The sequence below is a fragment of the Prionailurus bengalensis genome, chromosome D4, assembly GCF_016509475.1.
Source record: "Prionailurus bengalensis isolate Pbe53 chromosome D4, Fcat_Pben_1.1_paternal_pri, whole genome shotgun sequence".
Taxonomy (NCBI): Eukaryota; Metazoa; Chordata; class Mammalia; order Carnivora; family Felidae; genus Prionailurus; species Prionailurus bengalensis.
This window is the reverse complement of record NC_057359.1, coordinates 20944263-21232620: the sequence shown is the minus strand read 5'-3', so window position 1 is coordinate 21232620 and position 288358 is coordinate 20944263. Positions and strand designations below refer to the sequence as shown.

General features: G+C 42.8%; 1 protein-coding gene across 9 annotated transcripts; it reads right to left on the bottom strand.

Moving 5' to 3' along the window:
• Positions 1-99340: 99340 nt before the first annotated feature.
• LOC122474997 (transducin-like enhancer protein 4) lies at positions 99341-241378 on the bottom strand. Of its 9 annotated transcripts, none has more exons than XM_043566515.1 (20): positions 240456-241378; positions 239496-239593; positions 238331-238394; positions 237084-237128; positions 206611-206673; positions 194812-194886; positions 170527-170731; positions 169248-169264; positions 122725-122844; positions 121011-121064; positions 119937-120089; positions 118520-118652; positions 118050-118243; positions 117463-117539; positions 108015-108264; positions 106718-106965; positions 104274-104421; positions 103735-103885; positions 103321-103397; positions 99341-101029 (listed from the first exon to the last, which is right to left on the bottom strand). In XM_043566515.1, the coding sequence occupies exons 1-20, from the start codon at positions 240498-240500 to the stop codon at positions 100922-100924; spliced, it is 2325 nt and encodes a 774-aa protein (XP_043422450.1). In that variant the 5' UTR covers positions 240501-241378; the 3' UTR covers positions 99341-100921. The 9 variants fall into 9 exon arrangements, 8 of the variants coding, with proteins under 8 accessions (XP_043422450.1, XP_043422451.1, XP_043422452.1 ...); XM_043566516.1 differs by having other exon boundaries at positions 170527-170728; XM_043566517.1 differs by lacking the exon at positions 240456-241378 and adding an exon at positions 239914-240070.
• Positions 241379-288358: the final 46980 nt, after the last annotated feature.

Genomic DNA, 288358 nt, shown 5'->3' with positions numbered 1-288358 from the left:
GCAGTTAGTAGTAATAGTAACACAAAGGGAAGTGGGTAAGAAAGGGATTGACATTCCACTTTAAAGGCAAGTCCTGGGGGCCCCTGGCTGGCTCAGTGGATTAAGCGTCCAGCTCCAACTTCGGCTCAGGTCATGATCTCACCATGCGTGGGTTCGAGCTCTGCATGGGGCTCCCCACTCTGAGCACAGAGCCCGGTTCAGATCCTCTGTCTCCCTCTCTCTCTCTGCCCCTCCCCCCACTCCTACTCTCATAAATAAATAAATAGATAGATAGATAGATAGATAGACAAACGTAAGTCCTCCTCACAGGTTCAAGGGTTGTCCGGTTGTCATCATATGTTTGCTTTCGTTTTGCTTTGTTTTATTTCTTAGTTCAGGCCTTGGAGAAGCAAATCTTTCTCTTGACCCTGCAGCTCTCCCCAGATACTCAAAGTCGCCGGCAGCTGTCCAGAGATTTCCTGCATTATCCACTTCCTTGAAAAGCCCACATTCTTCTTTAAATTCTTCTAGAATCAATCTTGAGTCATCAAGAGGAATTATTCCTGCATCAGTCCCTTCCCCTGCTGCACATTAAGCCTAGCTGTGAGGGGAGACTGCATTTTCTAATGGGGCTTGTCACTCTGCATACGATATTATGCCACTTAAAGGGACGTTACAAGAATTCTAACCGCATGCGAGCATTTCTACGCAGAGCAATGGCTTACAGTGTGAAAACAGAGCATGTACAGCCCAGAGACCCTGGAATTCTTGCCAGACTTGAAGAGGTTTCCACTGGAGCTAGCTGTTCTGAAAGGATTTGGCATCTGAAACAACTGCTTTTTCGGTAGCTCCCATGTCTGCGTTCCAGGTGTGCATCCCCAGAAAAGTATACGCTATTTCATCCTAGGCACGTGGCTCACACCCAGGACCTATGCTCGAGCCACCAATCCACACTGGTTCCTAAGAGCATCTATTCACCGGTATGCAGAAAATGTCTCCTTGTATGTGAGCCATGTCAGGAAGAACGGATGGGGCACTGACATGAAATGAAGTGGCAATTCTTGCTGGAAATAATAGCAACGAATACACTTGAGGGGTACTTCCTGGGCCTCACAAAACTGGAGGGATAAAAGCATAAAAATTCAGATTATTTGGGGGGCTCCAGGGTGGTTCAATCTGTTAAGCATCTATCTCTTGGTTTCAGTTCAGGTCACGATCTCCTGGCTGGTGAGCTCGAGCCCTGCATCAGGCTCCACACTGATAGCATGGAGCCTGCTTGGGATTCTCTCTCCCTCTCTCTCTGCCCCTCCCCTGCTCACTCTCTCTGTCTCTCTCACTCAAAATAAATAAATAAACTTGATTTTTTTTAAATTTCCGATTATTTTTATCTTTTCCTTTTCCACTTCCAAGATTTAAAGAAGACAAGAATAAATACGTAGAACTTTTACCAACCCGAGACTTCTGAATTGGGCATGTGTTAGGGCGTTGAACTTACAGTAGTAGCCTTGACTCATCTACTCTCCACCATTTTCCAATAGCTATTTCCAAATCTACTCCGATGGGAGAGCCATCCACACAGTCAGCCAAAGAAGATCATGCTTCCCTGGCCTCCCACCTCTCCCCGATTTCCAGACACCAAGGGTGAGCCTGCCCATCTCTAGCCTCACACGGCCGTCGGCAAGAGTGAAGAAGGCCTCAGAACACTCCTGGCAAGACCACCACAGTTCACTGCCCCGCAATGCTCCCAGCCTTGTTGAGGACACACAGGCAAACCTCACTTAGCCCTGTTCTCTGGTGGGTGCCAGGCCCCACAAGATGCTTAGAACTCTCAGTTATCTTTCATCTCCGTGGACTCTTGTCCTCAACCATCTCTGCATTTTCCCATCTTCTGTTTCACTCTATGACCCCGCTCAAATTCCCAAAAGCCTTCCACACTGCCTTCTGGAATTCGGGTTTAACCACCAAATTCTGGACTCTCCTCTCGGGAAACGACTTGCTTTTCACTCAGCCCTCTGAGGTGACGGCCGCTGTGTCCTTCAAGACTCTTGCAACACCAGGCCTGGGGGTGGGGGGTGGGTATCCCTTCCTGTTTCATACAGCCTCCCTCCCAACACAAGAACAACGGCAAATCCTCATCTTTGGATGTCATGTCATTAGTCTTTATCACTCTATATTCCAATCTGTTACAGTCACTAACAGAACCCCCCCCTCCTAATCCTTTGCAGATTTTAGCTCTTGGCTTACTGCTACTTCTCCAGCATACATGATGACTTCAGTACGCATATATATAAAATCTTTCCAATGTCCTAGACTCTCAGTTTCCTGATGCCCTCTCCTCCAACTCTTACATCCTCCACTCTGCCTCAAGCAGTCACTTCAAAGGTCATACCTAGACTTACTGCCAGCAAATAGAACTCCTCTATAATTGTAATTTCAAGCATTCTCTCTTTCCAGCTCACTCTGATATCCCAACTCTAAGAAGCTTTGGCCCCACTGGGACTTATTAGCAATTGATCATATATTTTCATGGTTGCTTGGTTTTCCGCTTAGCCTAGGTTGTGAGACTCCACCATTATATTACACCTTGGCAAATATTCTTCACAATCTTGTTTCACTGTTCTCACCTGGAAAAAAACCCCAAGTGAGGTTAAATCTAATCATTCATCTCTGTGCACCCACAGACATGGTCAGGGCTGGAGAGAGACACCTGACTCCCTGACTGATCTCATTGTCAACTCCTGAACAGTGTCTTCAAGGAGGTTCTTTGTTCTTCCCATCAACATACATTTCTAGAAATCCATCAGTCTCCTGTGTACCCTTAACTTGCTCCCGAGTTTGAGATTACCACAGAATCACCTAGAAGATACATGAAAACTCAGATTGCTGGGCCTCCCTCCCCAGATTTCTGAATCAGTCGGTTTGGGGCAGGGCTTGAGTAACTGTATCTCTCAGGTGGTGCTGATGTTGCTGGTCTGGACCACACGTAGAGAACAACGTGCCCTGGATGACTTTTTCATGACTTTTTCTTTCTCCTCAAACCTCCAATACATATTGCCCATCCTTACTCTCATTTGATGGCTTTACTTAACATACACCACACACACACACACACACACACACACACACACACAATCTAAAAACAACTTCCGAGGCTCCCAGCACCCAATCTCCTTGTGACCCGGAGCAGTGCCCATCCGTTCTTTGCTCCCTCCTGCTATGATAGATGAACTATTAGGCTTCTCTCTATAGCCAGCCCTCCACATGTATAATGGACTCTATCTCCCCTCTTACTCCATCCTAACTTGTGCAACTACCCCTTCTCCTAACCTTCTCCCTGTATCATGAACTTCTCCCTTGCCTCCCATGCCCACCAGTGTCAAGCACTTGAAGAGAACCCCCTCATGACCCCACATTTCCTTCTATCACCCTTTTACAACAACATTCCATGAAAACCTGGTGTCTTCAGTTTTCCTCAGACTCACCAGGCACAGTACCTACCTACCACACGGCCTTTGACTTGCTGTTGTCTCTACCTGGAAGATTCTACAAGACCAACTTGACCATCTCCTTCATGGTCTTGGTCAAATGTCATCCTCCCAGTATTTTCTCTCCCCCAAGCCCCACTCCTCTGTCCCTCACTGACCAGTTGTCCTTACCCTTCTTCTCTCTTATATTGCTTGGGATCTGAAATTCCATCTTGGTTGGATTCGGGTAATAATGGACATTAGGCAAAACTAACCTCTTTCACACAGGAACACTGAGCTCTGTTTGGCTGCATCTAAATTCTCAAGGCCTTCCTAAATAAAATACATTTCTGCTTTTCCTTCGCTCTCTGTTTCTACTCTGTGTGATCAGTTTTAATACCAACTGGCCACTTTATAACTTTGTCCTGAATATTTAAGTGCCGTTGGATTATGGGGACTAGTAGGCTTCCCCGGAGGCCACTTCAAATGTAGCTTAATTCGTACTGGTCCATGAGGCTATGTTAATCTAAAATCCAGATATATGAGACCTGCCTCATCTTCCTTTCTGTTCACTTACTTTTCCCTACGTTAAATCGTATTTGGATAAGCTAGACAACAAGAAGGAAAAAAAAAAAAGACTGTGGCATATCCTACCCTAAAGGGACCACCACATCAGTGGCGTTAGAGGAATTCCCACATCATTCAAGAGGTACTCCAGTGCTCTTAAGAAACCCGGCACTGGCTGCAAGGAAGCTCACTGGAACATCACATCACCTGCAACACAGTGAATCAGACAGGAATGAATCTAGCTGAATCCATATGCCGTGTGGTCCCTGGGAAAGAAACTAATCAGTCAAAGTGACATGACTGATGGATTAACTTTAGGAATGAAGGACATGGCAATTTCTCCTCTGCACAGGGCCCAAATAAAGGGGAGGTCATACAAAAGCCGCAGCAATTAAAGAATGAAAGAATCACAATGTAAACGTTTGCGGAATTTCCCTGTAACTCAAACTCGACCGCTTTGGCTTGTGGGGATAGTTTCTCTGTAAAAAGAAAAAAGGAATTCTCTGTGTAAAGGATTAAAAAGCCAGTGGATTTTAAATACCCTGGTTTCTCTACTTAAGAGATCAAATAAATAAATAAATAAATAGGACGTGCGGACACTTTAAGTGCTGTGTGTGTCCCCAGGTGGAAAGATCAGGCTTGGTTAAATCATTATATACTCCATCATTCATGTGTCATGTCATGGAAGGCGTCATGGGGAGAAAAAGAAATGTGCCCCTCCCCTCGTGCTGGCCGAGGGGACATAAATCGGTATTCAGGACTGAAATGACGAACCCTTCGGGTTAGAAGCCTGCAGGTTCACAGAAGTTGCCCTTTCGGTTGGTTCTCTTACGTTAAAATAAAACAAACCAAACAGAAGCATACATTTTAAAGGAGAAGATGAAAAACATGTGAAGGTGATTTGATGGGGAAGACAAAAATCCCACCCCTGGCCCTGCTTGGAAATATTCTGCCATGGAAGCTGTGTCTTTGTCCAAGGCCACTGTTTTCCCGGCCCCTCCTTTCTGGGATCACGTGTTTCCCCGGCAGATATGAAAATGACCTGATACTCCCAAGGTAGCAAACATTCCACTGAGTTTCTGTTGCAGGCGCCTAGAAGAAATTTCCTGTTCCATTATTGTACCAAATGAGTGTTGGGCTAATCAGGGCCTCCTGGGGAGGAATGACGAATAAAGAGTATCCATCCCCTCGAGTGAGGCTCTGAGCTACTTCCAAATGCATTTATAGCCTTAATATAACTCAGGAGACTTCACCACCCACGTGGGAAACCAAACCCTTCTCCTAATGGAGTATTTGCTGAGTTCGTCATGGAGCAAAGGAGGACCATTTCTGATAAGCATATTCTTTTATCTATTGTGTTCATTAGAGGTGCTGATGAGAGGTTTCAAAGTCATTTTTGTTGTTGTTGTTTTGTTTTATCGTTGCTCGGGATAAGACATATAACTTTTATCATGAGCAAGATGACCGTCAAGAGACACACGATTCCTGCCTGGTGCTGCCCAGGTGTTCGGTGGGGAGGAAGAAAAACATGGGGCATGCCCCCTGACCTTGCCACCAATATTTGGTGTGGGTCTTCCCCATTCCCCATTAAAGCCCCATTTAAAGAAGGCTTTAAAACCCCACCCACTTTGGGGCGCCTGGGTGGCTCAGTCAGATAAACATCTGACTTTGGCTCAGGTCATGATCTCACGGTTCGTGGGTTCAAGCCCCAAGCCCCGGGGTCGGGCTCTGTACTGACAGCTCAGAGCCTGGAGACTGCCTGGGATTCTGTGCCTCCCTCCCTCTCTCTCTGTCCCTCCCCTGCTCACACTCGATCTCTCTCTGTCTCTCAAGAATAAATACACATCAAAAAAAAAAAAAAAAAATTAAACTCCACCCATTTTGTGACCCTCACTTTTACCTCTTCGTGTGTCTTCAACATGCACCTCGCCCAGAGAAAAAGTATCAGACTCCTCATTTTCTCATAGGCAGATATTCTCAGTCCTTTTGTTTTGGTGAGAAGCTTGCCGATACTGCACTGAGAATCCCTGGGCCCCCACCTGCCTCTTCTTCTCCCAAGGCATAAGAAAGCTGTTATCACTTCCATGCTAATAATAGCAAATTTAGCACAATTGCCTTCTGATCTTTCAAACCACTACAATATTTTAAAGAGGAAAAAAAAAAGAAAAAGAAAAAGAAAAAGAAAAAGAAAAAGAAAAAGAAAAAGAAAAAACCTTGGCTCCAGAGGGAAGAGAAAGATTGTAGTTGATCAGACCTGCAAACAATTGTCTAACATTTGTATGTAGCAAGTAATCATGCTTTTTCTTTCTGTAATTAAAAGAAAAAAACTATTGCCCTCTCACTTTTGTCCTATCATTTTTGGAGAAACTGAGGCATCAACATTATACTTAAAAAACCTTCCGCATTTCCTGCCTGTCCCACCACCTGCTCTTTAACGTATTTCTGCCTTGGACATCAACTCCCACCTGGGAAATGCTGTTATAAAGAAGCTAGATTTATAGAAACATCATGTAATGCCTAAGCAATTTGCTGGAAAAGAAGATGTAAATTTTAAGTGTATCTATGGTTCACATTCCAAGTGAGTGCAGCTCCCTGGGTCATACAAATTCTGTGTCCACCAGCATTAAAAATTAATATCATATGGGGCACTTGGCTGGCTCATCGGTTAAGCATCCGACTTCAGCTCAGGTCATGATGCCACAGTTTGAGAGTTCACGCCCCACGTCGGGCTCTGTCCTGACAGCTCAGAGCCTGGAGCCTGCTTTGGATTCTGTGTCTCCCTCTCTGTTCCCCTCCCCTGCCTGTGCTCTATCTCTCTTTCTTTCTCTCTCTCAAAAATAAATAAATGTTTTAAAAAAATTTTTTAATAAAAAAATTAATATCATATGAAAATGTAATCACGACACTATTTGGCATCTAGATAATACTTTGCATCTTAAGAACTCAACATCCCTGTAAATAGGTGACTTACTTCACCTTCCTTATAGTCTTGGAAGCTAGAAAAGGCATAGTATGCTAATATGATCCCTGTTTTATGAAGGGAAAAAAAGGAATCTAAAAAACTCAAGCAGCCTCCATATATAGGATGGAATTGGAGCCCAAAGTTAAAATGCTGCATGGGAAACTCACTGAACTAAAACAGCTCCATCATTTATTACGTTTGAGAGTTTGCAAAGGACCTTCAAGTGGTGCTGGCACATATACCTGCAAAATGCTCTCAACCCTCCAGATGAGCACATTTGCAACTGCAGTTTTCTGACCCAAACAAGGAGCAGCTGAACCAAATGAATTAGCGTCTACGTGTCCCGATTAGCTGGCCTCAGCGCTGCTCCCACGGGGACATCCCGGGATGTCCCTTGGACCGGCCGGGGAGGTGGGGACAGGGAGAGATGGAGAGAACCCTTAAGCACTAAGGGGAAAACCCAAGTGCTCCGAATATTCACCTTCCCTCCTTTTGCTTCTTAAACGTTATTGTAGATGAAATTAAGCCAGAGCGCAGTACGCATGGACCCAAATCCTTTCTTTTCTTTTTTTTTTTTTTTTTTTGTCTCCGATTCGGAAGTGCCAGACAGGCGAGCTGTGGTTTTAAGAAGCACCCCAGGTTTTAAGAAGCAAGGCAGGTGTGCAGCCATTTCCATTCCGGCTGCAAGCCCTTTTGCAAAAAGGAGCCCTTTGCAAGAAGCATTTCTCTCCTGTCCTTATAAATCAAATAAAGAAAAATAAAAATTTCTGCCAGGCCGTATGCCTCTGTTCCTATCCTTCAGTGGGCCTAAAATAAAAAAGATTACCCTCTCTGTTCTTTCTCTTATCCCTTTACTAGGGGGAAAAAAATAAATAAAAATAAAAAATAAAAATAAAAGAGCTAGAGAAAAAGAGAAAAATCAAACAACTGTCTAAACCAATCAATCCAACATTTCCAAAGGCTTTTGACCTGTGGCAATGTCAATCCCGTCTTTTTTTTTTCCTCCTTTCTTTCTTTGAATCGATATAACCTATGATTCCGATCGCTCCCATATGTCAGTGCCTGCTGAAGGCACATTTTATTGTTCATAAAGCCCCGGACGATAATGAAAAATAAGCAAGAAAACGATAAATTCATCAAAGTTGCGAGAATATTCGAGGAAAAAAGGAATTTCCCGAGGTAACTGTCCTTGACCTGGCTCTTTAATCGAGTGAGATTTCATCACTTTATCTAATATCATGCTTCATGCTTCAGGCGTCCAGCAATTCTATTTTAGTGTGGTCTAATGGGCAGCTGACACATCCACTCAGCCCCAGACTGCATAATATGTGCTGACATACTGTGTGGTGAGCAGCCTTGCCCGGGCTGTTTATTTGGGCCTCCGGAGGAAATCAACCAACCAACCAACAAGCAAGCAAAAAATGTCATCAGGAAAGGGTGCTTCCTCCCCCTTTCAGGCTCACCTTTCCGGGTCTCGGTGGACTTCACCTGTGAAGAGGTCCGGGAGCCCTTGCCGGAGGGCAGGCTCTGATTTGGGGCTGCCTGGGTCTGCCTGTAGGTGAGAAGCCGGCAAAGGCTGGTTATCGTTGTCTGAAACCTGAATCTGGACGGTGTAATGAGGAGTGTCATTCTAACCGCTTTGCAAGCGGCTCTTCTCAGAACCCCTGATTCAATTTGATATTCTGAGGTTAACGTACTGTATTGCGCCCGAAAATAGGAATGCACACGGAAGGCTTTTAGACTTACTCAGTTCAGTAAGCATGGCAAAGCCATCAACAGCTATTTGTACACGTAGGCATGGTGGGGCTCACTTCGATGTTCTGATTAATGCTCGCTCCCCACCCCCCGCCCCCGCCACCACCCCCAGTCGGACTTCAGAGTAGAAACCCCCTTGTTTTGTTCTTTTTAAAGTCAGCGTTTGACGTAACAGCTGAGAATATTTTCGTAGATGACGTAACACCAACACCAACACGCACGCAGGGAAACGCCACAATCTTTGTAGATTTCCAACGTAGGCAAACTTCAAACTTTTCTAAAAAGCACGGGGACACAGCAGGGACATGATAACTCTCTGAAATATGTGACCCTGGACTGAATTCAATACTGGAGAATGAAAAATGCCATCGAGAATATTATTAGAACAACTGACAAAACATGCACCGTGGATTACAGGGAAGGACTGTGGCAAAGTCGCATTTTCTGGATTTAATAACCTGCCGCGGTGAAGTAAGAGAATGTGTTTTCTTCCACAATTCATAGCGAATTCAAGGTATTAATGGGTAGGATGGCAGGAGGCATGCAAATTATTCTCAAAGGGCTTTAGAAAAATTTAATTAGAGAAAGAGGGAATGATAAAGGATATGTGGCAAAATGTATAAAATGAGCCCATGGGGGGGGGGGGCGCCTGGGTGGCTCAGTTAGTTAGGCATCCCACTTCATTTCAGGTCACCATCTCACAGTTCTTGAGTTCGAGCCCCCTTCTGACTCTGTGCTGACAGCTGGGAGCCTGGAGGCTGCTTCGGATTCTGTGTCTCCCTCTCTCTCTGTCCCTCCCCCACTTGTGCTCTGTCTCTATCTCTCAAAAATAAATAAACATTAAAAAAATTAAAATTAGCGAATCGTCATGGCAAGGCGAAATGCTTCTTGTCTAAAGGCAAGTAAAGAAATCCTGTCAAGCGGCATTTCACCTGGCTCCCTCCCCCACTGTGAGAAGCCAGCATTGCAACCATTTGCAAATTCACTTCCATGCTCTTGATCTAGAATTGAACCTTTGAGCCGGTCATAACGTTCGCCTGTTTCTTTCATTAATAGTAAGTTAAAATCTTTAACATGTGTTCATTCAAAACAAAATTTGTGCATCTGGATAAAAGCTACACAATTTTCTCTTCCTCTTTTTTTTTTTTTAAGATTTTTATTTCTTTAAGTAATCTCTACACCTCACACGGGGCTCAAACTCACCACCTCAGGATCAAGAGTCACACGGTCCACCGACTGAGCCAGCCAGGCATCCCTAAAGCTGTACAATTTTCTTAACCAACCTTGCAACATTTCTGCACGTTTGAAATTCTTGCAAAATAAAGTTTCTAAAATTACCATACACAGCCAATGACAATAGGCAAGGAGTGTATAAGAAGGAACACCTTCTGTATGTACATATTAAACAGGAATGCTCTTTGCAGGAGACAGTATGCTCAATCCAGAATCATGGCAGCTGTCAAGTTGGGCAAGCCATCATCGTCTAGACCACCATGACTAATCATAGCAAAGCTCTGTGATTTGTGGTCTCATTACAACCCTGACATGTCTACCTAGATCTCCCTGTATGCTATTCCTTACTTCATATCACATCTTTTATATTTAAGAAACTGGAATAGGGGCACCTGAGTGGCTCAGTCGGTTACGTGTCAGACTGCAACTCAGGTCATGATCCCACAGTTCATGAGTTCGAGCCCCGCATCGGGCTCTGTGCTGACAGCTTGGAGCCTGGAGCCTGCTTTGGATTCTGTGCGTCCTTCTCTGTCTGCCCCTCCCCCACTTGCGCGCGCGCAGGCGCTCTCTCTCTCTCTCTCTCTCTCTCTCTCTCGCTTTCTCTCAAAAATAAGCAAACATTAAAAAAAAATAAAGAAAAAAAAGAAACTGGAATATAACAGCTTTACATTTTCCAAAAAGATTAAATGTAGTTCAAATGGAGTAAGATATCTCTATCTTGTGGGACTGGCCTTGTGGTCCTCATAGTCCATCTAGGGAGGAGGGGTCTTTTGCCCAAAATACTGGCAGTTGCAGTTAGGGAAGGCATGCGAAAATAAAGCAGTGAAGCCATCAGTCCATCAAGGGTTGAAAGTAGGACATCTTACTGAAGATGAAATAAGGGCATTGTTCCGTCTTTTAAATGCCATGTTTTCCATTCTGTGCAGGAGCACTTTTTTTTTTTTAATGTTTATTTATTTTTGAGAGACAGAGAGAGACAGCATGAGCAGGGGGAGGGGCAGAGAGAGGGAGACATAGAACATGAAGCAAGCTTCAGGCTCCGAGCTGTCAGCACAGAGCCCGACGCGGGGCTCGAACTCACCAGCCGTGAGATCATGACCTGAGCCGAAGTCGGACGCTTAACCCACTGAGCCACCCAGGCGCCCCTATGCAGGAGCACTTTTAATACAATGGCTCAAAGATCCCTTTCCTGGTGATTCCTGCTTTGCTTCCTGTCTAAAGCAGTACAATACTAGCTGTTATCATAATAGCCCTTATATTGAGGCTTTAACAACGTTCCATATACTCCATACACAATCTCACATTATCCCTTTAATCTTCCCAATTCTCTGAGCCAGATATCATTGGTCCCATTTTACAGATGAGGAAACCGAAATTGAAGATCCAAGGACACCCAGAACTAATTAGTGGCAGAGTTAGATTTCATATCAGGCTAATCTGGTTCTAAATTCAGAATGCTTAACCTCCACCTTAAGCAACCTCTAAACACAGATTTGATGAAAACGAGCTTAGAAATTCCTTGAAAAAGCTCATTGAAAGAAACAATACGAATTAAGTATTCACGATATAGTACTGTTCGTGTCATGGCCAAGAGTGGTTAATTGTGTTGTGTAGCATCATACAATTGAAATAGCTAGTTTAAATGAAGCTCTTTAAGAGCATTTAGAGCAAAAGTATGCAAAGCAGGGTCATTTTCTTAGATTTATTTAAAGTTACTAAGAAAAGGAAAGAAATGAGGAACTACTGTTTAATTTTCCATTTTGAAGACTTTAAAACTCTAGTTGGCAAGACCTCTTACTTTCTAAGAGGATAAAACAAAACTGACTGCCAAATGGTGAGAAATTAAAAATGCAGCTTTCAAGTATCATTGTTTTAGTGATTATATCAATATTTTCTCTACTAAAAGTAAGCATTTTTCCAAGTAAAAAATGTTTGATGTAAATGGTTTTTGCTAGCCAAATCGTAGATGGAAGTGTTCAGGGTCTGATATTGTACAGAAAAGGATTGTTATCTTAAATAGTAAGCCCTCCCCCGTTTTCTGTGAATGCGCATCTTCCTTAATTCCCAAAATATCAAGTCTCACTAATGAGGCTCTGGAAAGGTCAAAAAGATCCTTAACCCATTAAAATGTTAACTTGGGGTGCTCTTTCATTTGCCATCTGCTTGGTAAGTCCGTCACTCAACTAATATTTATTGAATCCTGCTAACATTTATGGAATGGAGGGTACATACATGTCCTCAAGAAGCTTAGAATTCAAAGGAGAAGATACACATGAAAAGTGAGCTGTAATGGAGAGCAAAAGGAAAGAACCCAAAAGAAAATAGAATGAAGAAAATCACCTTACTCTTGAAGATGGTTCCTTCCTCACTCTACAATACTCTGGCGCTCCTGTCCATCATGTGGCCCCACTTCCTTCACCACGGGAATCAGCATATGACCTATGCTGGCCAATCAGAGAACCTCAACTTCCCAGTTAGGGGAAAGTGATAGAGCCAAGGTGGACGCGTGACCCAAATAGGGACACTCGGTGTCCTATGGTGGCTGGGGGGGTGGGGTGGGGCTGTGGCTGTTGATACAGATATTACAGAAGAGGATTTCTCTCCTTTTGAGATTAAGAGCTGAAAACAGCCTCTAAATCTGGGGCTTGTTAGAACTACTTTCCTCCCATGCATGAGTGAAGGGTCTGCTGAAGACTGAGAGGAAGGCATGAACATGAAGGAATCCAGAGCCAGGAAATACAATGAAGGACAGACCCTGAAACCATTAGCTGGGCACCACAGTCAGCCAGCTCAACTGCTAGATTTTCGGGTGCATGAACCAATAAGCAGGTCTCTTATTCATCCCAACGTGTTTGGTATTTCTTTCCTTGAAAACTAAACCATCTCTCTAACACCAAGAGGCTCCCTGAATAGACTTTGATTCAACTGTAAGCCTTTCTCCATCGTCAGTATACTAATTTACTCCAGGGTGCTCTGGGGGGGAGAGAGGAAAGAACAGGTACTTTCAGGTGTACCCAAGGCTTCGTGAAGGGGTGATATTTGAGTTGAGCTAGGGTTTCCATAACTAGAAAAGCAGAGTAAGGACATTCAGGATGAGGAATTAGAGTGAACAAAGACAAAGAAACGTGAAAGCATCGGGTGCATTTGTGGAACCCGCCGGTTCCTAAATCTAATATATGTAGAGGGATGAAGGGGAAGTTGACACTGGGAGGCATTTGGAAGCTAGATGTTAACGATCTTGAAGTAGTTCAGACCATATCACATAAGCAAATAAAAGCCCTCGAAGGCTTTAGAAGACAAAGGGAAAAAACCTCTATGATCTATCCTATTTCTTGGTAACTAACCTTGAGAAGAACCTGAAGAGATAATTCAATTAGGAAAGATTGGAACAGAAGTCAACCCAGGACCCGGTAACAGGACTGGCAGAGAGGTGTTCGTGACATAAGACAGTCTCAGGAGCCTGGATAAAAGGGGACATATTCAAGAGACATTTCAGAAATAAAATTAATAGGGCAAGGTGACTAACATTAAACTGTTCGAATAGTGATATCTGCCAACAGAGAGTTTTAAAAAAAGAAATTGTGCTCTGATAAAGTTTTGAGGGAACGGTTTTCGATGGTTCAAAACAGCATCTTTCAGGCACAGTGCAACTAACCTTTGAGAAATGCTTAGAAACGATCCAAAACAGGCAGATGTACCACACTCACTCTAGTATCAGGAAGTGAAAGAATTTTACTTCTAAGTTTTGACTTTATAACACATTTTAAACTGCAGACAAATGAGCTGGCATAATGATAGAGTCACAAAATGAATTGCAAGTTGAATGTGAAATGATGCCTGCTTCCTTTGGGTTTTTGTGTGGTCGGGCTGAATCTCAGGACAGCAACCAAATGTGAACACAGACTCTCTTCATTTCCTTCCTTCCTTCACTTTTCTTCCTCTTTCTCTTCTTTTTACGCTTTTTTTTTTCAGTCTTTCCTCTTCTCATGCTCTCTCATTATAATTAAATTTTTTAGCTAGGCTTAGAAGGAAAATTTTCTTTTCATAATAGAAAGAAATCAGGGTGCTATTTGAAAATGACAAAAGAACAGTTAGAAACGCTTTCTATGGTTTTAGGAGGGGGACAACTTGTAAATTTTAGGTAACAAATGTTTCTTGACTATTTGCCACATGGCAAACACAGTACCCAGTGTACTTTTCCACCCCAAATAGCCATTTAATCCAAGGATGCAGGGCTCTGAATCTTCGCTTGGAGAGATGTGACTCTTCTAACCTAATAATTAGACATTTCCTCCTTCAGGGACGTTTGGGTGGCTCAGTCAGTTGAGCGTCCGTCAGATTCTTGATTTGGGTTCAGGTCATGATCCCAGAGACATGGGATCGAGCCCCATGTTGTGTTCCACACTGATTGTGGAGACTGCTTAGGATTCTCTCTCTCTCTCTCTCTCTCTCTCTCTCTCTCTCTCTCTTTCTCCCTCTATCCCTCTCTCATACACTCTTCCGCTGTCTCAAATAAATAAATAAATAAATAAAAAGAAACTTTCTCCTTCAGCAAGTTTACACTTCTAATCATAATATGAAATCTTAGGGTGATTTCCTTTCCTGGACTGATTATATTGTCCTTTAAATTCAAATAGGGATATCAAGGGATATCCTAGAAATGTCCACAATAATTTTTCCTAAGGGGATACAAACGTTGATTTCAAGCTGTAACCCTGGAGTGGGGAAAGACAGCTCTCATAGCATGTTTTAACTTTCAGATGGATAGTCATCATTCATATTTCATGAGAATTTGAACTAATAGCAGACTGTACTTATTCAGGACTGAGTGTGAACTATTATGTATTCCTGTCCGGGGAGGGAGAGCAGGGAAGCAACTACAGGATGGCAGCCTCTGACAATAAAAGAAAGGCCAAAGGGGGGAAACAGAAAGCGAATCGAGTTGTCAATGCTGGAAATCAGTGGACAACTACAGCATGAAGTCCACCATCCACAGAGGACGTTCACAGACATTTTTCGGAACCCAAGACCAATACCATTAAGGCATCAGCATTCATTTTTTTCTTTTTCTTTTTAATTTTTTTTAACATTTATTTATTTTTGAGACAGAGAGAGACAGAGCACGAACGGGGGAGGGTCAGAGAGAGAGGGAGACACAGAATCGGAAACAGGCTCCAGGCTCTGAGCGGTCAGCACAGAGCCCGACACGGGGCTCGAACTCACGGACCGCGAGATCGTGACCTGAGCCAAAGTCGGACGCTTAACCGACTGAGCCACCCAGGCGCCCCTCATTTTTTTTCTTAATTTAAAACATCTTTTCAGGTAAATGGCACATACTGTTATTATTACCCTAAGTAATAATCTAGGAGCTTAAACTAGGCACAGATAATTTCCTTTGCATCTTCGAAATGCAACAAGGAGGAAAAATGGATACTTGCGACCAACCCCAAGTCCCCCCACATGTACACACCAAGAAAGTAACAAGTTAAGATACAAGACAAGTCTTAAAATCAGTTATGAGAAACTTGAATGTGGTTTTCTTACATATAAAGTTGAGCTCATTAAGCTGTCTGAGATTAGCAAATTAGTTAAGACTATTAAAAATGATTTCCAATAAAAATATTACTTCTAAATTCAAACACCACAGAGACAAATGTATTAATTAAAAAAATAAAAGCTACATCTCACCTAATCAAGTCTAGCTGCTCAAGAAGAGTGTATTCTCATAATTTCCTTTTTAAACACGGTAACTGGGGTGCCTGAGTGGCTCAGTCGGTTGAACACCTGACTCTTGACTTTAGCTCAGGTCATGATCTCACAGTTCGTGAGTTCAAGCCCCGTGTCAGGCTCCACAATGACAGTGTTGAGCCTGCTTGGGATTCTCTCCACCCAACACACACACTCAGTCACGTGCTCTCTCTCTCTCTCAAAGTAAATAAATAAACTTAAAAAAAAAAAACTATGATAACCAACTAACAATTTAACAAAAGGAAAAGATAAATCTGTAACATATATTATGCTTTCACTTATCAGCAAAACAAACAAACAAACAACAAAACACAAAGTGAATGTGCTTTTTACCACAACTGCTTAACCTTGGAGACTCACCGTTATGTTCACTCTTGCTCTGGGAGTTTTAAATGGCAAAAACATCCCTGGTTTCATTTGCAGTCTGAACGAGTAGTTCAAAGATAACAGTGACATTTGAAATATTTGTGGTTTTGTGCAACATTTCCTCTGAGAATTATAAATAAGTCAAAAACATTGAATAAGGCAAAGAGGACCCTCCTTAAGAACCACAGAGGAAGACAAAAATCCAGTAAAAAAGTTAGTGTTTCGCAGCACAGCCCCATTTACATCAAGAACTCACATGGTCCACCTTTGTCTTTTGGCCGATTAACTCATTAATAGTAAGTTGTATTAAACACCAACGAATTGGCATTCAGATTTCCACTTCTCAGCTAGTAACCATTGCCCAATTAGTTCATTAATAATAAATCATATTAACCATCAAAGAATTAGTGTTAAGTTTCCACTTCTGAGCTAGTAACCATGTTTGTTCAGTAATAGTAAAATTTAGGGTTGTTGGGTTTTTTTGTTAGTTTAGATTTACGTAGCTTCTACAGTATGTTTACAAGAATACAAAATGATTACCAAATAGATATTTACATATCTTTTATTGCTCCCTCTGTTCACCAACGTCTAAGCATAAGAGTTGGGAGACGTGTATAAAACCATAAGATATGGGGGGGTTTATGTTCTATGACATGTAGTCATAGTCTTTTCATGTCTTTATTTATTCTTGAGAGAGACCCAGAGCAGAGCTCAAGTGAGGGAGGGTCAGAGAGATGGAGACACAGAACCCGAAACAGGCTCCAGGCTCTGAGTCGTCAGCACAGAGCCCGACATGGGGCTCGAACTCAGGAACCGCGAGATCATGACCTGAGCCGAAGCTGGATGCTTAACCGACTGAGCCCCCCAGGTGCCCCTGTATTCATATTTTTAAGGTGTGCGCACAGTGTTAGATGATCTCCCGAACTGTATGTTTTTAGACAGTAAGCATGTATAACAACTACAAATATTTCATGAATGAACCAGAACATCGGCCACAATGTCGAAACACTTTGAAAGAAACGTCATGAAAATAAGTTGTCTCCTTTACTCCTGGCTAAAGGCAATAAACCAAGAAAAAGGGAAGTCCTCCAAGCCAACACCTAGGCAAAAAGCAAAAGACTTCAGAAACCCAAGAGGAATGACACACATTTTAAAAATAGTATTTGATTTTAAATTAAAGTCTTAACTAAAAGTGGTTCTAAAAATCAATGTGCTCTGCTTCAGGGCAAGAGAAAGAATTGCAACACAGTTCTAAGTACACAGTAGGCACTCAGTATATCATTGCTGATTGATAGAAAAGCAATGACAAAAATCTTGTGTTTTTCTAGAAACAGAATGGATCAAGGTTTTCTCTGTCTGGAAGTCCACTTTATCCTGCATAATGCGGGGGACCCACAGAAGTTATCGTTAAAGGGGCGAGGAAGTAAGCAGGGAAGAGACTATGTTGGCAAAGACAAGAACACCAGCTTCTCACTTCCCTACTGTCTCAATTAATTAATTAATTAATTAAGGTTTTTTGAAAGTGAAGGTATTTTGTGTCCTTTCTCCACGACATGGAGAATAAATCTGGGGGTGGCCTCCGAGCTCCCTAATCAATTGGTCTTCATTGTTCTAGGAAGTAGGTGAGGGAAGAAAGACATGATATCCAATTTTGAGTAATTATCAGTTCCTTCCCCTCTCCCAATCCTCCTTAATATCCAAAAAGTAAACAAAGTGGGCCAGTAGGGCGACAGTAAGGCCATCTGGAGAACTCTGCACTGTTCCTTTAATCTTCCATTGAAGGACACCTGATAGTGGCCAGATAAATGTTACGGCTCGGAGGTGTAACTCTAACGTACAGAGAAGTTAAATGATTATTGTTCTAGACAACACAGATTACAGGTGGTGCTTCCATAAAAGTTAAGGATTTTTTTTTCCAAGTGCACAGTCTAAGCAGGTGGGCTTGACATGCACATTCGCCGGATCCTGTGCAAAATCACCAGCCCTTCCCTGTCCGAAAGCGTTACCATTAAAAGGGAATTATCCTATGAAGGAGAGAGGGCTGTGTGTATTTAACTTGAAAACAAGATTTGACAAGGTGACCATCTGTTTTCCCTTTCCCACTTAATTACAAAAGGAATGGTACTCGAAGCCAACTAAAATACCCGGAGAGGAATTGAGATTATGACGTATTCATTTTCTCTGCAAAGCGCCAATCTAACACTTGCTCATGCGGCCACTTTGAAGAGCGGCCGAATCAGTGCCCGGGCATTGGCTTTTCCATCACAGCCACTTGGCTTGAAGCCAGTCAGCCTGCAAACAGTGACATCATTCAAAGCATTGTTAAAGGCTCCTTTTAGGAGGGCCAAATGCTCCACCAGGTGACACCTTGTTCCATCAGCTGGCATGAAGTCATCTCCACCCGAGGCCAGAGTTTCTACTGGCAGAGTTTATTCTGTGTCTGTTTATTTTCGAATAAAATATGCCTAAATACAAGAGTGGAGACATAGTTCCTTGTCATGGAAAGCACAACTGACCGGAAGTCCAAAGGTCTGGACACCAGCCACAGGTAAGTCATTCCTCCCCTGTGTGACCCTAGGCAAATCATATAACCTCTCTGAGACTCAATGTCCTTATCTGTAAAATAAGGCTAGTAATAGCAATTCCATTTACCTTAGAGACTATTTGGGAAAGTTTCACAGGACAATTGGAAACTGATAGGTAAAATGTAAAGCATTTTACAAACGTAAAGCATTAATACCAAGATAACAAAAACATGTCACAATGAACCTAAGAAGAATCCCATAAGGGACCTTTCTACATCATGAGTAAACACCCCACCAGCGGTGAAGATAGTTTTCCAGCTACCCTTTTTTAGTTAAGCGGGAATTTGCTGACCAGCTTCCAAACGACCACGAGAATAGTCAGATTGTCTCAGAGAAGTTAATTACTTCAGAATACTTGCACTTGTTATAGACAAGACTTTTGCAAGAGCAAAAGTGAATTCTGAGTCCCTTAACTCTTTGGTATTTTCCTGCAAATATAGTGACCTTCAGCCCAGTGTTGCAGTCTCCCGTATGGGAGCCACCAGCCACATGCGCCTACTTAAATGGAAATTCATTAAAATTAAATAACATTAAATCTTCAATTGCTCAGTCATACTCACTGCATTTTAAGTGCTCAATAGCCCCAGGTGGCTAGTGGCTACAGTATTGGTTAGCACATATAGAGAACATTTGCATCACAGAAAGTTCTACTGGACAGTGCTATTACAGCATAAAAAATGAAAGGCTTTACTCGAAGGGAAGTGGAAAAGTAAAGATAGCCTGTGCTTTCAAGTTCAAGCTTTGACTCAACTCTGCCTTTTCTTGGCCAAATGGCTTAAACCGCCCCCTAAGACTCAGGTTTCTCCATCTGTGAAATGGGGACAATAATAGTACGGTTTGATAGAGTAACTGAAAATTAAGGGAAATAATACAGGTAAAGTATCTAGCATATTACACACGCTCTACAAATGTTATTTGTTACTGTATTTCAGCGAGTCTGAGATGCAGAACTTTTCACATTTTAACATATCTCAAATTCGTATGTAATTTATAGTCGGTGCCAAAACAAATTTGGCAGAGGAGTGAGTTGTGACATAGATGTCAATGCCTGCACATGTGCAAATTAGCACGTGGATGGGAGGTTATAGATTCATCTGAGTCTCACCTAAGCTGAGATATGAGCCTTGTTAGCATGACATGTAGTTGAACCTCAGTTTAAATCTGGGCCCTAACTGTCATTTAAAATGTCTTTTAAAAGAACCTATTAAAATTTAACAGGGAAACAAATAATAATTATCTTTGCAGAATAGAGTCATGCTCTACACAATACAATTAAAGGCAATAAAAATTGCCAAATGTCTCGGCATGGCTTTCTCAAAACTATAAAAATTCAGTGATGTCTGCTCTTGAATCCCAAACAGCTACCACTCTGATACCAGCACCCATCTATCAGAAATCCCCAGTTGAGGGGTGCCTGGGTGGCTCAGTCGGTTAAGCATCCGACTTCGGCTCAGGTCATGATCTCGCAGTCCGTGAGTTCGAGCCCCGCGTCGGGCTTTGTGCTGACCGCTCAGAGCCTGGAGCCTGTTTCAGATTCTGTGTCTCCCTCTCTCTCTGAACCTCCTCCATTCATGCTCTGTCTCTCTCTGTCTCAAAAATAAATAAATGTTAAAAAAAAAAAAAAAAGAAATCCCCAGTTGATTCTTAAGAATTGTTTAATGTCCAAGATATAATTCGGTGAAGGGGGAACATATAATCGTGATTTTAACTACATAGGAACTGTTAATCCGGCCTGGAATACTGTGATACGCCTTTTGTTCTAAAATATGCTAAAGAGAACCAGATGATAGAAGAAGGGCCTGAGGTACAGTGGAGAGGTCACCATGACACTATGGGTGGTCTTCAAAATAGACCTAGGAGAACATTTGGATTTTGAATGTGAAAAAGCATAGGTTCAAATCAAACTTACGAATTGAGGAATACGTCTGGGGCACCTGGGGGGCTCGGTTGGTTAAGCATCTGACTTCAGCTTAGGTCATGATATCACAGTTGGTGAGTTCGAGCCCCACATCGGGTTCTCTGCTGTCAGCACACAGCCCGCCTTGGATCCTCTGTCTCCCTCGCTTTCTGCCCCTCCCCCACTCGTTCTCTCTCTCTCTCTCTCTCTCTCTCTCTCTCTCCCAAAAATAAATAAACGTTAAAAATAGATCTACATATATTGAAGAACATACGTCTATCAGAAAAAGAAAGGGGCAGCTGGATGGCTCAGGTAATTAAGTGTTCGACTTTGGTTCAGGTCATGATCTCACTGTGGGACGGTTCAAGTCCCTGTGGCAGGCTCTGCACTAAAGCACGGAGCCTGCATGGGATTCTCTCTTTCCTTCTCTCTCTGCCCCTCCCCTGCTCACATTCTCTCTCAATAAACAAACAAACAAACAAACAAACAAACAAACATTTAAAAAAGAGAAAGGGCTGGGTAAATTTATGGGCGCTTCTTTTTCCTGAAAAGCTATGATAAAATTCACGGGGTATCTAACAACCTATGGTGTCTGGTGTAAAGGAAGTGTGGGATTACCTGTTTCGCCCACCATCCAAAAAGAAAGCATCTCTCTGAAACCTTTGGTAAGCTGAAACGGCATAAAAAGAGCATCCTTCCCCTTTCCACGGTTTGCCACTTGGCTGACCCAAAAGACTTGCATCAGCACAGTAATGGCTTTTTTCCGTAAATCAAAAATCCGCTTCAAATTTCTTTCACTCAGTGAAAAGGAGGTACTAAGGTAGGTCTTTTCATACAAATGAAGTGCGTGTAGCGAACTTCCGAAAACCAGGGGACACCTGAATTAACTGTATCAGAAGAGCTGTACCAGGAGAGAAGAAAGAGACAAATCCCTGTATCTCCCGAACTTAGCTCTAGAGGATAGTTTTTTGAGTTTATTTTCCCCAGTGTCATTGTTGGTAGTATATGTCATCAAATCGAAAAATTTAGTTGAAAAACACCATTATTTTAAAAGCCACTAAGAAAAAAAAAAACCTACCAATTAAACTGATAAAAGTACCTTCTTATCAGTTAGAATTTTAGGTGTAATATTAATACCATGATGACATTTTTTTTTAAAAAGCCCTTATCTTTTAGGGTTACATGTTGAAATATTTACAGAAAAGATAATATGAAATCTTGGATTTGCTTCAAAATAATGTGGGAGGGTAGACGTGAAGGGGGGTATGTATGTGTAATAGGCAGACTTCTAAAATAGTTCCCAACGATCCTCACCTTGGTAGTTACACCCTTATGTAATTCCCTCCCCTTGAGTGTGGGCTGGACCTAATGACTTATTCCCAAAGAACAGAATTTGGCAAGGATGGTAGGATGCCTCTTTTATGATTAGGTTACAAAACACTGTGACTTCCCTTTTAGCTCACAAGCTGTCATGTTGTGAGATGCTCCACAGAGATGTCCATGTGGAAAGGAACAGAGAGAGGCATCCCTTCAACAGCTCGTGAGCCAATGACTCCTGTCAACAACCACTTGAGTAAGCTAGGAAATGGGTCCCTCCCACGTGGGATTTGAGGTGACTGCAGCCTTGTGAGATAAGCCAGAGGATCCAAATAAGCCCTAACCAGAGACCTAATCCACAGAAACTGTGAGATAATAAATATGCAGTGTTTTGGGCCACTACATTTAGGGTAATTCGTTTTACCCCCATGGACAAATATAGTATGCTACAAGACTGACCGTGGTCTGATGACTCTGGGGGTGAAAAGTGTACGGAGGTTCACTTTTTATTTTTTCTACTCTTGTATATATTTGAGATTCTCCATAACAGTGAGTACTTCAAAAGCAATGAGTGAGATATGGTAATAACAATTCATTGCCTTTCCTGTCTTCCACCACTTAATGGCAGTACAGATATTTTCCATATGGCTAGGTTTTGTCTATATCTTCTGTTATGATACGTTTCCTACTCTGATTTGTCTACCGGGCTCCATAAGACAATAAATATTTAGGGTCTGCTAAGTACTAATGAAGAAAAGACCTCACGCACCAGTTTAAAAAGCAAAAAAAAAACCTAAAAGACTCTTCTTCCATTTGTGATCACTTTGGAAAATGACAACAGCATGAATGAAGGTAAGTGATGATTAAAAGGATACATAAATAAAGAAGGGGGCAGGGAGGGGGGAGGAAGGTGCTCTGGCATGGGACTAAGAAAACAAAGATGAAGGCAAATTTGTTAGTTCATTTTCCAGGCTGTGCATTAATTGGTGTCTCTGCTTTTGTTTTGTTTTGTTTTGTTTTGTTTTGTTTTGTTCAATCTGCCTGACTTTAGACTATTACATTAGTTCTTAAATCTCTACCAGCAGGGCAAAAGGGAAAAAAATGTAATGCAGCATTGGATATTCCCCTTGTCAACACATGTAGAAAATGTTAGAGGTGATGGAAACAAATAGCAAAGCTTAAACATTAAGTTAATTAACACAAATTAAATATGGAGTGGGGATTTGAATTCCTACTGATCATGCAGCTTGCCGATACATTCGTCTTAAGTTTATAAGGTCACATCTCGATAAAATTTAACAAGTGTTTTAGAAGAGATATAAAATGTTTTTTATCAAACCCACGCGCAATTTTCTTATCTTCTTTTGACAGGGATAATTTTGAATTAGCTATTTGCCACTTTGTTCTCATAAAATGATTATAGGATGTGACTCACTGAGGCCTAAATTATGTGAATGTGCTAGAAAGAAATCTGCTGAGCATCAGCAGGGGACGAGTAACAGTTTAGTCCTTGGGTGCCGATTCTCTTCTGTTGTGATCCAGTCCCTATAGGGAGAAACTGTAAGTAGTTCAACATACAAATTCTTGGTGGGGCCACCTGGATTTAAATACAAGCTCTGTTACTAACTAAGGATATAAGCATGGGCAGGTCCTGTAAATGCTCTAAGTTTTAATGTACCCATCTTATCAGATGGTATGGTATTATCAGTATGATAATGTAGTTAACTTCTCTATTTGTTATAGGGATCAAATGAAATTGTGCATGTAAGTGACACAGCCCAGGGTGGGACACCATAATTGTCCCTCAATAAATGAGAGCTATTATTGCTATTATTACCAAAACCAACAGAAGACAATCTTAGACCCTCGGCCACCCAAACTCATAGTCCTAGGACGTGTGAGTGTGAATTCTGGTACAGAGTGCCATAAACCTCCTACTCCTTTTCAGTTGATATTTTGATGTTAAAATTTGGTAGAAGGAAGTTAGGAGGATGGGTTTATGCACATAATTTGCTTCCTTATGTTATTACAATATAAGATACTTCTAGGATCATAGTATACCCCTAATTCAGTGGTTTTCAGCTGGGGGCAATTGTGCCCCCTAGTGGGTCCCATGGGACAACTGGCAATTTGGGACGTCTGAAGACATTTTTTATTGTCATGAGTGGGAAGGTGTTGCCGGCCTCCGGTGGGTAGAGATCAGGGATGCTACTGAAAATCCTACAATGCACGGGACAGCCCCACCTCCACCACCACCACGAAGAATTATCCAATCCAAAATGTCAAAGGTGCCAAGGTTGAGAAACACTACCCTAGCTAAAGCCAAGAACAGAACTGTCCTTTTAGTTGGCCTTTAAAGGTTTGGAGCACGTATTTAACAATAGCTAAGATGGCTTTTAAGCGCTCTTACTTCCAGCCAATGGAAATCCTCATGACTCTTTAATCCTACTGACCAAGATTTCAGAAGGCCTCTTCCTGATGCTGTTAATTAAAACAGACTTTACTTCTTGAGAAGAAAGAAGAAAAGAATAGATATGCCACAAATAAGCAAAACTGTCATATTGTTCCTCATTATTGTGACCTAGAAAAACTGATACATATTATATTGTATATGTTATAAATATATGTGAGAGAAATAATTAGCATGGACCATCTTATACTTCCCTAACCAAGAGTTTGTGGACCAACCGACCCAACACTGTTGTATGTTAAGGGTGGGTAGGAGAAGGTAGCAATTGAGGCCCTGCAAGGTTTCTTCAGTAGCTCTCATCTTCCAACCAACCCTCCTCTCCACTCCAATCAAAACACTTCTCACAGTCTCTGTGGATATTTCTCCACTAACAACGAACAACAGATCCCCACCACCATCGGCTACCACGGCATTTCACACCACCTATCATTATTAGAGCTTGAAACCAGGAGCCCTATTTTTCCACACTGAAAATATTTGAATGGGCTGTCAAAAAGACAGAAATACGCCCCATCCAACAGCAACAAACCCTGTGCAAACAAATCAAGTGGTGCAGAAATCCTTTGCACAAGATGATAGGGAAGGCCTCCATGCTGACACTGTAGGCGAGCCAAGTTTTCATGTACTTGGATGGCTGACCTCCAACTTCTGACATATTCATTATATTCCAGCATGTCGGCTGCAGATTGCATTGAAGTGATGACAGCTACAAGACAGCCAACGAGGAATATGGCCATTCTGGCAACAGGTGGCCTTTCACTTGTACTGGGAAAGTTAATCTAGTTTATCATCAAAGTATATTATGTTCAAGGAGTGTCATGTTTTGAGAGCTCTAGTGACAGATCAAATAGAGAAAGCATTCTTCCGTGGAACGTGACATTTTGGGGAGACCAACCCTTTCAAACCACTTCATTGTTTATGCTTGATTCAGGTCTGTTAAGCTACTCCGTTGTCTCAAGGTTTACATTATAGTTTCCAGCTTATGGATTGTGTTCCCCATCAAAGGCTGATGGAGGTGTCCACAATCTCACTTTTAATAATCAAATGCCCGGACTGCAAGGAATTTTTAATGGCCCTAATTTGTCAGTAGAAAAAAGTATACATGTTGAAGAAAAGGCCAGCAGCAAAGGTGTATTCGTATCCACGCAAAGTGACCATCATATTTCCTGGTGAATTTTCAAGTTACAGACATTCAAAACCAGCCTTTCGTACCCCCCTTCAGGATACAATTGTTAGAAATAATCATTGAAATGAAATCATGTTCAAGGCTCATAATGGGGAAACAATGGCCCCTGGAGGGTACTAACTTCTCTTCAGGTTTAACCTTGGATTTTGGCAGGAAATTCCTCCCCAACCTCTCTCCCATTCCCACTAGAGTTGGAGATAAATGATACTAGATGGTAATATTTATTCAATCATCCCGTTCCATGGCTGCCCTCCAAGTTGGATGATTATGTTTTGCTGCACTTTGGACCTCATTTGAAAAACTCTTAGTACTTCTAAAACATGGGGAGGCAATCAACATTCTCATTTGCCTTGTGGAAAATAATTTTGATTTTCTTGAAAGTCTTCTAGGCAATCTGGCGACTCTTTATGAAGAGTCTTTATGGAAGAAAGAACAGGGTAATACTCTTTATATTTTTTTCATTCTATGTGAACTCCTTTTTGCCCAGGGACAGTCAAGACATTTAATCTCTAAAAGCAAATTAGTCTCTTTAGTCCACAACTACTTCTCAGCATTCAAAAGGATGGCAATGGTCCCATAAACATATATAGAGAAGGTTATCTATTCATAATACTGTCTCATGTTCTTGGACCCCACTTAAGGATCGAAGAGTAGGCATTACCTGACTCATCTCAGATGTTGATGATTCTGAAGCATGAACATTCCATCCTAGCAATCTGGCAAGTACCTCTTTGGGGATTAGTCAAATTGAGCACACTTTGAACCAACAATCTCAGAACATGCGATTCTTCTGGATACTGAACACTTCAGAGAAAACAAAATATTGCCAAATGTGAGGAAACAAAAGTGACATGTTTAGTTTTATTCTATGACCATTCCAGCCACCTGTTACTTAAAATATGGATTAAATACTTTGTTTAATTCAAAGAATCACTTACATAGCATTTAGTATGTAATAGACATGGTTCTCAGTACTTTCATAGACATTAAAGTATTTCATCCTCATAAAAATCCCATCAGGTAGATGCTATCATTACTTTTTTATAGGTGCGAAAACTGAGGTGCAAGGGCATAAGTGATTTCTCAAGACCACAGACCTAGTGACAGTGCAGGGTTGAATCTAGTCAGCCTTAATCCAGAGTCCACGATATTAACCACCACATTGTACTGTCTCTACCAGCAACATAACAGTATGAATAACCCGCAAAATTTAACGAGCCACACTAAACACTGTGCATGTTACATTTAATCCTTACTGTAACCCAATGAGAAGGGTCCAATTGTCATCCCCTTTTTTACACACGAGAAAACTGAGGATTAGGAAGATTCAATCATTTGTCCAAAAACTCACAGAACCAGCCAGTGGTGGAGCTTGGGCTAGATATTGGGGAGGTGAAGAGATGACATAGAATATAATTTTGTTTTCAGGGGCCTGAGTGGCTCAGTCGGTTCAGTGTCTGACTTCAGCTCAGGTCATGATCTAATGAGTTCGAGCCCCACGTCAGGCTCTGTGCTGACAGCTCAGAGCCTGGAGCCTATTTCAGATTCTGTGTCTCCCTCTCTCTCTCTGCCCCTCTCCTACTCTCTCTCTCTCTCTCTCCCTCAAAAATAAATAAACATTAAAATTTTTTCAAAAAAAAAAAAAGAATTCTGTTTCTCTGGTTTCTAATAGTTTATAAAAGTCGATGCTCATTGGTCTGGAAGCATGGGGACATTTTTAGAAGTATAATCTTTCCTTTTCATAGAAACAGAGCATGACCCTCAAATTCTGGTTTGCTGGCCTTCCTCAGACATTATAGGTTATATTCCTAAAGAATTTGGAGATTTAGTTGTTAACTTCATTAGTTTAATAAAACCCTAATTCTTCAAAAATACCCAAAGCTAATTCACTTATAAAGGGAAAATTTTTTAAATTGAATCCTTTCACAAATATAAAATTATATTGCCTTTAAGAATCTCAGCATTTGTAATTCTTCTCTTAAAAAAATAATAATTAGAAACACAAGATGTTGTCTTTAGAAGATGAAATGATGTCAAGAGATAAACCATTCTAGTAAATATCATTGTTTTATCAAGAAGAACACAAGGTCTTAGGGGGAAAAACAACGCAAATTAAAAACAGAATAAAATATTAAGTTTAAAGACCACACATATGGTGAAATATTATGCAATCATTTAAAATTGTATTTTTATGGGCCTAGAATAATGTTTATTTATGTCAAGGGATAAAGCAGCATAAAATCTGAGTGTAAAGTACAATACAATTCTTTTTTAAAAAATTTATTCATTTAGTCATTTATATGCGTATAAATTTCAGGTAGTAAATGTACCAAAATATTAACAAAGGGTACCCCTCAAGGGTAGGATTCTGAGTGGCATTTTTTTCCCTTATACTCTATTTTTTAAACTTGCTACAATTCAATATATGTTTATAGTCAAAATAATAAAATAACCATTATTAGAAAACTATGGGATAACTAACTGCCCCATCTACACCGATCCCCATCTCCAGCATCCACAGCCCAGGTCACAGCAGACTGGAGACCAGTTCTCAAACTGGACTGAAATAAAGCCTATATAACTGAGGAAACACATGATATAAAGCAACATGGAAGTCATTGCCAAAAGAGCCAGAAAAACAAATGAAGTCACTTGATGGATGTGACATCAATCCCATGTGGAATCATATGTGGGAACACAATAGTGTCTACCTCGGGGGATACATGGAGCAAAGCCTGAAGCCTGGAAGAACAGAAACGGAAGAAGAGAGCTGAAGCAGAGTGAAAATAAGTTCAGAAAGAGGACAAGCATTGCAGACTCTGCTCAGTTCTGCTTCCCGAACACAGCCACGTGAGCCACCCCGCAGGAGGGAAGTACAAGACCAGGATAACCCAAGGACCGCCCTGTTCCCTGCAATAACATTAAATTCAGGGCAGATCTAGCCTCCCAAGGAGCCCCCCACCACCAGATTCAGGTGTGACCGGAACAAACATGGTGGGCCCAACAGTCATAGCTACTTTTGGGATGCTGAAATGACAGCGATTTTAAGACAACTAAAGGAAGAAAAGAATATCTTGAGATTTAGACATTCCTGGGCAAGAGTCACCCTTAGGTAATTTGCATTACATGCAGGAGTCTGTATGTTTCTATGAAATAAAACTTTTAAACTGCATTGTTTAAATCTTTTATACCCTGTTTTTTTGGCTACTCAGTCAATCCATTGATTTATCGGGGGAAACGTACTACCATCCACACAATGCCTACTAAATTATCCCCTGCTCCTTGAAATTATTTCATGTCTTCTCTCTTAGGTTTTCATGTCCAACTTCCAATTTCCTGCTTCTACTGTGATCTTCCCCATCTCAGCAACCGACAACATTTATTTTTCCATTTCTCAAACTGGAAAACATGGGACCATTTTTGACTCTTCGTTTTCTCCTGCATCAGACCCATAGGCTCTGTTTTTGAAATTACACCAAACTCTGACTCATTCTCATCCTCTCTAGTGGTCCAAACCATAGTCACCCTGCATGTGGATTATTGCAACAGCATACAAACTGGTCTTCCTGTTTATTTCCTTGCTCTCCTACAGTCTAAACTCTGCACCACAGCCCGAGTGATCCTTTCATTTTTTAAGCTTGTTTATTTATTTTGAGGGAGGGGTGGGGCAGAGAGAGAGAGAGAGAGAGAGAGCTAATCCCAAGCAGGCTCCGAGCTATCAGCGCAGAGCCTGTCACTGGGTTTGATCCAGGAACCATGAGATCATGACCTGAGCCAAAATCAAGAGCCAGACACTTAACTCAGTGAGCCATCCAGGTGACCCCAGAGTGATCGTTTTAAAACAAAAGTATATCATGTCACACCTCTGCTCAAGGATATCCCGTCTCACCTGAAAAAAAAATCCAAAGTCACTGCACTGGCCATCAAGGTCCACACGACCTGACGAATTATTACCTTTCTGACATCATCTCCTGCCACTTTCTCCATTGCTCACTCCACTCTTATCACACTGGCCCCCTTGCTTTCCACAGACACATTAAGCATGGTCTTGCTCAAGGTCTTTGCTTGTGCTAATTCCCCTGCTTTGAAAGCTCTTCCCCTATAAACCCATATTTATTATTCCTTCACTTCCTTTGGGTCTGAACTCAAACGTTATTTTTTTTTAATTTCCCCTTACCCCCTATCAAAAATAATATTCCCATATTGTTTCTCTTTCTCCCCTTACAATATTTTACTATTTTTCATAGTTCATATTACCTCTCCAAATGTGTTTCTTTGCTTAGTGCCTAATTATCTAACCTCTGCTCCCAAAGAAATTAGACTGTAAGTTTCATGACAGCAGAAATTTTTGTCTGTTTTGTTCACCAGTGTGTTCCCCAGCACCTAGAACAGAGTCTGGCATAGGATGGCTTTCAGTTAATATTAAACAAATGAATGAGTGAAATTTTGAGAACTCTAAGAGAATACGGTATCGAATCACAGACTTCCTGGTGAGTTAAAATGGTAATGGTTATGTAGAAATCTCTTTAACCCTAAAGATGCTTTTGCCCTTAAATTTATTTTGTCCGGATTAAATATAGCTATATTTAATGCTAACGTAGGTTAGCATTTCTGTGATGTAACTTCTCCCATTGTTTCCATTCACCTTATTTTTTTTTAAGCCTTTTATTTAAATTTAAGTGTAATGTTAGTTTCAGGTGTGCAATATACTGATTCGACACTTCCATACATCACCGCGTGCTCATTACAAATGTACTCCTTAATCCTCATCATCTATTTCACACCTCCCGTCTGTCCATTCATCTTAAGTTTTAAAGATCATTTGTAAACAGCTCATACCTAGTTTGATATTTCTAGTGCAATCAAAAAGCTGACTTTCAATTAAATTCACACCACTTACGTTCATTTATTGGTATATTTATTTATTTATTTATTTTGTATTTATTTATTTACTTATGCTTTCTATCTGTAATGCTTTTCCTGAATGTCTTCTGGTGCTTTTCAAAAAGTTTGCTGACCTTGCGTCACTACTTTTTAAGTAATATGTTTTTTTTTCTTTCTGGCTGCTTTTAAGATCTTTCCTTTGAAGTTCATGTTTTCTGTGTCTTACGGTGTTTCATTATGAAGTATCCTGGTGTGGGTTATATTTTAGTCATTCTAAAGTCACTTATTTTAAAATCTCCTTTTGCTGATTCCATTCCCTCAAATTCTTCAAAGTTTAATTCAGCTGTTTGTTGAATCTGCTGATTCTTATTTGGGGGGGTGGTTTTTCTTTTTCATGTTTCATAATTTTGAATCATAAATTCATGTTCACTTAGACTTTTTAGGTGGGACTGCTGAGGACATAGGTTGATGCTATATCCCTCTGGAAATAGTCTCTGTTGCTTCTGTCAGGCCACCCAAAGAAATTACCAGAAACAAACAAAATTTTGGAGGGGATGCTACCTTATAAAATTCTTGGTTTACAGATTACCAAATCATACAAGTAGTATAACAAACCCATGTGGGCTCAGATTCATAATTATCGTATCACCAGGAAGACTTTTCCTCCGACCGGGAACCCAAGTCAAAGAGACAGATAAGATCCGCCACCCACCCACCCCCCGCCCCGCCCTCCCCACCTTGCTAGTAAGTGACTTTTGGTACGATGTTCATTTGTTTGCATCCATACCTCCTATACTAATGTCAGGGTAATTTCTTTTAGGATCCTATATATGGGGGGTGGGGTAGAGTCAGTTTCTTTTCTAAGTCTTCTCGTCACCTAGACCAGAGATTCCATTTCTATTTTCTGCCTGATGACCATTAAAGTGTTTGCCCACGGTCTTCAGACCCAGCACCCACCTCCATCACAAGGCAGATACAAGTTAACTCCCACGTTCAGCTGAAGTTCTCAGTTTCCTCTCCATCTTCGGCCCCTAGGATTTCTCTAACTATTCTGAAGGTTCGGCTCTCCATTTAGAAATGTGTCTGTTATATTTTACTAAGCCGATTCAGCTGTTTTGTTTCAGTCAAGATTTTGTTGTTTTATGTCATTAGGCTCCATATATTTCCAGAAGTTGAAATCTCAGTCACCTCTCCTTAAAATATAATACACCTGGGGTGCCTGGGTGGCTCAGTCAATTAAGCGCCCAACTCTTGACTTCATCTCAGGTCATGATCTCATGACCTGAGTTCAAGCTTGCTTGGAATTCTCTCTCTCTCTCTCTCTCTCTCTCCTTGCACTTGCAAGCTCTTTCTCTAAAAATAAGAATAAACAATATAGTATACCCCTCCTTTTATAATCTTTTGTTACTGCAAATTCAAGCACCCTTTCACACATAATTTACTATCAGTCTCACTGTGGTTGGAGCTGGATCTTCTCAGAGGTGCACTGGGGTCTGGGACTCTCTTCCAGACCAGTGTTCCTTCCCTCCTTTTCTCCATCTTAACTGTCAAACCCTTATTATGGTCTGAAGGCTTCTCCACCTAATCTGCTTCCTATCCTTTCACCATTCACAACATCTCCCCCAACAGGTCTCCAGTACATTCAATTCTGCCTTAGGGTCTGCTTCTCAGAGTCAAACCAGCACTCTCAGTAAAGATGAAGTCTGCCTTTACCATATTTCTGCATATCTTTGTCTCATAAAGCTCATGGTACTTTTGCCTAAATTGCAACAGGCTCTTTGAAGTTTCTGTCTCTCTGTGAAGGTGGCCTACCATTGTTATTACCCACTAACTAGACCACCACACTTCAAACTCTGATCTGAAGAAACCAGAGATCCTAAAAGACTTGTGACTGGTATGATATCTGTGGGATAATCTTCCTGAATACTTGTCAACCTCACTTCAGAATTACCAGACTACAGCAATGTTCTAGAACCATCTATGGCCCAGTAAAATGAAAAGTCATTTGGGCAGAACACCATTCATGGTCCGTCCACGTAGAAGAGTTGTGTTCTATACATTCCTCCCAGAAATTCTCCACACAGTCAGTGCTTAGGGAAATTTCGATAGGATAAAAATCTCTTTGCTTTCAGGGATTTTCTCTGACTTACTCTCAAAGCAGTTAGGGTGTTTCTCTCACAAATAACCTCTGGAAAAATTTCTCTGCATACATTATTTCTTTATCAAGTTATGTCTCATCACAGAAATTTGATTAAAAATTTGGAATTGAGGTAGTGTTACTTATGACACTCAAGTAGTCCACCATCCCACAATTAAATCAGGGTTCAAAAAAAATAAATCAATCAAGGGACACCTGAGTGGCTCAGCCAACTGAGTGCCTGACTTTGGCTCAGGTCATGATCTCACAGTTTGTGAGTTCAGAGCCCTGCGTTGGGCTCACTGCCATCTGCACATAGTCTGCTTAGGATCCTCTGTCCCCTCTCTCTGCCCCTCCCTGACTGAAGTGCGTGCGTGCTCTCTCTCCATCTCTCTCTCTCTCTCTTCCTCCCTCTCTCTCTCTCCTCTCTCTCAAAAGTAAATAAACATAAAAAAAAAAAAAAAGAGGGGCGCCTGGGTGGCTCAGTTGGTTAAGCGTCTGACTTCAGCTCAGGTCACGATCTCTTGGTCCGTGAGTTCGAGCCCCGCGTCGGGCTCTGTGCTGACAGCTCAGAGCCTGGAGCCTGTTTCAGATTCTGTGTCTCCCTCTCTCTGCCCCTCCCCCGTTCATGCTCTGTCCCTCTCTGTCTCAAAAATAAATAAATGTTAAAAAAATAAAAAGAAAAAAAAAAAGAAAATAGTCACTTAAAAAAATCAATCAGGTTCATATAAAAGATTCAACTTTTTTGTGTTTATGCCCTGCACTTTTCATTTAAATTGTTCTTTGAATGCTGTGAACTTATTTTGTATTTCTTTGTATCCCATACGACACAGATGATCATTCAATAATATATGAGATGTCAAATTAAAACCTAAAAAGGATTTACTTTCTCAGTGAATTACTATACCCTAGAGTTATTTATGGCTTGAAAGATTTATCAAAAACTTAACTAATTTTTTTAAAGTAATATATGGGGATTAAAGCATTTTTACTTAAAATATTCATGGATATCAACAAGTTCTGAAATACTGAAATAATAACTCTTTATTTTATAGATGATTCAAAATACAATCCTTATTTTTATTTTTATACAAATCAGTTTATATTTGAAATTACTGATAGATGTGGTGATCTTTGGGGAAAAAATTAATCCAATATCTATTAGTTAAAAGTTCAGAAATTATATTCAATAAAATGATCAGTGATCACATAATTCCATTTATTTCTTCAAATTAAGGCATTTTGCCATTAAAGTCCCATATTACCTAACTGACTACTCTTCAATTAAAAGAATGCATTTTTAATTGAGTAAACAAGAAATTCAGTTTCACCAACGTGCTCTATTAAATAGTAACACTATCCACAAACAAAACAACAAGATGAAAGGAGTAAGTATTCATTAACCTTAAGTGTTATAATGAAGCAAATATTAGTTGGATTGTTTTTAATATCATAACACCAAAAAAAGATTTATGTAGTTTTTTTTAATTAACAAAAAGGAAATGATAAAAGGACTATGTGTTGACAAAGCCTCTATTTGTAGAAAACTCTTCCTCTTAAATTCAGAAAAACTATGCACCAAGATGTTCACATCAGTCTTATTTATAATAATTTGACTACAACCTAAATATTAGCTGTGGCTTGAAACATTTAGCAAATTACTTAACATGGATGGAATGGAATTTAATGAGACAAAAACATCTTAATTATATTATAACCTACAAAATACAATCAGTGCTACATTTGTGGGATAACCTTCCTAAAACTCCCGGAACCTCTTTTCAGAATTACCAGGCTAAAGCAGCAGTCTAGAACCTTCCATGACTTGGGAAAATGAGAAACTGATTTAGACCGGGCATTCTTTGCGGTCTGTCCATGTAGGAAAGCTTTGCTCTATAAATTCTCAGAGCAGGGAGAGTACAAATGCTCTCTTATCATAATAGGATCAAGGTCAGGATTATTAGTTCACATTGAAATAAGTCAAAATATTGAAAAAGAAGAAAGAAAATTTGTCAAGTAGACCCTAGGGAAGTTTTGCAAATTAAATAAATTTGGACTGTCGTCCAAAGAGTCAAAAGCTCGTCTTCCTTCTCATCTCTGTCCTCCTTGAGCCCTCTGCAGAGCAAGCAGCAATCAGTCGAGATGGGGATTTTTGACATTCGTTGGCAGGTAAAGCTTGTAAAATTGGCAAAGTCCAAGAGAGTTCTCTGAACTTCACTATTTCTATATCAAGGAGTAGTCTGTTCTGGAAAACACAGGAGATGAGGAGAGAGAATCCTTGAGGGCACCACAGATGAACCAGCTATGGGTTGGGGAAAGCAAAGGAGAGAAGGGGCAAACTCAGAGAAGAAAAGTACAGGGAACTGTGGAATCTTTTATTAGGTGCTGCCTTGAGGTGACACTTACCTTTTGGTATTAAGACTGATGACCCAGATTGAATAGAAGCCAGCTATGTATTGACTCAGGTGACAAACATGTCAGAAGGTCCTTCTGGATCTATGCATAACAAAAGATCAATTCACTCAAGGAATTTTCACTCTCTCTCTCCAATCCAGTCTTCCCATCTAGTGCTTTAGTTCTAGAGGTTCTTGTGTCATACAGGGTAACTAGATTAGGGTGTAATACTTGACTTACCATCCACCTTCATCCTGCCCCACTCAATCTCTACAGGGTTTCAGTAATTACTAACTAAATCAGGGGAAATGCTGATGGAGGAAATATCTGGCCCATGGAGAAGAATGGTCCCCTTTCTCCATGGTAACAGATAGATGTTAACCACACCTGTGGAGAGGCATTCATTACTGTGAAGACCTATGGTCCTCTGGGTGTTGAGAAGTCTCTATCCATGATCGGTTGACAAACCCACAGCAAATACAGTAAATGCAACATTTCTGAACTCCTACTTATCACATCTTCATAACTCAATCGCTAGAAATAACCCTGAGGGACAAAAGGGGGCAGGGGACTAAATGAATTACAAATGCCAACAAAACAAAATTCATAATGTTCAAAGACATCAGGTTCAATCAAATAGCACAATATGTTTATTTATAAGCATGGTATGTCTTCCCACATAAGAAAAGTATTTTCAGGTACACCCTTCCTGTATCAGTGCACAACTCACTCTCTTTTCTTTTGTGTAATATCAGGCTACTCAGCTTCACGGTCAGTGCCACTGAGGAGATGCTGGGGGAGAAGATAGGACCCAGAGGCCTAATAGAATGTGTATATATCTTTGTTGACCTATATAACTAAATGGTTAGTTGGTTAGTTATGCCATTTCCCCTCAATTTCTTCTGAGTCTAAAGGTTGGGGAATAGGAGTACAGCAGCAGGGCTCCTGGGTGACTCAGTCAGTTGGGCATCCAACTTTGGCGCAGGTCATGATCTCACAGTTTGTGGGTTCAAGCCCCACTTCGGGCTCAGAGCCTGGAGCCCGCTTCAAATTCTGTGTGTGTGTGTCTCTCTCTCTCTCTCAGTCCCTCCCCCACTAGCATTCTATCTTTCTCTCTCTCAAAAACAAATAAACTTAAAAAAAAAATTTTAAGAAGCACCGCAGCAGAATTGAATGTGATTTTCCAGTAGGTGAATTGCCACCTTCTCCCTTTATTTTAGTACTGGAGACAGATCAGGAACATAAAATAAATACAGCAGAATTGCAGGGAGCTCCTCACAATTTCACAATTTTTCCTCAAATGTTTTTTTTTTACTTAAAAAAATTGTTTTTAAAGTTTGTTCATTTTTGAGAGAAAGAGAGACAGAATGTGAGCTGGAGAGGGGCAGTGAGAGAGGGAGGCACAGAATCCAAAGCAGGCTCCAGGCTCTGAGCCGTTAGCACAGAGCCTGATGCGGGGCTTGAACTCATGAACTGCGAGATCATGACCTGAGCTGAAGTAGGCACTTAACTGACTGAGACCCCCAGGTGCCCCTTTTTTACTTTTTAAACAAACCACTCTCTTTAAGTGTGAACAAGACGTGAGCAAGAAGACAAAAAACAAATCTCAGAAGAACAATATGGCTCTACCTACATATTATTTTAAAATTCTGTACCTAGAAAGAAAAAAAGACTGGAAGGAAATACAACCAGATAACATTGGTTTTCTTTGGGGTTTTCTTTGTGTTTTAGGACTCTGGGTGACCTTTATGTCTTCTTTTCATTGTTCTGTTTGTCCTAAATTCCCTATGATGAATAAGTCTTACTGAAAGCATTTAATATTTTTAATAAAATGTGATAAACACTTGTTTAGAAACTAGCCTATGTGGTGCTTTCCAGTTTTTTTAATCTTTTTTTTTTTTTTTGAGAGAGAGAGAGAACATGTGTGAGCAGGGGAGAGGGGCAGATGGAGAGGGAGAGAGAATCTTAAGCAGGTTCCATACTGAGTGTGGAGCCCAACGGAGAGCTCGATCCCACAACACTGGTATCATGACCTAAGCTGAAATCAAAAGTCAGACACTTAACCAGCTGAACCACCTAGGCACCTCTACAGTCTTTTAAAATTGGTATTTTTAAGGCTGTTTTTCTTTCAGGTGCCTGGGTGGCTCAGTTGGTTAAGCATCCAACTCTTGGTTTTGGCTCATGTCATGATCTCATGGTCCATGAGATCAAGCTCCATGTGGGGCTCTGCACTGAGCACAGCGCCTGCTTGGGATTCCCTCTCACCCTCTGCCCCACCTCTCAAAAAAATGTTTTTCTTTATTAATAAGCAATCTCATTTTCATCACAATTTCATACATGTACTCTGAGAAGAATTCTGCCTCTTGGAATGAACACCTTTGCAATTTAAACTGGGCATTTCTAATGGAAAATACTGAAATTTTTTTTAGCAACCTTGTTCTATCTTGTATATATGTGTACAATATAGTGAAAGAGTTGCTGGGATTACATGAGAAAGCGTCCTTTCTGAGAATGAAAGTGTAAGTGGGATTCTAATGGCTTTACAGACCAATAGTGGCAGTGAACTATTCATGAAACGCCACAGCTTCACCATAGAATGTTCTTTTTTTTTTTTTTTGAGGGGGGGCAGAGGGGCAGAGAGAGATGGAGGGAGAGAATCTTAAGCAGATTCCACAACTCATAAACCGGGAGATCATGATCTGAGCCAAAATCAAGAGTCAGATGCTTAACCAACTGAGCCACCCAGAAGCCCCAGCCATAGAATGTTCTTAAGAGTGCAACCACCAGGAGTCCTGACTTATATGTTTCTCAAGTGTCACTGTTCATGGGAGCAAATGCTTTTTCACAGTTTGTTATAGGCAGCATATTAAATACCCAATCTCTGGAATACTAATTTAATACTGTGTGGCCCCGAGATTGTATATTGGCTTTGCCTTAAGTTTCTTTTTTGTTCTTCTTGGTGTAATTTTAATTCTCGGAGGTGTTAAGGGACTTCAATAAAGCCAAGGATATGTTTTTTTAGTGAGAGAGAGAAAATATAATTTTTTTAGAAAGATCCCAGAGACCCCCTGGAGCACAGTCTCTCCCTTTTTAGATGTAGATCCACAATCCCAAATGCTGGAAAGACTAGCATACTCCCAGAAGTATCCAGAGCAGTGATTTCGGCACTATTGTCTTTATTTTGCAACATTCAGGAGGCAGAATGGAAGGATCCTCCAATTATCTTAAGTCATGTCGTAGAATTTTCGATAAATTATCAGAAAAGTACAATAGCTCAGAATGCATTTTTAAGAGGAGTGGTAAAAGGAACGCTCTAAATAGCCAGTACGAGACTAAATATACAAATGGAAAGTGGCCAGATCACATGTAAAAATGGTACTCTGAACTCTGACCTACAACCTTCAGAAACCCTGCCCAGGAAACCGAGCCCTCATCTTCAGAAAACAGCCCAGGAAACCAGCCTACTATGAGACTTGCTGGAAGTCGGACTGCTACCTCTAGTAACAATCCAGGAAGCTAAACAATAACTTCTATAACAATCATCCCCAAATGGCCAGATACTGATTAATAACTGACAGCTTCCCTAATTGCTGTCCCTGCTTCCAATTTAGGAACAACCAGAGAAAGTCAAATATGCACCCCTAACCGGTCACATAGGATGCCCACCTTCTGATTATCCTGCCTCTGGCTCCCCCACGCCAGCAGCCTCCAAGCAGGGCACACCCAAAGCCTTTTCTTTTTTCCGCTCTAAAGCGTTCCCACTCCTCTGCCTGCCTTTGAGTCTCTGCCAAACCCAAGTGATGGTGGTTGACTTCCTTGCTAAAACATGCCCTAAATAAATAGCCTCAGCTCTTCTCATCTGATTGGTCTTCATTAATTTCCACACCATGAAAGAACAGGGAAAATGCCGTGACCAACTTGCAGAAGAATTCATAAAAAAGCAAAGCAAGTTAGTTACTGCAAAGTGTGTATCGTGGAATTTATACCTAAATATGACATGCATGGCAATAAGCAGTCAAGCATTAAAGAGCACCCCCTTTGAGAACCTCCATGGCATCTTTTTTCTAATATACCTGCTCACACACAGTGATCTCCAAGCATTCTTAATTCTGTACACCATTAATAAATTTTTGCAAGCATTCCCAAAATATAGATACCTATTTGTGCATTTTATACATGTAGAAAATTTAGACAATTTGAAGGATGATATCAAGTGAAATAAAACTACTTTTAAACATTCTGCGAGGGGTGCCTGGGTGGTTCAGTCAGTTAAGCATTCAACTCTTGATTTCAGCTCAGGTCATGATCTCACAGTTCGTGAGTTCAAGCCTCTGCACTGTCAGCACAGAGCCTGCTTAGGATTCTCTCTCTCCCTCTCTCTCTCTTCCCCTGCCTTGCTCATGCATGTGTTCTCTCTCTCTCAAAATAAATAAAATTTTTTAAAAATTCTGGAAATCATGATGACTTCACACTGTCAGTAGCTAATCCCTATGTGGCGAATTCATATGTGAAAATTGGTAAGTTTCAAGCCTTATATCCACTAGTCAGTTGAGTAGATTGCTATTGTTTTTACCTCTTGAATGGCTAACCACACACTCACATTAGGAGTAGGTCTCTCTGCCATGTTCTTGATGTTTGTCTCTGCTTAATCATAGATACTATTTTATCTGTAGCGTCTTTCCAGAAATCTCTTTAGGTCACTTTCCTTTGAAAGATCGAGATTCAAGCAAGATACTACCTTCTATAAAACCACACAAACAGACCCATATAGGCTATAAAGAGTTTGCAGGAAGCTCGAAAACAAGCAAATGGTCAACCATCTACCAACGTCCAATCTTTTTGGAGTGGAACACTCCAAAATAAGGATGCAGGGTCAATCAATAAATTAAATATTCATAAGGCTAATTTATTTCTCACTTTAGATAATATGTTTGTAGGATTAGAACATTAATAAATAAATAGAATTTCTAATATTTTCCTCCCACATCTCAATAGATACTTCTGTGGAGACACGCTTTATAGACTAGACATTCTACTATATTATTTCACAGAGTTTGATCAACGAATGAACAATTATTTTTTTCTTTTCTGGAATTATTTGGGGGGGAATAAAGGTGAGGAGGAAATGAGGTGGTATTTTGTTATCGTAAATTTACATCAGATAAGGGATTGTGCACAGCTTTTTGTGACTACTGGCCTTCTGAGCTACAGGAGAAGGATGGCCAATCTGAAGAATAAAATCATAGAAACCTTAAATTCTTGTGATTCCAGTTTCCCTGCTTTCCTTCTTTGAAAAGTGGCAATTCTAGAGTTCAGTGCATTTAGAGATTTAGTTCACGTTAAATCCGCACAATTATCTTATAAAAATTACGCATAAGTGGTTTGGTAAGCACATTAGCTGATCCTCACATACTCAAGAGGAGGCATGTCAACCAGATGTGCTGATATATATAACTTCAAATTTTCCAAGTACAGTCACTTACCTGCATTTTTAGTAGCCATGTTTGCAATTTTATTATTTATTAGTGATCTGAAATTCCCTTCTTTATGTCTCCTAGTAATGACAGTTTAAACACCAATATTTCAACCATTATAGAGTCATTCATAGGATGCCTATCTCTACTGATGACTGAACTTTTTAAAAACTTTTATCTACTTCTTCTCTGATATATTTGTGAAAGTCCCATTATCATTATCTCCCTCTGCCAACAAACTCCATTTGCTTTTTGGCTATTATCTTTTCCTTGTCAGTCATAACTAATGGGGTGGAATCTTGTTTAATTTTTTTTTTCATCTGTTCTATTCCTGTCACGTTTTTATTTCCCCCTACATGTAGATCTTAAAATAAGTCAAAGGAACCAGTTCATTAAAAAATTATTTGAATGCTTCTCACAGCACACAGCCTTTCATTTGGGTGTCAGTTTAAATTCCTCATTTCATTCTTATTCTCCCAACTGGATCTTTCTCCCAGCACAGAATACAAGGAAACTCTTTAAAATAATCATTCTTACAATCTGATATCCAATGTTATGATCTGTAAAACCAATTTGAATGATAGTCAGCCTTCAGTTGGCCATGGTAACTGGGGAAATGTTGGCCTGTTATAATTAATTGAAGGCCCTTGAAAGGAGCCAGAATTCATGGAAGGCACAGCTGTTCACCAAACCTAGTCCAAATTATATGCATTTGAGAGGAGATATCCCAAACTTTCCCATCTATTTTCAGCAGGCATGATAATACACATTAAATTAATTGAAGGCCAAGGGTTAGCAACAATAGCCAAAAGAGCAATACAGAAAACTGACACCAATTCTTAAAAGTGATTACTTCTTGAAAGGCACACATGCTGATTGGGGGAGAAAAAAGTTGAAGGGGCACTCCAGTTCTATGTATCCCCTTGTGTACCACCTTAATATTTTAGGGCAAAGCGTGTACTTTCAATAGATTAAAATAATATAAAGAAAAAGAAGGAATCATATGAAAATTAAGCACCTGCTTGAGGGCGCCTGGGCGGCTCAGTCAGTTAAGTATCCGACTCTTGAGTTCAGCTCAGGTCATGAGCTCACATGAGCTCACAGTAGTGAGATCAGCCACGCTCAGCGTGGAGCCTGCTTAAGATTCTGTCTCCCTCTCCCTCTGCCCCTCCCCTGCTTGCTCGTGCACACACACACACACACACACACTCTCTTTCTCTCTCAAAAAAAATAATTAAAAAATCACCTATTTAAGTGAACTACTGTAAAAACGCATTAATTAATTGCCTATATAATTAGCTATTTTCAGCAAACACAATATATTCTGAAGTTATGGTTAAGGTACAATTTGTTTCTGTGAATTAAATACAGCTATAATATATTTAAAATATATTAAATTTACATTTGTAATATGTAAAGTATACTTAAAATAATATATTAAAATGTATGTGTTTGTGAGGTTTTTTTTTTTTAATTTATTTATTTTTGAGAGATTGCAAGCAGAGGCGGGCAGGGAATCTGAAACAGACTCTGCACCATCAGCTCAAAGCAGGACTCAAGGCTCAGACCCACCAACCGTGAGATCATGACCTGAGCCAAAGTCAAATGCTCAACAGACTGAGCCACCCAGCACCCCTAAAATGTATGTTTCTAAGTCAAATATACATTTTATATACATTGCATGTTATGTTTTAGGACCTTTTACGGTTGTAGTCTGAATAGGCAGTCGTCAGATGCCCGTTCTAGACGTTCGATTCCCACCTGCTCCATCTGAGAAAGAATGGATAGGTTTATCCAGCTCATGTACACCAGAAGCTCTGGACTTAGAAGTCCCAGGCTGAGCTGATCACTGGGATCATGCAGGAAATTGAAAAGACGGAGATGACAGTGAAAATGTACAGACGAAACAGTGATCCTCTGGTTGCCTTTCAGAATGCTGGCAGGCAGATTCCTAACCTGCCCCCATGTTAGCAAAACATTGGAGAAATTTAGATGACCCAGCGAAAAGAGTTGGAGAACAACCCACCTCCCCCCGGCCCTGCCCCGCTGCGAGGGCCACCATTGACAAAGCCCCACCACACCTGCGAAGCTGCCATTAACCTTGAGTGCCTTGTTCTCAAATATGACAGTTCAGCCAGAGATCACCAGGGTTCACCAAGAACAAATGTGAAAACCCAAGATCAATAAACAAATAAGAAAAAAAAAATTTTTTTTTCTGCCAAAAAGTAAAGAACCCTTAAATAATTATAATACATTTTCAGGACATTAGAAAAATTCATAAACATAGAACAAAAACAGAAGATGCTTTTTAAAAAGGACATGGAGAGAACTTTTTTAATGTTACAAATTAAAAACATGACAGGGAAAAAAATGAATGATCTAAAAAACTTAACCTTCTGTGCTCATTTATTCAGAAATCAAGCAGATGATGTATTTCACCAAAATGAAGAAATAAACTAAAAATGAGAAATACCTGTCAGATCATCCATCTTTGTCCTGATTTACATGTATCTATCTATCTATCCATCTATCTATATATCCCTCTATCTTCTATCACCTTATTTTACATACTATCTGTGGGAATGATGTTATACTTTCTATTCTTTTTTTTTTTTTAACGTTTATTTATTTTTGAGACAGAGAGCATGAATGGGGGAGGGTCAGAGAGAGAGGGAGACACAGAATCCGAAACAGGCTCCAGGCTCCGAGCGGTCAGCACAGAGCCCGACGCGGGGCTCGAACTCATGGACTGCGAGATCATGACCTGAGCCGAAGTCGGACGCTCAACCGACTGAGCCACCCAGGCGCCCCTCTATACTGTTTTAAAACTCATTCTCTCACAAAATAACACACCAACATCCTCTCGTGGCACTAAGTACAGATTTACAGGTTCTCATCATTATGTGAAACCCTGTCCAGTAAGGCCTATAAGCATCATTGCATTTTATGAATCCCAATTTCATCTATGCACATGAAAAAATGATATCAATATACATCATGGAGATGTTTTTAAATTTTTTTTTCAACGTTTATTTATTTTTGGGACAGAGAGAGACAGAGCATGAACGGGGGAGGGGCAGAGAGGGAGACACAGAATCGGAAACAGGCTCCAGGCTCTGAGCCATCAGCCCAGAGCCTGACGCCAGGCTCGAACTCACGGACCGAGAGATCGTGACCTGGCTGAAGTCGGACGCTTAACCGACCAAGCCACCCAGGCGCCCCCGTCATGGAGATGTTTTTAATTGGGCCTCCTGATGGATGTGAACGTGTGGGAACACAGGAATCATGGCGATCCCTCTGCTCTGTGATTTCTATGGCCACGCATTGGAAACTACAACCTTGCAGGGAAAAACAAGCCCCTTAGCAATGGGTAGGGATAAAAGTGCGTATGATGAAAGCAGCGTATGTCATGTCACTTACTCACTTATCAAATATTCATTGTGAACCTACTATGTGTCCCAGCACAGTGCACCTGAAGGTGGTAGGATCCACAGGGCAGTCAGGTACCGTGAGCGGCTGGGGGCTGATGGAAGGGGCGGGAAAAGGAAGAAAAGAGCCAAAATAATAACCAAACTATAACTGTGTCAAACTTTTGTGATTTTGACATTTTACTAAGAGCCAGCTCTGCTTGAGACTGGCCACATGGCCACCCAAATGATGTGACATTTCCTAGACTTTCTCCCTTCCTCAGAGGAGACAGGCATACTTTTGGACCAAACCCAGTGGAACATGTGCTACTTGTTATCTTTTTTTTAATTTTTTTACTGTTTATTTATTTATTTTTGAGAGAGAGTGTATGTGTGTGTGTGTGAGAGAGAGAGAGAGAGAAAGAGAGAGAAAGAGTGGGGGAGTGGCAGAGAAAGGGAGAGAGAGAATCCCAAGCGGCTCTGCACTGTCAGCACAGAACCCGACACAGAGACCAATCTCATGAACCATGAGATCATGACCTGAGTCTAAATCAAGAGTCAGACGCTGAACCGACTGAGCCACCCAGGTGCCCCCATGCTACTGCTTATCTTCATGAGACCCTGCACCTGCACGGACTCAAGTCAGGATGTCTACAGTTCTTCTGGGAATATTTTACGGGCCGTTGGTAAAACCACCAATATCCTAGAAGGAATTTTTTTTTAATATCATAGAAGGAATTTTTTAAATATTTCCCCAGATGTCGCAATTCCCTTCTTTGGAAAAATTTTACAAAGCAAATTTAGCTGGGGGAAGACAATCAGGGGACAGGGGCAATCAGAGAACCTCTCCTACTGTTAGTTGAGTTTTTGGAAAATGTTGAGTCAGACCTGGCCACAGTCCCGAGACAACATGTTTTGCGTATTTCTCAGCAACATAAAATAACAAGAACAAAACCTAAGTCAGAAATATGTGGAGCAAAGAGGGAGGCACTCCTCCACTCAAAAAAAAAAAAAAAAAAAAGAAAGAAAAAAATTAAGTTCTGGCAATTCTGTAAATCCATCCTGAAAATGACATCCTTATTTTGATGAGTGACAAATAACATCTTATGACTTAGAGCAGAAATTTATGTATATGTTCCCAGGATTAAATCACTCAGGATAGAGCATTTGAGAATTAAAAAAATTGCATCTCAGCCCCGTGCTCCTTATTAATTACGTTGCTGAGTTTGACATCAGTGTGCCTTAATGTTCTTCAGTGATGAAGGGGAAATTACACTGAGGTGCATCAGGAAAAGTGTTGGCCTACTCTGATGCATATCAAATAGAAATTAGAACAATGTCGTCCAAGCAGTAATCAAAAAAAAAAAAAAAAAAAAAAAATCCTGCCTTTCCAATTGAGTTTCCCGAGAAAAAGACACTCTGATGATGAGAGCAGTTATTTAAAGACTGACTGACTGGAGGGGTTGGGAGCTGATACCAATTGATCTTTTGAACTGAGATGATTCGAGTAAAACTATCTGGCCAACGGGATCTTAGCCTGGTGCCTGCGTTTCTGTTTTGGTCAATCGATCAGTCAGTCAACGTACCCTATGCCAAGCGTTCCATTTAATCCTTACAAACGAACCTATAAGCCAGGTTTAGTATCCCCACTTGCAAAATGAGGAGAATAAAACCAGAGAAGTTAAATAAGATATTGAATGGGACAAATTTAAGAAAGAGCCCTTAAATACTACCAACTTTTCCTTCCCTGACCCTTGACAATATCTGAGGCAGATTCCATAGCTTTCCAGTCATTTTTAGGCATTAAAAGAGTTTCGATTTCAGGTGTTAAGAAGTCCAACCCGGTCCAAATCAAAAGGTCAATACTCAAGCTCCTGGGTGGCTCAGACGGTTAAGCGTCCGACTTGGGCTCAGGTCATGATCTCACGGTTCGTGAGTTCGAGCCCCACATCAGGGTCTCTGGTGTCAGAGCAGAGCCTGCTTCAGATCCTTCGTCCTCTCTCTCTGCTCCCTACCCCCCCCCCCCCCGCTTCTTGTGTGCTCTCTCTCTCAAAAATAAGTAAACTTAAAAAAAAAATAAAAAGGTCAATATCTCAACTTTCAATCTCTCAAAATGTCCCTCCCCCACCCCCACCCCCCGCCCCACAGAGATCACAGCAATGGTCATTTTACTTTTCATGCATTTTAAGTGAAAATTCTAAAACAGTGAAAGAAACCTGGCCATTGTAGGGAGTTGGGAAAGACTGAACTGTTTGGCAAACTTTTGGAGCAAATGCAGGCATGAAGCGGAGAGGTATTGGAGACATTTAAGAACTTCTCGCCTCCTGCACCACTAATCCTAACCCACGATTTTACAGACATGAGTGAAGAGGGAAGACAGCATGCTCTCGTTTCCTCTCTTTAATCCAGCTCCTCACTTATTCATGGTCACCTTACCTCCTCCAAGGTCAAGAGGACTAACTAGAATAAGTGGTAAGGGACTAAGAGCTTCTTTTTTTTTTTTTTTTTTTTTTTTTTTTTTTTTTTAATTGGTGCTTTTTACGGTTGTCTTTTATGTCTAATGGTCTTTGCAAAGCAGTCATCAGATTCTGGCCCTTCTATGGGGTTCACCGTCAGTTTTTCCAGGTCCTTCTCGGAGGCCTCCCATTGGACCAATCCTCAGGGTGGGGAGTGAAATTTCAAGCTGACCTCCTTTACTCCAGCTCTATTCCAGCCTCTGTCGGTACACCTCATGCGATCTCTTTCTGTCAGGGCTGCTTCACCCCAGCAGACCATCCTCCAGGACGGTATCCTTCCAACAGGGTTCACTCCTGGCTAACCTGCTCTGAGTCAACGTGGCCTCCGGGAAACTCTGGATGCTTGTCTAGCAAACAATGGAAATACAAGTCCCTCCCTGTCTTAGCCTAGGTTCCGCAAAAGTAGGGCCGGACCCAGAGGCTGGCATATGGGTAGTTCATGGACGGTCATGATGCCAGGAAGCCAGAGAGCTGGAGAACAAGAGAGCAACAGAGGGAGGAGATGCCTATACAGCTGCGGTTCATCAAGTTGGCCCCCGCGAAGGACAAAGATGTGCCTCCTGTGAGGACAGACCACGGACCTTTATGAAATGCATCTCGGAGCTGGGGGTGGGGGAAACTGAGGAAAATAGGAAGCATCTATCAATTGTCTCTCATCACCCATTGGCCAAGTGTGACCCCACCGGTATCAACTCTCCAGTATCCCAAGATAAGCACAATGAATTCATGGCCATTATATCAGAGAAGCCCCAGGGCAGGAAGAGAAGGCTGTGCAGGGCGGGCCTGAGGCCAGGCCTTATCTCCCGCTACCTGCAGAAAACAGAGGAGACCGGAGCTAGGGGTAAGTGGCCAAGACTATCCCAAAGGGATGCGGGAAAGGTCCTCAGCACGCATCCTCTAGTGCTCTCTCTCCTTTCCTGGGCGTTAAAGGACAAAATCACCACTCTTAACGCAAACCTAAAATGAACATTTGTCAAAAATGGTCCTTAACTCATTAATTAATGAGGGAACACTGAAGACATTGAACCAGTTCATAAGAGTATCAAAAGTGCAGTTACATATGCAGCTCCCCAGAAATCTGGAATGAAAGGAATTTGCAGAATGGTTCTAAAACTGGTGTCTTTGGAGGAAAAGACCAGGGAGCCAAATGAATACCCGTCAGACAAAATTCACTTGCATCTCTATGGACAGAAATCATTTGTATTACTACTAGTCAGTTTCCTGTAATTGACAGAAACTATAGAATTAAATGAGAACACAAATATATAATATAAATTAAATTATAAAGAGAAATTATCTCTTTATAACTTAAAGAGAATGAAAACTTCAGATCCCAGAGAATCATATAACCCGGGAGAGTGTTCCATGGAAGCCTGGCTTCCATTTCAAAAGACTCAGTTTCTGCCCATTTCAAGTCTTCCACAACTTTTCCTAACCAGTCCACTATGGGATACTCTGGTCTTTATTTTCTCCTATGCCCAGCAGACACTCTACCAGAAATTCACTTGTGATCCAACCCAAACTAATAGGTAAATCTCTACATCAGGGTCCACACACTACAACCCACAGGCCAAATATGACCAGTAGATGTTTAAAGATGAAGTTTTATTGGAATACAGCCACATTTGCCTATTGTCTAGGACTCTCGTCCCTCTATAATGGCAGAGTGGAATTGTTGCAACTGGGACCACGTGGCCCATAACGCCTAAAATATTTACTATTTGGTTCTGTGTAGAAAAAAACGTGTCCATCGCTGTTCTAGGTCATCAAGCAAATAGCAGGATTGTGAATGTCAATTTTCCTTTCCATCAGTTGACCCCTGTCTTTAACAGTGATTTCCAGGGTTTGAGGCCAAGAAGGAAGCCAGTATTTTCTAATCCCTCGTGGGGGAGAAAAACCCAGCATTTTCTAATCCCGCGTGGACTCTTTAGAGAATTCTCCTGTTCTCTACCACATCAGCTCATTTTTCTCTTGCATAGACTGGAGCTGGGCAATGGGAACAGAGTTCAAAGGCTAGTTTTACTACTTCCTAAAATATCTACAAAGAAATGTCTAGACCTTCCTTACAAAGCATGGGCACCCATCATCTTCAATCCGTGAGCCTTAATTAAAATTCCAAGATCACAGGAAAGGTGATGCAGAACAAGTTGTGTCCTGTAAGTATCCAAAGACAAAACTGCTTATAAACCATTAGGGCTGAGATTCAAATCCAGGTCTGACCCAGCCCCAACGTTTCTCTGCTCCTGGGATAGGCATGACTCACAAGCTTAGAGTCCACGCCATCTACTTCCAGAGCCATTTTGCTGTTATTTTAAAAGACACTGGATGTGGCAAGAGCATTGGGGCGAGAAAAAAATGTTTCAGGCAGAATGTTTGATATCTCCTCGCTGCTTCCCCCGCCGTTCAGATGGGGAAGGAAACACGGGTCGGCTTCCACACCAGCCTGGCGGTGCAAACGGACATCTGTCTCAGGACGGGATTTCTTACTCTTGATGGCAGCCAGGAGTGCTTTCTGATCCAAAAGAAAAACTGTGCCCGAGCTAAGAAATATGAGATTAAAATTCAAGCATATTGAAACTCAACTTTGAATTAAGTTTCTTTCTTTAAAAAGACAAAACACACACACACACACACACACAAAACCCTGCCTCGCAACAACAGAAAAAAATCTTCATCTTGCTAAAGCACCAGGTGGGATGTTCCTAAGTAGGTGTTGGAGGGAAAGCATTCCGAAGCCAATGAGTGGAAGGTAGGAGGCGAACCACGCCATCGAGATGCCGCAACCTTACAACCAGCCACTTTTTTCTTTCTTTTCTTTTTTTTTTTTTTTTTAATTTTTTTTTCAACGTTTATTTATTTTTGGGACAGAGAGAGACAGAGCATGAACAGGGGAGGGGCAGAGAGAGAGGGAGACACAGAATCGGAAACAGGCTCCAGGCTCTGAGCCATCAGCCCAGAGCCCGACGCGGGGCTCGAACTCCCGGACCGCGAGATCGTGACCTGGCTGAAGTCGGACGCTCAGCCGACTGCGCCACCCAGGCGCCCCTTTTCTTTCTTTTCATCCACGCAGAAAACCACACCACGCTTCCTTGTTTCTCTAGTTCTACCAAGACAATAAGAGGCTCAGCTTTTCAGCTGGTTGTCTGATGCCACAGATGAGGACTGTCAATCTGTGTGTTAAGACTGTTTCTTGGGCTGATGTCTGGAGACCGTAAATGGTTTTCCTAATTTTCCGTGAAGGTCATTCATCCAAGTGTTTTCACTTAGGGAGGTGAGACGTCACATGGCCAGCAATTACAAGGACACTTTGGCCCACTCTTTCTTGACGCATCATGAAATCGAATAGTCAATGGGTAGCATGCATCATTTGGGATTCGTGGTGTGCTGGAAAAATGCAAGGCTTCTGGCTTCAGATTTGGGTTCAAATCCCAGCCCCGTCATTTACGAGCTGGGTGATCTGGTGCAGATTGTCTCACATCTTTGAACTTGCACTTTCTCGTCTGTGAGTTAGGGATGATAATCACTCCCTAATTTTGTTGCGAGATGTGAATAAGAAAGGTTAGGAAAACCTTTGCGCAGAGACTGACACATGTTAGGTGTTTTGATGTGTTCCCTCCTTCTTACTTCACTGGGCTTTACTCAGCAGTTACCATGCCTCAAAGAAATTTTATGAGTTTTGATATTGCTCCTACCCAAACATGCCCTCCACTGTGTTATTAATTTCTCCTGCCTATTTTCTATCCCATCCCTATCACAGATGCATTTGTGTTTCTCATCAGTTTAACTGGAAACTTCTTGACCAAGCAAAATAAAAGGAAACTCAAAGTAGCTGCCTGCAATAAAACCTGTCACTATGGTTGGGTGTGATTTAATAATTGGCCTAAAGGTCTTTGGTATTAAAATACCAGAGAGTACCTCAGGAGACACAGTTGAAGATGATTAGTCCTGACTGGCGTTAGAGAACAGCAGAACGGGGATAGAAGAAGAGGATGGGAAGCTTTGTAAAAGTTAAGCACCTCTTTGTGTTTCACAGACCACCAGCTGCTTTGGTGGAAAACAATTTCAGAACAAAGCCGTTCGGTGTCTTGAGTTCAAAAGGAAGAAGAGTCCTAAACAGCATGCCAATAAAAGATAAAAAACAGGGGTGCCCGGGTCGCTCAGTCAGTTAAGCGTCTGACTCTTGATTTCAGCTCAGGTCATGATCTTACAGTTCGTGGGTTCAAGCCCCATATCAGGCTCTGTGCTGACAGCATGGAGTCTGCTTGAGATTCGCTCTCTCCCCCTCTCTGTCCCTCCTGCACATGCTCTCTTTCTCTCTCTCAAAATAAGTAAATAAACTCAAAAAAGAAAAAGAAAAAGAAAAAACACCAAAAAGTCTAGAAGCAAATAGTCTAGGAAAAGAGGTTGGCTGTTTGTTTTGATTTTGATGGACCTTTTTTTTTTTTAAAGATGAACTGTTTTGCATTTTTTTTAAATTTCATGTTGATTTTTAAGCTCCTCAATGGATCGAAAGTAAAAACTACGTGACAATTTAAAATTTGCTTTTCCACGTCTTTCCAAACCAAATAATTTTGCAAATTACATTAGGGTTAGAATTCTGGAAGCCAAGAATGTCTTTATACATAACCCAAAATAAGGCACAGTCTCTCTGCCCAATATAAATATCACCAAAGATGTCTGCTTTCAACTGCATGAATGGTTTTATGCTATTTTTCCTAGTTATTCCTCTGGAAAGTCCCTGTGAACATTACCAAATAACTCCAGTCCAAGAAAGAAGTCAATCAAGATAATCTAAAGTCCAGAAACCTGGCCCGCAGGGATCTGGTACAATCCACAACACGCGAGAGCCAAGTAGACCAGAGTAAAAGATGACACTTCCTAGTTCTTTCCCTCCTGGCATCTGCCTCAAACAGGTTTTCTGCCATTAATAGCTGTCATCACAGGGGACTTCCCAACTGCATCCTACCCAGTGCAATATGTGTCAAAAAGGGAAAATTATTTTCTCATCAATCATGCTACCTTAATACCAAGGATAAACAGATACTGTTTCCAAGTTAAGAGGTAGGAAAAAGTCTGCTGGCTCAAGCTGTTAACCAGTTTCTCAGTTTTTCCTAAACATTCGTCGTCTTCGGAACACATATTTTATGTTAATGTAAATTTATACAATAATATTTGAATTTCTGCGATGATCATTGCCAGTTGAAAATAAAATTCACAAGCATAAAACCACTAAAAAATGTTAAGCTATAACTGTATCCCCGGCTCTCAGAAGAATGCCTGGCCCACAGAAGGCACTCAATAAATGCTTGTGGAGTTAATGACAATCCGCAAGAAATAGTAATTAAGCCCAGAGAGAGGACAAGATCACCCTTGGAGCGTGGGGAGGGAGAAAGGGAAAATATGGGAAGAAAAAGGAATAAACAGGAAGGAAAAGAGGGCCTCGGGAGTAACCATGGAAACCAGCAATAAGTAAGGGATGGACAGAGCAAAAAGTGGCAATAAAAAGACTGAGCCTGAGAAACCAGAGAGATAGAGAAAAGCCTCAAAACATAAGATTGTGGAGGCATAAACATTAACTTCGTTTAGGACGGGGCACAGCATTGCCCTTGTCCACCAGTCTTTTTCTTTCTGTACAGTCTTTTTTTTTCTTTTTTTTTTTTTAATGCTTATTTATTTTGATAGAGAGAGAGAGAGAGAGAATGGGGGAGGGGCAGAGAGAGAGAGAATCCCAAGCAAGCGCAGCACTGTCCGCATAGAGCCTGACTCAGGGCTCCAACTCACGAACTGTGAGATCATGACCTGAGCGGAAACCAAGAGTCAGACACTTAACCAACTGAGCCGCCCAGGGGCCCCTGTGCAGTCTTCTTAATAAACAAACAGATCTATTTTCAACTTTAACTTTTATTTCTGACCCTGTGTATAAACAAATTTAACATATCCATAATGTGACTCCAATAGAAAAGAAAGAAAGAGAAAGAAAGAAAGAGTAAAAATAGAACTAATGTAGAAACATTTTCTCATATTAAGAGAGATAAATGATAGATGGATAGATGATTAGATAGATGATAGATAGACAGATAATAGAGATCATGAGAGAGAAGAGATACATAAATGGTTCATCCTTGGAGTATTGATGTTATTTTTTATGGAAAGTAGCCCGAATAAAGTAAAAGCGTCCCAGCAAACAATGCTGTCTACCTTTTTGCAACTAGTCCTGGAAATCACAGCAACCCTTTTAAATACTCTATTGTTTAAGGCAGTCACAAGTTCACCCAGATTCCAGGGAAGAATTAGACTCAACTTCTCGATAGTGGAACAGAAGGTCATACTGTTAAGGAGCATGGGGAACAAAGGACATCGCTGCGGCCATCTCTGGAAAATACCATCTGCCACAATGACTGTCTGAAGCTTCAGGTGGGGGCAAAGGCTGGAGTCATCGTTACCTCTACAGGCTTTACCCCTCCTGCCTTTCACTGGGAGCGCCCCTTACACCCAGACCATGAATTCCTCAATTGCCGCAGACTTTCTGGCTCAGCTGGAGTGGCTGCATTCAATTCAATTCAATTCCATCAATTCAATTCCTCAATCACTCAGTTTCCTGACCACGGGGGAAACAAGCACAACAAAAACACTTACTCTTCTTTTTTTTTTAAAAAACATTTATTATTGAGAGACAGAGCATGAGAAGGGGAGGGGCAGAGAGAGGAGGAGACACAGAATTGGAAGCAGGCTCCAGGCTCTGAGCTGTCAGCACAGAGCCCAGCGCGGGGCTGGAACTCACAGACTGAGTGATCATGACCTGAGCCCAAGTCAGACGGTTAAGCTTAACCGACTGAGCCACCCAGGTGCCCCAAACACTTCCTCCTCTATGTTCAGGCCTTGTGGAAGAGAAAAACTACCATGGACCAAAACTCCTTCTTGTAATGACGGGAGCTTACGCTCTTCCCCGCTCCCAATCCCGACAGAATTAGGCCCCCCCTTCCCTTGCACCCTCATTCTGCGGCTCCTATCCTGGTCCTTACCAAACCGTACCACAAAGCATGCTTTGATTGGTCTCCCAGTGAACTTCCCAATGAGCCCTTGAAAACAGGGATGATGTCTCATTCAATCTTTGTGTGTCCAGGCCTCACCCTAACTAACCACTTCCGTCTTAGAAGTCATAACGCTGTAACGTAAAAAGTCGGGACTTAGCGGCAGAAAACCTGGATTCCTATCCTGCTTCTCCAATATACCAGGATGACACTGGCCAATTCACCCAACCTCTCTGAGCTTCAGTTTTCTCATCATGGACATGGGGATACGGCTACCTCACTGCCTATATCACACGAGGGTTATTTTGAGAATCAACTAGATGATACGCTATAAAATTACAAGGCATTATTTTCCAATATTAGTTTCTAAATGAATATAGATCTTTACCCTTTATTGTCAAAGCTTACAAAATGTCAGTACTTTGCACTACATAGTCTCTGACACGCTGTTGACTTTAAGTGTTTAGGGTCATAAGTCCAAGCTACGCAAAAACTCTTAGAAATGAATTTTAATGAACTGATCAAGAGGGTAATACAGATATATAAAGTGGTTTCTCCACAGAGTATTTCCATTTAAAGCAGGAAAAAGAAAAATAGATAAAGTATTTCTAGCTATAAATAGATAAAGGATTTCTAAGGAGCACAGACAAAATGGAAAAGATACAGTGAACCACTATGAACACACTGAAGAAATATGCAGCTTCTTCCCGAGAATTTGCTTGGCATTTTACAATCAGAGATAGTCTAGTTTTTTTAATTTTTTTAAAACGTTTATATACTTTTGAGAGAGAGAGAGAGACAGAGCACTAGCAGGGAAGGGTCAGAGAGAGGGAGACACAGAATCCGAAGCAGGCTCCAGGCTCTGAGCTGTCATCACAGAGCTCGACTTGGGGCTCGAACTCACAGACCAAGAGATCATGACCTGAGCCGAAGCTGGATGCTCAACCAACTGAGCCACCCAGACACGCCCAGAAATAGTCTTCTTAAGGGGCGCCTGGGTGGCTCAGTCGGTTGAGCGTCTGGCTTCGGTTCAGGTCCTGATCTCACGATTCATGAGTTAGACACCGCGTTGGGCTCTGTGCTGACAGTTCAGAGCCTATAGCCTGCTTCGGATTCTGTGTCTCCCTCTCTCTCTCCCCTCCCCCGCTGGCACTCTGTCTCTCTGTCTCTCAAAACTAGACATTAAAAAAAAAAATTTGTTTTTAAAGAAAAGAAATAGTCTTCTTTTTTTTTTTTTTAATTTTTTTTTTCAACGTTTATTTATTTTTGGGACAGAGAGAGACAGAGCATGAACGGGGGAGGGGCAGAGAGAGAGGGAGACACAGAATCAGAAACAGGCTCCAGGCTCTGAGCCATCAGCCCTGAGCCCGACGCGGGGCTCGAACTCACGGACCGCGAGATCATGACCTGGCCGAAGTCGGACGCTTAACTGACTGCGCCACCCAGGCGCCCCAAGAAATAGTCTTCTTAAAAGTACTTGCCAAGAAAACACATCATCGGCCGTCACTCGTGTACTACAGTTTTTCAGAGAAATAAAATAATTTGTCCGCAAGTCAATGAACATTTGCTACTCCAAAAGCAATAAAATTAAATCATGCTAATAGCTACTCCCTCTTCTTCCAGTCCTCACATCGTACTGTTTTAAGAAAACAAATACTTAAATATCAGAAAAATTCTGACTATTCCACACTAACACCGAACCGGTACGCTATCTCTCTGGGGGAATGCGCAAGGCAAAAATGTAAGCAAATATATGAAAAGTCAAACACAACTTTTGTAATCATTATCTCTAATGCAGAGAGATAGTGGCCATTAAATTAATGAAATACAGCTGAGAAAAAGAGTTTAACTAAGAATTACGTGCAATTAGTTTTCGAGGAGGGAGGTTTCCAGCCAATCTTAATTCCATCAAAGGGCATGATCCCACTAACACTGTCATGGAGAAAACCTGAGGAACTGGATTTCTATCTCTAAGGTTGATAAAGACTAGGAGTCCCCAGTCCTCACAGGGACCTAAGGAATGTAGAATATCACCAGGTGATTAGGGTGGTTAAGCAGGCTTGGAAACCATGACCTGAGTTACAATCTCGTTGCCAGCTTCTTCCTGCCACCCCTTGGCTCTGTCTTCCAAAGTCTGTAGCCCCCATTTGGCTCTGTGCCTCTTTCTTCCCTCTCACTTGTCATTCTTACTCACCAGTGATCCTGGCACCATAATACCCTGGTATTGTCAGAGTTCACAGTTACCGTTTTTGACTCTTTGGGACCACAAGGGCCAAAAGTGATGAAATTCATCACGGTGCCAAAGCAGGACTTTGAATTATCTGTTTGCAAAGCTTTTGCGAGGGCAGGAGTCACTTTAGCAAGGGAGTATGGCCACTTACAAAGTCAATGTCAACTGTAAGCAATGCAGGTGAAGAGACCATGAGGGAGACCACTATAAATATGACTGTCCTTAGCCAGAAAGACAAAAGTTTATAGAAAAGCCCAGGGGGTAGGTTGATTGCATTTCTAGCCATCCCTACGTCCTTGCCCTTTGCCAGGTAACTGCAAGGCTTTCTGCTGTGGGCAGGGCGATCTGCCCTGGCCCTCCCCTTTGGGCTCAGCCACAGGACTTATCTGGGCCAGTAGAATGAAATATAGGGTTGCCAGATTTGGCAAATAAGAAATACAGGATGTCCAAGTTGAAAATAAGAGTGCCAGGAGCACCTGGGTGGCTCAGTCGGTCAAGCATCCGATGGGCTCAGGTCATGATCTCACGGTTCATCAGTTCGAGTCCCACATCAGGCTGTATGCTGACAATGCAGAGCCTGCTTGGGATTTCATGTCTCTTCCTCTCTCTTTCTGCCTCTGTCTCTCTCTCTCCCTCTCTCTGTCTCAAAAATAAATAAACTTGAAAAGAAAAGAAAAGAAAAGAAAAGAAAAGTGTGCCAGTTCCAAGAACTCCTCCTCAAGAGTTCCTGCAGATTTCCACCCACTTTTGCACCTGTACCTGCCCGAGCTAGCCTGCTATAGGAGAAGATTTATGTGAAACAGAGCCAGATCTCCTCCTGTCAATCCCAGCCGAGGTGGGCCTAGATTGGCCAGCATTCACTCAACCTCCATTCAAGAGTGAGCCCAGCCAGATCAGCAGAACCATCTGGCCAATCCCCAGGGGAACTCTCTGCCATATACATAAACAGCAGACGTTGCCTCATAGAGGCCCCTGAGCTTGTGGTTGTTTGTAATGTAGCATCATGATGTTAACAGAGAGCACGGTAGCCCACAAAGTGAAGTATGCCACAGTGGGATTGGTGACCTGGCTGACTGGGGGTTGTGATTCGTTACCGGGGTGACCAGTGAGTTCCCTGTAAATGCCAAGGAATATGCACCTCTCCCTTCCCACCTCACCCTGTACATTGAAACACTGGGGCCAAAAAAGATAAAAATTAATTTCTCTTCCTCCCCTCAATGAGCTGAAACCCCCTACCCGCTCATTACCCAACCTGTTAGAAGTGCTGGCCTTGTCTAGGACAATATAAATATAAATAAAAAGGACTGGTCCCAACAGGCTTATTCTTCTGTGGCTCTGAGGTTGGCAGGCCCAAATCGTGTACCTCATGTCCCTGGACAGGGGCAGAAAAGAAGCTCATATCTAGTTGATGAGAGCTACTTGGGATAATACGCACGACAGCGTGTTAGCATTGAATTCTTCCAGCCTCTGCTTCTACAGGGTGATACAACGGATGCAATATGTCAAAGTGGAAGCAAGGTAAGACCTTCAGCTTCACATACAACCATTTGGAAAGGCCTCGAAAACTTGTCCCATGAATCTTGAAGCTTTCAGTCAGATCAAAAGTATAAAAGGAGACCAAGGAAATTAGCAAGGTTTTTCCTTCTCTTTCCATTTTTCTTTTCCTTTTCACAAGAAGTGCTACCGTCTTGTGAACGCCCATCCTCTTTACCTGGGAGAATGGCAGGGGTACCATCCTCCACCCTGAAGGGTGTAGAGCGAGAGGCTGCTAGAGGGTTTCAGGGACCCCGCAGAAAATTTGGAAATGGCAACGGCTATACACCAACGACCGGTTTCCAACTCATGACTAAGAATGCCAGGATGAAGTGTTACCTAAGGCCTGCCTTCTGCAGGGGCAATGTGTCCAAAGAGCAAGGAGCTGCCTCACTCTTCTGGTGCTAACGCTGCGAGAGTGCTCTGTGATGGGGTCAGCCCGCATCCTCAGGGCTGGCGGGGCAGAGGATCCGGCGAGGTGATGTGCGCCATGCCAGAGAGAGACCCAGCCCATCTTGCTGCCTACGGTAAGAACATCCCAGCAGGAGTTCACTGGACAGCCAGCAGCTAAGGGGAGATTCCACACGGCCCACTGGAACAGAGGTGAATCCACACGGGGAACGGAAGCTATGGGAGAAGAGCTCAGCGGAGTACTTCAAAGAGCCCAAAGACGTAGGAAAGGTCTGTGTTAATCATCGGCAACCTAATTAGGGACGGTAGCTTCAGGCCCAGGGATAACTAAGCTCCCCTCCCTCCCTCTCCTCTCTTTGGTGTTCACAAAAGTATACATGGAGGAAGAGGTGAGCAAGGAGGGCAAGGTGAGCAAGGGAGGCGAGCAGGGAAGGGGTGAGGAGGAAGGGAGATGAAGAGGGAGGAGGTAAGACCAGAGGAGAGCAGGGAGGGGAGCAGAGAGAGGGTCAGAAGGTAGGGGAGGAGGCAGGGAGTAAGTGGGGAGGAGGGGTGAGGAGGGAAAAGAATGAGGAGAGAGGAAGGAGGAGGGAGGGGCGAATGGGGGGTGAGGAGGGACAGGAGTGAGCAGGGAGGGGAGTGAGCAGGGGGGTGAGGAAGGAGGGGAGTGAGTAGGGGTGAGGAGGGAGGGGAGTGACAAAGGGATAAACAGGGAGGGGGGAAGGAGGGAGAGAGTGAGGAGGGAGGAGAACGAGAAGGGAGGGAGGTGAGCAGGGGGGTGAGCAGGGAGGGGGTGAGTAAGGAGGGAATGGGAAGGGAGGGAGGTGAGCAGAGAGTGAGTAGGGAGAGGATGAAGGAAGGGGGGAGGGAAGAGAGGGAGGAAGGAGGTCTGGGAGGTGATCAGAGAGGTGAGTGAGCAGGAGGTTGAACAGGGAGGAGGTAAGGAGGGGAATGGGAAGGGAGGGGAGTGAGCAGGGGGTGAGTAGGGAGAGGAGGAAGGATGCGGGAGGGAGGGCTGGGAGGTGAGCAGAGAGATGAGTGAACGGAGGTTGAACAGGGAAGGGGTGAGGAGGGAGGGGAGTGAGGAACGAGGGGTGTGAGAGGTAGGAAAATGAGCAGGGATGAGTAGAAAAGGGAGGGAGGAAGAAAGGGAAGGAGGAGGGAGGGAGTGAAGAGGGAGGAGAGGAAAGAGGGAGGGAGGTAAGCAGGGAGGGGAGTAGGGGCTTGAGCAAGGAGGGGGTGAGGAGGGAGGAGAGGAGGGAGGGAGTGAACAGGGAGGGGTGGGGACAAGAGGACCACGCCTGAAGCAGGTCAGAACTGAAGGAAGTCAGACAATTGGATGCCTTCACGTTCGAAGTTTTGATTAACATCTGCGCCGTGACATTCTAATTACTGAATGGAGATTGTGTTTGCAACCTAAAGTGACCTTGGAGTATCTTTTATATAAGACTGGAGGCAAAAGCAGTAAGATGTGCCAGAGTTCACATCCCCGGGCAGGAGACAATTAATCCCACTGAATCAAGCTTAAAGGTTTGTTGGGGGAAAGACTGTCATGCTGTGTTTTGTTTATGTCACAAGCAGTCTTGTTACACTCACCAGTTACCTATGGTTGAAGCTGTGTTTTCTACTCTTGATGATTTACACATGCTCTTTCCAAGGTCTTGCCCGCGCTCAGGAGTAAGTGAAATTCCTTTGTTTCCAGTCATTGCATCCGGGCTGCGATCAGAAAGAGCCTGTAGAAGATGAGAATTGTTGGGATCTAAACTGCACCCAGTGGACTGTAAGGACTAGGGGACATCTCACACCTCCGCCCACGTCTTTACACCCTTTACATCTTTCTCCGCCCACGTGGACTCAATGAGTCATATCTGCTCTGGCCACCTACTTCCAAAGACCTCTCTTCTGTGTCGTCCACAACCCACGTGGCCCAGCTAGGTCCCCAGCAGCTGAGGAAAAACCCTTTCGCCCAAGCCCTTATTTTTCATCTCCATGTGTTTTTATAAGATTTGCGTACTACAAGAATTCCATTGAATAGGCAAAAGCCAGGCTTTCTTGAGAAAGTAGAGATGAAAATTGGTATCCGGATCTAGAGACTGCCATTTAACTAGGGGCCCTTCCAGATATGGAACATTCCATAGATCTTAAAACAAATGGCCAGAAATAATGAGAATACTAAGATAGAGAAGAATCACTTATTTTTGAACTATTGAGTCTTACCCTTAACGTATACCAAATGATCATAGGTTGGTATTCTAAAACAGCAATGAGGGATGCCTGGGTGGCTCAGTCAATTGAGTGTCAGACTTCGGCTCAAGTCATGATCTCACGTCCATGAGTTCAAGCCCCGCGTTGGGCTCTGTGCTGACAGCTCAGAGCCTGAAGCCTGCTTCAGATTCTGTGCCTCTCTCTCTCTCTCTCTCTCTCTCTTACTCACCACCCTCGCTTGTGTTCTCTCTCAAAAATAAATAAATAAATAAACTTAAAACAATTAAAGAAAACTTTTCCCCTGGAAATTGCCACCTTCAAGTCAATAACCACAAACCAAAAACAATTTCTAGCAAAGAGGACACAAAGAAAGCTACACCTCCCTTTGCCTCAGTTTCTTCGATTGTGCAGCGGGGATAAAAGTGGTGCCCGCCTCTGGAGGTGCTGTGAGGAATTAATGAGTTAAGACCAGCAGAGGGCTAAAAAAATACTGTGTGGCACACAATAGGCGCTCAGTAAATGTGCACACAGGACGGCTGGATAAGAGGCCAGCCAGCCATCTCTCTGCGGTAGCCTGTGATTCAGAATTGACACCCACCTGGGCAGCATGGGGGACGCTGCATGGGACCCAAGTCCCACCTCTCTGCTGCTAACCCAAAGCACAAACCAAGAGAAACAGGAGGGCTTTCTAAAGAAGGAATTCCTCTGCAGTAGCGCGTCAGCTCCCCTTTGCACCCACAGCCACCTCTCAGAGCCATTGTAGTCGCGGTCACAGGTGTGGTCATGTGGCTTTGTAAATGACCACAGGTCGCACCGGTCTTCTCCTTGGCTTAACAGGCGCCTTAGGTGCGCCCACGCTCCCTTGCCTGGGATCACAGTGGAGGAGTTTGGAGAAGCTGTATGTGGATCCACTTGTGCACCTGCTGTGCTCACTCCTGAACAGAATGAGATCAGGGGGATTTAACTTTACCCTTTCTGCTTCAAGGGAACACATGTCCAGAAGGCTGTTCTGTAAAAGAAAACCCATGGGGCATCGGGGTGGCTCAGTTAAGCGTACCACTTCAGCTCAGGTCATGATCTCACCGCTCATGAGTTTGAGCCCCACATCGGGCTCTATGCTGACAGCTCGGAGCCTGGAGCCTGCTTTGGATTCTGTGTGTGTGTCTCTCTCTGCCCCTCTGTCTGTCTGTCTCTCTCTCTCTCTCTCTCTTTCTCAAAAATAAATAAATAAACAAACAAACATTAAAAAAAAAAAAAAAAAGGAAAGAAACCCAATATTCCAAATGCCTTCCTGGGCATTTGATACTTTTCACTTTCTCTTCCCTGGTTTCCTAGAAACTTCTGTTCCAGATCTGGAGATGAAAATGTGTCATAAGGAAGAGAGAAGAGGGCTCACCTGTGGGGCCTCCACCAGGCACCCAGCGCTGCTGAATTTTTTTCTATCAAGTAATTCAATTAAACAGCACAACACATTATCAGAAATTCTCCAGATCTTCATGTCAGCTTCAGTTTCTACTTTCTTTTTGTTTTTTTTTAAGTTTATTTATTTATTTTGAGAGAGAGACAGAGCAAGCAGGGGAGGGGCAAAGACAGAGGGAGAGAGAGAGAGAGAGAGAGAGAGAGAGAGAGAATCCCAAGCAGGCTCCACGCTGTCACCACGAAGCCGGAATCGGTGCCCAATCTCATGAACCGTGAGATCATGACCTGAGCTGAAATCAAGAGTCAGACGCTTACCCGACTGAGTCACCGAGGCTCCCCTATTTCTACTTTCTTAAAGGAGTCTGGTTCTTAGCTCTTAAGCAGAATACATGCGATAAATCTTTAAATACATATATATGGAGACTAGGTCTGAGGGGAAATCTCTGGGGAAGGAGTTTCTGTTGGCCCCTGGTGACTGAGCAGGAGCACGTGGATGTCCATGTTACAGATGAAGAAACTGAGTCTCAGTGAGGTTAAATGACAACTAAAGGTCACACAGACACTAAGGCCTCGGGCCGGGAGGATTAGAATGGCTATGACTTCAATTTCAGAGCTCTCTTCCTTTCCACTCCACTGTTCTCCACTCTCAACCAGCGTCTATGGTGCGGACAGGAAGTAAACAAAAGGCAGAACGGAAAGTGGCTACCAGAGCTCGTGTCCAGGGGTCCGCCAGGCAGAAGAATGCAGGCCGGCAGCACCTGGCCTGTGGGTAGGTGGTCACTCCTGAAGCAGAGAGAGGGACCGTTTGAATTTTTCTCAGGTCTGCTTTGTGCAGCGTAAAGATAGATGGAGACAGGAGGTGAGCCAGCAACTCGAAGGCAAGACAAAACAACAAAGTGACACTTCAGCGGTGAATCTGAATGCGGGTTCTCCGCGTCTTTCCTCCAGGCGGGGTGCACTATAATTCAGCCAGCACCACGGGGAAGCCCGAAACCGGGCGAGCCAAAACCCCGAGGCGGACGTCCGCTGGAGTCTTGGAGAAGTCTCCAGAAGGTCCTGCCAGGATAAAGCTGAACGTGTAAACCCCCGAGTGAGGCAGCCTCGGATGAGGCCTGGAAAGAGGAGGGCCGCCTGCTGCCCAGAGGCAGAGTGAGGTGAACGGGCCTTACGGCAGATATTCTAGGCAGAAAAGAGCTTATATGTGTAAGAGTTGTGGGTATAGTCCTACCTCGTCTGTATCTACATATGGTTTTCCCTCTGCTAATTGAATTTCTTTCTGTAAACTTGCATTTAGAGTGCTGATACGTTTTCCCATCCCTGCTTATCTGTAGAAGATACTCCCTGGGAACGGGAGAGAAGATAATAAACCAGAGAGCGGTTCTGAACGGTTCACTTCTCCTGGCCTAATCCGGTGGAGCTGGTACTCAACACTCTTTGCAAACTTTGATTTTCTTGCTTGGTGTGCGGCCTTGGACAGCTGCCAGGGCCTTCCCTCCCCCACGAAGAGGCAGCTGGAGCTGTAAATGGAAGCTGTGTCTCCAAAGCTGATGAGGGACATAACTGCTCACAACAAGTGGACTTCTCCAGGATTCATGAGTGTAAAAAGATGCAGCCTTCACATCCAGAAAAGTGTGCTTCCTGGAGAAAAGTGAGATAATAGATCATTAAAGCAGGTTTTTGTTTCTTTTGTTGTTGTTATTGTTAAGTTTATGTATTTATTTTGAAAGATAAAGAGGGAGGAGGAGGAGGAGGAAGAGGAGGAGGAGGGAGAGGAGGGAACGAGTGGGGGAGGGGCAGAGGGGGAGAGAGAGAATCTTAAGCAGACTCCATGCTCAGAGCCAGACTCAGGGCTCAATCTCACAGCTCTGGGATCATGACCTGAGCAGAAATCAAGAGTTAGATGCTCAGCTGACTAAGCCACCCAGGCACCCTTAAAGCAGTTATATATATATATATATATATATATATATATATACATATATATATATATAGTTTTTCTTTTCTAAAAACTCATAATGAGAGACAGCCCAGATGAAAATCTTGGTTTCCCCTTCCAGGCACTTTTTCTATTTATTTCCCTGTGTTATTAGAAGTTCAAGTTGTTGTGTATGAAGGCTGGAGGTCTTGCCTTAAAGGATCATAATTAAGTGAGTTCCACCCTTCTGTGGTATCATAGCTACAGCGTGAGAAGGGAAATTGCCTAGAGTTGAGACTTTTTAAATGACATTAAAAATATACACAGTATAAACTATCAAGTACAGACAGTATAAACTCTGAAAGGTAGTGGAGGGCAGGGAAAGTGCCCAAACTGTGATAAAACATAACGGGAAGAAATGTGAAGTCTTGTCTTGTATAGACTGGACCACCATCTTTATTCCTTCACTGTTAGGTAATATTTCCTTACTGTTCCTTCCTGGTTTTCTTTCTTGCTGTTACTGCCAGAGCAGTAACATTGGAAAAACAACATCACATGGATGAATTTTCAACTATTGTATTTGGACCCAACATGGCTATTTGGGCTGGGTATCTCATTTTGCGTAACAGATGGATTATGTGAACATTCGAGGTAATTTGGACACAATATTATAAATGTGTAAGGAGGGGAGCCTGGGTGGCTCAGTCAGTTAAGCGTCCGACTTCGGCTCAGGTCATGACCTCACGGCTCGTGAGTTCGAGCCCTGCATTGGGCTCTGTGCTGACAGCTCAGAGCCTGGAGCCTGCATTGGATTCTGTGTCTCCCTCTCTCTCTGCCCCTCCCCAGGTTACACTCTGTCTCTCTCTCAAAAATAAATGAAGATTAAAAAAAAAAAATGTGTCAGGCAATGTCACTATTTAAAACTATTTAGATACTCAGCAAATTATTAGGTGGCCCCACCTCTTACTCTGCTTATTTTATAAAGGAATCAATCTTTTTGTACAGGCATTATCACTTCAAATATATCTGAATTTTCACATACCGAGATTTCCTACAGCAAGGCAGGACTGTGTTTTATCATCTCGTTACTTCTGATTGGCCTGATATTGTTTAAGAGTCTTGTACAATTTGTATTGCTAGTATAAGATGTTAAGTATACGGGGCCTGACCCTGTAAGTGAGAAGAGAATAAATTGGAAGCCACTGGGGTACAATTTGGTATATTAACTCACCCCTGATCTAAATTTTAGCATAATAGAATGAAGTCACAGCTGGGTGGAGAGAATAGTCCCCCGCCAGTCAGGGTAGCGGCTCGTGAGAGAGGGACCGCTCACCCCTCGGGGGGGTAATAATATGGGCAGAGGGTAAAAGTTTCTGCAGCTTACACGTGGCCACACTCAGGCACACCAGCCCGATTGCATCTCTTAGGATATAGATCTACTTATAGATAACAAAGATCCAAAATAATGCACATTTTAAGAAAGAAATTTATTTCTCACACATAAATGGGTAATTCACATCTACCTGGTAGCTCTGGGGGTGCCCTGGTGGCTCAGTCGGTTAAGCATCCAACTTCGGCTTAGCTCACGATCTCACAGCTCGTGGGTTCGAGCCCCGCGTCGGGCTCTGGGCTGACAGCTGACGGATTCCGTGTCTCCCTCTCTCTCCCTCTTCTTCCCCTGCTCACAATGGCGCCATTACCCCAGCCTTGCATGGCCCATTAAGATTTTTACAGGAGACAGAAATAAATTTTCTAGCTTTCCAGCCTCTGTCACTGGAGTCTCTGTTAAATGCTGATGCCACTACGACCCACCTAATACCCGCATCTTACGGGAGCTTTCATGGGGGCTGGGGCAAGTTCAGTATTTTAATTACTAAGGTTCAGCGATCAGCCCCGAAGCCTCACCACTGGCCCTTAGCAGGTGCACATTCAATAGCTATTTATCTAGCCTCCCATCTTCCCAACGGGGCTCCAGGCCCTTAGGGCGATGCGAAATGAATGTGCTCTGCTCTTTCCCTCAAGGAACGTCGTATCAAATTGAGGAAGGAATGAAGGGAGCAAATGCTACTGAATGCTACGAGCATGCCAGGCGTGGCTGTCGTTGTTTTCCCGTGTGGTAGATCACCTCACTTGCCCCCAACAAAACTTCTGTGGAGTTTCACATCGTAGATGTGGGTGCTGAAGCTGAGGGTTGTGGAATGTTGCCCAGAGCTGCCCTTACAACAAGCAACGGGATGGAGATCTAGGTTTTGGCTCCTGACTCATGAGTCAAGCAGTCACCAGGCTGCTTCGGGGACGTGCATATATGGATCAAGAATGCAAGGCTCTGTGTGACAAGGGCCAAGCACTTCAGATGCTTGATCTGGCGTGTCCCTAACTCTTCTTGGGAGGCCGCCCGCCATTACAGTTTTCTCAAGGTTTCTATGGGACCATGAATAAGCAAGGAAGAGTAAGCCTCTTAAACATGATGGCGTTTACACCTGCATCATGGGCACGAGGGTGTCACCTTGCGGGTCTTATAACAATGACTACAATCCTCATTTTCTTTTCTTATTGAAAAAAATATATATATATTCGATGGACAACTTCCCTTCTGACCATCATCTTGCCTGCTTATCTACTCTGGACTCCAGCCTTTTTCACTCTGGGCATTTCCCTCTCCACATTCCACAAACATAAAGTAGCATTTGGAACCCGTATCCTCCTTCATTCAATGGGCTTATTATGCCTAACTGACCCTAAAGCATATAAAGTAGCCTGTCCAGAAATTTACAGAATTCTTATATCATCTCTTAAATCATATCACACCTTCTGCTAAAAAATACCCAGCTCTTAAATCATTTGCAGAGGTAAGCCAAGGTTCAAAATCCCAGACAACCATAAAGTCTGAATGGAAAGAAAAATTTAAAATCAGTTGAAGCATTTATATGTGCTCAAATTATAATTTTAACTCTGAATGATCACCTACACATGAGCAGGCCTGGCTTGCCTACCCATTTTGAGAGTAGTAAAAAAAAAAAAAAGATGGCAAGCCTCTCTTATATACCAGGAGAACTCATTCCAGAGAAGTATCTGAATTCAGCCCAGCAGAGGTCTTTGCCAGCAGTAGCTTTGCAGAAAGGGGCTGTGGTCCCTTACATTATTTATAGTGAAGGAACACTACTTGATGAAACTAAAAACCCCCAGATCCTACTGGCTTCGCGAAATAAAGGCTTATTTATTTCTCATATCATCATCCTCTTGGGTTTTCAGCGGCCAGCCTTCACTGAGGTGATTTGAGGACCCAGGCTCCTACCATCTGCTTGCCTCCTCCGAACGGTTCCTCTGCTTTGGGCCCAAAGCCAAGGGAAGTCACAAAGTATGAGATACTGTGCTGCTCTTTTACGGCCAGGTCTGGACATCACATCTTGTCCACCGGGATCCAGAATCCAGAATCCAGATTCCCTGACCCAAACCTAACTGCAGGGGAGGCTGGGGAACTCTGCCCCACCCCTGGGGGCAAGACTTTGGCAGCTGGCCTCACCACCCATGTCTCATGGGTGATATGTATTTTCTCCCTCCTCTGATTGCCTGGATGCAGGTGTGTCTGACATCTATGAGGCACTGGAAATCTGACACAAAGGAAGGGGCAGATCTTGGCCATGAATTTGTAACTACTAGTGGCTACCTTTTCAAATAAGCATGGATTTCTGTTGGTATCCCTACCCACCATCCTCTACCCACCTTTACTGCCACCACAACCTGACTTTCCCCAGTTCTGGGAAGTGGACCACTGACTGTCTTTCCCTTCGGCCTCCACAACGAGCAGAGAAGGCCCACAGATAAGAAGTTTTACTCCAAGTATATTGCTTTCGTTTGGAATAAAAGCATCCTATCTCCAGAAGGGATTCTCTCTTAAGACCATCAAGAAAGACCCCTTTCCGGGGGCACTTGGGTGGTTTAGTCAGTTAAGGGTCCAACTTCAGCTCAGGTCATAATCTGACAGTTTATGAGTTCGAGCCCCACATCAGGTTCTGTGCCGACAGCCCAGCACCTGCTTCGGATCCTCTGTCCCTTTCTCCTTCTGCCGCTCCCCCCTCTCTAAAATAAATAAACATTTGGGGCACCAGGGTGGCTCAGTCGGTTAAGCATCCAACTCTTGATTTCGGCTCAGGTCATGATCTCACAGTTCGTGAGTTCAAGCCCCACGTTGGCATCTGTGCTGACACTGTGGAGCCTGCAGGGGATTCTCTGTCTCCCTCTCTCCCTCTCTGCTCCTCCCCCACTTGTGCCCTCTCTCTCAAATAAAAATTTTCGATAAGTAAATAAACAAACAAACATTAAAAAAAAAAATGAAGGCAAGAAGCGTTCCCAATTCGGCACTTTGTATCCTCATCAGAGGTAGACTGGCAACCAGGCCTAACTGTGTGTTCTTCTGCGGCTCTGGATGGGAGAAACAGCGATGAACTCAAAATTTGGCCATTGTCATACGGAAGTCATTAGGGTCATTGGGTCTGTTCACAAACATTCAGGTGCTCTTTCCAGAGACCCGGTACGATTGCACTTTCCTAACCACTTCGGTGGGTGTTAGCAGGGCCGCAGGGTTTCGCTTGGTCAATAAAGATGTGTTACTTCGACACACCAGTTCCAGGTAGGAATTGGAGGAGCCAGGGCATGACTTACTGTGTTGCTTTTCCCCTCCCCCCATCCCCTTAGTAGGCGATGATTGGGCGATAATTTCTCCCAAAGACATTACTCATAAGGCCCTTCCCATAGCAGCTCTGTCAGCCTGGGTCCCTCGGTCACCACAATAATCAGGAGTATCTGATGACTCTTGTTGGACACATAGCTGTGAAAGAAAAATAAACCTTGCTTCACTAAGCCAGTGTGAATTAGAGATGGCTTGTTACCCAGAATAACCTAATGGGACCTAACAGATACAGCGCTCGTGATTTCTTTCTAGGACATACCCTTTTTCCGGTTACTTTTATGGTGTTATGAAAAATTTCATGCTTGCAAATTATATATATACCACCTCTGTCTGATTTTTCACATGCACTCGTGTAAACATCATCCAGTTTCAGAAATAAAACGTGACCAGTTCCTTCCAGCTCCACCATGTGACTCTCCATTGCTTACTCCCTTCTTCCACAAACCCCCCCCCCGCCCCCGAAAGACGACAGTTATCTTTTTCTTTCTGTTAATAATTCACTTGTGTTTCTTGATCATTTTATCTCTCGTGCATATTGCTTAGCTTTGCATATTAGGTAGCTTCATTCGACTGAAATCTTACTGTCAGAACTTTTCTGGAACTTGCTCTTTTGCCTAATGTTATGTGTTTAAGATGCATCCGTGCAGATGCGTGGAGCTCTATTTTACTCACTTTTGCTGCAGTTGTGTGACTATAACAATATGAATTCGCCCCTTCTCCCGGTAGATGGCTTTGAATGTCCCGTTGGGAATTTTTGCCATTAGAAACTATGCTAATAAAAATATTCTTGTGTATGTCCCAGTGCACATGTGCGAGAATATCTGTAGGATGTACACCAGGAAGGGGAATGCTCTATTTTACTCCATAAGATCACATTGTTTTCCAAAGTAGCTGTTGCAATTCATACTGCCACCAGCTTGTGTGAGAGCTCCGTGTATGACATTCCCACCAACACTTGTTACTGATGGCCTTTTTCTTTGTTTCACCACTGTGGTGGCTGTAAATGGTAACTTATCATGGTTTTAAATTTCTTTAAGGCATACTTTCATCACAGGTGAATTCAAGAAACCAAGATGAGAAACTGTTCAAAACAGCTTGTCATAGATATGTTTATATGTTTATATACATAGAGAGAGAGAGAGAGAAAGAGAGATTTATTTTTTAAGTTTATTTATTTATTTGGGGTAGGGCGAAGTGCAGAGAGAGGCAGAGACAGAATCCCAAACAGGCTTCATGCTGTCAGCACAGAGCCCGACATGGGGCTCAATCCCACAAACCGAGAGATCACGACCTGAGCCAAAATCAAGACGGAGCTTAACTGACTGAGCCACCCAGGCGCCCCGCCATAGGTATGTAGAAAAATTGGATAAACTTCATACATTAGGTCCCTTCTTATAGAAGAGGTCAAATAGCTGGAAAAGGCCCCATCGTTCATTTTTGGACATTAGAAAATACCAAAGGGTTTATGCTACTGTTTGCGTTGTGGGTTAAACAGCTATTTCTTAAATGGTTCCTTTTAGAGGGCTAACAGTATTATCTAAAGCCATGGGAGAAACAAATACATTTCAGGGAAATTATAAACATCTCTTTTATCTTACCAGATAAAGAGATTTAGTATAAATCCTAATGTACCCACTTGGCTGTACACAATTTATAGCAGATGAAGAGTTTGAAACACTTTTATGTAAACAATCATAAATTTTTTTTTGAAGGTTGCTAAAAGGCTGTGTGACACTCTTTGTAAGTGGGGAGCATCTCAGAATAAGAGCCGGTTCTGGATAATATCAGAATTCATTTCCCGCTAGCAAAGCATCTCCATTAAGCACTTTCTTCATCTCTGAAACCTTTACTTTTATGTAATGTTTACATCATTGACACCTCCTCTTACTGAATCCCTAATATAAACAAGAGATGTAATAAGCCCTAATGTACTTTAACAAGATTTTAAGAGATGTGGCTATGAGATGACGATAACCAAACGGGGTGCAAAGTAAAGCGAAATTTTTATAACACCTCAAGCCCATCTGACATTGACAACTCTGAAAGTTAAGTCCAGGAGAGAAACATTGTCCCTGTGTTTACTCATCAGTTAGAATTTGACGAACTCCAAATGTTATCTGGCCAGCCAAGTTCTGTAGCACAGCCTTTAAGCAGAAAATTAGAAACTCAGTCCTATTTGGAAGACAGACGTGAAAATAAATTTACTTTGCTCCGTACCTATGTACTCAGGGCAACTGTGAGTTTCATGAACCACAACAGTAATGCATGAAAAGCAAACCTTTGTAATTCACCATCTTAATCCCATAATGTAAGAAGGCAATCCATCCAAGACTAAAATTTTGCCTGGTCTGTTTTAGCTGAAAAGCGTTCTTTGAAAGTGAGCTTAGTAACTGACCAGCCTAGGTAGAAGGGGTAGGGGTGGTGGGGGGGGAGGGCGGGGTCTGGTCAGCAATCATCTCTATGATTCTATTCTCTTCTTACAAGATCGGAGGTATTCCGTGGCAGAGGTCCGTAAGGTCCAGGCAGCAACAGCGATCATTCCAGACTGAGGAAGGCCAGTGTACTGGCTTACATGAGTGACACTCAAAGCGCGGTCTGTGGACGGGTGCAACCCCATGCAGCCTCCAATAAGAAAGGTAGAGAAGTTGAGAGTAAGCATCTAAAACTCATATAGCGATGGACGCCCCTGCAACAGCATAGCAGGGAGAGCTGAATTTGTCTTGCCGAACAAGATGTTTTACAAAAGAATGGGCTAGTGACAAATTTCTAAAAGTAGGAAAACAAAACACTTGCCCTTCATCATGGGTAGTTTGAGAAGCACGGGTCTCAGGGTACTGTTAAAACTCAGACTCTCGATCGACAATCCCAGAGATTCTGATTCAGGGATTCGAGGTGAGATCCGCGAACCTGCATTTCTAACAAGAGCCGAGGTTGTGCCGATACTGCTGGTCAGGACCACGTTTTATGTGGCGATGGTCTAGATCAGTCTTAATACCAGCTGCTCCCCACTCTTCGTCACTGCTGACTCACAAACCTGGACATTTTAATTTTGTGGTCCCAGAAGGTAAGACCTTTCAGATGTTTCTATTTGGCACCTTCTGTGTGTTCAGAAGAGTGTGGGAGTTACCATTTGTCACGCTCCCAGTGTTCTGCTCTTCAAGACTTTTCCATGTCATCCCCTTCTACCCTCTCAGAACTGGCATTACGGTGACATTCTCCTGAATTTTTAGAGCTTCCTCTTTCGCTGTTTGAAAGCTTTGCCAATGTGTTAACAGCATACACATGCTGGGTCTCATAACCAGAGCAGGCAATGCCTTCTGGAAATAGGGATTATAACTGGCATCAGTACTGACCTGAATTTTAAGACAGACTCATAAAAGAAAGGAAGGGCTTGCTCTCCGGGACTGAAAACCCACAGTGCCTACCACCCAAGCTCCTCAAGTAATCTTTGAGGACTCGCCTGAGTCTCTTTGCTGCTGCTTCTAGAACATCAGCCAATCTAAGTTCTCTTCCGAATGAACAGAGCCTAGCATTTAGGAAATTAACTGTCTCTGAAGGCAGTCACCTTTTCTCCTGTGAATTTATAGGAAGAACAACTGGGAGCCCTTCCTGGGCCCTTCAAGACTTCCATCAGCACCCCTGCCATAGAAATGCAGGGGCTTTCTGCAGTGCAATTCTACAGCTCAATTATCACAGGGTGTGGCAGGCTTTTAGAGAGATTAAACTACCCTTTCTACCAGAAGAAAATGATGAATTCTCAAATGAGACCCCTGTAATAATAATCCATTTGCTCAGCTACGTTTACTCCTATTGGCCAATTATCTAGCTCGATCCCCATTGTTTGAACAGATGCCTTGGAATTCTGGGAAAGATGCACAATTCGGAGAGCCGCTTGTGCGTGCGAAAGGGGGCTGCGTCCTTAGAAGAGAACGTTCTCCAGAGTCTGAGAGATTGAAAGCAAATCTGTAAAGAGAAGCCATTTCAAGGAAGTTCTGAAAGAGCACGCTTTAAATTCTGAGTATATCCCAATTATGACAGTTTCTTTACTTTGACGTAGCTGCTACTAAATATCCACTGACGCCCCTCTGTGCTTCCACCTCATCTGTAAAATAGGGATAATGGTAGTACCTACACCATCGGGTTGTGGCAAGGACTAAGTGAATTCATATATATCAAGGCTTGAAAACAGTCCTTGGTGCCAAGTAAAGGCTGCATAAACTTTCCCGGGATCTCACCGTTATCAAGGGTCTTAATAACTTGGTGCACTTGGACCTCAGCCCACCCCACCCCATACCCACTCCTGGTAACTTGCGTCCCCTAGTCTAAATACTGATGTTATCCAGGCTGGTATACACTGGTAAGACCATAAACCAACTCCGTCCAACAGAAATATAATATGAGTCCTACATGTAGTGTTCATATTTTTTAAAAGCTAAAAGGGGTGGAATTCATTTTAACATTTAAAAATATAATAGGAGCGCCTGGCTGGCTCAGTCGGTTGAGCGTCCAACCTCGGCTCAGGTCACGATCTTACGGCCCGTGAGTTCGAGCCCCGCATCGGGCTCTGTGCTGACAGCTCGGAGCATGGAGCCTGCTTTGGATTCTGTGTCTCCCTCTCTCTCTACCCCTCCCCCGCTCACACTCTGTCTCTCTCTCTCTCTCTCTCAAAATTAAAAAAACCTAAAAAAAATTTTAACAATTTAAAAATATAGCCCAATGTACCCAAAATATTATTATTTCAACATTCCATCAATATAAAAAATGATTAGTGAGATAGTTGATGTTTTTTGTTTTTGGTTTTGGTTTTTTTTTTACAGTAAGTCTTCAAAATGTGTCTACCTTTACACTTAAAGCATATTCCAGTTTGAACGCTACATTTCCGTTGGGTGTATTTGCTAAGCAGATAGAGCTCATCAAATGTTCAGTTGAAGAAGTAGTTTCACTGACCCGAGTTGTTACAAACATACTTGACACTTTTCCAGTATCTGAAGGGAGTTTTCCAATCACTGAATTCAGTATCAGTTTTTTTAACTTTAAACTGAATAAAATTATACATTCAGTTCCTCAGTCACACTAGCCATATTTCAAATGCTCACAAGCTACCTGTGGTGAGTAGGTATCATCTTAGGTAACATGGGTATAGACTTTGAAAACAAACAGGTCTCCCACTTCATGATACGGTCCTGGACAAGTCATAGGACTTTTCTTCTTTCTTATTTACACTTACAAATCTACTAATTTGCAATAGAAGAAAATATAATCAATAAGTATATTAATACATTTATTCTCTTTAGTATTAGAGAGGTTAATATATCTAAAACGCATAGCACAGTGACAAACAGACTGTAATAGGGACTATCAGTGAATAGGGACTATTTTTTTCCTTAACATTTTATTAAGAAAAAATGGAAATGTCAGAAATGCTAAAATTGTACAGGGAATCCCCACATACCCACCCCCTCGATTCTATTAATTGTTAACATTTGGTTATGTTGCTTTATCACATGTTTATGATACCTCCATTTTGACCTCAAACTTTCTAATTGAGTAAGTTCTTTCCAGCTTATCTCTCAACTCAGGCAAAGACCTTACAGGCAAAAGCACACCCTGATGGGAACCAAAATTACTCCCTCCAGCAATAGGGACTGCCCTGAGCCAGCAAGCTCCTGTGTTATTAACCCCAAGACAGTGATCGACCTGACCTTTACTACCTACACACTCACCAACCTTCGTCGCACAATCTCCTTAAGTAAACCTAGAAGTACCTTCAGTGCTTTGGAAACAGTCTTTGAAACATTAGTCTGCTGTCTTCCCCGTGGTGGCCTCACTGAAATAAAGTCCTTTCCTGTTTCGCCAGCACTGTCTGTCTGCCTTTGGACTTTGTCAGCAGCGATTGGCCAAGCCTGGTCTGTTTGGGACCCCGGGACCGGGTGCTCTTGCCCCCCTGTGCCCCAGCTACATCTAGCTATGCATTCGTCAGCCAGCCTTACTTCTCATGTATCTCAAAGTAAATGCAGACATCAGTATCTTCCTTTCTACAGTTCCAGCTTGTGTGTCATTAACTATTTTCTCTTTCCTCTTGTGTGTAATTAACTATTTTCTCTTTCCTCTCTCCCTCCCCACCCTTCCCGCCTCCCTTTTTCTGTGACTCCCTGTCTTCCTGCCTTATTTATTTTTAGGTGAAAATACACATAGTGAAATGCACCATTGAATGAATGCTGACAGTGCCTATACCTGTGTAAACCAAATCACTATCAAGATACAGAACATGTACATTATCCCAGAAAGTTCCCTCACACCCCTTCCTCGTTAATCCTAGCCCTTCCTGTCCTGCTCCCTTCCCCAGGCAATCATTGTTCTGCTTATCCCCTACAGATTAGTTTTGCCTAATCTAGAATTTCAATCATACAAGATGTAGTCTTGTGTAAGGCTTCTTTCATGTAGCGTAATGTTTTTGAGATTCATCCAAGTTGTTATATATTTACTCCTTTTTATTATTGAGTACTAATTGTGGCTATTTTTTTTTTATTTTTTTAATGTTTTACTTATTTTTGAGACAGAGAGAGACAGAGCATAAGCAGGGGAGGAGCAGAGAGAGAGGGAGACACAGAATCCAATGCAGGCTCCAGGCTCTGAGCCGTCAGCACAGAGCCCAACGCGGGGCTCGAACCCATAAACCATGAGATCATGACCTGATCCCAAATCGGACGCTCAACAGACCAAGCCACCCAGGTGCCCCTAATTGTGGCTATTTTTAATCAATAGAGCTCTTGACCTGACCCACTCCTCCAAGCAAATCATTCCATTCCTTTACAACTTAAAAAAAAAAAGTCTGCATCCTGTCAATCCAACATGGACCTCTCTAAGGCTTTTAGTTTTTGATACTCAACCCCTTAGACTTCATGAAAGAAAGTCTTCTTCATATGACATCCTTTAAAATGATGTGGGGAGGTCTGAGCCTTCTATGGAGAAGGCAAAACCTTCCTAATTCCTTCAATTCTATGTACAATGATGTTTCAGTTTCTTTCAATGTCCTGGCCATTCTCTTGTGTTCACTCTCTTGGCATAATTCGTGATTCATATGTATTTGTTTTCTTGTTTATTGAATCTCTTCCGTAACGAGCTGTAAGTTCCACTGGACAACATCTTGTCTCTTTTATGCACCTGGATACACAAAGCACCTGGTACAACACCTGGTATTTAGAAGGCCCTTGACAAATATTTTTTGAATGAGTAAGTGAATATATAAAGAAGGAATTCTCCCATAAGCATGTTTAATTTTTTCTATACATTAAGTATATATGGGGACAGTAGACAGGCATTATGGGGGGGGGGGGGTGGTGAACACTGGAGCTTGACGAAAACACAAATTTCCAAGAGCCATCCCTCAGGGAATGTGCCAGACAAGGGCACTGACTCCATTCCTGGCTGGAAGTATTGATGGGATTTTGGAGTGATGGGGGGGTTCGGAGACAACTGGCCAAGAAAGAAGTCTTGAAGACATCTTTGGTACAAAAAAGGTGATTTTATTAAAGCATGGGGACAAGACCCGTGGGTAGAAAGAGCTGCACTGGGGTTGTGAAGAGTGACTGCTTATATACTGTGGAGTTGGGGGAGGTGAGGTCAAGAGGAAGTTTCTTAAAAGGATTTCCATATGCTAAAGAGGGTTTACAGATTACTGGAGGCCTAGCTATTGTCAAGCTAAGGTTGTTTTTCCCTCTAGCAAAGCATTATCATGAAGATAGTAGGGAATTCCTGGAGATTAGACTAGTGATAAGATTACCCTTTTCTTGTAATATTACTAAGATATTTGTAAACTGATGGAGATTCTACAGTTTAACCATTTGTTTCCTGTCCTTTCCTTTGTGCTTAGGCAGCCAGGAGTGCCTGAGGAATGTCACACATATCCCATCTGGGTTGGGGCAGGGTGGGGGTGGTGATGGGTTGGGGGGTGGGTGCTAGCTTGTGCTTGGCCCTCAGCTTATGGTCCTTCATCAGTATGCCCTTGAGTCCCTGTCACCATCTCTTCTCCAGTGAGCTGAATGGATAGCCTGAAACTCCCCTTAAAATCTAAACTCAGTCATAATTAGCTGGGCCCTTACTTTTATTTTCCAAGCCTCCGTAGGCCCCCAGCATTAAGCATATGCTGTGCTCTTTTCCTCATGCCCCAAGTCCAACTGTGTGAGATAATTTTTTAAAATATTAATTTGTTTTTGCCATTCTTGTATTTTTCTTTCCCCTCCTCCAAGCAGATAGCCAGGATGCTGTGTTCAGCTCCTTGCTTTAGAGGAGTTTGTGATTCATAAAAGCAGACATTGCCTTTAGACATCGTGATCCTCTGGCTTGTTTTTCCAGAAGCATAGGATTCCTGAAGGAGTCATCTGGGGGTGGGGAGAGAGGGGGGAATCTTGGACTGTTGCTAAAAGAAGCAGAGGTGTTTCCCCCAGACTGGAAAGGGGTTGGGGTTGGTAGACCCCTCAAAGAGTATGACCCGCACCCAGCTCTCCCAGCACCCTGGAGGGGGGCAGCACCCCAGAAGGGAAAGGCTGTGGTGCCCTGGAGAGCCTAGACTCCAACCACCAGGCTCCCATGAGCAATGCTGACACTGGGTTCCTGCTTTGCAACGAAGAAGCTGCAGAACTGCCTGCCTAGCTTGGATCACCGAGCTTGGGTTGCCAGACGTCAGTCGTCAATGTGATGTCTGAGTGAGAGGGCCCTCTGATGCTGTGTAAGCTTTCCGATTTGATAAATGGCCCTAGAGAAAGAGAAGGTGGGAGAACATTCCATCTTTACACCCTTCTCCATAATAACAAAGATTGGATTTCTTGCCAGTGAGGAGAGATGAAGATTCAGGCATGCATTTGATTTGCTCTCAAAAAAATAAAGACTGCTTTAAGCACTTGAGATTGTGCATAAGATTTCTACAAAGAGGAGAGAAGAGAGGAATAAGAGGGAGAAATTAGGCTGTATCAAAGGGAGGAGAACAGAAAAGTAGGGAGAAAACGAGGGGACAGAAGGCAAAATATGGAAAGAGTTCAAATGGAAGCCCATATGCCATAGATCTCAATGATTATAAGATATAAAGCAAGTTAACGAACTATTAAAGAATACACATTCTATCCTCTTCCTTGACAAGTGAGTATTCACAATGATAGAATGAAAATTCTTTTTGAAGCTATGGTTTTTACATGACTGAAAGTCAACAAACTCTCAAAGACTGGATTTAATTATATTGTACATGTCTGAGTGTTTCCTTGATGGGCTAGTGATGTTTGATAAGTAATAAAATAACTCTCATTAATTCACAAATATATTCCATACAAATTTGCTTTTCTTGCCTTTGTTTCGCTAAAACACTAATTATGTTGTAATCCACACTTTCATGTATTTGTATTCTATTGACAGTAATGGTAAAATAGATACATTTCTTGAAATATTATAGTTCTAAGGTAATTTCTTTATTATTAATTTCTGTTTGGAGAACATTCACTCTGCTAAAGCAGTAATAACTGGAGTTGTTAACAAAATTCCTTAATCTATCATGCGCAACCATGATATTTGGATTGTGTCCAATAGATTATTGTTACTACAAAAATTAGAAATTTTTTTTAGCATTTATTTATTTTTGAGACAGAGAGAGACAGAGCATGAACAGGGGAGGGGCAGAGAGAGAGGGAGACACAGAATCCGAAACAGGCTCCAGGCTCTCAGGTGTCAGCACAGAGCCCGATGCGGGGCTCGAACTCACAAACCGTGAAATCATGACCTGAGCCGAAGTCGGATGCTTAACTGACTGAGTCACCCAGGCACCCCAGAAAAAAAAATTTTTTAATACTTATTTATTTCTGGGGGAGAGTAAGTCGGGGAGGGGCAGAGACAGAGGGGGACAGAGGATCCAAAGCAGGATCTGAGCTATCAAGCTGGCAGCAGCGAGCCCGACGTGGGGCTCGAACCCACGAACCATGAGATGATGACCTGAGCTGAAGTCGGTCGCTCAACAGACTCAGCCACCCAGGAGCCCCAAAACACTATATCATATTTTAATTTCAATATATTAATCGTCATATCATGGTTTTCACCATCTTTTAAAGCAATATCTAGAACCATGTAATAATGTAAAGAAAAATACTTCTCACATTTTATCTACCTCTACATCTATACAGATGTAGTAGTAATTTGGATTATTTAACTTTCAGAAAATGTTCCACAGACTCTATGTGCTAGTGCTCTGAACACTGTGCTAATTTGTAAATACCTCTGGAACCACAAAGAGGAATAAGAGAGTGGATGTTCGGCACTAATGGGAAATGATATTTGATCGCACGAGACGCTATCACACTCATGCTATCAGAGAACAATAATTTGACAAGTGAATTAATTTGTCTTTTCTCTTACCTAAGTGCTTCTGCCATTCAAATCTTGTCACCAGGTGCAATGCAATGTTTGTTTCCGATGTATCAGCAGTACAGCCCGGAGGTCTTTATGGCATTTTGATGGAGTCCTCTTTATCATTTTAAGGGCATAGGGCAAAGATGGGAGGTATTTCCCCGGGGCCTGAATGGTGTTAATACTGAGGGTGGATGTTCAGGCTTACCCTGACCCAGCATTGGACACGGGATCCCAAATGACAGAGGTGCCCCCGTGTTCTTTAATTCACTTATGTCTCTTTGAGACAAGTAGGGCTTTCTAAAGGGCGAGGCCCGAGAAGGACCACTTTGTTCTGGTGTAAGCTCAGTACTGATAAGGAGAAGGGAGAATGAAGAGAAGGAAGGAGACACGAGAAAGAAAGGAAAACAGGTGAGAAAATAGATGAGGAGGCCACCTCTCCCATCTCCAAGAAATTAAAGCCTCCCTCTGACTCAGTCAAAAATATTCCTATGTGCTAAGAGCATCCAGTGAAAACTCTTCAGCTCACCTCCATTCAAAAGCCTCTCTAAATAAATGCACATAAATATGTAAATACATATTCTCTGTAATTTTTACAAAGTACATATAATACATGATGTATTTTCTTCTTGTTTTTCTATAGCAAGTGGGGCTATTTTCTTCTTCCCAATTTTTCTTCTGCTTTCCCCTTCTGTCTAAGACTCTCTCCACTGATGGAGTTTGGGAGATGCAGGTGTAGGGTGGTGGAGACAAAAAACATTGTACGTGGCATTGCTGGTTTCCAGAATCAGGATTTCAGGGAATAGTAGGAATTTGACCATTTGCTGAGGGGGAAGGGTAAAATAGGCCTTGAAAAATAAATACCAACCCTCTGTAATGTCCATCAATTCCTGAGAAAGACATTTCTTTTTTTGTAAGTTTGTTTAATGCTTATTTATTTTTGAGAGAGAGAGAGAGAGAGAGAGAGAGAGAGCACAAGTCGGCGAGGGGCAGAGAGAAAGGGAAACAGAGGATCTGAAGTGGGATCTGTGCTGACAGCAACGAGCCCCACATAGGGCTGGCACTCACCAAGTGCGAGATCATGACCCGAGCCGACGTTGGAAGCTCAACCGACTAAGCCACCCAGGCGCCCCAAGAAAGACATTTCTAACATAGATACACACAGGCATGAAGAACGTACACTTAGACGAAAGACTACATCTTTAAACTGGTTAGTTTTTTGTTTTTGTTTTTGTTTTAACTCATTTATTGCATCTGTGTATTCATCTGTGTGTGTGTTCAAAATCTGGTGAAAGCTTCTTCAGGAACATGAGCTGGTCCTCGGACCGACTTTCGGGATCCAGTGCCTACATGTGTGCAAACGAGTTGAGTGAGAGAAGCCCTCGCAAGATCTCCACCGAAAGACCCCACAGAGGGTCTGATACCACAGGACGCATCGTTCGTGCCCAGGTTGGTGAGATTATTGCCAAACTGATCAAAGTCTGGAAATCACCCAATATTATTCCTGGCATTGGCTTCTAAACATCCCCATGATGGTGGTTCCTGGAACGTCAAGCCATCAAGATGCGTTTGGCTTATTGAGGCTTTAAGCATAAGAAAAACAGCAGTGTACCCATCTCAGTGGAACCAGAGACTAGGAAAGACACACACACACACACACACACACAGTGGTCGCTGTGAGAAATATAGCCAGGGAAATAGCACAAACTCGCCCTCTAAGGGCCCGAACGAGAGCTGGACGGTGGCAGTCCCAGAAGAATAAACAAACACTTTTCGCCCACCCTGAAAATTGATAGGCTCGGACAGCGTTGACAAATGGCTTCCCTCCCCTCTGTAAAGCAGGTCTGGTGCCTAACTCTACAGCAGGTGGCTCTGGACAGGACTGCCAGCGGGTGGCTGGCTGCAGACTCCACCGCTTCTCTGTACAGGTGCAGAGACGAAAGCCATACCCCCGGCTACGTGGCAAAGGCTCACTGGTCCCCTGGGATGATTAGACTCTCGGAGCAACCCCCAGGTGTGCTGACCGTGGGCTGGTGAGCTCCAGTTGGGTAGACTGGTCACACCAGCTCCTGGCTACAAACTTCGGGCCGATCACGTCACTTCCCCGAAGCTCCATTTCCCCACCTTTCCGTTGGGCTGATACCACCTATATGACTATGTTACTGTGGGCATTAAGTAAAAGGTCATAAATGCAGTAACTTCTTCAGCAGACACTCCTCCCTCTTTTCTAATGACATTATTTTCCTACCTCACCGTGAGTATCCCACAATTCTCCCCAAATTTCTATCGGCCCATCATCCCATAAAACGGCTACCACCGTCCAAAAATAAGGAGGAGGAAGAGAATGCCTGTCATCTGGGAGGATGTGTTGTTGCCAAAAACTCACGGGGATGGCTCTGAAGCCCTGTGACATTCCAGAGCTCCAGGGCCTCCTCCCCGCACACTCCCGCCAACCCCACAACCCTAGCCCAAGGATGAGGATTATTGCGATGGGCACATCTTTGCTCTTCAAGGAGCACGTTCAGAGGGTGGCTATTTGCTTGGCCCCTTCCTTCCTGCCGTCGCTACTTGCCAGCTCACGACAGCTGAGGTGTCCCGTCGAATACCCAGTGACCGCCTTCACGCTCACGCGAAAAATCACACGGCAGCCCCCGCCTCTGCGGCATGAACCAGATTCCTTCTATTTATAAGCAGCAGCCCCACGGGCAGGCTTCATTCTGTAACTTGCGGTTCTCAGCAAGCTGCACCAGAATAGAGATGTGTTCATACTTTCCAGTCACCCAGATTGCCACTTCAAAAAGAGAGTGATAGACAAATATGGTGCAACCCGTTTATAACATTTTCCCATGTTTAACTTCCAAATCTGAGAGTCTTGAGCGCAGTTGCCAAAAGCGATTTTTTTTCTAAATGCAATATATATATTTTTTTTCTTGGGCTCTTAAATGGTAACTGAGCTTTCCCCTCCCCCCCCCCCCCCCAGCCCCCTACTGTTTCTTCTTAGAGGCCAAGAGTTTTTCAATCTCGGTCTGCAATACCTTGCCTGGGCTATCACCCAAATGGCTTTCACACTTAAAGCGAGAAAGAATTAAGTGCTTCTGCGGTTGAAAAATGGTTCTGTCTGCCTTGGAGTCACAGAGCTCTCTTTACTGAACTATCGCTTTGAGGCTCCAAAGCCGAGTGTGCCAGTGAGCCCACGACGGTGCCAAGAAAGTACCCAGAGAATAAAGACAATCCCATTGTTTGTCCATCCGGAGCACATCCGGGTAGGTTCACCTCATTTTCACCCCCCGATGTGTAGAGAAAGGCATTGTTCACAGCTGTTCTTTGGTTTTCCTACAGGGAGTCTGGTGCAAAACTCAAAAGCTCCCGTCTTCACATCATTTCCACATGGTAAGGACAAGCTGGCTGCTGACCACATTTTCCTAGTGAGTTAGTAACAAGGATATCTCACCTGTGCTTCTAACATGACGATGAACTTTTTTTTTTTTTTTTTTAATTTGATAGAGAGACGGAGAGAGAGAGCATGTGCACACGCACTAGTGGTGGAGAGGAGCAGAGGGAAAGAGAGAGAGATAGAGAGAGAGAGAAGAATCTTAATCAGACTCGATGCTCAGCGTGGAACCTGATGCGGGGCTCTATCCCACGACCCTGGGAATGCAGCATGAACTGAAATCAAGAGTCAGACACTCACCTGACTGAACCATCCAGGCACCCCAACGCTGAACATATTTTAATGGCAGGAAAAAGCAGTCATACTGATCTCCATCAATGATTATTCCCTTTGGAAGGCTAAACCAGTCTCTTCATATCTCGAAAGTATATATTATCTGGTCATCCGCGTATATCTTTCATGAAACAAGGTTGCCAAGGGGAATAATTATTTGAATCAATTGGCCTTAAAATCTTTAACTATTTCACTAAGTGTTACCTATTGTTATGCCCCTGTAATGGTAAACTTATAAATTCTAAGTTTTGTTTAAGGTCAACCTTAGGGCTGCAGAAGGTGCCTTACTTGTAAGAAACTCCAAATTTCACTTCTTTGTTGCCGTGTTTTCTTTTTTAAAAATTAACTGTAAGTGTTCTGGTAATCATTTACTTTAAGTGTTTCCCCTTACATAACTACTAAGCAAGCTTAATGATGTTTTCCAAAAGCAACTTAAAAAATTCAACAGGGATTAGTGAGGCCATTAAACAGTAAAAGAAGAAGAAGAACAAGAACAAGAACAAGAAGAACAAGAAGAAGAAGGAAAGAAAAAAAAAGTAGAGATCAGATCTATATTTGAAACTGAGAAAGGGACAGCCCTGAAAATCATAGAGTAGTCAGCTTAGTGTTCATACCTGGAAAAATACTAGAACAAATCATCAAAAAATAAATTTGCAAACACCTATCCGATCACAGAATACTAGGTAATAATCAACATTGCTTTGTAAAGAACAGTCTTGTCAGAACCATCTAATTTCCTTCTAAAACAGAGTGACAGGCCTGTTGGATCAGAGGAATGAAATAGGTGTAAGAGACCTTGAATTTCACAAAGCTCTTGATTCTGTCTTCCATGTTACGCTCATCGACAGATGACTTCAAACCAGAAGAAATTTGCTGCACAGGTTTACTAAAAAAGCACAGCTCTTAGTGTTTCTGCACCAAATGGGGGGGCAGGGAGGGGGGTTGGGCAGGGGATGTTGGGCACAGGATTGAGTGGCTCCTGGACACTTTAATATGCTCACCCGTCCCAAACACAGCCCTAGCAACTCACAATGGAAGAAGGACGCGTCTCATGGCTGCTGCTTGGTGCATTATCATGACTCTCAAAGGAATGGATGGTCAGAGACCAGCGTATTAGAGAAGACCACCTCCCTCTCCCTACGAAGAGCCAGTTCCCTAAGAACAATATTAGGTAAGGGATTGACGTTGTTTGAGAAAGATTTCGTTACAAATGACTCTGAAGGTTTTATAAATATGCAAAAATAATGGTATACATTTCATTTTGGAGATCAAACTACATAAACTCAAACCTTAGAAAATGCAAAAGGAGTGGTCTATGAAATGCAGGGCAAGTGAAAAACATGTCATATTCTTAAAATATCTCTGGGGTAAAATTTTGAGAAAGATGAGGAGCCAGAACCCAGCAGTCAGGGTTTGAGAAGTGACTTGGCTATTTACTAATTATACGATGTTGGGTAAGTTATTTACTGTTTCTTGGACTTCCATGTCCTTCTATGTAAAATGGACCTCCTAAATCTTCCAGAGTTGAAATCATAAAGGAAATTTCATCATATCTTATGTATACAAGATATGAATATATAAATGTATATTCATATATACAATGTGTTTAGATATTTAGGTATATAGGTACTTTCTCCAGAGTTAGGCATACCGGAGGCACGTAATAAATATTGGTTCTTCACTTCCATTCACATGCTGGATAATCCACCTCGAGAAACTAATTTATAGTAGTAGATTCAGTGAGATACATATCAACTTCTTATCTTCTGCCATCAATCTGAAGTGGCCAATGGCCATTTGATGTTTACCCCATGATTCTCATACTTCACCCCCAGTTTCCATATTTTAGATAACATACTCCACCTAGTGTTTGGCTTATCATATGGAAAAACCCCCAAATTTCCAGGGGATATCTATGGAGTTGCCTGCCCAATCACTATACCCTTCCCCTTTCTCCAAAGCCACATGACCATGACAGAAATGTATTATATCTTTGGCATCTTGACCACACCAACTCATCTGAATTGGGTATATGCATCAATATAGGCTAATCCTCACCACTGCAATTGACGATTCCATTGGTGAGTTTCTGAATGGGCCTTCAGAGTCTTTCTGCAGAATTGGATTTGAACTAGAACTCAGAGAATTTCAGATTAGTCAGCCTCTTCTTTGTTGATGATGTCTATTGGGCCAATGGAGGTGTTTCCCACCGCAAGAAAAATCCAGTCTGTCCTAAAAATAAGAGAATACTCTGAGAACAGCAAAGAAGACTGACAGGACAAGACCCGTCAACATTTAAACCCTGATTCTGGTTGTTGCAGTTGTATTCCTGCCTTCCATAACTCAGTTCTTCTAACTTTTGGATTCCCTTAGCCAATAAGCTCTCTGTTTCTACTTATGCCTTTTTAGGTTGGGTTTCTTTCACTTTGTAACCAGATTTCAAAAATCACTGTAACTAAAATCCTTTTAAAAAAATTTTATTATACTGTCAGATATTTATGTAGAGTAAAATCAAATAAATTGTAGTTTTGAGTCAAGGTTTGTATATACTATCAAGATTATTTAAGCACATTTCCAAAAAGTCTTTCAGAAAAACTTCATTAATTTCAACTCCCCAACATATGAGAATATGTTACCTATATGTTCCTACCATTGGATTGAAAAAAATATATATAGTTTCCCAGTTTGAAAGGTGAAAAATGGCATCTTTGTTTCATTTTTATTTGTTCAGTTATAAGTGCTAATGACAGCTATTTACTTCTCATATTTGCAGAACGTTCATTTACGTCATTTGCCCAATTTTCTATTAGTATGCTCTCTAACTGATTTGTAAAATCCATTTATATAGAGAGAGAAATATTAAAGCTTCGTCATCAATGTTGCAAACATGTCATGCTATTTTGTTATTTGCCTGGATACCTGTGCTTTTCTCCATTAAGGGTGAGTTGAAGGTTAAATAAAGACCTACAATACCCATTCCTTTTTTGAGAAATAGTACTATAATTGCTCTTTCAGGGGATTCTCCGAAGCAACGATACCCACCAAGTTTTACATATATTAATTAATTAATTAATTTACTTATTTTTAATTTTTTTTTAAGTAGGCTTCACGCCCAGCATGGAGCCCGATGTGAGGCTTGAACTCACGACTCTGAGATCAAGACCTGAGGTGAGATCAAGAGTCAGAAACTTAACCGACTAAGCCATCCAGGTGCCCCTACATATCTTTAAATCATTTGAATATGATCAGAATATAATCAACACCTTAAAGTTTTCATTAGCCACTTAAAATCTCCAGATTTCTTTTCACTTCCACTCTCCCAGGGAAAAATAATGCAGTTGCCTTTTAAGAGCTGACCATTTTTCCATAAAGGAAAAGCTCCCATACCGTTAGTAGGTTCTATCCAATCTTGACATCTTTCCTTCCTGACAATTGTTCTTCTTTCTTTCTAGCAGGTCAATTTCTTTGGTCCTCTTTCTTTCTGCATTGTAACTAAAGAAGGTCTCATTTGTATAGCTTAATCCTTTGATGTTAAAAAATCTATTTAACCAATAAAAATTCTAAGAAGTTACAGCTATAGGACTACTACCGTTACAGAGAAAAAACAAATAAATTTGGCTAGAAATGAACAAGGGACCCTGAAAGTCGTTATTGGTTTCATAACAGTTTGCAGGGAGATTAGAAATAAAATGCTATGTGAAGAAAACTGAATAATAGAGCTGAATTAATGTCAGAGGAAAAACATTGACAAGATCCAAGTTCCCCAACTCACACCTGTCAGAATGGCTGAAATAAAAAACACAAGAAACAGGAAGTGTTGGTGAGGATGCGGAGAAAAAGGAACCTTTCGTGCACTGTCGGTGGGAATGCAGACTGGTGCAGCCACTTTCGAAAACAGTATGGGGGTTCCTCAAAAATAAAAAAAACAGAGTTATCCTACAATCCAGTAATTCCACTACTGGGTATTTACCCAAAGGGTACAGAAAACACTAATTCAAAAGGATATACACACTATTTTTATCGCAGCATTATTTACAATAGTCAAATGATGGAAGCAACCCAAGTGTCCATCAAAAGATGAATGGATAAAGATGTGATATAACATATTCAATGGAATATTACTCAGCCATAAAAAAGAATGAAATCTTGCCATTTGCTATAACATGGATGGAACTAGAGAACATAATGCTAAGTCAAATAAGTCAGTCCGAGAAAGACAAATGCCTTATGATTTCACTCATATGTAGACTTTAAGAAACCAAATGGAAAGACAAAGGGACAAATCCCCAAACAGACTCTTAACTATAGAGAACAAACAGATGGTTGCCAGAGGGGAGGGAAGTGGTGGGATGAGTGAAATAAGTGAAAGGGATTAAGAGTATACTTACCTCGGGGCGCCTGGATGGTTCAGTGGGTTAAGTGCCTGACTCTTGGTTGTAGCTCAGGTCATGATCTCATGGTCCGTAAGTTCAAGCCTGCGTGGGGCTCTGTGCTGACAGCATGGAACCTGCTTGGGATTCTCTCTCTCCCTCTCTCTCTGCCCCTCCCCCTCTCGTGCTTGCTCTCAAAATAAATTAATGAACTTAAAAAAAAAGTACACTTACCTTGACAAGCACACCTGAAACTAACATAACACTGTAGGTTCACTATGCTGGAATTAAAATTTGTTTAAAAATCCAGGTTACAGAGAGCTTTGTGCTTAGTATCTCTTGCTGTACGACAGGTTACCTCAAAACTCTGTGGTTTAGGGGCGCCTGGGTGGCGCAGTCGGTTAAGCGTCCGACTTCAGCCAGGTCACGATCTCGCGGTCCGTGAGTTCGAGCCCCGCGTCGGGCTCTGGGCTGATGGCTCAGAGCCTGGAGCCTGTTTCCGATTCTGTGTCTCCCTCTCTCTCTGCCCCTCCCCCGTTCATGCTCTGTCTCTCTCTGTCTCAAAAATAAATAAACGTTAAAAAAAAAAATTAAAAAAAAAAACAAAAAACTCTGTGGTTTAAAACAGCAAAAAGTTATTTTCTCACCATATCTGTGGTCATAAATCTAGGAGCAGCTCAGCCAGGTGATTTTGCTTCGGGATCTGTCATGAATCCCCCAGCAATGTGTGACCTGGGGCTGTAGTCACCTGGGCTTACCCAGGACTGGAGCGCCTGCCTCCAAGCTCGGTCACATGGCAGTTGGCCAAAGGCCTGAACTGCTCATCGCATGAGCCTCTCGATGGGGCACTCACAACATGTCAGTGGGCGGAGGGAGAGATCCACGAGGGAGGGAGAGAGCAAAACAAAAGCCACCGTGTCCTATAACCTAAAATGCCATCCCATCTGCACATCCTGTTGGTGGCGCGCATCAATTCCAGTACCATGGGGGAGGGAGCCCACACACGGGTGTGAATACCAGGAGGTGGGGACCACTGGCCACCATCTCCAAGGCTGGCAACACCAGCCTGGGTCAAACTTATTTTACCTCTGTTTCCTCTTAGATCTGCCCGTGTTAATTCCGAAGATTCTGTCCAAGCTTGTCTTCCCTCTCATACTACACACTCTCCTTATACCCTCTTCTCCATCCCCAGGGATTCTACGACCGTGTGAGTACTGAGGACTATCTCCTCAGCCTAGATATTGTTCTCTTGGTTCAGACGTGGATTTTCACTCTCCTGCAGACCTCTTCATTGTGTGTGTTTGATATGAAATGCCACTCCCCACTCCTCTCTTCAAACCTGCCCCTTTTCCTGTCTCAGGCGATGACGCCCTCATCCACCCAGTTGCCCAGGTTGCGGACCTGGGCCTAAAGTTTCACTCCTCTCCCTGCCCCCCTCCATACTGTTGGGGCTACTGCTATGGTTGGCCCTCCTCCTTCCAGGTCACTGGTAAAAGAATATACCAACCCTGGCTGCTTGGGTTTTAGAGATGGGCTCTACGCTGGCCCATTCAGATTTCCTTTCCTGAGACTTTGAATTCTTTTTTTTTTTTTTTTTTAAATATAACTTATTGTCAAGTTGGCTAACATACAGCGTATACAGTGTACTCTTGGTTTTGGGGGTAGATTCCCGTGATTCATCGCTTACATAAAACACCCAGTGCTCATCTCAACAAGTGCCCTCCTCAATGCCCATCACCCATTTTCCCTCTCCCTTCCCCTCCCCTCCCCATGAACCCTCAGTTTGTTCTCTGTATTTAAGAATCTCATGATTTGCCTCCCTCTCTCTCTGTTTGTAACTATTTTGTGCCCCTTCCCTTCCCCTATGGTCTTCTGTTAAGTTTCTCAAGATCCACATATGAGTGGAAACATATGATATCTGTCTTTCTCTGACTGACTTATTTCACTTAGCATAATACCTTCCAGTTCCATCCACGTTGCTGCAAAAGACAGGATTTCATTCTTTCTCATTGACAAGTAGTATTCCATTGTATATATAAACCACAACTTCTTTATCCATTGTCAGTTGATGGACATTTAGGCTCTTTCCACAGTTTGGCTATGGTTGAAAGCGCTGCTATAAACATTGGGGTACATGTGCCCCTATGCATCAGCACTCCTGTATTCCTTTGGATAAATACCTAGTATTGCTGGGTAGTGCTAGTAGTGCTATTGCTGGGTTGTAGGGTAATTCTATTTTTAATTTTTTGAGGAACCTCCACACTGTTTTCCAGAGCGGCTGCACCAGTTTGCATTCCCACCAACAGCGCAAGAGGGCTCCCGTTTCTCCACATCCTCGCCAGCATCTGTTGTTTCCTGAGTTGTTAATTTTAGCCACTCTGACTGGTGTGAGGTGGTATCTCAGGGTGGTTTTGATTTCTATTTCCCTGATGAGGAGTGATGTTGAGCATCTTTTCATGTATCTGTTGGCCATCTGGATCTGAGACTTTGAATTCTGAGTGAATATACTTGATAAGTCAGAGATGATTGGAACCAACCCATTTTATGGCAGCACTCCAAAAGAAAAAAAAAAAGGCTCCTTGGGCTTTTGAAGATTCTGAAGAGTCAAAGCGCTCTGTTTCTTGGATCCCCAGACTGCTTGTTTAGCTCGCTCTTCTTCTGGTGACCTATACTGAGAGCCTTCCCAGAAATCCCATTTTTGCTTTAGTTGGTCAAAGACACTTTCTGTCGCTTGCTCAGAACAGAAAAACAAACATAAAGACCTCATTCAGCATGCATGAAGTCACCCAGTCCTGGCCAGCTCCATCAATGACATCTTCAGTGTCTCTAGAGCCCATTCACATCTCCACTGTCACTCTCTCTGTTCAGGTCACCATTGTCTCTCCCTTGAATCGCCCCACTTTCCAAAGCAGTCCCTGACTACAGTCCACTGTCTTTCTTGTCTATTCTCTTCATTTCATAGATCCTCATTGCCTTTAGTGGAAAGTTGTAAGTGCTTATGTTGCTCACAAGGGGCTTCATGGTCTAACTGCCCTTGGATTTGAAGCACAGCAGCCATGCCAAAGGGCTTCTGAGTTCTTTGACGTCTCCATGATGTCACCTCTGGGGATTTCCACTTATTTCTTCTGCATTGAGTGTTCACTCATATATGTGAATTCCTTATCTGACCAATCCCTACGTGTTCTTCAGGTTTGGGCTTATATGTCACTTCTTCTGGAAGCCTGTGCTTATTCTAACTTCCAGAATCTTACCCTGACCCTGTAAGTCTGGGCTATGCTCCCTTCCATGTGATCCTAGAGTGTTCTGAGTGTCCTCGGCATACTATCCATCCAACTATGTGGTAATCACAGAATGACTTACTTGAAGTTCTATTTCATTCCTAAACTCTGTGAGGTCAGGGACCATCTCTTTTCTGTCCATTTCTGTATTTCCAGGGTCTAGCTCAGTTCCTCAAAACGTGGTGCAGCTATGTAATAAACATTTGTTGAATAAATGCGCAATAGGATTTTAACAACTCAGTTTCAGCAAACTTTATGTTTTAAAGTAAGATGTAATTTGAGCCACAAACATAATGCTAAAAGAGAGAAGCATCTCTTGTAAAGATATGTAGCAAAGAGGGTGACCTCTGAGTGAAAGACACAAGTTTTTCCATCAATATCCCTTTAATATTGGAGCTACACACATCTGATGGGGGGGAGGGGTGCATTTGCTTGGACATCAAGGTATGATCCTAGTGGACTAAAACCCAAGGTTTCATTTTTTAAAAATTTGTTAAAAAAATGTTTGTTTTTTGAGGGAGGGAGAGAGAGAGTGTGTGTGCTAGCGGGGAAGGGTCACAGAGAGAGGAAGACAGAGAATCCAAAGCAGGCTCTGTGCCACCAGTGCAAAGCCCCAGGTGGGGCTTGAATTGCAAGATCATAAGCTGAGCCGAAGTTGGACGCTCAGCCGAGCCACCCGGGCGCCCAACCCAAGTTTTCTTTTAAAAAACTCTCCTCCATCTGCATTATAAAAAGTTGTACAAATATATTTTTTTTCAACACCGTTGCCAAACGGCTTGATTAGTGCCACATTTTACGTGGTCACTTCTATACGTATAAGTTAAATCATAGCCCTGAGAGCAAACATCGACCGAAAAGGCTGTCTTATCACAGCATGAGGGAAGGTGGGTGATGCAAGGGGAGAGCTAACATCTATTGCCTCCTGCTGTGCCTGTCACTGGCATGGGATGCGATACATTATCTCCAAAGAGAGAAGCGAGCAAGGCATCTGTGTTCAGTTCCGGACGTAGCGATACCTCCCTGGACTGTTGGAGATTTCAGGGAGGATTTTTCAGAGACCACAGATGAACAGGATTATAGTTTTGCCACATCCCTAAAAGACGATCCTGAAAATACTTAAAACACTCATAGCTGCCCCGTTCTCCTCCAGGGAACCAATTATGCCCTTATCCAAACAGCTGTGCATTTCTGCACTGGCCCTCTGGCAGCTCTTGTTTTTCACCGGAAAGCAATTCGGAGAGTACCTTGACCGGTCCAAGTTCTGTGATGAAATCTTAATTAAAACTCTGCAAAATCATCTCCCCAAATTCCCCAAGAATTCCTTTCTTGGCGGTCGAGAGCACTGACCTTTTTAATACAGGTGTGTGATATCCAGCACTCAAGAGTACATAGTCAAACTGTCCCCAGACTAGAGCAATAGATCAAAATGCCTTTTTGGGTCCGGAAGAGCGGCTCCTAGGATTTCAAGCAACGTGTGTCCTTTGCCCCGCAGTTCAATCTGTCCTGTGAGCACGACGCCTGTCATCTCAGTACAATTTTAACATGAACGTAAACAATTCTGCTTTAACTACCATGGTTGGGCCTTTATGAGCCCATGAATCAAAACACACACCGGTAATCAAAGAAAATCTTCCCATGTGGTCCATCTTTCAAACAAGACTATTGTGCATACCACAAAGTGCTTTCCAAAAATAAAAGAGGGGCACCTGGGTGGCTCAGTCGGTTAAGCCTCCGACTTCAGCTTAGGTCATGATGTCACAGTTTGTGAGTTCAAGCCCCACGTCGGGCTCTGTGCTGATAGTTCAGAGCCCGGAATCTGCTTCAGATTCTGTCTCCCTCTCTTTCTACCCCTCCCCTGCTCATTCTGTCTCTCTCTCAAAAATAAACATTTAAAAAAATTTTTTAAAATAAAAAAGGGGCGCCTGGGTGGCTCAGTCGGTTAAGTGTCCGACTTCGGCTCAGGTCATGATCTCACGGTCCGGGAGTTTGAGCCCCACATCGGGGCTCCCTCTCTCTCTGCCCCTCCCCTGTTCATGCTCTGTCTCTCTCTGTCTCAAAAATAAATAAGTGTTAAAAAAAAGTTAAAAAAAAAATAAAAGAAACAAGGCAAAAAAAAAAAAAAAGGAAAAACCCACAATATTATATCAAGAGTAATACATAAGAATAACATCAAAAGTAAAAAAAGAAAAGTTTAACGTTTGGAAGAGAAAAAAACCCAAACATGGTTTAGGACATTTCCAATCAGAAAATTTGAAAGGTGCTTTTGACATCACATGCTTTTTGCTGATGCTTTTGTTACCATTAAAGTGGACGGCTTTTAACAATGCCTCTTGTCTAAAGATCAGACTTTTAGTCACATAGAAAATAGCATCAAAGCAAGAAGCAAACTTCTCAGAGCTAAGAGCACTAGAGCAAAGCCCAGGCCTCTCTCCACCCTTTTTGTTTTGTTTTGTTTTGTTTTGTTTTTAAGAAAAAGTATGGGATTTTTCTTGGGCTTAATGAAAGTAGTTTTCAGTAACTGATCTGAAGAAAGGATGCAGAGAGCATGTAGAAGTAGCCTAACCCAGGGAACATTCTGGGCAACCTTGTTCCGGTCCCTGACGTGCTAACAGTGGGGAGACGTGAAGGACACTGGCTCTGGTGTCATTCAAGCCACTCAACCTCTGTGGATCTGATTTCTCATCTGTGAAATGGGGATAATAGGCCCACAAATCCCTTATTTACAATTCCAAGATGGAACATTCAAAGAATATCAGAATTTTTTTGTGATGCATTTGGAGCAAAACTGCCGTGAACGGAGTTGTGGGTGTTCATAGTCCTCACTTAACTCCGCTTGGTAGGAACATTCACGTTACCCTTAGAAATACGAGCGGGCTTCACCATGGAGCGCTGCTCATATGATGTCCTATATGGTGCATGTAACATCTGACCTTTTCAAAATCCCAAACCAATCTCTATTCTCAAATATATGTGGATCCAAGGATTTCCAGGAAGTTTTGAGAACTCATGCCTTTGCTTCGTGGGGTTGTTCTGCAGATAAAAATGGGGTTCTGTGAATAAAGCCGTTAGCTTCATGGTTGGCCATGTGGTAAGAGATTCACGTCACTTGCTCTAGTTTTCAGTAAAGAAAATAACAAAAGCATAGGTGCCACATACAGCACAGCAAGGTAAGTCTTCTTTTGACTTTCTGCCATCAGGAAAGTTTCTAGCATCTTTTGGGGCACCTGGGTGGCTCAGTCGGTTAAGTGTCGGACTCTCTCATGGTTCGTGGGATGGAGCCCCATGTCGGGCTCTCTGCGGACAGCACAAAGCCTGCTTGGGATTCTCTGTGCCCCCCTCTCTTTACCCCTCTCCGTTTACAACATGTGCACTTTCTCTCTCTCTCTCAAAATAAATAAACATTAAAAAAAAAGTAAAGTTTATAGCATCTTTTGAAGGCAATTAAAGGCAAAAGAGAAGTTCAATAGTTTTGGACATTTGCCTGTCTAGAAGGCTTTTCTTTTGAGTTTTGGTTCTTGAGTAAACTTCAGTTACTTGGAAAATTAAATAGCACGGACTTTTTCATTTTCTAAAATGCCAGGTAAATCACGATGCATTAAATCACTCACAGCCCAAAATGGAGAAATGTTAAAGTTTTTGAAAAGATAAAGCTTGGGAGGGTGATGTCAGCGAGGTGGCCGAATAAGTCCCTCACTTGTGTGTCCCATCCTCAACAACAATGGCTAGGCATCTATCCACAGACGGAAGTGCCTTTGTGGGGGCTTGAGGTCCAGGTAGGAGCCTGGGAAACCCCGGAGCCGCCCAAGATCGAGGAGAACCGTCTTGAGAAGGCAGGTCGGCACCCAGAGGACTGCCGGGCCCATGGGGAGTCCTGGCAGCAATCAGCGGCAGCTACAGCCCCGTTTGGCTTTGGTTCGGTCCCAGCGCCACCCAGCGACCGGGGAGGAGTTACGCCCACCTGTGCATCGGGTGATAGGCACGTAGACCTCGGGAAGTGGCCTGCGAACCAGCTCCAGCCACTTGGCTGGAGCCCAGGAACCCTTGGAGATAAGCCCACCCAACTTAGTAGAATCTGAAAGGGCCCTGTAACTGGGCTGCATGAATAGTCCGGCTGCACCCCTGAAGGGCCTCATACAAAACTACCATAGTATCCAGCAATCCTACTCCTGGGTGTATGTCCAAAGGAGATGAGTCACTACGTTTTTTTAATGCTTAGTTTTGAGAGACAGAGAGACAGAGTATGAGAAGGGGAAGGGCACAGAGAGAGAGAGGGAGACACAGAATCTGAAGCAGGCTCCAGGCTCTGAGCTGTCAGCACAGAATCTGATGCGGGGCTCAAACTCAGGAACCACGAGATCATGACCTGAGCCGAAGTCAGATGCTTAACCGACTGAGCCACCCAGGTGCGCCGAGATGAATCACTGTCTTGAAGAGACATCTGCAACTCCATTTTTATTGCAGCATTATTTATAATACCCAAGAAATAGAAACAACCTAAATGTCTGTCCATCCACACATGAATGGATAAAAGATGTGGTTTATACACACAATGGAGTATTATTTGGCCTTTACCAAGAAGGAAATTCTGCCATTTGCAACAATATGGATGGGCCTCGAGGGCATTATTCTAAGTGAAACCAGTCAGATGGAAAAAGACATATGCTGAACGATCTCACCTATATGTGGAATTTCCAAAAGGCCAAACTCATGGAAAAGAGTATAGAATAATGGTTGCCAGGGGCTGAGGGCAGGGTGTTGGTGGAAATGGGGAGATACTGGTCAAAGGGTACAAACAACTAATTAAAAGGTGAAGAAGGTCTGGGGACCCTACTATTCAGCATGGTGACTATAGGTGACAACACTGTCACGTACTTGAAAATGTGTCACGAGAAATCTTATGTGTTTTCATCACACACACACACGCACGCACCCCATTGTAACTAGGTGAGGGTGATGTGTTAACTAACCTTATTGTGGTGGTCACCCCCTAATACATGCATGTTATCAACTCATCAAGTTGTGGATCTTCAACGTACACAATGTTATAGGTCAATTATATTGCAACATAAGTCGGGGGGAGGGTAAGATGAACCTATATAAGCTCCAACACCAACCTGCCTTATCTTATTTGACCGTGCAGCTCTGGGGTCAGGTTACAAGCTCCTATGAGTCTTACAAACCAAAGGGCAATCAGTGTGGGAAAGACTCCATAATAACACTATTCTCTGTTAACTCCCAGGAAAACAAATCTCCGGCGCGAAAAGCACAGATTCAAGCAAACACAAAATGCTGGGGGCTGGAGATGCCGTCTGCCAAAAGTCCAGAGGAGTTCAACTCAAGTCAAGTTTGTACTCCAGCTCAAAGCTGCCCACACGGGGGGATGTCTGCAGAGCCACATGGGCCCAGACCAAGCACCTCTCAAGGGGAAAAGCAAGTCCGCCCCTGAGGGATCATCGCCAAATCCTTCACTTTTGGTCAGCCTGCGTCACCACTAAAGCTCCCATTGGGGGCACTTTCTGCCTTGTTTTTGAAGACCACAGCTCGGGAACGAGTGTCCGTGAACCAGGGCCTTTGTCCTCAGAGTAACCTTCACAGCCGATTTGTGCCCAAGAGGCTGTTCGTGTTCCACTAAAGCACTGAGGCCTGCGGATGTCGTGCGCAGTGGCATTGACTGATTCTCAGTGTGGAAACTTGTGACTTTGAATTTCCTGACTCAGCCGTAAAGCCTGAAATCACATTTTGTTAACAGTGACTGTCTACTTGGAGGAAAAACAAAAGGGGCTATTAATATCTGGAGGAGATTTAAGAACAAAGTTGAACGGATGGTTTCTTCAATTACTCCAGAGACCATCTCGTCTTCGTTCACCTGGCAAAGACCAACTGGCTCCGGGGGAAGGTGCTTCCTTCTCAGCAGCACTAGGCTTTTCTGCATTAGATGCATGATGCTAAAAACTTGACTTCATAGACGTTGAAGTGAATAGTATTTGTTTAAGCTAAACTCTTGAGGCCAAGAGGCATCCAACTGAAGTTCTTCCAAAAACAGGAAGTTGTCCTAAGGAAAACTCCTTTGCTGGATGCCTGGCGGTCCAGGGGTCTCGCTCCAATGATGAACCCCGATGATGGTTCCTGCCGGTGTCTTTTCCTGTCCCTGTGCTGCTGGCCTTGCGAGGAGGAAGGGCACATGCTCGGCCTGTTTTCTGTGCTGGAGCCCTCGTGAAAGGGCCAGCAGCCTTCTCTTTGACTAAGATCCCACCATGACTCATTCTCTTGCTACTTCTCAGCCTCCTGGGAACACAAAATCTCTAGTTCAACTCACGCTTCCGGCCACATGACACAAGGGAGAGCCAGCGTGTTACCTCTGGTGGTTTCTTTTAGAAGCAGCTGTGGAGGTATCTGGTAGGTTGGGAAAAAGCCAGTGAGGTCTACCTAGGTCTGTGGAGAAACGCTGGGCCACTGAAAACCATTTGGGCATTAGTTTGAACTCCACCTCAATAGAGTCCAAAAATTTACTGCCTAAATTCTCAAAATTCAAATAGAACTCACTGGTACCTTCTGGCGTGTGTGTTAGTGTTGCTGGGCTCAAGTCAGTTTACATCTTCCTCCAAGGTAACATAAAGCTTGTTAGTTATGAATGTTCTCATCAAGCCATGATGTCACCTTAATGGTGACGCCCAGGCTCAACAAGGTCACGAGGGTTGCCCTTGGGGAAGTCTACTCAGCCACAAGTGGGCTTTTGTCTTGCATGTACCACTCTCCACAGTAGGCACACACGTCCTAGGGACTCCAAAGATGATTTATGATTAAGGTTTTTTTTTAATGTTTATTTATTTTTGAGAGACAGAGAGGGAGGGAGAGAGAGACACAGAGCATGAGTGAGGGAGGGGCAGGAAGAGAGAGGGAGACCGAATCTGAAGCAGGCTCCAGGCTCTAGCTGTCAGCACAGAGCCCGACATGGGGCTTGAACTTCCGAACCGTGAGATCATGACCTAAGCCCAAGTCAGATGCTTAACTGCTTAACAGACTGAGCCACCCAGGCACCCCTGTGATGACGTTTTCAAGAGATTCTGTGATGCCTAAATCCCAAGCCAGCTAGCCTGTGGGAAACTTGAAGGGCAGAGAGCAGCAGGTGGGTGGAGGACTCCAAATCTGCCACACTGGGCAAATGGCACAGACTTCCAACTCCACATCTGGAGCCTTGGGGGTGGAGGTCGGCTAGCCCTCCTTGGGAGACAGGGGATTTGGACAAATTGTCTTCTTCTGCTTCTCTGGGTACTTTTGTGTAAATCCCGTACTCTGGCACCCAGCCTGTCGAGGCTGTTGTGAGATCAGAAGGGACAATTTTTGTCAAAACGCTTGTACTCTTGGTTCTCCTCTGGGCTAAAGGCAGCCCTAGGAATTCTCCTTCCCTGCAGGCCAAACACGTAAGACCCAGCAGAGGATCTCGCTCCCGGAGGACCAGACACATCCCCCTACTAATTCCTATCTGGGACCCAAAAGATGGTCACTTGCTGCCAAAAACCCAAATGAAAAGGAAACTGAAGTTTTTGATAGCAGCTTATAACGAGAGTTGGTTCGCACCATCAGGATAGCACTGTTGTTAAAATGTTGTAACACGTTAGCGAGAGGTTTTCTGATGTGCTCGGGTTACCAAAACTAAGCCATTTCCATGGTCAGTCCTGAATCAAAGCTGGCACCGAAAGGCAAATAAATACAATGAGCTCAGAAGAGGTATGGTTGGGCCCCGCTGCTTCTACTGCCGATGCCCCGGCGAGAAGCGACCCGGAGCTTGTGGGACGCCGCTCCACGGATTGCTCAGGAGCTGGAGGGCTACAGAAATGAGCCTCCAAAAGTATCGAGGCTTTTGTTTTGTTTTGGTACCGTTTTTATAACTGTAATTTCTCACTTAACGCTGGGCAAGGAACTCTACACATTTCCTTACAGCTGCCAAAAAGACCCAAAGACAAATACTCTAAGTCGCATCTTTTGTTTCTGGGTTATACAGCCCCAGGGGAAGATCATCCAGATTGAGGATGCAAATGGCCCGTGATAATGGAGGGGACCACCGATGGTCTAGCTGCTTACGTGGGCACGGCCTCTCTGCCCAGAATGCCAATGCCACCGTCTGACCGTGGGGCATCAATTTCCCCTGCTCGTGGCTGTGACGTCCCGGGATTTCGTGGCTACGTGAGACGGTTTAAAGCTGAGTTTCTTGAGATCTCATGGCTTACAGGGCTGCAAGTTAGTGTCGGCACACACCCTCCAGAACAAGGCTGGACCTTTAGCAGCTTGTTGGACACGAAACCACCTTGCTAAGAAGGGGCCCAAGAGTGATGTGTTTCTCTGTAAAAACTTGAAAGATCTTGGACTTTGTCACGGCACGCTTTATCTGCCAATCTCGGGACAAAGTCTTGATGGCTTCTTCAGTCTTTCTATTTCTTGCTATTTCTACGTGAGTCAGTCCAGTCCCACATCACTGTTCTTTCCCTGGAACCAAGTTTTCTCTGGTTCCGGGTGTTTCCTATCTCAGTAGTTCTTCAGACTGCCAGACCATACTCGGAGCGAAAACCAACGTAAACCAAGGTATAATTACAACATCAAGATTTTTGTGTAGATCAATCCAGGCCTGAGATTTCTATCGAAGCCATAAAAATCTAATCTGATAAAACCTGGGCAAAGAGAGGAAGCTGATGTTCATTAAGTTTCAAAGGCTGAGTCTATATGTATGCATCCACCTCAACTTTTAATCCAGTGGAGAACAAGCCAGTATTTTGGGTCTCCCTAAAGAGACAATTGACGAGCTGCAGACTTCACCACCCGACACCAAAGGGGAAATTCTACCTCCTTGAGGCAGTACTTTCTCCTTCTAGAGGCATAAACATGGTATTGTCATAGTCCTTGGACTCGAAGGATTTTTTAAAAACTCCGGACCTCTATACTTTTAAAGAAATCTTAGTAAGGCTGCACAGAAATGGGAGCTAAGAATCCTTTAAAATGTCATCATCTGATGCGGTAGCACTCACAGTACCCTCACTCTGAAGCAATGCTTCCAACCGCGTGGGGGAACACTGCTGAAATCTGGCACCTGAAGAGTCCATCTGGGTCACAGCTGATCACTGAGCCCCCTCCAGTCCACGGTGGGGCCTCCAACCCCAGCCTTCCTTCTACCCAGCGGATCCCTAAAATGCCAGGTTTTTGAGCCTCAGGAATTTAGAATTCTCTAAGCCCCTCCTCATGTCCAATGTTCACATGCCTCACTAGCGGCAGCCCGTAGGGCCTCATGCTTTCAACGACTCCCGTGTGTTACACCAGAAATGTTTCCTAAACCCAAGTGGCTAGACATGGTATGTGGGGGCTAAATCGAACAGTCCAATATGGTAGCCGTTAGCCACGTGCAGCTACTGGATCCTTCAAATGCAGTTAGTGTGACTAACAAACTTACTACCCCCCCCCCCCAAATTGATTTCAATGGAGTGAAATTTAGCCACAAACGGCTAGTGGAACCATACCGAACAGCGCAGCTCTAAAGCATTCGAGTAACACTGACAACGTTTCGAGAGACCGTATTTGTACAAACCAAGGAGACACTCAATAATTGTTTGGTAGCAACACGTCCTCGCTAACGTCCATCTGCTCTCCCCTCCCGTTCTTGTCAAGTGAAAATAAAAACAGAACTAAGACGGCGGTAACAATAAAGCCCACGCGACCCCAGTCTCCCTTGAATCAAACTAGTAATTTTTAGCATACAGGAGTGGCAAAGTCACAGACAAAAAACAAACCAAAGTCAGCAAAACAAAGAATTAGAAATAAGCGTCCTAGAAGTTATTTTATGTTTAATGCTTAAAAGTCTGAATGCACAAACAATCTACCGTTATAGAAGTACTGGTGGTCAATACGATGCATTAGAACTATGTACAATGCACAGTTTAGTATCAAAATCTTTCTACACTGTAGAGTTTTACGAAACTGTTAATGACATCAAACACTAAGCACTTAAGACACCATTTTTTTTTTCTGCTACCACATTAGGAACGTCAATGGACAGTCCATTTCAACTTGCAGCATCCATCCATTTCTAGTATGAAATTAAGTAATTTTCTACTTGTACAATAAAGTTTATCTACACAGTTCTCTTGATTTTGATCCATAGCAGCAAAGGCACTGTACATCAGCAGATCCACAGACTTAAAAGATTTTTAAAGCATTCAAACAAAAAATAATAATAATAAAAAAAAAAAAGGAGTCACATATCATAGTTGAACAGCAACAACAACAACATAAAAGATAACACAATGTTTCTGGCACAATGGCACAGCCCGCGTCCATTTCGGGGACATCCAACTAAGACAGGGAAAGAACCGGAGGTAAAGAAAGCAAGTCCTCCTCCCAGGTGAGAGTCCATTCTTTCTGGTTTTCAGAGGGAGGTCCTTGCAAATCTCCTCTGCTGTCCTCGTTTTGTAAAAGACTTGCCTTGCACAGCAGGAGGAATCCTCCCGAGTCTGTGCAGTTCCCGAAGAACATGCCAAAAAATAGCCCATAATTTCTCGTTAATGACAAAATTGCCCAAAGGTATACATCTCCCTTTGCAAAGAAACGTGGCAAAAATATCCGGGAGGGATTAAGTTCTCTCTTTAGGCCAGATTTAATTTGTTCATCTGTCTATAATACAATAAAAAAAGGAATTAAAAACTTATTACAAAGACACTTGTCAACGAGTCAAAAAAGAAAAAGGAGAAGTCCAATTACTTTTATCAAATAGAATCTAAAGCTATAGATATATTTGTTAAAGTTGTCCAAATAGACTCAAATGAATACGACGTGGCCTGTCAGGTTCTAATCGTTCAAATTTCCAAACATTTAAAGTAGAAAACAAAAACAAAAACAAAAATCTAACAACACAGCAACATATTGCTTCCATATGTAATTATACATTTCACGTCTCTATACAGTCCTTAGTCTACATTTAGTGACATTTTTAATCAATTATTTTAAACCTTCCTTTCCCCTCCTTTGCCAAAAAAAGGAGGGGAGGAGTATCAAATACAACGCATCTTCATTATCAATGCAGGAGCAGACAGCTTTATTCAGTCAAAGTTAGAAAGCCTTCTTTAAACAAAATAAATATATTACAGATATAATACATAATTCAAGATTCCGTCACGGTTAAGTATGGTTCTTCCATGTTCTTCCGAGTAGAGAGCTGAAGATTTGGTATCACAGGTTCTTAATGGGTATTCACAATTCAACAGCGAGGAGGAAGTGGGGGTAAGAGGCGGGATCAAACCCCACAGCTGCAGCCAGCGTGTGGAATCCTTGGTTTTAGATGCAGGGGAAGAGGAGGACAGAACAAAGTGCTACAGGGAGAAGGGGTCCAGTTCGCATGAAGATTTGTCCTTAATAAATAACTTCATAAACCGTGGCCTTCTTGTCCCCAGAGCCAGTGACAATGTATTTGTCATCCACAGAGATGTCACAGCTAAGCACCGATGAGGATTCTTTGGACTAGGAAGGAAACAGACACAAAGGTCAGGTACTGAAGGACAAACCCATGAGGCAGGACTAGAAAACACACGGCGGAAGAGTGTGACACGTCCCGCTGTGCCGACGGGAGCGCCAAGGCAGGAAAGACGGGCCAGGCAACTCCTTAAATGGCGGGGCCAGGGGCACTTCTCGGGACGCCGCCCCGAGATAGGCTACGGGCTCCTGCACTGGGGCCGTGGGGCAGCAGGCAGGCCGGGTGTACGGGCGGGCGGCGGGGCCGAAGAAGCCACACCCGGTTCCCGATCCTGTGCTCCACACGGTCAAGGGCGGGAAACCCTCAACCTCAGACAGTCGGCTTGGACTCAGGTCCAGCCGTGGAACACCGGACAAGTCACTAGACCCGTCTGAGCCTCCTTCCCTGACAAGCAGGTGAAGACATCTTGCCTGCCCGCCACCTCAGAGGGTTGCCTCAGAGTTTAAGTGGAAAATGGCATCAAAAACACCACATCTTTTGACATCGGGAATGTAAAAATATTTGTAATAGAAAGTCTCATTTTCTCCTGTGTGAAAAAACAATGCCAACTGTACATACGTAAGAGTTCTGGATACCGTCTTCAACTACACTACCTTCAAGGAGTTCAATGTCAACTTTGAACTGAACTGTGCTAAACAAAACCCCACAAGATTTTATATATTTTTTTAAGTTTATTTGAGAGAGACAGAGAGAGAGAGCGAGCGAGCATGTGGGGGAGGTGAGAAGGGGCAGATAAAGAAGGGATGGAGAGGGAGAATCCCAAGCAGGCTCTGTGCTGTCAGTGTGGAGCCCAACAAGGGGCTCAATCTCACGAACTGTGAGATCATGACCTGAGCTGAAATCAAGAGTCAGACGCCGAACTGACTGAGCCACTCAGGCACCCCTAAACTTCACAGGATTTTAACCAGAACTCTGAACACACACACACACACACACACACACACACACACACACACACACAAAATCTGACATGCAGATGCTAACCCATTATCAGTGTTTCTCAAACTTTTTGGACTGTAATCTGTAATAAATCGGTTTTACTTCACAACCCATTATACACATAAGATATTCACACACTTGTAAAAGATCCAGGCGCCTGGGCGGCTCAGTCGGTTAAGCGTCCGACTTCGGCTCAGGTCATGATCTTGCGGTTCGTGAGTTCAAGCCCCGCGTCGGGTCTGTGCTGACAGCTCAGAGCCTGGCGCCTGTTTCAGATTCTGTGTCTCCCTCTCTCTCTCTGACCCTCCCCCGTTCATGCTGTCTCTCTCTGTCTCAAAAATAAATAAATGTTAAAAAAAAAAAAAAGATCCACTCTAAGATTTTATAGATATACACATACACATACATACATATACACATACATGTACATATATTTAAGTCCTGGTTGGGACCACCAGAAAGGGTTTAACCCATAATACAAAAAAAAAACCATTGTATTAAATTATAAACTTCATGGCAGCAAGAACTAGCTGTTTTTGTCCTGTTGATTATCTTGCACAGTATTTTCACTCAATATATATATTTTTGGATTCAACTGCATTGATCTACTCTATGATGACTTAATACTACTCGTTCGAGAAAACTGCAAATCTGTTTCTATTCCTAAAAAAAAAAAAAAAAAAAAAAAAAATTCGAAGTACAGGTTAAAAAAAGGTGGTCTTCTTTAACTTGTCTATGAGATTCACACGTAACAGCCAGAGAGCAGCGAGACTGTGCGTGAGCACACGGGGTACCATGTCTACCATTTGGTCCTCCTATAAATAATTTCACACTCTACACCACGGACCACTGATTCAATAAGAATACACATTTATGAAATTAATCAAGATTTACTAAACTTTTCCGGAACACTCTTCTTTGGGGAAAAAAGCCCAAAGAAATAACAATACTAATAGAAGTATTCAAGCAATACGCTCAAACTTTTTAAATGTAAGCATTTTAAAGATACAACCCCCACATGAAAATCACAGAAGACGTAAAACCTCTACTCTCGTGTATAAACGGGACTGAGGTGTGAAGAGTTAGCGTATCAGGCACGGTGTCTCGGCTCTGGGCTCACAGAGAACTGGACACCATCCCCGCCCTCCACGGCTTGTGGCTAGGACACTAGCCTCCCTCACGCAGAGTATTCTGGTCTGTACGACAGGTGAATCACAACACCTGCCTCTTAGAACACTGAGGGGCCTTATTAACCTGACAGAACGCACAGAGCGAGCTTGGGTGAACCACTGCCATGCAGCGAGCACACAGAAGTGGTAGCTAAACAAGTTAATGTTACCTGGAATATACTGGCTCCATAAGGTGTTCTCCAGGCATTCAGAAGGTTGTCCTTTCCAGTGCTTACAAACCATTTGCCTACAGAAAGAGGGGTTTTGTTCGTGTGATGTCATCAGATACCGGAGATGTGCTTTATATAGAGCACCCAACCATTCACAGAAAACCCATCTCATTTGCAACAAAAGTTTCTTTTCACGGGAAAAATAAAGCTCACTCTCCTAGATTTAGTGAGTTATTTATACTTACAAGAAGGGTAAAGTGGATTAGTACACAGCGTTAGAGACATAGCAAGTATGTATAAGAAAAGTAATGTAATTTTGAAGAGGGACACGTTAATAAACTAAAGGGGTGGAGTAAAACGCATCAGCAGGAGGGCAGAAGGAGGGATTCTGGCCGACAGGAGGGGACTACTCACCACAATGGGCAAACTTGAGCGACAGCACACAGCTCTCATGGAGATGTAGCTGGTATTTGTCTGGCTTGGTGACATGTAGCACTTCCACGTTACTGTTCTCCATCCCCACTGCGAGCCACTCTCCAGTTGGGCAGTAGCCGAGAGAAAAGATCTAGAATTAAAACAGGTGATAGTGACGGTGACTAGGGAAGAGCACCTCCTTTAACCGGGAGGTACTGTTTCTTCTGGGGATAGATACTACTCCAATTATGAAAGACGTCAAGATAATTTGAATTGTATGGGAAGAAATCACAGCCAGATCCTAAGGTAATGCAATACAACTCCACAACAGAATTTATTAGCCATTTATGTAAAATCCAATATATTAATCCTTTAATAAAATATACACTATGGTATTTTGACAGAAAACAATGAAATTTTCAGTTATCTAACCTAGAGTCAAAAATGACTTCATCACCTGGTAAATGACTTAAACCTTAAGCACGTCCTATATTTCACAAGACCATGGCGTCTAAAAGGTCACGGGCACAAGACCAGACCTGTGAGGTGAAGTCATGCTGCTGTAGCTGCCGCCCTTCGCGCAGGTCCCAGGACCTGACCGTGTTGTCCAGGCCGCCCGTCCAGAGCTTGGTGCCATCATTAGAAATGTCAATACAGCTGGCCCCATCTGTGTGGCCCTGGAATTGCCTGAAAATGTCAAAATGGAGTGAAAACCCCTGAAAAGTTAGTTTTTAGGTGAACTCAACTCAGAGTTTGAAAAGTTAGTTTTTAGGTGAACTCAACTCAGGAGTTCGTCAGTGCAGCCACCGTGGAAAACAGTACGGAGCTTCCTCGAAAAATTAGAAGTAGAAACAGCATATGATTCAGTTCTTCCACTACTACTGGTATTTACCCAAGGAAACACCAATTCAAAAAGATGTATGCACCCCTATGTTGATTGCAGCATTATTTGTAATAGCCAAGATACGGAAGCAGCCCAAGTGTCCACTGACAAATGGGATACGACGTGGTATAGATACACAGTGGGGTATTACTCAGCCATAAAAAAGTCCTTACCATTTGCAACAGCATGGATAGAGCTAGAGTATAATGCTAAGTGAAATAAGTCAAAGAAAGATAAACACCATATGATTTCACTCATATGTAGAATTTAAGAAACAAATGAATGAACAAAGAAAAAAAAAAGGATGAACAAATACCAGACTCCTAGAAAACAAACTGGTGGTTGCCAGAGGGGAGGTGGGAGAGGGGACAGATAAGCAAAGATGACTAAGAGTACACTTACACGATAAGCACTTAGTAACTGGTGAATCATTATTTTGCATATTGAAACTAATATAACACTGAATGTTAATTATACTTCAATAAAAAAATTTAGAATTCCTCAGGGATCAATATCATTGCCAGTCTTATAGATTTCATTTGGATTTACTGTATTTTCTAATTATTCAAAGTAATAATAAAGCATATACATAGATTGAAGTTTAGTTAAGATGTTGTATTTCCTGCACTTTTTATTTCTGTATAATATTTCTTCATACCAAAAAACGATTAATATAACCAATGGGAAAAAAAATCTCCAACAGAAGTAAACAAAGAAAACACAGAGCTACATGTATATGCACTAACCAAAAATACTTTAAGACCTATTATATCACTGTGATATGAAGGAAAGAATTAAAAAAACCTTTTTTAACATTTATTTATTTTTGAGAGAGAAAGAGACAGAGCATGAGCAGGGGTAGGGGCAGAGAGATAGATAGGGAGACATAGAACCCGAAGCAGGCTCCAGGCTCTGGGCTGTCAGCATGGAGCCCAACGGGGGGCTCGAACTCACAAACCGTGAGATCGTGACCTGAGCTGAAGGTGGACGCTTAACCGACTGAGCCACCCAGGCACCCCTGAAGGAAAGAATTTAAGAAGTCAGGAACATCTTCCCTTCTACAAAAGCTACGAGGAGGGCAAGGGAGCAGCAGAGCGAATTTTGCCAAGGCACCACAATGCAACTGTACGAGGCTACGTAAGAAAAAACGGCCATGCTCTCAGATAAGGCACGTGGAAAGAAACGCAGTGTGGTTCAGCTGCCCCCGGAGCTGGTGGAATGTACAAAAGACACTGGGGGAAGGAGAGATTAGAAGCAATTTCTTGTAAGAGCCTTACTCAAGATGAAACAAATGACGACTACTTTGCTTTTGGAATCATACTTAGAGCTCAGTCCTGCAAAATATCTGACGGATGGACAGTGGAGGCCTCTTCTCCTGACACACTCCCTCGAACTCACAGCTAGGCTTGGTTACAATCCTCTCACACCCTTCGGCGGATCACACCTCTTGCTTCCTGCTCTTGTGGGTGCTGACATCTGGAGACTCATTTCAGGGCTTTACCTATCAACGCCAACCCTATACAATTTCACTTCTTAAAACAGACATTTCAGTGCATCTATCCATCCTCAAACGTGGGACTACAGATCATCTAGACCATTTCAGAGCAAGTAGCACAAAGCCTGGGCCCATGGTAGGTGTTCGATGGTTATCTGCTGAACGAATGAATGTGTGGGCTACACGTGGCACAAAGGACAGTGCCATGTGCTGGGAATCTTCTCAGTGTCTATCCACAATAATGGCTGGTTAGCGAGCACAGATGGCAAATTACAGATGTCTAACGAGCTCATGAGGTCATGGGAACATTATGTACATTAATTATGTAAAAATGACCCATTTTTTAAAAACCCAACTTGGTGATGCTCAGGATAACATCCAAAAAAAGCAAAGAAAGAAAACAAGCCCTCATTTTTTAAGATCAGAAGTATAGAAAGTAAGATTCTACATTACTAATTTGTTTCCAGCATCTTAAAAGAGGCCTGTTCCTACCACTTTTTAGTACGATAATTGTTATTTCATCTTTTTAGACGCACACAGCTCTTTGGCCCAGAGTGGTAAAATCAGCTCCCCTCGTGCCCTGGTAAGGGATCTTGCCGACTCACCTCACCAGCGTCTGGTTGTGCAGGTCCCAGACCGCGATGTTGCCGTCACTGCAGCACGAGAAGCAGACCTTGGAGTCGGGGCTGATGGCCAGGGCGTAGCACGCAGGGGCCGAGGACGTCAGCTCCGCCTTGATGCGCGGGGTCGGAGCCGCCAGGTCCCAGATGGACAGAGTGCTGGCTTCCCCTCCCACGATGAGGGTGCGACCGTCAGGGAGCAATCGGCAGGAACGGATGTAGTTATCCCTGTTCTGTAGAGACAAAAACCATCAAGAGATCACTCATGAGGAAAGGAAAACAGCATTAACATGAGAGCAGAAATCCATAAAAGTATTGTGTTCCCTCCTGGTTTTAATGAGCCATTTTTACTTATGACAATGATAAAGTGGATTAATGCTAGAAAATTACATGAAATTAGGGAAGTACTTAAACTTGATCTACAAATTTAGTGCTGAGATATTTAATCTTAATTAGCATGAAAATGCAAAGATCTAGACCCAACTCCCACCACCACCAAATCACCCAGCTGCCTCAGTCATTTGCACACAAAGACACATGCACACACAATCCCGGAGCAGTCACATCTGGGGACCTGGGTCCCTTGGCACACTCGACCTGGCCAGTGAAAGGTCCTCCTGCCACCGCCAGAGGGTCAGGGGTCAGAGACGTGGAGTCTCCTCCCTTCCGGCCTGCGTTAGCTGGCTGACGGGCGGCCGGGGCTGATCAAGCATCATCAACCGGGGGCAAGACCCCATCAAGGACTGTTAAGGGACAGGAAAAAAAAGGCCCCTTCCAGCTAGTTAGGCTCTGGGAATGCCGTGTGCGTCAGGCATGTGAGGCGGACCTAACACCGCTGCGGCGAGAGCGCTACCGCCGGTCTAAGGAAGAACGTCCAAGTGAGGTTTCAAACACAACACAGGGACAGGTGCCCAGGAGACAGCTAAGGGGGTACTCTAGTCTCGTCTCACAATGTGACAGACTGAGAGAGCCAGGAGCATGCTCACAGAAACCCTCCTGGGCTTTGACTTTTCCTCACCTCCCTTACCAGACAGGAAAGCAGGTGGCGGGTCGGTGCCCGTGCACTGGGCCGGGTGAATGGAAGCTGCCCTGGGGCACGTGCCACCAAGACCTGCTGACTGCCTCGGGGAACTGAAAATGCCTCCTCAGCAGCACTCTGAACCTCCACGCGAAAAGCCACCAAGCGGTGAGGACAACTACCCACTTGAGATCAACTCCGTGTGCTGCTTGTACACCCAAGTCTCTCACTGTCCCATCCTATTTCTGCATCAAGTTCGCTCACCAGACAGTCGAGCTGAGACACGGGGCTCTTGTTGCCGGGGTGGCTGATGTCCCAGACCTTGACGCAGCCCTTCCCGCCCGTGTACACGTGTCTCGTGGGGTTGCTGATGGTCACCGCGCACACCACCTCCCCGTGGTTCAGGGTGTTGATCTGGCGCGCGTGGCGGGGGATGCCGGGTCCGATGAGGGCGTCGGGGGGGAAAGGGACGGGCTGCATCTGACCGTCCGCGGTGACGTGGAAGGAGTATGCTCTATGGTAGTGGGGAGGAGAAAAAAATAGGAAGAGGGGAATGCAAAAAATGTTACTTAACTGTTCGGCGTAACGAGATGAAAAATAAAACATTTGTGGTGCTACTTGTGATTTGCAAAGAAATCAAATTTACCTACTAGAGTAGAAAGAACATCATTTTCAGAGTCACAGAGCTAGCTCTATGATCAAATTCTCAGGCCGACCCTTCACTAGCTGCTGTGTGACCTGAGTAGTTACTTAGCCTTTCTGAACCTCAGTTTTAAACTTCAAAAGGGGGAGCATGCTACCCACACTTCCTGGAGAATTAAACAGGACAGCCAACGTCTAGCATAACACCTACTCCTTCAGGGTGCTCAGCACACCTGCACTGCTTTCTGCTATGGGTCATTCAGAAGCCTGTGAGAAGATTCTGCCTGTCTCTCAATTCGATCAAGTGGTTTACTAATGGGGATCAATAAGCCCAAGTTATCAAGCTTTAAGGAGTTAAGAGCATCTAGGCCTACGTTGTGAAATGACCGATGTGCCCTACACACAAACCACAGACTTGACCATCGCCAATTCAAGTAATTCCCAAGGGAGCTGGAACCTGAAAAGGCACCCTGTGTGACCACCACAGAGGCCGACCTTGTGAGCACCTATCGGCAGCTCCTTTTCTAGTCCATTTCCAGGAAAAGCTCTATATGGGAAAGCATTTGGTTCCAAAATGCAACTTAAGTTAGAACATCTCCCTCAACACACCCCTGTTTTTAGGGTGCAGAGGTTAGGAAGGGCGCCTCAGTGAGGCTACTGTGAAGCAGGGGCTGGGGGGAGAGGGCTGGACCCATCCTCTACCACAGGCGATAGCTCATTTTGGAAATTATGTCATTCTACTTTGGCGTGAAGCTTTGGAATGCGCTCTGTTTATAGAAAGAAGTTAACGAAAGACGTACCCAGGGAAAGCGTCTGTGGGTACACAAAGGATTGGAGCTTGGTCCGATCAGGGAAGTTTTAGAATCAAGCCAGTTTATGGTTCCTCAATGCAAAAATCTACAGGCTAGTCACCTAAATTCATCAAAATGCAGCCCATTACTAAGGGGCCCTGAGTGTCCTCAGAAAGGATGATGCGAACATGTGGCCGTGGAAGATGTGGTGCCAGGTAGTGGAGGGCTTTTTCTTTCTCTGTAAACAACAGAGAAAGGCACAGGACTGGGTTGTAGAAGAAAAGTAGTAGGTCAGATTGCTGAGGGGGAAGGAAGCAGGAAACTAGGAAGACAAGAGACAGAAGACATTGCCTTGTCAAATCAAAAGGACTTGGGAGATACATAGGATGTGCAACCCGAGAGAGAAGTACTGAGGAGGGCTCTAAAGCTTGGAACCCAGATGACTCAGGTAGCCCACGATACATCAGTCAAGTGTCAGGGAATCATGACTGAAAGGTATGCCCGCAGGGAAGAAAATGGTTTGGTTTTGTCTAACGTGAGGGCAGTCAGGAACCCTAACAACTCAGAAGGAAGTCAAGTAACGTGATTCAGGGGACAGGTTAGGTTAGAAGGACAACGCGTTAAGTTTTTTTTTTAGTGTTTATTTTTGAGAGAGAGAGACAGAGCGCAAGCAGGGCAGGAGCAGAGACGGAGGGAGACACAATCTGAAGCAGGCTCCAGGCTCGGAACTGTCAGCCCAGAGCTCTAAGTAGGGCTTGAACCCACGAACTGTGAGCCCATGACCTGAGATGAAGTCAGACGCTTAACCAACTGAGCCACCCGGGCGCCCCTGTGCGTGCTTATCGACTCAAACTGACAGTTCAAACTAAGGGAACAGAAACAATAATCTTGCGGCAGATTACGCAGTCAACAGACTACATGCGGGATCTAAGGGAATGCTTCCGTCTACAGAACCTTGACCAGCAAGAGCAGTCAGAGACGTGGATAACTGAGAGAGATGATCAAGGTCGGGGAGGAGAGGATGGTCAATCAAAGAGATTCAACCATTCAACACGGACTTTTTAAGTTTCTTTATTTTGAGAGAGACAAAATTCCAAGCAGGCTCTGTACTGTTAGCACGGAGCCTGACATGGGGCTCAAACTCAGGAACCACGACATCACGACCTAAGCTGAGACCAAGAGTTGGATGCTTAACCAACCGAGACACCCAGGGGCCCCTCAACTCGTACTTCTTGTGTACCCCAGCACACCAAGCACCATGCTGGCCGGACTGGGGTTACAACAGAAAGAAAAAAGCCATATCCCCGGTTCTCCTGAGGTTACAGGCTGTGGAGAGTGGGCGGCAGGTAGGCAGAGGGGCAGGTTCGTTAATGATATATTCACATAAAGAAGTATTAAAATGTTAGATGGTCAATGCTATGAACAGTGAAGTGCATGGTACCGTGACAATCTGACAGAATGAGGAAATGGTGTAAAGAAGACGGTGTGAGGAGGTGTGTGACAAACATGAAGGCCAGAGTGAGACCGAATGCTTATTATCTACTCGGAAACTATTAATTAAGTGCCTAGTATGAATCAGGTGCTATCAGGTGCTGGGGAATCAGAGGTGAATAAAGTAGACCAAGTCCCTATCCTCCAGGCCCACATCTAGAATGGAAAGCAGACATCATATATAAGGAGATAAATCAGTAACCTCAGATTCCCATCAGATGCCGACACACACACACACACACACACACACACACACACACACACACGAGCTGCACAGGTCTGGGGCAGCGTACAAGCACAGACATGAAGGAAGGACACAGGCCCTGCACACACTGAGGGGGGGACGTGCCAGGAAGAGGAACAAGACACAGTCCCTGAAGCAGAACCAAGTGGGAATGCTCGCATGTACTCAGTGGAGAGGGGCAGGCTGGAGACGGGAGGGCAGCGTTAAAAAGGGCCTGGCAGGCTGTGAAGAGGAGTGTGGGTGTTATTCTGGGCAGAAGGGGAAGTCACAGGAGACTCAGGGGCAGGAGTGACAGGATTCAGTTAATGTTTTCAAGTGCCGTTCTGGCTGCTGGGTGAGGAGCGGATTGTAGGGGGCACAATAGAAAAAGGGAAACCAGACAGGAGTTCTGTGCAGTGATCTAAGGGACAAGCCAGTGGCTAGGGTTTGGGAGACAGTGAGACAGCTGGGAACAGATCTGCAATGCAAAAGATCACTCTGGCCAGGTGGAGGTAGAGAAGGGTGTGCTGGATGGGACACTGGGACTCCGGAGATGACACAGGGAGGGGCAGGGACGACATCTTCCTTGTGACCCTATAAGTAGGTAACTGAACTCAAAGGGAGAAGCTAGAGGGGACATGGTCCAAGCCACGAGACGAGGTTACTGGGGGTTGACCTTGTGAACACCAGAGTCACCTGGGATGATGGCAGGTTCCGAGTGGAGGAAGACCCTAAGCCAAGGGTCCAGTCTTTAATAAACTGGGAAAATCCTCCAACAAGGTGGAAGGGGGGGAGGGTACAATCCAATGGCACAAGCCTGAAAGGGTTAGAGTTTTCCCAAAAAGGTAAAGGAGTTCGGTTCTAGAACACACTGCAAGGGGGTGCGGGGTGATGACAGCCTTTATTACCCCACCACTGGCCCTGAGGATTTTGGGATATGAAACAAATGAAGGGGCATCCCCTCAGAGAGGCTCCCCTTGGGAGAGAGCTGGGTGTCAATCAGGCAAGGAGGGAAAGGCAGCAATACTTGGAGAGAAAGGCTGAGATTCTGAGGGATGATGAAGGAGGAAAAGGCTAATTGATTTAGCAATTAAAGAGGTCATGAAGACTAAATCTTAAAAGAAGGCAGGGGAAGGTATTCCAAGTTTAGATGGTGTTATACATTCTTAATGATAATTTACTTGAAAAGCCATCCCTTCTCTCCTCTCTAGTATCACTAAATGGTTTTTAAAGAGCTTTGAGAATTAAAATAGTTAAGAAACTAGGCACACAACTTCTTTTGAGGTTTTTGATAGGACATTCTTCAACTCAACCGCGACCACTCTGTGAGCACCTACTATGTTCCTGGAGATCCTTTAATAAGAATTTCAAGAACCTACTTGTGTTAAGGATATAATGTGGTCCTCTGTATGCTGTTAGCACACGTAAGATACTCAAGACTGGAAACGATAAAACTCTAGTACACACTTATCAGATTTCAGCACTCTTTGATGTGTAGCTAGCAAAGTGTACTGAAATGTGTACTGAAAGCCAATCTTTCTAAAACTCAGAGAAACCCAGGCTTGAAGCACTATTCTTTCTCTGTCTCATTAATTTCATCAGTAAGGACCTTTTAGCCACATGCTTGGATACAGACATCATGCTAAGAATACAGAATCAGGGAAGGCACTGGTCTTGCCCACTAGGGGCTTCTAATCTAGGAAGTATGATGAGAAAAGCATAGAAGTGACCACAATACCAGGCGGAAGATAAGAAATACAAGGTTTTGTGGTGGTTCAAAAAGAAAAGACAAAGCTGACATTTCAACAGTGACACGGTAGTTAGTAGAGATGGGTTTTGTGGAATGGAGGATCTCACCAAAGAGGGAGGAAGACAGAAAAACAATTCCAGGGGGTGGAAATAGCAGAGAGCAAGGGCTCTAAAAGGATAAGGTACAAATGATGGAAATTCCTGGACTGGTTTTAATCCAAGGATTCATTTATTTAATAATGATTACACAGAGGAGTGGTTGAGGGAGCTGGCCCGAGTACAGTCTGATCAAATGTGTACATACATGTATATATATTGATATGTATCTATATGTATAGAAACTCAATGTATCGACACCTAACGCTATAAAGGGGAGGGCCTAGAATGCCAGCCTGACAACTCGACAAACAGAATTCACTAAATTCTTTTTTTTTTTTTTTTTGAAGTTCATTTTTTATTTTGAGAGAGAGGGAAAGAGAAAATCCCAAGCAGGCTCCATGCTCTGCACTGGGCCCAACACAGGGCTTGCTCTCAACCACTGTGAGATCATGACCTGAGCCAAAATCAAGAGTTGGACACTTACCCGATGGAGTCACCCAGGCGCCCCTCACCACAGGGTTTTTGGAGCGAGAACAGGTAGGACATCCCTGGGGCAACTGACAGAATAAATTTGATAGCAAGGAACACATGGGTAGGAGAAGTAAGAGACAATTATTCCAATAATCTAGATGCAAGGCAGTGGGGGACCTGAACTAGGTTAGGCTAAGGAAGCCACACTAAAAGTAACAGCGGATATAAAATTCTGTAGGACATAATGAATGAGATGTGAGGAAGGAGCCAATAACTGAGTTTCTGAGCTTAGGAAACAAGAACCAGAATGCGAGTAGTCCTGATGGGCAATTCGGGAGAAAGACCCAGTGTGGGGAAGCATCGTGATAGGATGAACTTGAAGTGCGAGTAACACACTCAAGATGTCCGAGATGTCCGGCCATTAAGTAGCAACGTAGGGCCGGAGGGAGAGGGTACAGGGCACCAGAGAATACGGTGACCCGCACTCTTCCAAAACACACACACACGCATACGCACATGTGTGCGCAGCAGGCAAAAGCACTAAGAACTAAGAATGGCTAAGGAAGACTGTAAGGAGAACAGAACCAGCTTGGACTTTCTGACAGAACTATATACTTCGAATAATCAAGGCATCTGCAAATGGCTCTTTTTAAAACTTGTGCGCTGAAGATGCTACTTAATCCGAATCACTACCTTTCTAGGAAAAAGCAGCATATTTAAAGAAGGTCCCTGGCCTTCCCACCCCCACCTCCCTGACCCTCTCTAAAAGGCCCAGTTCTGTAACGGCGCACTTATCTTTCTCATACTTTGCAACACTTCAAGTTTCCAAGGTCTCACAAGACAGGACTAGGCCTTGAATTCACAACAAAAGGTCTGGCCACTGAACTTTATGAAGTATGACAGAAAATCAGGTTCTAAGTAGCATATGAACCCACTAGTACGTTAGCCGACCGACAAATACTTGTTGGTGGCTTACTGTGTGTCAAGCATTGTTCCTATCTTGAAAAAGCCTGCTTTTATAAAAACAAACAAGTACAACAACAGGGAAAGATTTCTGAGTTGTGAGCAGCCTAAAACCCATAAACCTGAGGTCTTCTGTCACGGCTACATTCACATGCCATACCTCATGATATAATCAGTACTATGGTTCTGACTGAATAGTTGTATATATTTACAGATGTCTCCTTCAAGTAGCAGGTGAGGGAAAAAGTCCGTTTTGGGCTTATGTTGAAATTAAACTATGTTGCCGTTCTAATTACATATTGAGTGGAACTCCTGCGAATTCACCAGAATAGACAAGAGGACCCAATGTGAATTATTCGAGAAAAGCTACTTCATTCATTACTTTGGAACATGCATTTAATTATAACTTTTGATAACATCTAGCAACTCATTCTGTAAAAATAATTAGGATAGAGATACACGACTGTTTTAAGTCTGTCTGGAGAAAGGCCATTTACTTTGTGTGTGTGGTAGGGGAAAAGCCTTTAGGTGATTTATTATGTTTTGTGCTCTAGCACAAAAATATGAGCTGCTTCTGTTGAAAAATAAGCACAAAACAAAGTTTCACAATTCTGTACCTTAAGATCTGAAGAGCCACCTAATTGTTACAATCATTTCTTCGGTAAAAAATCTGTAATAAAAATATATTATCTCTATATGCATACATGAACGTGAATTTACGTGTCTTGACGCCCTCTTGTATAAAGAGGCACCAACTGACAGGGATGTGGAGTCTAATTTACTCAATCTAATCATCTCGGGCCACTTCTGCCCGCTACAATATGTTCTATTGCAGAAGCCGCTGAGAAACTGATAATACCCTGGGGCAAAGCTAACCAGGAAATGATGCTGCAACGGACTGAACAGCGGCCCTATACCAAACACGGTGCTAAACATACAACATCTTATCTTATTCCATCCTTACGCCCTGCCTGTCAGGGAGGTGCCACCCCTGGTTTACAGATGAGCTCACAAAGTTAACCAACTATCCCAAGGTTGCCCACTGGCAGAGTAAGAATTCAAATTTTCATCTGTCACACTCTACAACTCGCTCTGCTGACCACACCTTGCTCTCTCTGGGACTCCTAATGTCATTTGCCAATTGCATTAGATGTGGCTCTATCACCCCCAGGAACAAAACTTCACAACCATCCTCAAAACCATCAATCTGCCCCAAAGGATCCCAACAATTGTACAATGCTAAGAATCAAAATGAGGGGAAGGAAAGGAGCCCAGCTCCGAAGTGCCTCCTCAATCAGATTAGCTCTAACTCGACAGTGGTTCCAACGGCCCAAACCTAAACCAAGACGGTCATCTTCTTTCTATATTCCTGACACACCTCTGTCTCCCCTCCATGGCCCCTGGGCAGCAGCTGAGCCAAGAAGAACCAGCTCTTCTGTTCCCATGGTGATACTCCAGCTCCGGTGCAACAGCTAGTTAACTAAGTGGTGACTGTGCGGTACTTGAACCTGGGATCACACCTTTTCCCTACAAAAACCTCTCCCATCTCCATGGGTTCATATGGAACTCATAGGTACTGGAGTTATTTGATTAATCCTATGACCTTGCTATTTAGTCACTGCTTGAAATACACCAAATTTTCACCTTCAAATACATCAGAGTTCTTAGTCAACAAGACTTGTAAGTCAGTCAACAACTATTTGCAGAACACAGGCAGGCACACAGAATTTTATGGTAATGGGTATTTATACCTTCGATTCTCAGGGAACTCAAAGTCTAATTTGCTTTGCCTCCCTTATTAATCAGTCAAATATTTACGGAGGAACTTGGCTATGGAGCCAGCATTGTGTCTGATGCAACAGGGAAGTTTAGCACAGATCTGGACAGAAGTAAATTACGCATGAGAAACAACAAGGTGAAAACTAAGTGCCTGAGTGTACAGGAGTGAATAAAGAAGCAATGGGAGATCAGAGAAGAAAGAGACTGGCTGGCCCACTTGTGCTCTCTCTCCCCCGCACCCCTATTCATTCACTCATTTAAAAACTATATACTGTGAGCACCAACTAGGAACCAGGTACCATTTCAGGCACTAGAGCTACTTCCGTAACTGAAGAGTAAAGCGTTCTGCTCTGCTCTCACGGAACTTCCATTCAAGCAGGGAGAGGCAGATGATGCCTACAGACAAGCATAAAAAAGGCAAGCAATTGAAAAGAACAGTGATGGGGAGAGTAAGGGAGCGATGGATGCTATTTTAGATAGGGCTGTCAGGGCAGAACGCTCTAATAAGTGACATTTCAGCAGACACTTGAAGTTGAGACCATAAGCCACAGAGAAGCACTGCAGGCCTTCCAGTAAGAGCAAATGCCCCGAGGCAGGCAAGCCACGAGGAAAGCCTCTGGGAGAAGGGACTTAGCTGCTACGGAGGGTCACGTGTGGACAGGAGAGGGCTGTGAGAGAGCAGCAGCCTGGGGAAGCAGCGTGTGCGCGGCGTGGAGCGTCAGAGAGGCGGCCGACGGAAAGAGCCGTGAGAGTAAATACACACACGTGACTGATAAGGCGGGGAGGGTCCGCGGGGATGCTTCCCAAAGAGAGGACCGAGGAAGCAGGCTGTGATTTTAAGGAAGGAGCCAGTGTTATTTCACAGTAAAGTCTCTGTACCGGGAAGACGAAGCCAGAGAGCAGAGAGAACCGTGCACAGGTAGTAAGAAAAAGCTACGCTGGACTGAAATGAAGGACGTGGAATGAGATAAGGTGAGAGAGTGGAACATACAAGAGGCCGGAAAAACCGATGTGTGCGTTTTGCCTTTGTAACTCAAGGGGCCTGTGAATACGGATGCTACAAATACCTCGCTCACGGGACAAGAAGCCAAATGAGCGAGCCACCTTTTCCACAAACACAACTGAGCATAAGACCACACTTCTTTCTTTTCACAGCCTTTGAAGTTTGGCACATCTTTTCCCAACACGCTCAAATTGTGAGCATCCAGGTTTGCACATAAGACGCTTTTTTTCAAGGCAACAAAAGAATTCAGTAACAGACGTGGAGAAGACCTGACTGCTGGAGATGCTTCGGTAATTTGCATTTCCATATTAGAAGCTCCAGATTTTAAATTGAAAATACAAAACCCCACCTCATTACTGCTTTCCTTGGGTGAAGAGAAAATGGAAAATTCTTCGCAAAAGCGTGAGCCTCAAGAACTCCCCCACACTGCCTGGCAGTGCTCAGTCTGAAGGGCAGGCAGGGGCCCGGGGTCCAGTGGGCACGAGGCACAGGGGTACTCACGGTTTTCCTCCCGGAATGCCGGTCAGGTTTGGAGGTATTGCTGGCACGCGCATGTGATGGTGTGGGTCAAACCCAACCTACAATTTTCCCAGGCAAGACAACAAAAACAAGCACAGTTACATTAACTCATCTCAGCCTACCCGCTACCTCCCTAAATCCTGGGAGAACACAGCCTTTAAAATAGGATTTTAAAAATATATATGCAGCAACATCTACTGGGGAGAAGAGAGGATGTTTATGATTTTAGTGGTAATGTATCGGGGGGGGGCAGGGGGGTGAACCATACATGAAAAAAAATTATTTGTGTAAGCTTTGAAGCTTATGATGGAAACAAAGGGTTCACTGCATTCATTATTATTTGCTCTGCTCTTGGGGGTTTAAAATTAAAAGAAAACATAAAATAACAAAGACAGTTCCTCACCTTAGGAAAGAAAATGGATCTCACGACAGAACTGCATGTAGTTTAATTTACAAGTATGACAGGTCCCCTTACAAATACCTCCACTTATATAGACCACGTTCACAAATCTGTCTGGCAATCCTACGGGCTGAGGAAGAGCCTGATTCTGTAAGGGCCACACGCGTACCACTGGGGATCTCCCGTAGGCGGCGGCGGCGGCGGCAGCAGCGGCCGCCGCGCTCATCTGCGGAGAAATGTTGTGCAGCCCAGCGTAGGCGGCGCCTGGGCTGGTCAGCTCCCCATTCATCCCGGCGTGGGGCACGATCCCAAACGGGGTTGGGTATGGACAAGGGACTGCCATCGGGGTCCTTAGGCTTGAGGCTACAGACCGAAACGGAAGGAGGGAAGAGAAAAACCAAGAACACAGATAACAGTAAGTTAGTAAAATGTTAATACACACGTTAAAGGAGCCAGGATTCAAATGAGCTTATTGTAATATTCTCAAAAGCCAAAAGGCATCAAGGTTCAGATTAAATAATTCTAACAACCTTACAATGCTGGTCATTACTGCTCTGAAGGTACTGCACTCTTTAAATTGCTTTAACTTCTTTAAAAACAAGAAGCATAAATATACAGAAAAACTTTCTTCTTACTAACCCAGGGGGTCGACTCCTGGTGGTTTTCCAGGCACAGGCCTCAATCCGGGAGTGGAGTTACTGCCTGGTGTGGGTGCATCGGTTCGTGGAGTAGGGGTATTGGATTTTGAAACAGGAGTGGTAGATTTTTCATTCTAACAAGAGATGGAATAGAATATAGTGGCAATTAGAGCACAATTTTAACCATGACGTTAAACATTTAAAAAGGCAAATCAGAAGGAAGAAAAAAATGGAAAAGGTTCTTCAGCTTGGGCCTTCACTTTCATAATTAAAAGGAGCAAGCCAACAAACAAAAAGAGTTCACCGAGTTCACAAAACCAACGTTCAGGAGGATGTAAACTGAAGCCGAATTTAGGGCAGAGTAGATGATTTCTAGGAAACTGGTCTGAGCCAGACAGACGCTGACAAATCGTGATGTCCTGACTGTGACCAACCACTTGCTGGTTGCTCTGATTTAAAGCTGGTTGAGCTGGGTTCCTGGTGGACTGCTCACGTCACAAGGTTTCCTGGCTAACGGGTCCCGTTAAAACAGACCCAGGCCTGAACTGTCACAGAGATCAGCACAGAGGAGTTGCCAATACAAGAAGGCCAGAAGGCCAAAAGGAAACAACAGAAAAAACGAACTTAATATAGCCCTGTGCCAGACACATCCCCTAGGTTGCGGACACACTGAGGAATTTTCTTTCCTTCAGCTGTACACTCAGAGGTTAGATGAAAACTGAATTTGTCTTTTTTTTTTAATGTTATGTTACAAGGAAATAACTGGTGAGGAAAAAGGAAGACATACTACACAAAAAATGCAATTAACTACACAGCCACAGAAGAAGGGGGTACGGAGAGATTATCCTGACTTGCAAGCAGTTTCATTTTTGCATCCATGATTTGTGGTGTGAGTCAAGGTAGACTTTTGTAAATGACAGATTACTTCTTAGATAGGAAGGGAAAATTATTGCAGTCGTATATAGCTTGGTAATTCAAACAAAGCTAGCAACAAAATCACATCTAAGCCAAAAACGAAATTTACCGTAAACCATAGGTGACAAAACCATCCCTGTAACCCCAGAGTGTATTTCTTCATCTTCCCTAAGACACGTTTCACTCAATTTCCCCATATCCCTCCCCTATCCTTGCAAAAAGAGTCATAAAACACACATCTATCACTGGTAAGTCAGTAAACCCATTCTGCTCCAAAAGTACTTTTGTCGATTAAATTTGAATACCCGGTAGAAAAAAAAAAAATCTATGTATGTTTATATATATATGTGTGTGTGTGTGTATATATATATATATATATATATATATATATATATATAAAAGAGTCCTATAGAAAAATATGAAAAATAGAAAATTTTCAAAATAATCAAAGCCAACCATCTCGAAAGAGGCAACGCCGAAAAAGATGACGAAGACCAGCTTACAAGGCTAAGCTCTTTGGATTTGGAGGAAGGAGTGCTGCTGGAGGATGCGATAGACGCTGGACTGATGGGGGCATCTTTCTTGAGCAGGCGCGTCTTGTCCAGACCATTCTCCCTCGGGGAATGTGCTGGGCTCCCTCGAGGGGAAGATGGATCCTACAAAGGAACATCAAGGGCATTAATGCAGGACGGCACATTTACAAGGCTGGAGTACTTGGGTGTGGACGTCTCTAGCGGAGAGCATGGGGAAGTGCACAATGTTCTGTAACAGATAATAAAAGACTCACCAAGTTGCTCAAGAAAATACCTGGAACTGAGCTCAAAGAAAATACAAGATTTATAGTACAGTCACCCCTTGAACAACATGGGGGCAGATCTGTGCGGGTCCACTTATATGCAGATTTTTTTTTTGATAAATAACAGTATAGTACTATAAACGCATTTTCTCTTCCTTATGATTTTCTTAGCATTTTTTTCCTCCGGCTTCTTTATGGTAGGAATACAGTATGTAACACATATAACACACAAAATATGTGTTAATCGACTGTTTATGTTATCAGTAAGGCTGCAGGTCAAAAGCAGGCTAAGTTTTGGGGGAACCAAAGTTCTACATGGCAGCATCATGTGTAGACTAGCTGAATCACTACGTGGTACACCTGAAACTAATAGAACACTGTGGGCTAGCTATATACTTAAATTAAAAAAAAAAAAAAGGCAAGTTATATGTGGACTTTTAATATGAGGGAGGCTGGCGCCCCTGAACACCCCCTCCACCACCTGCATTGTCCCCGGGTCAGCTGTACTTATTGAAAACAAGAATCAGTACCCTACACATCTGCAAGCTGCCTGTCTGCGAGACCTGCAGGCTGACCACAGAGGTCTGGTGTGCATTCATGGTGATAGCAAAAGGCACTGATACTTCATGGAAAAGAATAGCAATACAAAAAGGATTAAGACAGAAAACTAGCAATGCATAAATTTTTCACGTAAACAAAAAGCGGGTCCCTTTAGAAACTAGGCACAGACTCTGCACACGAGTCACTGGGACAGCAGGTGAGAGCAGGAGGTTGAACGTACCTCATTGGAAACGTCGACCACCAAGTTGTCGTCGCTCTTCTCAGCGTCGCTGTCCTGCATTGACAATGGACAAGCATTACTTCCTTCCCCAGTGCCCAGGAACAAAGGACAGATTTACCCTAGATGAGTCCAGACTAATTCCTCACATCTTACAAAAATGAACGGCGCCAAACGGGGCTAAACACTTAACGACGTACTATGTTCTTTAATCCTCATGGTGATGTTATAAGGGAAGTAATATGATGATTCCGCTTCACAGGTAAAAAAACAAAAAAACAAAATAACACACAACAAACTGAAGCTTATGGCTTGCTTGTTACTCCAGAGCAGAAGTTAGCACGGCCGGCTAAATCCAGCCTATAGTTGTGTGTGATTTGTTCTCTCAGTGTTTTTGTGGGTAAGTAGCTACTCTTTTAAAATTGGGATTTCATTCTTACTCATTGCCAAATAGTATTCCATTGTGTATATATATATACATCTTCTTTATCCATTCATCAGTTGATGGACATTTGGGCTCTTTCCATAATTTGGCTATTGTTGAAAGTGCTGCTATGAACATTGGGGTACATATGCCCCTATGAATCAGCACTCCCGTATCCTCTGGATAAATTCCTAGTAGTGCTATTGCTGGGTCACAGGGTAGTTTTACTTTTAAGTTTTTAAGGAACCTCCACACTGTGGATGGAACTGGAGTATTATGCTGAGTGAAATAAGTCCGTCAGAGAAAGATATCAAATGTTTTCACTCATGTGGAACTCGAGAAACTTATCAGAAGACCATGGGGGAAGGGAAGGGGAAAAAACAGTTACAAACAGAGAGGAAGGCAAACAACAGGAGACTCTTAAGTACAGAGAACAAACTGAGGGTTGATTGCGGGGGAGGGGGAAAATGGGAGATGGGAATGGAGGAGGGCACTTGTTGGGATGAGCACTGGGGGTTGTACCTAAGCGATGAATCACGGGAATCTACCTCCAAAACCAAGAGCACACTGTATACGCTGTATGTTAGCCAACTTGACAATAAATTGTATTTAAATAAATAAATAAATAAATAAATAAATAAATAATAAAATTGGGAGATGTCACATGAGAATTCAAGCTTGCAGCCTTGTTTTGAGGCCTACAGTCTTGCAGGGCAGCTCCACAGTGGGCAGAGAGGGGACTGCCTGCATCCGCCCCAGTGCCATCCAGCTTGTTCCCTTCACTATGTGCCCTGGAGGGCCAGTCACCGAAGAAAAATGAGCTTCACCCATGCTGGACACACATTTGGGAGCCTCTGCAAGTTATAGTCAACAAAACCTGCTTTATTCCTTAGCACAAGTTCATTTTAGGCATTTTACCAGGTTTTCTATGATTTTATATTTTTCCTTAACATTTCTAGTTGACCAGAGAAAATCCAGCCACCTTGAAATACACAGAGGGAAGTAAATACATCTACAGAAATGATATTATGGAACACCTAAGATGTCTTCTATTAGCTTCCAGATAAAGCACTGTGTTCACTCACGACACGTGTGCACGGACTTGCACGCACAGAGGACTTCAGCTAGCCCACTGAGATCCAGCTATAAATGCAATCACTAGCTTCTTCTCCTAGTAGATGTTTTTTTTCTCTTGTGTTCTAATTGTGGTTGATAACAGTCAAAGGGTAAAATAGCTGCTGATAAAAAGCGGAATAAACTGGCCTCCCCCAAAGCAAAGGTGAATGAACCTACATAACGAGCTGCGATTTCCTTTTCTTCAGTTTTCTGCTTTTTGCTATCAGAGGAGTAGTCAGTGGAGTTTCTGTGCTTCTCGGCACCTCGGAAACTGGCTGATGGGGATACTGAAGAACTCTGGAGTTAGAAAAGAAAGCAGCTTTGAGAAATGAGCATCCCTTTAACAGTGAGTTCTTCAGTCACTTAAGACTTATTGTTCCTCTTCTTCATTAGTATACATACACTTGCAAAACTGTTAGGAGGAGACAGGAGAGAAGGCAGGAGGTGAAAGGAAGAAGGCAACAGAGGTGTAGAGAGAAAACCAAGGAGAAATGGAAAAGGGAATGAGGGATAAAAGGAACGAACCGTGTAGAGGCGTGGCAGAGGGAGCCAAGGAATAAAAAAGGAGGCAGGGACAGCAAATCCAGAAGACAGAAGGGGTCTGGTCCAAAGGAGATGTTGATTACACTGGCAAAGCATCTTTAGAAAAGTGAGAAAGGAAGCGGATAGGGGAAAAAAAAAAAAAAGAAAAGAAAAGAAAAGAAAAAAGGAATGGGGCACCTGGGTGGCTCAGTTGGTTAAGCATCTGACTCTTGATTTCAGCTCAGGTCATGATCTCACAGTTCCTGACTTTGAGCCCCGCATTGGGCTCTGTGCTGACAGTTAGGAGCTTGCTTGAGATTCTCTGTCTCCCTCTCTGCCCCTCCCCTACTTGCACTCTCTTTCTCAAAATAAATAAACAAACACTAAAAAAAGAAGAAGAAGAAAAGGAAAGAAGAAAAAGGCAAGCCACCCCCCCCACCCCCACCAAGTTTGCTGGCTGATGGGAAGCCAATATCTTAAGCCATTACAGAAACACTAAATACATTAGAGTTCAACCTGGAGAAAAATTAGTAAATCTTCAAAGAAAAGGGAAGAGAGGTACTCTTTGGGAATTTGAGCACCCAAAAATGGTGATCATGTGACACTAAGGTCCTATTTACAGAATTTTGCTTCGTCCCTTGTCTTGTGGGCATGGAAGATTCAGAGTGGCAAGTAATAAGAACAGAAACAAAACATCTGCAAAAATGTTCACTTTGTTCCTTTCTGACTCCTACAGTTTTCATAAGCCTGCTCTTTTTTTTTTTTTTTTTAATCTCTGGAAACCCTGGAACCCCCATTAGGACCAGGTAACAGAGAAAGACAGTCCCTCCCTCTTGGGAACACGGTCGGGAGCAACCCGTATGGGTTCAGGTGATGTCCGTCATTTCTGCCCTTCCAAAGAGGTCCCAGGTGGAGGAGGCCCACACGTCAAAAATAAGCACTGAAAGCACAGAGAATGGATGTGTCTGCCATTGAGGCCAGGTGGCTACTGGGAGGCATATTTAGAGAGTATGACAGCCTAAAACCAGATATGAAGAAATGAAGAAAGTGTCAATGGAACCGGGAAGCAACCTTACAAACTGGCTAGTGACTCAGCTCCAGACAGACCAAACAGGAGCTAGCTAGACGTGAAGGTGAGGTGTGAGAGAGGGAGCACGGCTGACCTGTGGAGGGTAGGTCGTAAAGGCCAGAGAAGCCAAGTCCTTCATCAGGGCACCAGCACAGGGCTCTGTGCGCTAGACTAACCCAGGCTGGACGGTGGAAAGAACATTTGGAGTTAAGAAAACAAGTTTTAGGAACAGCAAACAATCTCCACCAGAATATCTCCGCCTTGCCATCTGAATCAATTCAGGAAACTGTTCCCTAAAGCTCTTCCTCATTGATAACTTTTACTCTTCTCATATAAAACTAACCTTTGTACTTTTTTTTTCTCCTTTATCTTAGTCTGATGGTATTATAAAGATACACAACACTGGAGCGCCTGTCAGCATGGAGCCTGCTTGGGATTCTCTCTCTCTCCCTCTCTCTTTGCCAGTCCCCCAGCTCACGCACTCTCTCAAAATACATAAACTTAAAAAGAAAAAAAGATACACATTTATACGGGCTTTTAAATTAACTATGGGGAAGGGAGTGTGATATCCAGAACTTGTGGCCCTGTATTCCATTTCACTTCCTCCGAACCTTAACAGCACATTTTCTTCTGTGGCTAAACTTGCAAAGTGTGTTGTTAGAGGAAAACCAATTAACTTCCTTCCCGCCCCCCCCCGCCCCTCCCCCGCCAGTATCTCTACCAAGACACCACCCCCTAGTGGTCAGCTGTGCTGATGGCAACTCCACCACCAGCTTCAAAGGCAGGAAGGAGAAGGGATAGGGGTTTGGTGGCAAAGGAAGACGAGAAGGGCAGTGAGTGGGTTCCCAACGACAGGGCTGGGTATCTCTAAACCCTTCCTTCCTTTGGCATTCTCTCTCAGCATTTTCAATGAATGCAGTAATGTGTAGGCATCAAACCCTATAACTATCCCTATTCATTCACCCTTAAGCTTAATGGCAGAAAAGATGGCACGCGTTACTCAGTAAGGCGGAAGGCTGTAACAAAACATTAGAAGCCAAATAATTTTTAAAACTGGACTGCTTCATTTTCACGTATTTCCACTCAGTTCCAACCCTTGTTCCTAAGCTATAAAGACTCGGTTCAATGCTTCTGCTTTATTTTCACACCATGACTAGGTTTTTATGACCATTACTCCACTAAAATCATGCCTGCAAACATCATCTGTGAGCCTCTACCTACCATATTTAATGTCAGAACCCCATATCTAGTTCCCCTGTCTCCAGTCTATCCTCCACATTTCTGGGGTTCGTATTTCCCCAAAGAGAGATTCAACCACTTCTCAGTCTTCCTTAAAAACAACAAATGGTTTCCCACTATCCTCAGGGGAAAACAAAAATCCCATATCTGAGCCTGGCTGTTTCCAAAGCCCTTCAGTCCATGCCCTAAACCAGAGCCCTGGCCTTAGAGCTCAGCACCACGAGCTTGGTGTTGCCCTGTGGTCTGTGCATTTTCATTGTATCTAGCCTTTTTTCCCGGTTTATGAGAATGCCCATTTTCCCTCGGTATCTTTCTGTTGAAATCCTCATTCTTAAGAACCAGCTCTAATGTCACCTTTTAAAGCTCGCTCAGACACTGGCAGGCAGAATTAATCACTCAATTCCTCTTTGTTCCCTTAACACTTTGTTCACCCAGTGAGTAGAACCCTCGCAATCAATATGTGGCTATTTGTTTACAAGGTTACTTCCCACCACGGTCTGTGGGTTACTTGGGGGTGGGGGCCCCCGGCACAGTGAGCAGCAGAGAACTGCCCAGAAATGTTTTTGAACGTCAATGAGCAAATATCACTTTTGTGCTCCTCAATCTTAACCTAAAATTCAAGTGACACATTCCCTTTCAGAAGACCACTAGGCTGGACGGTTCCACAAGAAACCATTCACTGCAGTGAGAGCTGAGCAGTGACGCCCCTTGGAATTAGCAGCAGGGAAGTTCTGTGTCTCCTTCATCTCTACTCCTCTACCTACTCCCACATGCCTTCATCCGACTCGTGATATCTTACAAAAAAAAGAAAGAAAAAAAATTCTACGTGTGCATGATTATCAACAATCTGAGTCTTTTGATTCTGAGACCCTCTACTGATAAAGTCATTTCCACTTTGTCCGAAAGGAAAAATTGATTTTTAAACAATTATGAAATGCTTTCTTAAAAATCAATACTTAAATGGTAATGTTTATTTATCTTTATGCTTTATACTTACTTATTGACATACATGTACAGACAGCTGTACTTAACTGGCTGGTTTCTGGCTCTGTGGGCAGTATTTTATTTGTGAATTTTACTGCAGAACAGAGTTATATGTTGGAGTCTCCTGGTAGAAGGATAAAGTAGTTAATTATCACTAGCATTTAAAGGTTAAGCTACACAATGGGCACCGGAGCAATCCACGATGTTCCAATAACATAATTGCTCTGGAATCAAATTGGACTTGGCACAGACTGCCAACGAATCTTACACCACCGTTCTGCCACTGGAAGGCCTCTTGGATCTTTGCTGAGCATGTGAACAGGAGGAATTAAATAAATACTTGTAAAGACAAAGTCATGCTTTCACTACAAAGTACTTCTGTTTCTCTATCACTACTTTACAAGCTTACCTACATTAGATTTCCCCTAGCTTGCTACACAGGAAACTTACTGGAGCTGCATCATGACTCTGTATAAATCTACAAACTCAGAAACATTTTCTCATTACCGTTTGATCATGTGAATGTATCAGCAAATTCATTAAGGAGGGTCATAACAATCAGAAAAAGTAGCCTTTTTGCCTCTCAGGCAAAATACCTTAAATGTGAATGCTTACTAAAAAGCTCTGTATTTTTAATTTTTTAAAAAATCTTTATTTATTTTTGAGAGAGAGACAGAGCACAAGCGGGGGAGGAACACAGAGAGAGACACAGAATCTGAAGCAGGCTCCAGGCTCCAAGCTGTCAGCACAGAGCCTGACGTGGGGCTCGAACTCATCAACTGTGAGATCATGACCTGAGCTGAAGTCGGACGCTTAACCGAATGAGCCACCCAGGCGTCCCAAAAGCTCTGTATTTTTAAAAACAAAACACTTGTGTTGGGATATTAAAAAGAACAAAGTAGATGTTTAAGGAAAGAAAAGGAAGGGGGCAAACAAAAAACCAGGGGAAAAAATAATAAAAATCTGTAAGTCTTATGATATGGAGATCCCAATTGCTTTGGAAGCAAAAGGTAAGCTTTACAAGAGTTACTCCTAACATTATAAATCATATTTTATCTTCAAATGACAAAAATGATAGATCCTGGTTTGAAACCCAACCAAGACTTTACTAAAGTTATTACTGACCAAGTCAGATGGAAAACAGACACGCCCCTCAATTGAAATGGATGGCCCCGTCCCTTCACCTTTACTCCTCTGCCACTTCAAAGACGACCATGTATGACAAAGAGTTCTATAAAGCACACCACCGCCCCCCCAAAAACCCCAAGAAATAGTGTTGTTACAATTAGCTAATTTTAATAACAGGTAGCACAGATTTTACTAGCAGGCAATAGCATCTGTCTGGAGTCAGACTGCCTGTCTGGATTTGAGTCTAGAGTTTTCCACTTAATAGCTGTGTAGCCCTGGGGATGCTGCCCGGTTTGTCTCTCTGTGGTCTGGGACAAGAACACCCCGCCCATTTCCTCACTGGGCTGCGCTGAGAACTAGGAGAAAGAACCTACGTAAAGAAGTACAAGGCAAGGTCCCAGACAGAGAACTGAGCCCTTCAGCAGCAGCAACTCGGCACTATGACGGAGAACTGCGTGCTATTTACTACAGAGCTGGTGTGGACCTTCTATTTGGAGCCCCACATAAGGATTATTCTTGGCATCTGTGTAGCACTAGCCCTCAGCACAGATATACAGATGGTCTGTGTAATGACAGGGTTTCAATAGACTGCTATGAACCAAACACATCTCCTTTCAACAAAGTTAAGGTTTTGGTTCGATACTGCAGGCAGGACTAGAAATACCACCTCCACGTCGGACTTTCTAATTTGATTTCAAACACACATCAAGCTAAGGCTGCTTGCCATTCACGAAGTGCAGTGGGTGTATGTCCCTGCCCGCTTACAAGATTCCAACCAGAAGGAATGGTTGAAGAACCATGATCAAAAACTCTCAAACACATTTGATATGGTCTGTTCATTAGCTACAGCCTTCGAACACCCCATCTACTTGGTACCAAAGAGTAAAACCATCAGATAAAGGGGATAATGATGGGACAAGAGGGTACCATGAAAATCCGGCTGGGGTTTTGCCCCTACCTTACAACTGCTGTCCAGGCCTCCTCTACTCTCAAAACCAGCCCAGTTTAGACCATTAATTATACTGTTAGTCTGACTGTAGTTCATTCAGTATGGGAATTAGTTTAGATCAGGGACAATTCAGAGGAAGTCTGTTAATGGCAGTGGGGGAGGGAAGGATGGAGAAGTCAGGCTCAAGAGGCTGGCTGACCCTTCACTGGTGCCATAACTAAAGTCCTCAAGCATCATTTCCTCTGCCAAAAACAAAAACAAACAAACAAACAAAAAAACCCTAGATGACTAAAACAGACATGAATATTGTTGACTTTCTTGAGTTCAGAAAGGCCAAGGTACTGCTGGAGATCAGCAGGGACTCTGCCCACCCCGCATCCTAAGCAGAAGGGCCTTCAGGAGGAGCCCTTCAATCATGAGTCACCCTGCCAACGATATGTTCACTAGTCCTCAAAGCATTTCAGAGTTATGAAATACTTTAAGTTCTGAAGTGAAAGTAGTATCCTGAATCACCTATATTTACCAAACACAGTACCACACCCCAGTGCATTCCTGACTGAGGTTTTATTGTACAGTATTACACAAAATGCTTATTATTTACATTCATACAGCTCTTTAAAATGGATACAACATTGTAACATTGATGATCCCACCCATTAGAAAAACAACCAGAAGAGATGGAGAAAATAATCCTCAATTTGGAAAAATTAAAACATAAAAAATATTTGGCTAAAATATACACATCTTACATACTGACTCGTAACACATGCAAATTTATGTAAATTAGCTTAAAATTTATAGCATGCTGCTGGTGAAAGACCTGAATATGGTGGGACTCTAAGCCAGTCACCGGTGTCAGTTTACTGCTCATTACAGTAAGACCTTTCTAAAATAACCTGCTTGATTAAGGAAGTCATTAAAAACACAATCTGTATATAACCCTCACAGAACTTGCTTTTTTCAAATTAGCATAAATCAAAATTCACCTTCAAAAATGACTGGGACTTTCTGAAGACCTGCCCTTGTTAAAGTATAATCTCCATATAAAGTAATGAGTCTGTTCTTAATAAATGTTTCACCTTCCACAACATGACAAGAGCAACACATTCCTTAAAATGTTCTATTGTTGTCTTTACCTTTCTGCTTCTCTCCTGGTAAGAGATACCTGGGTCAAGATAAATGTCTCTGGCAGATAATCAAAACTCGATCAAACAAGGCGCTGAAAGAGGAAAGATTAACAAGAGAGGCAGTGTCCACAGTGGGTACGGAATGGGTCCTAGAGTCAGCGCAGGTGGGCTAAACTAGGCTGTACCGCCTGCTGTGTGACCTTGGACAAGTTAATGAACGTCTCTAAATTTCAGTTTCCCAGTGGGCAAACCAAGGCTGAGTGGAGTCCTTGCTGGGAAGGCTGCTGCCAAGATGAAAGGAGAGTGCATGTTGTGAACGCAGTAGCTAGCCTGTGAAGGGCCGCTACTCCTATGCTAATGTGGAGCCACCACACAAGGTCAGTGTGCTCATGGACTCTTTCGGCAAGTATCTGCTGAATACCCACTAAGCACGGACAAACAAAGATGGATGAAACCTACACCTTGCCCTCCACTAAGGCCCCGGGAGTTAAAAATACTTAGAATACAAAAGTCCCACATATCTTTTCCTTCATGCAGTAAAATACACAGCACTTCCATATTCAGTCATTCATGTTTTGTTTCCATGGCCTCAGCATTATGTATTACTTGGTCAGGATAAAACGCTATAATAATTTATAAGGTATCAATAGAATTGATTTTAAATTAGGACATTATCTTAATGTCCTCCTGGGTTTTCTTGAATGTTATTTCCTCTTCCTGGAATAAAGCTGTTGGCTCCACCCCAGAAATTTCATTAAACACAGTTACTTTAGCTGGCGAGCTGAGCTGCTGCTGCTGTGTGATGCTCTGACACCAAAGACACAGGTCTGGTCCTTGTGTGGCCACCTCAGCTTCCCTCTCCGGACAGCCACTGTCTGCCCGTGGGCCAAACTGTGGGTTACATGAGGAAGCAACTGGGAGAATGAGAGGGGACAGGAGAAGTGAGCCCACAGATACTGCTCAGAAGTCCCATCTCTGATCCAGGCTGATCGCCCCAGAGCCGCCGCATGCCCTTCAATCCAATGGGCCTCCTCAAAGTTCACAAGACCTAACATTCTTACGCGCGTCTGTCCTCCGTCAAGAGTTCCCTTCCCTCGTAAACAGACAAGATTTATAATCTTGTATGCGCTCTGTAAACTACAGTCGCAAGCACCTGCCACCTTCCTCTGGGAATTTTTTTTTTTAAGTACAGCACCCATAAAATACATCCTAGATCATTCATTCACTGCTGCCTTATAATCAGTGTTACCAAGTCGCGCTGACAACTACGACACGATACGTGAGTCTGACTGCCCTAAAAACAAAAAGGGGGGACTGGCAAAAATTTCCTTCCTACATTTTCCGGGAAGGTGACTGACTTTGGACCTACATTTGCACTGTGTTCTGTTCCTAAATCCAAATATCAACCGATTTCTACCAGCTGCTTTGAAAGAAGCTGAAGTAGAGCAGCTGCTCCGAGAAAAGAAGTGACTCAGCTCGAAGACTTGGCAAAAGCTATGTCTTAATGGACCAGAATCCTCATTTTAGTAACTATTAAAATTTATTGGAAAAGAAAGCCTTTTCATGTTGCTATTTTTTCCAGTAAACTGTTTTAATCTATTTCAAAGACTAAACCTTTTTTTCTTCCAAAGAGTGTTAACTCCACAGAGCCTCCTATATTTCCTTATGTATTACGGATGCAAATATTCTCTATTCTCTACAACATCGGAGGGTAGTTCAGCAGGAACACGGAAGGAAACAACAGTGTATCAATTCAAAGGCAGGCTGCCTAACAGTTTTGAGGGGCTAATCAGAAACTCCAGGTCTTTGTCTGCCACCTCAATACGGCAAAACAGTTTTCAGTGATGACTCAATTTGGCCGTAAGGTCCTTCACTAAAACACTCAAGTGTGTGCTCTAGAACAGACCCGACAAACATAAACATCATGTGAGCCACATACGCATTTAGACCTTTTCTAGTAGCCAGATTTTTAAGAATTGGAAACAGTAAAATTAGTTTTAGTCATATACCTAGTTAAACCGCTGTATCCCCAAATACCATTCAACGTACAATCCATGTCAAAACCGGCACTGAGACATCGTACGTGATTTTTTTAGTACGAGGTCTTCAAAATCTGGCACGTGTTTCACACCTGCAGCCAGTCTCGATTTGGACTGGCCACGTTTCCAGGGCTTTAACAGCCACGTGTGGCTTGTGGCTACCATACTGGATGACAGAGGTCTCAAAGATCCTAAAGCCACAATGGGAATCATGCCTATTAACGTAAGAATCTGGCACTTTACAGAAGTACAACAGGCCTGACCCGGCCACTGCCTCCCTTCTCCAAGCTGAGCTCAGAGTCTCTTTGTCAGAGAGCTGGACATCCCATACTCTTTCATCCCACAGCATGGGCTTCTGCCAAGAACTCTTCCCCAGTCCAAGTGGCTAGCGTTTTTCACCTTTTATGTCTCAGCTTAAATGCCACTTTCTCTGAAAGGTCTTGTTGATGATATTACCCAAGATCTCTCCTGGAAATCTCTATCACAGCCCCTTATTTACTTCCATCCTAGCATTTATACGACAGCCATTATTTTCTTATTATTTTCTTGTCCCTTGTACTTGACTCGAGTTCCACGAAGGCAGGGACCATCCCCCTGGTTTGGTGCCTCAATGAATAGCTGCTGAACAAATCAGTGAGTACAAAACTTGATCTGTTCCTGTATCAACACGCATGCCTACGTTTGCTTGTTCCCATACTGTTTTCGTGTTACCCGGAGAGAAGAAGTTGTGCGTTACCAAAGGGCAAAAGCTACTGTGCCTTATTACTTTGTGTTCTCAGCACTCAGTATAATGACTGTCACAGCCAGAAGAGCAGCTGCCTGGGGCCGGGGGGCGGGGGGACGCCAGTGCAGGTGTGGTGTGTGTAGGCACACCAAAGGAAGGAGGCAGCCTTCAAAAGTCAAAAGTGGTAATTCTGAAAGTGATACAGTGACAAGACAATTTTCAGGATTATGCTGTAAAACTACTAACAGGAAGCAGTACAAAAATTAAAACTGGGACAGAGGGCGGAATGATGCCAGGTGGAAAGAGGGCCAGAAGTGGTAGCTTTACTCTGGTTGTTCCCCACCAGCAAGGGCACAGGATCTGACCTCTGGGTGAACACACAGGAAGTTATTTGTTGTTGCATAAACGTGACACTATCAAGGCCACCAATTTTTCTTATTCTGAAAGAGATAAATCTTCTACACAAGGGAGACATTTTTCAACTGGCTCTCCTTCGTCTTTCATCATGTACTCATCACCTGCCTGTGACCAGGGAGAAACAAATCTTATTCAAGTCTGACCACTGAAAAGGCAGGATTTAAATGAATCCTGCCTGACAGACCGACCACAAGAAGAATGCAGGCATCAGCAGTTTTTCTGCGGCTGCTCATTTAGAGAATAGTGATCCCTGGGGATCTCCTAGAAATGTTTATCTCCCAAGGAGGTATGTGGTAAAAGGAAGGGGGAAAAAAACCACCTTCAGTCCTCATGTTTTTTTAATGGATAGTAAGTCACCACACACAGGTGATGAAAGAAACAGCCCCGTATAGGGCAGACAGACATAATACTTGTTTTTTTAAAAAGAGCTTTACAGTGGCTGATTGTTCAGTCACAGACGACTAGAGTTTTATGTAAATTTTTAGCATGTAAAGCAACATACAGCATGAGTATCCATCAGCTTAACAAAGTGATTTCAGTATACTGACGAATGAAAACAAAAGAGACACAGACACTCGGAGATACAATTTCCAATCTTTCCCAAGAAATGATTTCAAGCAGCGGCTTTCATTTGACAAGCAGATCTAAAGATGCAGGGCTGACAAAATACATAAAGCACTGGAGAAGCAGGTTGACTCGCCAAGTGTGTGCCAAGCAAGAGGAGTCTGGTCTAACCAGGAAACCACGCTCCTTCCACTAACCAGCGCTGAGATGCTGGTCGAATCCCACCCCCTCCCACCACTCGATCATAGGTCAGAGAGCGAAACTGTAAAGGGCCTTACAGAACACGTCTCAGAGGTGTCCACTTGCCACCGCAAACAACTGTGGGTGCTGGGCCCCGGCTCCTGTTCTCTGACCTTGACTTCTCCTTCCCTCCCACTCCTCACCTGGTCCCTGCCCTGCCATCAACACCTCTGTCAACGCTTAGTCTTGCTGGTGGCAGCGTGGGCTAAAGAGGTTGTTGACCCTTATTCTAACATGTCCTTTCAGGTTAATTACTTTTGTATACTCGGTGTACCCAGTGACATTTAATCACTACGGCACTACTCGAGTAAACAGAAGTGAATGGAGCCAACTGCAATTTGGCATTGAGCTAAATGGTGCAGTAATAGCAGCATGCTGAAAACGGACCGCGAGAAAATGCTCTCACTCACCACGGTGAGAAATGAGGTGGACACCATTTGATCAATCGCTGTTTTATTAAAAAGCAAGCACACTAGCCCAGTGGTAGGCTTTTGCTATTTAATGCTAAATACGGCTTAAAGGAATCCTGCACTTTGTAACATATGGACGGTCCAGTAAGTGCCTGCTGACTGCCTGGATGATGACAAAAGTAACTCAGAGTGTGGGTGTGACTTTCACGGTATGGATGTGTCCCCTGTCTCCCTCTCCACAGGCACCCACGCATACACTCAAGCACATGTGTCCCGTGGCAGGATAGCCCTCTGCTAACACAGTCAACCGTCTATCCTCTTGCTAGCGTTTGGGTTTGTAAATACCCGGGGCACAGAAGTTAGATGCAGAATGTCCTAGAACTCTGTATATACATCAAAGCATCCAGTACTAGATTAATCAAATGTCATGCCATAGACCGTGAGCCACTGAAAGTCTGAGAAAACACATGGCCAAGGACTTCTACTGGGAACAGAGAGTGGGTCAGAGAGGCCATCCGCAGCCCTGAACGGAACCAGCCAGAGCAGAGGGACGGAGGGTGATTTTGTCGAAGTGCTTTCAATACTGGCTGGCAGATGAAAACACGAGGCCTTACTCCTCTATCTAAGGAACAACAAAGACTTCGCAAGCACAGTCTCATGTAGCGATGCCAGTAAAATCCCACAACGTTAACCGAATGCTCCTTCTGTACCGGCAGTGTGGTGAGACACTGGGGACACGAAGTGAAGACGGCACCAGTGCTTCGGTGCTGTCGAGTCTAGAGGGAAGGGGATGGAATGGAATAATCACAAGCTGGACAGAGAGAGTGCTCTGGTTTCAAATCTCAGCTCCAGCAACTTATTAGCTGTGTGATTCTGGCAAACTAACCCCGAGGCCTCAATTTTCATCCCTGTAAAATAAAGATACCTGTCCTACCAGATTGTCATGAAGATGAAATGAGATAGCCACATGAAATGGCAAGCATACTGACCTTTCTTTCATGCGTATTTCTGGCATCTGCCCGAGAAGCCACAGGCCAAGGCTTCGCCAGCAGCCCAAGCAGGCAACGGGAGGCCTGGAGTGCGGCCGCACTATCTCCTACTGGCCTGCCTTTGACAGAGGCAAATGGGCAGTTCTTCAGGTTCTGGGCAAAGGCCACCACCCCACTACTTGCCCAGATTCAAACGTTTCAGCCAGCAGATTCTCTAGTTTGGGCATCTACCTGCCCTGTTGGCTTGGTGCCCTCTTCAGAAGTTCTGCTCTTTTCTCTCATTCGTAGGATTCACGTCGAGCACGCCTTCTGACATGACGTTGAGCCGGGGTAGTAGAATAAAGTCTACGCTTGCAACCCCAACCTCACTGAAGTTTGACAAATGACCCTAAGGTGAGTAAGGCATCGGGACTGATGGGGTGGGGTGGGCCAGGCACTCTGCTGGGCTATAAGGCACTGACTGAGCACACATTACCCCTCAGAGCACCCCTGTTGTAGTAGGGGGCATCAAAATAAACTTACTGATATAGTAATCAAAAATCAGTAAGTGCCAACAGCAACATGTTACAAAGGAGATAAACAGGATGCTAACCTTCAGCGTCCTGACAGGGTGGCCAGGGACTGGTTCTCAGAGAGATGACATTCAGCTGACAGTGGGAGCAGAAGCTGGAGCCAACCATGTGGACGGCCAGGAGAACGCTGTGGACAGAGAGGCAGGAGGCCTGGGTGCCGACCCTGGAGGGCCAGCATGAGGGGCTGGTGCCGGACAGCGGGAGGGCTGCGCTGTGCGGGGCTCAGCAGGCCATGGGGAAGTCTGTTTAATTCTGAGTGCCACTGAGGAGAATGGGGGGATGACACATGTTCTCAAAATCGGTCAGATCTCTGGAAAGTTCTATGTTAGAGGGGGACCAGAGTTAAGACTTTTCAGAGCACTTAAAATCGGAAAAGACCACCTTGCTTACTTACCTCCACCCTCTGGTAATTAAAAATAAAAACAATACTAGGTGCACAACATAAACCTTGCAATTATACTAAAATTAAAACAACAGCATTTTGCTTCAGATCATCAAAACTGAGCTCTCATCACTTCTGTGTCCCTGCTTTTACCAACCCAGTTAGCAGGGAGGCAGTGATCCAGGGCAGATGCAGGTGACTCGGACTGGAGGGGGCACTGGAGAAGGGGCGAAGAGGATGGATTTGAGAGATGGGGAGGTATGATCCGGCGACTCACTTCACGCGATCGTGTATGTGTCGCACACAGAAGTATGTGTATGTTGCCGGGTGTGTGTAGGTATATATATGTATTTATAGAATCAGAATGGAAAGCCAGCTTGTCCACATACTTCACTCATCTTCACTGTGATATACGTTTGTACTGGAAAAACAAGGAGCTCCTGTCCTTTCCTAGGTATCCCACAAGAATGCGCTTAACCTTAAGGTGCTCATGGGACGACGGGGAAACATGTGAATGGCATCCTCCAGGTTGATCACGGAAGGGGGGTGGGGTGGGAACACACAATTGATCTAATCAACCAGAATTACATTTCCACAAAGTGGTACACTAGATATTTGAGAGAGACGCTGCAGAATAAATGCTGATCGCTACTCAAAGAAACTTAGAAAGAAGGAAGGAAGACCTGTATCTGTGATGAACAGAAAACCGGATTATAAGAGCATGTGAGACATGTTGGGGGGTGAGATCTACCCACTGAGACTCCTATGGGAGAGTAGGCCAGGCACTGCCAGGGAAGGAGGAGACAGTGCTGCCAGGGTCCACACCTGGGCTGAGGGGATTTCAGGCATGGGGGGAAGGCGAGGCTAAGTCCAGGAGGAAGAGGAGGAGAGTAAGACACAGAGCAGCGAGGACAGAAAGGTGCCCTTTCTCTGGGATAGTGTCACAGGATGAGACAAGCAGGTGGGGGGCAATTCAAGGACTAGGCAGTGGTTCTCAGCCCTGGCCTCATGACCGACTTGCACAAAGAGCTTCAAAAAAAAAAAAAAAAAAAAGCCTCACCTGTGCCCTGCCCTGGAGCAAAAGAGTCAGAATGGGGAGTAGGCCTGGCCAATTTTACAAGCCCCCCAGGTGGGTGGCTCTATCTTTGAGAACCTCTGACCTCAGGCGTATTCAGATAATCAGCAGTGCTGAGACTGCTGTCAACTAGTACTCCTAATCAACTAGAACCACCTACCTATTAATACCAAGTCACCTCCAGCCCTTTCAGAGGGCACAATTAGCCCAGCAGCAGCAACAGCATCCCAGACTTTATCTCCCTGTGGCTGTTCTTGCCGGGATGACCCACATTTAACCGGTAAGAAATAACATATTTCAAAATCATAGTTTGGAGCTGGGAGAGAGAAAACAATCACAACTGTGTCACAAGATGAGGCGACATGCTCTTTACCCATTTCTGAAAGCCTGAATGTGGTGTTCCCATGCATGACTCTACAATGCTGACAAAGTGATGTATTTTGAGTGCCATAATTAAAACGATAATCTCAATAAAGTGGGCATTATGAGATAATTGGCCATCCTCAGGTATTAAGTAAACTGTGGTAAAAGCCAAGGATACTCATCGCCAAGGTCAATTACAATAATTGCTAATCTGAATCACATTATGCTATTGTAAACCCCGCTTGATTTAAAACACACACACACACACACACACACACACACACACACACACACACACACACACCAAAAACTGATTTAACACACACCACAGGGAAATGACCTGAGAAGGAGTTCTTGTTGTTCTTGTTGCCTGACTACTGGTCACTGAAGATTTCGTATAATCAACTTTGTAGGGTCCCCACTTACATCCTATCCCTTTAAACCACACCTGTTTCCTCAGCTCGGCAGTCTGAGCTCATTAAGGAAATGTGCCTCTCAGACGTTAGGTGGCTCAGAACGGTAACATATAGGAAGACAGAGTGGCTCTAAATTGATAATAAAATTAGTCCAACAGAAAAACAAATACCCATTACTCCTTGAGAGTAATTTTCCCTGCCTCGGCACGTTACAGGAAGTCTTCACTGACTTCTGCAGAAACCGAGTCTCTCAGATATGATGGGTTTTAGCTTGTGGGAAGTTATTTCACCCTCCACATGCCACTGTCAGCTTGCCTAGTAGACCAACACTCAGGCTCAAGTAACCAATGGTCAACCAGAAGTCAGGAAAAGCCCGGAAGACAAGAGGGAAAACAGAATGTGTGACCTTCCTTCGGCTAATTGGAATGTGTTTGGCAATCGAAGAGTATAAAACTTCTTTTTTAAGCTGTGATTAAACATCAAGACTTTGATGTTTTATACGGCATTCTTCCCCAGTAATTAACTGCACTAATGAAGTTAATTAGTGGGGAAGAATGCCGTATAAAACATCAAAGTCTTGATGTTTAGTGTCACCATCAGTTCAACTAAACAGTAATAAAGAAATAATTTCTTAAAGCGCATTTATGCATGCTCAGCACTTCGGTTTACAAGCTCCGATTGTAGGATAGGAACATTTTTCAAAATATCCAAAGATGCTATCCCCGATGCAATCCAACTGCACTGACAGCAACAACATACCATTTAATGTAGTGTAATTAAGTGGCCAAGAACGCCACATAAAGCAAAAGAATTGAGACATTTAATCATAGTTATGAGGACAGTTATAAATCTACCATTACTGTGAGATGAAGGAATGGGGAAACCCAAGGCGAACAGCCACACGAAGAACTATGCAACCTGAAAGCTGATGCTAATTAAGCAGTGGATAGTGGGTTTACACAAGGGATCAAGACCCCATGGAGAGTGGGTCTAGACAAGGGATCAAGCTATCAAACAAGACGTGCAGACAGCAGGTCCTTTCAAGCACTCCTGGATGGCACCTCATGTCCTCTGCCCTTTGGTGGAACACAGTGAGCAGGGATAGCAACACTGGGATGTGAAGTCCACCGTGGGCCTCCTCCACGTGAGGCTCACGGCCACGACAGGCTCTACCGAACAAGGCTGGTAAGTGCTCCTCTTTAGGGGACATCATCTAGTCCCCTACTATCTTAAGTATGGCCCACTGTCCAGCACCGTGGAGATCCCCTTTGAGAGTCTGTCCCAAATACACTCCTGACGGCCCTGCCCTGTATCTAACTAAATCTGCAGTTAACTCACATGTCTGTTTACCCTCATTAAAATATTTGACAAGCACCTGTCTACTTCAACCTCCCCCTCACCTCCTTATACAGGAAGAAACTTGAATCCCTAAGATGAAGGAGCTCAAACCAACAGGGCAGATACTGAAAGACGACCCTCTGATTTTAACAGGAGGCCCAGGAAATGGTGCCTGTGTGCTGCGTCAAAAGAAACCAAGCTGTATACAGAGCAACAAGGCATCATCAATAAAAGAGGACAGAAGGAGTCAAGAGAATGACAAAGGGGATTGCTTCATTAGGTAGGACAGGTCTGGGTTCAAATCTATTCTACTTGGGCCAAGCAGTCTATGAAACAAGTATGAAGTGAAAATTTACAAATTCTAGAAATATAAAAGATGAAAAGGACATTAAAATGTGTATTGGGAAAGAAAAGCTCTAGAGAAGGAAAAGTTGTGGAGTCTCCACTTTACTTTTTTGAAGGGGGATGGAGACATAAGAGGAAACGTGGCATCCGCGGGGGGGCCACCACACAGGACTGTGGAGAAAGCGGATGGACCACCCCGGGCACCATGAATTGTGCTCCTGCACAACCGTACGTCGCCACACAAACTCACGAGGCGATGACAAGGACGCGCAGATTGTCGCATCACCTAAGGCTGCATTCTAAAGGTCAATCAGGATTCTAGACAATGACAAAAAAAGAAAAAAAAAAAAAAAAAAAAAGAAGAAGGCAGGCTACATAAAAGTCACTGAGGCAATTTCATCATTAATCATAGAATGAATGTCTCTCTCCCCAGTGAAATGTGAGCTCCGTGAGGGTGCATACTGGTCTTTTTCAATACTATATCCCCAGAGCCTAAGTACGGTGCCTGTCCTTGGCTAGCCACTGAAGAGCAAAATTTTAACAACATTTAACAAAGAACAGTCCTGAGGCTTATTATGTGGAGATGCTCACTGTATTAAGCATCATCTAGCAGTTGCTACACTGAGTGATGGGACAAAACTGACAGATAAACTTAACTCTTGGAGGCTACATTAGTTTCCTAAGGCTGCTGTACGAATTCCCACAAACTGGATGGCTTAAAACAACAGAAATGGGGGCGCCTGGGTGGCTCAGTCGGCTGAGCGTCCGACTTCGGCTCAGGTCATGATCTCGCAGTTCATGGGTTCGAGCCCCGCATCGGGCTCTGTGCTGACCGCTCAGAGCCTGGAGCCTGTTTCGGATTCTGCATCTCCCTCTCTCTCTGCCCCTCCCTCACTCATGCTCTGTCTCTCTCTGTCTCTAACATTAAACAAACAAACAAACAAACCCACCACCAACAACTGAAATGTCTTCTCTCATGGAGGGGGAGGCTAGAAGTCATGGTCAAGGTGTCAGCAGGGCCATGCTCCCAATGAAGTCTCTAAGGAAGAATCCTTTGCCACTCCAGCTTCTGGTGGTTGCTGGCAATCCTTAGTACTGCTCTATCTGTGGCTGCGTAACTCCAATCTCTGCTCGTCTTCATATGGCCTTCTTCTCTCTCAGTTTTTGTACTTCCCTGCCCCCACCCTGTGGAACAGTGGCAATGTCACTGAAATGTCTCAGGAACTATCCTGTCTAGATGACTTTCTCACCACATGCACGTGGTCTCACTGTCAAGGCAGAGGCACTGGCTTTTTAAAGGTTTCCCACCTCCTCCTAATTTCTTTCAGAGTCTTGCCTCATCTCCAGCATTTTAAAGTACTAAGGAATTCAACCTGTAGCATTTCTCCAAAGGAACAATATTTATATTGCAAAATGATGAACTTGGCCCTCCAAAACATCCTCTTACTCAAGAACTTGAATGAATGAGGGCAGCAGCAGACAAGATGCAACAGACCCATAAAAACACTCCTCGTGTGATGCAGACACAGGGCTACTGGGTTGAGGGTGAACTAAGAACGTATGAGCCTTTTCCTTTAAAAAAAGTTTTTAAAAGATTAATGATATGTCTAAATAACTGACTGATATAGAAACTTCCTAACAACGTGGAAGCCAATAGCTCAAATCAATAAAGTCTCAATCTCTGAGATCCTCTGGACTTGAAAATACTTTTTGGTAAGTAATAAGCAAACTCATTTTTAATTCAAGCCAAAGAAGCAAAAAACCAGAAATCATGCTCCCTTACATCCTAATATGCTGCCAAGTAGTTAAGTGTGATAACTGACATTCAGACATATGACCTTCTGTTCAATTCAAATAAGTTATCTTTAGATGTTTTGTGACGACTATTCTTGTGATTTAAGCACCTCATAATAAAATCCATCTTTCATTTTGCTTTTGTTTAGGAAAGGCTTGAATAATACCCTTACAACAGTGTTCTGGCAAACACTTTTAAATTATGTAATTCACCAGGTTCAACTCTGCTGCTACAATCACTTTCAAAGAAGATGGTTATAATACATTATCATTACAGCTATACAATCCAAGTTGAATTTTCCTTGGCTGAATTCCTAACATTTTAATGCTGAAATTGATCTGTTTTAAAAACATCATGTGAAGGGTTTTTAAATACCATACATGCCCAAGCTATTTTAAATGCTTTAGAAATGAGCTTGCATAAACAGAAGAAAAAAAAAAAAATCTGTTCTCTAATCTAGCATTAAGCATATTTTAAAGAACAACAGGCATGTTTCCAAACAAACTACTGTAGTATACAAATTACCCAGCAGGGATGAGGATAACAATGCTTCTTATGTGGGTTTAGAACCTAGAGAAAGCTGACATTTCATCAAAGTTGTCTTGGAAACAATATTCTTTGTATTATTTAAAACACATGAGGTGCGCATTTGGGCGTGGGCTATTTCTTGCAAAGCAGATTGTGAGGCTGCCAAGTTTCTAGTACAGTGACGAGGAAGAGGAGTGTGTAAGCACTGAAATTATGTAAGAGGTTCACAAGAACACAGGACCGCCAGGACTCTCGCGTGCTATGCTCTCTGGTTCCCACTCGGGAAGACTTTCCTTCACCGCTAAGACCACTGTGCAGACGTGACTGCAGTACTGGCCACAGCTTTCGTACCTCCTTGTATCCACATTTGGTAGTGCCTTGTCATACTGATGCTAGATTCGGTCGTGTGAATTGCTTTGGTCAAGAGCACAGTATCAAACTTGATGCAAAGAACCCTACTCCTGCCAGAAAAAGAAAAAAAAAAAAAAAAAGAACAAGGCTTGGCTAGCCTCCTGGATGGCTACAGGCGACATATGGGGAGCACCAGGTTATCTCAGCTGAAGACATTCTGGACCACCCAGCTGACTTCAGACACAAGAGCAAATTTGGACAAACTCAGCAGACCAGCCAAGCCTGGCCAGGGTGGAAGAACTTGCCCCACAGCTAACACAAAGACTAAATTAAAGAGAAATGACAAATAGTTTTCACTTTAGACCACTAAGTTTTAGAAAAGATTATTACACAGCATTGCTAACTGATATAACCATTTAATTAAGAATTAGCACCATAAGAATATATGCCCCTTTCACTCTTCAAGCTATATTAAAAATAGATGAAAATAATGGAAATTAAAAAGCAAGCTCATTCCTTTCTGGTTCCCAGCCTTATCACTTCTAACACCTTAAGAAATGAATCAACATATGTATCAATGGTAAACTCTCATAAATTCATTATTGCTTCACCAACACCAACCAACATTTGAAAATCACTCTATAATTTTCAAATCATTTCCACGTATCTCATCGTATTTGCCCTCTCCAAAAGTTTGTTAGGACAGTATTATCACCACCATGTTAGTGATGACCAAACAGAACTCTAGTGAGATTAAGGGACTGCTTGAGGGCACACAGCTAGACACAAGTACAGCTGGGGCCAGAATACAGGGCTTCTGACTCTAGACTGGAACTGATTTTCACTAATACCCTGACACGAAGTCAGGAGAATAGGACAAGGTCAATGAGATTACTCACACTTGATCAATTCATGGAGTAAAAAGGCAAGACACAAAAAACTAGATATTGACGTAACTGAAATAATTTAGGAAAAAAAAACCAGAACAGCTCACGGTATAAATCCTAAATTACACTGATATTCCAAGATTACGTAAGTTAGATATGTATTCAAATGCCATTTCTTTTCACAGCAATAAATATTTTCCCAGGTCATTATTTTTGAAATAGTTCTCAGTATTCAGATTGAGCGCACAATTTTGTGAATCAAAGGAATTTCGAAGATAAAGGGACCACGGTAATGATACCTCCATAAAGCTAGTCAGGACAGGCACTGTGGAAGCTCTATAATTGGTTCTCTCCACATCTGAATATTAAAACAACTCTCAACTTCAAGTTTATGCTCAGCTTACTTCTACATCTCATCTTCGTTTAAATGTCCTCTTGAGGAGATTTTCAAAAGGAAATAAAATAACCTTTTAGAGTTATCATTTCACAGACACAAAAAGTACCCCGTAAGCCCTAGGAAGAAGGACCGTGGAGTCCACGGACTCCTGAAACCAAAAAAGAAGAGGCAGAGAGAAGCAAAGGATTCTTCTGAAAGACAGGGAACAGTGAGCTGGGACTTAAATTAATGGTCTATATCAAAGGTTGGCCAGCTTTTTCTGTAAAGGGCTTGCTCCCATCATTTTAGGCTTTGCGGACCACATAAGGTCTCTGGTGCATGTTATTTGTTTACAACCCTTTAAAAATGTAAAAAAACAGTCTGAGTTCATAGGCCACAAAAAAGGAAAGGAAAAAGAAAAATAAGAAATGAATTTGGCTACAGTTTGCCTGTGTCCTCCTCTATATAACTGCAAGAGAATGTGGTGTATTCCTACATTTTTATATGACCTGAAGCATATGACCACAACAATCCTATCAAGTTTCCAGCATTCTCTCCCCAGGGAGAGAGATGGGGTCTGCATGGTATGACCAGCTGCGCCACCTGGGGCCGTCCCGCCACTCTGAGATGCCTGGGCATTTAGATTTTTGTTATTTTAAATACAAGAAGAAGGTCACAGGTGGTCATGTTAATAACTTCAGTTACCAGTCAACTCAGTCGCATGGCTGCACTTACTATGCCTGGGGACCCTGGACGGAAGCCCCTGGCGGACCAGTCTGGAGGAGAAGGAGACCAGTTGCCTCCCTTCACTGGTTTATTCGAGACAGTAACAAAGAAAGGACTGCTGTGACAGAGGCACCCTGACAGCAATCCCGGAATGCTCAAAGCCGAAAAGGACAAGGTCTTCCCCCCTCAGAGCATTCTGTCCCTGGAAAAGCTCGAGATAAGATAAGCACACAAGTTCTAAGGCTGCACTTGAGAGCCTGCAAGTCAGGAAACCCTTCGAGCCAGATGTGCTTTCAAAGTCAGTATTCGGGCAATTTGAGAAAGGCAGTATCATACACTTACTGTACATGCTCTGGGATAACAGCCCAAGGCCAAACATTAATATTTCTATCGTCAACTCAGTTTTGTTACCAAATGAGACGCAAAGAAACACTTTGTTTTCAGAGCTCTTTGGATTTCGGGGTAGCGGGTATGGAACCGTCGTGGATAAGGGTAAGATGAGGCCTAATCCCAGAAGAGTCTGTAAACTTACTTTTTCTTTCTCTTTCTTTGAAAATAAAGTTTTAACTTAAGAAAACCACACAATATGGTGATTCCAGAGCCAAACTCGAAGCAGCCGTCAACTTCTGCTATACCAGCACAGCCTTCTTTATGGCACCAGATCTTAGCAAAGACGACAAGTTACCTGAGATGCACGTGAGGGGAGTTCAAGCTCATCAAGATTTTACTCTTAGTAATGTTTTCTTGCGTACTCAAAATCTATTAAAAAAATCAGACCGAAAAAATACGTAAAATATTCCCTAGGAGGTAGTTAAGGAAAGAATATAATTTTCTTAATATATTATCCATCAAATCACTAAGTACCCGTGGCTATGTGGCTAGAAAAGGTAATACACTTCTAGAATGGGGCCACTGTAATGTGGACATTCAATCTTCAATTTCCAAGAGAACATGCTCCAAAACCCAATAATATGAAAGCTAGAGATCTCCTGACCTTCTCAGTATGTATGTCCTGTCATTCTATGAGGAAAGAGCCTATGCCCAAATGACCTTTGCTTCCGCTACAGTGCCCTGTATGAAGCAAGCCCTTTGTCAAAACCTAACAAATCTATCCAAGCGATTTTCATTTGTACATCTAAACATGAAAAACAAACTATATTGTTCATTAAACCGGCAGAACGGTAAGTTCTTTTCACCACAGTGGACGGAGTATATCCAAGACTCATTTGAATACATCAATACATTATTTTCCCCAGAATGAATCTGGTTTTTTAAATGCAGACAACAGATTTAGAGGACTCCTGGTCCAACTATTTTGGTTTTAATACTGAAATAAAAGCAGGGAGAAGGACTTGTCTGAGGGCCTATAACTAGTAAGAGGAGAAGCCCGGGCAGAATGAGGTCTGCATGTGGTTTCTGATTCAGGTAATGAAAATCTGCTGATAAACAAGGATGTTTACCCAAGACAATGTGTACAGATTAAAGCCTACACATTAGTTCTGGTCGTACTGCATTAGGCTCACAGAGGCAAGATTATGAGGAAACAAAGCTTCTAATTATCAAAGAGGCAGGTCCACACACAACTGGATGAAGCTCGTCACCCCTGAACTGAAGCATCCTGATCCTGGGCAAAGGCTGTGCCCAATTTCTTTCCTGCCTTATTTCATGTATTTCAGAATATGGCTAACATGATTTCCTGCTAATTTCTCTAACAAATACAAGGACTTTATACAATGTAAAACAGCTCTCTGAACTTGTGCAGCAAGTGCATCCCACTCACTACTTGCTTTGCCAACAAGCTTCTGATTTGATCTTCACCTTTATATACAAACAGGCATTCAAAAGAGAAGAAAGCAATTTTACCAAGAGCACCTGATAAGGTTAATCTCTCATTAATCTTCCTCCTTAAGTTTCTGAGTTTGGCAAACGTAAGGATCCTCCTCCTACACTGCCCACTTCCGATTGTATAGGCAAAAGAGTGCCCACCACTGGACCACATCGATACAGAGGTGAAATTAAGGACAAAATTAAATTCAAAACCCAGAGGGAGTTTAATTGTGAGGATGCCACATCTTAAAAGTTTGGGAGGGTAGAGGCTGGGTATAAGTTTGTTTCCAGAAAACAAAGTGAAAAATTAAATCTGGCACTGGTCATATATAAATTCAAAATATAGAAGTGTCTTACCAAAAGCTTAATGAAGAAATCAGGTTATCAGGACCTGTGATTATCAACCTAAAAAAATTTTTTTTAATTCCTGCCATGTCATCTTGTCTCTGCTATTACCATCGTCTAGTCCTTATAGGTAATTAAAATTAACATCTTGAAGGAAAAGCAAGGACACCCTAAAACGAGATAAAGCAGGAGAAGCACGTGGCCCACTAGTAAACTAAACTGGGGCTTCTGCACCATGGAGTACTGCCAGCGAATTGAATAAACAAATCTGAATAAACAAAATACTTCCACATATATGATAAACAAACTTCACAATACTTCATTACACTTATCATATAATACGCCATAAACGCTAGGTCTTGAAGAACCCAAGCAGTCATGCAATGTGATGGCAAAACTGAGGCTGAGAGAGAATAGAGGACACCCCCAGGGTCAGATAACAGGAGCAGAATCCCTGAATCTCAGCCCAGTGCTCTTTCTACTGTATCACCAGTTGGCTTTTTTTTTTTCTTTCTACGTATTTTATTTTAAAAAATAATAAAGTATACTCAGGGAGTTAGACTTCTGAACCAAAATAGTTTCAGCAGTGACAAAAGCAATAATTTATTTACTTTTATCTGCTGTATCCTTTGCTGGAAAAGACCTTGGGGAGCAAAAACAGTGAAGAATCCCATTAATTAGAGTCTCTAAAACAAACATCAGTGGCAATTAACAGGCCATCAAATATGGCAGTAGAATAAAACAGTATAAAATAGTGTTCCTTCACTGCCACTCTACCAGGGAAAACTAGCTTTAAGCATCTTGCAAGATGACTGGGACCCAATCACATCAAAGTGGCCGGTGTAGGACGCTCAGGCACCATCTATCTCTCCTCACTGCAGTTCCCTAATGTAAAGCCAAGATTTATGTTCAAAAGAAAAGCAGAATGACTAATCAGGGTGGCATAGACAGTGCTTCATAAACAAAAGAGGGATTCTGAAAATGATTCAAGCCCCCAGTCATAAATAGCTGTTAATGATGGGGCGCCTGGGTGGCTCGGACAGTAAAGCGTCCGGCTTCGGCTCAGGTCATGATCTTGCAGTTTGTGGGTTTGAGCCCTACGTCGGGCTCTTTGCTGACAGCTCAGAGCCTGGAGCCTGCTTAGGCTTCTGTGTGTCCCTCTCTCTGCCCCTCCCACGCTCATGCTCTGTCTCTCAATAATAAATAAACGTTAAAAAAAAAAAAAAACTGCCCATAAATAGCTGTTAATGAGTCCCCCACTGTGGACTGACAGGATAGCCTTGTATCATGCTTTATTTTCATTTTAAATAAATAAATATAGAATAAAGGAGATTCCATTTCTGTTAATTCTTTTCAAGTGGATCCACAAATCGACACAAAATTGCTCGTCAGGCCATGGGCCCCCCTCCACCCCCCCCCCCCGGGGGGTTGGTATTTAAAAGCAGAAATCACCAGCATATGCAGCCCCCAACTTAATTCTCCGCATTATCCTCAACAAACTGATACAGCACTGCAATAAAGCATTCATTCCCCCGTGGTTCCTAAGCAAGTGTCCCAAGCATTCTGTCCTGAAAGTACCCAGTCATCCTTTCCTGGAGGGGGGAGGGGCAGCAGCAGAGAGAAGGAAAGGACTGGAAAGGAAAACGCAGAACAGTCCAAAGAGGCCAAAGGGGCCTCTGAGTTACGAAATACAAGTGGTCCTTCCTCAATTTGTGTCATATATCTCCAAGTCAGCTGATGAAAATAACAGCCAAAACAGTAAAAGCTTGAGCATTTGTGCATCAATTAAGGAGGAGAAGTAAGCATAAATAGATTTAAAAATTACAAATTATTGGGGTGCCTGAGTGGCTCAGTCACTTAAGCAATCCGACTTCGACTCAGGTCATGATGTCATGGTTGATGAGTTCAAGCCCGTCGTTGGGCTCTGTGCTGACAGCTCGAAGCCTGGAGCCTGCTTTGGATTCTGTGTCTCCCTCTCTCTCTGCCCCTCCCCTGCTCGTGCTCTGTCTCCCTTTCAAAAATAAACAAACATTAAAAAAAATTACAAATTATTACAGACATTTAAGTTAGGAAGTACTGTATCATCACTAAATGCAGTTAGTGGTTATGTTAAAAAAAAAAAAAAAAAAAAAAAAAAAAGCAAAACAACCCTTGCTTCTCCATGAAAGAAAAATGACAACAAACTATAAAACCCAAATTAGGGAATTCTGACTGCAAGAGTATTCCTGTTAACCCCCAACAAGAGGATGAGGTGACAAGTTAAACTCTTTCTCCGATTTTCTTCTGCATAAATTTTAATTAGTCAGATAACAGATTCTGAGCTGTAAGAGGAGGAGGATACATCTGCTGAATATGAGAAATTTAACAGAAAAACACACACGGGATTGTGTGATAACATTCCAAAATGTTGAGAAACAAAAATGGCCTCAAATCACCATTATTAAAAGCACATACCTTCCCCTGGTGAAGTGCTTACACTCCTAAGGACATATGACAGCTAAGCCACACAGGCGAACACATCACAACAGCATCATTACACATGCACAAAATCACATCTATTTAGTGTGGATTTCCGTGCATGTGACAGACAAGAAAGGGAAGAAGCTCAGGTAGGAGCCCGGCTGTCTTCCTAAGGGGCGGGCACCGTGCCGGGTCTCCTCGAACGCGTCTCTAATCCTCATACTAAAATCCTACACCAAGAAAGGTACACTCAGATGAGACTGAAACTGACCCTAGTGCAGAGACGAATAGGATGGGCCCTGGACACTAACCTGATTCTAATCAGCTCATCGGACAGATTACATTCCAGGTGACCGTGGGCAAGTCTCTTAGCCTCGTTGTGTCCCACTTTCCTCAGCCTGTTAGGACTAAAGCAAAGGATGGGAGCAAGGTAAGGACTCGGCCAGCATGGAATAAACACACCCTCAGTGCTCATTATTTTTATTATTATTGTCCAAGCTCACAAAGCTGACAGGTGGCAGAGTTGCCTCTAGAACCAATGACAGTGGCTACAAAGCCTGGGTTGCTTCACTCTATACTAAGCAGCTTTCTGGCAATTTTCATAAACATGGAGAAGAGCAAAAGGCCACCTCCCTCAACAGGAAAGGAAGCCTGAGGCATGTGTCCTATGAGGGGACTAGAGAAGGTGAGGGCAATTAAGAGGAAGATTCCAGGGGTGATGGGCCCAGGGACAGCCAGAGGCAAGAGCCAGAGCCAGAGCAACCAGAACTGCCCAGTCTCCAAGGCCATCTCACTGAGGAAGGCATACCTGGCCAGGATTGGAAGCAACGGCCACCAGGGCTCAGGGGCAAAACCCACTCTTGTGTGACGATGACCATTCGCCATAACTACATTTTGAGTCTATGTCTTGTTTCACATTTACTACTTTGGAGCAAGATGCAGCCTGTGGTTTTGGTGGCTGACAATGAGTAAAACATGAATTATACTGCAACTTTAATTTTTGTACGGGGAAGTTATTCATGAAAACTTTTCTAGATATAAAAATTAAAAAAACTAAAATATGCAAAGTAGGAAATCAGACAGAAACATTTCACTTGAGGTGGAATCCTCCCACGAAAGCAAATACTTTGATATGGACCTATGCATAAAGTTATCTGAAAGGGAAACCACACTTTAAAAAATCATGTAGTATATTCTAAAGGCAAACAAACATTTCTGAAATCACTCACTGCCAATTTACATACATGGGATTCCAGGAGGTAAATCATGAAGGAAAAACCTCTAAGACTTACCCACATTATTTTGCCTTAATGGAACTGGGTTACATTTAATATTGTTTTAAGTAAGTGGACTATTGGTTGGGGTCTAGAAATTGTTTGGTTGTAAGGATATTTTTGTTGTAATGGTATTTGTTATCATCAGATCTGATTAGCACATCTCCCAAAACAAATGTTGTGACAACCACCACCAAAAAAAAAAAAAAAAAAAAAAAAAAAAAAAAAAAATCAGGATCTCAGGCCAACAAAACCAGCACTTTAAAAATTTCCTTCCTTGTTGGATGCAAAGACTGTACAATTCTGATATTTATTCTGAATATTTCAGTGATGTATCCTGCACGTATTTGAAAGCCAAAGGCACATAATTTATAGCAGGGTTTCTGAAATCGTGCCCTTTTCACTGGTTGCTGGCATTTAAAGCATGTTTTCACACATCTTGCAATGTTCTAAGACTATCCAAATTGATTGGAATTACATTTTTAAAGCATTTTTAATTGAGTTCCTGGGCTAAGAGTGTTCTACACCCCACCTGCCCTCACTCGCACTTGTTTCTATAACAGAAGTCGAATGTGGCTGTAGAAAGTTTCCACTTAATCGAGTCCTTCTTCGCCGAGTATATTCCATTTTCTTATCTTTTAAATAAAATAAATCTCTACAGAGAAACACGGTTGCTGTTCAGTTTTGATAACCAGAAAAGTATCAATTCTTCTTAATCAAATTTCAAACCTGAGCTAATAAGCACTCAAAAGTGGCATTTCGGGGAGGAAAAGGTAAAAAGACCCAAGAATTCTCGAGCATAGCTGATTCTTGAGCCTTCGTGGAGACATGACTTTCCTAAAAACAAAGGTTTGGTAATTAGGAAGAATGGACTGCCTCAACTTTGGCTGATGGCTCCCAAATCCTCTGTCTCACAGGCAACAGATTATCCAAGAAAATGGCTCTAAACATCCAGATGGGGTAATTCTCTAGAAAGAGTCATCTGAAAGACACCTTCTAAAGCTTTGTGAGACCAGCCATGACCCCTGTGGGGAGCTAAAGTCCTGTCTGCTCAGGGGCCCCTCACCTCCATCCCCAGTGGGAGACCTGCCTAGGCCAAAACTCTCCCCACCAGGGCAAGCACCACCCAATGCCCAGTTGTTACCTTGCTTTCCAAAACTCTGGCCCTTTTGTCATTCCTATTAAGAAAATTCAGAATTTGCTTGAATCCCGGTAGGACTCTCTGAGTAATGTGAATTCACAGTCCGGGCGCCCTCTCCCCACAACGGGAGGGGACCCTCATTTTTGCAGGCTCTGGAGGACACGGGACACGCATGGCATCACGGAAAGGGCACGTACCAAAAAATAAACAGGGAAGGTAAAATACTGTTTCAACTGCCTAAAAAGCACAGGCTATACGAAAGCTTCTAGACTAACGTTCCAGAGAAACTGAGGTGAATCTACCCTCTCTACTGAAGACAGGGCAACCAGGTAGCATACTGAGCCTCTCTCTTCTCAACATTTGCCATTATGAGAGCACTTCTCAGATACGGGTGGTGGCAGTCCTGGGCCTCCCTCGCTGGACCCAGGCCCGCCGTCCGTCATCCCCCAGCACTCCGAATGCCGCTAACATCCTTTTTCCCCCTCAGATGCACCCCTGCCAAAGCCCATACCAAGACTGACTCTTGTTGCCTCGTGAGATTTCTCTGTTAACTCAGCCTGCAGACAAGGAGCTGCAAATAAATCAGTATTATAGTGCAGGGATGTGTGTTCCTTCCCCGAACAGTCAACCTTATTGACAGGAATTAGGTGTATGAGTAGTAAAATAATGAAAAGCAGCAAGAGTCTCTCCTGCTCCACAAGCATCCACTGGGTATACTCCCTCTCCCCACACAATTAGAGGAACGCCGGAATTGTTACGGTTTACAACACTGGAGGGAGAGGTCCATTTTACAGATAATCTGACATGAAAGTAAAAAGAGGCTCTCTATAAAATGCAAGGTAAACCTCGGGACCACCGTCCTCAGGCCAGCCCTTCAGTGCTTGGAAGGCTGGTCAGGAATACCAGCAGAGTCACGTTGCACTGGGACAGTAAGGGAATGCCTCTTAAAACGAGGATTCAGGCTGACAGGAACCCACGAGGTTCTCCCCACTTGGTCTCCAATTTCATCTATTATGAGTGGCAAGAGGTTTTTGCTGTGAAATACATAAAAGTCACGCTCTCAGCTGAGGTTGAACTATACCGAAACACGAAATCCCCTTTGGAATTAAATGTGTGCTCAGATCAGCTAAAGTTAATTCTCAACCATCTGCACGTACAAGATCCATTTTGTAGATTTTTTTGCAGCAAAATTTTAATCCCAGAATAATTTCCCCCACAGCCTAACACATTTCTAGTTTGCTGCTTTCTGCTGTCAGTCTAGTGTTTGCTTGCGAAATGCAAGTTGATTTAAATATTAAATCCCAAAAGAATAAATGAAACTGAGTCATTTTCAAATTTTCCGTATCGTGCGCTAAAAAAATACTAACAGTAAGATTCACTGGGTGCCTACCAAGTGTTAAGCACCCATGAACCTTTACCACTACATTCACTTTTGTGTCCCAGGAATTGGAAGACAGAGAAAGAGGTTGCAGAGAGGTCACAAGGTTGGTAAGTGGCAGAGGGCAGTGTTTGAAGCCAGGGTATCTGACCCCAGAGCTTAAGTTTCTAACCGGTATCCCTAACACTGCTTTTCACCTGTGGGATGGTTAGAGGTCACAGTGTGTCACACGCACAGCTGTGGACAGGTCCCAACATACACCAGCTTCCCATCATAAAGAGATGTGGTTCAAACAGTGTACAAAGAGTCACCCTTTATGAGGATGTTATTTCAGCTTTAAGAGCACAGCAGACATGAACGAGGGGTGGGAAAGGAAGAGGAGGAGGGAAGACTGAGGCAGAGCTGACTGTAAAAAATGTCTCTTCCCAAATACGCTTACCCCTGCGGCCCCTCGGCCACTGCCTGAGGGATGCAGTGTACCAACCTACTTGTTTCAGCCTAAATCAATTTCTCTTGAACTCCTTTCACTTCACTTGTGAGTCTTTTATGGTGTTTCTGCCCAGGTCTCTTATAATTTTGGAGTCCTGTTGAGTCAAGTCTGTGGAGTCTAAGTCTCTCTCTTTTCTTCTTCCAGCTTGTGAACAATGGTAAACTTCTTGCCTTCTTGTCTTTTCAAGTTTTCTAACCTGCATGAAGTCCCTGCCTCCTCCCTGGAGGACTAACCTCTGTCAGAAACCTCAACTGCTCAGGTTGGAGCATTTCCCCATTTCAGGGGAGGCATTTATCCCCACTCGATACCAATCCTTTCAGGCGTTTCTTCCTTGAGAATTTCACATCTAGGTCCCTGCCCTTGATCATCTCTATTGAAATAACCAAATATCCAGGAGGTGAAACCTGGAGAGCATCTTGCAGTTCTTTTTCGTCAACTGCAGAGCACCATCACGTAATGCACTCCATTTTCCTTTACTCACAAACTCCCCTCCGCTTCTCAGGTGACCAGACACGCTGCAAAGACAGAAGCAACCTGACATTCTCCCTTTTAACGTAAACTCAGTACGTGCCTAGTCTTTCCCATCAGAATTCCTTATGATTTGATCATGAGGTACTGGAACAATTACACAAAGGTGCAATCCATTCTTTCTGTCACTAGTAGGGGAGGGAAATCAGGAGAACAGAACACAGAAGAGGAAGCACCATTCTCCTTGCCCCAACAGCGGGTGAAGCGGTAACAACAAAAGGAGGTCTTAACTCAAGGTGCCCAGAGCACTTCGGACCAAAATGAAGGACCAGACACACAAAGGCATGGCTTAGTTTTTCTAACCATTCACACACACTTTTAGTGAACTTTTCAATTATCCTACTGCTGAAATGCACTGCCCCAGAGGGCATCTGAACTTCCTAAATACAGTTTCTGTCTCTCCCTGCTCAGGTTTTATAGACACTTTTCTGGCCTATGTATTCCAAACCCTCTGCTTGCCAGGGAAGGCAAGTTCGGCAGCGTCATCCGTCAACCATAGTGCGGTCAAGTTTGCTGGTTGGTGCTTTTAGACAGCTCCCACGGACCTATTTAGAGAGACCTTTCTCCCAAGCACACCCACCTCGACTGACCATCTGGCCACTGAAAACAGTCCACAGCTTTTGAATCAATACTCAAAGGGAACCTTCCCTTCCAGATATTTTTAGGGGAGAAAATGCCTACAATCCTCAGCCAAGAAGACTTTGTATTTTGGTTTGTGATAGGGAAAATACATGCACAAATAAGCCTGAGGAAGACTAAATGCAAAATGAAATCATCGAGCAGAAGGACAGCGGCTTCTCCAACACTCAATCATTTCCAGTCACACTATGTTGTCCAGTAACCTGCATTGATAATTCCTCATGAATAAAATGCCAACATTATCATCTGCAGCTATGTTGTTGACATGCTTTTGCTATTTCACTAAAAATACCATTAATTTTCTGGCTTCACAACAGCTGAGCTACTCCCCATTTGAATATACAAAAGAGTATTTTGTTTAAACCAAATTAAAAGCGTTCCAGTAAATGACTTCCATTTTGCTGGCTATACTATTTTAGCATATACTGTTCTTCTTAATCCTCCCCACCTCAACGTCATGTCTGTCATCTCCCCAATCCAATATACTTCCACTATTAAAAGTGTCGTGTTTTTTTTTTTTTTCAAGTTGGGAAACGGGGAGTCCAGAAACTATTTGGGTTACGGCATTCCTGACCAGCAAAACGGCTGAAGGGCAGTGGTCTAGTGTGGTTTTTTTTTAAGGTTTTCTAAAACATGGGGGCCTCCTTAAATCTCTCACCTCTGTGAGCCAAGGTACATAAACAGCAAACTATTTTCCTGTTTGGGATGTGAAAAGAAAACTACACACATACATACACACACACACACACACACACACACACACGCGCGCGCGCACACACACACACCTTCCATTTCGCATCTAGATAAGTTCCGACAGCCCCGACAGCCCCCATTTAAGTCGGAATGAAAACCTCTACTCCTGCCAAGCCCTCCTGGCATCTCACCACTTTATTTGTTCCCATTTGTATCTAATGCTTTTGTCAACAGTTCAACAAAAGTCAAAGCAAACAACCCACTGCAAACACTGGGGGTAACAGCAACAAGCATGAATCCTTCACAATTATCCAGCCCAGCTGCTCCAAAGCTCTTCCGGGCCGCTTTCATTTACAACAATGTCAACAAAAGGCTGAAACCCAATAACCAGATGGGTCAATATGGCCACTGTGTACCCTCTGGAGGAGGAGACTGAGCTCCTCCTTTGCTGCTTCGGCAAACATGTAGAATAATTCAGTTAGATGGACAAGTGCTTGTCTAATCATTTGTTATGTGAATTATTCAATGACTTTCCACGTAAACTACTAAACAGGGCTCTTCAAATATTTCCGCGGCCTCCAGCTGTCCGATGCAGAGGCACATAAAGGAACAAAAGCGGATGAAAACAGAAATCATGACCCGAGTGAGTTCCCAGTGATAATCTCTAGTCTAAGAAAGCCAAGTCTTTACAACTAATCCTTTTGGGTCTAACCTTGCCTGGCATTGTCACTGGAGGCCTAAGCTTCACTAGGACCCAGCCTGGGGGTAGAGCTGAGAAGAAAGCCACTTAACTCAGCCATTCAGGACAACCCACGACCGACCATCTATCTTTGACCTTGTTCAACTTGAGAAGTTTCCCCCTGCCTTTCAGAACCACTGCCGAAAGGTACAACATGCATTTATGGTTTCTAATGGAGTATTTTAAAAGCATAATTAGAAGTGTATTAACAAGCTGCAAAGCATAGTTTAAAAGTACCTGTTCCTAAAGACTGCATTTTAGAACATCAATGCCCTGGACTAATTTTGATAAAAATGTTGACGTTTATTTAACAAAGAATGACTCTGAGATGTAACTGTTCCAAATCCCCACTTTTCCTTTCTTTTGTCTTAAATGTATGGCTTATAAAATCACACAAAAACCAAACAGCCCGGCAAGAGGGAACCCTGACTTGGGGTCTGGGCCCTAATCCAGCTGAACACCTCCCTCAGGACCAAAGGGACAACCCCCCCCCCCCACTCTCTGACCTCCTCCCCCCTCCCCCGGCATGGGCCCTGAGCTGGGCACTAGGACCCCGAAATTCCTGACCCTCATACAGGGTTTACCAAAATCTTCTTCTTGGACCCCCTCAAGGGTAGACTAAATTGTTGGTCTGAGCATACCTGGACCTGAGGGCAGCCACTGAGGTGCAACGTTTTGAAGTGACAGCTGGGGTGTCTACTAGAAAAGCACACGTGAGGGGCCCATGTGGTTCCAGCATTGAACTCCAGGGGGCCTGTGAACTTTAAATTCAATGCTGGCCTTTCACATAATCATGAAGGTGTATTTATTAACTGGATTTAAAACTGTTAAATATTTAGACACGTATTAGACATTTGCACCCTTTCCCAGGCCCGACAAACGTTCGGGGCAGGCCCAACAGGAAGTTGGCATGTAGTCTGGGGAACCCCATCTTTTGAAGAGATCACTTCTACCACCAAACACTTCACTGCAATGCACCGAAAAAGCATGCAAGAATTTTTTTCCCTTAAAAACCTTTGGATTTTTACAGATCCAGACACAATCCACAAGTGGAAGGAAAGTACTGATATTATTTCTATAAACGCTTTAAAAACACAAAAAGCTGAAGAGTTAAAAATTCAAGGATTATGTTGTTTGCTGGGCTAGTCCATACAGTAAAGAGGCCTTTTCCCTTCTAGATTATTTGTATTTGCTTTCCTTTTCCAGCCTTCAAATACCCAGGTTATAAAATTACTGCTTTTAACACACTTGGTTAAACACAGGTGAAGGGAACAAGAGATTCAAACACGTGTCTTCTGCTCCCAACAGCCAGTGGACTCACTGCCATTTATTACTCTACTGTGGGATTCTCACTTCTTACCAGAAGTGTCTAAGAATTTTTAGTTCTCGGCATAAACAATTGTGCTTTCAAAAAATAAATACTAGTCTGGAATATGAAAAACAACTTGAGAATTCTACTTCCTTCTAAAGATCTTTAATAACCCCCATAACTGTTGTATTTCTGAGGCTGGCTTCCACGTATCAACTAGAAAGTTGGTAACTTTAAAAGATTCCTGAAAGAAGACCATTTCACCTGACCTGAAATGGAGCTATTTACTGGGAGCAGCAACAGAAAACTTTTTTTTTTTTTTTAATCAGAGAAACCACCTGAAAAGCAAGTTGAGGGAGCTCAAACACCACGAGTCTAACGATATAATGTTTTAGCCCTACAGTCCAACTGCTTTGCTGATTCCTACAAAACTATCGAAATACCAATAAAAAGGCACCATCATCAAGGCTAGGAGTCTACAGAATATTGCCACTGGCAATGCTGTCAGTGTCTGCGGGAAGGTTCCAGGTTTGCATGTGTTTGCACATCAGCCCTGGCAGCTTCCTGGGAAGAATGCCTTCAAAAGCTGTCCTCCAATCACTGTAAACTAGTTTTATATGCACATTTTAAAAGAATTCAGGACCAACCGGAAGCTCAGAGAAACGAAGGGGAACTGCCCAGTAATATATTTTATTCTACTCAGAAGGCAGCATATCTCAGTCCCATACTTCAATAGGAAAACAACTGGAAGGGAAGGGATTGTATCTAATCTCCACCACACACCCCCAAAGGCGCAACGCAAGTCTATTTGCCCTCCAGCTGCCAAATCAATACCTACCAACAAACTTTCAATATTTTACTTTGACCGCATTGCTCAATTTTCAAGCTCATCTATCAACACCAACACCAACACAGGTTTCAAAGTCAGAAACCATTAAGATAATAATTTGGGGTAAGCTGTCAAAAGAAAATCAGGAAAACTGTCCAGCTACAGAAGTTCAGCTGTGCGTTTTTAATATCCAAAGGCAAACATACCCAATGACAGTTCTTTCTACTTAGATGACCCTCAATATGAATGACAATCAAGCAAATCATATGGACTAGCAGGTACCATGGACTTTTATCTTTTTTTTTTTTTTTAAGTTTATTTATTTATTTTTGACAGAGACAGTGGGAGCATGAGCTAGGGAGGGGCAGAGAGAGAGAGGGAGACACAGAATCCAAAGCAAGCTCCAGGCTCCGAGCTGTCGGCACAGAGCCCGACACGGGGCTCGAACCCACGAACCGCGAGATCATGACCTGGGCCAAAGTCGGACGCTTAATCGACTGAGCCACCCAGGCGCCCCACCATGGACTTTTATCTTAACACACTTATTAAAGCAATTCCTCACCCTACATACTAAGCACAGACTACATCCAACCTGGGACACCTTTCATATGTAGTATTCTTTCATTCCTCCCCAGGAAGGAAACAGGTGGAGCCACAAAGAAGAATGGAGGGAGACCAAAATGAGGGAGAAGAAGGAAAAAAGGAAAAGAAGGGAATTGAAAACGACAAGGGTGAGCCAAACAGTTCACAAGTGAGCATCTGGCACTGACAGGAGGAACTGAGCACAGAGTCTGCGGAACGTGCTACAATCTGGAAGGAGGGCGCCAGTTTGAAAATGGGAAGAACCGAAGACAATCCTGTTAGGATTGGGGGTGTAACTTATCTAACCAAAGGATTATTGCTGGACGCCCCACTCTCTAATTCTCTATTAGTCATAGTTTGCTCGATTTTCCCAAGGGCAAAAATGTCACCAGCTCAGTTTAAAATTTCCTAAATAGGGGAAGACTAGGTTACTACCAGATTTTATTATGAAAACAGATTCCAGCCTAAGCACCCAATTCGGGAGCCTCCCTCTGACTAGCCCAATATGGTTTGGTTATAATCCCCGGACAGAGGCTCGGCCTGAGGCTAGGGCAAGGGTGTGGGGTAACTCAGAGGCCGGTCAAGTCCTGATCACTGTGGTATAAACACAAGCGATTATTTCAATTTTCTCCAAAGATTATTTTTTCAGGGCAGCCCAATAAACCCAATAATGCCCAGATTTACTAGAAAATTTTTTATTCATTTCCCCATGCACCAGAAAGTAAGCTAATAACATCCCACCGAGAGTGCTGTCAGGCCAAATCCCTCTGCTGCTGAATGCACTGGCAGGATCAATCTCCCTTCACTGGCCATCCCACCATCCACTTTAGGGCAAGACCCTGGGGACCGCTCCAGATTACCCCTCCACACACAGTGTCACAGGCACAAGCCAGAGTGGCCCAATCAGTGCCAAGAAAAGAACAAACTAAAAAAGATTAATTCACAGATGTTCATGCATTTCACATACACTGTGCCCCATGGTCCGTTGCTAGGGCAACGGGAGACCACCAGTGCGAGCTTTATTGGCTTTATGAAGTGCGTCTCGGGGACTATAGTCCGAGAAATGCTGCATAATAATAGTGTGGCTTTTCTGAAGCCTTGTTTTGTGCTTATCCACATTTAACCTTCTGAGCATTATGAAGAGGCATCGTTATGCACGGCCTTCAAACCCTCCCACCACCACCACCAAACTGCCCCAACACTCTATCTAGAAGCATTAAAATGTATCTCCTGGGGGTCCATTTTGGGAAGATCCACGTTAAACTGCTCAACCAGTTGCACCATTTAAAAATCCCTCTATTAGTAGCGCCGCTGACCACACCAACGATTTCTGAGCAGCACAGAAGCTACTACAAAAACCAAAACGTGCACATGCCCCTGACTTCCTATGCTCGGGAAAGACCCTTGCTGCTGAATATCACAGTTGGTTTTAACCAGCAGGACCAGGAAGCCTTGTCAGGCCAAAGTCTCTTCCCAGGGGAGAGAACTTTCTGCAATGATGGGACCGTTCCACACCTGCACTGGGAAGGCAGTCACGGCAGCCACATCCGCTACTGAGCACATGAAAGTGTGGCTAGCTGCTGCCACGAAGCTAGTTTTTAAAATTTTATTTCATTTCAACAAATGTAAATTTGTAATGCTTCACGTGGCCAGTGGCTACCGTTTTCAGGCAGTTTTAGAGGCTTACCAAAACAACTAGGTAGGTTTTAAAAAGTTCACGAAGTGCTGTCTCTTCACGCTTTTAGTTTCTGCTTAATTAACACAAATATGACTCCAAGTAAACGTACACAGCACAGCATTCAGGGCTGGCCATGGCTCACTGTGCTGGCTCCAAACAGCCGCTGGCGGCGGCCTAATCAGCCCGGTTCTTCTTTGTCCAACGGGCCGGGGATGGAGACTGACGTCCCCTCCCCCCACACCCCACCCCAGGGCGGGAGGTTAAAATCACAAATGTCACAACTCTCAGAGCAGTAGCACAGATCAAGTGTTAATCTAAAGGGAAGGGGTGGGTGAGGGGGAGAATACAGGCTGGCTGGGCGAGGGAGGATCTGGAATGAAGAGGAGAAAAATAAAGCCAGTGAATAGATCAATAGAAGCAACAGCTTACATTCAGATTCACAGGAGAAAGAACACACCGAGACAATCATTTCCTGGGAAAAGCTCAAGCCTAATGAGAATTTACTCTGCTCCTTTATGTGACAACCAGCCCTTTTGTGGCACGGGCTTCCTGACTGACAGGAACCCAGGGCCCCTTAATAGGATTTCCATATTATTTCCAACACCTGCCCAGAAGTTATTTGTTTACATTGAAGGAGGCAAGATTCTCAAATCAGACATCTGCTTCTAGTTCAGGCATATCTTAGGAAACCATCTAGAAAGCAGCTTTGTTACCATGGTGACATTTTTATTTTCCGCCTTTAGTTGGCTCAAAACATTAGCATTTCCAATTTTATTTTGTTGTTCAAAAGGCCAAATGTCGCTCAAGAAAACAGAAGTTTAAAGAAAGATAAATGAAGAGACTACTCAAAAATTTCTAGAATTAAAATGACCATAGGAAAGAGTAAATCAAAACGAGGCGTCATTACATTGCCTACTAGCTTCTCTCATTGGGTGGCATCGCTAAACCTGTTTACCTTCCCCCTCCCCTCTCCTCTTCCCCTTAAAAATCTGAATACTCAGCAACTTGGAAAGCACCAATTTTGAAAGACAAATTCAAGAATCCTTAGGGTGCGATACAATTAAATAATGAGTCCATTTCCATGAAAAAGAATTCCCCTCGCTCGACCCTATCACTGTCTTAAGAAAGCTCACTTACAACAATAATGCTTAAGACATTTTAACTTCCACCTCACTGCAATTCAGTACGGGGGCGAGGGATGTGAAGGAAAGGAAAGTGTAAGCTTTTCTTGAACATTCAGAGGTTGAGGAGGGGATGGAATATTAAACAGCGAGGGAAGAAAGGTAGATGATGCAGGGGTGGGTTTCGTGCAAGGGCATGCTGTTGTTTGCAGCCTGCTGCTGAAGCTGCACGACTACGGGAGGCACTGGACCCGGGGGTGGGGGGGGCCGTGTTTATCCACCACCTTCAGCCATCGCAAAGAAACAGGAATCTAACTAACTTAAGGGACTAGTGCTGGAAGCCGGACATGCTTTCTAAAGCATACAGAAACAACTGGATTGGTTCCGAGTAATGCATCTGATAAAGCTAAGGTAACGGTACTTTTGTTCACCTTTTAGATTCGAAGGAAAACAACGAAGCAGTTCAACGCTAACATTTAAACTTCCGATCTGGCAGATCTAAGCAGCATTTACTGAGTCTCAAAATATGATTTTATTACTGTCATTTAATGACAAGCTTATTTAAAGGAATCTAAAATTCTTGCAGAAAGCGCTTCTCAGCCCTCAGCACCCTTCCTTTCTACTCCTCTGTCACGACACCAGAATGGTGTTCAATCCTGCCCCTACGTGGCTGGCATGGCCATAATTAGATAAGACTCCTCTCTACACCTGACATTACAACCCTTAGTAGTGATGGCCCTCAGGCGTAGGGAGTCTTGAACTCCAGACACACATGAATTACTTTAAACCACCACAGAGTAAAATACGGAAGTTGGATACAAGTAAATACAATGATTTCCAGCAAAAATGATTCAACAAAGCCTGAGAGGCAAGAATGCACAGCCACCCTGAGTGGTTTTGTAATTTTGCCAGAGTAGGTTATGGGTGTTACCGTAAAACACAAAAAAGATGGTGAACAATTCTTTGGAATACTTTTTTTGCAAGAACTATCTACATTTGAAGAAACAAACACTTTTGAAATTCAAGGGCCAGTAAAATTAATCTCAGGCCCTTCCACAAAACTGAAATGTTAGATACTAACTTTTCAAGAGATGAAATGCATTCTAAGTAAGCAAATTAGACACGTTAAACATCAGGATGAAAATGTCTAATAACGAAGAGGGATGGTTCATGGAGATAAAGAAACCACCCTTGCCAAAAATCAGCTGGGGAAGAAGCTCCCCCCCCCCCGCCCCGGTAATTATTCCTTCTGCCTGGGTGATCAGGGGTGGAGGGCACAGCAAAGAAGCGGCACCTCTCCCCCAGTCACATCATTAATCCATTTGTGCCTGCCACCTGAGGACCAGCTATGCCCTAAAGATATTTATTCGTCCGTTCGACAAACAAACAATTACAACATATTTTCTGGAATTAGGGCACCTGTTACATTTCACACAGCTTACACGCCTGGAGGCAGGTATCAATTAATACTGAACAAATTACTGCATCATAAACCCACAGAACAAAAGTTCCCAGTTGTCCCTCGATAAGGTAACTCTACATAGTAAAATGCACATTAGAAACAAATACTTCTACAAAGAACAGAAAAGCAACAATGATACTCAAACATTTCATTACAAATTACCATCTTATTTTGGAAAACTGAAGAGTTAAACATTAAATGCTTGAGAAGCCTACTTTAAAACACTAAACTATCCCCTAGGCACCCCACTCCCAAAATGAAATAAAACTGCCACTTGTATTTATTTGGCTAATGGTGTGGCCAACTTTATTAATGAAACATACCCTATGGTATAAGATTTTTATTGTAAAGTTCACTTGTAGGGCAGAATTAAATTACCTAAGAAAACATCTACATTCCAAATGCTTGAAAAAAATACCTAGCAGAATAGCTTTGCGATCCAGGGACCTGCCACTGTGACACAGCTTAACCTAGAGGGAGAGAGGATTCCTAGCAGGGTCAGGATTTTCCTAACTCTATTATAATTCCCTTCTTAACTAATCCTTGATGTGTCATCCTATACAGTTCCACAAAGAAGATTAAGATTTTTGCCCTCAAGGAGCTAAAAATTTAGTGGGAGAGAACTTTATTCTGTTGGAGCACAGGGCATCTAGGACACCACGCACAAGGAAACAGATGTACTTAACATATTTTAAAAATCCTACTTAAAAACCTATTTTTGAAAGCCCATCTTGAGTCATATTTACGTTGGGAAAGTGGAGTTGGATTTCAAATACATCACAGTGTGTGTGTGAAGGTTAAAGGACACAAAGAGAATTCCATTTAACAACGATCAGCATCATTTGTAATACACCTTTGTGTATTAATAAACCTCATTAGATTGGTCATCGCCAACACGTACACACAAACCAAGGGGTCATTCTTCTACCCATTCTCCCATCGTAAGAAAAAGACATTTCCCGGTACGATTCAGCACAAAGTATTCTTGCCACCACCAGGAAGCACAAAGAGACATTTAGAATATAGAATATTCTACAGGAAGCCCAGGCCAGGTTCTTCAACCAGTCAGTGGCAGAGGGAAAATTTTAAAAGTGAAGGAAACACCTAGATTAAAAGAAACCTGAGGGTATTACAACAAAATGAAATTGATCCTATTTGGACCCCATTTCAAGTAAATAAATTATTGGAAATCATCAAAGAAGTTTGCTTGTAGGCTGGATATTAGAAGCTATCAAATAATTATTTTTACCGAGTGATTAAAGGCATTACGGTTACCAAAACCATGTCCATTATTTAAAGACATGTGTTCACTTTACATGCTGAAGTACATAAAGGCGAAGGCATGCTATCTGGGATTTGCTTTAACATACTTCAGCAAAGGAGGAATAGACTAAAATGTGGCTGTAAATTGACAGCTCTTATACCTCCATGTTAAGTATATGGAGGATCTTTGCACTATTATCTCTATTTCTAAGTTTTTCAAATTTTTACTAGCAAAAAAGAAGGCAGAGTCACCCCAAAAGCTTCTTTTTTGAGGAAGGCACTGCCTATGTGACCTTGGACAGGACCTTAGCACCTCCTCACGTCTGAAAGACGAGCATATGCCAGCCTCCCACCTTTGCCGCTGAAATCTAAACTGAGCCGCACGTGCAGCAGTGGGACTGAGTAAGAATCCACCGTATTTTTCCCTAGGTTAGAGCGGATAAGCTGCAGTGTCCGAGTTACAGCCCTTATTTAGATACATCCTTTTCTCAGAGTACTGATGCCTGGGAGGAAAAGAGGAGACAATGCAAGAAGCTCCAGTAGAGTTTGGTTTAGGGCTGGTGTTTTGTTTATACCGTCTCGCTAGTGTTTTATAGATTTCATCTACTCCTCTTTTTAATCTAGTCTCCTATCACTTTATGCCTTTGTCTTTCTATAACATGTCCTTCTAAAGTCTACAGTAATGAAAGATGGGAATCAATCCCATCAAGCTTTCTCCCACACGGTAAAATGCCAAACATTCCCATCTTAAACAGGTGCATAGGGGCGGGGAGGGGGGGCAGCGTTAAAAACAAAACTGACTGGGCCACTGGGTTATCCCCTCTCGCACTGGTCCCCCTTTCTTCTTTTATCAAGTGGCTTCTTCTCCACTTTCCCCCACACGAGACATGCCAAAGGGTTAAACGTATAAAAGGCACACTTTTTTCAGACTGATACTCCTTTGAGACAGGAAAAAAACCCATCATCAAATCATACAGGTCACACAAGATCCTGGAACAGAACCTTAACCATTAAGTCTTGGTGTACCAAGTAAAGTGGCAAACAGAAGTAATCATTCTGTTAATTCAAGCTAAAAGCCCACTTTCACCTGTAACACCCAACTAATGAGGTAAAAGTGCTTTCTTGGCCTGAATCATACACTTCAATTTTTATATAAAAACAGTCTTAGTCTAATTCTCCATTGACAAACCTTTACTGCCAACAGGAAAGAATTGGAAGCAAGAAGAAAAGCAATGTATGATGTTTTAATCATCTACATAGAATAAACACCAAAATATAGCAGAGGCAGAATACACAAGCATTGCCTTAGATACGACTCATGAGCAGATCATTCTGAAAACCGTGAAACAAACAAACAAAAAGAATTCACGTAGGAAATGGAGGGAAAACACAGTATATGCACTCACAGAAAAGCATTTTGGTTGAAAAATAACTACATGTAAGTTTAGAAAAATAAAGTGCACCACCCATACTTATGCTAGCAAGACTTACAAAAATTGTAAGTGCCATATTGGCGGACTGTGTGGAAACATAAACACGGCATTTTAAGATGGTATGCTGTTTCTGGAGATTAATCTGGCAGTGTACAAGTCACTAAAGATGATCACACTCTCAAGATGAGCATGGCATTTTGGGGAAAACAATCCAATGAAAATAGTAAGATAAAACCACCACCACTTTGGAGGAAACAAATGTACTTGTGCTGTATTTTACCAAAAAACATGGCAAATCCTTCACAGGTCTGACTCGAGGAGGTTACTGCATTTGGGATACATAATATATATTAAAAGGACTAATGAAATCACAACGTTTGCACAATACCAGTTTGAGAGGGGCCATGGAGTTTACCAATAGTTGGTGAGAGTGAATTTCGCTATTTTTCTATTTCTATTTAAGCTGGTCTTGATTTGGGTATCTGTCATTTGCGAGACGGTAGCAGAGTTGTATAGACATTTGGGGGTAATAAGACTAATTGCTCAACCTCAAACTCCTACCAAGTTTTGGGTAACTTGGCCTTCATACCTCTGATTCATCATCCTCACCATCAGCCGCTCAGATAAAAATGGGAGAGTGATGTGAGGAGCCTAATGATTTCTCGTCATGAACTGGTGCCACCAGCAACTGGGCAGCTCCTGGCAGGATACGGGAATGCCACTTTGGAGCCAACCAACTTTTACCCCTTTACCCTCAGGAGGCACGGGCAGTGCGAGGTTCCACCACACTAGAGAATGTTCCCTTGGTTTCGCTTATGATGCTTCAAGGCATGAGAGAAATGGTACCGTATGTGCCGGAAGATGGTGAGAAAGCCCCCGGTCAGGAGAGAGAAGTGGGAGCCCCACTGCGGGAGCTCCTTGGAGAGCTAAATTTGGGCCTTCCAACCTACCCCTAAGGATAAGAGTGGATCACGGTCTGTGTTTCTGGGACCCAGGCTTGGGCATAAGGAGTTACAGAGAGCCAAATGAAAAGCAGGTGCCCTGGACCCTCACGTCAACAGCCCTACAATACACCCCATTCTGGTTTCTTGTCACCAAATAGACCGATTCTTGGGCTTCTACAGTGCTTTCTCGTTTAGGTCCATATTTACCTTCTCCACCCTTGTTGAAAAACTTCAGATACAGATCTGTAAATAAAAGGCTTAGGAATGAACTTGGCTACTGGAGCTATAGAAAACAAGATCAATAAAGCCAATAGCATAGGTTTAGTGGCCACAGAACCTCCAAGAAGAGAAAGGAAAAGGAAGAAAAAGGCCCAACACTTTCACAAGTGAATTTTTCTCATTTTACTCGACATCTAAAAAGGTAAGGCACCTTAATTATCTGAATCTTTACAGTAAGTTTAAATTACATTTTATGAGCTATTCTGAAATCTGCCCTGTTTAATAATCTGTAACGTCAAGAAAACATTTTAAAGTGTCTCTCACAATTAAACCCATCCACAACCTTGTATAAATCAAAATTTTGCTACCATATCAAAATGTTACACTGGGGCTGTATAACATTGCCCACATCCTCATTACATGCAACACTAATTACTACCAGCAGATTCAGAATTTTCTGCACATTAGAGGCTTTTAGAGGAGCTATAAAAAATTTCAGGCACCATTAATTTAAATTTGTATTGAAATTTCCTTTTGACAGATGGCCAAAAATTACTTATTATTTAGAGCACCAGAGCTGCCTGTTTGCACATTAGAAGAGGAAAGGGAAAAATTAAAAGCAAGAAGGAAATTTATGTCACGTTCATTACCTGTTAAATGTTAAGGAGCATTATCCTGCATGAATAAATTATTTCATACAAGCCTGACTCCAGCTGCAGGCAACTGGCACGCTCAGGCTGATAAAAAACCATCTCGAGTCACACAGCAGACAATCATAAAAAGCCCCTCTTAACCAGGAGCCACTTAAGGGAGGATGAGGACAATCAATGGAACAAGCAACTAACTTTCCCTGAGCATCACAGAACACATTGCCGAAAATCAGCAAACTTGTTTCACCTTGCAAAGCCACAGCACAACCCCAAAGCTGACACAACTTCCAATTTGAGAACGGTAACCGACAAGAAACATCTATTTATAGCTACCATTCCATAATAAATCAAGGAAAATCATCCACTTCTATTTGCTTTTTGTTTTCCCCCTGGCTGCTGGCTATATAGACACTCACTCCCAGACTCATCCTGAATGATTATAGATGATTTCAAAATACACCCTACTCTGGCACAAGGGAATATAAAATGTAATTGACGCAAAAGTGTGCACTGGAGTATAAATATTTTCATAGTCTTCTGAGAGTGGGGCAGGACAGGAGCTTTTGTTTAGTTCACTGGCCTGCCTGAAGGTATGGATTTATCATAAGAAGGCAGGGAGTGTTTATATGCCTGGCCTCAGAATAACTAGACAGGCTTTCCAAGGGCTGCTATCAGCTAATGCTGGTGGATGCATTTACTCACTACTTCTAAGTACACGTGTGTGGAACACTTACCACACTCAGATTAAAACTGCTCTTTTAAAAAATCTACATACTGATATGCATATTCTACAACAAAATACACAACTGTAAAAGCGTAAGTAAATAATTCAGTGTGTACAGTTTCAATTGTAAATGTTGACATTTCTATGGGTGTACAGATGCCCTTTCAAATTACAAAGACTCTTGAAGGGTAAAATAGATACACTTAATTTTTATTTTCCATTATGTAAGGGTTTTGGAAAAAAGGACAAGGAGTCAAGAGGCGTTCAAAGGGAGAGCACATGTGGTTTCAGGGGAAGATTTTAGTCTTCATAAACATAACTTCATTAAAAACTACAAGAGACAGAACTGCTTATAATCCACAACAATCAACTGCTGCAAAATATAAGGAAAAGAACTGACAGCATCTGTGCATTGGCCGATGCTTGAGAACTATGCTTTCCTTCTAATCTGTACAAAATACAATACATATTACATATATAATTATGCATAACACACGGGCATATTTACACCGTGGCTGGCTCAAAAGTGATCGAACAATTTTCGTATTTTCCTCATGTCCTGCCGTGGTGGCCTGTTTTTGTTTGCTTACTATATAAATTCAGGCATCCTGAGTACATCCCATTCTGGGGTTACACAACCACATCCAAATTATTAGGCCCCCAATACTTTTCCTCTTTCCCTACAACTTGTCTATAAAGAGATATAGAGGCAGATAAGAGAGATGCAAAACTTAAGGAGAATACCTTATTATACCAGGAAACAAGATGTTATTCAATGGGGTCATACCTTTTAGATCTAAACAAAATTTTTTATTTATTTATTTTGAGAGAGAAAGAGAAAGAGGAAGAGAGAGAGAATCCCAAGCAGGCTCCACGCTCAGAGCAGAGTCCAAACGGGGCTCGATCCCACAACCCTGGGATCGTGACAGGAGCCAAAATTAAGAATTGGACGCTTAATCGACTGAGCTACTTCAGGCGCCTCGAAGAAAAACGCTTTAAAACAAATGTTTTGTTAAGGAGTTTTGTAGGATGGAATTGTTTTCTAAAATGAGACTAAGGTACATTTCTTATCAATCAATTTATTTACTCTTCATTATTATTTATCTTACAGCCAAAGCCGAAGTGAAAAGAAGTAGTTATTCTTTGTCACACAGCAAGACGTAATAAAATGAGCATTGCAAGCCAGATCTTCTGTAGGACAATCTTGGTCTATAAATCAGATTGTGACAGAAAAGTAAGACTGAGATTTTCAAAAACCTCCCACACACAACTGAAAACAGTCAAAAAATGCAGCTGACCACTATTTGGTAAAGCCCACCACATCATTCTGTACATTTCGAAGACTCCATTTCTAGATTTATTCAACTCATTTAGAGACCTAGTAAGCCATTCCTTAATCTGTGGGTTTGAGTCCTACCTTGATGGAGTCTCTGTCTACAGGCAAAACGGCAGCAACACAGGTGGTGGGAAGAAGGGAAAAGAAAAGTACCAGTTAGTTTACATAAGATCATCCATTTATCAAACTTGATCTCTGCTAAATAATAAATGGCACAGATGGCAACTTTGCATTCAAGTTCATTATTAATGCCATTCGACCAGATCCACACGCAAAGTGCCAATCTACCTTTGACACAATTTCAGAGGCCAAAGCTGGATACTCAGATTATTTATACTCCTTATTGACTTGTCCACTTACAAAGATGTTTATAGTCACGCTTCAGCTCTGCATCACAGCATTTAGGTAACTGGATGACAATAATACAGTGTTTCCAACATCAGAGATGGGAAATTTATGTTTAGGTGATAAAAATCATTTACCCAAGATTGTAATTCATGGTAATGACACTGAAAGAGGAGTAGATATGAAGTTTTAATTACAACCACACCCTTCTAACGAATGAACCACCCTTGTGCTAACTAAATTCCCACAAAGGAATGCTGGGAGAAATCTCGTTTGCTTTTCTGCTACTGACTAATAAAAATTATCGGTAAGCACCATACAAACAGACGGTCACATCAAAATATCTCATATACTTTAACGGAGGGAAGAAACCAATCTAGAAGGAGCACAACTGTCCTTTAAATCAATTATTTGCATAAACAATTGTGCTGTTCTTCTAGGAAGAGATGAGTTCATTTCATGCTTCCAGACAGCCTGTGTGAGAGAGGTAGTTAAATCAACAGATTTAATTTGGGCTGCACTTTCTCAAGTACTAAGACTACTAAAATTGTTTTCTCACCTGCAAGATTTTTATCACACCAGATAGGCTGATCTGATTTATAAATAATAATTGGCTCTGTTAAATTATCAAGTAGTTTCTACCAGTAAGTCTTTTCCCAAAACAGAGGAGGTCAAAATGAGCTATTAATGCCACTCACTATTTCAAACATGGAGCACTGTGGGACTTCATTACTGATCTAGACTTGGGGAACATAGGAGGTAGCACGGGGTCAAAGGCAGTAACCAGGAAACAGGAGCCCTTGCCTTTGGGGACTGCATTAACTCTTGCTAACCGCTAGGGTATCATTTGGAAAAAGACTGCTTCCAATCATTAATTTCCCTTCCAGCAGAAATCCTTTGTCGAGTCAGTCACTGGTAAAGTTAAATCCAGAGCCAGAATGCACAATGGTATCCAGAACCCACCCTCAGTGGCAGGCAGGTAACAGCAGATTGACATCTTGAGGGAATCACTCACCTCTTTGGTGATCATTGTCATGGTGCTTCTTCTCATCTTTAATTGGAAGGTGGGACTGGCCTCCCAGGGCACTGGAGAGGGCCAGGAGGCCAGCGCTGCTCCCAATGGGAGGAATGGCAGGGGGCTGAAGGCCGGAAGGGTGTGGGGTCAGAGGCACCGGCAGACCATGTCCATGTGACAAATGCTGGGCCTGGAGTTGTTGCTGCTGTGAGAAATGAGACACAGATATTGAACTTGTTCCCCACCTCCACGTCCCCCCACCTGCCGCCAAAAGAAAAGAGGTGCAAACAGATCATGGAAAACCCAGCACCCGTGAAGGAAAGGTTCCTCTTTTGTATACCTATTTTTTAGAAGGGGAGGGAGGGAGATGTATAATGGAGAAATGCCCTTAGATTTGGGGGTTTTGCACTTCACTGTGAAGAACTTAATTCTCACTGAAATTAGCTAAGTAACTTTTAATAGCCGAAAGTCAGATTTCTTCAAAATGTTCATATTTTGTTCTCCAAAACATAAGGCCTTGCTATCATACATTTCTAATCAAAACACATACGTGACTAACTGTTAGAGCAGTTATGGTGAACCAAAAAAAAGCTGAAAATTGAGAAAATTAGCGTTAAACAGTTCTCCCAGAACCGCTGCACAGCATGCAGCAAGAGTTAATTTGAAAGAGAAAACCTGAATTAACAACCCAGAAAAGGAAACTGGTTGCAGCCACCGTTTTAAGCCCTTTAAGTGTCCTCAGCGGTACTTGAGCAAATTACTAAAGAAAATCTAATGTAGCAAGGCCTGGGTCCTCCTGTAGGCTTGCTCAATAATGCTGAAATAATTGGGCACTCTGTGCACGTTTAGTGATGCTCGAATGGAAAGCTAGAGGCCTGCCCTTGTACTCTTCTCTAGCGGCCGCCTCTGTGTTGTGACAGGTTTATCTGAGGGGGACTGTGATGCATGCACCAGTAACTGTGCTGACAAGAGTTTAAAGTCATTTTTACCAGCACACTGGCAACACATGGAGAAAGCCCTCGAGAGGCTGGAATGGGAGTGCTTGACCTCAGCAGAGGCCACATCAAGCTCAGCTACAGGAACTGCTCTGGGCAGGCCTTGCTGCCTCCCAGGAGTGGGGAGGAGGAGGGGGAGGTGACAGGAGGGCCTGAAGTTAAACATGTCCCTCAACAGGAACCCCCTTCCACTGGAGACCCTGCTTAACAGTGCTGGATGAGAACAAGTGCTGAGAAATTCTCAGACTAACTTCTGTAGTGATTACATTTTAATTAATGCCTCTAAATAAATCACTTGTCAGGTCTATCCAATGACAGCCAAAGAGGCTTCTATAATCTTTCCAAGTAGGACTGCACAAAATAGCTTTTAAAAAAATATGTGGGGCGGTGTATGCTGCTGCCCTTCGCTGGCAAAAAGGATCCTGAAATGCTTTTTTTAAAGTGTGTATGTGGGGCGCCTGGGTGGCTCAGTCAGGAAGGCATCCGACTTCGGCTCAGGTCACGATCTCGCAGTTCACGAGTTCGAGCCCCGCGTCGGGCTCTGTGCTGCCAGCTCAGAGCCAGGAGCCTGCTTCAGATTCTGTGTCTCCCTCTCTCTGCCCCTCCTCTGCTTGTGCTCTGCCTCTGTCTCTCTCTCAAATAAACAGATACTAAAAATTAAAATTATGTATATTTATATATAAAAAAATATTTCAATGAAAAAAGTATTTTTTTCTCCTCCCAAGTGACTTTTTTTTTTAATTTTTTTTTTCAACGTTTTTATTTATTTTTGGGACAGAGAGAGACAGAGCACGAACAGGGGAGGGGCAGAGAGAGAGGGAGACACAGAATCGGAAACAGGCTCCAGGCTCTGAGCCATCAGCCCAGAGCCCGACGCGGGGCTTGAACTCACAGACGGTGAGATCGGGACCTAGCTGAAGTCGGACGCTCAACCGACTGCGCCACCCAGGCGCCCCCCAAGTGACTTTTATTTCCTTCCTCTTCCCTTCTACGTGTCTTCCTGTGTCTGACCATAAAAGTCAAAGTATAGCACTAATTAGCTCTTTTCTCCAAATGACCCACAACTATTTTCTGGCTACATGCAGTTAAGATACAATCAATAAAGTAATGACACTTTCAAAGCAAGTTTACGTGTATAAAACAGAAAAACCGGAGCAGCATTCCAGACTTTCCACCAACTCACACCCACCCTGTGGTCTTGCAAAGCACGAACTGTCTGGACAGTTCAAAGTAATGTATTTTTTCATGTGAGTAGCCAAAATCATGTTCATGACTCTTTATGTACTGTCACTTAGTTGTGACCAAAAAGTATGAGCACACGATCGTATGTTCTAGATGTGCAGGAAATAATGTCTATGATGAAAACAAGGCCTTTAGGTAAATATATGGCAAATTTATTTCAAAACCTCATTCCACTGAAATAACCACACAATGCTCCAATTCCCTTTCTCCTCTAAATCGCCTAATACTTCGTGGGTATGGGTCAGGCGTGTAACCACTTTCTGCCTCAGATCAGAGTTCAATTGGCAAGCATTTATTAAGAGCCTGCAAATGTGTCTCTCTTCTCACCTTCCCTCGACTCTGAACTCTGGGAGTCTACATCTGACTCAAACCCTAGCTCACTGCAGGCACCCAGACTCAGAATATCTGGGCAACTTCAAAATATATATGTCTATTTCATTAGACAAAAAAAAAAAAAAAAAAAAAAAAAAAAAAAAAAAAAGCAAAAGCAAAGAAAAAAGCCTTCAGTCAAAAACAAACCTTCAAAGGTGCAGGTGTTTCACTGTTATTTTTTTCTTGCAGGACAAAATAGAAACACTATCATCCTCATGTTTCCAGTCAACCAGGAACTTTTCAAGGGCAGAAAACACAGCCCTAGAGGCTGGTGCACAATATGCACTCACTATTCTACCTCAAAGCAGCTCTGATACCACCTGATCCTCCCTCCTCCATGTCCATCTGTGAGGGAGGAGGGGCCCTTTTCCCTTCCAAGGCTGAGACCCTTCCCCACCTCCCCAGGCCATCAGGTTGTGGTCGGCCCCTCTTCCCTTCCATTGCCGTCGATTCTCCAGCTCCCTCCCCTACTCCTGCTCTGGTGGTTCTCTCAGCGATCTTGTCCTTCTGCTAAAAAGCCGGGTACCAGCATCCCTGGCATTTGGTTTAAGATGAACTGCCCGGTGAACGCTGAAAGAACCCGAGGTAGTGCTTTTTCAGGAGGGAAAAAAACGCTATATTTTAATCACTTTTTGGGGCCTCCATTGCCCCTAACACAGTGCCCTGCACATAACTGGCACTTGATAAATGTTTGTTAAATTTAATTAAAATAACCTTCTTTTGCCCTCTTCAGCTGCTGGCCTGTATAGATATATCCTTGATTTTGCACAGCCAAACTTCTCTAAAAACTAGTGTAAATTTGCTCTCTCCAGTTCTCAGCAACCCCCTCCTGTACACACATACACACACGCCCTCTTCCTCCTTAACCCCTATAATTTGGATTCCAGGCCCACCCTTCTCATACAACTGACCACCTAGATAGCAATTATTTCAGGATTTTACAATTTTCTTTCTCCCTGACACACATGCAGCCACAGACCGCACACCCTCCTTGCTGAAACCTTCCTTTACCTGCTTCAGGAATACTGGAATGACCCCATGGCCTCTCTTCACCTCTCTCAATGCTCAGCCGTTAGATTTCCTTTTCAGCTTTTTCTTTTCCTGCTCACTAAAGAGAACAGTCCGCAACTGTCTGCTCCTCTCCCATACTCTGGTAGCCCAGGTCTAACTTCTTGCCAGACAACTCTACCTGACAGTCCAATATTCCCGGAAAATAAAAATGTTCAACACAAACGCCCTAGGTAACTTCCGCTGGCTCAAGTTCATCAACCACCATCGATTTGTTTTTCTGTGCGCCTATATCCATTATCACCAAATCCTATCAATTCTCAAATAATTCCTTAAATTTCTACCACCACCATGCCCGGCAGACCCTTATCATACTTTGATGACGGCAAGCCTCCATTGGCTCACTTGAATTCATCCTGCATCACCACTGGCATGTTCTTCCCCTCAATTCCTATCATCTCCCATCTCTTAAAACCACCTCACCCTGATTTCACCAAGTTGTAGTCAGTCACCCATCCCAGCTCACCTCCTGTTTCACTTGTTCTTCAAGGGCCTCTCAAACGTTCCGTGTCTACTATCTCACAAGACTCCCTGCATCACTCACTGCGTGGGCTGCCTCGTAAAGGTACTGTCATTCATCTTTTTATGGCTAAGAAGACCTTGGGCTTGCCAGCGAGACTGAGAAGTTCTGCAAAGAGACCAGCCTCAAGCCTCTATACCCCGGCACCTAAACTCACCCCTGTTGAGTCACAGGACCATACATTTAAAGCTTTGGATAATTAGATTTCCACTACATACGAAAAGAGTTCCTACATACCTTTGACCTGGCTTCTGTTAAAGTTGATAACTTACATAACCACAGAAATGATCAAAACTAAAAACTTAACGCAGTAGTACTACGTTACTATTAAGTAATTCCCATGGTACTACTGTTACTATCACGGACTTGGTTCAGATTGCTCTGGTTTTCCCACTAAATGCCATTGTTGTGTCCTAGGATGTCACATTGCGCTGAGAAGTTGTGACTTTTCACATGTCAGCATACCAAAATTACAAAGCCCTTTCAAAGATCCTAAGAATGGCAACATTCAAATTACAGTCACGTTGTTGACTAGAATATGCCTGGAGAGTAGGAGAGAAAAAAAAGAATGAGAAGGGGCTACCAGGAACCCATTTCACAAGTCATCCACTAGCCACACAAAATATCAAACAAAAAAGCACACTCAGTAGGGTACCCTGTAGAAAGGTGTGATTTTAAGCAAGTGTTTAAAATACAAAATTTTAAGACAAAAAGGAGATTAAATAAGTCACCCAAAGATATATGACAAAAATGTAAGACACATGCAGAAATAATACAGTACGTTTGAAAATGTTTGCATCGATGAACAGACCACTTTCTGTATTAAGCGGTCACGTTTAGGCTTCTTTCTGAGTTCACACTTAGAAACTACCCTACAAGGAAGTGGAGTGGCAGTGCACACTGACACGAGTCAATAAAACAAACATACAAGACACCGTCTTCTTTAAATAAAAGCACTGAGTCACCAACCAACCAACCGAACCACACCCTTTCCTCGATTAAAAATAAAATGGCTTCAATCTGTCAAATTTCGAATAACATTCAAGAATTCAGTACAAAAAAGAATCTCTTGTCAAGTCTTCTCATCAACAGAGGAAAACTCAAAGCAGATTCCCAGGAAGAGGCCTCAGGTTTCACTGGATATTATTTCAGATCTGAGAGTTGCATAACCTAATGGCCCGCCCTACAACCTGAGCAAAGCTTGCTGATGGGGAATCCATGGCGTCCTCTGTCCTCTGATCTCTGCCCCATCCATGTTAATTACAGAGCAATTAACCTGCAAAGGTTTACTACTTTATCCTACAGTCATGCTAAGAAACGTAAAACTTCCTTATTAAAGACAGAATGAAAAGAAATGTATGTAGAGTACATAGTTCAACACTGACCTGTTGCTAAAATAATTTAAGATAAATCACCATTCTAATTACAAACAAAAGTTGAAAAATAACGACTTGTAAGATAAAAAACAGTCAAAAATCAAAGAGAAGGGCATAGACTATAGTACCAATTAAACATTAAAAGAAAATATACTCTGTATAACCATTAACTGAGAAAAACGGACGGAGAAAGATACATATCTTGGAAAAATTCCTCTCATAGAGCTCTCTAGACTGTTACTATCTTTAAGTTGCTTATTTAAAAGGGGGGGGGTGGGGGTGGCAGAGAGGAAAAAAACAAACAAACCCAAAACACTCTTATCTCAACCACAATACAAAATAAAAATCCTCCCCCCCCTTCCCTTGATGGGCCATTGAAGAGAATAAACGTTAAAATGGAGTGAACTTTAAACTTAGACAAGTAAGCATTCCATTAAGATAATTAATTTAATTTTGAAAAATAGCCAGTAATTACTTCTGAAAATATACAGCAATGAGGTGGTAGACACAGCCTCAATTCCGTTAATAGCTTTTTACTGGAGTTTCTGTAACAAAGAATTATTTCCCTGCAGTTTCAAGTTTGGAACGAAGGGTAGAAAGGGACTTGCGAGGGAATCAAGTTCACAGGAAATGTCTTTTGAAATGTTGTCCTACTGCAAAAAAGGAGTTATTTTAACCAAATGACACCAGCTGCGGGAGCACCAGGGCCTGACAGGCCAGTGAGCAGGTAAGTCAGAGCCTCCGTGCAACACAGATCCCTGGCAATCCTGGACAGCTCCAACTGGACACCAGACAGTTTTCTTATCCACCACCCCGGCGGCAATGAGCGTACTTAGTGCCGTATCTTCATTTCTTTAAAAAAAGAAAAAAAAAAAGTGCATGGCGAGCCCACTACAGAGCGTTAAGAAAGCTACCAAAATTAATGGGGAGTGACAACTGGGACAATGAGCCACTAGGAGGTTTTGTTCGGCTGGCGAAAACGTGAGGCACGTAAAGCATTATAAAGAATAATAATTGTAATAGATTATAACACATCTTAAAAATCAAGTTTCCAGGAGTGGGGTCCTCGGCACCCAAAGAAAACAGGTGGGGCTGGGGGTCATTCTGGGGCCCAGGACTAGGGAACGGCTTCCAAATTCACAACATCCTTCCTCCGGCTGGCCAAGGTGTGCACAATGGAGGTGTGACGTGAGCCAACCAGGAGCCACTGTGCTGACAGAGAAGCAACGGGGGACCCAGTGACCTTGAGAGAAGCCTGGGAAGGGGAGGCAGCAGACTGAAATGGAGCAAGTCTAGGGAGGGGCCCAAGACTGGGCTGGTGTCTACATTCTGTGAACTGTGAAGACGCCCTTCTGTGAGGACACTGGCTTGGGGGCTGGGCTGAGTCTGGGAAAAGAGATCCGGAATGGCACTCAGGGATGTACCGCAACGAGGAGGCATCAGAGCCACCCAGCTGGGATCACTGCCATCTATGGAGGCAAGGGCCAGCCACTTAACGTTTCTGAGCCTTAGTTTCTTCACGTAAAAAGTGGGAACAGTTTTAAAATCTATCCCCTGAGGGTGCTGGGAGAATTCTATGAGGTCATGCACATAAAACCTTTAGCACAGTGCTTGGCAAGTAATAAACACTCAATAAATGGTGACTGCTATCACTGGAAAAAGGTATCCAGAAGTACACACACACACACGGTGGGGTGGGGGGATTCTTTTTTACAGAATATTAACTTACAAGGAGAAAGAATTTAAAATTTACCATTTTGCCACTCCAAATGTGTTAACAGCATCAACAGAGGCTAAAGCCAATGGGTAAAAAATTGTTGGGGGGCCCAGTGATTCAAGTGTCAAGCATCAGCCCACAGATTACTGAGCTTCCCCAATAAAGTGATACAACTGTAAATATACAAGAGCACCTAGGTAGTATTTTTACTAAAAATACTTAACCTGAATCTAAACATGAGGAAACAATCAGACAAATCCAGATTATGAGACATGCCATTAAGACTGGTCTAGAATCTTCCAAAATGTCAAAGTCACAAAGTAAATGGTTCAGGGACTGCTGTACCTTAGAGAAGATGGTAACAAAGACAGCTGTGAGTATTGAGTCATAGACTGGGGGGAAACTGCTAGGAAGAAAATGTGCTACCACAGACGTTTTGTGGATGACTGAGAATTAGGAATACAAACAATACACTAGATATATACAGACGTGTGAACTGTATCGCCCTTCTATAGGAAAATATCCTTGTTCACACAAGATGCACGCTGATGTATCACAAGGCAAACCATCCTTGTGACGTTCGGCACACACAAAAAGGCAAAATGTTAACTACCGAGTCTACGCGATGAGTATACGGTGTTGACTTAACTATTCTTTCCATTTCCCTGTAGTTGTTGGGGTGGGGACAGTAAGATGTGCCCTTCTGGCCAAAAGATGGGGAGTTCTTGCTTCCAACAAGTATCTTTAGCAAAAGCTTGTAAGTGAATACGTGGAAAGAAGCAAGAATAAAAAGAACAAAAGAAAGAACTTTTCAACCGGAGTTTATCTGTAACTGACTCCAACGACTTAAAACATGAATGAGACTTACTGCAGTGGAAAGAACCTGCATTGAGAGCAACCCAAGGAAGATTATCACTGTGAGGAGGATGTTTCTCACGGTCCCTGGGCTGGTCTTTAAGGGGAAGACACGTAACAAGCAAAGCAAGTAATCTTGTGACTCCTGTGCCAAGGACTCTATTGGATTACCTTGTAGTTTCACTCACAGACTGATAACGGCAAGAAAAGCAGGGGAAAAATCCCCCAAATCCGATTTATTATGTTAAATTTCCCATCTGAGATCCTGTCAGAATTTTTTCTGAATTGGTCCAAAGTTTACCAGGAAAGGGATTCTAAGCAAATTAATAAGAGAAATATAATTTCCTGGAGACTTCTTTAAGCTTTTGAAAGAATTTTTTTTTTAGAGATTTTTTAACGTATTATCTCAATGAAAACAATGATTCTATTTGGTGTTTTAGTCATTAAAGTCACCAAGCTAGGGTGTCTTGCTCAGAAGTTTTCTTTAGTTATTTCAGAGTCCTTTTAAAAAGTCAAGGTGTGTTTTGGGGCACCTGGGTGGCGCAGTCGGTTAAGCGTCCGACTTCAGCCAGGTCACGATCTCGCGGTCCGTGAGTTCGAGCCCCGCGTCGGGCTCTGGGCTGATGGCTCAGAGCCTGGAGCCTGTTTCCGATTCTGTGTGTCCCTCTCTCTCTGCCCTTCCCCGGTTCATGCTCTGTCTCTCTCTGTCCCAAAAATAAATAAACGTTGAAAAAAAAAAGTCAAGGTGTGTTTAAAAAGCGATACGCATTAGGTTCTTCAAATAATCATGCAATTGACCTTCAAAAGTAGAATGAATCGCAGATGATACCGAGATGTGCTGCTCTCCAAGATCTTGACCAAAGCTCCTATGTGTGCTATTTACATGTGTACACACGTGTATGTGCAGGGAATATACACATAAACAAAAGAAAATTTTAACAAACAATTTCAAATAGTATGTGTAGCTCACTGTAATATTTTCTGTTCTCTTCTACTTCTTAATAGAAAATGTTGACTAAGGTTCACTGAATTGATTTCACTGCACACTCAGTCTGACTCACAATTCGAAAAACACTGAACCAGGTTCTGTGATATGTGTGATATTGTGATTATAATAAGAATTATATATTTGGTCTCTGTCCACTATTTCTGGCACAGAGAATCCTTGAGAGATTTCCTAAGCAAGGAGGCTGCAGCCAAGGTGTCTTTTGTTATGTTAATGAGGTGACTTTGGGAAACCACCTAAAGATGGACAGGGCTGGCTGCTAGGAGAACCAACCATGTGATCAGAAGATTAGAACTTTCAGCCTCACTCTCTGACCCCAGGGGAGAGGAGGGGGCCACAGATGGAGTCGCATCACCAGGGGCCAACGGTCTAATCAATCATGACCAAGTCTCTGTAAAAAGTCAAAAGGATAGGGGTAGAGAAACTTCCCAGTTGATGAACACATGGAGAGTTGGAGAGAATGTGCACTAGGAGAGGGCATGGAACCTCCACACGCTTTCCTCATACTTCGTCTTATGAATCTCTTCTATCTTTCTGTCCCTGAGTTATATCCTTTTATAATGCACGGGTAATCTGGTTAGGTAAAATGTTTCTCTGAGTTCTGTGAGCTGCTGCCAACAAATTAACGGAACCCAAGAAGGGAACTATCAGAAACACAGGTGACAACCTGGAGAGGGCAGTGGTGGAGGGAAGATGTCTTACAGGGCTGCGGCGGGAAGTTATGTCCAGGTAGACAGTGTCAGAAATGAGCTGAACTGCTGGAGAATCGCTTGGTGGAGTGGGAATCCTCCCACCCCACTGGAATGGGGTATAGAATTTTATAGGCCAACACCCACACATGTGAGGCCCAAGGTAAGTGTCAGTAGACTTTAGTGACCAAGGAAGAAAATGAAGTCTGGTGGGGAAGCCCAGTGAGCAAGGGAGAAGTAGGATAGAATGTAAATATGGGAATCAGATCATGGACAGAAAGGACTTCAGACTTTCACGTAAAAATAAGGAGAACTTGAGGCTGTGATGAGTTTTTTTTTTTGGTTTTGTTTTGTCTTTCAAATTGAACTTTTAGTTTTCCTTAATGAGCATAAGCTGGCTTGTAATCATTTGGTGGCTACATGTGCTGGCCAGTACCTTCTCTCAGTTTCTGGGCTTGGCTTCCATTTTAAGATACCTTTTAATACACAGATGTTTTTAATTTTAACTGGGTAACATTATCAATCTTTTTTTCTTAGAGTTTGAGCTTTCTGTGACCCATTAAGAAATACTTCTCTACCCCAAGATAAAGATTCTTCTTGTTTTTTTCCCCGAAAGTCATCATGTTCTGTCTCTAATAAGCTTTTTGGATCGACACTGCAAATGATAAGTGGACCCAAGTTCACTTCTTGCACAAGAATAACCAACTATCCCCCCTCAGTAATACTCACTAGTGGCCATCTTTCCCCTCATGGATCCGCGTGGCCCTCTGACGTATATGAACGGATCGATTTCTGAGTACTTTATTCCACTAGTCTAAAACAAAGACTAATCAGTATTGTGAGCCAGAGTATTAAATAATTTGAAAATGTTAGAAGCGCAGAATGCTTCTGTGAGACTGTGAGAGTGGCCACAGTGAAAGAAGAGAGACCAGCTGGGAGGTAATACAGGGATTCAGATCAAAAAGCAACAAGCGTTGCGGCAGTGTCAGCTGCCAGGAGTAGAAGGAGTGAAGATAAGGTGAGGCAGCACTGCAAAGACACGGTTTTGGAAGGAGAAGGGTGCGAGGATAACTGACGGAATCCAGAATCCCTTGTTAACACCAGGCCCCCAGTAACTGGGTGGACGATTGGCCTGTTCACTCAGATGGGGCGGAAGTGACGAGGGGGGGGGGGGGGCTACAGATACAATTTTACGATGTACTTTTTTCTTTTTTAATTACTTCATTTTCATAAAGCAATTTTAGGTTCACAGAAGTTATAACTTCTTTAGATTGGAACAGTTTTGTGCATGAGGAAGACAAGCAGAATATAAAAAAAAATTAAAAGTCATGCAAAATCCTACCAGCCAAATTATGGCTAATGTAATCATGAGTCCATCTAGTATTTCTGTGAATGCATATATAAGCATTTTAAAACACAAAGAACACCATGCTATCTGGAAGTTTAAAGTTCTTCTTTTCCTATTTAGTGTGAATCAAACAACTTTTTCCCATATCCCTACTTACTGTTTTGACTGCATCACTCGTAATGGCCGCATAGTATATGTCACTGCATAGCTATAGGAGAGTTCACTTCAGTGATCCTCATTTGTTTGGTTAAAATTTAGGTTGTTTTCGATTTTGATGTATATACGGAGTCACCATGGTATTACAATGTATCAGTTAAGACAGTTCCTCTGCAAGTCATGGAATACCCAAATCCAAGTGGTCTGAATAACAGAGGTTTTTATTTCTCACTTAACAAGTCCAGGGTTAGCTGGATCACCTGGCAATATCAAGGTTTTGAGTCAACATGTCTCTGGTTCTCACGGCCTCTCTCATATCCCATTTCCACACCAAGATGACTGCCAAAGCTCCAAGTGTTATCTCATCCTCACACAACCATGTTCAAACGCAGAAAGAGGGCAGTTTTCTCTTTCTGGGTCCTTCTGTTAAGGAGAAAAAGATATCTTCTTATATCTCATTATATCTCACGGCTGGACTTGGACAGGGTCACTGGCCCACAGCTGGACAGAGCACCTAGATGGCGTAGCCTCCACAGCAGGAGGCAGGCTGAGCCTTCAAGAAACAACCAACAAAACCCGCCTTGACATCTATCTTTACTCACAGGCCGGTCTGTGCCTATTTGCTGAAAGAGACCCCAAACCACGCAGGTAGACAGCAGCTGAAACTTCTCCTTGCAACAGTTCTTTCTCCCAGATATTCGTTTGTACAGAGATCCGTCTACAACCAAGAAACACCCGGGGTGAAAATACACGACTGCCACTTTGCTTCGGAGCCACAGCGGCACTGCCCCTGCTGGTCAGAGAAGATAATTCGGGTGCCTGTATGAACTGTCACCTTTTCATAAACCCGCCAAGGGAAAAAGATGTATAAAAATCACAAGGGACATAGAACAGCTGTGGAGCTGCCTTAAAAAGGGTTCAAGAATGTACCATTTTGAGTTTTCCTTAAAAGTTCTGTAAGGGTCAGTGCTAATGCTTGCTTATTAGAGCAACACGATTATTTCAGTGTGGAGTATTACAATACCTCATGAAGCCGTTACTGTTCACAAGCAGAATGGACAAGATTTTCTCCAGATGGAGAAATGGAAACAGAAAAAAAGTACACGGTTTATCCTAAGACAATAAAAAATTTCAAAAATAGGACTCCCCCAAATATACCGGCAATCCCTATAGATTCTTACGTCCCTCTGCCTGGCCCTCCTCTGCCAGTACCCCTTCCTTCTTCACTCACCCACGGCTGCCTATAGTTCACTTAGCCTCACACATCTGCTTTCACTGGGTAACTGCTACCCCGATGCTTGGTTCATTACCCAAGATTAACATGATTTATCCATCTTTGGATATATCCCTCCCATGAAATCATGAGCACCGAAGAGGCAGGGACCGATTTTTAATCGTCACTGTGTCCCCAGAACTTGAAAGGGTGCTTCTATGAACAGGAAACAAATACAGTGTTCTGAAGGAATATTTACTTGCCTGTATTTTTTTTAATAGGACTATATGAAGGGAGCTGCTAGCTCCAGTTAATGCCTCTTAATATAAACAATATTCCAGGCAGTCATTATCATTAACTGTCTGTTAAAGCTAAAATGTTAACGTGGCTAACTTATTTTCCATTATCTGTGATGATATCAACAAAATGTAGCTTTGTTTTCTGTTGTTTTGTTTTTGTCTTTAAATTTGAGTGAGAGGAAAAAAAAAAACCATGAGCGGGGGAGGGGGAGAAAAGAAGGCGGGGTGGGGGGCGGAGAGAGAGAGAGAGAGAAAGAGAGAATCCCAACTAGGCGCCATGCTCAGTGCGGAGCCCGTCACAGGGCTCAATCCCATGAACTGTGAGATCGTGACCTGAACCAAATCAAGAGGCGGACGCTCAAGTGACTGAGACACCCAGGTGCCCCTTTCTGCTTGTTTTTTTTAAACCATCAACAGTTCAAAAAAATTCCCCCACCCCCTGGGCACTATGAGAAACAAATCCAGTAGAAGCTAGCTCCTGCTCTCCAGGCTTCTGAACAATTGTCTAGCAATGTCTCCTTTTATGTCTCCTGCTACAGACAACTGCTTTGTAGCTGCATGCATTCTGCCAGGTATTTTCCTATTTCACATCAGGATTCTGCATGGCTCCACTCCCATTAAAACATAGGCTCACACATTTTTTGTGTCATGGGACCTTCTGGGAAAATAAGTCCAAAACTTCTCCTCTAGAAAATGTACACATATCCCATCCACCCACCCAGAACTGTGTCAAAATTTCAGGGAGCTAATGGACAGCCCATATCCAAGAAGATCCAAGGACCTGGTTTAAAATACCTGATTTGGTAGTGGTGTTTATAACAACTTTGATTCTTACGTGTGAGAGTACGTTACAAACAGAGAGGGAGAAACACAGGATGAGTCAGGAGTAGCCAAATAATCTGTGCAACTAATACACTTCGGACAACTTAGACTAACCAATTAGCATGTGCATCAGGCACACCCCATTTCCATTTCCCTCGCTGAGCTCCGGGCACTGAATACTGGACAACCCTATAGTGGATCCTGGGATAAAGAGACCATTGATCCTAGTGTAAAAGAAAGAAGAACACAGAGTTGAGGGAACAAATAAGGGACAAGGTCAGATGTGTGAGCTCTGAAGTTGGTCTAAGTTTGGCGCCCAGTCCCACCACTTCCTCTCCTGTGTGGCCTGTAGAAAACGACTTATCCCTTCAGGGCCTTGGTTTCACTTTTGGTAAAGCTGAGAGAGGGTAATACTATCTTCCGCATGGGGTTGATGTGAAGATTAAACAAAATAATCCACGTGAATCCTTAACGCAGTGTTAACCCAAGACAAATAAGAAACACTTGCTATGTTTTACTTATCTGTCTGGGGAAAAGAATATAAGCCTAGGGATGTAAATCTAGAGAAATAACTATGACTCAAAAGGCCCTCTAGTTTTAAAATAAAAAAATCCAGTTACCAAAAAATAAGCTTAGAAACCATACATTAGAAAACCAGACAGTGTTTTAGTGGCTATCTGCTCCAGCCATGCAGCCTACAGGTGAGAAAACTGTTAAATGAAATTCCTAAGAGCAAATTACGAGTGACACTCAGGATTGTGTATTTTCTACCAGTCGGAGAGATAGGGGTCAAAACACAAAAACTGCTCAAAATGGAGTATTTGTTCACTTAACAAATATTTATTAACCAGATATTTATTAGACATAATAAACTGCTGCATGTTTAGTGAACAAATAGTTACTGAGTACTTACTGTGCAAATATTTATTGAACACGATGAGCTACATTTGTTCTAGGCAACACGGCAGGAAAAGTGAACAAGATCTCACTTGCTAGTGAAGGGAGAGTGATGCATTCATGAACAAATAAACAGTAAATGCCGTGACAAAAATAGAACCGGCTAACGGGCCAGAAAATGAACTGGGTAAGAGCTACTACAGCCTGCTGGCCAGGGAAGGCCTTTTTCAGGAGATGTCTGAGCTAGGACTCTAAGGCGCACGAGGACGACCATGTCAGGACGTGGAGGGCAGGCCTTCTAGGGGGAAAAGAGCTGATGCACCAACACTCAGTCACGAAGCAGCTGGGGTGACCCAGGGACAGACAAGGCCAACGTGGAAATGCGGGTGGAAGACAGTCAAATGAAGAGAATGAGCGCTATGTGAAGTCATAGAGGTGGGCGAAGAGTCAGCTAACACAGAGCTTTGTAGGCCACGGGAAGACACTTAGACTTTGTTCTAAGACAACCAGCAGCCCTCCCAGACACGTTTTAAGCAGGGGGCAGCACAGGATCCAAGCTGTATTTCCGAAGATCACTCCGGCTGCCGCAGGAAGAATGAAGTATAGACAGACAGATATGCAAACGAGAAGCCCTACTAGCAGGAAGCTGCAGGAGTCTAGGAGAGGGATACTTGGGACCAGGGGAGGGCAGCGAGCGCGGTCATCCTTGACAGGACAGTCTGGAGGCAGAATAGACACCATTTTTGACAGGAGAGGTTTTTTTTACTGAGCTTCGATTCTTTCCATTCTTCCCTCGGCCAGTCTCTAGGACACAGATGATAAAGACCTGAGTTCTGAGGGGTACTGGAAAGAGGGCAAACAAGAACAGCAAAGAACAGGCACAAAATGGAATGGCGAATATCAATAATGAAAGCTACAGACATCAAGATAGTATGTCATTGGTGAAAGAACAGACAGTTTAACAGAACAAAATAGAGTCTAGAAGTGGACCCACGTACATAGAGTCAGTAGATCTTCTATAATGGTGCAATGGCAATTTGATGGAGAAAAGTTATTTTAACAAATGTACTAAAACAACTGAACCAAATACCCATCAGAAAGAAAGAAACAAACTCAACCTATATCTCATACCATAAACAAAATTAACTCAAACTGGATCATAGGCCTAAACATGTAACTTCTAGAAGATAACCTAGAACATTTTTGTGGTCTTGGGTGAGACAAAGATTACTGAGAGACAACACCAAAAGTTAAGAGTCATGAAAAAAAAATCATAAACCAGACTTCACCAGTGTTAAAAATTTCTACTCTGCAAAAGATACTGTTAAAAAAGATGAAAGGATGACTGCAGATTGGGAGAAAATATTTGCAAAATATATAAAGGATGTATATCCAGAGAATTTTTGTAAACACTCTCACAGCTTATTACTAGTAAAAGCCCAGACTCAGGGAAAAAGTGTGGCAAGGTATGAGCAGAAACTCCTCAAGGAAGATACAGAGATGGCAAGTGAGCACCCAGGCCCTCAAACAGCAGTGGCGGTTATGGAGATGCATGAAAACAAGAGGGCCACCATCACTTTTCAGAAATGGCTAACGGGCTCCAAAGCCTACAGTTCCTCGTGCTGCTCAAGAGGCAGAGCAAAAGTTCTCCCGCATAATGTACTCGTGGGACTGCAAGACTGCACGGTCACTCTGGAAAGCCCTAGTGCAGTTACTTTGAAAATACACGAACCGTGTAACTCCACAATCCCGCTGCTAGGGATTACCCAGAAGACAGGAAAGCTTCTATTCACTTACAAAAACTTTAAAAAGTCAGTATATTATTACTAATTGGGACCTTGTTCACAGTCACCAAAAACCACAGCTAACTGAACTGTCCTTCAAGGAGTAAATGGCTAAGCAAACCAGTCCACCGGTATCGTTGGGCCATGCGAAGGGAACTATGGACACGGCAAGCACATGGACCAACCTCCAACGCGTCATGCTACATGAAGACGAAAATGGAGAAGACCACATGGTGTACCTACATAATTCCATTGATAGGACATTCTCAAAAGGTTCGCTTTGGGGCAAAAAATATTATGGGCACGTGCCAAGGGCTGGGGTAGGGAAAAGAACTGGCTATCCATACAGAACAAGGGAATCTGGGCAGCAGGGCAGTAGGGAAATATTCTCTATTTCAATAGTGGTGGTAGTTCCATGACTGTATTCGGTTGTCCGAACCCACAGAAGTATATGTAAATTAGTGAAAAGATTTATCAATAATGAATGTGGATTGCTAGATTCCTAATTCCAAACATAAAAAATATAAACTTACAGATGTACACAGCCTCATTTTTATTATGTTTTCTCCTATGTTTCTCTTTATTCTGTTGTCCTTGGAAACTCAAGTGTCATTAAAATTAAAATGTGTACATTAAAAGTTGATTCTGTGTAGTAAAATGTAAAACCAGAAAGCTTACAACTACCAAAACCTTAATAAGGGTGATTGATTCAAATGTAATTTGAGGACCATTTCAAAATACACTTCAGAAAACGTTTAACACCATCATTCAAAGAGAACATAAAATGTGCTCCTTTGATACGATGTGGTGAAGGTACTCAGCTATTCGCTGAATGAATGGGGGAGCAGATGTAATCATTAAATTATTCTCACCATTCAATAAAAGGTTCTAACCTTTAGAAGAATGCTTAAGTTCACAAATGCATTCTCAGGTAGAAGGTTCCGAAACGGAGTTCCTAGGGAGCTCTGAGGAGGACACAGAGCAATAGTCCTTTGAAGTCTAAGTCCTTAAGCCCTTGAGGTGCCTGCTTGGGGGGAGCCTGCCTCCTCTCCTCCCAGCTCTGAAGGCACAAGCTCTGGCTACACAGGAGTTGACAACGCTGCTTGTAGGGTTGCTACCGGAAAGACGGAAAGACGTCAGTAAGAGAATCAGAAAAAGGGATGCGAAACAGCAAAACAAAACAAACCGCCGGCCAATAAACAGGGAAACCCAAATGCAAGCTTGAAGCCGCCTCCAGTGAAACCTGCTCTTCTGTGTAACACTTCCACCCACACCCTGGACCTCTGCACAGGCTCAGCCTGCTGCGCTCGGGTGTGCTGGATGTGAATGAAACGCGGCCTCCCCGATCTGGGAAGCTCCACTTTCTCCTCAGTAGTGGAAGCACCAAGCCCACAGGCCTTAAGCTAAGTCACATGCACCCACTCAGACACATTCTGCAAATCTTGTCACACTTTTGCTGAGCTCTGCCTTGAGCGGTGGAAACACATATATTAACAGGAAGGATGAAGAGAGGGGCTCCTTCCTCAACAGAAAGAAAAAGTGGTAGCCCTTCTGGTTGCCAACAAGGAGAAAAAGGGAAAAAAAGGGAAAGAAAGAAAGAAAGAAAGAAAGAAAGAAAGAAAGAAAGAAAGAAAGAAAGAAAGAAAGAAAGAAAGAAAGAAAGAAAAAGGAAGAAAAAGGCTGAAAGAAAAACCAACTAGCTTCCAGAAATGTCTCCCAGTAACAGAAATGTACAAAGTATACACCATAAATACAAATTAGAAATCTTGTTCTTTATCCTGGTTTCTCAGGGAGTTCTGAAGTGGAGACAGAGCTAAAAAAATTACTTAAATATATGAGAGTCTTTGCTATGAGAGAAGGGAAATTACTGCCTCTTAGATCCTCATCAAATTGTAGCACAAAGATTAGATTATGACTGCATCGCTCAATAAGGTAGCCCCCTGATCCACAGTAAATGAATCAGTTAAAACAAAACAAAACAAAACAAAAGGCGAGGGGCAGGCATACCACCATAAGATACAGAATGTGTAGACTTATAAAACTGCTTCGGCTGATATGCAATCATGGGTTTATCACACTTGTGAGAGCAGGTGAGCAAAGCCCTACAAGTGCAGAAAACCAACCTCTTCCCCCCCAGGCCCCAGCAAGTTGTGTCCATCGTGCAGTCAGCGTATTTTATAAAGTCTTTAAACTCCACGCACACTCTTTGGTAAAGACTGTAACAAAGGGGGAAAAACCTCTGATGAAACACAAATCTATTTTATAGCTTGTTTTAACTTTATTCCCTATTATGTACGTTTAGAAAGTATCAGCAGCAATCAGCTGGGAGAAGAAAGAGAAAGGGAAGCTCACCTATAAACTTATGGGAAAGTATTTATTTAAAAAACGACGTAAAAGCCGAGGTGTTAAGGAAAATGTTTTACGCACAGAACTCACGTCAGAAAACAAAGCAGGACTCCAGCACCTGAGAACATGTGCCTACCTATACCAGAAAGCCCCTGGAAGAGTGTGGGCCTATGAAGTGAGTATCCTTGTTCATCCAGGAAGGTGGACAGACAGGGCTCTGGCTGCAAGTAATTTTGAGAAATGATCCCAGAACAGGAGAGGGACCTAGGGCAAGTGAATCAGGGAAGAAAAGAAACTCGTAACTAAAGCTGTATTCTTGAGTAGCTGTATTCTACCATGGGTGGCTAGCTGAAACCCCGTCCTGGCACCTCAAAACTGCCCACCAACGGGGGGCAGGAGGGGGGTCATTTCACGGGCTGTTTGCCTGTGGGCCCAGGACTACCCCACGGGGGTAGGTATCAATACCTCACCCTCTCACACTGCACAGGCATAAGTGAAAAGTGGATTCCCCACAAAGAGCACTGGGAAATGCAAGAGGTCTGCATTGTCGGAGGGGAGGCGCTGTCAAACCCTGGGAAGCCTGTGGTTGCAATGGCAATGGCAATGAAAACGCCAGAAAGGAAGGCTGACCAGGGGAACGTGGTAACCCTGGAGGCACACCACTGCTTTGGCACTGCGGGGCTGGCTATCTGTGTCCAAAAGAGGACAAGAGCACAATTCCTGCACAATTGGCAGTGCCTCTAGAAAGCCCTTTACTGGGCAAAAACAGAGGGAGGATGAAAGCATGGCTCCTGATACTTAATACAGTTTTGCGTTTGTTAAGAAAGTGAAGCCTCTTTAATTTTACTTCAAATTTGTGTTACTGGAGGCTGTGATATAATGGGCAGGAACAAATGCACACACGTTTTTATAAATACCTGCATATTTATATCATTCAGTTTTTTGCCTAATGCCCAGTTAGCTTAAAAAGACAACAAGAGGGGGCACCTGGGTGGTTCAGTTGGTTAAGCATCTGACTTCGGCTCAGGTCATGATCTGGCCATTCTGGAGGTCGAGCCCTGCATTGGGCTCTATGCTAACAGCTCAGAGCCTGGAGCCTGCTTCCGATTTTGTGTCTCTCTCCCTCCCTCCCTCCCTCTCTCCCTCTCCCTCTCTCTCTCTCTGCCCCTTCCCCGCTCATTTCTATCTCCCTCACTCAAAAACAAATAAACATTAAAAAAAAAAAAGCACAAGAAAAATTACAACAGCATGTCTAAATGCCTCTGAAACTTAAAATGGCAGTTTTGAAATCTACAATGGAAAAAGAGGGATATACATTTTAAAACTGTCATACTGTAAGACCCTCTGCCAAAATGCCAATCTGGAATATGTGTATGTGTGTGTGCATGTATACGTGTGTGTGTGTGTGTGTGTGTGTGTATAATTTAAGGGCCAATCATATGACAAGGACAATAAAACAAAATGCTAAGAGGAAGAAAAAACCCTTGAAGGTATTGTCTTCCTTTTTTTAAACTAACTCAAACACATAGGATGGTAAAGGCAAAGTCATTTAAATCATTTCCTTAGTAATACAAGTAATATTTAAATAGATTTAATAGTGCTGCTCCAAACCAATGAATTATGGGTTTAAAACCTATTAAAATGTAATGTTTTTTTCCTGAGCTGAGAGGAGAGAGATTTAAATCCACTGAATTTTAATATTTCAGCTTGAGCTGCAGGAGGTAGAGAAAGTCCAAATGAACTATTCCATCAGCACCATTCAAGCATGAACATTTTAATCAGTTTTACTTCCTTGGAGTTCTCTAACACAGTTTACGCTGTCATTCTGAAAGCACTTAACACAGAGAGTGTGAAAAACCACCAAGGCTTGTTATTGCCTTCACAATTGATGGCAAATAATTTTGCAGACTTCCTATCATTAAAATGTCACTGCTAAAAATTGAGGTTCAGCATTTCTTGTGCTAAACTGCATTTTCCTACAAACACCATGGCATACCTGTTCTTAAGGAATTTTTTTAAGAGGGTGGGTTGGTTTTTTTTTTTTTTTTTAAATGCATATTTCTACCTTTTTTTCCCCTCATAGAGTTAGGTTAAAAAGAGGGTGGAGGGAAATCCAAAGGAACCCCACTTTCTATTTTTACAAGCCAAATATTTTCTTCTCCAATGTTCATACTAACAAAACTTTTTTTTCCCCTAATGGTAGCTTCTTTAGTGAAATTCTTCTGAGGTTCCAAGCCAGTCTCCTTTATGAAGCATAACCACATTCACACAGCATGTGCTGATTATATAGTGTAATGGATTTAAAAAGCATTTTAAGACAGTCAGATGACTCAATTTAATAATACAGGAAATGAAAACATCATTTCTAATTAGATCATATTACTGATTTAAAACTACAATTTGTGTGCTGTTCCAACAGTGTGATCTCGCAGAGATTCTAATTTAAAAACACAGTGGCTAGTAGGACACATGACAAGATCAAACTAGATACATAACATTCCCTCAGCCCATTTAGGGGAACTCCGGGAAAGCTTCAGGGAAATGTGAGATATGACCAACTCAAAACAAAACACAAAATACTGACTGTAAAATACAACACAGGAATTTTCCTGGGTTTTTTCCTTATAAATAAAAGATAAATGATATTTAACTTATTTCAATCTATCAACAGTTTTAAACTGAACATGACCTGTGAAAGAAATCATTATAACTGTGTTTCATTCCATTAAACACAACTAGCTTATTGTCAAGAGAACAAGCCGCCTCTCCAGGTTTCGGGCTCACTTCAGCATTTTGCATTTAAACTGCATGGATCACTGGTTTGGCTCATTTACCAATGAAGGTAGAATAATATTGCAGAGTTAAAAAGGTGCTTCATCAGATTTCATTAAATCTGGGAACATTTGCGCTTGTCTGGATGGTGTGCATACATATAAAACAGATACATACGTAGTGATAAACAAATGAAGGTCTGTCTGCAGGGGCTTTAGATGGGTCTTTGCCTCTTGAGAGGAAAATTTTCATTCCCTCAGGGGAGAAAACCACTGCCGACTACATTCCCAAAACCAAGTACAAAAATCTTAAGATTGACCCCCCTCATCACTTTGGGTAGCAAGTCAAAACAGCACCACCTAACAACACAAGCCATGAGAAGGGCAGGTGCACTGCGAATTCCACAATGTTACAAAACTGAAAACTACTGGACTGAAGGCACCGGCAGGGCTGAAATAGACAAAGACCACACACCTCAGAGAACAGTAGCAGCAGGAATGTATCAAGTCAGTTTGTAATGGGGCTCTTCCTTCTCACTTGGGTTGTGGCTCCCCTAAAACTGCTGGGTTTGTTTTTCTATTTCTGCAATCTATTTTTCAGAACAGTCAGATTGTGTGACTGTGACTCCACTTCCTGCTCAAACACAAATAATCTGGAATCCTCCCCTCCCCCCAGATTCACAAACCGCTCGTGCTGCTTTGACAGCTTGCCCCTCTGAGTTAGCTCTTCAAGTAAGTTTTTAGGTCACAAAATTAAATTTGCTGTATTTTAATAATTGGACCCATATACATATATATATATATATATATATATATATATATACACACACACAATATGTCTGTCAGTAACTTGACTACAGTCTAATAAATCATCCTTTCCCTGAGAAAAGGCAATCTGCCATCCCATTCAAAACAAAGTATGTAAAATGAAATAGATATGAAACAGTATTAAAACTATACTTGATTTTGCACTGAAGGGAAAGGAACTTGTTCTGACTTTTAGATCTTCCCTCACATTTTTAAGCAACATTCAACATAAAACAATGGGTTTGCGATTTAGATTAATCTCTCCACTGTACAGATGGCAACTAATAAGACCGGAAAAAGAAACAAAACAGCCAGAAACAGCTGCTGCCAACCAGTCCTAAGTAAGGTAAGATGGCTACCTGCCTTGTAGCAGTTCACAGGGACAATGAACACTAAGCCAGAAGTGACCCGGCGCGGCCCCCGCCCGGAGTCCTCCCGCAAGCATTCTCTCCTTCAACAGCAGACAGTGGTGGAGTGCGTGAGAAAGGCAAGCTCTCTATCCCAGGTGATATCCCAGGTGATATCCCTGGTGACTTAGGAGGTCTGGTGAGCAAAACACATCCCAATGGGAAGCCCACGCAGGCTTCAAGCAAACACAACTGGAATATACATATGTACCTAACTTTAACGCTTTTTCAACTTTCTAAAAAATGTGACATACTGCTATTTTCTGGAGATTTAGGAAATAAAAATTGTAGAATGTATTCATCTCTTCCCCATCCCCAAAGCTAGAAAATGTGCTCCAAACAAATCTACATGGCTTGTTCTGATTCAGCCTTCTTTCCGAGAGGGCACTTCCGAGGAACTAAAGGTTATTTACCCCTTCCCATTTACTGTCTTCCAATTTACTACCCGTATTTTCTTGTGGTCAGAGGGACACAAGGTAAGAGCTCAAAATAGGCCATTAAAAAACAAGCTCCAATCGGACTAGTGTTCCACCACCATCGCCAGTGAGCCCAGAGTTCTGATTTCCTTGTTAAAAGACAGAGGCATAATTGAAGCAATATCTTCACTCCAGATTGATTATCAGGCGACCCTTATCCGCATCTTCACTCAGCAATTTGAATTTTAATGAAAGTAAATGGAATAATTAGCATTTCAAAGTGTGTTTGATACACTGAGGGGAAAAAAAAGAGAAAAGACTTTTGTGTATAACCTATACACAAAAGAAGTATTTGGGAGGGGGCAGAGAGAGGAAAGTATAGTTGTATTGTCTTCATTAGAATAATCTAAGGAAAGGCTTGTACCAGCTGCATAAATAGAGATGGATACTGTGCGCTTTTCAGCTAAGAGTTTCACCTTTACTATCCCTTATGTTGTAGCACCTTGTTTATTATTTGTTACCTTAATCCGAGAGAACAAAAATCTAAGTGGAGTCGGAGTGACTGTCCAAACTCATGAATTCCAGTAGGATTTCTATGCAACATTAATGCTACATTCGCCAGGAAGGGTTTTCTAACGGGGCCACGGATTCTGCCTAAAGGTGCACCTTTCACCTACTATTCCTAACACAAATGGCCACAAGCCCTTAAGAACCACTCATCACAGGGGAGGAAGAGGAGCAGGGAGATTAAAAAAAAAAACAAAAAAACAAAAAAAAAACCGTACAATTTATTTCACCTAAAATGGTATTAGTCTATATTTGTGGAAAGATCAAAGAAATCAATCAGGTCATTTTAACATCAGGGCAATCTCCATCTTTTTTTCAGGCCTAGCCCAGCAACAGGAACTGATTGCAAAGGTAAGAAATATTATGAAAAAAGAACTACCCAGGCTCCTTGGGGAGAATTTCTGCGAACATGTCCACTGGAACTGGTGAGAATGTGATCCAAAGTTTCTGAGGCAGCCATCCAATTTCACGAGACAGAAGGCAAAGTGCTTAATTCCACTTTGTGGTCCTCTATTGCCTTTTGCCCTTTTGATGGCACAAAATTTAAAAAGAGAGAGCAAGCGAGCTGATGACACACACTAAGATCAGAGCTAAAATGGAAAGGCCACGTACCCCAATGATGGCGTTCAGTTCGGCCATGGTCACCTGCTTGGCCCGTTCCACAGCCTGCACCACTTGTTGCTGGTGCTATAAATGAAGATCAGAAACAGAATACAATTATTTGCTTTCTAGTCAGTCAAGAACAGCTTTTCCTAACGCGTCCTCTAACTTCAATTACATGCAAAACAGGCTTTAGGGGTCTCCATACTTCACATAGAAGCCCCGTGGGGGCGGCTGACTGGATGTCTAGGGCAAGTTGGGTCTCTACTGCGGAGAAGGAACCACAGGAACAGGGCATCTGATTGCGCCCCTACTACGGATAGAAGCAGCTTCGACTTCCCTCTGACGTCAGAGGTGCACTGTGACCCAACGTCTCCCACTGGCGCTGACAAACAAAACACACCCCGTCCCACCTGCTTTCTTTGTGCCCCCTTTTCTCTGCCCTCTACATAAAAAGTCTGAAAATATTTCCTAGCAGTACTTATTTTTAAAATTTCTCCTGGTATTTGTTACAGTAAGGACTAGAAGGCCACTTAGAATTAAACGTTTATCTTCTGGAAATGTGAAAAGTGTTCACGTTTTAATTTCTGTCGTGAAGGGCTGCATATTTATAAAAGAGATTAAAAATGTACATAGCTTTGACTAGCAGTCAAGTTTAAGGACTTCAGGGGTTGCTTTCACCTGCGATAGAAAAACTAAAACCTACAAGTGTGTTATTTTTCTTTTGGAAAACAGGATGGAAAGTAGAGGAAAATCACTCCGTCTAGCCATGGTTCAGTTCTAAAGAGAAGGAGCAGGACCAGGGTATTGGTAAGTTTTGTAATATTAAGAAAAATTAAGTAGAACAGGAGTGTCTGCACGAGGCGCTCGCTTGCATCTGGACATTCACGAGTGCTTGCACAAGTACCCCCAAATATAAATACTATTCTCCACCAAATGCACTGCAACACTCTAGTATCTACACACTCGAACAGGTCTCCTCTGGACTATTTTCAACTAGCTTTAGTGAATGAAGAGCCAAAAAGACTGTGCTACGAAACAGGCACTCCTCTGCATGGCTAGGGAGAATCTGGTCCTGTGGGACCCCAGGTGAGAAACGTAGCTGAAATGCACAGGAAGCTTAGCTAACCTATTGTCATAATACATACAAAGAGGTAAGCCATCCATTATATATGAAATTTCCCTTGGGCTACCTGGTACTACATTCCAAAACTCTCAAAGATGCAGATACTGAGATTAACTAGGGTGACCAATATTTCCACCTCCCAGCTGTGTAGGGTTAAGGGGAGGGTGTGGGAAAGGAAACTGCCTTAGTTATCCACATGTAGTGTTTTCACCCTTGATTTCCTAACGGAGATGTATACTTTATGCCTATAATCTAATGGAAAGAAAATTGTCAAAAGATCACTGCATTTTAAGATTTTACTAAACTCTGAACATTAAACTATGTACCTTTGATTTTTTTTTTAATTGTAAGAGTTTCAAAACAAGGGCTTAAGTTACAATCCCAAAGTCTTTCTAGATATCTCCATCCACTCTTACTGTTGAATAAAATATCTGCCAAAGTGAAATAATTGATTTCCTTCTTTCTTTGAAGACAGTGAAAGTCCTAAAGATTTATAAAGACACAGGAAGGAACAGAGAGGCACACTCAATAAAATGACCAGTAACAGCAGTTTTTCCTTGAAGCTAGACTAAGCAGTGTGTTAACCAGTCAGCACAGAGCTCATGTCTAGATTTAAAGCAATCCAGTTGTCAATGTCGGGAAAAAAGCAGTACTTGGAAAACAGAGAAAAAGACAACATGTAAGACGACTCTGGGATTTTTCTCATACTCAAAGTGAGCATACAGACAGAAACTATTATGGGATTTTCCACCTTTTACTTTCCAACATTCAATAACGGCTGCTCCGAACGTCCAAGAAACTGAAAACCAAAGGACCACGCGAACACACATCCAACCAACCACATATCATTCATTCCACTCATGCAACCATCCACTCAACAAAAGCCTTTTAAAGCGCTTACTCTATGCAATTTCTGTATATTACTGAACTACTTCCACATTAGTGAAATGTCATCTGCTTTTTGTTAAGCATTCAAAGAACAGTTCTCGAAGATATGCAGAAAATACATCTATTTAGGGGCCTTTCTACCACGAAGACTGTTCAACTCTTGCTTCATAAACTAGATTCCAACTGCCAAGATGGGCAAAGATGCCTTAGGCAGTAGGGATATCTTTCTGGCTCAGCATTAAAATATCAAGTGCATTTACTGAGAAAACCAGAAACACAGCAGTGAACCGTAACACTGACATCTGATGCTCCTATAGAAACTCTTACTAAAAAGCTAAAATGACAATGGAAGTCATGATTCAGCTCCTTCGTTTTCTCTCCTGACAGTGGCCATGGGCTAATACCACATCTGAACTTTACCTGTCGTTTGGGATCTTACTTCCCTATTTCTGCTTACAACTGTGAATCATCTGCTGTTTAAGGACCTTTTGAACAGAAGCTCCCTAAGGCAAGGAGTGCCTCCTCCCCATGGCTCTGAAAGCACCAGAAACACCTCCACTCAGCCACATGGTAATAACACCAGGTAAGGTGAGAAAATTAAAACTCAGGAAAGAAGGGGCAAGCGATCACAAAAGAAAAAAAAAGGAACACTGGAGGAAGAAGCCCCAGATACCCTCAGAAACTGACCCAGAGGTGGCATTTTGTTTTCTGTTTCCAAATTTCAACAAATAAGCTGACTCAGAAAACAGAGCGAGTGTTCGCATCTTAGAATCCTGATGGCTTTCCCGTTCTGTGTGTCATCTCCTCCCCTTCTCTTCCCCTTCCCCATCTGTCCCTCTTCCTCCCACTCCACCCGCCATCTCCTTTCCTCTCCCACTGCCTGCTTCCCCTCTGCCACCTCACCACAAGTGACGACAGTGCCTCCAGCCCCAGGCTGGCCTGCAGAAGGCATCAGCGCTCTGGCCTCTTACTGCTCGAACTGCTCACTCACAGGGGGGCTCCCATCGCAACTTTCTACAGGCACCACCAAATAAAAGGCTAAGGCAAATACATCGATAAAGTCTAAGGCAAGGCGGGGAGGGGACTCTAACTGGGATTTGCAAGAGAAAAAAAATGCCCAATTATTTATTCTTTACAATACTGTGATTTTTAATTTTAGAAAAGAAATCCTTAAAAAAACAAAACCTATAATGTGATATGGCTGTGTGACTCTAAATTTACTAAAAATCATTGAATTGTACACTTAGGACAAATGATGTGTAAGTTACATATCAATTAAATACCGTAATTTAAGGAACACCAGCATGGATGGGGGGAGGGGAAGGCCACGAAAATGAAATTCGATACATTAATCACCTGCCTACTTAACTTTCATCATAATTTTTTTTTTTTTTTGCATTTGTCCAGCAAAGTACTGAGGATAACTTTTTTTAACAAGAAAGAGACTGAAACAATAGAAGTCCTAAGTCCAACAAGGCCTGCTGAGAAACAGACCTTAACAAACCACGGAGATGTGTACGATAGATATTTAACGTATGTTTTTGGGAAGAGACTACAATGACAATGCCCGCCAGGCCAATACTTTAGGGTATGGCGATAGATGTAGCCCTTCTAATAACAAGAAAAAAACCCTCTACATTACAACTGAGAATTTTGTTTTAATACTCACCCATCCTCCCTTACCTCCCTTACTAATAAGGGTAGTGGGGAGTTAAAGGCAGAGGTGTAAAATGAAGTAGGATTCTTCCAATGAACCACTGACATTCCTGACACGTGGAGATGCAAAAGTGAGCAACTGAGATAATGGCCCCACTACTGCTCGGAGAACTCCCGGACATGGAGCATCTTATACAACACAGGAGAGCAGGGTAGAAGGAATGCCTAGCACACTTCCTGGAGCATTGGGAAAGGCTTTGCTTTCTTATTCACTCATTCAATTCTTTATTAAGAACCTACTGCGCACCAGGCAACTGTGGCAGGCACTGAGACAAGAGTCATGAACGAGACACTTGGTGAATGAGTAACATGGAGCTTGGTGATTACAACCGGAGAGTAATTTCCATGACGAAAATTACAGGATGCTATGCAATCACTTAGTGGGGAAATATCTCGTGGGATCTTAGGGCTGAGGGAAGATTCCCTATGGAACCGAGACGTGAAGGATGTGCAGGAGTTCTGAGGGGGAAGCAAGGAGAAAAGAACCCCAGGCAGAGAGAAGAGCATGGGCAAAGTCCCTGAAGGAGAAAGGAGTTTCTCTGTCAAGGAAGAGAATGAACGTGTGGCTGCAAGAGAAGAGTAGGGTTAAGGGAAAAGTTGGGAGAGACAAACGTTAAGGTAGGATTTTGAAAGCCTTCTTGGGCCTGGCAAGACACAGGTGCAAAACTTTCAGGTGGAAGAGGCATCCACAGAAAGAGACGAGGCCAGCACCCAGAGTCACGTGAGGACAGTACGGGCATACCCTACCGAACCCCCAGGGAAATCTGTAAGGTGGGAGGAGCCCAAAACGCTGCCAGGCTTTGCCTGACATGCAAAAAAACTTGGACTTTATTCTGGTTAAAAATCTTAAAGCAGCTGAGTGCTATCAGTTCTGCTCTTTAGGAAGATGGACCCGGGATAGTAAAGAACAGTAATGAAGCTGGATGACAGGGAGGTGAACCAGACAGGAGGGAGAACAGGTACAAGGCTAAAGCAATTCTCCAGGGTGAAAGAGAAACCCGAACTTGGACCAAATGCCCCTCCCGCTCATGAGACTCATTAGCCACATGTACAGAGAAAGCCACTCAATCAGAACTAGAAAAGGCCTTCAGAAATCATGGACCCAGAAGGCTGTAGTGCCCCAGGCACTGTAACAACAAACCGACGCCCTTTCCCAAATGCCTACAGATTTCCAAATGCTGCCCCGGCGGAGGGCATCCGGGTGGTAGTGTCACAAGTATCAACCACAACCCAAAAGCGTTTCCTCTGTCACACCCAACAAGCAGTCTCTGCTTCATCATATCCTCTGGAAGGGACCTCACTACCTCATGCACAAGCTTCTCCCACTTGGGGATAATGGGCTCTAACACTCATTAGAAATCTCTCCCTCCAGAACTTCTTCCCAGGGGACCCAATGTTGCCTCTACATTCTCCTCCCCTGGAGTGCACTTCAAAGTCATGAAAACGACATAATGGATGTTCTCACTTTCTCTACTCCAGGTTAAACATCTCCAGGCCACTGGCTCTAGGCCACTTATCCTCTGACCACGCCTCTGGTCACGTCCTAGGTGACAAGAAAGAATAGTCCAGGTATGGCTAAAGGGGTCAAATCTGAGTGAAAGGGTCACTCCGTATCCAGTAAAGTCAGGCTAAAATCCTACTGGGCCTTTTCAGCAACTCTACCAAGTTTACTAGCACAAATAAGCTTTAACTTCAAATCAGCCTTTCCTCAATGGTAGCCCAAGAAATGTTAGTCCCACAAGAAATCAGGCATTACTTGAAACACCTGTTTAATTTGGCTAATACCTGGTGAATGGCAGATCTTCCCTGAGCTGCGAATCTCAAAGAGAGTGAATATACATGCAGGGTTTTCCAAACAATTTTGGCTGTGGAACCTGGGATTAAAGCTTGGGAAATGCTGCCCAAGGCTTTTTCCTACTGACCATTTAGCCTAACCTTCTCTGTTCTCAGCCACATGAGGACAGAGCATTCTTCACGGACCTGTCCAATAAGTTCGACAGTCCGTATTTTCCACCGGAACTTTCTGCAATGTTGGAAACATTTTAAATCTGTGCTAATAACATGGTACCCACTAGCCACATACAGATGGATACTGAGCACATGAAATAGGGCTAATGTGACTGGGAAACTTAATTTGTAACCTTATTTAACTTTGATTAATTTTAATTTAAATCTAAATAGCTACATATGGCTTTGGCTCCTATATTAGACATTACAAGCTCTATTTAAAGTATTATAAAGCTTAGCTCCAGTAACAACCCAATCACTACCTACCTGAAAGTCAAAGAAATGAGGTTTCTCAAATGCACCTTAATTTTTTTAGACACACACAGATATAGAGCTTGGCACTGTTGCCTTTGAAAGGAGGCTGACGTGGACACCTGCAGAAAAGTTCTCCCTCCTGGGAATCATTTACTTGCTGAGGGCAAGCAGGCCATAATGCCACCATAAGGATCTCACCAGACATCCAACTGTCACCAAAATGCATGGTCACACAGAACGAGCCAACTGGTCAAACCGTGGAACACGGGACAGCATTATAATCCCTGATGCCTCATTCAGTATTGTGAGGAAGGAAAAACAAACAAAACAGATTTTAAACGAAAGGCTGTCCGATGTGAGTAATCAGAAAGCGAGACAAAATCCAAAGTCCCAATCTAGGCAGATTAGTCATTTTTGAACATTCCTTATATATACAGCACTGTCGTAACAAGTTACCAGCACTGACAAAACAGCCCTGACTGGAAAGCAGACATGTCCTGTGAAGGCTGCTGGCATTTAATGAACGATCTCTGAAGATGGTCTTACGGGTGTCACATACTTATCAGGGGATCTCTGGTGATTTCAGCCAAGCTCACCTACATCAAACCATGTTATCACAAGCCACTGATTCCTTACAAAGTTAACAAGCAATAAGATGAGTTAACCTGGTGCCATTATGAGGCGAGAACACTGCCACCAGTGCATGTAACCACTGTATTTTGTTCATTTCCTCCCTGAGGCGCAATATGAAAGTGACTGATCACATTTTTCAACTTCCATTTTACAATTATTCTATACATGCAAAATGTGGTTCAGAGTAATTCAGTCCCCTATTAACCCAGGTACCAACAAGACAGCATTTGAGAAACACTCCTATCTCATATTATAGAAGGGGTATGTTTTCCATTAAATCAAAAGGACCAAATTTATGGCATGTCCAAAATAGAAATTGATGCATCATGGCTATTCTTGCCTTTTGGAATTGGAATTTAAATCAACATGTATTATCACTATTATGTAATTGTATACTATTTTCTACTATTTAAGTGCAATGGGCAACCAAATAAATCTACAGAATTCTAGAGGAAAACACTATTTGGTTCTACTCATTAGATAAGCTAACAGGGTAATAAAAACCAAGTTATGAGTTAAAATTAAATTTGCACCAGAAAGCATTCAACTTGGAATGGTCTCTTTTCCCTAGGTAAAGAGAAGAATAAAAATAAAAGGTTGAAAAATTTCACTCTTAATTTCCCTTTTATACCCTAAAATTTCCAATGACCAGAGAACTCTTGTCAAATGTGGTCAAAAGAATGATTTAAATTCTTTATTTCATTTACTAAATCAAAATTTTCACACACAAGGGCAGAAACAGCCAGTTGCTGGTAAGCCCAAGCCCCAAAGCCGGGCCCCGCCATGACTTCGCCTCAGCTTGGAGAGGACGAGTCCACAGGGGTCCTCCACCAGCCTTCTAAGCAGTTCTGCTCCCACTTAAGTAACTCAAGAAACAAGAAACGGGGGTTGAGAGAACGGGCACCGAAAGGGAGTCCGAATTTACTAGCATCTTTCAATGTTGCTGAGGCCCCGTAAGATCTACAGGTCTACAAGATAGCTCCTGAAATCACTGATGAAGACAGAGTCCACCCATAAGCTACTCATAAGAACAAAACTAACTTCAGCTAAGCAACCAGGTATTTTGACCATAGCTTCTGACTGACAAGTTTGTTTTTCTAGATAGCTTCGCAGGTGAAATACAGACCCCGTCCAAGACCACTGCGTCTCTGGAGGTGAGTCTACAGGTTAAACTCCGTTTGGATCTTTGCTTGCTGGCTGAGAAGATTCGGGTGTTGCTAAACTGGAAAATTAATTTTTGGAGCTAGAAGGGAATTACCCTCGGGGCTACCTAATATGCCTCACTGAGATTTTTAGCTAGGTGACAGCCCTGGGTTCGGTTTTAATTTACATTTCTTTTCCTCTCTAAGAAGGACATTGGAGAGGAAGATAACTAATTCATTCTTCCAAAAGGCAATGACTAAACGGTGGGGGGGGTGGGGGGGTGGAGGGGTGGGGGAGGCTTGGTTCCAGGTCTTCTCAAAAAGGAAACTCAGAGCTTTGCTGCTCCGCTGCACCGATCCCTACTGCCGCCCAACAGCAGGAGGGGTTATGGTGTGCTAAGCTGAACGTGGGTAATCCCAAGTAATCCTCGCGGTGACGGCATGCTGCCCAGGCTATTATTAACCTCATGTACAGATAAGGAAACTGAGGCTTAGAGAGGCGAACCACTGGCTAAAGGTCACCCAGCTTTACTTGGTTAGAGTAAGCCTTGCAATTTGTAACAGGGAGTCCAGGACTCAACCCAGATCCAAGTGTCATCATTCTGGCATCTCCTGCTTATGGAACTGCCAATGGGGAGTTGATTATTTATAGCTCCTCCCCTGCAAATGAGACCCAAAGCGGGAGAAAGAAGAACTTCCTACTTACTACACTGAGGTCTGCCTTTTAAAGAAAAAACTTGTAGGCTGGAGAACAGAGATCAGTCCTACCCATTCCTAAGAGCCAAAAGAAAGTGGGAGAAAAAAACAGCTTCAGACAAGTGAGGACTCACTCATAAGCTTTCCTTAAATTCTGGTATTAAGGCTCTTAGAAAATTTTTAGAACTTTTATGTGATAGTGACTCACTTTAATGACAAAAGTTGGCAATATCTTTGTCTAATGTCTGGGACTTCGGAAGTAGTCGTATATGATTGCAACAAGCACATCGTTAAAATATACATTGGCTGTAACTCTAAAAAATGTTTTTGTGAAATCTAACAGGAAAATGTTTTTTTTCTGTGATTGTTTCCTGCGATATGTAGACACGTTTCAAGTGCTTCTGAACTACAATTATGCAACTCATTTCTAAAAAAAAAGTCTTGCAGGGGCGCCTGGGTGGCTCAGTCAGTTGAGCATCCGACTTCGGCTCAGGTCATGATCTCAAGGTCTGTGAGTTCGAGCCCTGTGTCGGGCTCTGTGCTGACAGCTCAGAGCCTGGAGCCTGCTTCGGATTCTGTGTCTCCCTCTCTCTCTGCCCCTCCCCGGCTCACGCTCTGGCTCTCTGTCAAAAATAAATAAACATTAAAGAAAAATTATAAAAAATAAAAAAATTTAAAAAATGAAAAAAAGTCTTGCAGTTAAAACTAAATGTATTTAATAACTGCCATTCAGTATTATACGTGTGTTTTTAAATTTTAGAAGATGGGGTACACTAGCCACAAGCAATAAATATTAAGCAGGTACACTAATGAGCATGTGGGGGCTAAATTAAAAACAGACTTCTCAAAGTATGTGAATTTACCTCTTGTTCCTGTCAAACTCCAAAAAAATCCTTTCAGCTACTGTCCTGTAGCTTATGTACTAGTCTTCAGGGAATGTTTTTCTTTTTTTCTAAATACAATCATTTAATTTTTAAATAAAAACGTTTTAAAATAAATTCTAATGCCACAGCTGCCGTTTTGGCAGTGAGACTGTCACACAGAGAGCCGGTGTTAAAAGATCAGATTAAGAGCCTTCAGTCCTGGCACCGAGTGACGCTCGCAGCCATGCAAGAGTGATTTTCCATGCCTCTGAAGAGACAGGAAATAGAATTCATCTTCCTCTAATAACCTGCCTCTTCCCCTCCCTCCAGATTACGGTCCATCTGGCCTCGGGACAGAAGCGAGGAGTCTGATGCTCGCAGAATGCCCAGAAGATGAGACAAGGTGGGCAGTGTTCAGACACAAAACATCAGAGAGGCCTGGGTTAGACAGGAACAAACGTGTCTGTGGCCCACACATGAAAAGATAGACACACACCGTAAGGAACTGAAAAGAGAGGAGCCAATTAAGTCCAAAGTAAGCAAAAGAAAAGATATACACAGAATTAGGATTCGAAAATTATAACACACGTCATTCATTACACACAAGTCAAGGATTTCAACCAAGAAATGTGAAAAGTTTCGGGGAAATAAACAGTAAGTGGTGAGATCATGATGCTGTCTCCCCAGCTAAAGCAGAGAAAAGGAGTTGTGAGTAGCTCCCCATGGCTTTCCTCTGCAGGGTCCCACTTCCTTGGCCAAGTGATTCCAGCCCAGTCTTGCTCAGAACCACTACAATTACACACTCCCTTCCTGCTGGGCCCGCTCACACAAACAACGTAACTCATATGGGAAAGCAACCTTTTTGCAAATGAGCTCCACCAACACCCCCACGACCTCCTTCCACGGCCGTGTATAAGCCCACAGATCCTGCAAAAAGGCCTCGGGAATAAGCTCTACCAGTGATTCTACATGGGGGTGTATGCCTGCAAAGGCCTCAAGTCTAATAGTACCTCAGGCATAGTTCAAACTCTCCCCTCTACCTTGGGGTGGAAGACCTCAGCGTGGCTGCAGCTCTGTGGGTTACACATCCTTCTCCTCCCCCACCACGAGGCAGAGTGGCCTCCCGCACTGGTCTGACTCTGCTTCCTAAAGAAATGCAAACAGGCCTCTTGACTCTGCCTCCCACTCCACCCAATCCAGTCACAAAAGCAAATCCTGAGAAGAAATAGGTAAACGGGGATATAGCGGGCAGTGGTTTTGTGGTCACAGCGAAAGGGGGAGAAAGACAACTCATCCTTTGTTGTTTGTGGTCCAGCAGAGCATTTGAAATCAGGATATTAACTCAGGTCCACGGTATGTGAACGTTGAGCACCTCCGTGGGATACGTATCCGATGAAAGGTACCCATGGTTACCGAGGTCTAACCTAGTTCAAACCAAGTAAGAAGTCGCAGAGGAATCCACGTATATATGATACACGCCCATGCGCAAATGCCCGCTGCACGCTAACATCAGCACGGGCCCACTGGTGGGCAGGCAGAGGGACCGCTCTCCTGGACAGCAACGCCACAACACATCTGGAGAAGTGAAGGGTGGGACAGTGCTCCTAGCCCACGGCACAAAGCTCAGTGGCTGCGAGACATGCAGACAGTCCATGAGGTAGCTCCTTGCCTTCTGATGGCTGAGCTGACCCGAGCAGATGAAGGATTCAGTAATCTCGAAGCGAAAGTGATCTCTTTCTAGCACTTTCACCTCAACTTTGCTAACTACCAAAAGCCAGCGAGCAAACCAGAGGAGGGGAAAAAAGCCACAAGGAAGCCACCGTGCACTAGAAATGCACCTTCTTGTTCCCACACAAGCGTGTCTGCGGACAGCGTGCACTTCCACGGTGGTGAGCAAGAGGAAGCGTGTGAGCCATCCAACAGGCCGTGGCCATGCATGAAGGCTGCGGTACCCAGAGCACGGAGCCCACGGAGCCCATCCCGTGCGTCTTTTTCCAAGTGCACACACGTTGCTAAGACTTCATCGGGTAAGAAGTAACTTTTGTAAAGCAGCCGGCCAAAAGTTACATTAGTTTGTCTGCTACGGAAAGCACTTTCTACGGACAGGTCTTCCGCCGGCTCTTAATGCCCGGTGACAAAAATGTAGGACAAGCCCTTCTGGGCGATTTTTCAATCTACCCTATTAGATGCCATTATGAAAACCAGTCATAATTCTGAGCAACACTATATCGTCCAATGACAGCAACACATTTTAACAATTGGATTTTGCTTCACACATTAGAAAATGTTCCATTATATGAACACAATTATATTCCGCTGAATGTTAATAAGATGTAGAAGTTGGAATGTGAACACTGTATCTTAGAAATGTGCCATACAAACACCAAGAGACTGACAAGGCCAAAGAGACAGTTCCACAATCTCTTTTCTGCAAAACCACTAAAATGGCACCTTCTAGCCCAGCGCCTCAAACCAACTGCCTTACCTCTTGGGACAGGAAGGGAATGACTTGTGCACAGATAGCATTCAGCCTCTTGACAATCTCTGCCTGTATAAAAATAAAAATAAAAAATAAAATAAAAAGGAAAGGAAAGCAATAAACAGAACAGTCAGCTGGTTACACATTCCCGAAATATTAACAGGATGATATTAAAACACACTTTATATTCTGCCTGGCGTATTTCCTAAGGAAGAGGAAAACTCTCATCAGCGAGCCCATTAAAAGGAGGCAGTGACAACAGTGCCACATTAATAGCACGATTTATTAACCAGCATTCATCTTAAAAAGTCAACCTTCAAGCACCAGGACAACATAAAAAGGAATTTGATTTTCATGACTGGGAATCAGTTTTCAAAAGTCTTCAATAAGACCCTTGTTCATTCGGATGTGTTTATTCATAAAACCTTGAGTTTTTAGAGTTTTGATAGTAAAGATACATTCTTCCCTCCATCCCAATTTCTCTCAGTTAGTAACTCATTGGATTTCTACAGCTGTGGTCTTTGCTTCAAGTCCCCAACCTCCCAAAAGAATAGCACCCAACCAAGTCAGTTAAGTTGATTAATTCAGATCCTTAGTTATAAATTGTTGGGAAATAGTGTATTTTCGCCAATCATGAAAATTTCCAAATGTGTCCCGCCGCCTGGGCTTTCACTGTGCAGAAGTGTAGAACACAGTAAAATTTTCCTAGACTTAGCAGAAAGCAATTTGTATGTATATGAAAACTAACCTTGTGAACGTTAATTATTCCTATACTATGGAGCTGTGAAGTTCCAGCAATATCTGGTAATATAGTCTAATCTCTAATAATTTAAGTATAGAAATTTTCTATCAATAGGATACTACAGTAATTAAAAAAAAAAGACATACCCCCCCCCGCCAACTTTTCTTTAAAAATTTACCCAGAGCTTCACTCATGTTCATCTTAATTTGTATTATCAGATGGCTCCTTATACACTTCGGTATGGGACATGTAAGCACAGGGTTTTTGTATACACATATATGCAAAATAGCTTATATTTTAATAACAGGGTGGGGTGAAGGACAGGAGAGAAGTGTTGAGAGGCAGAAAATGTAAAGCAATTACTATTCCTGAGACATTCTTAAAATACATTCCATCCAGGGTCAGTTTCTCATTTTATAAGAGGACAAAAATGCTCTTTTTCTTGCGAAGTCATTACCAGAATGACAGCGACACTCTACTTGTGCAATCTAGGTTTCCTTCTTTCATCAGCAACCCTTTTGACTTTGCAGCTATGCAATCTTTTAAATGCCAGCACCTTAAAAACTCTGCCAGCCAAGAGAAAACACAAATTCACCATGAAGGAAGTTTCAAACCTAAGCTTTCCACCCCAGCCTGCATTCCTAACAGGATGGACAAAAACCCAGCACCAATATGCAGCAGTGAATGAGGACCCAACTGCGCTGACCTGATTTAATTTACTGCACTGGCCCCATGGAGCATTTAGCTACCCTTTAAGAATGCTTAAACCACCATGAAAAGCTGCAATGGGAATCACCAAACCACTCTCCACCTGGACGGACATACCACAGTGGTTATGGGGTGAAATTCCTGTGTGAGCTGAGAAAATAGAGTAGCATTCACCAGACCGAAAGCATTGCATCTCAAAGGCATTTGGTTGTTAAGCTTTTTGTAGGGAGAGGTGGAGGGGGAGAGAATAAAAGATAATGAGACACTTTGGGGCAGACCAAACTGATGATTCTAATGCTTAGAACCATCTGCCAAGCATATTTTCCTCATTATGTTGTTTACATAAATAAAATAGTCCCTTGCTAGGAGGGTTTAAAAATGTGTGGGCACATAAGAAAACTGAGTTCTTTAGTTTGCCTACATAATCTAGGCAATAAAAACTACTCTAAGGAAACTTACCCATCAGGCAAAATAAAGACCAAAAGGTATTTATTTGGCCTCTTCAATTTTGGACCCAGGCTATTTTAAGTCTGAGCAACTTTGGGAGGAAAAACAGCACATTGAGTATTCTTAAGAATAAATTTAAAAAGTTCATTTATTCCCGTATATTTAACATACATAACAGAAAAAGGGAAGGATCTTCCAAACTTTTTCCCTATAGGTCTCCTTTTGTTCAAAAGACTTCTTAATTTCTTTAAGTTGTCATGCCAATGGATTTTTCATGGTCAGGCTAATTGGCAGCGGGGGGGGGGGGGGGGGGGGAGGGGATGTGTGTGTGATTTCATAAAATTAAGCAGGTCATTCCTCACTTTGAAAGCTAAAGTTGCCTCGGAAACACTGCTGCTTCCATGGTCAACTAATTTTGTCTCTTTTGTCCCACAGGACCCAGCTTTAGGGAGGCATCATTTATTTACAGGCCTTTCCACTGGGCTTCAGTGATCAGCCAATAATACTGTGGACACACACTTCTAATGGCCTGTGTTTTGAAACTGAGTCTAATCTAATGGCGAGGGGCCCAAACTCCTTTTCCAGCACAGCCATTAAAGGATGTAGGTTATTGCTGTTGTCACCATTGATATTTGTCATTGTAATGTAATTAGGGCCCTAAAATGATGCATTACAGCCCTTGGCACAGCTTCTATTAAAATCTTTTCTTCTGCTCACTGAACTGCGACCTGCTTTCTGATGAATAACAGACAGACAGCTTTAGGGTAAGGAGCAGATTCATCAAAGAAGTATTTTTCAGCTTTGGGGAAAGAGAGGGAAAAAAAAAAAGGCAACCTAGGAGGAAAAGCACTAGGGGAGGAAAAGCCACAATACACATTTGAATTTCATCTGACCACTTGAAATTCTGATTGCGTCTGATGAATCTTGCTTAGACAATATATCCCCAGTCTTCGAATCACATGGTTAATCAGGGCTCTAATCTGCTATCCATCAGCCTACGCCAGGGCTGCAGCTTCCAATCAGATTGATAGGTGATGTGGCTCATGCTTCCCTGAGCAAGTACATTCACAGATAACCCATTTCAACAGGCAAGATTCTGAAATACTGCTGTCAGGGCTGCTGGCTCTGTTCTCGTGGTATTCGAGGCCTTACGGACACTGCCAGACTATTGTCTGTAGATGCCCACGATATTCCAAAATGGCATTAATGGCCCCAGTGAAAGGACGATTGTGCCAAAACAAGACAAAATCATTTGTTTTCACAGCCATAATTTGTGAAATCCATTAATAATCTTTGATACTTCTATATTATGTCTTCTTCTGGCCATCAAGACGGTCATTTAAAAATAAGTTTTACATGTATTTTCCTTCTCTCAATTCACTACCATTCTATGAACTGCCCCTGTAATTTCCCACCTTTATGCCACCCTCCAGTAAAAAGAACCAACAAATGACCACCCCCCCCCCACACATGCACACAAAACCAACAAATTGGGCAAAATATTTTAGAAAAGGGCATTCTATGAAAATACCTTGGCTGCGCAATCAGCACTTGGCACATGAATGCTGACAGTCTAACTAACTATAACTAGTTAGTAATGGAACAGAAGAACAGGCAAAAAGCTTTCATCCCTTTTGCCTTCACACTCCAACTCAGTTACTATCGGAAGATGTATTAACTACCTTGCAACATGGGAAAGCAACATCAGGCATTGAAAAGAATGCCACATTTCAGTCATTAGATTAAAAAAGTAACAAATCCTGGAGAACACAGTATCAAATACATATTTTCTTTATCACTTACAACAAATGACATTAGTCATTTAAGTAAGACAAAAAAACTGGCTAAGCCTACCCTTGAATTGAATTACATCCCCTCAAATAGTTGTAACATAATAAAAATCTAATTTTTATTTAGATTACTTCCGCCTAGATGATTTCCTTAAAAAATTAAACAAATTTTATTTTTATGACATAATAAGCTTGAAAGAAAGTACAGATAACTTTATTTTAGTAATCAAAGAGATGTATCAGAAGCAATTATTGGCTTAAAAAAACATTTCTTGGAGTTTTAGTCTCTCATCAAAATAGGAGCCATACTACTACCCAGTACCGTTGAAATAAAACAGAATAACAAAACATTACTAAGAAACCATTTTAGCAGCCCAATCAGAAAACAACAACAAAACACAACGAATTATAGTTTCAGAAAAACATTCTTGAAGAATAACATTTCACAATTAATTTGCTTTCTACACAGGTTTCTTCGCCAAAAACATTTTCAAGAGAGACTCCGTTTTTTTTAAGTTTTTATCAGGAACATACATTCACCAATTATATAAAACACTTCTAAAAAGTGACGAAAACATTCTTCTTATTCCATCTGAAATCCTTTCTGGAGTATGTACAAATAATCTTGCAAGCCTCTCCTTCACCCAGAACCAAAGATTGTAATTTTTTATTTCAATCAGAAAATCAATTATCTTCATTTGTTCATTGATCTGTTCCAAATGTTCTAAGAAATGGCCTAACTTCGGGAACTGATCCTGCTTGCCCCGAGATTAAAAAGTCAGAGGACTAATGAGAAAGTCTTTCCGAATGACTAAAAATCCAGACTAAACATAAGGAAAAATACTCAAGTAGGACTATTTCTCTAAACCGACAATCCAGGTTTGATCTTGTCATCAAAACTGAACTTTACGTACGAAAGAAAGAACATATAATGGACAAAACTAATTTTATGGATTAAAAAAAGAAAAGCCAGATTGGAATAAGGCATAGAGATCTAGATCAAAGGTGCTGTCCACATTGCTGGCAAGCTGGTAAACTAGACGGCTAAGTTTTATTTTAGTTCACGTACTTATTTTGCACAAAATATTTTATATTGCTTAATAGAGCAATAAATGAAGTGATACTGTTGTAAGAATCAAGTTAATAAAACATCTATCAGTTTCCATAAAGGGCTGATTCAAACTAAGACTTTTTTTTTTTTTTTTTTTTTTTTTTTTTTGGTGCAAGTATTAAGACTTTTAAAAGCTGTCATCATCCCGCTTCCTCTAACAAGAAAGAGGTACTATCTTGGAGTACCCAATTAGTCTTCCCTTGAACGATATGAAAGTGCCAATATTCAACTAATTTTTAGCCACCACCCAACCTCCGCCTCCCCCAGGGAGTTGAACTAAAGCAATGATTCTACTGACAACAATACCGCAAAGCGGTGTCAATCTGCTTTGTGCTTTGAACTCATATTTATGCTAATTTACTGAGCGCTAAGTATGCTATAAAGTACCCAGTATGTTGTTCAGTTAATTGCATACAATGAAGTACCTCATTTGTTTGTCCTAACAAGATATATGGGTGCTACCATTTGTGGCACCAGTACAAGAATACTCAGGACAATGCCTTTCCTGAAGAGTATGGCGGTATGCCTGTGTTTCATGAAAACTACTCCAATCTGTCCCTAAAGGCAAGGCTGTATTTTATTGAAGCTTTTTTGCAATGATTAGAAAAAAGTGCCCTTTCCTCTCATCTCTTGAGCTTTCTAGGTCTTTAAGGGAAATCCAGACAGTTGCCTATTATCCTTACTACACCTTCTGGGCTCTCGTTATTGTGTTTAAATACTACTCCGAGCGTTGAGAGTGATGTATTATCAAGGTTAAGAACAATGATCGTTGTGCCAGACATCCAATTACTCCTACAAGGTCAAATCATTTCGGCTCTCAAGTCTGAAAAACACTGTAACCAATGTTATCGTGATTATGTTCCATTCCACCAGAGGGGAGCGGCAGGGAAAATGGGGGAAAAAGATGGGAGGGAAAAGTGGGATGTCAGGAGTGGGAAGAGAAAATGACCTCTCTGGTGGGCTTAACTTTAGCCTTCATGGAACACGGTGGTGCTGGTCAGAGAACCTGATTACTCTGAGTCCTATGACACTCATGTCAGTGTGTCATAGCAAAGACCTGCCTGCTACTTTCTGATTTTTCTCTTTCCCTGTTTCCAAATCAATCTCTCTCTCACACGCGCTGTCTTTTCACCTTACTGTTTCCTACTGACATAAACATACAAATGCCTTCGTAAGTCGATTTACAAGTAAGCGTTTTCATACTTAGTGATAATATAAGGGGACAAATATTCCTTGTGCCCGTGGTAGGTGAGTATCATTTACCTTGAGTTTTCCCAACATAATCTATGTGATTAAACGGTATGTGGGAAACTTTGGATACTGGAATAAAACCAGCAAGACAAATAAAAATATTAATGGCTCTTCAAGTTCTCGTCAAGGATATGTACCTCCACGAAAGCAATAAACCGCCTTTCATACACTGAGAGCCATGCTCTGCTTCTCAGTCTATCCTCTTACGTTAGACTTAAGGCTTCCTGGTCTGTTTTCTTTACCTCCATTTTGCATAAAATCTGTCTATATCTACGTTCTTCGGCATTTCTTTTTCTCTCATCCTTTCAATTCTAGCACGGCCTCTACTGGCTTCCCCTCACCCCTCCCAATCATATAAAATCTCAAGTCTCTGAAGCCATCACTGTCAAGATACCCTTCTAGCCCCTTAGACTCTTTTCTTGCCTTGATAAACAGCCAGTTCCTATCAGAACCAGGATGCACTCCTCTGCTGTTTGCACTCATACTGCTCGGCCAAACACCCCCACTACCAGCCGGGTCCAGGCAGAGCAGGCAAGTGAATCCATGGGCCTCTACCTGGCTAGAGCAGAAAAGAATAGCATCCCCAAGATGGGGGTGAATAACCCATGCAAGGATGAGGGAGAGACCCGGTGCCTGAAAGTCCCAGGACTCGCTGCCGACTCACCTTTTCTGTCTCAGCCCAAAGATACCTCAGGCATCATCACTCCCCATCCTCTGATTCCTTCTCCCAGTCATTCTCTGGCCCACTACAGCCCTTTCTTCACTGCATTTATAATCATCTGAAATCATCTCACATGTTTTTGTTTACATGCAGGAGAGCCGTGCTCCTCAAACTTTAATGTGCATACTAATCACCCAGGAATCTTGTTAAAATCCAGGCTGGAGTGAGGCCTGACCATCTACACTTCTAACAAACTGCAAAGAGACACAGGCGCTGCGGGTCTACAGGCCGCACCCTGAGCAGCAAGGCTCTCTGGGTGCGGTCTGCAGGCGGACCGCAGGCTCAGGGAAGGCAGAGATCTCGGTCTGCAGCCACCTTGAGGAGCGAGCAGAAGGCACTCACGAGGATCTGCTGAGTGGACAGAAGCAACCGCAGTTGAGTCAGGTGGCGGGATCTCCTCAAATCTCTGGCAAGCACACTAAAGTTGAGAATAGTCAGGAGCATTTCACCCAGAAAGGAGTATCCATCTGGAGGTCCTGCTTATACTCTGATTTGGTTTGTTTACCTTCCCAACACACATCTTTTCTGGCATTCAGGATGCCGCGCTGCTCAAAAAGAATAATAAGTAATCTCGGTGGGTGACAAGAGGAAATGCAAATCCACTCTGGACAATTCCTGGCTGATAAGTGACTAAAACTTCCATTCCAAAACCTTAGCAGGATATGTGTTTTAAAAGGTATTTGAGAAATACAATAAAGGCGATGCCACTCAAAGCTCCCTCCTGAGATTACTCACACCAGACTGATCACCTCACCCAGCTGAACTAGGCTATTTGTTAGACAGCACAGTGGGGGAGCACCTCGTACGCGGAGTTAGGTTAGATCTCCACAATGGTATCTTCAGAGTAAAACAGTGTGATAACTCTTACAGTCCAAGGAAGGGCCCAGCCCGAGCCAGGCACTGGCAGCCATGCTCTCCAAGGAAGTAAAGGAACAGTTCCTGGTAATCAGCGCATAGCGGGTCACACGCACCCTCCCACACGTGCAGTGCCGTCCACACATGCCGATCCCACCCAGAAGGAGGACAGTCAGAGCCAAGCTTGGGGAGCCAGGGTCACAGCCCCAGCATGAGGGCTCATACAGAGAACGCACCATTGGAATGCCTTCCAAACAAGGGCCAGAAATCCTAGGGATCCATGCATAGTTTCAAATATGCAAATCCCCTCCCCACCTTCCCTGACAAGCCTGTTTGAATACTCTCACTGGAGGGGGGATGTTGTTCCCCTAGAACCTACTAACTCCTGACACATTTTGTGTGTTCTTTGGACTTCCTGCAATGTATCCCACACAGAAGTCCACCATCACTCAATGACTCCTCACCCAAACTCTCGTAATGACTCACATAGGTGTGAACCCCACAGGCTGGGAGAAGCCACAGTGGTAGGCTGGTTAAGAAATTTAAAAAAAAAAAAAAAAAGGAGTCCCACAGACTGTTGTCTCTCTATATTCAGAAAAATAGCATTATCTCTACAGTCAGGCTCATATCTTTAAAAAAAAATTTTTTTTAATGTTTATTTTTGACAGAGAGAGAGAGAGAGAGAGAGTGGGAGAGGGGCAGAGAGAGAAGGAGACACAGAACCCGAAGCAGGCTCCAGGCTCTGAGCTATCAGCACAGAGTCCGACACGGGGCTCGAACTCACGAACTGTGAGAATGTGACCTGAGCCAAAGCCGGAAACTCAACCGACTGAGCCACCCGGGCGCCCCTCTTTCTTTTCCTTTCTAATACTTTACTAGACAGGTTGAGAAAATTAAAAGTACAGGAAACTCCTACCATCCCCTTTTGCTCCAGTATCCCTAGTTACTTTTCAAATGTATTTCAAGCTGCTTTTAATTAAATTGTGCAGGCAGTTTAAACATTTAAACGTGTACCTTAGAAAAAGCCAAACCCACAAATGTATGGCTGCCTTTCTGTCCATTCAACAAATATTTGTTAGGCACCTACTATTTGTCAGAGCTATTTTAGGTGCTGAAAAGAGACACGGGGGTGAACAAGACAAGTAAGTTCCTGCTGTCATAGAGTTCACAGTGCAGGAGGGGGAGACAGAAGCAAACATAAAAGTATATGGAGAGGAATCTGAGAAACAAGAAGTGCTGAAGAAGGTAAAATGGGGGGGGGGGGTCTAAAAGAGAAGCCTGGGATGGGACGTGGATCTGCTCTGGATGAGATGATTAAAGGACAAATAAAGAACGGACTTGAGAGCGGGGAGATATGGCTGGAAGCAGCATCGCCCAAAGCAGGTTCCACACGGAGTTTGGCAGATGTTATTAACAAGTGTTGTACACATAAAGCACTCCCTGACCAGATGACCTCACGGAGCTCAAACAAAGTGAAACAGGTTCCTTTGCTGTTGGGACATCTCAGACCTTTCATTTGATAGTGTTTAGTCACAAAACTTTGGAAAGGAGGACAGAAAACACACGGCATTGATCAGACCTGTCTGCGGAACCCTTTCCTCTCAAAGCTCTTAGAACGGATCACATTTTGTGGGAAACACTGAGCTGGTCAAGGATTTCCAGGCCTGACTTTACACTAGCATTACAAGTGGATCCTTCACAAACACCAACGCCCAGGCCTCACCCTAGACCAATGAACTCATGCTCTTGGAGGGTAGAACCCATGCTTCAGTATATTATTTTACAGCTCCCCAGGTGATTCTAATGTACAGGCAGAACTGAAAACCATTAAGCTAGAGCACAGGATGCGTGAAATAAAAAACAGAGTGGAAAATAAGGACAGAAAGGGCTCATGAGGTCAGACCATGGAAGGTCCTGAATGCCACACTAAAGAGCCTGAACTTTATTTGCAAGGCAGCAAGGACCTATCAAGGGCATTTCTAGGAAAGCTGTGATAAATACCAGACAGGAGGTCAAGACATGCCAGTGCATTTCTGCCCTCCACCCCTTTCTTGCCACTGATTATACTTGAGTGGCTGTGGAAGGATAGAAGAGATTTATAACCACAAAACATACCACAAAAGGAAAGATGGAGGATGAAAGATAACTTCAGAATAGGAACAATATGAATTCCCACAGCACCACAAACTTAGGAAATTCAACAAGACATTTTCAGATACCAGCTCATCCATTCACTCCTACTCTAAGCTAGCAGCTGTGGTAGAAACAGCAGAGAATGCTGAACTGATCTGGACTCCAGTGTTTATAACGTAGGAAAAGCAAAGACCAAATGGAAACAAACGTGGTAACAGACAGCATGGGGCATCGAGGTGGTACACAAGAGAGCCCTAGATATGCAAGAGTGAGGACGGAAGAAATCCCTTCTGGCTGAAGTCTTTGAGGAAAGAGCCGCATGTGAACCAGGTTAATTCCACAGTTCTCAATACCGCTCTGCTATCCTACCAGGCACTGTGTCAGACACAGTCTGAGAAAAAGAGGAGTGAAACAAGACAGGATTTACAGAGCCCATAATCTAGCAAATGAAACAGACACTGAAAAAATACAAAATGCAGGGCATTTAAAAATGCTTAACAGAGGTCTCTGTTTCCCTGAGTAACTGAGGGTGAAATGAGTCTTACAAAGGAGAGAGAGGCAGGGAAAAGGGCGACAACATCCCAAAAAGGATCGGCCTGTGGCACCCATGTGGGGCATTCATATTCAACAAACGGGACAAGGGAAAGAAAGGGAGCAGCAGCAGCACAAGATGAGGCTGAAGCAGATCCAGAACAGCCCAGCATATTGCGATTATCTCCACCCAGGTTAGCCTGTCATGAAAGTCACATATGGAGGCTAGATGTGCCAATCACGATCATCATCGTCGTCCTAACATTCACCGAGTTTCCCCTGCACCAGATAGTTCACGTCAGTGCAGAACAATTCTAAGAGAACTACTCTGTCCTCATTTTACAGATAAAGCCAAAGAAGAACAACTCGGGTAAGTAATCTACCATGATCAGATAGCTGGAGAGAAGTAAACAGATGCAAGAATAACTGAGGGCAGATTCCAAGAGACTGCCTGGGTGTGGCTAATGAGCAAGAAGGAAAGGCAATCATCACCTGCCTCCAGGTTTCTGGCTTGGCAAACTGGGTGGATGGTTCTGGCATTTCCTGAGATAGAGATCACTGGACCACGAGCAGGCTTGCGGGGGAAGATGTCGTTTGCAGACATGTTGAGTTTAAGTACTTGTGAGACACTGAAGGGAAATGAGGACTCGGTTACATACAACGGTCTCAGAGGAGAGATCCAGGCTGTAGAAAAAAATTGGGATTTGTCTACTAAGCAAAGTGGACAAGGTCACCAAGGTAAAGGGTAAAATGAGCAAAAAAGAGGGTAAGAGCCATGATGGGAATACTGACTAGATTTCCAGGAGTGGAGAAGGGCCCCTAAAGAATAACCAAATACGGGGGCACGTGGGTGGCTCAAGTCGTTGAGCATCCGACTCTTGATTTCGGGTCTGGTCTTGATCCCAGTGTCATGGGATCGAGCCCCAGGTCGGTCTCTGCACTAAGTGTGGAGCCTGCTTAAGATATTATGTCTCCCCACCACCCTCTCTGCCCCTCCCCAGCTCCTGTGCATGTGCTCTCTCTCAAAAAAAAGAAAGAAAGAAAGAAAGAAAGAAAGAAAGAAAGAAAGAGAATAAGAAAAAGAGAAAAAGAAAAAGAAAAAGAAAAAGAAAAAGAAAAAGAAAAAGAAAAAGAAAAAGAAAAAGAAAAAGAAAAAAAGACCTAATATGAATGGATAGACATTCAAGTCTCCCTGAGTCCCATAAGCCCCCATAAGGCTCGGTGACGGTGGGAGGAAAGGAGACACACTGCAGAGGGAAAATCAGCAGCATGTTGTGACTTCCCTAGACCTGGACAAGGAGAAGTATGGAATCCATGACTCCAACATGTAAAGCCTGGGTATGGAGCTACCACTCATTAGGGTAGGGAAGTCTCAAGGCTAGTTTCAAGGTTTGTCGTGGGGGACAGTTATGAAAGGCAAGGGGAAAAAGCTGAACTCAAATGACAAAACATTCTGGAAAGCACACCGATACTGTGAATGATACAACTGTGGAGTCCCAAATCCTAAGATGACTCTATTTACTAGTCCAGCTGAACCATGACTTTAAGCAAACCCCTAAGTGATCTGGGACTCCACGTCTACACCCATGAAATGGGAAGAATACCCGCTGCCCATATCTGGTGGGCAGAAATATTTATGAGGATACACTTATGAATAAAATCCCTTAAGGTAAGTAGTTCTGTTCTAAAACAGAACTGAGATTAGATAGTGCTACAAATTGAGTAACTGTATTGTTAGGTATCGATTCAAGCTTAGGCTCTTCCCGTCCCTCAATTAAGAAGCCATCCCTCACTAATTTATACTACACGAGGGAAGGGCTTCGGATCTAAAGGGGCAGGGTGGGGGGCAGACTCAATGGCACAGTAATAAGAGAACAGTGCCTCCCAATTGATCGGGAAGAGGAAAGAGGTCACAAGCCCAGCCCCAGAAAATGTGCTCCTTCTCCACTTTCTTGCACTATGACCCAGAAAAGACATTCTCAGTATTTATGTTTCGCTACTGGCAAAGGATCTCTCTTCCTCTTTTCTTGGTAAACAGATACTTGCCCTGGATGCAGTAAATTTTATATATAGTAGTAAAGAGTAAAGAATAGCAGGCTGCAGGGAAAGGAGGAGAGGTGGAGGGGAAGTCAGGCTTAATTTCAAAGCTTCTTGTAATTTAAGACTACAGAAAACAGGTGAGATTTATAGAAATATGTTATTTCCGTTAGATAGATGATGAAAATGAAAAACAAAAATTCTAAGTTATTAAATTAAGAATTCAGAAGTACTCAGAAGAATTTAAATGAGTTTTGCATTAACCAAAGCACAAACTGCAGTGACTGAACGGCTCCCCACTTGAGAATCTGTGTCAACTGCCTTGACTTAACTTACTATTTTTGCACATGTCCCTAACCAGCTTGAACTTGACTTTACCTTTCACCTAACTTGCTTTTAAATTTACTTTTTTTATTTTTCAGGTTACACCTTCCTTTATCTTATGAACTCCAATTTTCTAGTCCTAATAAAACCGCCCTGATAAACCCACTGATTAAATATTGTAAAGCAGCGCTAATGAAAAGTAGTCAATCCTCACATTGTTATCCATTATCGAGAAGACAATGGTCTTGTGCCAGAATTAAATCAACTCAGAGTTGAGTTCAGCTCAACTAGGTGGAATTTTTGTTGTCGTCCTTTGGTTTTTTTGAACAGTGAAGACATTCCCAATGAAGAAAGTAGTGTGCTGATTTACAGTCTGGTACAAACTCCTTATTGTTAACGCCCATCTGTGGCAAATTGTTCGCAGACCTGCACCAGTCCACAGACCACATGCACTAGCACTGTTCTAAAGCAACACTCCCACGTTGCAAACGATAATTTCTTATTGCCTGGGACTTTAGAAAAAGCGGTAAGTATATTCCTTCAAGGCAACAAAATTCTCCGACAGATCCCTGAAAAATGGAGCATTCTTTGATCCCTGCCTGTGTTACGTGGAGAAGCTACGTGTCCACAGTTACACTCACTGGCTTAAGGGCAGGTGATGGCCTAGAAATCAGTTCTGCAGACACCCTAGACCTCAGTGGGGTCTTCCCACTGCATCATGCTGCCTGCTAGTCGGATGCTATCCTACAGCCAACTGTAAAGGACTACAATTATAAACAGTACTTTTTTCTTTCTAAATGACAGGGCTAAAGAAGACCATGGCAAACACTCAAGGATGTTTGTGCTTCTTCCACAACAAAATACACTTCAAAATTGGGAGTTTTGCTTGTTAAACTTAACTTTGATAAATTTTCTGGGGACGCCTGGGTGGCTCAGTCGGTTAAGCGTCCGACTTCGGCTCAGGTCATGATCTCCAGGTTTGTGGGTTCGGGCCCTGTGTCCGGCTCTGTGCTGACAGCTTGAAGCCTGGAGTCAGTCTATGTCTGCCCCTCTCTCTCCCTCCCCTGCTTGCGCTCGGTCTCGGGGCCTCTCGCTCTCAAAATAAACGTTAAAAAATAATAAATAAATAAATAAATAAATAAATAAATAAATAAATAAATAAATAAAATTTCTGCAGAGAATGTGCTCACATGACAAATGAAGTTAAAACAAAATGTACTACTCCATGACTTTTTTTTGCCCATCTACCTAAAATACTGCTCAGGAATTAGAGGTCAATATGAGCAGGGCAGACACTGGAGGATGAGAAGAAAGAGGACAGAATTTGAAAGTGTAAGTACCTGTCACAGTGGCGTCTCAGAGAGCAGAGGAGGGAGAAATAGAAGTGTCTCCCTTCTCTGTAACAAGGTACCAACCCCACCAGTGACCAGCTGGAGTCCAGGCAGGCTACCTAAAACAAGGTACTATTAAAACGACTTCAATTTGCTGACCTGTTACAGAGACGCGGGTCTGGAACGTAAGCAAGGCCAGGTTATGCAGATATCACACTAGCTATCAATCCTCACATCCTAAATCGGGGGTGTCATTCAAGCAGCACACGGACTCCCCCATGTACGATATAAACTACATCATGGAGACAGTAACAACGAAACACAAGAAATTTTAAACATTCCTTGGCTCCTTGCTACTCAAAACACGGTCAGTGGACCAGCAGCATCGGCATCACCTGTGTATCAGAAATGGTGAGTATCAGGCATCACTCCAGACCTGTGGAAACAGAATCTGATTTTAACATGATCTTCAATGACTTGTGCACACACCAAAGCTTGAGAAGCACCACTTTAGTTCACTGGTCCTCAACCCTGCTGCACATCGGAATCACCCTGGAGCTTTTAGAAAAATGCTGACGCCCAAGTCCCAGGTCGTGGGGCCTGGGAACCAGCATTTTATACAACACATTGGTCCAGTTCTATCCCCTCGTTTTATAGGTATGGATGAGAACTGAGACTCAGAAAAGTTAGGTAATTTACCAAGATCACAGAAAGTTACCAGCTGAATTTAGAGGAAATCCTAAAAAAGTATTTAGGATCATGCTGCCCATAAAAATGATGAAGAAACCATTAAGTTAGCAATAAACCAAAATTAATTTTAAAGAACTAAGGTTTCATTTTACTACACATATACTTTTTTGTACTTTTATTTTTTCATTTTGTTAATGTTTATTTTTGAGAGAGAGAGGGGGCACGAGTGGAGGAGGCACAGAAAGAGAGGGGGACAGAGGATCTGAAGCGGGCTCTGCAATAACAGCTGCGAGCCTGACGAGGGGCTTAAACTCACAAACCGCAAGATCATGACCTGAGCCGAAGTTGGACACTCAACCGACTGAGCCACCGAAGCACCCCAACTGTTTTGCACTTTATTTTTTTTTTATTTTTTTTTTCAGCGTTTATTTATTTTTGGGACAGAGAGAGACAGAGCATGAACGGGGGAGGGGCAGAGAGAGAGGGAGACACAGAATTGGAAACAGGCTCCAGGCTGTGAGCCATCAGCCCAGAGCCTGACGCGGGGCTCGAACTCAAGGACCACGAGATCGTGACCTGGCTGAAGTCGGACGCTTAACTGACTGCGCCACCCAGGCGCCCCTGTTTTGCACTTTAAAAAGAAACTGAACATATACCTGTCTATTTTATGTATCTTTGAACCCTGCCCAGTATTTTTCGATGGTGGGTAGGCAGACATAATTTTCCATCGGCCACAGAACAACCGGTAGAGACAGTGAAGCCTCAGCCTTGGTTGGGCTTCTGCCTAGGTCAGCAGTTAGCTTCAGAGTGGAAGGATCATGTGTGATTCTTTTTCTAAAATGTCTGTAATATGAATATACTACTTTTTTAGCAAAAAAAAGAAAAAAAAAGCAAAAGCACTTTGAAACTGCCTTTTAAAGGTCTTTATTTTACTTACATTGAAAAGTTCAAAAAAAAGGACAGTCGCTATGTGCTGATTATAAAAGTTTCCAAAAGCACAGCACTGGCTCGGGGCACATGGGAGACAAGAAACTTTTGCCACAACTGCTGACCCCTCTGGTGGTTGATGATTATGTCATGACATTTCACCCATAAATTCGCACAAGATGCGTAGAGGTGTGGTGGGAGGTGGGGGTGGAGCGGAGGAAATTAAAAGCTGTGGTCAGACTTGAAAAAAAAATTACCCCAGAAAAGCAACGTATGTTTCTGACAGTTGAAAACAGACTGCATGACAGACAGCAAAACCACATTTCCGCATGTTTTTTTTTTTTTTTTTTTTTTTTGGAATGGATCTGTGGTTTTATGCCACCAAGCAATATTTTGGTTTACCAAAATGTACACTATGGCCTTTTTAATTTCATGTTTACTTAACTTTCCTTACTATCATTGCTGTTCTCACTCAACTACAGCAGTTTAAAACAAGAGTCTGGGGCGGGGGTTTAAACTACAGAATATGCCACATTACAAAAAAAGAAGAAAATTAACCACACACATTAATTTGCACTGACTAAAAGCATCCATTGTAATTTCAGTATTTAGCTCATACATAATAAACAATGGAGATAATTACTTGTTTTGAAATACAGTAGTTTCTCCAGACAATTACAGACTCAGCCTCACGTTTCCACGAAATTTCTCAAGACAAAAAGGATATGGAATCACTGACCTATCCAGTTGCTGGCCAAATGATATAAAAATTGAAAGGAAACAGGAAAAAAAAAAAAAAGAATGACTGGAGCAAAGTCTCTACAGCTGATGCATAATTTAGAAGATTCTGTACCTATTTTTAATGTTTAAAAAAAAAAAACTTTAAAAAGGAAAAAGTAAAAAAATCAGGTAATTTGCAAACTCCCACTATTACGTCTATAAAGGTAACGGCAGTAATCAAGCAAAATGACGAAGAACAACACTCGCTCTCATACACTGACACAAAGGTCAAACATGTTCCCTAAAATGGTAAGTTCCTAAACCCACTGTCCACAAAGAGCTGCCTGGCAAAGCCCATCGTGGCCTGGGTATAGAATAATAAGGCACAAATACAAGTCTTATGAAAAAGAATCCTTGAGGTTCTTGGCAGGAATACAGATTTGGCAGGAGATGAAGGGAAGATGCGGCTATGAAGACATGGAAGGCCAGAGAAGCAACAAACTCACTTTTCTTTCCTCCTCTTCCTTCTAGCACTCCCTCCTCCCTAGGCACCTCACTGCCAGCATAATCAAGAGCAATTCCCCTCCCCCTCCGGAAGGTTTCCTTTTCTATCAGTGGTACCATGATTCTGCCAGGCTGCAGTGGTCAATGTCTTAGGAATGAATGCATTTACACACCCGTCGTCCAATGAACTGCTAGGTCACTTGGGTTCCTCCTTGCCAGTCCCACATCCCTCCTCAACCCTGTCCCTCTCCAGTCCTGTGCCTCTCCACTCAAATCATTTCAGCTAAAATTCACTGAACATCTGCTGTCAGGGCCCATGCTAGCTGCTACACCCTCGCCCTCCTGGCTGATTAAAACTTCTTTTTGCCTTCGTTCAACAGCTCACGTAATATACTAGCATTCAAGGCCTTCTGTAGATGAATCCCAAATCTGCCTTCTCAACCATTCTCTCCCCCTATCCCAACCAAGCTAGAAATGCTAACCAGAACCTGAACAGACACGGCCCTTTCCCATCTATATATGTGGCTTCCACTTGGAATCATCCCCTTTCCCTTCTTCTTAGGTGCTCCCCCCGCTGCCCCCGAGGGCCAACTGAAATGTCCCTGAATCTGTCTCAAGAACAGCGCTCTTAATCACTCCTGACTGCCCCTCTTCCATCTCTGTCAGAGTGCCATGTCAGAGAACTTGTTTTGTTCACACTGGTCCAAATGCCATAAAAAGATTAGCATCTCCACAGAGGCAAGCCTATCCTCTCTTCTAACTCCCTAGACCTCAAAGTGTGCCCCGCAAGTAGTGGGAGGTCTATTAGCATTTGCTCAAAGAACAATTAAAAGCCATCAGGGCTTTTGCCTTAATTCTGAGGTCTCTTGACCAAGTAGCTCTCTCAATGTAGGAGGAATAAAACAACCTCAAGAGGGTTAAGTTCTTGCTCAGGTTTAAAGTCTTTAGATTATCATCTTAGCTTCTGTAGGTCTGGTTCTAGATATTTCTATTTGAGAAGCTACATATTTCCATTTCAGATAGTTAAAGCTTGGGGTGCGCTTCAAACAAACAAACGTGGCAAAAGTATGCCTTCAAACTGGAAAATCAAATACAGGCATACCTCATTTTACCATTTTACCATGCCTCAGTTTCCTGAGTTTCGCAGATACTGTATTTTTTTGCAAGCTGAAAGTCTGCGCCAGCCCATCAGGAAAGTCTATCAGCGCCATCTTCCCAACAACACTGGCTTGTTTTATGCCCGTGTCACATTTTGTTAATTCTCCCAATATTTCAAACTTTTTCATTATTCTTCTATTTCTTAGGGCAATCTGTGATCAGTAATTACAACTAACTGAAAACACAGATGATGGCTAGCATTTTTTACCAAAGGTATTTTTCAATGTAAGTATGTGCATGGTTTTTTCAGACATAATGCTACTGCACACTTAACAGACTACAGTATAATAGGAGCCTAATTTTTATATGCACTGGGAAACCAAGCAATTCATTTGACTTGATTTCAGTATTTGCTTTATAGTGATGGTCTGGAACTAAACCTGACAATACCTCCAAGATACGCCTGAATCAAAGAAAAAAGTGGGATGTATAAATCTAAGTGGGGAAGCTGGCATGAATACCATCTAACAACCCAAAAGCAACAAAGATCTTACCAGAATGTTTTCTATATGCATCCAAAATTGATGCAAAATATTCTGAATTCTTGCTTCGATTATAAGAAAATCCTATCAGTTCTGCTTAGATCTGGTTACAATAGGTCCCAACTACGAGCCATCTATGAGCATTTGGAAATACACAGACATACTAAAAAGCCAGGTCTTTGTACATAAATGTATTATGCCTGACCCAGCCTCTCCTAAATCTGCCACCTTGTAAATGGAAGGAAAGGCTCACAAGGACACAGAGCTGCCAAACTGTCACCTCCACATTCCCGGAACCTACATAAAGGTAAAAGCTTAAGAAGGACATTCTGGAATTTTGCAGGGCACAATTTCTCCATTAAGAAGCCCAAACAAGGATTCTGTGTTCTCCAAGTTAGCCAAAAAATATTCAAGCAAGTAAAACTGTGGAATTGCCACCATGTTTTTTATTGGCCACTTTAGGTTAACTATATTTTTTTGAGGTTAACCAATGTAGATGTACTTAGTGGTAATAAGCCACACTCCAAAACAATTCTATGTCCCAAAAAATCAAAAGCCTTTAAAACAGTCACCCACATTCACAGCACAGCTCAACGAAATATGGAGCGGGGGGAGAAGTAAGCCCAAAGTAAAACTTGGTCCCACTGACCAGTGCCGATGCATTCAAAAATAAAACAAATCCAGTTCGGGACTCATAGGCTACTGAGAAAACTCAGGGTTCCGTTTTGTTTATTACAATGTGAGCAGGACTAGACAAAGACAAGATAATGCCCTTTGACCTCAGCAGGAGACGAAGTCAAAGGGTAGAAGGGCTATTTTCCAGCAAGATCTGCCCTGATCCCTGAACTGGCACAGATCAAGCCACGGTATCGTGCTCAGTTCTCAAGTGGTTCCAGTCCATCATCTACATCTTGGTACCAACCAGACGACCGTCCAAGAGAATGGCTGAAATGACCGACAACATTCAGCATGGACAAACACGGGCTCACAAAGGACAAAACTATTCCCTGCGAAAGGACTAACACTAATTCTGGCGCCCTCAATGGGTAGTCAGGACAAATGGGCCTCACCTAAAGCCAATAAACTTCGACTAGCCCAACAGTCCCAATGAAAAAGCCTCCTTCTAAGAGAAAAGAAAAGAGAGTGGTTTACAGAAGACCATGTAATATCCCCATTCAGAACCTGAAATAAGAGCCTACGACCACCCCTACTGTGCTTGTCATCACAAGAAAATCTGAAAAGATAAGCACGGCTTGACACGTTCTCTCAAACTGACTGAAGTAACTAGGGGAGCCAGGTAAGGCTGACTCTTGGCCTCTAGCCATCCCACGCCAACAGCACCCCTAAGTTGTGACAACCAGAAACACCTGCAGACACGGCCAAAAACGTCCTTGGGAAAAAGGAACTGCCCCAGTTTGAGACCACTGCTCCAGAGAGTAGTTCTCAAACTCTTTCATTTGGGTCTGGGTTTCCTCACTGGATCGGTGGGTGCTTATGGACTCTTCTCCAACAGAAAAACTTCTGCAAAGAAGTTCAAGGACCATGTGGATCCTTTAAAACCCAGTCAAGGACTCTCCATCCCATTCTCACCCCAGGCTGGCTCTCAGTGCATTAGTTCTCTGGACACTCCCATGTGGTTGTAAAAGGTACCGTCCCTGTCCTAGAGACTTCATAGTTAGAAGTACAAAAGAAATCAATAGGCCTGGGGTCATCAGTCCATGAACCAGCAATGAAAATCTGCAATAAAGATGAACCGATTGGTTCACTAGCCCAGTGCATGTGTTCACAAAAAAAAAAAATTGTCGGAGCACCCAGGTGACTCAGTCAGTTAAACCTCTGACTCCTGATTTTGGCTCAGGTCACCATCACACAGTTCATGAGGTCGAGCCAGGTGTCGGGCTCCACGCTGACAGTGTGGAGCCTACTGGGAATCTCTCTCTCCCTCTCTCTCTGCCCCTCCTGCAGAGAGTATGCCCTGCTCATACTCTCTCTCAAAATAAATAAACTTAAAAAAAAGGCACTGGTATTACATACTTTTATATTATGTGTAATAGTAATATTACACGAATCAGTGAATTCTGACCAATCCACTAATTAACTGTGGGACTTAATCATTTGACTTTTGCATCTCATTTTATTCATCCACAGGATAGGGAAAACGCTTTAGCAAACATTACTGACTTAAATAATGGATGAGAAAGTACCTTGTAAAATATATAAAGTACTATATAAATTTAAATATTCATTCCGACTCCTAGTCTCATCAGGTTAATTTTGGGCTAAAACAAACAAACAAATTCAGAGAATAGATGTTTAAAGAGACTTGCTAAGACTAAAAAGAAGTGATAGTAAATCTCAATTTCTAGTCATACGGTCACAGAAAATAACAAACCAAAACCAAAGGGTCATTTTAGACCAGAAGAGCTAAAAGGGATCTCAATGTTGTTTTCTACTAATTGAAACTGAGAAAAGTGTGGTCCTGAGAAGTTAAGGTACTCAGCAGTATCACACAGATGGTCACTGGTAAGGTGAGAACTAGAACCTGAACCCCCTGAGTGGGTCAAGTATTTGGGGGGGGGGGGGGGAGAAAGAGAGCAAGAGAGGAGAGAATGTTGGTAATAAGAGTATTCCAAACCCAGCGTTTGGAATATGGCAGAAATATCTATTATACCAATGATCTGAAAACGGAGCCAAACCCAGGACCTATTTCACTGGTTGGTTGATCTCAAGAAGTTACTTGATTTCTGTATCTCAGACTCTTCATATATAAAATGGAAATGATAATATACTATAATCTCATAAGATTATTGTGAGATTAAGTGAAATATTATTCACGCAATAAGCTCTCTAAAATCACTTACTGTTACAATCGTGACTCTTTCAGTAACACTATACCATCTCCACTGATAAAAAACTAACATATCTTTAAAGTTCCTTGTCCCTGGAAAAGAACTAGACACTGGCATTTTTACAGACTTGGAGGGTAGTTAGCTAAGCACACCACAGTATGGTTTAGACCCGTATCTCCCCACGTTCATTCAAACCACATGTGCACAGACTTATTAATAGTAAAAAGGATTCTCCAGATTAACACTGACTAGTGATACAGTGATGTTCAAACTGAATTTTAGATTCAGTTGGGACGCATTCATGTTTTCATCTTTAAAAAGGCAGATTCCACATGCTGAAATACATATATTCTACTTTATCCTAACTCGCTCCCGAAGGGCACGCCGAGCTAGGCGGCTTTTACTTCCCTTTCCGTCTGTCATTTTTTCCACGAACTTAACAAGTAGGCACCACAGGCCTAACTAGGCTTGGAAACTCCACTTTTTGTTATCCTGCAACCTAACTATTAGGCCTTAAAAATAGGAGATCACACATATTCTTGGCTAACTCAATCTGAATGTGAGCATTCCCTCGTCACCAGATATTTCTTGAGCACCTTCTGTGTGACAGGCACAGTTCTCAGTACCAGGGACACCACGGAGAATAAACACACTGTTCCCATGAAGCTTACATGCTAGTGGGACAGGGGACACTGGCGAGAAACAAGGCTGTATCAAGTACCGTGTGTGTGCATAGCATATTTGAAGAATGCAGGAAAAGCCAGTTTTATTAAGCACTTTGCTAAAAGTGGATCTGGGCTTCATACTTTAATCTGCGATGGTAAGCCTCCCTTTGGGCAAGGCCCAAGCACTGGAAGGGTAGAGAAGAAAAGAGAAAGGCTCTGTACTCACACACAAACGCCCAGATCAGATCTCTAGCTCGAGAGGACCCCTAACACCCCCTGGAGCCAACAGCATTCCCGAGCTCTTCCCGCTGCATACAGCCAAGAACGTCACAGGAACAGCACACTATCTGTTGTCTGGAAACGGCACGGTCAGTGAAGGGAGCCCTGGAAGGGAAGTCAAGAAACCTACTTCCTTTTCTGCCAGTTACTCTCGCTATGCGACCTCAGGCATGTTCACCGACCTCCGTGAACCCTAGGCTCCCCGCCCGCGTGCTGATCCTCCTGTACTGTGACACTGGGCTAGTCTCTTAAGCCCTTAAGCCTTAGTGTCATCTGTTCAAGGAGGCCAGCGGAATGACACTGCTTGGCAAACTGTCGAGTACTCCACTGACAGAAGCTATTTAAATAAATACACGGATCCAAAGCTTGCTACTTGCTTTACAGGAACATCAGGAAGATTAAGGAGAACATATAAAATGCCTTAAGCTCTCTGTAAAGAGAGAGTGTTACGGGGTACTAGTGCTCATAATTTCTACAATTACTATTCTTTCCAGTTATATTTCCTTGTATTTTCAAATTCCTTAACCAAAATCATCCACAAACCCAGAGACGCAGAATACAGAGCGAAAATAAGAGCAGTGTCCTAATTAGAATACTGCTAAGTGGAATAAGCTTGCTAAGAAATCAGGAAGCAGATACCCATCTTCCCCTCCGCAACCTCTCCCTGCCAGGGCCGCTGCCCAGGCCGGGTCCCCACAGGGGTCCCAGGTACACCGCGGCCACCCAGACCACAGCCAGAGCCGGCGTCCCGAGCTGGGAGTGCAGCCACGCTTTCTTTCCGAGAAATGGGAGACGCTCCCTTCGCAACACAAATCCTGAAGTACCTGTGAACAAAGTCCTCAAAAATAATGACCAAGGGACACAACTCACCAGAAGACTGAGTCCCTAAGGGGCATTCAGGAGCATCTGTCTTTCGCTTCTCTGACAGTCCAGTTAAAAAACCCACACCTTGCCCTTCATCCACCTCCTGGATGGAGCACAGGCAACACAATGAAGCCCTCCGGAGAAAGTTTTGGCCGGGTGGTTGAGAACCAGCAAGGGCCTGGCACAAACACTGGGTCAATTCCAATGAAAACAGAGTATATAGATTTGTGTTGACGAATGCTGGCTAAGTCCCTCTTTACAGATATAAAGCAACTACCACTGACAGCTGTTACTGAGGCAAAGTCAAAAACCTGCAAAGCTCTTCTCACTTAAAGTAGAGCAATATTAATTTCATGAATTTGGTCTGCAGTACACTTGGAACGAGTCAAGTCCTAAGCCTCACAAACTGTCCTTATCAGTGTAAACACTCTGATTTACAGAGTTGGTCCCCCCCCCCCCACCCCACATGCTGTCTCCTGCTCTTCTCCAGTAGCCCAGTTCACAAAAGTGATAACCCAACCACAAGACTACTGGATGTGCCTCCCTTGCTGGTGTGCTGGGGCTTTTTAAGGGGAGGTGTGAAAGGGGATCGAGCCAAAGTACCTTCTAAAAATCACATCCCCTTCACTGGCTCCATGGCCGTCAAATACCTTCCTGCCATCCTGACGTAATAAGCCAGACTACCCAGTCACGTCGAAGGTAGTGAAAACGTCCTCGTTAAAAAACAGACCAAAAATAAATAAATAAAGCCCACAAATAACTTTTCTAAGTCCACGTTTTAAACATCTAATTCCCAACGTACTTTACCTACTCCATAACACAAAAAGAAAAAAAAAAAAGTAAAAATTCTAGGAGAGAAAAGGTGGAACCGAGGTGTGAGCACAATGGCCGCCGCCAGCAGGGTCTGACTTCACTAAGGCTGCAACATCACCTCAAGGCATGAGACAGTTCAACCCAGCTCAAAGGTATTATTACTTAGGTCACAAAGAACTCTGCCCAGAAAAACAAAAAATAAAATCAATATCCAGGAGGGATTAAGGGGCAGTGAGAAGGAAATATCCCTTTGTTTGAATGCTCTAAAGAAAATCTCTCACCAGTAAAAGCAAAATATTTACCTTCATTTAAAAGTTTTGAGTTGTATGTGATTTCCTGCATCTAAGAGCCTCTTTCTGATCTACAAAGAGGCCACAAAACATCACATTTTCCCCTCCCCATTTTCCCCTTCAAAAACCCACAAGATGGTGATTAAAAAACAGCCCCTTGTCTTCAGGCATAGTTTTAGAAGCCACAAGGAAAAGATAAAAGTTAAATGGAAGAACAAGCCTGTAAACAAATGAGAAATAGGTTGCCCACGGAGGAAGCAAACTCAGTCTTGATAAGCAGGCAGCTCTCCTTGCTCCATCCATGGGAGATTCCAAGCGAAAGAGACCCTCACCCCCTCACCCACTGACAGAGTCTGAAGGACGCTCCAGGGACTCTGGGCATGAGCCCGGAAGTTCAGTGACTTAAGGACAAACCCCAGGACTACACCAGTCTCCCAGGCGCTCTCCATTCCCAGAAGGACCAGGGGGCCTGACCTATCAGGGCCTGCCAACCCAGGGCGGACCTATCTCCCAAGAAACATCTTCCCAGGTAAATTCATCTGAAGTTCTGAATCCACTACCTAATAACTACATCACCTTGTGCAGATCTCATCCTGCTTAATCACCCTTTGATTGGACATAATCCCTTTCTTAGGATCATTGTGAGAATAAAGAATTCTGGCAGTGTGCCCAGATAAGTGCCTATGCCGGATACATAAAAAACGTTCACTTCCATTGAGAGGAAATCCCAGTTCCACTCAACGCTCACTACTTCAGGTGAACAATCTTCAGATACTCTAGAAGACCTCAAAAAAGAGAAAATTCAGAACTCAACACATGAGAAGATGAGAAAAGAAAAAGGGGGAACCCACACCATTCAGAAAACACCCCTCACTATGCACCTACCCTGACAGGTTAAATTTCCTCCTCATACATCTGCTTCTCTTCAAAGCCCTGTGAGAAGTAAAGTGACAGCTTACTGGGTCCTGCCCAAGGCACTGCCGCTTGTATCAATTGTCCTAATGCTAGATCCTCTCCGAGTTTTGGAAAAAAATACATAATTTAAAATCTACAGACATCTAGATTTACTAAGTAGGGCTGAAGTTGGGTCCTTATCCCAAAATGTCCAGATCAGACAGGCAAGGGGTAAGAAAACACCACCATCTGCTTAATATTAATTGCGAAGTATTATCGAAGTATCACTGAAGGCTCAGTAGCCCTGCACTAGAAGAGGTGGCTTTAAGCCTCGATGAAAAACACACACAAAATCACAAGAAACCCCTCCCCCCCTCCCCAAGCATGCACATGCTCTTCTAATTGTATCTGGAGGTTTTCTGCACCATCATCGAAATCTCACTTGTAATCTCTTTTGAGATTTTCCAGCGCCGTAGTGTCCACCCACTATTCACCAACCTCTAGACTATTACCCTAATGTTGATACAGCAAAAGAAAGCTCTGCCAGTAAAATTTTCATCGGCTTATTCCTTTCAGCTAGAACATCCCACCTTTCATAATAGTTCACTTTCATTAGTATACAAGAGTTCGATCCTTCATTTCTGGAAAAAATAATTAGTCACTGTGCAGGAAGACAAGACACATTTTTGCCTACATTCTCAAACACCTATTCGTGCACCTAATCCTCCTAATCCAAGCGCTTATTGTCCAAGACAAAAGGTGTGTAAGAAACTAGGAATATTTTTAAAAAATACTTTTCTTATGGCAAAGCTGCTCTAAGCAGAACTTTAAACAAATGGACCTCCATCGCAAGCACTGTTCCCAAATAAATTTACTGCACCCTCGCATCAAGACCACTCAAGGCTAGAATGTGATGCCAGTCATATATTACTTCAACCTCAATAAATCTCTTTTTATTCCTCAAATCCTGGGCTACTTTCTCAAATAGTTCGCGAAAAAGCACCAACCTAATTAACAACAGCTTCCTCTGCAACAGTGGCCTTGATTTCACTTATTTACACATTAACTGCAGCCTCCTTTTGGCCAATCCAGTCTATTCTCTGTACCATGCCGAGCCTTTTATCTGCCCTGGACAGCATTTTCTCCAGCAGATGAAGTAGATGCCGATTGATTTGCTGTCGAGCATGGTAAATTAATAGCAACAAATTGCTGAGGGCCCGTCTCGCTGCTCCACCATGCTTCGGCAGTTTTGCTTTATTTGCTCCATGATGGGCAGCAGTCGGCCTCTTCAAGTCAATTTCTTCTTAACAACCTGCAATACTTTTCAATGGTGAAAATAGAGCTGTTCCTTGTAAGTCAGAAATCAATATCCTATTGCCCTTAGAAAATGCTAAACAAGCAGTATTGGCAATCCACTTGGTACTAGAGGGTATCAGATATAATGCAAATCCATACTGCTTCCCTCCTTGTAGTTATTACAGTTTGCTAAAAGGTTCCTAATGTCATTTATCATCATTTACCATCGACCAGAGAGGCTATGATTATGATATCCTATCAGTTGGCAAGGCCCTTTCATTTCTATTCAATTAATATTTTAGCAGCACTCAAATGGTTGTGGCCCAAGTCTCATAATAAAATTTACATGGCTTGGAGTGAAAAAGGAATTCTCCTGCTCTGATTAAAAAATAATAATTATATTTATATATAAAAATACACACACACATATACACACATGCACAGAAACACACAAACGTGTATATTGAGAGCACAGTATTTACTTTTTTAGGTTCTGAGTGCTGTAGATTTCCAAACTTTTCTAATTCTAAAATTCAAATACTAAGCTAAGTTTTTTTAGAAGCAAAAAGACCTTCAGATTACAGAAGACTGACTATGAGAAAGTCACAAGATGTCCTCAAAACGTGGCATATTCATCTCCGTTCGCAGCTCCTCTCGGTGGAATTCACATACCTACTGTTCCTAATCAACATCCAATATTCACTTTTTAAAGAGGTAACTGCTGCTGTCAGATTACATCAGGGAGGTCTTCTTTAATTACAGCATTACAGGTGAAGGATGAGAATGAGCAGCATTTAGCAATGTTATCAACTGCATGCATCACCCTGCTGTGCCCACGGTCACTGACCCATTTAGAAGCCACACTGCATTTATAAAGAGGAACAATCAATGGGGTGCCTGGGTGGCTCAGTCAGTTGACTATCCGACTCTAGGTTTCGGCTCAGGTCATGATCTCACCATGGTTTCGTGGGTTCAAGCTCCACATGGAGCTCTGTGCTGGCAGCTCAGAGCCTGCTTGGCATTCTCTCTCTCCCCCTCTCACTGGCCCTCTCCCATTCGTGCTGTCTCTTTCTCAAAATAAATAAAACTTAAAAAAAAAAAAATCATCAAAAATAGTAACAAGTAAACCGTGAGCCAACTGTCCCATCCACCCCAAAAAATAAACACAAAACCCAAAAACCTCACTGGGAAATCCTTAGGGAACACAGGCCAATGTTCTTTCATTTAAAAAAATTCCATTATGCAGACATCACAGTAAAACATGTGCCATTTCTAACTATGTCCCATTTGTCATCTTCGTGTTCATGCTGGAACTTGAGACAGTGGTGAAGCATTAATTCACATTATGGCCTACAATGCTCCATTCTAACTTTTCTGGGTTTGTTTCCAGCTTCCTTGGCTCAGCTCTATCGATCCTACTAAAGAGTAGCAGAAATTAGATTCATATTTTATGCTCTAATTCCATGTCATGTCACCCAGTTCTCCTTTAAAAAAAAAAAAATCAACTAATTCTACCAGACTAATGCTATTTACTCAGTTACCAAAATTTAAATTAATTATGTTCTCAAACATAATTGTTAAAAATTGGCAACATTATGCAGGCTTAATTAAGATTAAATCCAATTTACTAAATGTACTTTAATTGGTACTAATTACATTAGCTTTCATTTCAGAATGACAAATTCCCCATAGATTTCACTCTATAGTCTTCTATCAGAATCAACACAGGGTGACTGACGACGAACATCATACAAAAAGGGGAGGGGCCATAATACCAGACCCCCACCCTGTCTGTCACCGGCTCTATGCTTTTATCCTTTTATCAATTTGCTAAGTCACAGAGTCATGACTCCATCACAGCCATCATTTTCTGTTCCAATGAAAAATTTCTCTAAAAATAAATACTCTGTGGCTGGCAGCAGCCAAGAAGAACAGGAGCGTTAACCAAAAAATACACAAAGGTTTCAAATATCAGGGCCACCAATTACTAGGGTACTTCCAAGGACTCCGGGGACTCCTACTCTTGAACCCTTCAGAGACACAAATCTAATAAGTGAATAAGCCTAACCCGATCTTGAGAACTAGGCCCAATTATGCCGCAGGGCAACTTCCCTGCATTATTGCTGCTTTCCATTACGAGGGTATCCAGCGAGTGCATCTGGAAGAGAGGCCAAGAGGAACCAAGGCTGTCTGCCTAGGAAAACAAATAAAGACAGATATGCCTCTGTGCTTAAGGGGGGAAAGAAAGAAAATATAATAAGTAGGTGGTTTGCAGGGCTGTCTGTATTTCATAATGTGATAAACTGCCCTCAGGATTCTTGATATGATTGAATTTTAAAAGCAAGGGGAAAAAAAAAAAGGGAAAATGTACTCCATTCTCAATTTTAAATGGACGGCATGTGAGGCCACCTGGACAAGAGGATGACAGAATTACGGAGGTACAAAATGTGTAAAATTAAGGGATCTCACACACAATCCCCCCCTCGCCAAAGAAATGCATACAATCAAATACAAGCTCTGGGTCTCTCAGAACTGTAAATGTTATGTGTAAAGAGATCTGGAAACTAAGTGTTATGGTAAATAAGACACAGGAGGAGAAATAAAGGAACATTAATCATCTGGTTCAATCTTTAAAAAGACACTAATTAATCCTGGGATGGTGGGGTGAGGACAAAAAAAAAAAAAAAGACACGTACAAGATCCAGACCTAAAATGACACGTAATGGGCATAATTAACAAACAATCTCTCTCATATAATTTACTCCTGTAAGGTACAGCTAAGAGGAGTCCATCCATAAGCTTGATGATTTTTTGGAGGGGATATTTTAATACGCAGCAAACTATATTGTGTTAATACTGACATACGTAAACAGCATATGATAAAAACAAAAGTACCTGAAATCAAGTCTTCAGCTTAAGTAACAACTCCCTTTTTCCAACTTTCTGTTTTCAAATACTGCCTATCTGATGGCTTTTTTAACACACGCATCTTTTAAATATCTACTACCTGTAAGTATGTGATTATATCCAGAAAGGAATCCGTAAGTACTAAAAGCCTAATAATATGTGACCATTTTATAGGTTATAAACTTAGAAAATAAGGATATCTACCACGAGCATCAACAAGAAATGAAGAGCATTAAGTTTTCCCTCATCTTTTCCCAGCAGGTAAACACATACACACCTATTCTAAAGTAGCTGATGAAACAGACCTGAAGCACTTTCACCAGGAGATCACTAAAAATAAATTATTGCTGCCAAACAATATTTTTTACATATATGCTATTTTTCTATCTAGAAAATTTAAACCAAACCATTTAATTCAGTTGCCTGCATTTAAAAAAAAAAAAAAAAAAAAAAAAAGCTGTTTGAGTCATACCTCTCAACACTTTCTGACTAATCATTGTGGTTTTTGTTTTGTTTTGTTTTGTTTTTTGGCTGAACTAATTACTAGATTTGAAGACTCAGTGGTGTTGAACCTGATCACAACCTCCTATCTGGTTCAATTTACTGCACAAATTTTGGAAGTACAGTTACAATTCCTAGTAAGACCCAACTAAGTAGCCTCGGGGGACTGGTACAAGGATTTTATTTTACACCAATTTCTTTTGTAGCGCTACAGATTTCATTTTGATCCTCCCAGCTCACCCTCTATCCATTCTTTCACACCAAGCCAAGGAAGGTTCCACACAATTTACAGTTTTCTTTTTAATATTCGCTAAGAAAAGCCCTCTCCTAGGACAAGTTTGCAATGCCTGAAATACACACATTAACTCTTTCAAAAGAAAAACAAAACCTATTTTAAAATTCAGCATCCTGCCTTTGAAAGTGTACACAGTTTAATATGAATTCAGACACTTTAAGTCATGTTTTTATATGATTAAAATTAGGGGAATATGCAAAAAGGATGGGGAACCACACCTGAAAAGATAGCATTGTTTCCCGTACAGTCTTTTAAAATACAGACAGCCACAAAAACGTGCAGAATAAAATTGCGAAACATACAATTTTCTTTCTAAAGTATACAGTATTACTGTCATTTCAAATGGTATAAAGAAGTAACTTACCTGCTTGTGCATTTCTATATTCAACCCATAGGACATCTCATAATACTGTCAAAGAAGGGAAAGCAATTAATTTCATGCTTTTCATTGGTCTCCCTAGTTTGTTCCCAATGCTCCAACTGTGTTTAAAACAAACGTAAAAGCCTCACCTAAACCAAAATAACCATAATGCTTATGCTGCTAAAGAGGAACACTTAGCTGAATAAACTAGAAGCCACCCTAAGACACAGACTCTAGGAAAATAACTCACAAAAATCAAGTTCACACATAGCATTCTTAACATCGCCAGTTCTCTTTATACATCACAAACAGATGCATCAAAAAGGTCTGATGAAAATTTGGTACCATATGGACTCTAATTCCTAGGCACAGCGGGCAAGTTAATGGCAAGAGTCTCCTACAAACGCTGACGCTTTGAAAGAACTGTTCAGAAATGTGATGCTACTTCAGAGTTCTCTCATTTTTAGTGTAATGCTCACGTTCATACATTCAAAGGAAAAGGGCTTGATGGGAAATGAATGAGTTACTCTGAAGCCTTTATGAACAAGCATAAAAACATGCTTGGTAAGACTTCTGAAAAAGCAGATCTGATTTTTTTTTTTTTTCTTTTTGGACGTGTAACGTAACTGTCATTACAGAAATTCTGGCAGAACAAATCAGTTATACAGGGGCCGACAACACTCCTCAAACCAATGGAACACCACAGAAATTGAAAACACACAAAACACATGCAAAGACACACAAACTAGTAACCTAAAAAGCGGGAAAAATTTGAAAAGGTGTCTGGTGTCTGGGTATCTGTCATTCTCTAAGAGAAATGAAACATTAAAAATATAACTGTGTACGGAAAAACTGGTTAAGATTGTTTGGAACAAGAACAATAAAACAACAAAGAAAACCACTAACAGAGAAACATTTTGCCTGTGACTCTACACAAAACATAAAGGAGGTTTGGGTTTGTTTGTTTGTTTTTGGGTTTTTTTTTTTTTTCCAATCTATAAAAACAAAGCCCAGAGGATTATACCCCACACAGCTGAACTTTTTGAAAATGAAATCAAAGCTGGTTGTCAGAGGCAAGTTCTAACATCCTGGAATTACAGGTTGCTAATGGTCACATTCCCACAACCTCAACTACACTGGCACTGTGACTGGGATCTATCCTACAGCCTCCAGCAATCTGAACATACCCTTCCTTGCTTTTGGTATCCTAAACTAATAGGCACTTTGAATCTGTGACACAGTTTTCTTACCATGACATAATGCCGCTGCATCTCGGTCTTCTCACTGGCCAGTTTCTCACATTCCAGCTTCAGGCTGTTCAAGACATAATGAAATCTAAATACAATGCAGACCTTGACTTACGTTCTTCAAAAGTAAACACGCATTCCCTCCTCTAAATCATCACCTACAAGGCGCCAAATCAACTATCTTAAATACCGCCCTCATTACCAAAGGAGAGAAAGGGGTGACTGGAAGGAGCCTGGACTTGCCCTTTCAAGAAGGACCAAAAGCGGGGGTTTTGTTTAAGAAAAAAATCCTCTGGCCCATTTAATTCCAGAACCGCATTGAGAAACGAACGTTCACTAAATTCATTTAATGAAAAAAGAAGAAGAAAATAAACATCAAGAATGTCTACACACCCAAACACAAATTTAAGTCCCCCAAAATGTCACAAGGGGTTTTTTTTCTTTCATGTTCCGCGAAGAGATTAACGAAAATATGAATCAAGCATGTCTTATGAATGATGTCTTATTTGTTCCCTCCAAAACAGAGACAAGTTTAATACCACCACCCAGGGGCAAAGTGTGGATCGGGTTCAGTGGCTTGCATTTAAGTTCTTGCATTTAAGAAAGAATTCCACGTCATTAGAAAGCCAGTGAAAGAAAAATATTTCAAAGGCACTCCAAGTCCAACGGTCGTCTCTAAGAAGAAAACATTTTTTCAGCATAAAAGTAATGAAATCGCTCACTTGCGACTTCCCAGGGCTCTCAGCTCTCGGTATTTCAGTGGAATGGCAGAAAAAAGTGAGACGGAATCAAGCCCGGAGTAATAAAGAACCAAGGAAGTCAAAAGGCCCCAGAATCTTCCCAACCTTCCATTCTCCTGGCCCCAATAAATCAATATCGAAAGTTTGGCCTCAGCATTTTCCAAGTCTCCCCAGTTTCGATTGTTCTGCCTCCTTTTTATTTATTAACTTACAGAAAGGAAGAATGCTTAATTTCTTTACACCTGCCTAAGGAAAAGAGGCCTTGCCTTGCCCTTTCTGCCCACAAGTAAAAATGATAATACCATCCCCGCGGCGGCCAAAAAAACAAGGGGGGGGGGGGTGTTTGTGTGTGTATGTGGGGCGGAGGGGGGGGGGGGAGAGACAAGAGCTAAGCAAACAGGAGGATCAGCTAAAGTCAATATCGTTACCTGTGGTATTGAGCCTGTAAAAACTGAAACTCTTCCTTAATCCGATCACAGGACTCGGAAATTGTAAATTTAAAGGGTTGAGCAGGCTGATGCGGTGCCTAAAGAACAATAAAATATTTAATTAGCCCACATCACAGGCGAGGCAGAGATGGAGAAAACACACCACGCGGCGCTAGCGGGGGTGGGGGGGGGGTCACCGCGCAGGCAGGCAAAGAGCGATTAAAACTCTCATCTAGCTCCCCCACCCCACCCCCGCCTCGCCGCACAGCCCGCCAGGGGCCGGTTTCGGGGTGGCCCCGGGCCCCCGCGTCCGCCGGCCCGCCCCGGACCCTGCGGGTTCGAAACCCCGCTCCTCTCCCTCGCCCACCGCAGACGCCCCCACCAGGCGTCCGGCGCGCCGCGCCCACTCCCTCCCCACCCGGAATCGAAACTGGCCCGTCGGGGGGACTCGCGCCATGGCGTCTGGCCGCGGTCAGGTCGGGGGAGGGGGGACGCAGCCGCCACCCTCCGCGGCCAGCTGGCGGGCTCGCTCGCGCGTCCCCGGGGCCCGCGGCGCGAGGGGCCGGCGCCCCGCACTCTCGAGCCGCAAGCGGGACCAGCCGCGCCGCTGCCGAGGGCGCCCTCCCCGCCCCGCCGCGGAGTCGCGCCTCCTCCATCGCTCGCCACCCCCCCCTCCCCCGGAGGAGTCGCGGGGACGGCGAACCGCTCGGCGCGGCTTCCAGGGGCTTCAAAGACAACAATAAGAAAATGGCTACAACTCAATTGCCTCTCCGCACCCCCTAGGAGAGTGCCACCGCGCCGGGGGGTAGGGGGGATGACGGCGGGCGGCTCCCCGAGCGGGCCGCGGGGCGCGGGCCGCCCTCCCAGCCCCTCCGGCCCCAGACACAACTCGGCGCGCAGGGGGCGACGCGGGGAATCCCCCCGCGCTCGGCGAGCTCGCGCCCCGCCGCCCGCACTCACCGGGTGTCTGGTCTGCGGGTACATCTTGCTCAGATCGCGAATCATCCAAACCGATTTAGTTGGCTGCGCTGGGCAGAGGCGCGCGGCTCATTGGCTTTAATGGCCCCGAGAAGGAGGAGGAGGAGGAGGCGGCGGCGGAGGCGGCCGGCCAGGTCCGAGGGGCGGCTCGGGCGGTCCCGGCCCCCGCCGGGTCTCGCGTGACGCGGGCGGCAGGAACGCGCTGCGGCGGTGGCGGCGGCTGGGTGCGGGCGGCCGGGCCGCTCGGCATTCCTCGCGGGCGTCACTGGCCCGCCGCGGGCATTGTCCGGCGCGCGTCTCCCGCGGCAACGCTCCGACGTTCGCTCCGCCGAGGCGCGCCCGCCGAGCCCGGCGCCGCGGCCGCGCCGCTCCCCCGGGCCGGGAAAGTGCGAGCTCCGCGCACCAGCGCCCGCCGGCAGCGCCGCCCGCCCGCTCGCTCGTCCCACTCCAAACTTTTTTTTATTTGTCTTTTAATTGGTTGTTATTCCTCCGAATGAATGATCTCTCTCTTCTTTCCTAAAAGCAAACACAAACTCCTTTGGTTCGGAAGAGGTCTCAGCGGTGCTTTTTGGTTTCTCTGGAGATTTTTTCACTTCACAGCAACGATCTTTTAAAAGGCACCTTTTAGCTTCTTTTACCACATCTCATTTCCTTATTTTTCTTCCTTCCTGTTTTCTTGTCTTTTTTTTTTTAACCCCAAATTGAAGGGGATTATAAAAATAAAAGAGAGTGAAACGCTTGCGGCTTTTTTTTTTTAATTCTTTCTCCTTTCAAACTCTGCGAACACCACCTCAAAATAATATACAAGTGTGTGAGAGAGGGGGAAGAAAGCAGCCAACAGCCCAAACACCCGCTCAGAACAGCTCTAACAACACGCTCTGTGTAGGTGACTTCTTTGACCAAATTTAGCAGCAGCTAATCATTAACATTCTGATACATATTCACAACCGTCCGTGGAGGGACCGCAGAGCATCCCGGGAGATGTAGTCCACCCCCAGCGACCTCGGTTGAGGATTCGGCCAGATTGACTACAATCACCGGCCCGCCACGCGACTGCTCTGGGGCGCTCTTCAAGCGCCCCGCCCACCCTCGGCGCGGTAGGCGTCTCCAGCAACCAATCAGAGGTGGCTGAACATTAATCGCCGTTCTGTGTTACTGCCCATCATTTCACTGCTGACAAATGGCGAGCCAGAGGGGAGGAGCAGGCCGGGCTGGAGCCCACGTGGGGGCCGGGCGTCGTCTGCGGTTCGGGCCAATGAACGGAACGGGATGGGGTTAGCGGAGGCGGAGCGGAGACGGCCCGCCCAAGGCGGAGCTTCGCCTTGGCTGACGTTCCTTAGCGCGAGCGTTCGAACCGGGGAAACATTTGTTCAGCTGTCAATCAAAGTAACGTGGGCCTGGGAGTAGCGGCGGCGGCGGCGGCGGCGGCTGCTGCTGCTGCTGCTGCTGCTGTTGCTGTTGCCCTGGCTGCATCTTCAGAACTGGGTGTTGGTGGCGGTGGTGGCGGCAAAATAAAGAGGGTGGAGGGGGCGGTAAGGCTAGAGGCTGGTCAGAAGATCTTCTTCCGAGTCTGGTCCTCCCTTCCGCCCCCCTCCAACCCAAACAACCCTCGGCCCCTTGCTCCTCGGCCTCGCCAGGAATGCGGACTAATTAGGGTCCAATGTCTCCTTAAAGAGACAAGCTCGGCCTTGTGTAACGCGCCGAAACCCCTGTTGAGACAAGAGAGGGAGGATCACACCGATCCCACTTCGTTCGGTTCACATCAATTTTACGCGCCGCTGGAGCCGGCATAATTTTCCGTGTGAACGCGGTCTCGGGCCCCTGTTCTTGTTTAGAGGAGACGGAGCTGCGAGACGCTTACTGGGGCAGGGGGCCGGGGTACGGGTGGGGAGGGCGCCCCTCCGAGGCCCGAGGGGCTGTGATTGTCGTTTAACCCCGAAGTGGGGCCGATTTTCTCAAGCAGCTATGCGAGGAAGCGCCCCAAGTCGCTCTCCTCGAGAGCCGCGGGGGCGCAACCGTGGAGCCTCGGGGTAGGGCTGGAGGCCCGGGGGCAAGGGTCGCCAGATTCCCAAAAGAACTTTGTCGAGAGGGCCACTCTCACTCCCCAGACTGCAGTCGGTCAGCACTATGGCAGTGTCAAGGGGGTACCAGACGCAGGTACTGGGCAGAAAACGCCCCTGCGCCCCTGAGATGCTCCTTCCCCCCGGATCAGTAGGAAGGAGATTGCCCCTCTTTTTCCTGCTCTTGGGAGGAGCAAGTCAAGCTTGACGCGGTTGAAACCCGCTAGGAGGCCAAGCGGACCACGAGAGAGGGTGGGTCGGCCACCCCCGGAACACAGTCCGGGAAAGTGGGGGTGGTGCAGGGGCAGAGGCCAGGGAAGGGGCATTTTTAGGGAAGGAGCTAATGAGGAGGGGACCGACTCTGTGACAAGAAGAAGGGGCCCGAGGCAGACAGCGCCTTCTTAGTCCTCATCCAGCTGGGGTTGCTCCCTGGTTTAAGGGTTGTAGGTGAAGCTGGTAGCCTTTCCTAGTAACCCTCTAGCCTTTTGGGGGTGTGCAGGAATTCAGAAAAAGTCAGATTGAGGGTTGACTAATTTAAGGGTCTGTTTTGGACGTTCATTTCTGAGTGTCTTTTGCCTACTCTATCTTGAGACGTTGGCAGAGATGGTTCAGCATTAGTGGAAAACCAGTCTTCTTAATGATATCTCACGCCTCAGTGGACAATCAATGACTTACTGTCCAAGTTAGCACATTCTATGGGCTTCTTCCTGTGCGGGCAGTGTGGAAGGCTGGTGCAAAGGAAGGCTTTGAACGTCTTCACAATGTAAAGTCCATCCCCAAACACTTTCAGCAATTCAATTCAGCGAATACTTTCTCCGTCCCCCAAAATAAGAGGATGGGCAGTTTTCTGAACCTCCTCTGTCCGATGTGTCCAGTTCAAAATGAGATGTACTGTAAGAACACACACGAATTCTGAAGAGTTAATTAAAAAAAAAAGTAAAGTGAAATAGCTTAATAATTCATGATTACATGTTGAAATTCTAATATTTTAATATGATTGCTTAAACAAAACATGTTGCTATACTTAATTTTTGTCTGTTTCTTTTTTACTTTTTTAACCCAGATACTAGGAGAGTTTCAATTACTTGATGGAGCCCACGTATTTTCACTGGACAGCACTGTTTTTGAAACATTCCTAAGAACCCGTAGTTAGAAGACTTAAGTGATACAGTTTCTACACTAGGACAGTGAATTTTCTAAGAACACCAGCAACAATCACGTTTTATTCTATGGTTGGTTATTTTCTCCCAGTGGAGCTTTTCAATAGTTGGTTAAATGACCCACAGCGCCTCTGTAGGAAGTTCCGTGCTATCTGTTCTTGCCAGAATGTTAGCAAGTTCCATAAGAACAAGAATTTGGTTATGCTCACAGCCACGCTCCAGATGCTGTCCGGCACATAGTTGGTGCTCAGTAAATATTTGCTAATGGCATTAATGAGCAAACCCCAAGTTGTATCAGCATGGAAAGCTTCTGTATCTTTTGGGCCATATTTATGGAGATTCTGTGCAGTTTTTTCCTAGTACGGGGAATGTGAATCCTAATAACAGAAACTGAAGAGCTCGGACAAAGGGAAACTGCTCTGTTAGGAAATCTCAAATAGCTTACGGCAGGGACCTCTCTCCCAAACTCTCTCAATAGTTCGTGTCAACAGAAAGGTGATAAGACATCAGGATGTTTCTTTACTTTTTATTAAGTGCAGTTTTAGAATACTGCCCTTGGATATGTTTCACGTTTTGCTCATTTGGCAGATCTACATGACAGTGATGTCTCAGAAAGATGCCAAATGAAACAACTGGTGACCCGGCAGAACACAGAAAGCAGGACACAAAAACAGCTGCTTTTGTCTCTTCTGCTCTCTGCTTGTGCTTCTCTCTCTCTCTCTCTGTCTCTCTCTTTTAAAGTGTATTTATTTAGTTAGTTAGTTCGTTATTATTTATTATTTATTTATTGGAATCTGTACACCCAGTGTGGGGCTCAAACTCACGACCCTGAGATCAAGAGTCACATGCTCCTCCAACTTAGGCAACCAGGCACCCCTGTGCTTCCCTTGATTGCACTTTTTTCACAAACTGTTAAGCAAGCTGTGAAGTGGCCTGGCAGGGGTGGGGGTGCGGGGGGTGGGGCTCGCCTTACACACAGTGGTGAGCTCTGGAATGTCTCTGTGGGCAGGGCTCAGCACAGCATGCCTGTTGGAAGCTAGGCCTGGAGGTTCCAATCTTAAAGTGATACATGCAAAGCAAGCACATTATTTTCTCTTATGTTATATGTTATAAATTATGTATTCCTCCTTCAAGCATTTATTGAAATAATTTTTTTTTTTTTACCTATTATGTGCCAGGATAAGGGAACTGAGCAATAAATGTGGGTGTTTTTTTTAATTTATTGCCTCACAGCTTCAAATTCATCCTCATTGCCTGCTGTGTGAAAATAGATCTGGGCCCTTTCAACACTTTTCTTTGCCAGCTGGTACCAAAACTTTGTCAATAGAGGGTGCTGGGGAGACATTACAAGGGGAAAGGGTTTTGCTTCCTGGTTCTGGTGTGCAGGCCAGGCAGATTGCCACAGCACAGGTGACAATCCATTGTACCCAGCAGCCAGAAGCTTCTTCTAAGACTCTCCTCATGTAGTTTCGGACCAGAGTGCCTCTGGGGAGACATTCCCTGAAAAAGCTTTCTTTGGCACCCCAGAGGATGGATTTCTAGTAAGTTCTGGAGTGTGGATTTCTGGCAAGTTCCAGAAAGCAGACTTCTATCAGGGTCCACCCGCTCCAGCTGTGCCATTTTGAGCAAGGTCTGGATTTCAGCCATAGGGTGTGTGTGGGTCCTAGGGAGGTTCCTGCTTGAGTCCTCTGTCTCAGCCCTAGAGGTACTGGCTGTTCCTTATATCTGCTATTTGTATATTCTTGAGGGTTCTCTTTATCTCTTACTCACCACACCCTCCTTACTCCCATGCCCTGTCATAATTAGTAAGTCTTTATATTGAGCTTCTCTTGTTCAAATTACTGTGTAATTGGACTCGGGCTGATGCAGTAAACAACATATGCAGAGTCTCTCCCCTTCGGGGACTTCCATTCTGATTGAGAGAGGCAAACAGTTGAACGAGTAGCAGCATGCTACGAAAGCCCCAGTGTGTGCTATGAAGGGAAATAAAGCAAGGTGGGCAGAGAGGGGTGACTGCAGTAGTGGAACCAGCTGGGATGGCAGGATGCTCCCCAGAGGAGACAGTTAAGCTGAGGCCTGAGTGCCACGAAGGAGCCAGCCATGGCAGGGATCACCGAGCAGCCTTCTTAGGGGGACTACAAAGTCCCCATCTGCAGAAATGTTGGTGAATTCATTAGGATTTCAAAAAGACTGGTATGTGTCAGGGTAAAAATAGTGTAAGATCAGGTCACAGCCACATCGATGGGTCCAGATCACATGGAACTTTTGACATCTGGCAAAGGCATTTGTTTTGTATTCTGAGCGTAATGGAAAGCCATTGTAGGAGGAGGAAGGATGGTAGGAGGGAGGGACGGGATGATTACAAACATGAATGTGGTCTGTAAGTGCCCTCATTCACTCTTGGCCTATGATTGAGAAAACATCCTTTTCCATATGGAAGAATACCTACTACTTTTATTTGGGGCAGCTAATACCGACTATGGAGATACACATCCCCTTGGCATTGGCGCTGCCTCCCCCCACTGTCGAGTGATGGGTAAATTTTAATTTGAATAGAGGCCATTTATGCAATTCAGAAATGTCAAGCAGAACAGCAATAATCATAGAGAATTAAAGACATGGAGATTCATTTCTAGATCAGCAACTGATTTGCCTCATAACTGACTTGTCACCACCCTCCCAGCTATGATAAGATGGGCCTGACTGTATAGTGTACTCCTTATGTGAAAAGATTTAGTCTATCAATGTCAAAGAGAATGCCTGGTGAGGTGGAGCCTTTTCTTTGCCAGCTGCCTTCAGGTTTACTGGTAGAGACTGCCAAACTACCTTTTTGTTGTGATGTCTTTTCTCAACTTGGTTAAAAGGCAAGTGGGCACCCATTGCTTTTGGAGGGAAAGGTAGCACTTGGCTCAGGAGTAGGGTGGACAAATGCAAATAGGGACTAAGGAGGTTTCCTGGGAGAAAAGAATTCTTCTTATTGAACTGCTACATTGTTTGAACCCCTTCAGATGGTCCCTGATTACGTTTATTGGCAAGAAGGAACACTGAAGCCTTTCTCTTCCCCCCCCCCCGCCCAGGGGTTGGGGCACAGACACAGTGGGGTATGGGGGGTTGTCTAGAACTCACCATGCCGTCTACAGGAGAATGGACCAGTGACCTAGGTTTGGCATCAGTAGCTACAGAGGCAGGGGTTTATGGGTCTTTCTCATTCTGAAAGAAGCCTGGGTTAAAGACAGGAATCATCCCCTTTGGCTTACTCATACTAGCACTAATGGAGTGCTTTGGGATAAATGGCTGTATGAGGATGACAGAAGTCAGTAGAGGACCTCCTTATGGCAGCAATAGTCCTGAGTTCTGGGAGAGAGCCTGGACTTATGGCTAGTCTGAACAATGAACAATTGACAATTTGTCTGAATATTTAAGAGGAGCTGTGAATTTATTTATATTCCAAGCTGATAAAGCAAACTATATTTAAGAAATACACTATTAAAAATGACCCTCTTGGGGCACCTGGGTGGCTCAGTCCATTAAGCATCCAACTCGGGATTTTGGCTCAGGTCATGATCTCGCAGTTCGTGAGACAGAGTCCTGAGTCAAGCTCTGCGCTGACAGTGCAGAGACTGCTTTGGATTCTCTCTCTCCTTCTCTCTGCCCCTCCCCTACTTGCACACGTGTGCGTGCGCACTGTCTCTCTCTCTCTCTCAAAATAAATGAACATTAAAAACAATTTTTTTTTAATTTTTTTTCAATGTTTTTATTTATTTTTGGGACAGAGAGAGACAGAGCATGAACGGGGGAGGGGCAGAGAGAGAGGGAGACACAGAATCGGAAACGGGCTCCAGGCTCCGAGCCATCAGCCCAGAGCCTGACTCGGGGCTTGAACTCACGGACCGCGAGATGGTGACCTGGCTGAAGTCGGACGCTTAACCGACTGCGCCACCCAGGTGCCCCAAAAACAATTTTTTTATGACCCTCTTGCTCAAGAAAAGTTCACATTATATTTACTTTCCTGGAATCTAGAAGAGACATTTAATAGATACATCTGTTCCATACCCTTGCCTTTAAGCAAATGGGGTATTATTATCCCCACTTTAAAGATTAATCAGCTGAGGCTCAGAAAGAAGTTACTTGCCTGAGGTTATACAGTTTACAGGTACAGTGGCAGAGATCAAAACTTCTGTCTCCTGCCTCCTTATTTCAGACCTGTCTAAAACCTGTTTTCCACAAGTGGGTATGTGATTTAAGCACTACCCATCTCACCTGCATGGTTTACTCCTTTTCAAGCAGAGGTTTTCTTGCTAAACTGGAGGTGGAGGGTGAATCAGGGAGATGGCTGTGTTGCAGCTGCCAGTGGACAAAACTTGAACCCGAGGCTTCCCATGGATGCTTGAGGAGAACCTTGCTCCCTCCTTTCCTCCAGCCCCCACCCTCAGAGTCTCTGCAGGCTGGAGAAGCACAATTCGAGGGAGATCAAGGGTGCTGAGGCACAAGTCGTTCTCCACTTCCACAACAGCAGGGTTCACGGCCACTCAGCTGCTCCCGCAGCCTCCTGTAGGCCCCCCACTCGTGCTATCACAACAGCCTGTAATGCAGGTATTCCAGGAACAAAAACCGGGTTTACTTTCTGAAGCGGGTGATACGGGAATGGGGTAGGTGTAGGAAAGTATAACTAGATACCATACTGCTTTGTATTAGAAAATGATTCATGAAAATCCAGTGTTCTTTTCACAACCAGGGCTCAGTTTACAATTTATCGTGATCTGGTCCACTTTGGTTCGTCCTTTCCACCTTTCTGATTCCATCTGTATGGCGCCTCCTCCATAATGCGGGGAAACATTTCCCCACTAAATGCAAACGTTTGCAGCCCCCAGAGAGTTTTATATCATAATTTGGGAGTTGCGTGGATCATACAGAATGGATTTGGGTTCAGGATCCCCTGCCAAGCATGATCACTTTTTCTTTCCCCTTCTTTAATAATTTCAAAGAAATGAACTTCTGGAGGGAACGTTTATTGGGGGAAGTGGAAGCCGACACGTTTTGTTGAGAATCGATTAGTTGTCTTATAAAGTGACCAAAACTGTAAGGCTCTAGAATCTTAATGCCAGTATGTTGGCTCCCACTGCTATAATTTAATTCAGGACTTGTCCTCAATATTATGGAGCCTGGAACAATTCTGGTAAGTCACATGACTTCCTTTAACAGAAATCCTTGTAAAATAGTGTGAAGGAGCCATCATTCATAGTGTGGTATCTAGTCTAGTGCACAACCACTTTTAGGAAAGACTCATTCTGGGAAATTTTCATTCATGGAGACACCTTATACATAACCACCACTGCTTGGCTTTATATAGAACGAGATTTAAATGGTTTTATTACGGATTTTTATTAAATATGTCCACAAGAGAGACTATTGGATACCTTATTTCTGTATGGAGCACAAGTGTTTACATAGTGTTGTCACACATTATTATATCTGGTAATATGTAAAGACACTGAGAGATGGGAAGAATGGGTATTAAAACCCCCATTTTACAGACTAGGAAACTGATGTTCAGAGAAACCAATTGCCTCTTGAAGATTATACAACTAGTAAGCACATGGGACTCAAACTCGAGCTTTCAATTTCATTCTTCCCACTCCACTCCACAAGATCTGCCTTTCAATATCATAGGTTAATTATAAGGCTTTGTGCTTTCCAAAGTGCTCCCACGTGCCTCTTCCTTCCTTACAAAATGCTGGTAGGCAAGGAGGGCAGGTATTGTGACCACCTTACACATGTGAATACTGTAACTCAGAGAAAAGTGACGGGCTTGACTCATCTGTGTATAAATATAGGTACACGCCAACTCTGCAATGTAAATTTTTATGTATAGCCGTATATAATAACAGTTAATATCCTGAAATATATACAGCTAGAAAATATACAGGGGTGCCTGGGTGGCTCAGTAGGTTAAGTGTCGGACTCTTGATTTTGGCTTAGGTCATGATCTCATGGTTTGCGAGTTCGAGCCCTGCATCAGACTCTGTGCTAACACCGTGGGATTCCCTGCCTGGGATTCTCTCTCTCTCTCTCTCTGTCTCCCTCCCACGTCAAAATAAATAAATAAACTTAAAAAAAAAAAGAAAATATATAGAAAGGTGTTATCTGTATAACCCATGAATCAGCTAGCCCATGTCCCTATCTTGCAGACTGCTGGATTTCTTGCTCTTATAGCTTTCAACAGGAATGATCCACCACCAACCCATGTACAGTAAAAAATTCAGCATCCTTCTCAGTAGCTCCAGGGATGCTGGAGGGTCTCTGTTTCTCTTCACCATCACTGCTGAAAGCTTGATCTCTATGTGATGCCTCCTGCTCATCTGTCCCTTTTCCACATGAGGCTATCCTTCCGGACATCCTTCAGTCTTCTGAAGTACCCTTGACACAAGCAGTCTGTGATGAACACTTTTACTGAAGGTTTGGGTGACAGAGGGAGTTAACAACTCAGTAGGGCAAACAAAGGAAAATAGAGTATTAACCATCCCTGGCCCTTGGTTATCTCTACCCCCTTGACCAGCTCAATTACGGACACCATCCAACTATTGTTCAGTCTAGCAATTCTCCTTCCCTCCTCCTGCCTCATTTCGTAGGACAGGCAGTGGTAGCATGGTTGGCATACTTTCTCTAGTATAGTTACCACTGTGTAGCATTTTTACACTGGAAGGTTGATTTCTGAACCCAATTGTTGCAACATCTATGTAGGAAAGAGAGATGCGCAGGAATAACTCACTCATTCTTCTCTTGATTTGTAACCCAAACCGAGGCACCTTTTTAAAAATAATTCAGTGAGAATTTAAAGCAAAATTAAGGCTTGTGAAAGGGAAGCCATGCTGGAAATAATCTTATAATCTCCAGGAATGACATTCATCAAGGATTTAAACAGCAGCATAAACTATTTCTCCTTTACAGGCTTATGAAATTTGGTACTTAACGCTTTCTTGAAAGGAAACAGTTTGTTTTTAATTCCGTGGAGGATTTTATATTCTGTGAAAATTTTAAGATGTGTAATTAATCATGCGGAAAATGATTTATTATGATGGTAATTGTCATGTATAAGTATAGTTTAATAAGACATTGAAAATGTAAACTAAAGAATTGTCAAATATTTATTACAAATTGTGTTCAGGAGCATTTTTACAACATTTAAATTGCTATGCAGCCCTGTTCCCTAACAACTTGCTCCAAAAACAGTAAACACGTGAAAAAATTAGTCAGCTTCAGAAATCAACTCTAAGCTATAAAAACACTGGATGGTAATAACTGTACTGGCAAAAGGTATGCTAACTGTACAATTCCCATCAATTCTCAAGCAAACTGTTTACGATAGCCTAACACAAACAACCAGATTTAGCATTTACCTTTTGAAAATTTGCTTTCTGTTGAATGAAGTATGTTAGTCACATACATTTTTGAATTATTTATGCAATGCTTAGGAAACTTTATAATCAAAGTTGCATCAAAGTAAGTTTAATTAAATTTTTATTATCTGTAAAGCTACTGCATGCACAACTAGAACTTAGTCAAGTTTTATTATTTGACTCTTTTATTATTTGACTTTATTATTTATTATTTATTATTTATTTATTATTAAAGCCAAACATATACAAAATCATAGCTTAGAGAGGAAGCATAGCCAAATAAAATACTCACTAGTCAATTCAACTGAAAATTTAAATAGTGATCAAAAGGGATGTGTATTTCGTTTTTGACATCTCAAGTATCAAGACTTCCGGTGCTGGAAAGTTACTGATTTCTCTTATGAACCTTGCCTCATGGCCTTCTGTTATATCTTAAGAAGGACCTGTATTTATTTATTCCACAGCTGAGTTACATGTAATCGACCCCCACTGGTAGCTAATGTTTACTTCTCAAACCACATTCTTTGAGAAGTCCCACGAAGTGTGCCCAACACTGTCATATAAATGATCTAATACAATACCTTAAATTCCATCTCATGTTTATTTTAAAGGTGAGGCTATAGACTCTTGAACAACTTCTCTAACTTGCATAAGTTCATCCAACCTGCAAATTGCACAGAAAGATTCAAACTCAAGGCCGTTTCTCTAGACAGTTTTTCAGGTTTGTGGGTTGGTTTGTTTTCTGCTGCTTCCGAACTACCCTTTTCTAGGTCAGAAAGGAGTAAGACATTTAGATACATACTTGTGAAATAAAATATCTTTTGTTTTCTTCATTTTGTTTTCAGGGAATAAGTTGTGGCTAACAATGCGTTTTATGTGTCTTTCTATATTGTGTGATCTTCTTTGGAAGAATTTTGATGTGAACCAATGAGTCAACAAATGTTTGCTAAGTTTTTATTTCCTCAGTTGAACAAGATTAAATCCTAATTCATTCAAATTGTTTTGATGTTCCAATGAATAATCAAATGACCCATTCTCTAAGCCCATCAGTTTTATTTTTAATTCTTGGCAGAGGAATAATCACTAAAATTAGTGTTTAAAATATAGAACTAGGAACCACACTTAAGTAATTACCAAAGCCTATCGTCAACATGGTACCCTGAGAATTTCAGCATATTTTAAGTTTCAGGCGTGATAGCATGCAAAAAATCCAGTCATAAAGGAAGTTATCATGAATAGTAGAGACTAACACAAAAGACACACATATACATGTGAGTCTCAACAGTTGATTTCATAAATAATTTCCTGCCTGCTGATGACTGCACCCAAATCTTTCTTTAATTATAGAGGAAAACTGATAATAGTTAATAATATAGTTTCATTTGCTATCTTTCTTATATTTAGACTAATGATCAGTGTTCTAATATACTTGTTTTGATTAGATAAAAAATAAGCAAAGCAAGAACAAGGCATTGTATTGTTTAAGAAGATCCTTGACATATTTTAGGTTAACTGTTTCAAAAAGATCCTTTTTTCTCAGCAAGGTTCATTGGAGTCTACTGAAAAGAAAGGAAGAAAGAAAGAAAGAAAGAAAGAGAAAGAAAAAAGAATATCATATTCATAACTGTTTTTTGCTAACAAACTTAAATTTATGAGAGCTATAGATGTCAGAAAAATCAAAATTTCATATCAAAGTCGAGGACAGAAATTCAAGTGTTTGTTTTCTGAAGGGCCGCTGAATACATTGTCCAGATTGTACCACGGAAGGCTGAAAGCAAAACACGGGTGGGTCTATCAAACAATCCCTGACTCTGTTTATAACAACTGAAGCTGTGCCTTTCATATCAGAGTCCCATCAGAAAGGGGAGGGGGAGGAAGAGATAAGCTCCTGAGTGAAATAGTAGCCTTTAACAACAACCAGTTACTTCCTGCAATCAAAACCATGCTAGCATGTGGCTTGTTCAAATAAAAATTACTGGACTGGGGCCAAACAAGGAAAAAGTAATTGATAATGTGTTTTTTTTCAGAAACCATCCATCCATCAAATGTGTCAGTCCTTCATAATACTTTATTTCCCTTCTGAACAAAGATCTTTAAAATTCATTGTGTGCACTTAAAAACAAAGTGTCCTTGTGCTGGTTTATAAAGATTCTCTTTTAGTTTGGGTTTGTTTTGTTATTTGATTACATTCCCTCCCATCCTGCATTTTTTTTTTTTTCCAGATAGTTGCTGGAAATTTCTGCCATTCTTAAACAAAGCATCTTTGTGCTGTATCAGCTTGCATTTTCCTTGGATTGTATTTGGATGATGCCTTTTCACTGACTTCAGCACTAGAGTATTGTGGCCATAGCTTTAGCAAGTAGATTGTAACAAACAGATTCGTGGGCCCTTTTTGTGTATCGCATCCTATTAACCTGCTGGTAGGAAATGTTACAGAAAGTGAGGCACAGGAGCGATTACGGAAAGAATAAAAACCTGATGAGGAAATACTGGATTATACTTGCAGCAGGAGAAAGCTATTAACAATTAGTTAGTTAGTATCAAAACATTTTTCCCCTCACCTCAAGCAATCCCTCCAACATATGGGAAGATCTTCTAACTGAAACATTTCATTCATTTTCAGAATCCTAAAGATCAATTTGCAAAATTAACAATAGCTTAGCTCACCATCAGTCTCCCAAAGAAATTTCTACAATGTGAATTTCAGTGACATTCACTCACTTCTGTTCTTGATGACTTCCATATTAAAGTCAAGTGTAGGGGGATTTAGTGCCACACACACACACACACACACAATTTTGCCCTAATGGTAAAGATCGCACTTCAAGATGCATATTTAAAGAAATATGACAGTTCCCCTTAAATTATATTTTAAATGATGGTTCCGTGATTAAAACACTGCAACTGAAAATATGAGAAATAATTAATGAGGCTTTTGTGAAGAAAAATACGACGGAAAAATCTGTGGGGTTCTGTAAGTTTTTACTTCATTCAACTACCTATTTAAAGTCAATGCAATCATAGTATGCTCTCTTTTGTATTCTTGGAATACTCTCGACCACTGACCTGCAATTACTTTAGGTTTCTATTTAGATTTTGTCACCAGTGTCTTGGGACAGGCTAGCCAGGAGAGAGGACCTTCGAGATAGTTGTTCCTTGTGCAGCCAGCTAAGGCCTGGCCCCTATTAGCTCACCAAGCATCTCAATAAAGTTTCCTTTTAAAGAATGCCAGGAACAAAAAGCTTCAGTAGTTGCACAAAAGCGCTCCATTACACTAAGTCTTGCCCCTGGAATTACTTTTGGGGCCTTCTCCAAAATAATAATAATAATAATAATAATAAAAGTAATATTTATACAATACAATAATAACCATTTTCATGTGTAAACTCTACTCCGCCTATGAGATACCAATACTAGAATAGCAAAAAGAAGCAAATATTCACTCCTCATCCAAATATTGCAACACAGAGACGCACAAAAGTGTATAGGGCCTCGGGGTTATTTTTGGTGGGAGAGATATTATCAGTTTGGAAATGGTAAAGAGGTCAACTACTAAGTCAACTTCCACTGTGGGTCCCCTGAAAATGAGGTCTAATTTAGCTCTTTGTGGGAAATTGCCAAAAAAGTCAATGATACAAATTCTGCCTTCAGAAGTACTCATAAAAAGGAGCTTGGGGGACAAGTGCCAATATTTTCATTCTTTGTTTTTCTGCTAGGATTTACTGCATATCAATGTCGCCCATCGCTCCATGCTAGGCCTTGTGGGGAGATTAAAAATGAGAGAGCATCATTTTTTGCTAATATTTTCACGTGCTTTGATTTTTTTTTTCCCCTCGTTTGTTTTATTTCCCTTAAGGGAACTCCTCCCATGTTGCCACAGGCGTTCAAAAAGCTCACTTCCTAGAAGTTTAGGATTGTTACAGAAATCTTTCACAATGAAAAAAAAGTTAATATTCAATTGCTGATATCCAAAAGAAGATTTTGTTACAAGTCAATGTAGACTTGAAAGCCAGGCTTTGTTGAAACAGAAAGGACTTTCCAAATTCATTGTACCATTGTATCGAGAGCTAGGCTTGGCCGAATAGATGAGTCTCTTCCATGGGAGGGGAAGCCAGGCAGTGATGCTTACTGCCCCGAGGTAGCAGGACAATGCAGTGACAACAAAATTCCCCAAGCTTATTCCTGTTGGCCTGAGGGTTGTGGAGAGAAGGAAGTGAGAGAGGAAGGTTGGTAGTGGTCAGGCCCATGACTCCATCTTTGTTCTTGGGCTAATGTTCTGTCGACAGGAACATATGTTACGCACATAAATCATTCACTCATTATGCACATATTTTCACCCTTTTATATCTCTGAAATCAGGACCTATCAGGATGTGTCATATCTTCCAAAGAATTCTTTTCTTTCTTTTTTTTTCCAGTGGTATATAGAACATTGGTATATCATAAAATCAATGGCACTGTGTATTCAAAGAAATGTTCTAAGTTGAAGGAAAAGGTGAAGAGAGGTGCTTCTCCCCTCCTTTCCACTTGTGGCTCTGTGAGGACAGAGCAAGGATGGCCGTAGTAAAGTAAACTCACAGATACCCCAAAGTGAGGCAGAGGGCAGACCTCTTGAACCACTGTCTGCTTCTCAGTGGCATGAATGAGACCCAAAGGAACCAAAGAGAGGGAGTCTGAAAAGTTAAGGGAGAGTCTGACAGGAACTCTCTAGAAGGAGGATAGCCACTGTGTCAGGAGCAGCAGTTGAGTTCTGCCTGGTGGACTGGCTGGGCCAGTATTTCTTGGGGAGTCCTCAGCACTAGCAGAGCAAATGTGGGAAGAAGTCACCAGGGAAATGGCCAGTCCAGATCAAGAAAGAGAAGACTGACAGTCAGTTGCTGTAGCTCCCTACTCCAGGATGGCTTCACCGTAGAACCTCCTGGAAGGAGAGCCACTAACCCTCCGTGGTCATCAGTTCCCCGGAGAACTCTTTTGAGTCCCTCCGCAGCAAACCTCATGAGGATCCAAGATAGACTCTTTTGATCTGAGGACCTTGTCACCCCACTACCTCCACTAGCCACAGAAACCCCGGGACCTCTCCACAGGTACTCAGAGGCCATCTTGGGGAAAACAGGGAGAGGAAGCAGAAATCGGAAAGGTGTGGAGCATTTCTTCCAAAACAGGCTGAACCGTGAGGTAGAGAAAATGTCACAATTAAGGAAGAGGATGAAATGTTCTGGGTTGTTAAAATAAAATTGTTTTTTTTTCTTTTTTTCCTTGCTGATCAGTTAGGCATTTATAAAAGGAGATGAGTTAACAGGAAAATAAAAGAAACTGTACTTTCCATTAACATCTGACTTGTACTGTGAGTAAATATGTGACTCCAGGCCCCAGAGTAATGACATCACTGCCCTCAAGAAGTCTAGAATCTAAAGAGGGATAATATGGGAACCTATGTAACACGAAGGAGACAGTCGCGTAAGAGTCTATGAGAGATACACCATGTTTCAATTATGCATAAATTAGCAAATTGTGATTCTATGACCTGTATTGTAATATTAAGGGTGTTTTAATTGAACCAAAGGATACTTTCACTATTAAAATTGTTTATACATATTAATATTATTGATCCTGATTAAGAAAGCAGCAGATCCTGGGAGCGTGGGTGGCTGTCAGGTGAGCATCCGACTTAGGCTCAGGTCATGATCTCTTACAGTTCCTGGGTTCGAGCCCCACATCAGGCTTTGTGCTAACAGTGTGGAGCCTGCTTTGGATGCTGTCTCCCTCTCTCTCTGCCTCTCTCCAGCTCGTGCCCTCCCTCCCTCCCTCTCTCTCTCTCTCAAAAATAACTAAACATTAAAAAAATTTTTTTAAAAAGAAAGCAGCAGATCCTTTGACTAACAATAGTCAAATATACGTGAAAACAGAAGTATCAGCATTGGAGCAGATTATCGTCCACCTGTTGCTGGGCCTTTTCCAGAAACGATACAAATTAGTTCAAGAAGAAAAAAACCCAGCAGATGTCAGGGACACACGGACAAGTGGTTGTGAGACCTGGACAGCAGCACAGAACAACTTTATGGGAGGAGGTAAGCGGGCCTGGGAGGGAGACAGAAATGGCACGGACGTTCCTCTGGGACACATCAGCTCAGTGACCTACCCCAGACATCTGAAGTCCCCACCCATGTCCCCGCTCACAGCTGTGCTTCAAGGAGAGGCAGGCAGGGGCCCATGGCCTGCCACTCTGGGCCCCCCCCCAGTCTCAGCGGGGTCTCACCAGCTACCAGGAAATGCTTCCTTGGGCAGTGAATATAGCCTGCTTTGTTCTTCCCTCAGCCCAGGACTCCAGATTTCTATAGCTCTCCCACCACCCCAAAATGTGAGGGTGCTGGGTGAACAGGGTAGCTGCCCAGTGGACGGATCATCCTGTCACAATGAGAAGGGGCACTCTGAACATCCTTTTTAATGCAAATGAATCCCCTCTTTAGAAAGCTGGGCCTATTGACTAAAAACCATTATCACGGTGAGAACAAATGAGAGGAAGCAGTTAAACATGTTCTCCCCCCCACCCTTTGTGTTTATAGCTGCCCAGAAATGAACATCAATATTTAAATGTCTGAATTATCTCAGGCTTGTAAAAAACCAATTAGCTACTCCACGGGCCCAGCGTTTGGGGCCTCCGCAGGGCGTAGTATGGGGCTGTTTAGTTCTTGCGGTCAGAGGCAGGGAGTTCCAGGACAGGTCAGAGTGGCAGGGGTCATTGCTGGGTTAGTGGGGTCCCCAGGGACCATCTGTCCTAAAGGGGCAGGTCAGGGTGGGGTCAGGAGTCTGCAGCAGCCCTTGTAAGGCTGTCAGGAAGGATCCAGCAGGAGTGTTGGCAACACACAGCATTTGACCAGAACAGCTGCATCCCGGAAAACACGTCACAGACGGGTGCCTTCATTCTGGGCATTTGAGGGCCATCCAGGCGGAAACCTTTAGGCTTCGAAGACCTCAATTCACTATAGTAATCCTGGTTCCTCTGAAGAAAGGAGTCCAGCTCTCCAGCCAGAGCTTCCATGTTTGGGTCTGAAAGTAGCACCCCATCTTCAGACTTCACACATCCTCTGCAGGCACATCTTGCTTGGCCTGGGGCAGAGGGAATGGGCCATGGGGCCCGAGGCTCGTGTGTATTAGATCTCTTTCCGGCAGACATCATTGGTTGTCTACTCGATATCTATTAACCCACTTTTTCCTTACTCACAGAACCCCTATCTGTTTGTGGCAACAGAAGATCCACACCTATGTGGGATACATGATTTCCCAACCTCCATGGCCACTGGGGGTGGTGGTGAAAGAGAAGGAAGTAGGAGATATTGGGACAATGGCTTCTGAGAAAGATTACCCCCCTCCCCGAAGAGGACAGACACTGTGGGCATGGCTCTTCCAGCTTTGAACTCTGACATGCTGTCTGGAGCTGTACTGGGATCTCCATGTGGCTGATTAGAGCACAGAGGTCAGAGGTCAGTTGGATTCCATGCCTGCATTTCCTCCACAATTATCTATTGGGCACCTGCTACGTTTCAGGCTCGATGCACAAGACACAGACACATACGTGTCTGTGGTCCTCACTCATTACTTCCATCAGGTATTGTATCACCCACGGCTTCTGTTTGCAATAGATTTATTGCAATAAATACTTTAGAATATAAGATGAAATGGGGGAGGGGATTCATAGAAGATACTAGATAATGAGAGTTTCACTGGAAGACTGGAAAATGTGACTTGGAAAATGGACGGAAGACAAGGAGGAAGGCTGGGCGTCAGAAGGCACAGCCACGGTCGTCCCCAGGAATGACCAAGTCATAATCAAGCCATGACCACCTTCACAGTCTCCACTGAGTTTGTAACCACATCTTCCAGGGTTGCTGACTTCTGCCTGTATTCTAGAATTCTAGAGCCAGTTTCTTAGGAGCAGGCATCAGGTTCTGCTGAGCTTTCTCACATGCCTGCACACCGGCAATTGCAGAAATGAGTGGAAGCAGGATCCAATGCCCCCACTCTTGTCCTGTTGTTTGTGGACAATTAGTACCTTAATCACCCTCCTGCAGAGGCCACACTCACAGTGCCTGAGGGCAACTCCCAAAGGAGACTGGGACACTCTGGGAAGAAGGACCAAAGCTAGGGAGCCAAAATAAAAAGGTGTATGATGGTAAGAATGATGGTAAGAATAATTTACATAGAGTATTACAGTTTCCAAAGTGGAAAACAGTAAAAATAGCTTTCATACACTATTTTAAGGTTTTCAAAGTACATCTGATCTTCACAAGACTGAGATGCAGGCAGAGCAGGTATTATATCTGAGCTTCAAAAAGATGAGATTGTTTTTATAGAATATAAGGTGTTCAGTGATTACCTGACTTTTTATTTTAAAAGAAAGAGATGTGTAACCTTAAGTATGTGACAGTTTCAACTGGGGATGACTTTAGCATATTTAGAGTGCAAACAAAATCTTCTGTCGACAGTGTTGATTTATATATACAAATGAACTAGTTTTCTGAAAAATGAAGGTCTTCTATTTGGAAGTTAAGGCGATTATTTTTCATATTGGACTCTTCTCAAAGTTTCTCTCAAATGCTTATCAAATTCTCAATTCTTATCTTATAAAGACAAAGCCACATAGCAGACCTAATCTTACATTTAATTGGTGTAGACCAAGGATGGCAAAACATGACATATGTCTTGTTATTCTCCTATCTCTTGACCTTCACAGACATAACTAATTAATCATGGCATTCTTTCTCATAGAGTCAAGGCATGGTCTCAGAATTCCTTTCAACTTGGCCCTAAAAGCAGCCCCTACCAATCAACCCACCAATCAATCCCCTACAGGAGCGGGGTTCAAAATGGAGTTGTAGTCATCAGAGATTTCTTTCGTTTGCCCAGAATATTGATGTTCCGGGAAGAGCACACTTCTTCCTCTAGAAAAGTCTTCCAAGCGTGTGGTTCAAATCCTGGGCTTTTATGTGGGTTTGAAGGTTTGGTTAAACTGCAGCCTGTGGTCTCTTGGAATTCAAAACCCATCTCCATCAAGACTAAAGTTTTAGAGGATGTGATAGAGGATATCATGATAGTGGAGTGTGGGATTTCCTCTTATGGCACTCGGCATGGTGCTGCAAGAGAAAGACATGCTCTGCCCCTATTAAAGATTGAGTAGCAGGAGAACAAAATGGTTTTGCTAAGCGAATCCATTTCTGTCCTCAGCAGAGGGCCTATAACTGCGAAGGCCTGGTATTCAAGCACCGGTGAATTGCAAAAGTCTTTTTCTCAGCCCAAGCTAAAGTGGGAGATTGAGGAAAACCCAGGGAAACAAGGAAGTCTGATCTCCCAGGCCCTCTCCCCAGCATTAGCTAAAGTTAGGGGAGAAAATAGTTTTTGCCTCCCTTCTCTACTCACCCCTCCTGACCACAAGACAGAGGCCGAGATCTATGATTTTAAACTGAAATCTAGGCAGATGGAGGGTAGGAGGAAAAAGTGATGGTGATGTTTAGTTCAACTACCAGGCTGGACCACAGATCTGGCGCTGGTGACTGGGCCATTGTGATGTTGCCAGACAAATTTCAAATCTGGACACAGAAGCCAGTGATCGCTTAAGCACCAAGAAATCCTTACACCTCTAGGTGGGTGCCAATTGTAGGGATGCTGGATGCTTGAGGTGTCGAAACGTCCCCAAACCTCTCTCCCTTCTCTTGGGGATCCTGCTGACGAAAATGGAGGGGGGAAATCACCCAGCTGGCAGAACCCGAGCTACCAGATTGGCCAATTAAAGAACCCAACATACTGCCAGGGAAATGGTTCAACACATAGATGCCAGTGAGACCTACTAAAGCCATCATTTATCTTATTATGCCTGACCAGCAGGATTTTTTTTTTTTTTTTTTTTTGTGGATGGAAAATGCTAGAAACACTCTCCTGCCAAGGCCACACACATACAAAGACTGAGAGCAATTCCCAAAGGAAATTGGAGCGCTCTGGGCCAGGATCAATAGCAATACTCAATGCTGGGTCGCATTTGCCCCTGCATGTGGCTTCTATATCTGCTATTTCTAAGTGGAAACTTTTGATTAGCAGTATCTTAATTTTCTGCCACCATTAAATATTAATATCAGAAAAGTCACATTTAAACTTAATAAATAAGATCAGATATCATCCGATACTGCACATTCAGCTATTTGCATTGAGATGCGCTGAATGCATCTGTGTTTGTATGTGGCATTACTGCCTTTGTAAACCGGTGGCCATATTGGTTTATCTATCTCCACAAAAAATCTGTTAATGTGAAACCACAAAATTCAGTGGCTTAAAACAACAACCATTTTATTTAGTTTATGAGTTTGTAGGTTGGTTGGGCAGTTCTTCAGTCTTGGCTAGGCTTGACTGATCTTGGCTGAACATACTCCTGTGTCTGCAACTTAGCTGGTGGGTTGGCCAGGGGATGCCTGGTCTAAAATGTCCTCACCTACAATGATCTGGCTCTGCCTCTAAAGTCCATCATCTTCCATCAGACTAGCCGGGGCTTGCTTTAGTGTTGGTGGAAGGTTGTAATATAAAGAACATAAGCACACGGAACCTTTTCAAGCCTACGGTCAACTAACCTACTGTTATTTCTGTCCTATTTTATTGGCCAGAGCAAGTCATGGACCAGCTCGGGTTCAAAGGTGGGGAAATAGACTCCACCTATTGATGAAAGCTGCTGCAAAGTTACATTGCAAAGAGTGTGGATAGAGGGCAAAGGGGGAATTGGAGCTATTTTTGCAATCAATCAACCACAGAGGCTGTGCAGGAAATTATTTAAATAGGAAGAAGAAGGTATATGAGAGAGCTAGGTGCCTAAGAGATGGACAGTGGTAGTGATTTGTATCTAAGATCTGTCCAGCGTTATTGTATTCTTACACCTCCAGTCTCCTAAGAAATAATTGTTTTGTGGCCCCTCTGTGGCTCAGTTGGTTAAGCATCCAACTTCAGCTCAGGTCATGATCACACAGTTTGGTTCTTGGGTTCAAGCTCCACATCAGGCTCTCTGCTGTCAGTGCAGAGTCCACATCGGATCCTCTGTCTCCCTCTCTCTCTGCCCCTCTCCCACTTGCACACACATGCACATACACATGCTCTCCCTGTCTCAAAAATAAAATAAAGAGAAAAAAGAAGGGGTGCCTGGGTGGCTCAGTCAGTTAAGCCTCCGACTTCAGCTCAGGTCATTATCTCGTGCGGTTCATGAGTTCAAGGTCCACATCAGGCTCTGTGATGATAGCTCTGAGCCTGGAGCCTCCTTCAGATTCTGTGTCTCCCTCTCTCTCTGCCCCTCCTCCACTCACACTCTGTTTCTCTCTCTCTCTCTCAAGAATAAATAAACATTAAAAAAAAAAAAAGAAAGAAATGCTTGTTTTAACCATAGGACTTACTTAAGAGAATGCTGACATCTTCCTATTGACTCTGCTTCCTTGGCCATAGTGATTAGGTAGAGGTGGGTCCTGTTCCAACTTAGGTTAATCAGAGTACTCCATATCTTGCCTTAGTGCTTGGTCTAGTTGTGGACAAGGACTAATTCAGGCTACTCGAAATGTTTCCACAGGTGGGAGGGCTGAACATCTATGAATGTAGGAACCTGTGACATCAGCCATGGCAACATGAACAAAGGAAGCTTATGGCAATGCAATTGACATTTGGGGAGAAGCAGAAAGGAAAGGAGGAGAATGGGGGCATTCCAGTTCCTGGTACAGTTATCCCTGAACCCTATCACATTCATCTTTCCTATGAGTTGGTTTTGGAAGAGAACTCTTTCTATTTTTTTTTTTTTAATAACTCAAGTTAGAAGTTGGTCCATTACAACCAAAGTAGTCTACTATAGTTGAAATTTGGGAAATAGCTGTACCCCAAAACTTGCTTTTACCCCCTCACAACTAAGACCTAGGCAGATAGAGTTGCCATTTTCTTTGCTCACAATTCATTCTTTGGATTAGGAAAGTGTATAAACTGGAATGAGCCATATACTTTGACACCTCCATATATGGCCTGGAAGGGCTTACCTTGCAAACCTGTTCTCACATTTCAACACTCAGAGCAATGCTACCCACATTTTAAAGCTTCTTTCCCTCTTATTTTTCTGCCACTCCAAATTCACGGACATTTCCCATTTGTGCTCCCCAAATACTTTAGATATATTTCTAGAATAGCACTCATATATCATATTCTATGCTTATAGTTCTTTAGGCATCTCCCTAGTTAAATGATGATTCCTTGCTTTAGGCTAAATGTTATTTAAAACTTCTATTTACCTTTGTAATTTTGCATTGCTTTTAATAAAAATGCAAGTATTCTAAAGGTTAGTCTATTAAAACTTTAAGCCATTAATATCTTAGCTTGAATTCATTGATAAACATTATTTAAGAACATACTCATTCAACCATCAGTTCAAAATCTTGGCTGCACATTAGAATCACCTAGGGAGCTTTTTAAACATATTGATGCTTAAGCCTCACCCCAGACCAATTAAATCAGAATTTCTGGGATAGGGGCCCAGGCATCAATATTTTTAATAGATTTCCAAGTGGTTTTAATGTGCAGCCAGGATTAAGAACTACTGTCCTATATGTGGTTTCTATCTGTTACAAAGAGCTAAAGCCAAAGGAAAGATTCCATCTAGTTGGAAGGAAGCCTTCATGAAAGTGATGGCTTTTGAATTAAATCTTAATGGATGGGTAGAATTTCAGTAGGGAAACATAGGGGAAAAAAATGGAACGTGGGAACATGGGGGCACCAGCTATGTATAAGAAATTGTACATGGTACATTCAGCTTATCAGTTGTACAGGAGCGTAATGAGAGACAGCGTTTATTGAGTATTTACTCTTGTGCTAAACATTTTATACCCCTTTCTCAATTAATCCTCACAATTACTTTCTGAGGGAAACAATCATTTTGTGGATGAGAAGACTGAGGCATAGACAATTTACACACTTGCTTAAGACCACACCACTAGCGGGTGGTAGATCTGGGACTTAAGCCCAGGCCCACGCTTACAATCCCACTCTGGAGCCGGAATCTATTGGTTGCACATGTTGACAGCCACCATATTTCCCTGCCTCTCCTTTTTTCCAGCTGAAGGTAGAAGGTACTGAAGTGCTAATGCGCCAGGCTCAGGCCCATCGGACTTCTTGAGTGAATATCGACAAGGTTAGTGCATTTGGTAGTGACCTGTGTTCCCCTGCCAGGTGAGGCTTAACATGGCTGCTCTCCAGAGTAAGCTCCGGGGGCCCAACCAAATGACTAGCTGTCTGCCTGCAACCAGGCAGGACCAATGGACTGGGAGAAACTAGCTTAGCCTTTGACCTGTAGTGTCACTGTTACTCCTTTTGATGACCCAGATTTCCCAGAACGATGTCTCTGAAGTATTTGTTTTATGTCTCTAATTATCTCTAATTTATTTTACTCACGATTCTAGAAATGACCATAAGGCACTGCTCCCAGCCACCACGCTGTCCTCTCCCAAGCAGGCCATGGCCCTCTGACCGCTTCTCACTAAGTCCTGTTTGTTCTTCCTCCCAACTGGCCTCATGCTGCTAAACCACATGCCTGAGCCAGCCAAGGTTAGGCAGAGAGCAGATTGTGCCTGTTAGGCTAAGTACTGAAGAGTCATTGTTAAATGTTCTTGAATAGGAGAGTGCTAGATCAAAAGGGAGATCAATAGCAGGATTTTTCTAGAACCAGAAGATGAGAATCATTGTAGATAAGAGATATATTGTTTAGAACTCTCTTGTTGCATGTGACAGAAAATCCGATTTAAACACATTTAAGCAAAAAGAAGGATAAATTAACTAATATTATTGAAAGTTCAGTACTTATATTTTTAGGCATGGTTTGATCTAGGGGCTCAAACAGCATTATCAAGGATCAGTTTCCTGGCTTTTTCTGCATTACATTCATGGGCTTCATTCTTGAATTCCATAAAGATGCCCTATAGTTCTAGGATTATATCATTGTTAGTGCTAGTCATCTGAGCAGGAAAGGCTTTTCTGGTGTACCTTCCCCAAACTTTTAATTAACTATTATTGGATCAACTTGCATTTATGCCTGGCTCTAAGCCAGTCATTGTGCCAGAGGGACGGAATTTTGATGCTAGGACAGGCCTGGTTCAAGAATCCACGTCTGAACCAATCAGTCTGGCTAGGAAAATTGAGTGCTGGGTCATGTAATCTGTCTCAAACCACTTGATCTGAGTTTGGGGATGGAGTAGCTTCCCAAAGGAAATATGAAGTATTGTAACATCGAGAAAAAGAACACAGATACCAGAGAGGCAAAAATAACAAATGACCATGACAGGAAACGACTTCAGAAGTCCAGGTCTGGCCCAGATAGGCTTTTCTAGTATGTAGCAAAGGCATGAGGTATTACAGGACCATGTTCAGCAGCCTACAATTCACATATCTATGCTAGTACATACTGGCACACAGCCACAAGGCGAATCAGATCACTTTGGAGCCAATGTCTTCCTTCTCATCTTTTCTGCTGAAACTACGGGGCAGTCCAAGCTTTAGGAAATTTACAGCAACTTCTTAGCCTTCCATGCTAATGGATATCACGGATAATTGAATCCTACTGTTAACCTCCATATGTCACCTTCCATAAATATTGTAATGTCACCACCAACCTTTGTGTCAAAGCTGTTAACAAGTCCTTAAATTAACTTACTGAAGGGGTCCATTTTTACATATTTTTCAGGACTATCATCCAATAAATAGAAAAATGAGCCAAGCAGTGCAGAGATGGAGAGCTATCAAGCCTCAATAATCTATAATTGCCTATTTATTCCTTGATCTTCCAAAGTAGAGCGAGAGTTGTTTATTGACAATGTTTTAATGTTTTGAGCATTGAAGCCTGTGAAGTAATATGGATAACCCTTGGTTGTCTATATTTGGTTGTCCATATGTGGTTTGGTGGATCAGAATGTTTTACAAAAGCAGCCTAATATGTTAGTGATGCTGTTCACACTGATAGATGCAATGTGGCCGTATGCGCATTCCACAGTTTCATGACATTTCTCAGAATTCCACTAAACAAACCTGACACGGGATAAGTTTAAGGCCAATGGCAAAAACATTCTTTTACAGCTTTGTATGTAGGACCTTAATACAGATTCAACAAAACAATCAAACTCGGCTCCCAAGTGTCCAAAGCAATCATTCAGGAAAGGGAAGGACAGACATTCCAGTGGAGATGGAAAGGTGCAGAACAGAACATTCATGAATGGCAGGAGCCAGCAGGTAGATTGAGGTCTGTGTAGAACCTTCCTCAATTGACATTTCCCCTCAGCTCACTCTGCCTCTGATGTCTTTTCTTTTGTTCTTCCTTCATCTTTACCATCTTGCGTTTTATTTGCTGAGCTTTCAAGCAAAAGATTTTATTTATTTATTTTGAAAGAGAAAGAGAGCACGAGTAGGGGAGGGGAAGAGAGAGAGCGAGAGAGAAAGAGAGAATCCCAAGCAGGCTCTGCACTGTCATAGCAGAGCCCGACGTGGGGGCTTGAACTCACAAACCGTGAGATCACGACCTGAGCCAAAGTCAAGAGCTGGATGCTTAACCAACTGAGCCATCCAAGCACCCCTTTCAAGCAAAAGTTTTAAAGAACCTCAATCATCTCTTCCAATATTAAAAAAAGGGTATAATGCAGTGTTTCTGGACAGGAGACGATAAAGTGTTTTAAATTTGGGGCTCTGTAGTCTGGGTGTCTCCAAAACCCTAGTCATTTATTTCTGGTGATGTGACTAGAAGAGGTTAATGATCTTCCTTGAACCTTAATTCTTCTCCAGTACAGTGTTAAAACAGGTACTTGGGCACCTAGTAAACATTCAGTAAGCGATAGCTATCGTCATCACCATCACTGTCCTCACTATCCCCACTAACTTACACTTCTAGCAAAAAAAAAAAGGGGGGGGGGCATTGTTCTGGGGGAAATTTGGAAATCCAGAGAGCCTCAATGAGGGGATAATAGTGATTTATTAATTTTATATAACATATATTCTCTCTATTATATAAAAGCTGATTAGGAGAGATTTTTAAACAAAGGTCTGACTGCGAGTCTTCTTGTTTTAAGCTCCACGAGCTCCCGCTATTAACGCAAAGGCAAGCACAGGATGTCTTGGAACATTTTATTTTAGTCAAGCAAACACAGCATGAGCACCGTCGCACATAAGGAGAAATAAACATGTTTATGCAATGCTCTAGGTTTTCAGAAATGCCTTTGGCCATATTTTTCTTCATTAGCATTAGCCTGAAGCACTTAGCAGGTACCCGCACGTGCCCCCTTGCGTAAACGCACAGATCGAGCTTTTGCACCGCTACGGGACCCTCCTTCTGCTTCTCTTCCACCTACCCCTCCCACCTACCCTAGATCCACGTCCCGCACTTCTCTGGTCCCACTCCGGCCCGGGAAGCTGACCTGCACCAACTAGCTCCCTTGTCCCGTGGCTGCGATTGGGGTGGACGATCAGGGCGCAGGCGTCGGAGGTGAGAGGGGCAGGAGGAATGTGAGGTCCAGGTGTCTCTGTCTCGGGCTTTCCCACCAGGATGCTGTGCCTTTGGTGCTTTAGTTGTCTGTCTCCGTCAGTAGCCGTTTCCCTTGGGCTGCCCAACCTGGGTCCCTGTGACTACTCAGTCCTTTGTTCCTTCAGGCCCGATGATGACAACAGCACCCTCTCTGCTCTCCCTCCTCCCCACCAGGACTGCCATAACCCTGCCCTCACCTCTGTAAATAGTCTAGTAAACTCTCCTCAAAGGTTCGCTTTGGGCTTGTCATCTCTTTTCTGCTGAGACTCTCCCCTGTTCCCTACGCGTTGCTTAGACTTATACACTCCACTGACTGGAGAGTTCTGATCGAGCAACATTTCTCCCACACCAACAGGTTAAAAAAAATTACCAAAACGAATATTTTTCTAATTCTCGTGGACATAACTACTACCATTTCCGCAGACCCATCAGCACGAGCTATCTTAAAATACTTATCTGCAATCTCATAATGTCTACCAATAGTGGAAATACAATATTAACGGAAGTCAAAATAAGGAAATAATGCATTCATGATTCTATCACCCCACCTGCTAAACTTTTTTTTTTCTTATTGTCTACTTATAGAAAAGATATACTTTCTTTTATTCTTATTTCACATAAAGCTATATCATGAATTTCTCTCAGATTATTAAAATGTTAAATGTCTTTTAAAATTATTTTTCCATTGAGAACATGTGGTGTGCCTTCTTTGACATTTCTCCTCTCACTAGCGTGAAGGTTGCGAATTATTTTTATTTAGGGATTGCTATGAGATTTTATCATAGAAGCAAATATGTTACTTTGGAAACAGGTTCAAAGAATTCATTATTGGACTCAGATCTCATAATTGGAAACAAATTCACACATATCAAATTCCTTAATTAGCACATGCCAAACTTTCTCTCGTTTTCGTTGTTGGAAGTAACTTCAGTGATATTAACTTTTCATGCTCTCATAAGCTGATCTCCTTACGACCTTTCTACCTGATCTCACATGCCTTTATACTTTGTCAAAAAATTATGCTGTAGAACCACTAGAATAGAGTGGGGAAAATTATTTCTTGAGAATAAGCCAAAGAAGTTCAAATTTTGAGCTAAGAGGAAACAAAGGAAGGAAAAGCATTTTTTTTTCTGGAGAGAAAAAAGTGTAGCCATCTTTAATCTAGAGTAGATAGGTAACAATCTGGTCAGATTAATACCTTGCACTGGGTTGAATCACGGACTATTTGTCAGTGTTCTTACTGAAGATCCCGACTCTTGTGTTTAAACTTATAAATTGGCAATAGGCTATATGATACAGAGTTCCCAAACTGATACCCATTTCTTTTTCTGGTTAGTAAACATGTCCCTAAATTCATCGGGTGATACTGAGAAATTCTGAAATCACCCTTAAATTGTCCAATATGAAGTTTGGGTCATTTTTTTTCTAAAGATGTAATAAAAACTTATTTACAGTAACAAATCCTTACCTACCAATTGGCTGCATGCCCTAACACAATCATCATAAGTGTGATCAGCCTTTTTTAGATCCTGTATTGTCTAGACCCCTGCTACTCAAACAATGGTCTGCTATCACCTGGCAACTCATTAGAAATGCAGGGTATCAGGCCCTACATCAACGTAATCAAAACCTGCAGTTTAGCAAGATTCCCAAGTGTACGTTGAAGTTTAAGAAGCGCTGAGTGTACTCACATTAGTCTAATAAATGAATGAGTATGTTTCTTACTTATTTTCAGACAGGTGAATTGTAGAAGCATACTGGGATGTTAGAAATGATCTAGCCCTGCGTTTCCCCCTGTGTATTTCATGGAACACTCATTTCACAGAATGTCAATAGAGGTTATGTGGAAAAAATTTAGGAAATACTGCTAGTTAAATAATGCAAATAATTTTCTTTACCACAGGATTTCTCGGCGTCTTTAATAAACTTATGTGCAGTGCGACTCTCCAGGGAAGGAGAGGGAATCAGATTTATACAGTGAGTTGTATTGCAGATATATTTGAGTAAGGAACATTATTTTCACCAGATACAGCGCTAGCGTGTACCCTGATACATTTTGAAAATATTTATCTAATTCAATCCCCCATTTAACAGACTCATATTCTTTATTTTCATCATCTTATTTGGCAAAGATAAGGTAAGCGACTCTAATTTCTTATTGATTTTTCAATGGGAATGTGACTGCTGCTATATTAGTTCAGGCTCTAAGAAAAAGACCTAAAACGTAATGGTTCGCTCAGTTAAGAGTCCAGAGTTTCTGTGGCGTGAGAGAGTGGGCGCGTATTAAGAACTGTAAATATCTGGTCTTACCCCATGCATAAGCTTATGAGGTAGCTAGCCTACCACAGTTTCATGGAAGCTGGCAGAAGACACAACTTGTGGGTTGGTGACCCGATTACTCATGCCACAGAAAGTGGCGTGAGCTTTATGTGTGTGTCATCTCTCCATGTCCTTCAAGTCTCACAGGAGGACAGAAAGTGTCCAGTGTGAACACTGCGTATAAAGCAAGTTTGAGTCAAAGCTAAGGATCCTTGAGCTTAGGGAACCTGGCTGTTTTATAATGAGCCACAAGCAAAACTGCCCTTTCCCCCTACAGGAAGATATGACCTTCACCATACCGGACGACAAAGCAAAACCTGCCCTTTGCTTCTCAGGGAGATGCTATCTCTGTCTTCCAAGTCTATGTTCACCGTATCGACGTCCTTGAAAAGATAGTCTGAAACAGAGAGAGCCAGTGCCTCTGCTCACAGGACATGCAGAAACATGAGCAACCCAAGGAGAATTGCCATCCAACACTCCTAGGGGGAGGACGGCCGTAGGTGTTGTACTGCACAAAGGTATTCAGAAATCCAGACGGATGGTGACTCGGGTATGTTCGCTATGTGGCCTCTAAGGTTACTCTAGGGAATGGGGATGCCACCATCCCAGACAGCTGGAAGGAGAGGGGTTTGGAGGCGTGCACATGGGAGGTTTTAGGAGGTAAGGTTGATAGTGGCGCACACCCCTTCCGAACGTTCCACCCCTAGGACTTGGACACATGGCCGCGCCTCACTGTGTTAGAGGAAGAGATACATAGCCTAACTCTGAGATATGTAGCCCTATTCCAGGAAGAAGGGGAGAGCATGTTTTCGAGGATACCAAGAAGTCTCTTCTACGTATTCAATTTTGACAGTGATTTAGCTACAAGCTTCTCTGTTTTTATCTCAAGTTAAGATGAGCAAGTATACACATACATGCCTGGGGCTGGGACTTTGTATTTCCAGCATCACTGACTCTTAAAATTGGAAGGGCCTTTAGAATCATTAGTTCTAGCCACGCCTCTCCCTTCACTTTAGGAGTGAAGAAACTGAAACTCAAAAGCCAAATGGCTTAGCTATGTGACTAACTAAATATAGCTACCTAGCTGAGTTGAGATTTTCAGATCTCTGTTCTATAGCCCTTTAATGTGTATCAAACTGGCAAGCTCATAGCACCTTTTTAGTTTTTTTAAATTATCTTTCCCCAATTACCTGTTTTTTATATTTAGAATTTTGTTTATTAGGATCTCTAAAATCACTGAATATATGGGGCACCTGGGTAGCTCTGTTGGTTGAGCGTCAGACTCTTGATTTTGGCTCAGGTCACATGGTTTTCATGAGTTTGAGCCCCAACTCAGACTCTGCCCTGACAATGCAGAGCCTGCTTGGGATTCTCTCTCTCTCTCTCTCTCTCTCTCTCTCTCAATAAATAAATAAACTTAAAATAAAATAAAGTCACTGAATGTCTACCTGAACTGTTCATTCATTTATTCATTCCATAACCACTTACTGAGCCCTATTCTGGGCAGACATTGTTCTAGATACTGGGAATCCTGTTGTGATGGGCCAGGTAGGGTCTCATTCTCACAGAGCTATTATTGGAGTGATATTCCACGGTTTAGAATATGAGAGACATTACGGCTAGTTTATGATACAAGCTGTTATGTACGGATTCCAAACAATGTACACTTCTTATTGCCAGCAAAAATCAGAAAGCACAGACTTTATAGCTTTTAAGTTTCTTTACAATTAGTTTATAGCAAGATTTCCTTTTGTATTTTATATAACAACTAATCTTTTAAAATAAGCCTTATGCATTACTCCTATAACAAGTTATTATTACTTTGTTGTTGCCTTTGGGTTAACAGGTTTTATTATGTTAAAGACAGAGGTTTATTTCAAGCCTCAAAACAGATTGGAACATTTTTAACAGAAATTTCTTTCACATGTTTTGATTTATCAAAGCATTTTATATTTACTTAAAAAAATTTCTTTCTGCTCCCTAGAGAAGTCCATGATGTACTCAGTGCAAATTGAACATCAGAAATATAATGTAGTCAAATGACAGAGTAAAATTCAAGAGAAACTGCTGAAGCTTTGCTCTTTAAAAGAAAAATCTGTTTCTATGTTACATCGTGTGTATGTATTATGGAAATATCTGAAAGATATACAGCGCCCCATGCACACAACTATTGTTTATGAACAAGTGTATGTAATGCAGCTTATTGAGAAAGGGTTCAATTTAAAGTAATAGTGCATGAAACAAGTATAATGTGGCATGTTGCAAAGAGGTCTAGATTGTGAGCCTCAAGAAGCAGGATCTGATAGTGATGGTGCTTAAAAAATCTAAATGATATAAATATTTGTATAGCATTTTATGGTTGCGAGAGGTTGGTTTTTTTCCCCCCATTTAACAATAGTTACTGAGCCCTTACCACGTGCCAGATGCGGTGATGTCATTTAATTCATGTAACACTTCTATGAGGTAAGTGTTTACTTTCTCTTCAACACCCTACTTTCCAACCTCACCCTCCTGGGGGATTATAAGGTCAGACTGACCCGAACAACTGATTGGCTGGAAGCCCCCATCCCAGACTGGGGCTCTAGGGTGAGCCTCTGCTTCTTCCCTCACATGGCTCCCTCCTTCTGGGACTCGGATCCAGTACGTGGTACTGATTAGTTGGCGAGGTGAGCAGGCAACCTAGGTACACAGCCACATTATTTTTCAATTTTTGGATCTTACCCGGGTCAATGGGACAGGTCGACTGTTCCTCCAAAGTTCTCCTCTCTCTCTCTCTCTCCCTAAAAATAAATAAACTTTAAAAAATTGTATAAAGATTGAAGTATTTCCTTCCCATGGTATCTTTACTATTTTTTCTTTTTTCTCCCGTCCTCATAATATTTTTAAATGCCAGCCTGATTTTCTTCACTTATATCCATTTATTTCTCAATTACCATTGGACCACCTTTTATATTATAAATCTTTTCCCTTTTCCCCATAATATTACGCTGATTCTAAGATGCATACTGTTTTTTTTTTCACATTTTAACATTTTGAAATCAGCATGCATCTCACGGTGTAAGATTGCCATCTTACAATTAATTATAGCACTTATAAAATTCCTTTGTGGAACATAAAATAATGGCTCATTTTAAACAATCTAAAGTCTCTTAGATTTGATAAAGTAAAGCTAATACAATCGTAACAAATGGAGATTCTGCAGTCTATGGAGGCCAGTCAACTTGCCCAAGAGCACGCACTGTGACAGGTGAAACTGAGCAGGACTTGTCCCTGAGCGAGCTGACCTTGAGCCCTTACTTTGTGCTCTGTATTATGGGGGGTGTGAGGTTCAGAGAGGCGAGTGACTTGCCCAAGGGCACCATGCTGCCATGGGATAGAATCATGATTTAACCCAAGGACACCATGCTGCCATGGGATAGAATCATGATTTAATCCAGAGCTCTTTCTTTCCATTGTAACACACTAGTTGGTCCTCTGACATTGAAGGTCACTTAAGGTCACTAATCTTCTGTTATAACATCTTAAATTCAGGAATTTGGCCTAGAAAAGTCTCTAAGGTCTCTGCTACTTCTGATATTCTGATTTGAAATAGAGCCAATTCTATTTCTTAAATGTTTAAAAAATATCATCTGGTGCAGGTAATGTGAGTATGTGGCACAAAATATAAAAAGGAGCAAAAGGAAGTATAAGGAAAAGTTGTTTTTCCCTTTCATGGACCAGCCACTCAGTAGTACTCCCTAGAGGCAAAAACCGTTATGACTCTCCTGTGCGTATTTCAGAGACATTCTATGCATACCAAGCAAGTATATGTACCATTTGCACATTATCAACCATGACTTCACGCTGATATCTCCAATCCCAACCTCATAAAACATGGCACATTCTAGTTTTCTCCTTTTCCAAATCTTAATTCCCATTTCTAACACTATCCTCAATATATTTCCCTATTTGATCAATTGCCTTGTAAATGAACAATCCCATCATCCCTCTACTTTAGGGATGTCCTTGTTATTTTCCTTAGCTCTGATACCATGTGTTAACCTGCCCCTTCCCCATGTGGATGCCCTTTTCATCTACATTAGGTTCTGACATCCCACACTGGTAGTGTTGGCAAATAAAATATAGGACATTCAGTTAAATCTGAATTTCAGATAAACAAAAAATTTTTGTGTAAGTATATCCCATGCAATGTTTGGGATATACTTATACTAAAAGAAAAACATTCAGTGCTTCACTGAAATTCAAACCTAAGTAGGTTTCTCATAATTTTACTTGCTAAATTTGGTAACCTCACATGCTGGGTCACCAAGCATGACCATCCCCCAGTGTAGAACCCTCCTCACCTCACTGGAGTTTTGACAGCCTTTGCTGATTGTCTCCTCCCCCACTATCTGATAGCTTTTGGGCTGAACTGTTGGGGAAGAAAGGGAGGAGAATGGAAGGGAAGGAAAAGGGGGAAGAGGGAAGCTGGTAGAGAAAAAGAGGCAAGAGAGAAAAAAGGAAGAGTATATTAAACTTTGAAAATTTACATTTATGAAAATAAATTTTTCATTTGCCTAAACCATTCAAAGTCTAATGATTAAAAAACAAAACCCACATGGGGGCATCTGGGTGGCTCAGTTGGTTAACCGACCGACTTCGGCTCAGGTCATGATCTCACAGTTTGTGAGTTCGAGCCCTGCATCGGGCTGTATGCTGACAGCTCAGAGCCTGGAGCCTACTTCAGATTCTGTGTCTCCCCCTCTCTCTACCCCTCCCCTGCTCATGCTCTGTGTCTCTCTGTCCCTCTGTCCCTCTATAATAAATAAATGTTTAAAAAAAACCCACATCGACAAAAATGCTACCTACAGTCAAGAAATACTAAGCTGTGTTAATCCTACATCAGCTAATACTAAGTTAATGAGGTCAACAAGCACTATACCAATGAGGTAAATTTGGAAGTTCAAGAGGATTATCAAGCCCTGCTTTGCACAAAATTAGGTGGGCAAAATTTATTGTTGGTGCTTACTACCTCTCTATTCAGGAAAAAAAAAGTCTTATGCAGAAAAAAAATCTCAGCGCAATTAGCCTTTTCTTTTTTTTAAGTTTATTTATCTATTTTGAGGGAGTGCCTGAGAGCACACTACTGGGAGAGGAACAGAGGGAGAGGGAGAGAGAGAATCCCAAACAGATTCTGCACCGTCAGCATGGAGCCCTATGCAGGGCTTGAACTCATGAACTGTGAGATCATGACCAAAGCCTGAGAGGCCCAACCAACTGAGCCACCCAGCCCCATAGCCTGGAGCTGGGCACCCTAAGGTGCCCCATAGCCTTCTTTTGACTATTGCAGTAATGGAACACTTGCCTTGTAACTAATATAGAAAGAAAGAATTTGTAAAATTCCTCGAGCAAAACTTGCTACTGTACAGGTTGAATATTATGTTTAAAACCAGTAGGAATATGGGACACCTGGTGGCTCAGTCAGTTAAGCATCCGACTTTGGCTCAGGTCATGATCTCCTGGTTCATGTGCTAGAGCTCTGTGCTGACAGTTCAGAGCCTGGAACCTGCCTCAGATTCTCTCTCTCTCTTTCCCTCTCTCTCTCTGTCTCTCTTTGCCCCTCCCCCTGTCTCTCTTGCTCTCAAAAAGAAATAGAACATTAAAAAATAAAACAGTGGCAATAAAGGAGTACTGAGGGGCTGACTCAGTCAGTGGAAGCATGTGACTCTGTTTGTTTGTTTGTTTATTTATTTATTTATGTTTTGAGAGAGAGTGTGAATGAACTGGGGAGGAGCAGAGAGAGAGGGAGAGAGAGAATCCAAGCAGGCTCCACACTGTCAGCATAGAGCCTGCTGTAGGGCACGACCTGAACTGAAACCAAAAGTCAGATGCTCGATCGACTGAGCCACCCAGGCAACCTGAGCGTATGACTCTTGATCTCGGAGTTGTGGGTTCAAACCCCATGCTGGGTGTAGAGATAACTTTAAAAAAATCTTTTTTAAAATTCTTTTAAATGTTTATTTTTGAGAGAGAGACAGAGTATGAGCAGGGGAAGGAGCAGAGAGAGAGGGAGGCACAGAATCCGAAGCAGGCTCCAGGCTCTGAGCAGTCAGCACAGAGCCCGACTTGGGGCTCAAACCCATGAACTCTGAGGTCATGACCTGAGCTGAAGTTGGATGCTTAACTGACTGAGCCACTGAGACACCCCAAAAAATAAAATCTTAAAAAAAAGCCCAACAACAACGAAGGTATATTCAAAGGGAATGCTTACTTGGGCTGTTTGTTTTTTCTTGTTTTCTAGCTCAAAGTGGACAGCCGGCAAGTGAAGATGCTCACACAAATGATCTGAAGTCAGAAACAGGATTTGACAGGACAGCCATAGCATGTGGAAATGTTGAAAAAGGAAAAAAAGCAAAGACCTGCAGAGAGCACAGGGGGCAATTGCATATAAAACCCCTTGGTTGTGGTTGTGCTAAGAGTTAATAATGCAAGCTCGGGGGAAGCCGGAACTTACTGGAAAAAGCATCAAAGGCAAAACGTATGTGGGCAGATTGCAGACTTCCAGGCATTATGTTGTGTGTGGAACAGTTGGATGTTCACTTTGTAGCCCTCTCAAAGAAAATGTTCCGGGGGCAACTGCACAGGCAGGGGCTCCATATCACCGCCTGGGGCCTAGCTGGGAACCACAGCTTAAGGAGTTGAACGGTTTTTCTAGAAAAGGAAGTGCTCAGACATACACTGTGTTCCTTTACATACTTAAGGATGTATGTAACTCTCACACTAAAGAGCTGTGGGCAGTTAGGACCCTGATGGGAAGGAAATAGCTTGGGAACTTGACCTGTTTTGCTTAAAGTCAGCTGTGGGGGAAAGGGAGCTGAGGTGAGAAAAACAGGGGCTTTTGAGCCCAACACAATCTGGCCCCAAAGCTTTGTTTTCTACTTACTAGTTGACCTAGGCCAGGGGACAGGTTACAAAGTCCTCCAAAAGTGATTTCCTCTTCTGTTGAATCAGTACCACCTTCCAGGTTATTGAGAGGAGCAAAGGGTACAAAATAGGACGACGAGCGATTCTCTTAAGTATGGTCCCTGGCCCAACAGCCATCAGCCTCGCCTGGGCTTTTGGTTAGAATTGCAAATTATTGGCCCCACCCCAGACCTGTAGAATCAGAATTGCTGATTCTATGGTTTAATGAGCCCTCTAGGTGATTATAATGATTGGAGAACCACCGAATAGGAAATACTCCCGGCCCAGTGTTCCTGTGCAAAAGTGGTAACTACGTTTTTGTTATTAGAAGATATTCGTGTTGCCTTGGGTCTTCTCTCTTATAAGGAAAGGAAGGCTGAGAGCAGAACCTGGGGAGAGGCTGGGGCTGCCCCAGTCAGACTCACCCCTGGGGGACCCTGACACCCCCTGATGCTTTGTAAGTCTCCAGGACTTGCGCTGCATGCCCCCACTCTAGGTCCATACGCCAAGCAACCACCTCTGTGAAACATCAGAGGAGAGGAGAAAGAAGCTTGCAGGGAGACTTGTTCTCAGCACCCAGCTGGATTTGTGACATTGCCGCCATCTATCCTCATCACTGCAGCTAGGTCATCTCCCTAAGGAAAAGATACCTGATCATGTCACTCCTCTAGTAAGACGTTCTGTAAGCTTCTATAAGATTTTGCCCTTAAGATAAAGCCAAGCTCTTGAGTCTATCGTGTAAAGCCCTTCCCAGTCTGGCCCCAGAGGACCTCCTCAGCCTCATGCATTTCTCACTTCCTGTACACTCTCCTCTCTCTAGACCCCCCCACCCCCCACCCGGTCCTCCTCAACATGTTCAGGCACAGGTGCATATATGCTGGACTCGGCCAAGTGGGAAAGCCAGTGGTAAGGATACTACCCTTGAGCTGAGCATGAGAAACAGAGAAAATATTCTAGGCTAGAAGAATAGACAAGTGCAGCAGCGTGGGGAACCATAACGTGACATTATGGGGATTATTTCTAAAGTGTAATTTATGAGGGGAGGTGTGGAGACGGGTGAGGCTGGAAAAGCAGGCTCAGGGCAGTTCTTTAATGACACGCTAACTCAGACACCCAACAAAACTCAACATGCGCACTCATACACAAATTTCAACACATTGCAGACAGGCTACTAGTTGGATTTATATTACTTTTATTTAGGCCTTGGGTAGAAGGATGTGTTGTTATCTCATTCAACAGCGAAAGAAACTGAGACTCAGAGAAGGTAAATCACCAACCCACTGAATGGTCACACTATAAAATACTGAGGATACGCTCCCAAGTCATCACGAGGCTCCCAACCACTGCCCTGTTCTACATCCAGGGCTTTGCCTGGCCCTTTAAAAACCAGAGACTGACCTCCAATTTGGACAAACCTCTAGCTCTAACTCCAAACCTTATCATGGAGGTCCTCAATTTAGAGGAATTACTTTTTTGACCATAAGAGATTTATTTCCTGGTAAATTGGGGTCTTAATTGTTTGTCATTATTTACTCCTTAACAAGACTGTCTAGGAATATTCTGGGATTTGCACTACGATTTATTTTGGGGAATCTCCTCGATAAATTCTTGATGGAGAGCCTCCTCCGTCTGCACAGCTGGTATCAATATCCATAAAAGGCCATTTATGCAATTTGTCAGTTCTGTTAAGTGTCAATTTCCTAGAGTGCGAGTCTTTAGTGGCCTCCACTTATGTTTGAAAATTTTTTATGAATGTATTTACTTCTAAATTCCTTTCTGAAAACATGTGGGAAAAACAACCTTGAAAATTATATTTCATTCTTGTGGAGATGGGCCACTGTTCCCCATCTTTCAGGAGATGGTTGATGCCCACAGAGGCTCAGTGAAACCTTGAAATGGAGGAAAAAAACAGAGGACTCCGTGTGTCAAACTGCCAACCAGACTTAGCCGAAATCACCACAACAAAGATAATATTAGTAGATATAATATTTGTTTTAAACATTTTCTTTTATTTTTGAGACAGAGACAGTGTGAGTGGGGGGAGGGGCAGAGAGAGAGGGAGATTCGGAATCCCAAGCAGGCTCCAGGCTCTGAGCTGTCAGCTCAGTTATATCACGTGTCACATGGTTTCAATTTACCTCATTACTGGTGATGTTGACTTTGATCCCTTGAGTAAGGTGATGAATGCCAGATTTCTCCGCTGTCAAGTTATTTTCCCCTTTGTAATTAGTAAACGTTAATAAGGACAGAGCTAGGATTTGCAATATGAATTTACATCTCTATTTATTGTGTAGTTTGGGATAGCCTTAAGAGAGCACAGTTGTTTTTTATTCTACCGTAACCTCTATCTACCCAGATATGGAAGCCCTGTTCTCCTTTCCTCTTTCTATGTGGTATCTCAAAGTTAGTTCCCTCCCCCGCCCTTCTTTCATTTTTCTTGTTCTCATGTGATTTTTCCTTTTATTATTATTTTTTAAAATCCAAGTCCTTGAAAATACAGCAAAGGCATACAATGAAACAATGGGCGGGATGTGAGAAGCTGTGATATACTCTCAACACATAAGAGAACCCTCACACTTCTCAGAATATATGATTTCCTAAAATTGCATACGGCCATCTCTCTCCCTCATGCTCCTAGTGTATCAGTTGGGTGTCACCCATGTAACAATCATTCCTGATGCCCTTCTTTCTTGCTAAAAGAACCCTGTTTTGTTCAGGTACAGCATAAAGATCCCTGGATCTCTGGGAGGATAGAATCCTACCTCAGCCCCTAGAGTCGATTGGTTTATTTGGGCCAAGTAACTGTATTCCTTCTGGCCTGTGATTAGTTTAGGAATGCGCATGTGATTCAGTTCTGGCCAATGGGGTGTAAGGGGAGGACTGCCGGAGAGGATTTTCCTTCCTGAATAATAAATGATACAAAGCTGCTTGAGAGACAAGCTTTAGATAGTATCTAAGGGTGCAGTGGCATCTTACAATGGCAAGGCGACAGCGCGAGGATAAAAGCCAGCTTTCAAGAATGGAAGCATGAAAAAACAAGATCCAGGTCCCTGATTCATTGTTGAACTGCTGACTCAATGCCAGCAACTGTCTACCTTGGGGGTTCTTGTTATAAGAGAAGAATAAACTGCCTATTTGTTTGAGTCTCTGTAAATCAGGTTTCTGTTATCTGCAAGCTGTAGCCTTTCTAACTGAAACCCTGATTAAAGAACTCTGTTCTATAGTCCCAATCTCCGCTAAAAAAAAAATAAATAAATAACTGCTACTATTATATCCTTCAGTGTAAGATAGGAACTGGAGAATTTAGGGGAAGAGGTAAAGGAATCTCTTTAAAAAACAATAAAGTCCATGCAAGTACAGAGTTAGTGTCTATCTGTTACTTTTGTGTTTAAAAGAGGTTAAATAATGTATTCATATTTTTTGTACTCACATAAAGATGCACGTAAAGGACACACGTGCACACAACCACGTAACTAAGAGCCAAGGCAGGGAAAGGTGGGGTAGTTTGGGAATGATGTGGGAATTAGAATAAAAACTAAACAAGAAATAGAAGAATAACTTAAGTTACGGGAAATTTGAAAATTGTGTTTCAGAAAAATACTTAAAAATATTTATTTATTTTGAGACAGACAGAGAGAGAGACAGTGCGTGAGTGGGGGAGAGGTAGAGAGAGAGAGAGAGAGAAAGAGAAAGAGAATCCCAGGCAGGCTTCGTGCTGGCAGCACAGAGCCTGACTCTTGGGGCTTGATTCCACAAACTGTGAGATCGTGACCTGAGCCAAAATCAAGAGTCTAACGCTTCACAGACTGACCCACCCAGGCACCCCCAATCTAAAACTATACAAGTCTATAATGTATCCTTCAATTATATCATCCCCCACACGGTTAAAGTATTAAACTTAATAATTTAAATTTTTCTAGTTAAATTATTCCAGCTGGAAATTCTCACCTGGACAACTGTTGGGAGCACATTTGGAAGGCAGCCTGAGGATGGGTCAGATTAAACAATTCTGACTTGTTCCCATCGCCAAACATTAAACTTATTCACACTAGTTAATACTGGAACCTCCCTTCCCTTCCTCTGTCTGCCATTCCTGATCCCTGCAGCCTACCCTCCTTCTCTTCTCCATAGCACTTGTGTCTTCTAGCATCCCCAATAATTAACTTATTAATTGTGCACTGTGTTAATGATCTCTCTCCCCACACTCTCAACTGTGCTCACTGTCTATATCAACTACTTGGCAAACAGTAAGTACTCAACAGGTATTGGCTGAAGAAGTGAACACATGAAGTCATGGCCGTGTACCAGATCCCTCTCAATGTCCAGACAAGCTTTTATGTCTTTGGGAAGAGCAGTGTGAAAGATAGCAGCAAATCATCAGGTTTTCACATCGGGATCGCTGGACAGATTGTCAGGAAAACACACAGAATCTCGATTTGTTTGTTCCTACTTCATCTTCTGCAACCGAAAGTTACAAAGTACAAGTAGGGATTTTAAGAACCCGATAACAGAAAGCAGATGTAATAGAGTGGTGTCTTCCATAGTAGTGTTAACTCAAATGTCCTCAGGTGACCAGAGTGCGTGGCTCTGAGGCTGAATCACTTTAAGACTACTCCTAAGTTACAGAACTCAAGAGCGCCTGACCTGCAAAAACAGAAACTCAGTCCTTCTATGTTCTTGGGTCCCAGTTCAGGCTTCTAAGAAAGATGAACTCGTGGGAAATGCTCACCATCCCCTGCCTGCTCCTTGCTCAGCCTGTCCCTCTTGGTGGCAGAGGGATGGGCTTTGAGGCCACCTGGCTGCTGATGTCAGCTGGATCCTGTTTTTTCATGCTTCTGTTCTTGAAAGCTGGCTTTTATCCTCATGCTGTTGCCTTGCCGTTGTGAGATGTCATTGTGCCTTTAGGTATTATCCAACGTGTGTCTCTCAAGCAGCTTTGTATTATTTATTATTCAGGAAGGAAAATCCTCCCCACCATCATCATCACCATCATCATCATCATTCTGGATCTAGCTGGACTTCTGTAACCCTAGATATCCACCCAAACTCAATTACTTGATCTTGCCAACCCAGCAAGCGCATTATTTAGTTTCTTTTGGGGGAGAAGTTTTTAACTTTATTAATATCTTTCTTATTTAAAGCTTATTTATTTATTTTGAGAGAGACAGAGAGCAGAAGTGGGAGAAGGGCAGAGAGAGAGAGAGAGAGAGAGAGAGAGAGAGAGAGACAGGGCGAGAGAGAGAGTCCCAAGGTGGCTTCACTCTCAGCACAGAGCCTGACCTGGGGCTTAATCTCACGACTGGAAAATCACAACCTGAGAAGACATCAAGAGTTGGACACTAAGCCAACTAAGCCACGTAGGTGCCCAGTAGTTTTTAACTTTAAACAAAATTACTAATTAATCAGGAATTTGAAAACTTAGAAGAATGTGACACAGAAAAAGTATTGCTTGTGATAGTTTATAACTCAAATAGGTATTGGAATTTACCAAGATTCCCAGTTAAAAAAAGTCATATGTAAAAGATAGTCTTAAACTTTAATCATGAAAATATCTAGAGTTAGAGAAAATCATAGAAAAAACATGAAACTGGCTGTATCACAAAACTCCAAAGCTGACAAGAAACACCTCTGATGGGGGCGCCTGGGTGGCGCAGTCGGTTAAGCGTCCGACTTCAGCCAGGTCACGATCTCGCGGTCCGGGAGTTCGAGCCCCGCGTCAGGCTCTGGGCTGATGGCTCGGAGCCTGGAGCCAGTTTCCGATTCTGTGTCTCCCTCTCTCTCTGCCCCTCCCCCGTTCATGCTCTGTCTCTCTCTGTCCCAAAAATAAATAAACGTTGAAAAAATAAAAAATAAAAAATAAAAAAAAGAAACACCTCTGATATTATTCCTCTCTTCTGCCTACCATCTGAGGGCTCCTTCTTTAAGTCCAAACTCTAGAGGAGGAAACATAATTTTTAGGTACAATGTCTCAAATTAAAATACTAGGTATTGTCTAGGGATTTAAAAATTTCTGTTTTCCTAGAGGGGACAGATATGATATGTGGTCATATTGAGAACATTTATAAAACTTTAGATGGATATTTGGAAGGTAGCCTCACCGAGAAATGTTGGAAAGGGCGGAAGACTGCCAAAATGATTCTCTGAGAATCTAGAAATCAATAAATTGAAATACAGAAAAGTGAACATAAATTTGGAACCCAAATTTTGACATACATCTCCTGGGAGACAGAACTGGGTAAAATACACAACTGTTTTCCTTGTTATGTTTTGATGGTTTAATACAACCCTGAATTATTTTTTGTAGGCTTTATGGACCATTGCTTCTTACATTTATGTGTATGTGTTTTGTTTTGCTTTTTTAAAGTCATGGTTTCATGTCCTTTTATTGAGAAGTGAGGAGAACTGAGTTTTTCTTTAACTTTTCACTTAGAAATGATTTTAAAATTATGGGAAACGTGTAAAACAGTACAAAGATCTCTGATATACCCTTCAATCAGGTTCCCAGATATTTACATTTTAGTACATTTACTTTATCACTCTTTATCATGCACACACACACACACACTATACATATATGTACACATTACAGTATATTTTTCTGAAGCATTTGAGATTAAGTTTCAGATATGTTACCCCGTGACCCTTTAATACTTCAATGTAGGGTGCCTGGGTGGCTCAGTTGGTTAGGCACCTGACTTGGGCTCAGGTCATGATCTCACTGCGTTCAGGCCCCACATCTGGCTCTGTGCTGACAGGTCAGAGCCTGGAGCCTGCTTTGGATTCTGTGTGTGTGTCTCTCTCTGTCCCTCCACCCCCCACCCACCCCCACCGCAAAATGAATAAACATTAAAAAAATACTTCAACATATATTTTCTAAAAATGAGGACACTCTCCTACATCATCCCAGTCCAACTTTTAAAATCAGGAAATTGAAATTGATAAAATATTACCATCTAATCCGCAGGCCCATTCAAATTTTGCCAATTCTCTTAACAAGTTTCTTTATAAAGTACAAGGCCTAATCTAAGATCACATGTTGTATTTAGTTATATTTCTTCTGTCTTCTTTGATCTGTAACAGTTCTTTAGTCTTGCCTTATTTTTCATGACCTTGAAAAGCTTGAAGAGCACAGGCCAAGTTTTGTAGAATGTCCCACAATCACGGTTTATCTGATGTTTGCCTGTGATTTATGGCCTTTGGGCAGAAGCATCATAGAAGTGAAGGGCGTTCTCAGTGCATCATTTCTGGAGGCAAATGATTTCCATGTCCCATTCTTGGTGCTATTAACTCTTCATTTGCCTTAGACGATATTTTCCAGATATTTCCATGGAAACACTTAATATGTGTTTTGTACCTATTAATTGGTAAGTAATTAACTAATCTGTGGAGAAAAGTTTGAGACTATGTAAGTATCTTGCTCCTTATCAAATCTTTACCCACCAGGTTTAGCATCGTTTGATAAATCTTGTTAAATCAATTATTTCTTTTTTTTATTTTTTATTTTTTTTTCAATGTTTTTTATTTATTTTTGGGACAGAGCGAGACAGAGCATGAACGGGGGAGGGGCAGAGAGAGAGGGAGACACAGAATCGGAAACAGGCTCCAGGCTCTGAGCCATCAGCCCAGAGCCCCACGCGGGGCTCGAACTCACGGACCGCGAGATCGTGACCTGGCTGAAGTCGGACGCTTAACCGACTGCGCCACCCAGGTGCCCCTAAATCAATTATTTCTATAATGGCCAGCAAATGGTGATATTGTAAGTTTGTTCTTTTAAAATATGTATGTCATCCTACTGCATGATAGAGTTTTCCTTTCACCATAAAAGCTAGATCGACCAAACTATCATGTATCTCCCTACCTACCATCTATCTATACCAGGTTTGACTCAGATTCTCATTTTACTCAATGTTTTACGACCTATTATTATTATTATTATTATATGTCTTGATGATCAAATTGTCCCTGTCTTAGCCAATGAAAGTCCCTCCAAGCTGGCTTCTGTGTCCTTTTGGCATACTTTTTTGGACATTATTTTACTTTTCTGGCGCAAGATAGTCCATACTCATCTTGTTTCCCTGTCCCAACCCTACAGACATCCATTTCCCATACTTCTTTTAAAGTAGAGAAAGCTACTTAGGAGTCAAGATCTGAGTACCTTGGATGCTTGTTGTTACCAGGGTGCCATTGCATCTAGGCCCTTTTAGCAGACAGAACTAAGGGTTATGTGCATGTATAAACATACCCACACATGGCTGTATACAGTTATATCTATTTCTATTTATGTATATTTAAAAATCATGACTCCATACCAACACTTCCGATTTCAGTTTAGGACTACAATGTTACCTCCAGCATCCCCCCCTTTCCATATTTGTAATTCCTTTCTTCAACAGTGGGAAATATGCTTCCCATTATCCTCACTTCATTTATTTATATATTTGTTCAGTACTCCTAGATAGCCAATATTCTGATCTCATAGGCTTTTCCCTCGGCCCTTACCATGACATCCAACTCGGGCCCACTGAATGCATCAAGTGATTGCTCAGCTCCAACAAAGGGGAATGGGGAGGAGGTTGGAAATGCTATACCTTCTGCATTATTCATTAACAACTTTACGTAAAAAGAGGATAAAGAAAGAAAAACCTAAATGCCAATAAAAAAATGTTCAGATACATCAAATATTAAACCAAATATTTTGCCTGATTTTTGCTAAGCATGATATTTTCTTTGTTATATAGGTTTTGGAGCTAGTCTACACTTAAATAATCTTCATTAGCAGTATAAATGGCAATTTAAACACATTTAAATTCATTCTAATCATTTTATAATCCAATTTTGTTCATGTATGATTGACAGATGGACTTATTCGGGGCAAAAACTATGATTTCAGTGTTGTAAGTGATTATGAACACTGGGCAAAGTAGGGCATCTCACTGCCTTCCAGAAATATGTAAGTGCTGTCAAAGCTGTCTGCTTCTTCCTTCTCCTCTGAAGGAAACGTACTTGCACCATAAAGTTGAAACTTGAAATTCTACTCTTGTGTCTTTTTTTTTTTGTCTCTCTTGGGGTGCCTGGGTGGCTTAGTTGGTTAAGTGTCCGACTTGGGCTCAGGTCATGATCTCGCAGTTCGTGAATTTGAACCCCATGTCGGGCTCCGTGCTGACAGCTCAGAGTCTGGAGCCTGCTTCAGATTCTGTGTCTCCCTCTCTCTCTGCCCCTGCCCCGCTTGCTCTCTCTCTCTCTCTCTCTCCTCTCCCCTTCTCCCTCTCAGCAATAAATAAACATTAAAAAGAATGTTAAACAAAACAGAACAAATAAACAACAAAAAACCCCACAAAGGTGTCTCTCTTTCTGAGCATGCGGTGTGCTTAAGAATAGGAGGCATCTCCTTAGGACGTCCCAAAATGTGCTCTGTGGATCTCTCTCTTTTGTAACTGGGGTTGAGGTTCTCACTTATTCAGTGTTTGCTAAGGATGGTGGAAGATTTAAGGAGAGAAAGCATTTTCACATCTTTCCCTTCCCCTTTCTTCATTTTAGAGTGACACTAACAGGGAAACAAAGACGGTGTCTAGAAACTTCGATGAGTAAAGGATCATATCACACAAAGCAAATCTGGGAAGTAAATATTTTCTGGAGACCTACCCCTTCCAAATCACAGTCATAGTATGCCAAAAAGCTAGAGAACATTAAAATGCTGTGATGACTGAGGGCCTCCGAGTAAATGATCACTTTATGGAAGATTTTATACAATCCTGTTGACAAAATCGGTATTCATGTGTTCATAGTCCTTAGCAGCAGAATAATTACACAGAAGTAGTTTCATCTTACAGTGTCATGATGTCTTTTTAACTATTATTAACGATTTCAAGGAAATACAATAATGATCCCGCATCCTCACATTCACTGAATATTATTTTTTCTAGTCAAATCTGTTCAAATAAATTGAGTCCTCACAACAGGAATGACAATTATTATGAGTCTGTTATTGTAATGCTTGATTTTTTCGTGTTATTTTTACCCCTAATATTCTGAGAACCTCTTGGTTCTCTGAAGTGGAAAATCTAGCTCTGGAGAATGTATCAATGCACCCAAGGAAATTTGGGTACCTAATTATAAAGATAATGGTATGGCTTGGTCTTTATCTGTTGTAACATCTACACATCGTTATTTTGTTTCAATATTGGGGTACATAGGGGAATGCATATTGTAGAATTTAGCTAATAGAGAATCTCTGAGGAATAGATTAATTAGTATCCAAGAAAGACTTGGAGATCTTTAAAGAAACAGGGCTCCAGATTACAGGTTGATCACTTGATGGCATATATACTTGAAAGGGTCAGTTGAGAAATGTTCCGTTAGTCAAGAAACAAAACACGTTGGATACAGACACTCTTACTGGATCACTGGAGGGGATTAGATAGAATAGTGTCAATAACTTCTATTTCGCTTTCTTTACTTGCAATAACAGTCCAATACATGAGTATTTATATCATTGTTGTGTAACATACATTTCATATACAGTACCTTGTATAAGTCTGCAAGAGCATGTTTACAACAGGAAAAGCCAGAACCTTAGAAAGCTTAAATTCAAACAGAAGGATCTCCAAAGTAATATGATAATTTCTGCTTACAAATCTGGGATAGGTATAAATGTTTCTTAGGGGATAACACATTGAACAAGGCTATAAGAATAGCAAAAAAAAAAAAAAAAGAATATCAATTTAAAATATTTCTGTTACTTTTTTTTCTTTCTTTCTTCCTTTCTTTCTTTCGTGGTGTGCTTTCTTTTGTTGACTTCTAATTGAGTTTCAGATACGTGTTGAAGTATATAAGACTTTTACAAAGGGAAATAGATAATTTTTCTTAGCAATGACAGAAGACGGAAATTAGTTTGGGAGGGGTTTAATCTGTTGTTTTTTGTTTTCTAATAAGTGTTGAAGAAATGTTTCCTCTGTAACTGATCTCTTATGGTTGGCAGTTTCATAACTTTTTGTTTGGCCAATAAAAGTGAAAATCAGATGAAAGTATGATGGAGACACGGTGCCATAGTGCCCAGGGCGCAGGTGGAGGCACAGAGTGATTGAATATTTTATGGATCGGGCTTGATCATCTTGGACAGTGGCTGAGCGGTCTTGGTACAGTTAATTGGGTGGGAGAGACTTGGAGGCCACATTTCAAGGAAAAGATTCCAGAAGTTTAAAATGAGCAGTTTGTTCTGTTTTTATTTTACTTAAGGATGCCTGGTTTCCTATTCCTTGTGCTATAAACGAGAGGCTACAAAAATTTCCCAATTAAATAGAAAATGCTCAGGCGGAGTTTATGAGTTTATTTCTTTTTTCCCCTTTATACTAACCTGACTGTCTCCCTTACCAGACTATAAACTTCTTCAGTTTTCCTGTCTTACCTACTGCTGTATCCCTCATGTCTAGCATTGTGCCTAACCCATGTCG

Bases quoted from the DNA above. Each gene is read 5' to 3' on its own strand.
- LOC122474997 (XM_043566515.1), bottom strand. From the start codon at position 240,500: ATGATTCGCGATCTGAGCAAGATGTACCCGCAGACCAGACACCCG. The intron at 194,887-206,610 runs GTAAGGCAGTTG...CTTCATTTATAG, and splicing joins TTCCCTTCCTGTCCCAAGAG to CACCAGCAACAAGTGGTGCA. The intron at 103,886-104,273 runs GTCTGGTCTTGT...TTTTAATTCTAG, and splicing joins AGCATGACTTCACCTCACAG to ATCTTTTCTCTCGGCTACTG.